We start from the raw sequence: 288,358 nt of genomic DNA, 5'->3' as shown, positions 1-288,358 counted from the left end.
CTCATCTCTAACAAACTTGTTAGTATAATAAACCATGTACACACAATGTTTAGGCTCATTATGCTGCTGGAGAGGTATTCTTTACCACAATCTCAGGTGCTCAGACCCTCTGACAGGTTTTCGTAAATGTGTTACCTCTATTTAACTCAGTTTACCCTCTAATCATTGTGCGTCACCCTCTCCCTCTTCTTCCTGCTTAAATAAAGAAACTAAAAAAAAAACATTTTCTACAGCATCCTACTGCCACTAACTTGCCTAACTGTGAGGATGGCATTTTCAGGCTACAAAAAAAAAAAAGTATCACTTTTCCCCCCCTAAACTAGCTTATTAAAGCCATTAGCTTTAAGTTCTCCCATCTGAGCCAAGGGGCTCTGCAGCTCCTTTAGAAATACCATAAAAAATAAATCCTTCCAATCGGTGGATTAGAAGGAAATGTCAAAAAAAAATTTAAAACTGCAGATAATATATACTAATATAACCTAACCCTGCCTTAAAACTCTCCTAACTTAAACCTTGACCTTTCTAGCGTATTCCTAGTTTTTATGATTTTTGGTAAAGCTGGGTCTATGGCAATTCTTTCATATCAAACTTAAGGCAAGTGTTTACTTTGGGTTTTATTTAGAAGGAATCTGAGATAAAGACAAAAAGTGTGCCAGACTTTTCAGAGATATATTCATAAAATAAATAAAAACTATATTCTTTTTTTTCACCACTCAATAGTGCATTCCCTTCCATTTGTCTTCCACCTAAAGATCCAATGAATAAGTTAGGTCTATGGTGACAAAATGTATACAACATCAAAAAGGAATAAAGAGTTTTGCAAGGAAACCCCGTGAAAATGTTAATTCCTGTACTTATTGATAACATTGCTCTACAAGAACATTGTCACTCTCATGTGTGTTCTTTTCAAGGACATAATATTGAATACTTCCTGCAGATGTGCCCTCGTCTCTGTTCTCCCCACTAACCAAACAGCTTGGAGTGCTGGCTTCTTTTTTCACCCACTGATTTCCAGCTCACCTACCTGAAGGCAAAAAGATTAATCTTTTACATCTGTGAGTTTTAGACAGGCGCTCATGCTGTGCAAGACACTGCAAAGGCAGCCAGCCTTTACGCAATGCCAATTAATGATTTTGTCATTTTAGTGATGGGGGGGTTGCTGCTGTTAGTCATAAAGAGTTTTTTTATGCACTACAGGCACTGCAATTTGCAGCCATCTGTTTTGGGTTTTTGTCCTGTTGCTGTTTCAGTTTATCTCTGAGAGCTGTGACAACAATATATTCGTATGATGATGCGTCTGTGTACCTAGCTAGGGTAGACTGCACAATGACTGCCATGTCTTAGGGACATGCAGGGGAACATATGTTGTCTTGGAGCCGCAGGGCTGACACGGAAGATGAGGAAAGAAGGTACTTCAAGGCAAATGTTTTCCCTGAAGTGCAGCTGCCACAGCCCATACGGCTCATAGTATTGACAAGTCTCCTGTGGACCAGCAAACGTAAAGATTTACGAGAAAGCTGCATAACAATGTCCTTCAGGTTCCCAAGACTGTGATCAGAATGGGGGCACATTGCATGTCCAAAACGTAGTCATTTCAACCTACCGGTATAAGCATAGAAGAGAGGAGCAATAACATTTGTACTCTGCATTCACCTGCGGCTGTGCTTGTAGCTCAAACAATACTTAGTAGTACGGCTTTGGTAAGCAATACTAAACATTGTGAATTTCGGAAAATAATTCTTATCATCGTCAGTTCTAATTTGGAGAAATTATGAACATTTCCAGTAGCCCCCTAAAGTGCACACCCCTTTAGAAATGACAGCATTATAGAATAAACAATGGTTAACACTATCCAATCGGTTGGGAATTGCCCCAAAGTTCAAACTTTACACAACACTCACAGTTCAAACTTTACAAAACAATCACAGTGACAGTTTTCCTGGAAATTGCTCAATTAAATATTTTAGCTGAAACTATAACTTGAAGAATGGTCAAAAAATATTTTAAATAATCAAAGATAGACATCAGGAGAAACATGCATACATGCAACAGAATCCAAAGTCAGAGTCAATCAAATAAAAATATAAGATAAAAAAAAGAGCTAAATAAGTAACTTTTTCATAAAATAATTGCATTTTGTTTTGAATTGAGGACGTAAGTGAGAAACTTTGCCAATGGAACAAGAAAACGTACATTTAAAATAAGAAAAATCTGTTGCATTGTCTTATTTCAATTGCATTTCATATAAATGAGTAAAAATACTCAATTCATTGGCAGATCATCTTATTTACCTGCTCAAATTAAGGGTAAATACACTTAATATAAGATTTTTTTTTTTGTTATTTCTGGATTGTTCTTGCAGTGCAAGTAGACAAAAAGTCACTTGAAAAAGTTTGAGTACCAGAGAGATCCTCAATGCAATATATTTGCAGAATTTTTGCCGGTTTGCAAACATTTCCGAGGCAAGCTATGGAATTCCGATAAACCCTTATATACTAACTGATCTGATCAAAATATACATTAATAAATTATTTTCTGTTTAATTTATAAGCTGTAAATTATTGTGAAGTATTTCAACATGGGTTTGCAGACTTTTGACATCAACAATTCTTGACCTCCTCGCTGCCGATCAGGCATCAAATTTATTGAAAAAGCTTCCACTCCCTGTATACTTCTGCTGACCACATGTTTTAACATGCAATCCAAAGCTATCCAGATATTGTTTTAAAACACCCATTTTATTCATATCCTCTGAAACTAAAAAGCATTCTTTCCTATGCATTAGGAGCAAAGATCATAGATGTGGATATGCATATGAAGATATAAGTTACAGTAACAAAAAAGCCAAGTGCTGCTTTTAAAAGGCATAGTGGGAATTCCAACAATTATTTTAACATCTCCGTAATGTACCTGCATTCCTCAACGAGTTCGACTTAAAACACCCCAGATTTAAATGTAGGGCCAGTGTCTTGATGGCATGCATAGCGACGCAGTAATTGACCTAGCTTAATATCGGTAGCGATTTTTGCATGAGAACAGAGCAGGGGCCTTCATTACGGCCTCACTTGCAGAGGCCCTAAGTGCCTTACTCCCTTCTGCCTCTTAGCTACATCCAGACCAATGATGAATGGCTGCAGAGATGGACTGCTGCCGAGGGAGAGTTCCTGACGGGGCGCGAGCAAAGCTTTTGGATGATGAATAATGATTCTGTAGCTATTTTCCCACAGGATGCCCTCAGACTACAGTCAGCTTTTCTACAAAGGAAATCCAGCTGACAAGCACTCCTTAACCAGGGACCGAACCCTATCATGGTTAGGTGTGGTGGCACATTGCTCTGAACGAGTGTGAGACATCACCTTATTTTTGGCAAGATTCATCATCTCATCAAAGCTTGGTCTGACTGAAGAGAACATCTGACTTAAAAGGCAAAAAAACAATAAAAAGGCAAAGTGTCCACAAGAATCTCCTCAAAAGCTGCCAGCCACGAAATGGAAGTGAGAAAAGGCAACAAAGCCACGAATAACAATGTCAAAGAGGAAACGAAAAGAAAAATCAAAGCCAGAGTTTGTAAATTAACTTTGACTGCTCAACAAGGAGCATGTGTTGACAGGTGGAGAGCAATGATCTGATTTACTGACGCGGGTGAGGGATAGAAAGAGAGCAAGCAGGGAGGCATGCAAGACAAAATAAATTCAATCATCTCTTCCATAAAGAGGAAAACCTTAGCCTTTCCTACAGAAAAGACCCCCCTTGGCTTAAATCAATTGCAAACAAACCTGATTCTGCGACGACACATGGGGGGAATAAACAGTAGCTTTCAATTTAATTCAGCTCTGCACCATGGGAGACAGAAACTTTCATCCATCACTTTCATGTGCCTCGCAAGGCAATTGTGGTGCAATTGGTGACAGCAGGGAATGGCAAATGTGTCTCCACAAGTGGATCAGCTGACACAGTCAACTTGTTTACAGCACAATACACTTGAGAAACAGTGACAGTTACGAGGAAGTACACGCAAGTTTTGATCAAGCCTTTCCAAGGTTTTATTCTGGGTCATGGCATGATTTTGCACCCCTCAAAGAGAACTGTATATTTCTGATAAAAGTCAAACAGAATTCCATCTAAAACCAGAATTCAATTTAAAATAATCTCATTGTGGTTTTGTTATACAACAGCAAAACAATATTTATAGAAAAGCATATGAAAAGGGGAATTCACATTTGAATTAGCACCCCCAAATCCAAACTTTGTCGGTGAGTTTTAGTATCGCTCTACCAATAGTGCATGTTCAAAGACTTACGTCTTTAAATAGCTCCAACTTGGTCTGGCTGGATGGATAAGCTTCTGGAAATAAATATGCAAGTCTTGCTAAAGATTCTCAATGGGATTAAGGTCTGCACTTTGACTGGGTTATTGTAGAACATCTAAATTGAATCTTCATCTAAGCCTCACATCTTTTGCTGCCTCTAACAGGTCTTCAGTATTGCCCTTTGCATTGAACTCAATCCATCTTCCCTCAGCTTCCCTGTCCCAGCGCATGTTAAATAAAAGAGAAAAAAAAAAAACTGTTTGCAATTATAAAGAGAGTACAACTGTAGATGTGCACCTAACAGGTAGTGTGTAGATTTCCTGAAGACTTAAGTGCTGAAAAGGGTTATTCTTCTGCACCTTCTCCTGGATATTGTCTCCAAGCATTGTGCCTCAATGAGTGGGTGGTCTATGCTCTATCTGTCTAGCTGAGAGCTTGGGCATTAATCTGTCCCGACTCATGATGAGCATTAGCATACAGTGCATAGCTGGAAAAATGCATGTGTGAGTGGCGTCTGTGAAAGGTGAAAGTGAACATGTTTAAGAATGTGCATTTTTGAACATGTGTGCAAACAGCTGCACAGGCAAGTCGTGTTTTGAATGTTCTGGCACTTGCATGAGCACAACTTCTACCCCCCCACCCCATGACTCACTACGACCAGTTCCTTTCCATTTCCTGTCATTAAGACACACACCACCTTCCCTTCCTTCCTTCAGCATTATTCTTAGCAGTTTTTTGTCAATCCAGTAATAATTCAATTTAGCAGGACTGGCCTGGTTGGGACTGCCATTAGTTTGGAGGAGGTGATTTAAGATTGATGACTTGTGTCCCCCGGGATTCTATTCCTCGACTTACGGGAAGGGGGAGGCTGTTCGCTGCTGTTGGCCGGGGCGTGGGAGTCGTCGAGTGAATTAAGGTTCAGAATTGATTTCCTCCAAATTTGAGCTGACTAATGTGACAAGTGGCAGCTGTGAGCGTCTCACCGCCGTGGCCTCGGATGTCTCCTCCGGGCTCCTCACTGTGACACGGTGCCAATGCTGGCAATGGAAAGGAAAGAGCTGCACCGCTGTTCATCTTTGCAGGTTCACAACAGCACATGGGGACACACCGGCATAGACACAGAAGCAGACGAACGCCATCGCAGCTTCACATGTCCACAACTCAAGACGAAGACAGACTAAGTCATGTGGACGTGGCATGAAAATACTTTCACACACAGAAACCAAAACCCCACCCCTGTGACAGAGTATTGTGAGAAGCTGCTCACCCATCAAGCTCAAGTCAGTGACACAAATTACAGCCGAGGACTCCATGAGGAGAGCGATGCTTGGCCCTGACACACACATACACACAAACCCACAAAGCTGTAGTGTTAGTTTAAACACACACATGCACACACACCTAGAGCTCTGACAAGGAACAGGTCAACATGATGACACTAGTGAATAATTCAAGAGAAAACAGAGGAAAAGAGAGGGTTCAGGGAGCGAGCAGAAGAAATTGACATGTATGATCTATCCATCTATATTCATCAATCTATATTTATCTATCTCTATATATATGTATATATATCAACGCAAATCCAATTTTGCGCTCCGTACAGCAAATTGTATCGGACGAGGTTGTGGCGTTTAGCCCTCATTGAGAGTCAATGGGGATGATGCCAGTAGACTTGCATAGGTCCGACTGAGATAGACCCCAGGTCCATTTTAGTCAGACTACGCAGCAATTCAGCAGCAATTTTATGGGTCTGACAGGAAGAGGGACGTGGTTACAAAGTAAAACACATCCGCTTTGGGGTAAAATATAAAATAAAATCACAAACAGGGAAATAGTCAGTTTTGAAGTCGCACATCACATATAGCAAGCGAGACAGACTCCTGCAAAAACAATCAATGGAATAGGAGTTCAGGAAAAAAGATAAAAAAGGGATCCTGTTTCAGCCTTACAAACCTAAGACAGAAAGAGCAGTTTATCACTCTGCACTCCCCCCCCAAAAAAAAAACAGAAAAAAGTTATAAGTGATTCTTCTTGATTATCACAAAGATTACAAATAACAAAGGCCAGACAATGAAGGTAAGCAAAGCTCATCTCTCTCCCCCCTGCATGAAAAAAAGAAAAAAAACTTCAACCAACTTCACAGATCTCTCTCTGGGAATCACCTCTCACTGCCTCAGTCGGCATATAAACCGTCCCAGGGTGTTTATTGCTGTGTTTTTCTTTTCCTTAGTCGCGTTTCTCAATGTTTTTATTGTAGGCATATAAAAATTCTCAATCCGTTATGGTTTGAGAGATGCTGCACATACACGTTAAGTGGGGCTTTGCTTTATAGATGCAGCAGTGTTTTAATTATTTATTTATTCATGTTTAGTCACTTTTCATAATCTGTCCAACTCAAATGTGGCTAATTGTGAATTTGTGCCTGGCACAGAGACAGAAGTGAAAAAATCCACACAGATCTACTCACCGAGCCTAGTCGGAGCCTCTCTATACACAGTCAGTGTGACACGGAAAAAAATGGGATAGAGATTAAAAAGTAGCACACAATTGCACGGTGCTCCTTGAGATGTTTCAAGTTTGGGATTTAGTTTTTATTTTATTCAAATATGGCTTAAAGCTTCTCTACAATAGTATCTCAGACCTGCCTGGTGTTTTCCTTGTTCTTCATGATGCCCTCTGCTCTTTAAACAGACCTTTGAGACTATCAGAGAGCAGGTGCATTTATACGCAGACTTGATTACACACAGGTGGATTCTATTTATTATCAGTCATTTAGGTCAACAATGAATCATTCAAAAATACTCACTGAACTTCTGGAGAGTGTTTGCTGCACTGAAATCAAAGTAGCAGATTAATTGGCACGCCTGACTCTTCAGTTTATTGTATGTTAAAGAAGTTAAAGAACTCCATGATTGTGTCCCACTTGTTGTTGATTCTTCCCAAATAATTTTTATATCTTTTTATATATTTATTCTTGAAGCCTGAACTGTGGTAAAAGGTTGAAAAGTTCAAGGGGGGTGAATAATTTCACAAGACGCCGCAGATGAGTGTATTTAATATGTTCACACCATGTTCCTGGCTGCACAATGTGAAGAATTGAGGCAGAATAGAGAATAGAGAAAAAAAAGCTAAAAACGTTAATGGGACCCCCCTTCCAAAGTGTTAAAGAAAGAGAGCTAAGATATAACAGATAAACACAGACAGTGTGATAATTGAGACGAAATAGAGGTCAGCTGTACTGATTGATGTGGCCATCCCAAACGATGGAAACATCAGTGAAAAAGAACACAAGAAATTGGAGAAATACTAAGGGTTTAGGGAAGAATTAGAAAGAGACTGGAAAGTGAAGTAAACTGTAGTGCCCATAGTCAATTGTTCTTTTACTTGGTGCAGATATGTTAAACAGGGCAAAATGCATATGCATGAAATTTCTTACTTTGGAAGCCATGCATCCCTTCCTTTCCTAATGAAAAAAGTCTTCTTGGAGTTTATCTATCCAATAAAATCCCAACTAAATGTATAAACTCTTTTGTAAGAAAAAAAGTCAAAGGTGTTTTTTTTTATGTTTTTGTTTTTTTATGTTTGTTTAGAGGTTAGACAAGAAGAGAAATGCTTAATCTCTTCCTGATAGAACTCTGATTTGTGATTCCTTTGAGAAGCCCTTTTGTTTTAAATTATGTTAATGTACACCGTTTTGTTTTCAGCGGCTTCCAGCCTGTAGAAATCAACCCATGGAAGTCAGCATGTGACAAGTTGTTGAAGCCTTAAAGGAACGGTAAGCAAACAGTGTCAGTCTTTCTTTTCTTCTTTTTTTTTTTAAGAACCAAAAAAGGGGAGCTCTTGACGAGTCGACGCTGGAATTGGTTTCACGCATGAATGCTGCCTTTAAGACAAAAAGCACCTCAGGAGATAATTATGGTGTCAGGAATACCCTGCCAAGTGCCTGACGATTGCCCAATATTTAGCTTTAATTAAATCAAAGCAGAAATGTAATTTCTCCTGAGTGAACTCTGTGCAGTGGATTCCCAGAAACATACAACATGGTTGACTAATGCAGTTCCTTTGTTCCTGTCACATTGCCTATTGCTTGTTATGCCCCCCAAAGTCTTTGTGTCCTGGAGGTAAACTTACTGCTTCTCTTAGAAGGGAAAGATGAAAATAAAATGATTCCACCTTGCTTTATTGCTGCATACTCAGACTCTCTTTAGGCTTGTCTCTAAGTTCACAAGGAATTGCTTCCAGATACAATTTCCACTTGTTTAGAGCTAAATTTTGTCAGTCCAAATGCACTGAATGTGTTTAGGGTGATATTCAGTGATTGTTTCCTCCTCACGATTGGCCCAAAAATTGGAATTTTGATCGCATCTGACAAAAGCTCCTTACTTCACAGGTTTCAGGTCTCCCCAAACCTGATTTTCAGGAAATCTCAAACGGGACTGCATTCTTTTGAGAGAAGCTTTCTTCTTCCTATATTGTATAATGGCAAAATTTGTATATTGTACACCTAATAGTTGTCCTGTTTGTTTATTTTACCATCTCAGCTTTAAATGTCTGAAAGTTCTTAAGTCTTACTATGGGCATTAGCAACTGTCATACCTGTGTTGTGTCTCTTTAAGGAAGTCTGAGTTTTTCGTAGTGATGTCAAAAGTATGCTCCACTGTTCCTTTGTAAAGAACTTGGGAGAAGCATGTTGCAGATAGATGCATGAATCTGATAAAACTTACAGAAAAGTTTAAAGTTGGTAAGGTTAGCCTTGTTTTTGTTACATTAATGCTCATAAAACTTGCTTTGGAAAGTTTGTTTTATTTACTTTTTTAATAGCTGCAAGACTGGCATTAAGGACTTAAAAAAATGCGCAGAGTGAAGAGCAGTTGAACCTGTAGAGGTATAAGGCATGATAACATTTTTATTGTGTCACTCAATACGATGTGCATTTTTGTCTACCAGCAGAATTACGGCAACATTTATGGAGCTGGAAGGCCAATACCAGTTAATACAATTTCAAATGTGTTGCACTAAGAAAAAAAAATCCCTTTTATGAAATAATGAATGCATGAAAGTGTCTGCCTGTTTCTCCTCTAGACTGAGGAATTAAAAACAGCTTCGCTGTTTGGACCGCAGTGCAGAAACTGTGGATGGCAAAAGGTCAACACAATATTAACATGGACATTAATATTCCTAATGCAAACTCTGAGTGTTCCGAGTGTCAAAGTTTTGAGTGAGCTCAAACTTTAATAAGACCTCCATGTGTGATCTTTGCACGGCACTTGGTAAAGTTCAATACATGAGCACAGGTTGGCGAGCACACATTCTTATAGCTGGAGCGTACAAAAAGAGATAAAGCCGCACACACACACATAGTGTAAAATTGTTAAGTGAGCTTTACGTCTGAATATTATGAATGCCTTTGAAGAAACTGATCAGCAAAGATGAAGATCGGGCTGTGGGGGTTTAATTGATTGTATGACAGTTTAAAAAGTGCCTGAAGTGCAGAAATACTGAAAGGTTGTGTCGAGTACTGAGAGATGTAATTACTGTTATGATCTCCAGAAGGATTAATCTCTACAGATTCCTTATGCTGCCAAAATTGTATGTAAACAGCTGCTAAAAGCACTAAAAATGGGGATTAAATTAATAAAAAAAAATTTTCGACTGATAGAGGAGATTGCAGTTTACAAAAGCAGTTGGCAATCTCATTTTTAATTGAACATTATTTATAACGATTAGAATTATTTATAATTATACATTTGTTGATACAAATGTGACATTGGCCCAATGAGGCTTAGAATTATATAATTTCTATATTGACAAAAAAAAGTTAAATGACATACAGGTAAGGTTAGGGTTAGTTGTTTACTAATCAATAGGCTCTATGCACAGCTCCACTACTTCCTGAATTTAATGCAGCTCCTTTGTTTCCTGTCTTTCATGATTGGATGCACTGATTAATCCAGGTGTGTATGACCTAAGTAACTGGCCAGACACACCTGGATTAATCAGTTCGTCCAGTAATGAAAGACAGGAAACAAAGGAGCTGCCTTAAATTCAGGAAGTAGTGGAGCTGTGCATAGAGCCCATTCAGTTTATTTATATAGCACCAATTCACAACACACGTCATCTCAAAGCACTTTAAAGTTCACCAGATCATACAGTCAAATTGATTCAAAGTTTTCCATCTAAGGAAAAGTTGATTGCATTGACTCATTGACTCAAATACAATCCCTCACACTAAGCATGCTTGTAGCGACAGTGGAGAGGAAAAACTCCCTTTTAACAGGAAGAAAACCTCCAGCAGAGCCAGGCTCAGCGTGAGCGGCCATCTGCCGAGGCCGATGGGTTCGGTGTAAAGACTGGTAAACAAAAGTGCCATCAAAAGTATTTAAAATACGATATTATCCCCACAGATTGCTGCAAATATGTGGTCCTAAACTCCCATCTTATTCCCCATAATGCATTGCATCATGCAAGCTGTGTCATCTGGGAAAGCTAGACGTGGAGTTTCTGTTCGTATACATTAAACTGAATAAATTAGGGTTGCTTGGGCATCTGGTTAAAACATTTTCCAAGCAATGCCACTATGTTTAGACAATTGATGGAACAATTATATATATTCTGGCCACATAACAACTTGGGTCAACCATAGAATAAGCAAAAGAACATTACTAAGGAGATCTTAATAGATTGATAGACAAACAGCAAACTTAATCGACCACTTTATAATTATTTGCTACTTTATTTTGCTTTGACATAAACCCCCCTTAATGCTTACTAGCTTTTACCGTTATTTTCTTTTAATTTAAGGTTCAAGACATATGAAAACCTCTAGAATGAACTGTGTGTTAAGTGGTTCCACTTAAAGGTCTGAAGAAGAAATAAACCAGAAGAAAAAAGAAAAAAGCATACAAATTAAATCAAATCAAAGCGGCAAAGTCTCACACCCAATCATCAAGCATGGATGGACTGATTTTTTTTTTTTTTTTGTCAAAGCAGTTGCCCGGGTGACGCTTCACAGATCACGCTGACCTTCCACAATTTCCAACCGTCAATCTAAATGGGAGCCCCTTATCTCATCCTCTCCCCCCACTCACACCCATTTCTTTGTAGATGTGCACATCTTTTTATTCTAAATCCAGTCATTATTGTTCCTCTCCACTGGCCAGCAGGAAAAGCCCTGCTGAAGTTGGAGAGTTAATTGAGCATGTCTCTCTTTTTCTCTCTCTCTTTCTCCCTCTCACTACTGCTGCTGGCTTCGAGGGTGTGCCTGCCCCCTCACACACGTCTGGCTGCTTGGCTTGCCAGGCTACCCCTTCTTTCTACTCGACGTGTTCACCCAGATTGCGAATGCAGGGCCTGGCTGAGTACGTCTTGTTGGCTGGACTTCACTTGAGCATTCATGTCTCGGGTGCGGCAGCGTCCGCTCATTACGGAGAGAGAAGTGTCAGAACTGGGGAGACCAGATGGCTAAGACTTCTCTAATGTAATCTGGACATATAACTTTTCCTCCTTAATGATATAAAACCTGACTTCATTTGAACTGGTACCCTGTCAGGCCTAACAGCCTACATCGAAGTTAGAAGAACGTAAAGTTCCTTGCACTGCAGAAAGGAAGTTGAAAACTTAACCCAAAGTGGACTATATGCACATCATTTTCGGCATTCGCAAGCGACCAAATGTAACCTTAAAACAAATCCAGTGTTACCTGGACAACAATTAAACACACACCAAACAAAAATGTGATTCATCTCTGAACGCTCTAAAGTCTGATCAGATATCTCTGACTCACTCCTTGGGGGAACCAAAGGTGAAACCAGTTATCTGCCATTATTTGGTTTAAAACATTCCCAGCAGTATCCAACATCTCAGCCTATTTGATTCACTTTGAGCACGTCTCTCTCCTGGATGCATTCATCCTCCCTAAACTCCTGAGTTGGAGTGGTTCGCCTCAGGCAGAGGAAGCAATAATGTGAACCCTGGAGAGCTATTCAGAGTGAAGAGGAGAGTGGAGAGGAGCCTCCTTCGCTGTTCTCCTCCAGCGGGCCGTTTGGGAGGCTAAACGGCGGAGATATCCCTTATTAAACCATCTGGCTGATGCTAATTAGATTATCAGAGATAAAGGGAAGGAGTTTTCTTTGTACATTTTAATAAGATAATGTGTCAGGCAATTGCGGAGAAGTAGCATTTTTTTTCTCCAATTGGAGATGCTCTACAGGTGAAAGTCTATGAGAGGGAACAGATGCGGTGGAATGATTAATAGTGCTTATCTGGAAACATCTTGCCTACATAAGGGAAGACAGAGATTAGTAGAGTAAAAATATATATACTCTTTGTGGCTTACAATCTAGAGCAGAATATTCTTTTGCCTCTGACTTTGGCAGGCAAGTACAGATCTTAGTCGCACAGCAGTTTTACTGAACGACATCAAAGCATAACCCAAGGAAATTTAATCACAATGACTGATTTACAAGACAAGATAGAACGTGATTAAATCTAAACTTATTTTAGTACTCTTTTTGGATTTATTTGATTATTTCTTTCAAAGGAAGGAGTAGATACAAAAAAAAGATTTGCATTTGCTGAAGCCCTTTCTGCTGATCCGCAACTGCACCCCTTCTCCAGGCACCAGTCCCAGAATAAGGAAGGGCATCCCTCTTCTGGAAGGATGCTCTATGACTTTCAGACACTTTAAGGGTGAAGAATGAAGTTCACAAGTAGGAAACCTTAATTCTAAACACAGTTTCTGCATTTTTTTATTATTTCAAGTGGGTGCTCACACTTTTTACGCGAAGATCTATTGTTGTAAAACAACTAAGGCAGTTTATGTCAGTGCTATTTTATTAGGCATTATATGGGCTCATGTAGTCTACCCCTCACGATAAACATCTTAAGGGCAAGACATCAACTTGAGTTTACCCTAAACAACTGCCAGGTGAGTTGACAGTTCATGCATATCTCACAATAGGGACAAACGTGCATGTATCCACTCTATGTTCACTCAGTTGCTTGGTGATTTACCACAGATGACTTTGTAAGGAAAGCTAACTTTTGAATAAAGCCCTACTTCACTCAGAGCAGATCTATAAAATAATTGAGTTTTGTTCAATACCTTGGTATGTTATTGATAAGTTCAAACCCAGTTCACAAAAACATATGTAATGTAACATATTTGCCCGATGGATGCTTTTTTAAATCACATAAAATGATTTCCATTGTAAAGGTTAAGAACAATTATTCTGATAAATGAGCCTAAACCAAATGCATTATGACTTGATATTGGGATTTTTTTTTCAGCTGTTACCATTATCCTTAATGTTGCAAGTTTGCCCCATTCCAAAATCTCAATCTCTGCAAAAAAAAAAAAAAAAAAATCGTATGAGCCAAATTAGTTTAAAAGTGCCCCACTTCAAGTTTTGACCCAAGTATTTAAGATATATTAATTCTTCAGGTCAATACACAGTATCTGATGTGTATCACTGCTTGATGTGAGGTGCCCTTCTTAAAAACTATACTATGTAACAGAAGGGTAAGGCCTATCGCTGAATAGGACATGTGACCTACATTGCTGCTTCATGGAAGTCTGAATTCCCCTAAAGCAAGGGAGCTGACTAAGCTAGAAGCCATTATGTGAATTAAAAAATAAACAGATATAATATTTCCCTGATCTGATATGCTTTTGGTTGTCTGGTATAGAATTTATTCTAGAGGGATGTTTGTGGCCTTGTCATAAGTAAATTCATGAGGTCTCAATCTGCTGGGCCAAGATCTGCCATAAAATTTCAAAACATGGAAAGAGACTTTCATTTTATGACAGTACCGTTTTGCCAGTGGCATTAAAGGATGCTACACTTGAGTTTTAAAGGTCTAGTTTGCTAAGTCTAAAGGAACTATACCTGATTCTGAAGTCCCACCCTCAAATGATTTCCTCATGAGACCCTCCTTCACTTGTACATGGGATGTAAGTACTGCTATGATCCGGTACATAGGGGACTGAACATACGGCTCAAGCTCATGGAAAATCCTCTAGAACAGGGGTGGGCGATTCCAGTTCCTGAGGGCTGGTATCCTGCCACTTTTAGATGCGCCTTTGGTTCAACACACCTGAATCAAGTCCTTAGATGATTGAGAGGACCCTGGAGGAACTGACTGCCTACTGAGGAGGTAACTCAACCATCTGATTCAGGTGTGATAGACCAAGGATGGATCAAAAAGTTGCAGGATACCAGCCCCCAGGAACTGGAATTGCCCACCCCTGCTCTAGAATGATCAGAACTACACATGCAAGATGTAGCATAACTTGTTTAAGGTCAGGAGTACTGTACAGTGGACCTGTTCAGGAGCCATTCACAAAAAATTAAGGATATTGGATAAAGACAAGCAATGGCATTTGGCACTAGCCTCAAACACCTGCCACCAACTGCAGTGGTTCTTGTCAATCTTTTTAAAATATCGTAACTCTGTTAAATATTTTCTACAAAGGGAGTTTTTCTATTATAGTTCACGTTCCACAGTCATCTATACTCTCTTTCTACTCATTTTATTTTTAATAATACTACCTTAGCTTTTAAAGTCTCAATACTAAGAAAATTAGTCTTATAACTGTTAAGAAAAGTAAAGGAGAACTATAGCTTTTTGTTAAAAGACAACAAAATGAATTAAAATCCTAGTCATTTATGTTGCGAAACAAAAAGAGACCAAGTTTTCCTTATCACTCTTGAAAATAGCAAACTAATTTAACTTAAATTAATTTGTTTAGATTTTTACGAGTCAAGACATGCTGGAGGCCTAAGAGACCATCTACTTTTCTAAACTTTGTTTACATTTATTATGAGAGCAAAACCAAAACCGTTTAAAACAACTCAATATATATATTTTGTTTTGCTGGTGCATAGGCACAAAAACAATATCCAAATCTCATTGGGAAAAAAGTGCAGGAATCATCTAGAGGTGACTAAGGTTGGTGCATAAATATGACTAATTTATGACCTTAGATAAAAAATCCTTGCCCATTGTACAAGGAGTTGGTGAGAATACTGCATGTCAGTCTTGGTTGTTACCTATTTTTAACACTGATCATTGCGCAACACCAATAGAAGTATTTTCAATTAATTACTGTTCCTAATTGATAAATCTTGTGAGACCTAATAGTCCACCAACCTCACTGCCAAATTAGCTCACTCAAGAAAGGTAGATTTCCTGGCTTAAAGAAGTCTCAGAGGCTCTTGCTCTAATGAGACTGAACAGGGAGGCTATTGATTAGGCCTGTCAGCAGAGTAGAACATAAAAGTACACATTCAATAAGGGACTTCATACCCCGTTTGGCTAGTGTAAAGGTTAAGTGCGGGAGAATATCGCAAAGATCAATAATTGTCTGCAACTTCACGTATGGTCCACTATTACTGAAGTCACACGAGAGATGTTGCAGGAGGTTTGTGGGACTCCGAAGGATTCTATTTGATGAACCTAGTTTTAAAGACACTTTGCTATTACAGCTCCCTCACCAAGTGGAAAAACATTTGTGAGTAACGATATTACCTATTAAGGATTTATAAATTACTGTTTAGGTTTAACTGTTGCATAAGCTGCTGCTTTGAACAGATAACCCAATATTTCTATAGTAATAGAAAGAGAGAAGCTCCTTAAGCAATACACATGAAGGGTTTGCAGCACAGAGAAACATTAGCTTGAAAATTAAACGTCAATAGAGGATTCCACTGACAAGCACTGTAATAATACACTTAGGTCTCATTAAAATAAAGCAACAGTGTATAAGGCAATATACCTAAGGAAGGAAATTCCAACAAACAAACAAACACACACTTCTTTAATTTTTAACAGCCTTCAATTGTATGTCATCCTCCTCGAAGAACTACATTGCTTCCCATAGGACAGTTTTTCTTCTTTTTCATTAAAATTTTTTGCAGCCAGCTCTCACACGGGCATGTACAATCAGTTCTTCAGATATAATGTATGTATACTTCATATTAAATCTACTAAAACACTTTGTCCAGATGATAAAGATTTTAGCTGATTCCAAGTTTGATTTGATCAGATGTATGTATTTTTCCACTTGTGAGTCGAGGTGATGTCACCCTAGCTTTCTAGAAGCAATTGCTCTAAAATAGTGATTTACTATTTTCAAAGAAGGAAAAGTTGAGAAACTTATCATTAATAAGACTTCCGACATTTCTAAATTCAGTATGTTTTATGACAAGGCTGGAAAAAAAAACGATCAAATGGAGAAACTCCATGATCTCATCTCTAGCTTAAACACGAAAGTTTAATTGATTTTGTTCTATAGGATATTATTTCAACTTAATGAAAATGAAGTTTTCAACTTAATGAAAAAAGATCGAAAAGCATATTACTGTTTCTTTAATGTCATCTTGTATTGGAAATTTAAATCAAATATCCTTAAAAAACCTACTAAAACCCGTAAGAATGTAATTTCCTAACATGTTATATTGAAAACTATTAGTGGGTACTTTATCGTTTTTAGCCCCGATTAACAGTCATGGTAAAGAGTCCAAAGAGGCGGCTGAAGCTCCGGACACTGTACGAGACAACGCAAACCTCTGGGGCCTGATTCACAAAGCAAGATTAACAAACTCAGATTTAAATACACAACTCTGAATTTATCTAGCCTAAGGTTGGAAACACAGATTTCGGTTTTATAAAAGCTGCTGTGAGTTAGTTTAATCAACCCTGAGTCTGTCCACTCAGCATGGAGAACGTGCATAACAAGTATGAAAAGGCATCATCAATTGACCATAGGAGTCACAATGACGACTGACAACAGGAAGTGTCAATTTCACACCACTGGAACTAGAGATTTTATTGGCGAAAAAAAAAAAAAAGTTTATTTGAAGTGCTCTATGGCAGGTTGATTTAACATTTATTTAAAGCCCTCTGCTGTCTGTTGTTCCATTTGTCGATGACTAAAATCAAATTATTTGAAAGAATTACATTTTATATATCTAGAAATGTTTTCAGGGTCTAAGTGGCCCTTTTGACATTTATCAGCTTGACTAAATATGTACTTCTGCTATCTAAAGTTTGTTTCTTTTTGGTCAAACTAAAACAAATTACAATCAGTAACAACAGGAAAATGGAAATCAGGAAACATTTCTAGACATCCAGAATATTTATTTTAAGATGGAATTTTGTTCAAAACCTTTTTTGAAAAAATATATTTCAAATATTAAAAATAACTATTCAGACAAGCGAATAAATATCTAACACCCTGCCATAGAGTGTTATAATCACAACAACATTCAAGGGAAATTAGTTTACTGGTTGAATGGTAGTGGATCAATATATTATAGGTGAAATCTAATGGGAGAAAAGCGCAGCTGTCAGCAGTAGAAGATTAAGTACAACACGGTTGTTTTAACAGGTAGGACCTGTGCATCATCTCATGGGGTTGCTCCTCATTTAATTCTGTCTTCTGTTACACAGTAAATTTTAAGTGGCTGTCTGACTGGACTTTTGTATTTTATAATGCTGTTATTACACATAAATGTGCTCATAATTATTACTTATAAACACCTCCTAAAGAAGTGTTTAATGTTTGCACAAACAACACAGTTTAGAAAACTTTTCAGTAAAGCTGCTTTGTGAAACAGACCCATGGTCTAGTATATCAAATTTTAAGAGTTATTTAGGTACAAAATAAGGAGAGAGGGAAATACCATCACCCACTGAATTCTAGAGTTCATATTTAATTTCACCCTATAGGAAATCAAAAGTATTTTGTAGAAGATTGACCTGGCAAAAACACAATTAAAATGTATTCAACAACAACACTGGAAAATAAGTACGTAATATAACAATCGTGTGGTGAGATAAACCTGGTAAGCGAAGGGGGTTTTGGAACAAATTTCTGCCTGAAAAAGTACAACAATATATCATGAATAGATGCACACATATCAGGTCCTAACAGAATGTTTTGGTACCTGTGTAATAGTAACCCCTTAAAAAAGCATTTTTGCAGACATTACTGTGCCTAGTACATTTGACATACTAAAAGTATATTTTATATTTCTTTAAGTATGGACCCTCTGGTGGGCCATCTGGGCTTGAGATGTAGACAATAAGCAAAATAAGTGTCCAAACCTAGTTCTAAAAGGAGGGAAATAAAATTATTGTATTTGAATTTAGTAAATCGGGAAGATTAAGGCCAACATTTGCACCACGGAGTTGCCTTCCCAGCTTCCTCTGAAAGTGCAATTAATTGCACTTCCCTGCTGTGAGGTGCACAGACCTATTCCTTGCGGATTCATCTTTCAGACAGTTAAATATTCTATTAATTGATAATTGTGAATACCCTTCAGGTTTACAGGATCGCTGACAGATAGTATTTCTATAAATTCTATTGTAGACTGACAGCTAAAACAGTTAAGATCTTTTAAAAGTAACATCTGGATTCACTCACCTCTACTAAATCCTAACAACCTGGATGCAGGCCTGTTTTGGATTATAAATATGCAGTTTTTATTGGAATAAAAACAGAATTTCCAAGTCACAAGTTTGTGTTTATTATAAGCCCCCTTTTTCCCCAAGCAAGTCCTGTGGAATGTTGGGAATGAGATACAGTTGGTTACTGCTGAAAAAAGGAAGAGATAGACAGGTCTAGTAAGATGTGAACACATTTTGTTAAAATGTTCATCTCTGCAGTTGATATTTAAATTTATGCCCTTGTTTATGACCACTCTCCTTACTTAATCATGTGTTTCTAATCTGTTTATCATCACTTAGTGGTGGAAATTATGATAAATGGCTTTAACTGATAGAAGACAAATGGCCATTTTGAAATTATGACAGCAGAAATTGATATGACCAGATGCAATAATTAAAAAAGGACCTACCCATAAAAGTGCCAGATATGTAGATAAAAATACCCAACACCCTCTGAACAGCATCTAATGTTGCATTTCTGACATGAATGGATGAACAAATATCTTTGTATGGCTTTTGCTGCTGCCCTGCTGTAGGGTTTTGAGTTCTGAGTGACTCACTTATTCAATGCTTTTTTACATATTTCATAGGCCAATATATAAAACCCATGCTGTTACTAATTCAAGAACCCATTGCATGTTGTGTAAAAATTGTAAACAAGACAATTATGTACTTGGATCTGATTTTCGGAAGGTTATAACAAATCACAAAACAACAACTTTGTTTTCATGAATATATATTATGTATGAACCTTACTGTCAAACTTTGTGCACAAGTTTAAATTTAAATTCAAAATATGATCAAACTGGAATAACTTTTCATTATTCATTGCCACTTTCCCTGGAAGCTTTTTGACTATAAAATACCTGGCCCCTTATAACAAACGTTGTTGAAAAATGGTTACTCAAATATTTTTTGCATCACCTTAAGTAAATACTTCCATTATAACAACCTAAATTATCCAGAAACCCTTACCCCAGAACGCCATGAGGCATATGTGGATCTACATTTTGCAAATTACAAATTTGTTTTATCCGCTGTTGAAAAATTAATTATCAAAAAATGTAAGAAAAAAAAAACTGATTGATGAACTAAAATAGCTTTTACTTTTATAAAGACAAAATATCAGGACTGGTTTAATAAGAAGCCAAGGGCTGCTGTACCCACTTTAAACATTTCTAATGCACAACTTTACTAAATTACTTTGGCTTCTTGTAATATATAATAATTTAGAGGTAAATGTTTTTATGATAATTAAAATATTAAGCTTTTTTTTTATTATGGTACGAAACTGGCTTGTCCCATTATCCTTAGATTTCTTGACAGACAGAATTCCTCTGACATAAGGAAGAGATTCCACCTTAGTGAGGGAAAAGTAATTCATATGTACTTTAAATTAGCTTAAGATGTAATAATCTTTATCTTTTGGTTAGATCATTTAGACTGAAACATTTCACATACATAACCCGAAGTAATGTATGTGCTTCTTGTCTACTTAAAAACAAAACAAAGAGGAAAGCAGTGAGAAATACTACCTTTACCTGGTTAAAATGTAAAAAAAAAAAAAAAAAAAAAAACATTTGAGAAGCTTTAGGTCAATAAATATGAGTATAGTTTTAAATGACCCTGCTTCATTGCATCTGACAGTTTTATGAAATAATAAAAAAAAAAACTAAATGAAACACCCCCCCAAAAAAAGTAGTTTTACGAAATAATCCTGTTTTTTAGACAATACCATAACAACATGCCAGCTTGATTATATCAAGAATATATTAAAATTAAAGGTCCTGGGGCTTGACTCAGGGCTTGCATGTCTTTACTTACGAGTTGACTTGGACTTTCATAAAAATGACTCTTGGCCCATTCTTGACATGCAAAACAATAACTTGGCTAAGCCTCTGTCATTCAGTCTAGTTTGGAAAGAACACACTGGGTGTTAGATTTTTAGGCAGCTCTAACACATCAAATTTCCTGCACGTAGGAGCTGCCTGTTATTAATTTGCTACAAGCTGTTGCCAAAGAACATTTAACTAACAACTATAAAGATCAATAATGGAATTATGTTAATAAATCACTAAACAAACTGACATAAAAGTCCGTCAGTGATGCTCTGAGACTAAACGAGTAATCACTTTAAGCATAAGACTGATCTAAGGAGTTATGTTTTATTGGTGTTGTGTTTAAAAAATGCATGATACAAAATATTTATCTTTATTTTTCAAAGGCTTCTGATGCAAATCTCTGATGGTGAGCTCCAAATGGATGTGTCTTTTGAAAAATGTATGCAGTTGCACAAAGCACCCCTCTCCCGACATGCAGTTAGAGAGGCTTTTTTCATGAATTTGTTATGAAATGCTGGTTGACAAATATGAAAACATGAATATTGAAAACATTTACAGCATTTTACTTTATGAGTTGACACATTTAATATGCTGACTAAAAGCCTACAGTTTTAAATTGCCCCTGTAAATGTTTACGCCGGCGTGCATCTGTTTGTGGTTATGTGCTGCACGCTTTTCCTGGGAGAGAGAAGCTCACTTAGAAAACATCCTCCTACCTCAAGGCTTCATAACACGCGCTCTTTGCATTACAAAGATAAGATGCTGCCGTGCATATTGTGCAATTTCAAAACATGCACTCATGGCATTCATCAAAATCCCCATGTCTTATTAGAATGGAAGTGCATTAAGCTTTAATACGGATCCCTGAGCAGCCTAAACACTGCCGAGGCTCCGGCACATCGTAGCAATGCAGACACAAAAAGGCAGAGAAAGATTACCATTTAAATGCTCTAATACAACCAAATGTATTTGATTCATAATATTTATAACAAAGCAAGGAAGCAGATGTTTAAAGAACAGCTTGATAAGCATATTTGCACTGATCTTTTCCATTAGAGTAACAACTATGGCGCAAAAAAAACAGTTTAACTACTTGACCAAAGATTATGAGAACAAAAGCAGGTAAAAGATAGGGAAAGCTGCATGTGACATTTTTTGAGGGGGATAAAAATATAAAAAGACGATCTTTCAATAAAGCACAGCGATTTCTAATTTCCACTCCCCATCATTCTTTTGAGGCTGTTTCACCTTACTACAGGGAATTCAACATCTTCCCTTTGACTCCTTTAATATTTGGAATAGAAGCCCCCCTCAAAACAGATAGATTGTCAGAGAGGAAAATGCTAAACAGCACTACAACTAGCCTGATTGAACGTTGTTGTGTGAAGATCAGAGTCTCAAAATCACACCTGACAATTCAAACACCAAAAAGTTTACATGCACGCATACACACAGACTCGTGCACTCGCTTTCACTCGTACCCACCGTTTCCCCATGTCATGCTCTCCTGGGGTGCTGCTTTATTAATGAGTTTCAAACATAAAAAGTATCTGGATGACAGGAAGTGTAACTCATCAAAAAAGGCTGGTTTTGAACAGTCTTGGCGTATGTTAAAGAATTATTCTCTTTCATAAGGACAAGAGACAATTGGTGATTGCCAGGGCTTTCTTTTTTTTTTTTACTTGACCAGACCATGAATCCTTGTTCTCAGACATGGCATGAATATTGCATGTAAAGCCTGCAAAGTTGGGCTGCCCGGTGGGAGACAGGGGAGGCTGAAGGATGTAGACATGTGGTGCTGTTCATAATGACTGTTTGCAATGAGAGGGAGTGTGGGATTCATCAGCGTGTGAGTATTTTTGGCTTCGGGGCGGCAGAGATAGCAGAGGAGTGTTATTAATTATATTGATTAAATGCAATGTTTTTGGTAAATAGAGATACGCTTGGAGGAGATCAATTGGTATCGATTCTTTTGATTTTCCTTTTTTTCTAAACTGGTCTACCCTAATAAAAGCAGCTCCACAAGTTGTTGGGCCATTATATAAAAGCTTGGTAAATTACAACCTCTAATGCTGATTTATTTAATTGTTTGAGTTTATGAGTCAGACCAAGAGAATGAAGCACCTAATATGAAGAGTGAAAACAAGGTTTGTAGAAATTTTTATTTATTTTTTAATCTCAGTAGACCTGGCATGCATTTTCATTCCCTCCAATTTTTCACCAAAATTAAAAAAGTGCAACCAACTGCCTGTGAGTCTACCTGTGCATAATTTAGTCTTTGTGCCTCACTGAAGGAACCAAGCGTCTAACCTAACTCTAGAGGGGCTTCAGTGATCCACAACTGAAGTGGGACAATATGTGAACCTGGAAAATACTCTTCACCACTCAGTACATCTGGACTTTTGTAGAGGAGTTACAAGAAGAAAGACAACCATGAATGCCTTTTTTAAAGTCTACCACAAATTATCTTTGAAACAGAAAAAACGTGAAAAAGGCACCAATTAAAAACTGCAATTTCTAGTCCACATCTAGAATTCTACATAACACACAATCTAAACACTTGGTGTGTGAGTACTTTTATTCCGCAGGGATAGAGGAGCTGGTCAGAGGTAATTAGCAGATTGATTGAGCTAAATACAGGGCGACCTGCAAGACAACCTGTCAAAGGATACAAAAGCCTTTAAACTAGGAAAGACGTTCACCCTGAAATCGGAAAAAGGCCCTAAGCATCAAAGCAGTGTTACAAAGGAATGATTTAGATAAAGATATATTTATGTACTCTGAAAACCCATATTTTAATGCCACTAGCACTATGCAAAAAAAAAATAGATTTTTTTGGGAAAAAAAAAAAATCAGATTTCTAATCTGACTTAGCTTGAATTCTTTTGCACGGAAGGATTAACAGGATGTCTGTTTTCAGACAAAAAAAAGCTACAGAGAAACACTAAAGGACTTGCAGCTGTATTTTAAGTGAAAGGTGTTTTGACATAGTCATAGGGTTGCCGAATACAGATGAACCACCACAATTTTTTAAATTTGATTTAAGTTTTCAAAAGATCTAAAAAAGAAACAAACACACATTAGTTTCCTTTTGATCACATCACATTAAATTCCAACAGAATCCCAGCTTTTGGTTTGACAGAATATATTTGCCACAAAATAAAAAGGTGAGAGCCAGCTAGCAGTCAGTCAGCCCTCACCTGTTCTCACACTGAATAGGTGAGCCACACAGAAATAAACATGCAAGAAACTCACTTTAAAATAAACCGAGAGCATGCTAACATCCTGCAAGATCAGCTGACATAAATATACATATATGAGCAGGACAAACCCTTATACAGGAACTATAGCGCAGACATCAGGCACACAGACACACATCGCACACCAAGCTCTGCTCCCGTGTGATCTCGCCTCAGCCTTCCTGGGCTGGAACAAATAATGGAGGGGAAGTCGACTGTGGGATTTTGAAGTTCTGTCCCTGTTAGTGACACTGTGTGTCAGCGCTGCATCCCTTTACCTTTTTACTAACACAGCACAGGGAGCAAGGCCTTTGAATAATAAATACTCCAAAGTTTTCGCACAACTCAGGCCACAGATGCTCGTCCAGCAAACAATGTTGATGTGTTGAAGAAGTCAGTCCAGGAAGGAGTCTGGAATGAATATAAGATGCATGTTCAGACACCAAACACGACTGAACTGCTGGGCCAGGGAAGTAAGAGGGCTGGTGGGCTGAAACTTCAAAAATCTATGTGTACACACAGACAACTGACATTCCTGGGAAAGGTGTAGAACTGCAGGATAAGCATAAAGAAAAAAAAGAAAAAAGTTTGGGATATTTTTCTGACAAAGTCGGAAGTGAAATCAAAGGGGATTATTCCCTAACAGAATGATAAGAAAAACAGAATATTAACCAGATTTTGTGTCATTATTCCGACAAGCAATTGATGATGTTTTTGAGTATGACTTTAGCCAAAATAATTCTCAAAGCAAACTTGTTTGACATCGTTTTGGATTAGTTTTCCTCTGAAGATCTTTCAGTTTTTCCATAAAGCGTACAGTATTGGGAGTCTACAGCAGGATAAATTATTTTAGCTTGAGCATGACATGCTTGGGTGATAGACTTCACTTTAACTGAGACGTAGAACAGGGCACGTTGAGGTTTAGGTGATGAACAGGGGCCCATTTTGGTAGTTGATGTGTCCATCCTCGTCCGATATTTCATACTCGTGTTTCTCAGAATGGCCTCCTTATGACAGAAAATCATTAGCCACCGTGGGCCGATAACTGTCACATGAGTGATTGAATACTGTAGGCAGTGAGCCATGGAGTTTTGTACGACAGTTAAACATCTGTCCTGAAGATTTCAGTTTTTAAAAGATCTAAAAAAAGAAACAAACACACACACAAACTAGTTTCCTTTTGATCACATCACATTACATTCCTATAGAATCCCAGCTTTTGGTTTGACAGAATATATTTGCCACAAAATAAAAAGGTGAGAGCCAGCTAGCAGTCAGTCAGCCCTCACCTGTTCTCACATTGAATAGTTCAGCCACACTGAAATAAATATGCAAGAAACTCACTTTAAGATAAACCGAGAGCATGCCAACATCCTGCAAGATCAGCTGACATAAATATACATATATGAGCAGGACAAACCCTTATACAGGAACTATAGCGCAGACATCAGGCACACAGACACATCGCACACCAAGCTCTGCTCCCGTGTGATCTCGCCTCAGCCTTCCTGGGCTGGAACAAATAATGGAGGGGAAGTCGACTGTGGGATTTTGAAGTTCTGTCCCTGTTAGTGACACTGTGTGTCAGCGCTGCATCCCTTTACCTTTTTACTAACGCAGCACAGGGAGCAAGGCCTTTGAATAATAAATACTCCAAAGTTTTCGCACAACTCAGGCCACAGATGCTCGTCCAGCAAACAATGTTGATGTGTTGAAGAAGTCAGTCCAGGAAGGAGTCTGGAATGAATATAAGATGCATGTTCAGACACCAAACACGACTGAACTGCTGGGCCTGGGAAGTAAGAGGGCTGGTGGGCTGAAACTTAAAAAATCTGTGTGTACACACAGACAACTGACATTCCTGGGAAAGGTGTAGAACTGCAGGATAAGCACAAAGAAAAAAAAGAAAAAAAGTTGGGGGTATTTTTCTGGCAAAGTCGGATGTGAAATCAAAGGGGATTATTCCCTAACAGAATGATAAGAATAACAGAATAATATTAACCAGATTTTCTGTCATTATTCTGACAAGCAATTGATGATGTTTTTGAGCAAACTTGTTTGACGTCGTTTTGGATCAGTATCCCACTGAAGATCTTTGAGTTTTTCCATAAAGCGTACAGTATTGGGAGTCTACAGCAGGATAAATTATTTTAGCTTGAGCACGACATGCTTGGGTAATATACTTCACTTTAACTGATACGTAGAACAGGGCACGTTGAGGTTTAGGTGATGAACAGGGGCCCATTGTGGTAGTTGATGTGTCCATCCTCGTCCGATATTTAATACTCCTGTTCCTCGGCATGGCCTCAGTATGACAGAAAATCATTAGCCACCGTGGGCCGTTAACTGTCACATGAGTGATTGAATAGGCAGTGAGCCATGGAGTTTTGTATGGCAGTTAAACATCTGTCCTGAAGATTCCTGGTGGCAGACGGTTGAGGTCAATGATGAGGCAGATTTGGCAGACAGCCACTCCTCCTCTCTGAGGGATTGGGGGGGCTCCTTGGCATGTCACTTCAGAATGGGGATCAAGTATGGGTCAGGCCCACACTTTATACATCATTTCATAGTTAGGGCAATGAAATGCTGTGCTAGAAATAGTTTGAAAATATGCATACCTATCTGCTCTCCCAGCTCCAGGGATCATGACCATTTAAGCAGTTTTACTGGCCGTAGACCAGATTCAGCTCATTTAAAACGTCACACGGTCTGCATCACCCATTTTTCTGAGGTATACATTTTAATCCAAATAAAATGATGAATAATTTATCAGTTTAAATTCAAAAGACAGATGTCCGAACTTTGCTAACAAAAGAAAATCAGGATGAATCTACACACATCTGAAGCAAAGCATGCGGCAAACTATATATTGAAGTAAAAAGGCTCAAAAGGTAAAAATGAACCATTAATGTGCAGCTTTTATCTAATATTAACATTGTAATTAGTTGATATAGCCCTGTTGCATTGATTTAAACTGAGGAATGGATCAATCCCTGATTGTTGCGTAACTGATCAATACATATAATCACCCTCTAAACTGATATTCAAATAGCCCTTTGTTGGTCTATTTTCTTTGATTTAGTCACCTGCAGTTCTACTTATACGTTCAGCCACATTTGGTGAATATTCCTTAAGAGACCATACCCTCCTTTTCTTGGCTGACGTATAATACTTGGGCATACAACAGGTAAAAATGAGACCCCCTACAACGCCTGTGTAGGCTTCTGATGATGTGGCGGTTGGTCTCCTGAGGGATCTCTAACAGAGTGACAAAGGATCCGCCAACTCCTGGAAAGTTTATGGTGCAACGTGACGTTGGTGGATGGTTCGATCCATGATGTCCCACATGGTCTTAATCGGATTCAGGTCTGGGGAACTGCCAGGCGGGCCGGCCACATGAGGTCTAGCATTGTCCTGCAGCTGTCACTTCTGTTTAGATTGGCCAAAGGAAAATTCTGAATTGGGAGCAGTTACTTATTTTTTCCCCTTTAAGATGATTTTTTTTCTTGAATTTAATAGTAATAAAAACAATTAACTTAACAGATATTTCCAATACAGTTATTACATATGAGATATTGAATTTCTGAATTGTTATAATTTGAGCTCTGTCCTTTTTTTATTTTAACGTAAATATATTTTAATATCCCTGTAATTGAGTTAAAAAAAATCTGAATGCGTTCATCAAACCTTTGTTATGCCATTTAATCCAGGATGGTCCTTTTTAAAAGATTTCCTGGTAGGCAGCACCAAAACTGCCCTGATAGACACTGTAGTTTTTTATTTCTTTTTTTTTTCAAAAACACTTTCGAAATCATGTCCTTTGGAAGAGTCTTTATCTACAGACCAAGGTGGTGTATCCAGTCTATATATACACATAAGAATGTAGCAAAATCTCCATATTATTCCCTATTGGCTTCTGTAGTCTTTGTAGTAGAAAGCCCAGGTTGATGTACTCCCCCTTACAAAAAGGGGAAGATTTCTGTAACCGAAAGCACCATATTAAATATTTTCAGAGAGTCAGATGTTCATTAAAAATCAACACTGGTAATTGTCAAATTATAAATTAAGCTGCTGCTTCAATTATTTGCTTGGTTTGATTATAACATGTGGTTAATTTTTGAACAAGGTTAATTACAAGAGGGTTAATGATGTCCTTGTGAAAACCAAGAACTCATTTTTTTTAAATTATACTGCTATATGTGAACCAAATATTTTATTCAAAGGATTCATATGTCTTAATAAATATATTAGATATCAGAGGGCCTGAAAGAGGAGGCCCTGTTTTAAAGTGACATATCTGAAACATTTTGAAACAATAATTTCTACAGTTGACTTGTGATCAGAATCTCGCTGTCTTTGGTCGGTGGCCAGTTGATCTCATGAGGTAGAGGGATGTTGCACGTAGCAGTGTTTTTTTTCCTCTGTGTGTGTATGTGCAAGATACAGACAGAGAGTGAGACTGGAACAAACAGAAGGCAGGTTGGTGTGATCACTCATTCACACTGTAGCTGCTTGACATACAGCTCTACGGGGCATGATTACCAGGCCCTGGGTGATCCTTCAACTCTCTGTCTGACACTCGCTGCCTCCTCTCTCCATGTTTCCTCTCTCCTATTCCATCTCTCTAAATCGTCTCCCTTTAACTCCACACTTTATTTTTTTCCCTCCATCATGTCGCCACAGTATTTTATTTACTCCTGCAGCTCTCTGACTGTCTTCGTAATGTGTTTCTGCCAGCCTGATAAATAAAGCAGTTTGTCTTTTTACAGTACCCAGGACGTTTATAGTTAATGTCTTCCTATCCACTTCTGCTATTTATCAGGCTTGAGACAGACTTACACCGTGTGTGTGTGTGTGTGTGTGTGGATGTGTGTGTGCTTGTGTGTCCCTCGTGGCAAATTTCAACACGATTATTGGACTATTTCATGCGCAAAGAAAGAAGTTGCACCTATGCTACAAGTTCAAGTTGTAAACTGCTGTACATTTTACAGAATCAATTGTATTTTAAAGTTAATCTGTGATTATTAAGTATGAGAATTAGCAATAATGTAGCTTTAACTACAAATTGAAATTATAAGCATCAAATAATTAAATAAAATAGACTGTACTGTGTAACTTGCTATGGAAACCTGGATATTAAAGTGAGGCCTTTTCCTCACCAAGCAGAATATTTAGTAAATCGGACCCTATTTTAAAAGGGAATTTTTACTTGAAATATTTAAAAATTATTTGTGTTGTATGTGCGAGGTCTGGATATCAGTGGATCAAAGAAATAGGAGAGAAGTCCACATTGAACTCGCAAACTCTTGCTTTTTGCCCTAGAAATAAAAAAATAAGTTATTTATGGTGTTATTTAAATGCATCTCATTTAGCCTTATAAATGTTTTCATTCCATTATAAAACTAAGCTGAGGAAGTTATTGACCAAGAAGAAAAGTAAACAATTTCAAAGACAATATATAAGTATCAATATAAGTATTATCGTCTCCTAATAGTGGAGCATATCTATCATATTAATGATAATTATAACTGCAGATGCATTTCAAAAAGCACAAAAAAAAGTTTTGAACTCTCCATATTAGAAAACCTTTACATACAGTAAAATGATCATAAAGAAAGAGCAGAGACAAAAACAACATAGTCGATTTCTGACTTAGCTGCTTTAAATAAAAGGCTGTGAAAGATGAGCAGCCAAAAAAATTTCCTCTTTTAAAAAATGCTGTCAAAATAAAAGCATGAATTCTTTAAAATAGGGAAAAATATAGGTTTGGATGGATCAACTTTAAAATGCAAAAAAAAAAAAAAAAAGCAAGCTAAGTATCAAAGAGCCCTAAAAACTACAGAGGAAAAGCAGCTACTGTAATCCTTAACCTGCTACTTCAGCTGGCTGCTTTGCGTATGTACCTTTCTAGAAAAGAGAGATGCTCTTTTACTGATGACTGGTGATTGATGATCCTCTGAAATAATAAACCTCTAGGAAGAATTTTCAAGAAATACCTTAACATGGAGCATCACTGGTCAGTCAGTGTTGTCACGGTGATGTTAACTATACTAAACTAATAGAAGTTTAGCATGGCTTTCTAAAATACAACTGATAAATAGATCCTTTTCAATTTGACATTTATTCCTTTCTAACTATTATTTTACAGACCAAACAGTTTCCTAAATAACCCAATTTATAGTTATTGCAGAAAAAGAATATATTAATGTTAAAACTGAAACACTTAGCATGTCAAAATGAATTTTAGAGATATTTACCAAAATAAGCTTCAATTTATTGTCAATAACAGGCAATCCCTTGTGCCTAAATCTATTAACACTTACAACATATTAACAAAATAAAACAAAACGACAAAAAAAAAGCATTGCAACATTAAATTTGGGTCAATAATGTATTTTTGAATTGAGTTATAACATCCATACATTCCAATGTATCTGCTGTCCACTTTAACTTTTCAATATTGTAACAGCTTTCAGTTTTGATCAAATTTGTAATTTTATGTGAAAGGTTTTTTGTTTTTTTTTAGCATTCACAGATTCATAAAACATGTTTTTCATGAAATGTTTTAAAAGAGAAAAAGGGTATTCTAAAACTTTTTCTTGTTTGAGTAAAATACAATTACAGGAAGTAGAAAAATTGGGAAGCAAAGTGATAAAAAGTCAGCTGGTGAGTGAGTGGAATCTGAGCTCCTACTCAATAGATCTAATGGCCTTGTGTTAGATGGACACTAGGGGCTTAGGGTGACTTTTAAGGGGGCTAAAACATCACAATCACAGTCTTGCAACAATCTTTTTTATGCTCTACCCAACAGAGTTCTTATAGACACGGTTGGTTTGAAACTACCTTGTTAACAAAAAAAGTGGGGAGAGAGAAAAAGAAAAAAAAAAATCACCCTGACACTTTTGCAGAGTGTGTACTTGAAAAATTTCAAACACGTGTCTTTTCTTTACCATAATAGATATCAGTTTTCCTCTGATGTAGCTCAAAAAAGGGGGTGCGGCAAGTGGGGTCTCACTCTTCCCTGCGTTGTGAGCCATCACTCAATAGCGAAAAGGATCTGTGTTGTTCAACATCAAACAAAGGAGACATTCGTAGCATCACCTGCGAGGCGCTCCAAAGGGATGAAGCAAAATATCTTCAAATCACTTGTCCAAGACGTTTCCCCCTATTAAAGCTGCCTGCAAGGAGGTTTTAAGGCGGAGACAGGCCCTTTAGATAAGCTAACCAAACCAGGGTGTTACAGCTGAAAGATCACACACACAGTCTGTGTTCTGTTACAGAGAGAAAGATGTCATTAAAAAACTAAAAAGGCTTAAAGGCTGCAAGTTAAACCGCAATAAAGGGAGACCTTTTATATATATATATATATATATATATATATATATATATATATATATATATATATATATATATATACACACCTATTAATTGATGGCTGTAAAATTTTGCAATAAATGCAAATGTATCAATTGAAACAACTCTTTCATTATCAAAAAGTGTTTCTGGTCACATTGACCTAATTTTTGGGTGAAACATTTGAATTTAGTGCCAGTTTTATCTGTTACTATGTGCATGACATCCAATTGTGAAAGTCTGGTAGCATCACTTCAGTTCTAGGTGTGTTTCAATGTGTGTGGGTGTATATATATATATATTTATTTATGTGTGTGTGTGTGTGCGCGTGTGTGTTGTAATCTCAGCAGCAGATCATGTTTTCCAGGCCTCAGATGAGGCAAAGCAGCTTTGGCAGCGGGCCGTTTCATCTCAGGCACTGGGGCCCAAAACAAAGAGAAAATGATTGATTGGATGATGAATTATTTAGTGGTGGAGAGCTAAGGAATGAACGAGTCCACGCTGGAGAGAAAGAGAGGATAGGCGGAAAAGTGAGCGAAATAGTGAGAGAGAGTAAGTGTGTGCGTGCATGCACGTTAGGGCTCCCTTTATCACTTGCTCTGCTTGTAGAAGGTAGGAATTAAAGGAAAAAACTTGCCCCTAATTGTACTAATGTGTGTCACTGCAAATTTGCCAAAATAAAATATTGATGCGGATGCGGTGGCAGGTCTGCAGAGTGCCGAGCGCTGATTGGAGAGGAGAGATGTTTGCAGAGGGATCTATAGGACAGCTGAATCTACATAGAAGAGGGGACCACAAAAAGAATAGCAGGACCAGACACCTTTTCTGAACAATTTGTTTGCAAATTTTCTACTTTTAATACTAAATATTTACAGATAACCTCACAGATACAGCTCTGCTTTACTTACTTTCCCCTAAAAGACATTGTCAGCAATATAGTGAATTCAGGAAGCCACAGTGCCATACCTAGATAGACCACAGGGGGCACTGATGTGATATGTGAGGAAGAAACAAACAAGAGTTGAGGAAAAGGTTGAGACACAGGAGAAAGAAAAAAGTGTGGAGAAAGAAAAAGAGTGTGGTTGTGGGAGGGAGAGGAAGAGAGGAGCAATGAGGTAAGGCTACAGGGATGAACGCAAAGCGTCTCTCTCCCTTCATTTTTTCAATATCCTGTCCTCATGAAATTTCATTTGGATTGTAAATGTTCAGTAATTTACCATCATAAATGTGTAATGGGCCCCTGAATCCAATGACATTGTGCTGGCTAATCAAGTCATTTGAAAATGAATATAGATCTATTAAAGGGGAACTCAGCATTTCGCCTTCGTTCAGACTGGCACGCCGTTTTAGGGGGGATTTGGTAAAGGTAAGGTTTCTCTAAGAAATATCCAAATGGAAAAAATAACATAAAAACTTGATAACATAACATAAATAACATAAAAATAACAAAACATTTTAAACAGAGTTCAGGTTTGAATATGAAGTTCTTCTACTAAATTCTAATTTGTTTGTCAATAGAAAGCTAACTTAAGCACCCCAAGAGAAAAGGGGTTGATTCAAAACCTTGTTCTGAAAATTGACAGTTGGCATTGCTACTTAATTATAAATTTTTTTCAGCTGGGAAAATATAGTAAAATTAAATTCTTTGGATTGAAACTGCTTCTTGGTCCTATTGCATGCAGCCAAAGGAAAAGAAAAATAGAAAAACACACACACACTCTGCAGGATTACTGCCTCTTATCTGTGAGAGACGAGGCCCGAGGCGCTACCTACAAACATTTAATCAAAAACCAAGTTAAACTTGCGGCAGTCTGTGACTCTTAGAAACAGAGAGCAACGGAGAGCATAGAATGCAAATTGTGAAGGCGTGCAGTGTGTAAGTCTGTGCATGTGCTTTTATTAAGAACTAATTCTAAAGGCAAATAAATACTCTGCAATAAAATCCAAAAACATTCCAGAGGATTTGGATGGAATTCATTCACTTCAAGTACGGTACATTTTAAAAAGTTTATCAAGAACACATGCAAGTTTTCAAGGAGGTTTCAAAATCACAGATACCAATAAAACAAAGACAAATTATTAATTTTTAAGATATAGAGGTACAAGCTAGACTACCCTCTGATGGATATATCATGAACTGTACATTTACTGGGATATTCAGGCAACCATCTCTCGACAATAAAAGAAGAGAAAATATCTAACAAGCAGTGGCTTTGCTGAAAAAAATGCCTCACTATCACGGGGATCAAAGAAGAAAAGAGATAGATCAGCTACAAAAGCTTAAATTTTCCAACTAAGATGTGTATTTAGGGATGGCATTCTAAAAAATGCAAGATCTTGAAGGACTTTGGCTGCAGCAGGTGGGATTTCTGTCCGAAAAGAATCGGAAACTCTGTCTAAAGCACCACACATCACTGGAACTGTGCAATAGAAGACTGAAAATCACAATTTGAACAGTTAGATCCAGATTATTGACTCAAAAAGTGAATTAAAATTCTTAAAAGAATGGCTCCATATGGCCTTCTGTCAGCGTTTCAAGCTTTTAACAGTAATGCAATGGTGTGGGGTATACAGTATTTTCTTCTTGCATTTTGGCCTTTAGCAGTACCTTAGGATGGCCCAGATTCTTAAGCTTACTTAAATGATGCTGCTATAAATACTTCCAGCTGGTTAAATCGACATGACAAAAAGCTCAAATTGTCTAACTAGTCTAAGAAAGTGGTTTCACATCATCTGAAACTGCACTTCAGTGACCTCGATTCAATTAAGCATACATGGATGTCAGTAAACAGAAAATGTCCATCATGTACACAATACATCACAGCTGATATCTATATAAACCCAAATGTTCTAAGTTCTAAATGTAAAAGAGGATTCAACTCTATAGTATCAACAAGTATCTCATAAGGTGGCTCGTATGCATTATCAAAATCTTCTTACGATTAAATTAATTTAGTCATTGATCACAGGGATGTTTATGTCCAGAACTAAAGTAGTTATTTCTCTCTTCGTTTCTTTCAAAACTTTAGATACATATACCCCTTTCCCACTGTCCGAAAAACCTGTTTAAACCTGGGAACAATCAGTTTTTAATGGCAGTGGGAAAAGCTAACTGACCCGTGTCAAATGATTCTGCAACGGACCTGGGATAAAATCGCCTTCAAACAACTCGGCTCTGATCGGCACAACTGGTCGACCTGCCGAATTACAGGATACCATTGAGCCCATCATACAGACGTCAACACGCCAAGTCAGTCGCATCTGATCTAATAAGCCAAAACGACTCTGCTTACATCCGATAAACATGGCGCAATACTGGTAAGTGGATTCCGAGGGGAAAAAATAAAGAAGACTTACTAAGCCCTGGCTCTCTTCCATGTTGCTTTCCATTGTTTACTTTCCTGATTTCTTTCACACTGGTGACATCATTAACGCTAACCCATGATGGTGTTCCCAAACACACAGCAGTGGGGGTACAGAGGACACGCAGCTTCCCTGCGGAGGATCAAACCAATCTTTTTTTTCCCCAATGGGAATGGAGCCGATTGTTAGCGGGTTGATCCATGTTTAAAAAACCTGCGTTAACTCGCTAATTTCAGTGAGAAAGCGATTATTATTCCATCTCTTTCTACCCGTCTTACCCCCTTTTGGTCCTGGTGCAGCGATCAAGGAGCAGAACTCATTTATCAGGTATAGTGATGGCAGGGGTTGTATTGTGCACTGGCGGGGGGTACTTGCTTAGCCTCAATGCACTGCTTTAGGCTACTCTCCTGTTGTAAGGTCATTGTAATTAAGTCTCAGCACCCAGACACAGACTGTGCCTTTGAGGTTCAGACGTCTTTATCCATCTCGCAGAGTGCTTTTCTGTCCAATTTGATTATAAGATCATACAAAACAGTCTTATCCCACACCAAATATTAGGATTCCATCTGTGAATATTGATTTGTCTGAGGACTCAGTGGAAGTGGAATGAGTTGGATTTCCTTAACTTCCTTAGTGATTACTTTGTGGAAATAGAATATTAGAGTTTCAGTGATTGCTGGAGATAGAAAGCATGAAGCTGGACTGACCATTTAAGATTTCTAATCTAGGATCCTGAACTTGTTCTAACTTCAAATGGAACAAAATAATGGAGAGAGCAGATGACCTATTGATGAATTGTAAGGGATATCTATGCAATCTTCCTCAGCTTTTCATTTTATTTTGTGAACTTGTTGGCTAAGAGGAGGGGATAATAGACTTCTCTGATCACAACCTTAACACAGAGCAAAGGTTTATCACCACAAAAAGTGTATCCCAGGATACACGTCCGGCTCTTTAAAAGTAAGCTGGTCCAGATGTGGGAGCTTTTTGCCAGTTACCACAGCCTTCATTTCTGTGCGTCACTAAACTGGAAGCCTGAAAGTTTTTTTAATGCAGACTAGTCAATTCAATCTCTCCACATTTGCAATGTCTATTTTTTTTGTCTTGAAGATGAAAGAGTAAATCATCTGCGGGGAAGATCCTCTTTACCCCAGAATTTAAAAGCTAGACCACAAGAATCCTTTTAAAGCTTAGGTTGTAGTATCACTGACCGATGACATAAACAGCTGACATGAAACATACAACAGAACTACCATTCTATATGCATCACTGCTTTTCCTGAAAATAATTATTACACAGGTTTATATAAAGCTTTTTTTGGCACACACCTCACGCAAAAAGGATGTATACCCCTGGATCCTTTTAAACACATGGTCCGATTATAACCATAAAGTTGAATGTTTTTTTGAAGATCTTATTTAAAAGTCCAACTGTTATTCCCCTTTTCAAATTAAATAAAAAAAGGTTCTCAAGTATTAATAGTGTATTTCTATTCTGGTTCACTGTAATTGAAGACAAATCTTTTAGTATTAGCCATCCAGAAAGGATGTTTGCCATTTTTCGTTGCACATGTCAAGTTCCAGTAATTTTCCAGAATTAGACTGGGCCATTTTAAAACATGGACATGCTTTTTTTCTAAAACATTACATTAGATATGGTGCTGTTTGGTGTCAATGTCAAGGAAAGCATCCCACAGCATAATGCTGCCGACACCATGGAAAACTACAAATGGCACCGTTCTTCTACTTTGTCATGAATTTAGGATTTGTTTCATCAACTGATTCTCCAATACGAGTCATGAATCTCTTACGGCTGCTCCTGAGTTACCAGGGCGATGACAGTAGGCATTTAGAGGTATGGACGGGAGGAATATATATATTTTTTAGGCCATTGGGCACATGTTAAAGTATGACATATTTTCCTTTCTTTTATTTGTTTCTACACATTAAAGTATTTGAAAAAGGTATATCTTTACATGAACCTTTATCACAGTACTCCTGACTTCTCATACTGAATGTTTTTCTTTAAACTTGCACTCTCTCGCCATATTGACAATGTCCTTGAAACCAAGGAAGACTGGATAATATGCATTACAACTTTAGCAGTTGGAGCAAAGGTTAACAATGCTGAGATCTTACTAAGAAATGTAACATAATATTCTAATAGCCCAAATAAAACACATATTTGGGCTAAAAGAACTACAATAAAGATATTTATTGGGGGATGCTTTGGTGGCACAGTGGTTAGCACGCCCGAACCATGCATGGAGGCCCTAGTCCTCAATGTGACCGACGTGGGGTTCAAGCCGACCTTTGGACCTATGCCGTATGTCTCTCCCCCTTTCTCGTACCCTCCGTCCTGTCAGCCCACTGTACAAAACAAGCCATTAGTGCCGTATATATTAATAAGATAAATGCATTTAATATATATATATATATATATATAGATATATATGGCAAAAGATTTGCATATATAATAGAGGGAATGTATTGTTTGTTGATGCCGTTTGTGTTGTAAATATTCCATGTTTAGAAAGGTTTATCTACTATTATTTTGGGAGTCAGATGTTGAAAAGTTTGGCAGACACCTTAAAAAATCTATACAACAAATTCTTATTCTACACTGCATTTGTTTCTCATTAATAAGATAAATGCATTTAAGCTGTCAGAGAAATTTCTTGGGCAATGGTAAATATGTACAAAGTTTATTTTGTAGCAACATCACCAAAGCTATAAAAAAAAAAAAAAAATGAGGCAATTCCACTTACATAACATAGCAGGATTACTTTTACCCTCCTTACTTTGCCTTGAAATGCTCGTCACATGTCTGACAGTGGGCTGAGCTGCATTTCAACTAGCGGTGTACGGTGGCAAATCTTTTGAACAACCAAACAACTCGAGTGAAGTGCCTGCAGTCCTTTAAGTACTTTATCCTCAGAGCTTCATTGGGCAACAGACAGGCACAAAGGAGGAAAAACAAGACAAAAAATGCAAATGAACTCTTCAGTGCTCCGATATGTCATTCACAAAGGAAGAGTGTATTCAGAATATTTCAGAATGCCAGGCTCATAACTGCACTTTGCAATAACAGGGGTGTAGAAAAAAATAAATAAGTAAAAAAAAGAGGTGGAAAGTGATGAAGAGAAAGTCAAAGATGCGTTTCTTTTTTGAGGCGTCGCGTTGGGGATTCCACATGTCTCATCGTCTTGTTTAGAGTGCATTAGCAGCCAATGACACAGTCTCCCTCCCTCCTCATCGCTCTATTTTTCTTGTTGTCTGGGAGATTGTCCTAAGGCTATAAAAGCAACCATCAGCACTCCTCCTCCTCCTACACCTCCTCTTCATGCAGAGATATGCCTGGGCCTAATTTTCCATCAGCAAAGCATGAAATCAAGTGAGAATGCCACACAACAAGCACCCTTATGAGGGGACACATTGCCGGTTCAGCCACCCACACAAGTATTTACGCACGCTGGCACTCACCCACAGCACACCGCCACAGAGATACACCCTGATGTTTGAATAAATTATGAAATCAAGTGGATTCTAAACTAAATTGACAATCGGAGGCTTGCTGATGAGAGCATAAATGTGACTTTGGGAAGCAGTTTTACACATTTTAATAAAATCGTTTAGCGGTTGTTATATTACAAGGCTTTAGGAAAAAAAAACATGGTGCAGGGCTAAATGTTTTTAAGTAATTACTGTGTTCACTTTTTAGCAGTGAAATGATCACATTCAAGGATGTGTATTGATCTACAAACATGAGCTAAAATGATTATTTTTAGATTATGTGACACCAACAAAAAGGCCATCTTGTATTAATACTACCTCATGATTCTATGAGGTAGCATTAATACTTCGCAATGATTTTGTCTCCATTGGTGACAATACACCACCATATTAGGCTGAGACAGTGTCATAATAGTCTGACTGACCTTTGCTGCCAAAGGGTTGTCACAGACCCAAGTCATCATTACAACACAGCCGCATTTTGCCTACACAGTAGCTATGTATTACAGTGTTGTGATGACCTTAATTTCAGGTGTTATTGCTTTACTGTATGCTGGATGAGAAAAGTAAGTTCTTCCCATATAAGCTAAACCACCAAGATCATTAATTCACTTTGTGGATTGTGGGAATATAGTTTCTCTCTCTGTTGCCACCTTCTCACAAAAAGTCTTCTTCACTTCTCTAAAGAGTTTGTCTGTTTCTTTTTACCTTGGAAGCTGTCTTAAAGGAGCAATAGGTAAGAAATTTACTGTATAACTAAAGCAAACTCAGCTGTTACCAAGGATGGAAGCAACATTTGCTTCGAACCATCAGTCTTTTCCATCAACAGTGTCTTAGTCAGGTTTTGCTCCTTTCAAACCTAAAGGTATGGCGGAGAGCTACTTTGGTGCGGTGTGTACCTCATGTTTACTTCCTGGTTCCTCAGCCAATTATGCCAAAGTTCGTAGAGTTTCAAAAACAGAACACAGCATTTGCTATTTTTTGTTGGTATAAGAGCAGCTTCTTGAAAACATGGCAGCCAGAGAGACGGACAAGAAATAGTTTCAACAGTACCTTGGAAGCCTCAGCATCTTTCAAAAGTATTTTCACAACAACTTACTGATGTAAAATGTCGTTTCTCATCTCTCTTGATTGGGCAAACTGCAGAATGCTCTCTGAAGGGAAGAATGCTGCATGTTTTATGTGTTCCAATATGAAGTAATGCCATTAAATATAGCTCCTTTAAGGCCTTTAGTGCTTTATATAGTACCTCTCTAACCATAGGGGGAAAAAAATCATGGAATTCTTCAAAAGTTTTGATTGGTCCTAAAAAGAGATCACAAGGAGCTACTTTTATTTGTACTCGGTTTTATGAGAACAAGCCCAAAATTCTATGAAAACATAACCAAAAGAAAGCATTATTTAAGGAAAGCCATAAGAAGTCCAATTTGCTGCTTGTCCAAAGTTGTGCAAGAGACGCAGCAATCCTTTTAAAAAAAAAGATGCGGTTGTGACATGCAATCAAAGTTTAAGCCACACTAGAAACTCTATATCTGGTATCTTATATTGTACATAACCCTGATCTCATCGTCTCCCAGGTAAATCAATATGGCAACATCATGCCACAGGGATGCTTGTTTTCAGCAGGGATATGGACGCTTGTTAGCCATGTACAGGATAATCATGCCAGAAAATGAAATAGAGACTGCATAAAATTGTCTGGATAATTATTGTTGTCTCTGTATTACCAGTATTACCAGTTTCTATATTGTGCAGTTTTTGTCATTGATGCTACTGAGTCACAACCAAAAAGATAAATTAACAGAAATGAACAGAATGACAGCTACTACCAAAACCAGCAATCCTTCCACAGACCATGCAACCAACCAACACACCAGCTGCAAGCCTAAACTGTGTCGTACTGTATCTCACTTTTCCATCAACTTCAAAAATAAAGCACATCGTTATTAGGACAGTAACAATGAAAAACACTACAGAGCAAGCGCGGGTTTTTCTTCTCCACACAAACACAGCAAGAAGAAAAAGATCTCACAGTGCTGACTGACAACGATGCACTGCAATATAGATGAAGAGAACAAAGCTCTCCATAACAAACTCCAGTCATATTGAGACGATTTCCTTTTCAATAATGAATCGCCATCAGCGCTGCGCATCAATACTGTCTCTGTGTGTTGTGTGCGCAAGGGCTTGAAGAGGGGGTTAAAAAACATCTATCCTCAACAAGAACTAAACTTCTATATTTAATCTGCACTGAGAACAAGCAGGCATGCAAAGTCAAAAACAAAACGGGGATGGCAAGCTGAGGCTTTATGTGGCATGCAAATCACATCCGGTCTAACTGGCTGCTGCGAGCTTATCCCCACATCTTTCTGATTGACAGGAATTTTCAGATGTGTAGATTATAAATATTTATAATTGACTCTATATTGACTGTGTTCTCCCTGTTTGGCAGAACTTGAAAAGAAAGGAAAGAATAAAAAAAAAAAATGTCCCACCCACAAAAAATGAAAAAATATGACAATTCAGTTCATCCTTGGTTCCAATCTTTAGATAATACTTCATGTGCACCACATACTGCAGTGTGTGCGTGTTGTTCAGTGGCCTGTTTTCCTTTTAACAACAGTATTAACTTTCTACAGCTGTCAGGGTTGTTTTTTTTTATTTTTCGAAGAGTTTGGCTGTTTTCAGAGTTCGGATTTAGCTCTGAAAAATTATTTTTATTGCAAAGTAAAGGTTTATAAGTGCAAAACAGGAACCTAATCTCCTGAAAGTAAAGTAAACACCACTGGTCCCTTAAATAATACTTAGTTTAAAACTCATTTTTTAAGTTTCTCAATATTTAGCTCATGACAATGTTTTGCAAAAACTTGATGTTAGGAGGAATAGCTGTTGCTCTAGTTTGCTTCCAGTACAAAAAGATTTGCAATTTTTCCTCTATGTCAGACTCGCCACCGATAAGTGGAAATAGGGACAAGCCCGTAGGATGATCCTGCATGGAAATAACCACAAAATGATTAACAATTAAGAGGACCACTTATTTTGATGATCCACCCATTAAAAGAACATCCTCCACTATACCTTTAATGTACACCTTGGTCCAAAATGTGACTGTAAGGTTTGCAAGCGGAGACAGAAACCTTTTGGATTTAAAAATGGCCAGCGAAATACAGAAAACACACCAAAAAGGAAAAGAAATCAGACTGGATGTAAAAATTGTAGAGCTGTGTTTCTTATATATTTTTCCAAAAAGGGCTGTTCTTACAGCAGATGAGCAGGGGCTCCACTTTCTTCAATCACAGTAAAAGAACAAACAAACAAAAAAAAAACATACCCACATTTAAACAACCCAGCTTTTAAAGTTTCAGCCTGTACCATCTCCAATAAAAGGGGTGTAAATCTTTACAACACTTACTTTTCCTATGTAGGGAAAATAATCAAGTAAATTAAACCTCTAGCCAAAACAAACAAAACAAAAAAAGATATTTGTATCTGTATCTTCAACAAATTAAAGCTAAGCAATCATCTAAATCCAAACAAAACCCAAAAATCTCTCTTCACTCTCAGTCAGGGTGGATTTCCCTTATGAGGCTGATTGGAATCACCAGGTCCTTGTCAGCACTGCTCATGGGCGCGCTTCCATGGCAATACCTGACCAGGTGACCTGAAAGAAAAAGAGAGTGGAGAAAAGTTCTTAAAGTTACATCAATAAAGACGAGGAACAACCTTCCCACAAATACTAAATTCTTTAAAAGACAGAAAATGCATGTTTATAGGGCCAATTAGTGAGGGGGAAATTCCTTACATTGACCCCTGACCCTTAAGCAGCAATTCTTGTGGGTTCTAGGTATCGGGACGCATAGGTAGCAGTCCATCCCCACAACATGCTACTGTATTTTTCTTTTTTAGATAATTGCCCCCAAAATGTGTCGAACACAAGAATCCAACTTGTACCACTCCAGACGAACCTATTAAGAATGATCTAATGGGTGGGTCAATCACATTTCAGTATTATGGTTTAAGGTGGTACAAATAGCTGTGATAAAAGCAAGAAACATGGCAGCACGGGAGGATGAAAGCATAGTCACTGCTACCATATCTGTTCTATAAGAATCCATTATTTCATCTTTCAGAAACAGAGTATAAAAGCTTGAGGTACTGTGTTTTCTTATAATGTTTGCTGGTAACTTGTTACATTAATTTGCTAAAATCAAACCCTGATAGGTAAGCATTGGGTATTACTTTGTTCTATCATCTTGAATTGTCCTTTCTTTCCCTGAACAGATTCAATGGGAGCAGTCCTTTAATAATATTGTGTACATTAAAATCTGGGTCCTACACATTATCAATGTGGCTCACCAGATTATAACCTTCTTTCAATAAAGAAGGGACATTTATATATTAAATTAAGGCCAATTTTTATATATATATATATATATATATATATATATATATATATATATATATATATATATATATATATATATATATATATATATATATATATATATATATATATATATATATATATATATATATATACATATAATCACTACTGAAATAATAAAATCAGAAAAAAGTTTCAGTCAAGTTCTGCTATGAAAAAAGAAAGTGGGTGGGCCTTGAACTCCGAGAAATTGAAAAAAAAAATTTCTGCCCTTTGATTAAGTTGCACCGTGTGAGCTCACAACACTGCATCAGTCTGTCCAACTCTCTTTCAGCTTCACATCAAAAAGAGAGCAGAAAACGCCGGTCTGTACACACCGTACGCACACCCACTTCTGATCCTCAAGTTTCCTCCGCCCCACACCCAGGCCCGGCACTGCCCACCCCTTTCATCAATTTTCCTGTTTGATTTCACCACTGGACCAAACTAAAGTGTCATTCTAAAGTTATATGTCGGACTGCGCTACATTTTACTGCGAAATGTTTCCACGTTGCTTCACAAACACAAAGATTTATTGAAACCATCTGAAATCCCAAAGAGCATTAGGATTTAAAGTGAGCATGAAACCCAAACCCTTCAAGCAGATTAAATTCCAAATCAAGTAGGCCATGTAAATGATGTGGTGACAGGGGGCCTCATGCAATTAGTATGCCAGGCTAGTGTTAAAGCAATTAGGCAAAACAGACGGCAAGAGCACCAGGGCTAAGCGCGGGAAGGGAGGAAGGACGAATATTTCCATATTGTTCTTCAGGACATGAACATGTGTGTGTCAGTGTGTGTGCGAATACAGTTTGTTTGAGGTCGTCTGGCACTCGACTTGTTTGTGGATCTCTCAGAGGAAATCAGAGGTTAATGGGAGCTAGACTTTGTTTACCGACTTCCTATGCTTCCATTTATGGTAGTTAAAAGATGAAGCGAGGTGCTAAATACAAAATTTGCTCTACCTTTTAACCAAAAGGAAAAAAACTAAACTTAAAACATACAGTTTCATGTCACTTTGGGGGTGAAATCACAAAAAAACATTTAGTGGTAAACAAGCCCTAAGCGGAAACAGCAGATCCCACTTTGGGAAAATAAGAAAAAGAAGACTTGTTTGGGCAAATCTCTCAGGTGGAGCCATCAAAAGCGCTGTCGGTTTGTACACAGCGATGTGGCAGGGAAGGACCACCTGGAGACAAGGAGTGACAATCGTTTGAGTGTAAATTACGGAAACAAGCATTTCAGGGAACGGCGTGTAATGCATTATGTTTCCCAGAGGAAACTGTGCTTGATGCCTTTAATTCAAACACTGAGTCCTGATATACAAACAGTACAAAAAAACGTGCCCATGGAGGTTGTGTATGATAAGATGAGACTCTTTGGGGATGTTAAGTGGGACAGTACTCTTTTTTTTTTTTTTCCTGCAATGTGGGACAGCGACTGTTGATAGCATGGTTTTGTGTGTAAAACAGGGTTGATGCTTTCTTTTAACTGTTTACAAGTGTGCTGCAGAGTATACAGTAGAACCAGCATGTTTAACTGTTGGTTGATAATCTTTATTTTAAAATGCTTTGTTAGTTTAATCCCAGATATAACAGGAAAAATGTCTTCAAAAATATTGGACTTTTATTCTCTTTGGTCTACAATTAAAGTCTTGGAATCAAGCAATTTTGGGAGGAAACTGTGGAAGAGACATACCATTATTTTCATATTGGTCAACACTGGTTTTCATATTTGAAATATTACATGATTGAAGGAACTTTAACCATGAGTCTTTCTCATTGTTGGTTTATAAGCATTAACCTTAACAGAATTGATGATCTTTACACACCTTTCGATAACTTCCTGTATTAGTTCTTATCATTGTTAGATTGTTGGCGCCTTTCGCTATGTTCCCATTTATCTGTGATCCAGATTTTCTCTATATCAATGGGTGCAGCCTGTGAAATGACCTCATTGCTATTTACAGGTGCTGGTCATAAAATTAGAATATCATGAAAAAGTAGATTGATTTCAGTAATTCCATTTAAAAAGTGAAACTTGTATATTATATTCATACATTACATACAAACTCATATATTTCAGATGTTTATTTTGTTTAATTTTGATGATTACAAATGACAACAAATGAAAATCTCAAATTCATCATATCAGAAAATTAGAATATTACTGAAGACCAATAAAAACAAAGGATTTATAGAAATGTTGGCCAACTGAAAAGTATGAACATGAAAAGTATGAGCATGTACAGCACTCAGTATTTAGTTGGGCCTCCTTTGGCCTGTATTACTGCAGCAATGCGGCGTGGCATGGAGTCGATCAGTCTGTGGCACTGCTCAGGTGTTATGATAGCCCAGGTTGCTCTAATAGTGGCTTTTAGCTCTTCTGAATTGTTGGGTCTGGTGTATTGCATCTTCTTCTTCACAATACCCCATAGATTTTCTATGGGGTTAAGGTCAGGAGAGTTTGCTGGCCAATTAAGAACAGGGATACCATGGTCCTTCAACCAGGTACTGGTAGCTTTGGCACTGTGTGCAGGTGCCAAGTCCTGTTGGAAAATGAAATCTGCATCTCCAAAAAGTTGGTCAGCTGCAGGAAGCATGAAGTGCTCTAAAACTTCCTGGTATGTGGCTGTGTTGACCCTGGACCTCAGAAAACACAATGGACCAACACCAGCAGATGACATGGCACCCCAATCCATCACTGACTGTGGAAACTTTACACTGGACTTCAAGCAACGTGGATGAAGTGTCTCTCTTCTTTTCCTCCAGACTCTGGGACCTTGATTTCCAAAGGAAATGCAAAATTTACTTTCATCAGAGAACATGACTTTGGACCACTCACCAGCAGTCCAGTCCTGTTTCTCTTTAGCCCAGGCAAGACGCTTCTGACGCTGTCTGTGGTTCAAGAGTGGCTTGACACAAGGAATGCGACAGCAGAAACCCATGTCTTTCATACGTCTGTGTGTGGTGGTTCTTGAAGCACTCACTCCAGCTGCAGTCCACTCTTTGTGAATCTCCCCCACATTTTTGAATGGGTTTTGTTTCACAATCCTCTCCAGGGTGCGGTTATCTCTCTTGCTTGTACACTTTTTTCGACCACATCTTTTCCTTCCCTTCGCCTCTCTATTAATGTGCTTGGACACTGAGCTCTGTGAACAGCCAGCCTCTTTAGCGATGACCTTTTGTGTCTTGCCGTCCTTGTGCAAGGTGTCGATGGTCGTCTTTTGGACAACTGTCAAGTCAGCAGTCTTCCCCATGATTGTGTAGCCTATAGAACTAGACTGAAAGACCATTTAAAGGCTTTTGCAGGTGGTTTGAGTTAATTAGCTGATTAGAGTGTGGCACCAGGGGCCATCAATTTTGAACCTTTTCACAATATTCTAATTTTCTGATATGATGAATTTGAGATTTTCATTTGTTGTCATTTGTAATCATCAAAATTAAACAAAATAAACATCTGAAATATATGAGTTTGTATGTAATGTATGAATATAATATACAAGTTTCACTTTTTAAATGGAATTACTGAAATCAATCTACTTTTTCATGATATTCTAATTTTATGACCAGCACCTGTAATGATATATTTGCTTAACTGTACATTTCTGTAGATCTTCCAAAAAGTAAAAAAAGTAAAAAAAAATTCAATGCGCCGGACTTTATTTCTTTGTTTTTAGAATGACTATGTCTTGGATGACTGAGCATCTTCACCGGCATTCTGTAGATCATTCTGTAGATAGCCTACCCCATGTTGCATGTTCTTTTTACATAATTTCTCAGACTTCCTAGGCCTTGCAGTAATCAGGACTAAATAAGATTCCCCCTTGCAAATAAAAAAAAATAAAAAATAAAAAAATAAAGACCTAAACGAAATAAGTTATATGGTGCTTGGGCCCTGGCATAAGACTTTGATGCTGTGAATCATGTACACTTGGATGAGTAACCTAGAAAAGGATTAGAGTAGTCTTCCCCCGGAGCCCGGACACTGGTGGTGGAATAAACCAGAGGGTGGGTGGGACTGAAAATGAGGGAGGAGATGGGGTGTGTTGGGATCTGGAGGTCTGTCCACCCTTCTCCAGCAGAGGGCGCCCTAGGTCTCAGGGAGCTGAGCTGACGACCACACCTGCGGCTCATCAGTCATCAGGAGACCAGCATTTAAGCAGCGGCAGGACTACACTCCAGCGCCAGAGTGTTAAGCCAGTTATGGTTAGCAAAGCCTGAGCCAACCAGCCTGTCTGATTCTCTGACTCCCCTGAAACCAGAATCTGAATCTAATCAGTTTTTGTCCTCTCTGCTTCTTAGGAAGAAACCTGACTGAACCCTGGAACTCTGGAAGAGTTTCTCAGCTGAAACCTGCCTGCCAGCTCTCAGGAGCTCATCTGAAGAATCTAACTGTCTGAACCTGCCTGCCCGCTCTCAAGAAGAGAATCAGAGGAAACCCTGGACCTGAACACTGATAAGTCTGAAGTCGAGCCCTGCCGTTGCTTAGCCCTCTGCCAAACTATTAGCCTCTGGACCCTCCTGGTTCCCTCCCTCAGCTGCTAAGCCTGAATTACGTCACAGGTACGGAACCTGCTCAATTCCTCTGACGAGATCAACCGCATCCTGGCTAACCAAACTGTCCCTCTCTACAGAGAACCCTGTGTGACCAGTCCCGGATCTGTTTCCCAGCATCTGTGCTTTAACGTTGTCTTTGTTTTAATAAACAGTCCAACTTTTCATCAGTCTCCGTTGTGTTCTGCATGTGGGTTAGAAACCTGAATCCCATCATGACAGGGTGGAGGTGGGTGAAAGTTTGCTTTTGTGCGGGAGAGAGAAGCTTGGCCAGGAGCTAAATGGAAGGGATCTTGCAAGATGATTGGCTTCAGAGAAGGTGCGACCCCGGAGTTGATTGGCTGGAGCTGAACACAGGTTGTTCAGGTCAGGCTGATTAAGTCTTCCAGATCTAATTTACACTTAAGCTTTATTTCCCAATCTAACAACATACTGTAACATTATCACATAGGGCCAGGTTGATTTGAGTATAACTTCTCCTCAAATAAAAAAATAAATTATTTGACATTTGATGTATTTTGTATTTTCCCAAAGTAGTTTGATGAATTTCTACAAAAAAGCAAAGACAAAATATTCAGGTAGAGGCTTTTTCTTAACATAATTTAAACTGTCATATCATAGAACTACTACAACTGAAACTATGCAAAGCAGATAATGACTCATGCATGAATTACATACAAATCAAATGTAATTCATGCATAATCCATTAATTAAAGGCTCTAATTAAGCACTATGGGGTATATTTTTGAATTTTTCCATCACATTTTCTTGTCATTTAACTGGGCAACATGCAGAAAAAGAAACAAATCGAAAAACATCAAGTGGAACAAACACAGTATAAACTGCACTTCTGTGTGTGCATGTGTTTGTCAAGGGTTGCTTAGATACTACCTCCCTTGAGCATGAAGTGATACCTAATTACAGAGCTAATTTTGCACCATAGTGGGGTAAATAATAAACTCCAGTTTATGAAAAACGAATAAACAGCTGCTGTTTGATCTGAAGTACAAACAAACTTGTGCAATAAAAAGACAAAGGGCTTGGAACCATGTATTTGATTGCTTTGGTTTACCTTCCAATATAGTCTGTTAGCTTTTAAAGTACACTCAGATAAAAAAAAGTTTACAAAAAAACATAGCATAAGTACAAAGAGGAACCATTTACAACAAACATGAATTGAAACAGTTGTTTTTTTTTTTCATTTTTATGTGCAGATTTTGACTTCTCAACCCGTTAAATGACGTGCTCTGAAAAATAAAACTCAACGGAAACATCTATAAAGCAATAGCAATATAAAGTAGTATTAACATGCAATGATCAATTAACAGAAATGTCCATTAAGCTGAATTTCCAAGAAGAGCAGTAATTAGCTCCTGTTTAAGTCATCGTCATGAGTGTGTGCCATGTAGTACAATCTATCAGCCTATGTAGCACCATATGGTCGACATGGCCTTCGGGCTTTGTGGGAATTGCTTCACGGAAAGACAAGCAGGTGAGGCAGTGTTTTGTTTGAAGCACAGCAGCATGCTTTGTACACAGAAGGGGAGAAAAAAAGGACAGAGTCTCTTCAAAAAGTTCAAACCAGATGGATATCATCCCAAAAGCTGAAAACCCGTGCAGAGCATTGCAATCTGGGAGCTGGCCAAGAGAAACAAATGACTTAATGCAGCAGACTAATGTATCCTGGAAACAAAATGCTCAAAAGAAAAAATAATAATAATAAAACAAAAAGCAGTGCCAAAAAGTTCTCAGGGTAATAACTAACAAACAGGGCTATTTTACAGTAAAGCTTTAATCCTATTGGAAAGGGAGCTCTTATTTTATTTTTTTTTATTTATTTTTTTACCTCTGGTAGCAATAGTGCCGTCATGTTAAAATGATTTTTGTTAGTTTTTCCAAAAATGGAAAGAAAAGTCAGGGGCTCTTCCCGTTTATTTTTCCATCTTGAACCAAGTCCAACCAAGCTGTTTAAAACAAACTAAGCTTACATACTAGATCATACTTGGATGTAAAGCTTCTTTTACTGTTATTGTGCCCTGTTCTATTGTCTTTTAAGCTCACTGTTTGCTGAGGTAATTCTCTTTATAAAGAGTTACATATACGGATCAGTCTCGGAGTTTGAGGGGAGGGAAACACACTATGTGTATGATGATATATTTTATTCTAATTGCAAGAATTGTTTCGTTTTACCAAACTGAACTGATTTTTGCTTCTATCAGTTTCTGTTTAGATTAGATTAGATGAGCTTTATTGATCTCACAGCAGAGAATTTCACTTGTCACATATTGGCATAGAAGTCAAAGAAGGTGCAAACAAGGAGGAAAAAGGTGTATTAAGAATAAACAATAAACAATATATATACAGTATATCCAGGTATATACAGTATATCAAGATAAATAAGGATTAAGGTGCAAGTGTACATGTATCGCACACAATGAAAAACAGAATAAAAATAAGAAATAAAGAAATAAGAAATTAAAAAATTAAAAATATGTACAATCCGGATGGCTTATATACAGGTGGATTTTACTTTTACATTAAAGTGTAAGGAGCAACGGTGAGGTAGTGGTATGACTATTCTATTCACATATATTGCACATTCAGCATATTGCACAGAATATTGCACAGTCAATAATAAAAAACTATAATATAGCTGCACAGTGGTTTTTACAGGAGTTATTGTGGTTATAGTGCATTATTATAGAGTCTGGTGGCAGCAAGAATGAATGACCTGCGGTAGCGCTCCTTTTTACAGACAGGGTGTGTAAGTCTCTGGCGAAAGGAGCTGCTCAGCTCCTCTATAGTCTGGTGCAGGGGGTGAGAGGTGTTGTCCATGATTGATTTAAGTTTGGACAGCATCCTCCTCTCAGCCACTTCCTCCACCGAGTCCAGAGGGCAGCCCAGGACAGAAGTGGCATTGACATTGTTTGCATTGACAGTCTACTTTTAGCCATGGAGCATAGCTACACGGAGCCATTTGAAGCTCCCATGAACCAATTCAGCCAAAAAATGAAGGTATTGACAGTCCAAGCTGGCTTGCTTATTTCATCAACTCTAACCACTTTTCTTGATTGATTGATTGATTGATTGATTGATTGATTGATTGATTGATTGATTGATTGATTGATTGATTGACTTTATCATTCTCACAGTGGAGAAATTTACTTGTTACATCAGTTCAAATAGTCAAAGAAGAAGACTGTCCCAAAAGAAGAAAAAGGTACAATGGGATATATACAGTATATACAGTGCGTCCACATATGACTTTTTTTTTTTTTAAAGAAGAATCATTATACCGGGATATTGCACAGTGTGTTTACATGGTTATTTATATAGAAAGATATATATATATATATATATATATATATATATATATATATATATATATATATATATATATATATATATATATATATATAGTTATTGCACTGGATGTCAAATACATTTATTGCACATGGTGTTTACATGGGTATTTATATGGATAGATATACATAGTTATTGCACTGGGTGTCAAATGTAGAGAAACATTTATTGCACAGGGTGTTTACATAGGTATTTATATGGATAGATATATATAGTTATTGCACTGGGTGTCAAATGGAGAGTAACAGTTATTGCACAGGGTATCAAATGGTAAATTGCACATTATACATTTCACAAGTTATTGCTGTTGTAGTTTCTACCACGGACAACAAAAGGGACCTTTAAATTTTTCTCAAAGCTTTATGTTAGATTATCAGTATGCAGTGTTATACCACTTCTTTTTTATTTAATAAAGGATTTTTCAAATGTATGTTATTTTTAATGAACAGTCAATGCTATAACTGCCAAACAGTGGTTTTGTATTAAAGTTTTCTGTTAAATGTGAATGAAATATCTGAAGGATTAAAGATTTTGTTTTGGGTGGACATTTCCATTTAATATGAAACCAACGGATATCCTCAGTGTAAACTCATACAAAGCTAACCTGGCCCACGATTTACTGACATGATTTTTGAAATATGTTCATGAAACCGTAGAAGAACACACTTGGTGTACGGTTTGTTTGCTTTTACCTGTCTTATGGAGCCATTTCCCAATTTTTTGACTATTATGAATAAGGTTCAATCTTAAAAACAAAGGGCCTGCTAACAAAGCTTTCCATAGAGAATTGACTGTGGACTTGGTTGCTATTTACATACAGATGCACTGGCAGGAATTTGCATAATGTTTTTTGTAGCTGGGTGCTCAGGGGAGCAGCATTGTAACATATTGGTGCCTAATGAACTCTGAAAAAAAATTGATTTTCCACAGAGTAAATTAAGAAATGCATTATAGCTGTTAAAGGAATCTGGGGGGAAATCGGAGCTTTCCACTGCTAAACTACACTTGATAAGTAATAAATTACATGTTACACTTATTTGCTTTTATTCATGCTAATTTTGCCCAATTAATGTATCACTGTAGTTGTGAGGGTAGCCACCGGGGATTCAATTATTTATTGGATATTGGTGTGTATATAAGAGTTTGAGTCATTAGCATATTGTGTGTCAATATACTGCCGCAAAGATGTGTTTTTATTTACTGTGCTCTAATACTATACATTAGCTTGGTATGGATTATGCTTCTTTAAAGATTCTAAAGAAAGATTTAATTGTTTTAAACATAAAATTATGTGAGTTTTTGTTTAAAAAAAAAGCATAATCTATATTTAGTTCTGAGTAAAAAATTTGCTTTTTTTTGTCTTTGCCATATTTCAGGTTTTCTTGAAAGACCAATAAAGGGGGTCAGCACTTTCCTTGAAAGACGAGGTCTCGTAACTCATCTGCAGAAATTTTTCCTAAGAGAATTGGCTAACCTCTATTAGTTAAGGATCACAGAGGACAACAGAGATGATGAACACCCTCTGCTGCTTCAGGTTTTAAAACCTTGAAAATTATATTTCTATTTTGTCAAAATCTTTGTATCTCAGCTTAGGAAAAGATTAGTTGGAAGGAATAGACCTTCGTTGCTTGAAAAAAATCTTCCCACCTGGAGATTATTTCAAATAGTAAGATCTTAGCCATTTATGATAAGATGCTTGTCCTTCATAGCAGCTTTTATTGTCTTTACTACAAAGTTTAGAGTGCTGAATTACAATTTTTGCTAGAACAATAGCTATATGGTCATGGTTCTTGTATTTAAAGAGTGTCAACAATGGGTGGTGAGGTTGCTCGAGGACCCAGATGCAGAGACGGGTGAAGCAGAGATGAGTTCTGAGAGGTTTAATGGCAGACCAAAGGTAGCAGAGGCAGAAATCCAAAAATCCAACTTAAAATATTAAATAAACCAAAACTATGGAGACAACAGGGGAAAAAATTAGTCTGAGGAGCCGGGGAGTAACGAGCAGAGTAGACAATACAGCAACAAGAAGGAACCAGCACTAAGTGACTGCAGAGGTGGAGTATTTAACGAGAACCAAACAAAAGGATGGACTAACGAGCTGAATGGGGAGCAGGTGTGGGTGGAACTGGCAAGAGGGAATCCAAGGGGAAAGAAAACAATCACAAGGGGGCAACAGAGAGTAACTGAAGAATGCTTGAAGACCATGGAAAATAAAAACAAAACAACTGATAACAGAAAACTGAAAACTCAGAGTCACAACAAATAAGAACCATAACAAAGAGCCTTTGTAGAGTCCACTCTGCTCCCACCTCAGAACCAACAACAAAATATCAATTAGATTCTCGAGTGGGATGGAATTCAACATAGTCCCATTTGTGCAATCTAAGCAGTATAGTTGTTTTATTTTAAGCAGTGCGTGCCTACTTAAGACATACAGATGTCAAGTTCCAACTGACATAAATTGCCCTAATATCTATTAATATTAAATAAGCTATAATTTATTTAATGTGGAATTCAAGCCTTCCCTTTCTGATGCTGCCCTGGGAAACTGCCTTTATATGAAAGAACAAGCCTCAGCAGTTGCATATCATGAAATCAAAATTTCTTTAAAAAGGTTGTTTATTTTTAGGAATCCAGTTCAAAAGATGAAATGCATGTTCAATAAACTAGTTATGATTTTCTAGCATTTTACTTAATAGTTTTGACAGTACTTGCAGTGTTCAAGAATTGAGATGCTTAAGGTAGCTGCACGTTGGAGTAGCTCTGCTAGCTTGACTCTGAAGAAAACTTGAATCCTTCCATTTTTCTTTTTCTGGTGTTTTTCCTCTCTGTTGATGAATGCTGTGAAACTGGAGGGATTTTGTCCTTTTTTAGAATAATTATTTTGATGAGTCACCACAACAACCATAACAAGTTGATTTTTTTACACCCAGTAGCAGGTCTTTGACATCTCTAAACCTGAACTAATAATTTAACTACTTCCACAAGTACCTGCTGAGTTGAAAAGGAAGTGCCGGGGATGCCGAACTGTAGCAAGGAGAAGAGCAAGGAAGAAGAAATTTAAACCATCTCTTCCATCAATCATCATAGGCAATTTGAGATAATTAAGAAACAATTTAGGAGAACTCCAAGCTCTAGCAAGGACCCAGCCAGAATATTGACCATGCAGCATTATATGTTTTACCGAAACATGGCAGCAGGATCACATCTTGGACTCAAGCGTTTCTCTGCCAGGCTTCCTGATCATACGAGCAGACATAGAATTAAAGAAGATTAGGAAATTCAAAGGAGGTGGGTTGGCAGTGTTTATGAACAACAAAGAGTGTCATCCAGGACATGTTACTGTGAAGATTTGTCACTGCAACGCAGATATTGAACTGTTGGCAGCTGCTTTGGCCATATTATTTGCCCAGAGAGTTCAGCAGTGTTCTGTTAGTAACTGTTTATATTCCACCTTCTGCCGTTTCTGACACTATGTGTGATGTAATCAGTTCCATTGTTAATAGGCTACAGACACAACGGCCAAATGCATTTGGGGCAAACTGGTGATTTTAATCATGTCTTACTCTTTCTTACGCTGCCAACGTTCCAGTTACAGAGCAGTTTATCAGCTGCTGTATGAGAGAAAACAAAACTTTGGACTTCTTTTATGCAAATGTCAAGGACTGCTAAATCCCTGAAGTAAGACCTCCTCTTGAGAAATCAGATAATATTGTTTTTTCTGCTCTGATTATAAGCCACTTTATAAGAGACAACCTGTGTTAAAAAGAACCGTAAGGAGGTGGTCAAAGGAAGCTGAAAAGTCCTGCAAGGTTGTTTTGAGGCTACAGACTGGGATTTCTTGTGTCATCTACATGGAGAAGACATCAATGCAATGACTTATTAATGCTATTTCAGCTTACAATAGGTAAAATATATCCTTCAAGATCTCATCTAATTGGTCAAATTCCAGAATCTGTACTGCCATGTCGAAGTATCTTTGCTAAAAGGCTGAATATAAACCTTGTGTTTCTAAACCTCCCTGAGAAATGGGGGGTGACTCCATTTATAAGGGGTGTGCAAGTGATAAAAAACATGGTAACTTACCCTAAAGGGTTATAATATCTATTTTCAAGTCAGTTTGCCAGTGTTTAATGTCTGAAACTATAATATGGTGGCAAGAAAATTAAATTAGTCCTTTGAGTAGGTTAAATACTATTGTGTGTTGTCATGATCAACGCTAAATCATTCAATATTGTGCCTTTTGGGTAAGATGTCAAAGTAAATGGTTACCTTGGCTTAAAGGTTGAAACACTGCTTTAATAATCACTCAATAATATGATAAAGCTTAATGTTAAGTTACCATCGATGGGAACATTTGAACATGTTAATGCTTATGAGCATCAATATGTTTAAACAAGCTAAAAGTAAATACAACTGTTGCGACTTGAATATTGAACATTTCTGCTTCATTTCTGCACATTAACTTATTAACATCTCAAAGTGTATAGGTTAAAATCTACAGGATGCATTCCTAACAGATTAGTTGTCCGCTACTTGACCCAGCTCCGTCCATGCAGCTTTACTGACATATTAATATGAAAGACAAAACACAGCTTCAATGTCACTTTGGGTTATGATATTTACTAATCGAGTTCATTTCACATTTGAAATAGTAGCCTACCATGTCATGCTGTAGAAAAAAAAACTGAATAAATCATGTAACCATTACTTCTGTGATGCACCAATTACTTCACAGTTTGCCCTGAATTTAGGCTTTAAACAAGCATCCTGTGGAATACATTTTGACTGCAGGTATATCCTGCATCTGGAGATAAGGCCTTTTCCTCTTTGGAAGAAGAGAATTAGACATTACATTTCTGTCCCACGATGCATTTATGACATACTTTGTTCAATAAATAGACCTGAAATAGTATTTGGTCTATTAAAGCAGCCTTGATATCATTATCTATTATTATACGGTACAAAGGTTAAAATCAACAGCACATATTGATTTACCTGTTGATGCAGCTTCATTGACGCACATAAGGAGTATGTTAAAACGTTTGTGTCTTTTACATGATGATGTTTATGTGTTCTAGATGATCGATGGCATTCATTCTCCAGCAGCCGGGGTATCATTGAAACTCTTGCTGCCAGAGCTTGGACCGCTACCATCTTCCTATTCCCGTAGTATGAGGAGAGGCCATTTCAATTGAGGAGGGTGTATTTATACACCGCAGTGCTATCAAGGGAACTCAGCTCAGCTGCAAGAGTGCTTCACAGCAAGTGGAGTGAGAAGTGGGTAGGGCAAGGGAGTAGCCACTGATTGGAAAATACCCCTTGCCATTCAGAATATGTATCCAATAATCAGTTACTCCATCTGCATAAAATATCGCATCGATTAGTTTTGTCATGGCAGTGGTTGTCATTTGCCTCTAAGTTCTATGAAGGCCCATATGGCTTAAGCTCATTTGTAAAAAAGAAAATGTATATTTTCTGTGAGAAAAGGCCAGTTTGTTGGCCAGTAAGACACAACATGTTAACACAACAAGGAATACTTGTAGATTGTTGTTTTAATGGAGGGCAAAGTATTTATTTAAACGTATCAGAAAAAGTATCAAAAATTCTTTGCGATTATCTCTAAAAATCGGTGTGCTAATTATCTTTCCAAATTCCTGCTATAATTACGATCACTTGCTTTTTTGTGAGAATGTTTGTGGATGTCTCAGTGACTGAATTAAATCCGCAGTCTGTTGGGACTTTCTGACAGAGGATCCTTTTTCTGGGCCTTCAGACTGACTCTCATACTGTACACACAAACAGCGTCACACTTGGAGAACTTTTGGCTGCTGTCCTCTGCTTCCTCTCTTCTCTTCCTTTGCAAGCTGGGTGAGTCATTGTTTACAGGCCCTTTCACTGTGCTGCCCTATCACCCTGCGCTGACACCACTTTTTCCATTTAATCACAAGACGTGCATGTGGCAACAGAGCCCCAGGCTTGAGCTGTATTCTGGTGTCAGACTGTCAACTGGACAACAGCAAGGTATATCTTTGCAAAACTTCTCTCTGTGGTTTAGATTTAGACTGTCTAGGAAGAATTTTATGGGACACAAGTGTAGGTAATTTGATAACATTTGAAGAAAAACATAAAAAGCAAACCGAAATTGAAAAAAGAAACCTTTAAAAAATAAAATAATTATCTTAGTCTGAAGCCTTATAGACACATTTATGTGCACATTATACTAGTGTGATGTAGAATTAGACTTTTGAAGCTGATAAAATAACTCTAGACCTTAATTGCTACAACCACTTCCCTTTTTATATATGTGGGACACAAATATAGAATAATGTTTAAAAAATATATAAAGATAATTTCACTGCAATTGCTTTATATCTTGTTCCATAAAAAAAAAAATGTAAATAAATCATGTACAGTATATGCTTTCTGTCTCTATCAGAAAACAATTAGCAATCGCAATCTTTTCATCTTAACCAAGGATTACTGAGGAAAATGTGTAATTCTGCAGCTTGGTTTTACTTCTTTGTTTGTTTGGGATTTTTTTTAACTGCCCTTCGAAGCCTTCTATATTGAAATTTGATACACGTCCACTGGGATCTACCAAAAACCTGGAAATAAATTAGAAATGGGTCTTTGTGATCCAAAAACTACATAGTCAAATAAACAGTGATATGGTTCAGACACAAAGTTAAATATTTCTAAGGCTAAGGAAGCCCCTAGATGTAAAAAAGAAAACAAACTGTAATTCTGTATGAGGAACCATAGCGAGGACCCAGCACTGAAGATGAACTCAATCTCTGTATATTTTGAGCATATTAAATGTTAATTTAATAATATCAACTGCTGCCTCAATCAAATATCACCAGCACCGGTATAAGTAAGTCGGGAATGCTTTCTTTTACAGTACATCAATAGCCATGTAATGATATGATAATAACAAAGCAAGTTACATTACATTATTAGGTAACAAGAATTTGGTTTATTTTGGTACTTACCCCAAAATTAAGGCATATAATTTCAAAGTAATTACCTGCATGAAATTATTACAAATATATGTTACTACATAACAATGGAGAATTTTGGTGGGTAATTACCATGAGGTTAGATAGATTACAAACTAAATTATGATCAGGTAAGTGCTTTTTACACAGACAAGGTAAAGTCAGACTTCTTAGATTTCGAACAGTTATAACCAGGAAACTGATTCATTTCACTGACAGCAATAAATTAATGTGTTGATTATCTGGTAAAATGCAGTTAGTCGCATGGCATATAACAGAAAACCACTCCTAGAAGACATCAAGCCAATCTTCTTAACTAAACTCTTATTTATAGGTAACTTGAGTTCAGTTTTATAATTCTTTAGTTATCTTTTTTCTAGATTACTAGCGCAAATTATTGCATTTTACCAGATGAAATTGAGTAAACTGCTGGGTAAATACAATTAAATTGTATTTTAAGATCAATCAGGCCTTTTTTTTCTTTGGTATTAAAGTATTAATGCTTTCTAAGTTATATTGGTTAGAATGCTTTTCTTGAAAAACTAACTAAATGTAATATTACCAAGTAAAACACATATAATTAATTGTTAAGTATTTGGAATCTGTACCGTTTCTCAGATATCATGCAATTATTATTACTTATATCATTACGTGAACTATTTGGTTTGTGCTGTTTTACTTATTCTCTTCATAGAGTAAATCCAGTACATGAGTGCATTATTTCCAAGTAACAAACATTAAATTGCATGGTTAATAAATGGTATCTGTTCTGTAAAAGAAAGTGTTACCAGTAAATCTGCCAGTTGCATAGCTAAAAAGTGTTATGACAGTTATGAATTATGCCTCTTCAGTTTAAAAAGTTACCCAAAAAAGGCCACAAACATTCAAATTTTACCACAAAGAATGGCAGGAACATCGGACAAAAACCTAACATAATCCTAGGACTTTCTGCTCATTAAATTTGAAAAGTTTACTTTGTTTCTCATTCTTTGAAGTGTTCCCTCATACATTTGGAGCCCACTAAACACCCACCCTAACAGACCCAAATTAAAAAGCTTAGCTTGCGATACCTTTTCCAAGTAAATTAGAGAAAACAAAATCTTCAAGATTAGACAATTAAGCGGCACATTAGTCCAAGACTTAATTAAAAGATAGCGAGGCCGACAGTCTTTAAGGATACATGGAGGTGACGGGAATGTTTAAACAACAGATTGAACAAATGGCACTTATTAAAAACTTGACTGCAAGTCAATTGACACTTCGTATATCCTCTGCACCTTGAGCTACACAAACAGAGTGTCAGCTCCCTGGGTTCCTGCTATGCAAATCTCCAGACAGAAGAAAAGAAGAAACGCACTCATCACATAACGTCCCTGCCTGGAACGTCAAGTTGTCCTCCTACAATCGGCAGCTTAGCAACTATGGCAACCAAGGAGGAGACATAACATTTGGCATATCGCAGTCTCTGCATAAGTCATGAATAGTGATGATCAATGTTAGGAATGAAATTCACAAAAACTTTCGAGATGCATGTGTTTCACAAGCAGCAGGTTTGACTTATCGCCAACTCACACCTTAGCTGAGCATGGTGTGTGTGTTTTTCACGTCAGCTTCCGTTCAGAAAGCATTCTTAATTAAACCTTTTGTTCTGTCGAAATGACAAAAAAAAGTAGAGCAAGTAGAGCAAAAAGCAGTTATTGTGTCAGAGCTCTGCAAACGGAGGTACACTAAAACATCACAGTTCACCGCTTGTGTTGCCATTTCAGCGTCACTTTCCATCCCGGAACAATGCGACGGCTGACAGCTCACACCCAAGAATTATCTAAACTGAATTATTTCTGCCACGTGTTAATTTATTAACAACCTGTGCACGCTCTAATGTAGCTCACATTTGCATATACATTTTTAACCTGCAAGCTCGACCATCTTCAATATTCTTTTTGGGGGGCAGGGGGGTGGCAGTATTTCAAGCTGCCTTTTGTTGCACTGTGTTTGAATGTTGAATAATGGGACAGGAGAAAGAAGAAAGACACATATCTGGCATATGTCTGCAGGGCACAAATTCTTTAAGGGCAGATATCTGTTCTTCATCACCTTGCAACATATGAGCGGTGGCATCTTCGAATTGAAGCCTCCTCCTCCTGCATTTCTTCTTTCTCCTCCATTTCTTCTTCTTCCTCCTGCTGACATCCTCAGTCTCTTAAAAAGGTACATACAACTCTGAATTGTGCTTTTAGATCACTTCAGAAACTTCAAGGTGGCTTATTTAGGATGCTCCTCAAAACAGCCTGTCAAAGAGCAGAAAACATGCAGTATTTATAATCATCAATGTACTCCTAAACTCAAATATAAGTAGAATTTATAACTACAAACAATCCTTTTTGAAGCTGCTCAGCAGTTGTCTCCCATCTGGAGATCAAAGATTTTACAGCATTGTTGTTTTTAAACTTAAATCATGCTCATAATGCAAAGGAAACTTTGAATAAGGGTGAATTTGTTGATCTAAATCTTAGATAACATTCATAGAAATAAAGTAATTTTTCTGCAAAGATGAGAAAAATATCACAAAATGTGAAGGCCGTCTTAATTGTGTACATGCACACAGTACAGTTTCGGCAAAGAAATTGTTTATTATTCATATGCATAGATAAAAGAAATATGCCACTAGAGTTTGCATCTTGAAACACTGAATAAAACCAACATAAAATAGCATATTTTAAGAATCTCATAACTTAATTTGACCAAAACAAAAACACACACACAAAAAGAGGTTAATTATGATCATACTGGTCTTTGTGGCTCAGGTCATTACTTCAAGAGCCTCCACACAATCCAAACTTTTGTTTGCTAACAAGATTTACAGCAACATAGATTTAATAATCCAGTAGAAAAGGGAAACAGTTCCCACTAAAGTTAATTTATTGCTGAAATGTATTCAAGTTTAAAACAGCTATACTCTTTACACTCAGATCCACAGATGGATCATATCCCCATCATGCCACATTGATGCTATAATTAATGGAATGTGACCCCTGAACAAGTACAGGTAGTATATGTTGTACAGTGAATGTGCATAGTTTTTTTTATATTTGAATTTAGCAAGAAACTGAAATGTTGTGGTTATTATTCCCATTTCCCAAAATTCCCAATTTTATCCATGTACTGTAACATTTGTTTTACCAGTCCCAAACTAAAAAAAAAAAAAAACTTAATCTTAAACACAAACCAGGTACACTATAGACTAGAAAAAAATAATTTGCATATATTTCAATGCAATGAAAAACAGTACTGACCATTATCTGCCTTAGAATGCACACCAGCTCTCTCTGTTACCTTAACAATCTGACTGAGTAAACTTCAATCAAATTCACTGATCGTTAAAATGAAAAAAAAAATAGCAAAATTACTTGAAAAAATAAAACAGAACAACTTGTTTACAGCTCTGTAAATGAAGAATGAGATGGTTTCCTTTAGTATAAAAAACTTAGCAGTAGAGGTTTTCCAGTCTTTTATCAACTTTTCCAAAACAGTCATGCAAATTTTTTTGTACATAATGAATGTCATCTTTTACATTTATGGGAAAAAAAGGCAACATAGGGTTGCAGTTTGCGAAGTGTTTCATATAATATACAAATTATACCAAAGACCTTAATATCATTCATTATTTCTATACCACATTTTCACCGTAACCCCTTCATTCTACAGATCCTTTTAAATCCTTGTACCATCTCATACTGTAGTCCAAAATTGGTGGCAGTCTCATTGAAAACACCCTTACTAGTATTTGATTATTTATTTTCCGACACTTATTTGTAGCACTGAGATACAAAAATAGCAATAAATGAAAGGCCTTTATTAGATAAATCATTACTAAACTGAAGGAAATATCAAATAAAGCGGACTTGCATGAATTAGAGAAGGCACACCAGCTGAGGCCACAAGAATAAAAGGAAGTAATCAAAGGCCCTCTGTGTAAAACAGCACAATATAACAACACAATATCTCTCATCAAAACAGGAAAGTTTTGATTTGTTTCATTTCTACCTCAGGGGTGTCCATTGTACCTGACTATGGCCACGTTCACACTGCAGGAAAATACGACCTAAATCCGACCTTTTCGCCCGTCTGCAACTCATATCCCAGTTTATCACAGCAGCCTGAATGGCTCAATTCTAATTTTTGACCCCTAAAAACATCATATTTGAGCCACTTCCTTATGTAGTACTAAATCGGATAAATATCCAATAGTTTTCGAAAGGCCTACAGGCCGAACGGCTGTGCTGCATTTTATCCGATTTTATGTCATTGCCAGAGTTCCAAACATATAGACTGTAACTGATTGCTTTCCATCCATCCATCCGCTTATCCCTGGTAGCATCGCAAGGGGTGCTGGTGCCTAACTCCAGCTGTCTACGGGTGAGAGGCAGGGTACACCCTGGAGAGGCCACAAGTCTATCGCAGGGCAACACAGAGACAAACAGGACAAACAACGATTCACACACGCAAACCTAAGGAGAAAATAGAGAAGCCAGTTAACCTAACAGTCATATTTTTGGACTGTGGAAGAAGCTGAAGTATCTGGCGAGAACCCACGCATGCTCAGGGAGAACATGCAAACTCCACGCAGAAAGACCCCTGGACGGGAATTAAACCTGGAACTCTCTCGCTGCAAGGCAGCAGTGCTTTTTATGTTTTTTCTTACTTTCCCTATTATTCCCTCCCATTGCTCAAGAGTTTAACAACAAAGAGATACTGGCATCCACTATTACTTGTTTTAGCAAAGTTTTATTGAGCACTTTGAGTGAGAATTACATTCATCATTCTTTAAATGACACAATGCTGTTGGTGTCAGCTAATACCAGTCTATCTGATTCTGATGTATACATTGACAAGGCAACTGTCCTTTTTGGGTTTTTTTTAGACAATCTAAATTGATCATGCTGTTTTGAACTTCAGGTAAGAAAAAAATCTTTCCTTACCTGAATAGAATAGAATTGATGATTCCATTGACTAAGTATGGTCACCAAGGTCACAAAGTAGTCAATGGAATATTTTCCCAGAGTTCTTTGGGGATCTTTTTGATGTTTTGGTCATTGTGAGTTGAGCCTTTATGTTATTTTCAGTCACCAGTGTTTTTTGCTTTGAAACTGGATACCTGTTTTGCCTGCCTAAGTGATGAATTCATTACACTGACCTTTACTAAAAGGGAAATCAGGCCTGCTGTGTTACAGATGTTATACTGGATCATTCTATGAAACTATTTGGGTAAGTTGTTGATGTTCAACCCTGGGAAGAGTCAGTTCTGTTCCATGTTTGCTCCATCTGTGGATAACAGCTCTCGTCTTGGAGTACTAATTTAGAAATGGCTTCCTAATGTTTTTGCAAGCTAGAAAAATTTAAAGTGTCTTATGTGTTGCTACATGTCTTTTATAATCGTCATATATTATGTTACTTTTTAAGATGTGTCAATCTACGTCATGTTGGCAGGAAGTTTCTATGTAAGTTATTTCTTGTTTCCACCAGTCAGGCTTGAATGTAGCTGGTTAAAATGAACAAATCACCGCTAATCACTGTTAACTTAGATTAGAAAGCAGTGGCATTGGGAACGACCCATGAAAAATTCTTGTTTCTGCCCATTAATTAGGGAAGGGTTATACGGGTGTTTTCAAACAATTTGTGACTCATCATTTTACAGAGTGAGGGATCTTGTGTACCCTGTGTGTAACTCATAAGTCTACAGAACATAATGTTTAGTTAACCCAAAGTGAATCCTGGTAATGCTCAGAAAAGAGCTTAATTGCTGACTCTATAGGGGTCAATTAACACATTTAAAGATAAATATCATTGCAGCACAAGCACAAAAAAATATTATTAATAGAAGACAGCTTCTTCTCTCTGTAAGGCCTTTAGACAGATAAGATCAAGGTAGGGATAACAAATTAGCACAAATATTCTGAAACCAACTGCCAGGTAAGGTCTGGTTTATCAGGTACTAAACAACAAAAAAATAACATATTTTGATTGCCCAGTCAAAGCTGAGAACTTAACTTCATTGAAATGCTGCAGCGGAACAGCCTTTCAGAAGTCTGCAAATCTTAGGGCCCTGTCACACCTTGCTGATTAAGCCAGCATATGTCTGACGTCCAAGAATCTTATAAAACGCTGGCTTACACTGAATTCTCTATGTATGTTTTCAGTTTTAAGCGTATACATAGCAGATTCACGAGTCCAGGACTTATGTCCAATGACAGCCTACGTTATGCATAACGTATGGCAGCGTAATGCCCATGAAATGTTGCACAAGCCAGTGTCCTGAGGGGGCAGCGATGTGCATAAAAAAATGTCTTTGATCGGCAGTTAGGATATTAACCTGGCTGCTGTTTACCGCCCTCCAAAGAAAAAAAAGGAAAAAAAAGAAAGAAGGTTTGCAGTTGCAGCAGAGTCAGCATCTTGTCTGCTAGGTTTGCTGGTCATGGCTGTGGGCCTGAACACAGGGAGGATCCATCACACTCACATTCTTGCCCACTATATGATGGGGATGAAGTCTGGAGGAGAACTGACGGTTTCCTCCAGTCAACCCCTATTATACCCAAACGCTGCCAATACACTATTATACTGTATAGTAGCTGTAAGTTAGAGACATGTTAACTGGTTATCTGGAACTCGTCAAATATACGTGCATACATTGATATGCGTTGGAGAGAGGTTCTTGATAAGTTACTCATAAGTTATGCACAACTTACTCATAGATTTTAGATAACTTGGACAACAAGGCTTATGAGTAACTTACACTTAATGTATTTCAACGATCAAATAACTTACCTGTAACTTATGACCCACGTATGGCATACGCTGGCATATATCGGGAAATTTTGAGCATCCTCAAAATTTCTCCATGTATTTGCCATATGTCAACGCGTACGCCAGCATACTGCAGAGTACTTCAGCATGCCTCTAACTTATACAAAACGTACCCATAACATTATCCAACGTATGCCAGCGTTTCCGTCAGATTATTTGTACGTCAGGCATACACTGGTGTAAATCGTCAAGGTGTGACAGGGCCTGTAAACAACTGAGTTAAATTTAGGAAAAAAAAATTGAACTAAAATTCTTTTAAAAGACATGGTTCTGGTTTGTACTGTAAATGCGTATGAGCATAGTCACTAAAGGAAAATGTAATGATTTTCATTCTGTTTTTCCTATGCTTGTAAAGGCTAATTTAAAAGCAAATGTCTCCATGAAAGGGCAGATCCAGCAGTAAATCTTCAGAGAACAGGCATTAATTTACAGCTTAAGGAGTTTTTTTATTGTGCAAAAGAATCTCAGCAGATGTTGCCTGAATGCTCACCTTAACCCCCCCCCCTGCACATCCCATTCCCTCCGGCATGCGTACAAATCACCCCACCAGCGTGGAGTCACCTTTTCTTTTAATCCCTTCTGCACGCGCTACATATCATCACAAACAACCTGTCACCGTGGCTGTTTGTTGCTGAACAGCGTGCAAACAAAGATGCAACAGGAGATGTGTTTATCTGTTGCAGATGAAACAATTAGGGAAACATGACAGGTAAATAAACACGCTGAGGCGAAACATCTGGGGCTTTATTGCTGCTGCTGCTGTGTTATTGTTGTCGTTGTTAGGTAGCTTGCTGAGACAAGCATAATAACAGTCGTTGTTTGAAATGTGCCGTAAAGCAAGAGAATGCTTTTAAAGATCTGACAAAATGCAAAATGGGGTTACCTTTTCTGTACATGTTTGAAAATACAAATGGCTAAAAAGTCTAAATAAAAGCTGAAGTTTGTATTTTGAGGATATGTTAAGTTCAGTTAATACATTTTTTTCTGTGCAAAGTAAGAATCCAGAGAGGATACTACAAGCTGAAAAATTGTGATACAGTATTTTTCCCTCTGTGTGGAGGGAGATATGCTGATCTGTCTGCTGCTTTGTCAGTGTAATTATGGGCTGATGTGTCCATGCAAAGGTTTCACTCTGCTGCAACAACAACCCTATTGTATTTTATTATGATTTAAAGATAGAACAACACCAAAAAACTTTAAACTTTTTAATCTAGAAAATACAACAGACATATATCTCCACTTCTTGTGATTAAGTACTTTATAAATCTGTATTTTCTTTGCATTTTTGCACAGTTTTCTTCACAATTTAGATCAAGCTCAGCAAAATGCATGTGTGAACATGGCTATACAAGACCTGCAAGCTGCAGCTTGGTGGCAATACTGATTGGATTTGACACCACCTTCCTATACATGGATACATATTTTCCACTGCATTCAGGATTATGCACAGCATTACTTTTAGGCAACTTAGTGTTTTCTATGTAAATAAATTAGTTACAGTTCACCTTTACCCTACAGAATGTGTACTTTTTTGCTATTTCTACACGAAATGTGGAAAACTTTATATGGATTTTTTTCTGACTCCATTTTTGCAACTCTTCCATAAAGTAAGATTGAACTACACATTATAGTTTTACAACTAACAGATTCGCCAACCAGGGCCTTAAATCTTTGCCATTTCTGGTATTTTGTTTTAGGGTACCAAAGTAAAGTGAACTGAATATATGTTGAGGTAATTTTTTCAGATTTTAGTTTTTGATGGAAATTTTGGAAATGATCCATATGACTTAGAGTTAGACAAACTTTAATGTCATTTTGTAAGCACAGTGTATACAAAACGAAATTTTGTTGCGTACAGCTTCCAACAGCTGTAATGGTGTTGCATTTGGAGTAGATAAACATTTCCACTATAAAGTGCAACAGTGATGAGAATACTAAACAATGTAGGAGAAAAAGAAACCAGTTTAAATAATGGTGCAAAGCGGCATTAACATGAAAACATTCAATGCAGTGCAAAAAAAAATATTGTGCAAAATGCAGTAGAAACATATGTGTCCTTCTGTTCCAAAAATGTTCCAATAGAAAAAGAAAACGACAAAAAAGCAAAATCACAGCAAAACAGGTCTACCAAACAAGCTGTCGATCACTTGCAAGATCCTGATGACTAGAGACCAGTTTAGTCACTGTTAATGGAAGTGATATCCAGAGCAAACAACTAAAGTGGTGCTCTCATGTACATATAATTTTTTTTTTTTTTTTTACCAAAGTAAAATCTAATCACAGCTCAATGACATGTACATGGAAATAAAACAGTATGCCTGACCTGTTTGTTCTTTCATTTTACCTCTGCCATTCTCCATAGCCGCCCAGCTGCAGCTATAAGTTTAGAGTGCAAACTTTTGAGCTGATGTCTTATTTATAGGTCCGCTAGCTCAATTCCTGCTTTCTTCTCCCTTTTTTTTCTTTACAAGTATCCAAAAAAAACAGAGAGCAACCTTATCACAAACACCTCACTAATATAGAGGTCTCAACAAAAGTCTTCAACCTGCATGTTCGGTTTAAGATGCCACGGTATCTGGGGAACATGAGGGATGAAGGGTGGGAGGGGGAAGGGGGTGTTTTCTGGGAAACAACTGATCTAAGAGATTTTCTTTTCTACTCCTCTCTTACTCCTGGTGCTGTTCCTTCTCCCAGGCAGTTGTTGAAGTGTGCCGTCTTCTCGAGGGCGCACAAACTTTGAACCTAACAGTGCCCCCCCTCCCCTTAAAAGAATGGGGAGGGCGGGGTTCCTGTCTCACAACCCTACTCATACGCCACATGTTGTCTTTACATCGCTGTTGTGACGCCTCCAGGTAACAAGGAGATTAGAGGCAGTCGGAGGCCAATCCACAATACGACAACTAAGCTTGAGCAAAAGGGGGTCTTTAAATATTTAAGGTGCGAGAAGGATCACAGGCAGCATTTCTGGGAAGAGATGGGAACAAAGATGACAAATCTTTCTCTTGGAAATCATTTACTTTTCATTTCTGACACTCATGTTTTTTAGATTGATTTATTTTGTAGCGTTGAATCTGAACTCCTGATCATGAAACCTCCATGAACTCCAACTGACTCCCAATAAGGCAAAATTTGAATAAAAATTACCTTCTTTCTCATTTCTAAAGATTTTATTATTCTCCATCCACAGCCAATTTATACCTTCGTGCAAGAGTAACAATAAGCAAACAAATACCCTGTGCTTGAAGGCTGGCTTCTCCGGCCTCTTGTCAACGCCGATTAGACTTCTGAGGTAATGACCCTATTTGCATTGTAAACCAGGCCCATGTGTGAGAGGGCTAATGGGGCCACTACCTGAGGAGATTAATTGAAAGTGACATTAGCTGAACTCGCCTCTCCTTGTTTTTTCCTTTTTTTTTTTCCTTTGCACAGCCCGCTGAAGACTCTTCTCATCTTATTTTAATGTCATGCTGCAACTCTAAACAGCCAGGTCAAGCCTTTTGAAACTTTGACATGAGCAGAAAGGTGCATAGAATGCTGTTATCAGGTACAAAAAACAAAGACCTAAGAAAAAAGTGACAGACGTTTTGTTCCGACTGTACGCATTAAAAAATCATTGTGGGATTTTTTTAGGTTCTAATTGTGTGACAAATACTAAGGTTTTCACAGAAGGTGAAAAAAAATATTTATGACATAAGCTGATGCTTTTATCTGAAGTCAGAGGATATATTTGTTGGAATATTATTTTACACACCTACAGTTGGAGGAAGAACCCTAGACTAGAGCCTTTTAAATATAGATTGCACTAGATTGGTAGTAACTCAATCCATTTTCTGTGCCTTTCTCCAGCTGTCTACGGGCAAAAGGCGGGTAGGCGGGAAGGGTCGCCAGTTCATCGCAGGGCAACACAGAGGCAAACAATTATTCACACACACACTTACAAGAAGAGAAGCCAATCAACCTAACAGTCATGTTTTTGAAAGCCGGAGTACCCAGAGAGAACCCACGCATGCTCAGGGAGAACATGCAAACTTGGATCTTCTTGCTGCAAGACCACCGAGCTGGTAGTAACTTATACACCAAATTCTGGTGAATAGGCCTCATAACAGTTTCCCAAATTATATCTTATTGTTGCAGTTTCTAAATTATAAGAGTGTTGCAAAATATGTCCATACAAAACAAATAACTGAAAATCAAAAGTAACTATCTGGCTCATATATAATGATATTGTCATGGTTTTATCTAAAGCTTGGACCCATATGCAAAGAAACCAATTCAGAGAGACCAGGGGAACAGGTGTAACAGGTTTTATTGAAGAGATAAAGCACGGTGCTGTGTTGCTCTGAACTCTGCTCAGCCGGAAATGGAAGGTGAAGGGAAGACACAGCGATTAGTTCAGACTCAGTGGGAAATTTCATTCGTGGATTTGGAGAAGAGGATCTGGTGGTTGACTCACGTTTCCAGAGAAGTTGTAGAATCTTTGACTCCAATCTGTGTCCAGTGTTCTGATTCGGTGGAGGGCGGAACAGGGTTTACACAGAACACGGTCGGTTGTTGGTGAACGGAGAAACTGACTGCCACTCAGATTTCCTGCAGTACTTGAAGGGTCGTAGTGGAGATGATTCCCTTGCTCAGTGTGTAAACTCAATGTACTCTCTGGGAAACTGGATCCAAACCTCCAGTTTGAATTCCCAGCTCAGTTTGAGGCTCAGTTGATCCCTCCCGGGAGTGAAGGTCCGAAAGATCCAGTTTGCAGGATGACTTCCTGCTGAGAGGCAAAGACAAAAATAAAGTTTAAACTCAGGTTGACAAGAACTCAGTCTTACTCAGCAAAAACTCAGCTTGGCTAGAGTACCCAAAACTGGCAAACACTCTGGCGTCGAGGTAGTAGCAATCAGCATCTTAAGAGCACTCCGTTAACGAGGTAATCATCAGCAGGTGTGTGAGGAGGTGGACCAGAACCAGGCACCTCCTGTTGGAGGAAGGGAGACAAACACAAAAAACAAACACACAGACTGGAGCCCTGACAGATATAACACAATCACTTAATTTAGTGAAAAATGGGGTTAAATCTGAAGGTCAGACATTTGTTTGGGGTCAACAATTACATTGCTTATATTTCTATATATTTATATATATGACAAACTAAAGAATCAGAATTGGCCAAAGGCTACTGTTCATCTCAGGAATCATTAAAATCAAAATGTTACTTGTAATATTAACTTGGCGTTCATCCATTCTTCATATACCCAAAGAAAACTCTGGCAAAAAAAGTTTGTAACCATACCTGAATCCTCGTATCTTCCATCCATTATTTAGGGTTCAGTCATGCACATAGATGCTGTCACTTATAGTCTTATAACCTTTGAAAATAGAAAACTGTATTTAAAAAAAATCAAAATAAATATTTAAAATTATATCAGGTTAGTAATGATGGTAATTACCGATCCTATGAAATTAAGGAATAACAGAGATTGAAAAAAAAAAGAAATAGGCACATGGTCACATTTCCCTGATGAAAAGAAATTAATGTTTTGTGAGCAGAAATAAAGAAAACTATTACTATCACCTTTCTTTTCAGTTTAATTGGTCATATTAGACATAATTATAATATTATTAGTATACAATTCTTACTCTTAGATGAAAAAAATAATGAAAGAACCAAAACAACATAAATGTACTGTACCCCATCCTTTTCTGTTCACATTTAGTAACTAAAAGCAGTATTTATTCTCATGGCTGAGGATGGGAGCCTTTTATTTTCTGTTAAAAAAGGTACCTCTACCCAGCTGAGTGGTGTAGGGCGGGGTGGATGGATGAACGAACAGAGGAGGTGGCCGATAATTTATTTAAAACTGTGAAAAGAAATGACCTTGAGATCAGAGAAGCGGCGGTTTCTCCCCAGACGGAAAACAGAAACAATGGAGCGGCCCTAATTGTGACATTACAATCCGGCACACAGCAGAGCGATCAGAGGGGGATTGATTAGAGGAGCAGAAATGTGGAAGACTTTGTGAAAAGGTCATTGCGCACTCCACCTGGAGTTTTTTCGAAATTTTCAGCCTTCGACTCACACTTTAGAGAAACAAAATAAAAGAAAAAGGGGGAGAGAAGAAAAAAGTACAACTCCTTCATGATTACAGGCTTTAAGGACAGCAATATTTTCCCTACCACATTAGGGAAATAAGACAGCAGATTGCAGGGGTCAGGGTGAATGTGGGCATAAAGTGATGAGGCAAAATAAGGAGAGAATAAAATGGGAAATGCTTCACCAGAGGGGCTGGCCTCAAGGTTAATTGTGGGGTTAATAGGAGGTAATGTTGGGTAAAGGTCAGACCACTGTCCCAGCCAGCAGGAGATCTTTGCTCTCTAACGACCTTAGAGAATGTTGGTGAGCATGGACTCTTGGAGATAACAGTTTGGGAGATGTAAATAAGGATTCGGTAGCGGTTTCATGAATTGGTTAAAAACACTATACAGCTAACAGACAGACTGCATGTATTAGAACAAATAATCAAACTTCTACTTTTAATCTGCAGAGAAGGATGCCCGCTTTCTCTTACTAATTGTTTTAAGTATTTATTGAACCACTATCTGCAGCAATTAGGCAAACCAATTATGTTAACATATAAAATGGAGGAATACAGAACATAAAGTCGGTCTTTATGCAGATAATATTACTCTTTCTTCAGCACCCAAAAACTTCCCTCTCTAATAAGATTGTGCTCAAGAATCTCAGATTATTCAATAAGTTGATCAAAATCTACAGCCCTACCTACTAAGGGCCCAAATATATTAACTGCTGTCAGGGAAAATACATTATTTAGTTATCAACATCTGTCTGAAACTGGTAGATTGAAAAAAGTGGAAGATGAGTGTTTGCCTCGCCCACCGCTTAGAACATTGTAGGCTCGAAGTATGAGCAGGGCCCGTCACCTCCAATTTCTTATGCTGCCTGCAGATGAGAGGTGCCTGTGTCTGCTGGCATGCTAATGGTTCTCTTGGTGTGAGGATGGGTACTTTGGTGGGCGCCGTCTCATTCCTGTTGGTTGCTAGGCCTTCAACCCCTGGGCTTCCATCTGGGTCCTTAGTGGGATCTTGGCACTCTGGCGTCTGGGATTGCGCCCCTCAGCGACTGGGCCCCTTTGGGATTTGGCCCTTCGAGGATTTAGCTTCAGGTGCTCTCTTCTGCCCTTCTCTGGTGGGTGCGTCACCCCTATGTCTGCCCTCCTAATGTGCCAGTGATCTGGGGTGCCTTTAGATATCAGGGGCTGGCGTCGCCTCTTTATCGATACTGGAACCTGTAGAGTGAGTCTGGGGCCACCCACACCTGCTATTGAGCATATTTTCCTTATGAAGAAGCTTTACATAGGAGTCAGTTTGCATTTACGGAGGCAGACATCTTTTGCACTACGCCAGGGCAGAGCTGACATATTACTGACTATAGAGATTGCCATTACAATGCGTCTGCGGCAAGTTAGGCCTATATACAACCATAAACAGATGAAGAAACTATTATAAATAAAATGATCTGTCTAGTCTTACACTGCCAGACAACTGATTTCACGCAGGTGGTTACATTGCTTATTTTGTTTCTGAGTGGACTAGCATCTTTGTTCTGCCTTTGGTTTATGTTGTCTTTGTTTAAAGTGCACAAAACAGGGAGATGAATCACCTGGACAACAGAGTTATGGGAAGACTGCGTTTCTGAGCTCAGGCAGAAGCAGCTGGGAATCAGGGTGAGAAAATCGAGAGAGTTTTCTAACCAGGACAAGCTGGTCAGCTACGGTGCCCTCTGTGGCAAAGGGACAACATCAGGATAGGTGGCGGCTTGTTGCTCCTAGCGCAGGAAGAGAGCTCAGGAAAACTACGGGAGCTGCTGGGAAAAAGGGCTGATGGCCTGGAAAGGCTACAGCTGGCCTAGGCAAGCTAGAGGCTAACTGCAGAGGATCGAGACAGAAGGGTGCATGATCAGATTGTCCGCTGGGCAGAGATGGGTCCGAAGGCAGGGTAGCTGAGGGAGCGGCTGCGGCTCAACGCAACCTCGAAGGAACCTGCCAAGGAGACAGAGCAGGAAGAGATGACAGCAGGCCAAGACTAGGCCTTAGAGCAGGCATCCTCAAACTCGGTCCTCGAGGGCCGCTGTCCTGCAGGTTTTAGATGTTTCTCTGCTCCAGCACAGCTGATTTTAATTGATAGTTGATTAACAGGCTTTTGCTCTACTGCAATCATCATATTCAGCTGTGCTAAAGCAGGGAAACCTCTAAAACCTGCAGGACAGCGGCCCTCGAGGACCGAGTTTGGGGATGCCTGCCTTAGAGGCTTACGGCTGGAGATGGACGGAGGACAGCTAAGGTTCACAGGAGCCTGGAGGATGTATAAGGGCGGAGCGGGATGAGAGAAATCATCAGCTGGTCAGTGTGTGCTGGTGTTAGGACATGAAACATTTGTATGTTAGATCCAGTTCCAACCAGGTTATTTAAGGAGGTATTCCCTTTGATCTCCTCCTCCATTTTAGATGTGATTAATCTATCTCTGTTACAGGGATATGTACCTAAAGCTTTTAAGGTTGCTGTAATTAAACCTCTGCTTAAGAAACCGTCTCTTGACCCAGATGACTTGGTCAATTATAGACCTATATCCAATCTTCCTTTCTTATCCAAAATTCTTGAGAAAGTAGTTGCCAAACAAGTTTGCGATCACTTACACCATAATGAACTTTTTGAAGAGTTTCAGTCTGGCTTTAGAGCTCATCATAGCACTGAAACAGCTCTGGTGAAAGTCACTAATGATATTCTCATGGCCTCAGATAATGGACTTGTATCTGTGCTCGTCCTGTTGGATCTTAGTGCTGCATTTGATACAGTTGACCATAATATTCTTTTAGAAAGACTTGAATATTTTGTTGGAATTAAAGGAACAGCACTAGACTGGTTTAAATCTTATCTATCTGATCGAATTGAGTTTGTTCATGTTAATGATAGATCTTCAACACGCTCCAAGGTTACCTGTGGAGTACCACAGGGATCAGTGCTAGGACCAATTCTCTTTACTTTATACATGCTCCCAATTGGTAGAGTTATTAGACAGCATGGGATTAATTTCCACTGTTATGCTGATGATACCCAGCTATATCTGTCTATAAATCCAGATGAAGCTAACCCATTACATAGATTACAGGCATGTCTTGAAGACATAAAAACCTGGATGACTCTTAACTTTCTGCTTCTGAATGCAGACAAAACAGAAGTTATAGTCTTTGGACCAGAGTCTCTGAAAAAGAAACTGATTAGCCAGTCACTTCATTTGGATGGGATTAAACTGATTTCAGATAATAAAGTAAAAAATCTTGGTGTTATTTTTGATCAGGACCTGTCATTTAAATCCCATATCAAAGAGGTTTCTAGAATTTCCTTCTTTAATCTGAGGAACATTGCAAAAATTAGAAATCTCCTGTCCAGGGGTGATGCTGAGAAACTAGTCCATGCATTTGTTACTTCAAGGCTGGACTATTGTAATTCTTTACTATCAGGAAGTCCACAAACTGTAGTTAAAAGCCTTCAGCTGATCCAAAATGCTGCAGCCAGAGTTCTAATGAAAATTAAAAAGAGAGATCATATCTCGCCTATCCTGGCTTCTCTTCATTGGCTTCCTGTTAAATCAAGAATAGAATTTAAAATCCTCCTTCTCACATATAAAGCCTTAAATGGCCAAGCTCCATCTTATATCAGAGATCTGATTGTTCCTTATGTTCTTAACAGAGCACTTCGCTCTCAATCTGCAGGTTTACTAGTGGTTCCTAGAATTTCTAAAAGTAGAATGGGAGGCAGATCTTTTAGTTATCAGGCTCCTCTCCTGTGGAACCAACTACGTTTTAGTCCGTGAGGCAGACACCCTGTCTACTTTTAAGGCTAGACTTAAAACATTCCTTTTTGATAAAGCTTATAGTTAGAGGGGCTCAGGTTATCCTGAGCTATCTCTATAGTTATGCTGCTATAGGCTTAGACTGCTGGAGAACATAGGGACCCCCATTTCATCATTCTGCTTCATTCTCTCTCTGTTCTCCTAACTGCAGAATCTGTTAGTTCAATCTCTAACCTTCTGCTCTCTCTGCTTTTCCTCAGAGTAGCTTTGCCTCGTCTGTTCCTGTTTGGCTGTGACTCCATCCTGGAAAGAAACATCAGCTGTGCTGCTTCCATCAACACCCTTGTTTATAGATGTTGGAGATCGGCCTGTTTTCCAGTGTAGTCCTGTTTCTCTGACCGTGACTGAGTGGATGTGCTCTCTTCATCCTCTGGCATGGGAGCTGCCTTGGAGCTCGTCTGCCTTGCTGTGTGTTTCCTGGACGGGGCCGCCTTTTACAGCTGCTTTTTGTATCTCTGCTTCTGTCTCCTTGAACCCCAGTCGGCCTCAGCAGATGGCCGCTCACACTGAGCCTGGTTCTGCTGGAGGTTTCTTCCTGTTAAAAGGGAGTTTTTCCTCTCCACTGTCGCTACAAGCATGCTTAGTGTGAGGGATTGTATTTGAGTCAATGAGTCAATGCAATCAACTGGTTTTCCTTAGATAGAAAACTTTGTATCAATTTGACTGTATGATCTGGTTGAACTGTAAAGTGCCTTGAGATGACGTGTGTTGTGAATTTGGCGCTATATAAATAAACTGAATTGAATTGAATTGAAACAGCCCTTCTAGGCCAAAATTAAAACAGCTTTCTTAAAAGCCACTAACAAACCTCTTTTGAAAATTCCCAGCTTTATCCTCTGTCAGTATTGTTTTCTGTCTTCCATTTTGACTTAAAAAACTTGTCTCGTTGGCTCTCCTTCACTAAAACAGTTGACACTTTCTGATCTCCTAATTTGTAACTTATCATTTTACTTTTATTGAAGAATTTATGGTTTTGATTCTATGATCTAATGCAAGTACAACCTGTCATCACTTGACAATTTCGGTAAAGCAAAGGTTTCAGAAGGCAGTTTTATGATGATGGCTGCTGCATTTTTGGAGGGAAGAGGCCCTATGAGGGGGGACAGTTCTTGATGCTGCAGTCTGACCATTAGATGTCGCTAAAAATTACACCATGCAGCTTTAAAGGGCAAAAAATAAATAAAATAAATGATTGCACTACTTCATAACAATCATCAATTAAAATACAAATATTGAAACATCTGAAAAGAATTTTAATAGTTTAAAGAATATTACAAATTGTAATTTGTCTATATCTGCTAATTAAAAAAGGCTATTAGTCAAAATTTTATTTTACAACTATTTTGATGTGGTCCATGAGCTACTGTAAGATTCAATCAGCTTTTAGTATTGTCAAACAAAAGATCAAACAAAATAACAGTTTGATGAATAAATTAGAAAATAAAAGTTTTAAACACCTTGCATGATTTGGAATCCTGATAAAAAAAAAACAAACAAAAAACAATAGGCTTTGTATTTTTTTGCATTTTCTGTTTAAGCACAAATTACCCTATTTTAAATGAAGATAGCAGTGGGAGTTTAATCGCTCAATGTTTGCAAAAAAGAGCACCCCTTGATTCGTTTTTTACAGTATTACGGTATTTGCTGCACTTAACCTCTACCTTGGAAACATGCTAAGGTGCTGTTGTAGGTTGAAACAATTTGGCTAAACCATAATTGTCTGAACTATGAGCCAAAAAAAACGAAAACATATGTTCCTCAAGTATGATTTAGTTTGGTATAGTTGACATACAGGTACGATACGAATACAACAAATAACTATTTTGCAGGAATAAACAAACTCCTACTATTAGTTGTGAAGTAAAAGCATGATTGATTTAAAATTAACTTCTTGCATTAAAAATATATATATTTTTTTTTAAATTTCTTTTTTAAACACAGCCAAAACTCAAACCTATCCTACAACTTAAAAAAAAATGTAAGAACTGAGCTTTTAAACATTACCGTTCTCAGTTCACACTCCGACTTTCTGCAGTTTGTATGACGACAGCTAAAAATATAAACATTGAACATCTTTCCTGATATGAAGTACTTGTAATATAACTTTAGAGGTGTGTCTAAAAGAAAACATTTACAATAAAACTATATGTCATCTGTCAAATTAATTCTTCCAATTTACTTATAACACATTAGCACGTTGAGCTCATCATAAACATGAAAATTAGGTTTATTTCCTGCAGATTATCCATTGCAGAGGTGTCCACCCGACCCCTGGCGTACACATAACACTGAGCTGTAAAGATGAGCTGTGTGCGACAGCACATCATCTTTGATGGCGTTAAAAAAGGGACGTTTCTTGTGACCGTTTCCTAAGCAGTGCTAATGAGGGCTGGTGCTGAGCATAATCACTTAAACAACTTCAAAGTGGATCTCCAACACAGGAAATACTGCTGGTGAATCAAGTCACAAGATTCACAGAATATAAAAGCAGGAATTCTGCCTTCACCCTGCGTGAGTTTAGTATTTCATAGTGACTTGTTTCCTGTTACTATAGTGAGATGTGGAGATGGAGACCAATTTTTTTTTCCTTTTGACAAATTTTGATATTTATGTAGAATGCGTGTAAAGAAGAGAATGGTGTCATACACGTCACACAAACAGATGCAAAAGATTATTTCAAAAGAGTAATATCCTGCTGGTCAAACACTTTATTAACAAAATGTGGTTTATTTCCAGTCAAAGTCTTTCAATGTTTGAAAACCAGAAGAAATGAGATGAAATTCTTCAGAGAAAGAACATCAAAAATACTCCAACATTTTTCATATTTTTTTGCAAAAAGGTTATTAACAATTTTGTGCAGCTCTTTTTTTTTCTCTTATTTTTCATAATGCTCAAAAAAGAAAAGAAAATGCAATTATTCCAGATAATGAGGAGAAAGTGTCAAGTCCTGAAATACTCTAATTTTCACCAGTTTTAACTGCTCTACAGTGCTACAGTAGATAGTCTGTTTAATATGAAATCAGCAAAGCTACAGTATGAAATTCGGAATGTTTTCACCATCACAAACCCTTGTGTTTACAGTGTTGACTGGACTAAAATTGTAATCTCAGTTTTCCAGAGAAAAGAAAAATCAGCAAAATGCATGTAAATCACTTAAAAGACTAATCTGAAGCATAAAAACACAACTAAACAGAAATCCTACTGTAAAAATAAGTTTAAATACAGCCTTTGATAATACTTTTGTGTAACTGTTTAAATACTTCAAAGCATAGAAATGCTCATAGATGGAGATTTATATGTAGTCTGTGCTGAGCTGTTTATTTTGGAGTCCAACTCATTCACCTTTACACAGACCTCCATATTTCAACTGGATCTGATGACATAATAGTTTCTGTACATCTTAATAAATTATAATATCATCAAAAACATTGTATTTATTTAAGTAATTCAGCTCAATCGTGAACCTGAATGTTTCTTTTTTGTTTGTTTGCATAAAAGGTCAAGCATATTCATTTAAAATTGAATGGAAGGAAAAAGTCTGGTCTGTGAGGAAAAACTAAATAAAATATTTGATCTAAGGTTCTTTCTGAATCGGGCAAATTGAAGTTCCTAGATGCTGTTGCTAGCTCCTGTTCTTTTACCGTTTGCAGGGCCAACAGTAAGAACACTATGCTAGATAGATAAGGAATCTCAGACAGCTGTGCTAAATCCAGGCGGCATTAAGCCCTTATGTAATAACATGATAGAAAATGAGGACCAAATCAGGACTACGATGCTAAGTCATCGGGTTGCATCACATGACCCCTCATAAGATTAAGATCATAGATGTGTGGTTTTCCTTCCACTAAATCTTCCATTGATACACTTGGACACAGCAATCAGGTGGGAGGTAACGTACAGTCTGTTGGGAATATGGGTCATGTTATCAACCTTCTTAGTTATGCAGACAATAACATAACTTCTATTTTAAATTCCTTTTTAAATGTCTAAGATTTCAATTTTTCATGAAACTTTTTCTAAGAAAAAAACTTTTCAACCAGCTATAATATATTTCAATAAACAATAAGAAAAACAACAATTGCACTTTCTAAACTGAATTATCAAAATAAAAGAATCATTTGATGATTATTTATTGAGATGCACCTGTTTATACTTTTCCAGATGGATCAAATCCACCAAATCAAAGTCCGCCACCAAATCCCCCAGCCTATGTGGGGAAGCAGATGCCACAGCACTCCATGCAGATTTCCAGACAATCGGACGACTCGCAGCAGGCGTCCATGATGCCACAGTCCATGTCACAGGGGCAGTTGCAGTCGTCACCCATGTCGTCGGCGCAGCAGCAGCAGCAGCAGGCCTCTGAAGTGCACGCGCCGCAGGAAGCCTGGGCCACCACCATGTTGCAGAGTGTGAGGAACTCACAGAAGAGGCAGGCGAGGATGCAGTGAACGCAGCAATCTGAGTGAGCCACAGCCAGTGAGGTGAGGTGACAAGTATGTGGATAAAAAAAAAAAAGATGCAAGTTATTCAAATTGTTTCTTCTGTTAAAACTAAATCTGTATTCAAAAGAATATGAGTAGGTGAGACAAGCATGCTTAAGGAGCCACACCAAATATGTTGTTAAAGTGGGATTTTTAACAAAGAAGGGAGAAATGGCAAAAAACACAGACAAGTTGATTAATTGTGCCATTATCATGCAAACTGTAGAGTTGATCAAACAGAAATGAATAGCAATGTCCAAGAGTCTCATTCTGCCATCTAGGTGAATTTATTCTGGCAACACTTAAACCTCTGATTAACATTTAACCTCCTGATGCACATTGATAGAGCATCTGAGGCAGGATTTCAGTTCCTTGCATTATTGCAATCAAAAATCCTTGCCTGAGTCTCAAATTTGCCAATTTTGTTTCTATTAGGGATTAGGCAATTAATCAGATTAATCGTGATTAATCAATTTCTTGAAATAATCGTCAACTAATTTAATAATCGATTAATCGAATGGAGTACAGACACTCTAAAATATGCCTTTAGCTGACAAAGCAACCCACTTAGAGCAGTAATTATACAAAGGTTGTGAAAGAAAAAAAAAATATAAACAGTTTGCATTTAGGATAAAAAAAAAATGTTTTCATCCATCCAAATGCTCCAGAATTCCTAAAGTAGAAAAAAAGGGTTTAATTTTAAAAACATCTTCTTTAAGGGACTTTTGGCTATCTGATTATGAATCGAAAGAATAATCAACACATTAATCGATTTGCAAAATAATCGTTAGTTGCAGCCCCAATTTCTATACAACAATTTTTTTTTAATAGATGGAACAAAAAATGTTGAAGATAAAGTAATTACTTGTGATTAATTCATGTTGCAATTAATTATCTAACAATTCTGCAAACATACCAAAATCAACAGTTGGTGATGGCAGCATTATGCTGTGGGATGCTAATATGTAAAGGGAGCAAAAGATAGGATGGAGTAAAGGAGAGCTGCTGTGAAGAAAAAAAGGGAAATTTTTCCTATCCTTTTTTTCATTTTTAATGCTCCCCTAAACAGAAAATACCCAATCAAATTACAGACTAATGCAGGTTGCCTCAGAGAGGTTTTTATATACTCTATATATACATATAAAATCCCCCAAAATCACAGTGAAGAGGGTGATAAGTTGTGAAAAAAGTGTAGGGGGTATAAAAATGTTGCAAAATATGGTGTATAGATGGAAATCTGAATTGGAAAACATAAAGATAAACAGAAAAATGAGATGTACATGCACAAAAATAACATGGTCCTCCCCTTTTCAGCACACAAGAAGTTTGAAGAAGTTCTGCGGTTGCACTATGAGTCCTTCTGAAAGTGAACCTGGCACAAACTCCTCGCAGCTGTTTCTTTTTTTGATCAGAGTTCAGAGCCGCGCCACCGCTTTGGAGTGTTAAAGAGACATGATGTGGATGGATGCGGGGAAAAATAGCATTACAAACAGGCTGCATTTGCATGACTTTCATCAGCCCATCTACAGCTGTCAGAAGTGCCTGTTACTGATTGGGTTAGAGGGAAAGAGAGAAAAAAAAAGGTGCAGAGTGTGGAGGACAGAATAGGGAAGGCGAACTGAGGCCTGCTGAATGTTCATGTTTGATTAATCAAAGTAGAAAGGATTCCCCCACCCCTCCTGTAGTTTTGCAGTGCTGAGGGCTGCAGAGCTGACCAGAAGCACAGGCTGATACAAACAAGATAGCGAGAGGAATATGAAACGGGAAGGAGCTGGATACGTGTCCGAGTGGAAGCTTGAAGCTTGCATGCATCTTATTATCCTTATCTTAGGCCACAACACGGTCAGAGATGGAAAATGCATGAAGACATGCAGAGCCTAGCAAAAGTATTCATACCCCTTGAAGTATGCAGAACTATGCAAAACATGGGTTTTATATATATATATATATATATATATATATATATATATATATATATATATATATATATATATATATATATATATATATAGACATATATATATATTTTTTGTTCAAGCTGTAAGGTGGAATATGATTACTCTGTGCTATAAAACTTGTAATATGTGTGCAACTTAATCTTGCTAGCTATCTAGGTGTTCTCTGAAGATCTTTTAGGGTTACATTTCTGAAAAAACAGCACCGTAAAGAACAAAGACACAGCAAAGACATCAGGAAACACGTTATGTCCAAACTTAAAAGGAGGTTAAGTATCAAAGCAATACTCCAACCTACTTAGCAGCCATGTAAATCATCAAAGCCATGACTCTCCGCCTAAACTGACACAAAAATGGGACAGAACAGACAAAAAGAGGCACAAGGTAACTTTGGAGGAGCTGGAGTCATACATTGCTAGGGAAGGACAATCGGTAAATATAGCTAGAAATGCAAGGCAAATTGTTTTTATTCTGATGTCCCAATTAGGGCTGAATAAATTAATCGGATTAATCGTGATTAATTAAATATTGGAATGATTGTCAACCATTTTAGTAATCGATTAATCGTTAACTGGAGTATAGAGACTCTAAAATATGCCTTCAGTTGACAGAGCGACCCACCTAGAGCAGCAGTTTTACAAAACATTTTGCATTTTAAGATAAAAATCTTTTTTGTATGTCAATATGTTCTATCCAGAACTGGAAGAATGTTAGTTCACCTTGTTTAATTTTGCAAAAAGTCTTCTTTAAGGAACCTTTAGCTATCCGATTATTAATTGATTGAACCAAAAATAATCGACAGATTAATTCATTTGCATAAATGATCATTAGTTGCAGCCCTAATCCCAATAAAACGGCCTTTAGTCCTATTGGTTTACTTGGAAGGACTAAAGTGAGAATTTGTTTGTCAATATCCACATTGCGACATGTGGAGTAAAACTGACTCCATATCATCCGTGTACACCATCCCACATTTAATAGGGTAAAGTAAGTATCATGCTATGTGGATCCTTTTCTACAACGAAGGTGGTGATGTTGATGAAAATGAATTTGAATGTTGAAAGGAGCTTAATTCATTCCCTCACAGGTGGAAAACCTCAGAGTGCAAGAAGCTTTAGACTAGGAAAAAGGTTCACTTTAAAGCTGGCCCACAAATCCTACATTAGGGATGAAACATAAAGAGTTAAGATTTTAATCACAATATTTCATGGTATTTACAGCCATAATGTAAAAGGTGATGTTTATTTAATTTTGCCTTATAAACTTCAACAGTTCGACAGCTTAAGCAAAACTGCTACTGAGGTTAATTTAAGGTTGTGATCCAATTGTTGTATTTTCTTCTCTACCTGCTTTTCTGTGGTCCAGTTCTTTTATTTTTTACAAATATTTTGGTTTTATTCTGCTTTTATTTTATCATCTTTGAATTGTCCATGTACTGAAATGTGATATGCAAAGACATTACTCTGCCTTTTTCACAGAATATCTGTCACTGAGTTCAGTTGGTGTTTTTTGACTTTAACCCGACTAATCTGAAAAAAAAAGTTAATTGGGTATAAACGCTTTTGCAAGGCACTAAGGCATCTACGCCCAGCGTTAAGCCAATAGAAAATGTGGTTTATTCTTCTATTTATTGGTAGTGAACTGCAAGGGCTCCAAAGTACCAGCTACATGCCTTGAAACTTTAAAGTTCAGCTTAACAAACTCTGAAAAACCCAGAGGGTATAGCCATGGCAGCAGTGTAACAGCAGACTTTGAGTACGATACAAACACAGTACACAGACATTAAGCAGTGGACAGCCATCTCAGCTATTCACTTGGATGTATAATTCAGCAACAGCGATTAGTCTGGATCTTACAGCCAGCAAGGAGGAGGAGATGGAAGGAGGGGAGCGAGGGAGGGTCGTACATTGCACACAAGAGAGCTGGACGTGAGGCACAGAGAACACATACGAGAGAGTCAGGCGGAGACGGAGAGAAGCCAACCGACGGACAGACTGAGCACACTGAGAACACTCCTGTTTAATGTCAGCCGGTGGAGATGAAGCCCGAAAACCAGCGTCCAGGCGTCTCTGAGGAAATAGTTGAAGACGTGTGGAAAACTGACATCAAAAAAAAAAAGGGGGAAGTGGCGTGGCAAAAAACAAGCTGGATGGGCGTCAGAGCAGCAAGCTGTGCAAAACAGTGAAACCCACAAAGAGAGGAAAAAGGCAAGTAGGAGAGTATTAGACAAAGCCACTCTGACCTTATGGGTCGAACAGAGAAGATCCACCACAAGCAACTTAAAAGCACTTCCTTTTATAATGTATGACTGAGAAAAGACAATGAAAAAAGAAAACATGAAAAACATCCAAGAAAATACCAGGAAAAAAAAGGGGGAGTTCGGCGTGAATCTCCAAACAGGGCCGAAGCCGCTTGGAGATCTGAGCCGATAACAGACAATAGGAGTTGAGAAGGCCCACCCTGCTGTGCGAAAGCAGCCTGCTAAACGGCTGCTCAGAAGCGTCGGGGAAGTTGGCTCCGGAGCCAACGGCATGTGCCAAGAATCATTCAGAGCAAGAGAGTCCCCAGAGCTAGCTTCTGCTAGCTCGCGCCTTTTATTTCCTGTGTTCAGAGGGGCTGTTTAGGAGGCTAATTTCACAGGCAAACAGATTATGTTAATCCATGTAAACATTCAAACAACAGCTTGGCTGCTATCCGGGGGGAAATAAACAGTTGAGAACGAGCATATTGATACTGAGAGCTCTGGCGTCTTCAAATAAGCAACATGCGAAAGCTGTAATGAGACTTGTTGAGCTGTTAGTATGTTTATTTTCTCTGCCTTCCTCTGTTTCTTCACCAATTAAGATGTGGAAAACATGACACATCGAGACCATCTCTGGTGGATGCATTTCATCTATGCTTTAGAAAAATTGAGGATGATTGTAAGCCTTTTGTTTTCGTAGTCTGGATTCTGATGCATACAAAAGGCAGCAAATAAAGGCCTGACTGCCAATTTATCTCCGCTAGTTTGAAATCATCTTTGGATCGCAGCAGCTTTTCATCTGATTACAGTTTAAAATTAATTGAGCTTGGAGCAACAATGTGAAACCTATACAGATTTTCTTCCAGACAAGATAATATATTTTAAGCTTTGACTTGGTTAATTTTCATAATTAAGACTTAGAGCTTTTTGATTCCTAATATTTATGGTTCAAAACATATGGAATACCACATAATATAACTTTGACAATCTTAAATAATGACTTAGAGCACATAATTCTTGAAATGACTGCTGATTTGTGTGACTGACATCATCAATCAAGAATAGTAAGCAAGCATAATAATGGAAAGTTGAAGTTAGGGTAAAAGTGTGTTAGAAAAAAGTCAGGAAGGTATGCCGATGTAATTACAGTGTATTAACGGTTGGTCAGGGCTTGTTTTGCATGAGTTACTGCATTAATGAGACATGTTATGGATACAATCATCATGTGGTTCGATGAAGAATTGCCTAAGCATGTGTGGCTTTAAATGTAACCTCGAGCTTATTTACATCTGTGTCTCTCATTTTCTAAGTTAGATTTCCAAAGACAATACCATACCATTTATGGAGGTCTTGGTACCTTTAGCAGTGTTCCCTTTGTTACAACAAAGAAGTATGAGTTGATCTAAAATGTTCTGATTGATGGTTTTATGGAATTTAGACATTTTAAAACACGACGGAAAAACATCTCGGACGGAGCAGACTTCAACCTGGACCACAAACAACTTCAATGTTGGGCTTCTCTGCTCTTTATCCAGATTCTTGAACATTGATTTACAATTGTCAGTATATACATGTGTTGGTGTTCTTAAAAGCTCTTGCTTTAGCCAGACCTTTTACAGTTTTCTTATAGGGGTCATAGAATGCAAAACAGAGTTTATATTGTCATAGTTGAATAACGATAGTTCAGTGGGTGAAATGGAAGTATAGAGAAGTTCAAACCCCATTGACACCTCATTTATCTGCAACTCTCACAATTCTAAACTTCCACCATAAAACGTGCAAATTCAGACGAAGCGCCGAATTGACGTCAATTCAGGGATGTTGCCTTATTTGGTTCTGGCCTGTACTTTTGTCACGCCCTGAAATTGGCAAACAGACCAGCCCACTGGTTCAATGGCCCAAGAACATGAATAGAGGTAGATGAAAGACACCAGTTTAGCTGTTTAGCCTACAGTTAGGTTTACTTCTACAAGAATTATAAAGCACGCAGTTTCTCTATTGAAAATGACCAAGATCCACGGGTGTAAATGCATTGTTCATGGCTGCATGGAGAAAGGGGAAAAGTCTTTCTACAGTAAGGATCCGAAGACATGACAGGCATGGATTATTTTAGTCCATCAGAAGATCCCTGCAAAGTTTGACACTCAGCTTTTTGTTTGGTTTAAGCATTTTACTGAAGACAGCTTCAGCTTAATCTTGGACACTTCAAAGAAGGATTTGCTAAACTTCTTTTACTGAAATGACAGGACCGGGCCCCAGTGGGGGACAGAGCGACTAAACCTGACCCGGTGGCAGTATGCTTCACCCCGCCTGCCTTACCGGGCTTCCGGTAAGCATGGGGCCGGAGTTGTCCAGGCTACCGTTACAAGGTTTGGTCGCTCCGTCCCCCGCTGGCTCCCTATTTCAACTACGTGCTGCACTGTAGTGGACCGAAATCCCAGACGATTTTGAAATTCCCCATGGACATTTTTTTAGGTATGAAAAGTAAGAAATGTCCGGGAAAGAGAGGACGTCTGGTAACCTCATCTAAATATTCATGAGCATACCATAAAAGGAAGAAAACCTGTCATTTCATTCAGGGGCTTTTAACCAGGCTTTCATTGAGGCTCAGAACAGCAAATATGCCCTTTTCAGCCCAACCAGCGTTACACACCCTATTCAGAGACCTTAAGGACCAGCCCCAAATACCCTATATAATCATTCTATGACCCCTTCAAATTCATGAATAGACAAATCCTCAGTTTGCCATTATCCTTCCCTGTGTTGGTTCTTCTGCCAGATTTTTTTCCAAAAAACTTTTATTCAGTATGTTTGAACAGCTATCTAAACAGCCAGCTTCTTTTAGAAAGACTTTTTGAGGCTTACCTTTTTTGTAGAGCAGGTCAGTGACTGCTGTATAAATGTCAAGTCAGCAATCTTGGTGGGTCATATTAAAATCTCTGTATTAAAACCTATTTTTATCATCCATACATAATTTTCAACAGCATTTTGAATAATACTCTACTTTCAACAGCCATGATATCTGATTGTATGTATTGCAATAAACTTGTATTAAAGTAAACAATAATAAATATGCTTATAGCCTAATAGCGTATTGAAAAGCAGAAGAACATATGGCCAACAAAAGCATTAGATGGAAGAGTGAAGCAATGGGGCCCTGCTAATGAGGGCCAAGGTGTTGCTGACGGGATCTGGGGAGAGCCAAAAAGGGCCAAGAGAGGTGTGAGGGGCCCAAACATGGTTGGTCACGACTTATAATAGGCACCCCGCGCTCTCAGGCCTCGTTAGACACTCACACCTATCTCCCCGACGGAAGAGGAACGGGCAGCCGCCTTCATTACTGGACTCACCTCAGCCTTGCACCTGACAAAAGAGATGGCTTCCCCGCATGCCAAATGCACCCTCTGACTTACTGTTAAGGCAAACAAAAGCCATAGGAGAGAGATAAGATGTCATTTGCTTGACGGGAGTGATAAATACGAGGGATCAGGCACCTTCATCATTAAAAGGTGAGAGAAGGTTAGAATTTATTATATATAGCTGATGGTGGTATTACTCTATGAGCCTCCAAGAAAATACCCCAGGCCGTACACACTGAATACGGTCAAAGACTCCCCACACTATCTTCAAGAAAAGGAACTAATAGATAACTTTTAGAAACAGAAAAAAATACATTTCATTTGAAATGCATTAACTGTTTAAGAGGGTTATAAAGTCTTTTTGCTCAATAGTGTTTAAATTATTTGAAAAAATATCTTTACTGATTAGACCCTGCTGCTAGAAGCTCTGCTAATAATGTTAAGATGATGTTAGGATCAACAGAAGCTGAGATGAAAAGATTGAAGTATATCATTAGGAGTTTGAAAAGTAAGTCTGTATTAGTACAGGGTTTTAATCTTTCTTAATTGCTAACATTATCCCAATGTGTGCCAATACTAACCCTCTGGTAAAGGAGGTTTCTGTGAGCCTGTGGAGCTGCCTTTGCTCCTTCTGCTGCTGTCACTGTTGACTGACAAGCTAGACTTCAGCTTCCTCTGCACCCTGTGAGACACGGGAGTGGACGGCTGCCTTCTGGGCTGCTCTGTCTTTGGTGCGGTTGTTGCCGTTTTGTGTCCGGGGCCTGACCCGCCAGTTTTGCTAGTCCCAATGCTGGCGCCGCAGGTGCACGTCCTAGTGCCCTCAGGAGTACCGACGCCGGAGTGGATTCCGTTGGCACTGGTCACCGTGGGCGTGCCCGAGCTCTTGTGGTGGATGCCATTTTGGTCCTTGGCAGCATCTCCCTCTGTCTCCTCGGAAGACGCTGGCTTTGGATCAGACAGAGACTGCGGTTGGGCTGTTGAAAAAAGCGAGAGGATATCATTTTGAGTTCTTTGCAGTCTTAAATTAAGCTAAAAAATATCAAATTACAATCATCACTTTATCAAATATTGCAAAATCAAAACAAAAGAAAAGAAAGTCAAGAAAATGTGAGTTAATTGTAATCAATCAGCCCTAACAGGTCAGAGTTATAGATACTTGTAAAAAAGCATCAGATTTTTATCGCCAGACTTTAAGCCAGTCATTGTAACTGTCCTTTGATCTAAATACCTGAGCTCCTATGTATAAATAGGGTAATTGAACCACCAACTTAAAAAAAGAAAATCATCCCCTCAGCATGCTGCTGCCACCACCGTGAATACTCCTCCTTGAGACATTAAAATGTTTCACTAACTTAAATATGAAGGAAACTCTTAAACTTTCAGCCGTCCTCGAATTTTCACCTGATGTGCCACCCTTCTTAAGACGATATTGTCAATCCTGTGACTAATATTTCAACCCTAAGCAAGCGAGTGAAGAAAACGTGTAACTTCAGATGTGAAAGAATCATAAAAGCCACCTGTGTAGTCAAACACATTTGTGGCAGCAGCTCTTTGGTGAGTTAAGTCAGTTTGAGACGGAGAGATTATTACGGCAAAAAAGGAGAAAAAGCAGCCTGTGATAGTGTACAAATTTGTGAAATGACTGCTGTCTGCAACGGTAATGATCTTCTCTCCTCTGAAAACTCAGAGATGTCCTCAACCAGACCTTCTAAGTGCGTGTGTGACAGCCGCAAAAAGCCAGGAGACACCAACCTGTCTGATAAGAAGGAAAAGGAAGGATGCGATTGAGGAAAAAGGAGGTGCCATTTCACTGAGAGGAACACCTTGCACATTCAGCTCTACTGGGAGTTAACTCCTGCTTTAGCTTCCCTGCACATCAGAGCCCCGGTACATGTGCACACGCTGCCAGATTTGGTGAATTATTCATCTGCTTTTTTTTTTTTTTTTAAGTTTGTCTGAGCGAAGCTTTCTTACTTATTTTAAGCCTTATATGCACTGCATATATGGTATCTTTGTAACTAAACTTGATGTTCTGTCACATTTACCGGCTGTTGTAACAGAAACCTTTGCAAGCTTCCAGATGTCCAAAGAAAGAGAAAGGAGCACATTTTCCAAAGCTGATGTACACATGGAAGTTAATGTGATGCTGGTAATTTGTTTCCATTTCTATTTTCTTTCTGTCAGCTCACCAACAAGTGCAATTACAGTTAACAAGAGCGCAGGAGTGTGGGAATGGGGCCTTGCAGTTTTTAACAACACATCACCCTGGGAGAGGCCGGATGTGAATGTGGATGTAAAACAAAGCAATTAAGTACGCACTCTGGGCTTTCGCCTTCTCCTCATACAGGCTTCCGAGCTCAGCTTTAATAAACAAATACAGACTTGAGGGATCAGGATTCCGTGCAATTTGAATTAGACAACTGCATAGCACACGATGGAATTGATTATGCCCTGATTTTAAGGCCAGGTTGATGGATTTTTTCTTTTCTTATCTCTGATAGACAAAAGCCAAAGAAGCCCGTCCATGACAATGTATGGAGAGACTAAAGCTTTCTAACAAGGAGACTCGCAAGAGGGTACATCTGTTGCTGGTTTTCACACGTTTTTAATAAGTGCAGCTTTCGGATGTTCCCCTGCTTATGTAGTCATTTTTGGCTTTGTTTATCAGAGTTAGCACAGTGTGTAATCAGAGTGTTATCACAGTTTGCAAAGCTTCAGTGGATGCAGACAAGGATATTTTTTGTTCTAGCAGCTAATCTGAATTTATTTGTTTCATGTCATATTTACACATTGGACTAAAAACACCTGTTTCAGCCTGAAAAATACACAACTAAAGAATTTTTTTTTAAAAGTTCTTCGTTTAGCAGATTATTTTCCTTTGTACATGCAATAAAAGTCAAACTGAAGTTGGCTTGCCAGGGCAAATGAAATAAAAACATACAACAAAAGCTTACCTTGTTATTTACAACCTTTATTGATTGCCTGTTGCTGTGCATTGCTGGTCAGCATGCTGAATTATGCTTTTTCTATAATATTCCATGCCTAAAAAAATAAAATTTGTTAAAGAAGTGGTATCTCTATTCAATTAGAAACATCCTCTTTGGAAATTTCCAATAATTTCCCAAAATGTTTGGTGTGACTTTGTTGTGTTCTGCTATACTAGAAAGGGCAAAACAAGAAGAAAACATACAAGCTTCTGCAAAACAACATTCAAAAATATGACAGATTTTCTGGAGTGAATCATCTATATTTTAGGCTTAATTTTTGAGCATCACTCTCAAAATAAAACTATATATTATTATTATTATTATTATATTATTTTAACTGTAATAAAAAACAGCAATTGCTACTATGCAGCCGAAGTCAATTGAGGTGGTTTCTGCATTTAATGAGGAGGTATTTGGGGGATTTCCAGGCATGTTGCACAGGAAGGAGACCCCAGGGCACAGCAAGAATTGACTGTTGTTGTGGTAAGAGACATCTTAGTTTCCCTGTTGGACTTTGTACCCGTCTCACAATCTCTGATAAGCACAGTGAGAAGCCATATAATAAATGTCTTTTCAGTTAGACACAGTTTGGGACAGAGTAAAGTTTCACACGGTTAAAACAAAAACAAGTCTTAACAGTTCAACCCCTAAACCCCAGTAAAAAAGATGGATTGAAGCTGCGTGCATAAAATAAAACACAACCACCTAATCTCTATATCAGCCAAGTTACTTATCCAATATGTAAAGTGTCATAATAAGCTTAATAACAGCTATTTCCCGTGTTCAGTTTAAGTGAAGCGGCCGCATGGACCCTCACATTCAAACCCATGTCGATGCATAAAAACGACCAGAGAAATCTGGGAGGCATAATTACCTTCCCTTTGGAGGAAGTCAACCTTCCAATTTGCCTATGTATAAATACTTATTAGGAAACCACCAAGTAAAAATTAGAGTACATAAGCGGTTAGTCGGGTTTTAGACACATCGCAGAGCCTCAAAGAAGTGGCTAAACTCAGAACATTTCAGCTCCTCGACAGCAGGTCCTTGGCTGGGACAGTAATCACACAGTCGCAGTCTTTTATTTTTAACCTGCTGAAAATGGTGGCTGAGATTAATGGACACAATGGAGCAATATTCATAATCATTGATCATAATAATGATCATACTGTCAAAGATGGCAATGACAGACTCGTACAGTCACAGGGAGACAAATGAAGAGATAATGGGGAAAAGGAGGAATGAGAAAAAACTGTAGGATTGGATTCCATTCAAACTTTTCACTGTGCATTTACTCAAGAAATGGAAATCTAAGGTAGAAATTTCATTTAATACTTTTTACGTAAACATATTGTCATTCTTTTTAAATCAGCCTAAATGATTTATTGAATATTGAAATTACTGAATAAATTCACTAAAAGATAAAGCAAATCCAATTTACTGCTTTAAACAAAATTACTGATTAAATAATCTAACAAATCATAGTTTTTATTTACATTTGAGCCATTGAACTTGATCCAAGTTTTCCTAGAATTCTTATTTGGGGTATAAATGAAGTGACAAACACCATCTTATTTCCCTTTGGAAAGACAACAGAATGTATCTTTGAACAAAATCAGATGTAAGTAGATCTTCGTAAATCGATTAAATATATATATATATATATATATATATATATGGCAGCTTGCCTTAAATTGCCCATGAACAATCAGAATAATCATTTATTAGTTTAAAAGTAATGGGGTCATGACTAACAAGGAGTTCCACTACAGTTAAGATGAAAATAAGGCAGGTTAAAAAAGAGAAAATCACATAACTTAGCATCTTCAGGCCAATCAGCTTGAAGGCTGTGGAACCCCACTAATTTCAAATAACTTTATAAACACTCATGCACATGTAAAAGTGAATCACTCTAGGAATCTATCTGAAAACTAAAAAACTGTTCTTCTTTTGGTAGGAAATGGGACAAAAAGTCATAAAACAATGTACACATAAATTCTTTAAATGGCCTCTTGCGGTTAAACAATTTTTAAAACAGTCATGAAACGTCGTCTGTATACTGACTAAAATCACAATAAAAGCTGTCTTTTTTTGACCTTCACAAACAAAATCATAGTGAGTTTGCTAATGTTTCTATTGCTAATGTATTTTAATGACTATGTTAACAATAACATAGTCATTAAAATACAAACAGTTAAACCCTTTTTGGTTCTGGACACTACTGATAAAAGTTTGGCTTTGAACAACAGATTAATATTTTGGAAATATCCCTCATGCCCACTCATAAGTATAGCAGTAGGTCTGTCATGCTGTGGGCCAGAGATAATTGTAGGTTCTGATATCTATGTAGGATTATATGAGTATTTTGGGTCAGAAAAGATAAGATAAGATAAGATAAGATAAGATGAGCTTTATTGATCTCACAGTGGAGAAATTCACTTGTCACATATTGGCATAGTAATAAAAGAAGGTGCAAACAAGAAGGAAAAAGGTGCATTAAGAAGAATAAACAATATATACAGTATATGTGCTTTTACTACATGATAGTGTTCTTTTTGTGAGTGAATTATTTTATTATTGTTTTTTTTTTTTTTTTTTTTTTTTTTTTTTATTATTGTTTTTAAAAAAGAAAGAACTTTAGTAAATAGTCGTTAGTTGGTCTCACTTCTGCATAGTTTCTACTAGAACTGAATTGAAATTAAAATGTTGAGATTATAACTTACAAATCCAAGTAGGATCAAAAAAAAAAAAAAATTGTGAGTCAAGCTTCTAAGAACGCAAAGAAGTCCTGAAATGACTGAATGAACACTGCCTAACCATAGGCAACGGAACAACATGCTTTAGAGGAAGAACTGGACATCCACACATAATGTGCGCACACGCAAGCCTTAAATTGGACTTGTAACTGCCCTATTTCCAGCACATCAACAACTGTTGAGGGTGTTCGTTTGTAGTTGAATAAAACATGGTATTCCCCTACACACGCTGTCACACACATCACAGGGGAAACTAGGGGCTGAGTGGTTCTTGACTGTCTAAGCAGCATCCCAATTTGGTCCCAGCTACTAGTAGCTGACAGCCTCAAATATCTGGGGAGCATTTTTAAAAGGCCAGCGCTTGATGGATTCATGAAGAACACACAAATATAATTGCTATTTGTCACAGAGTCTTCAGTGACTGCGCCACACTGGGACCACGCGACGGAGTGCCTGAAGAGAACAGTAGCTCAGGGGTGTGAGGGGGGGGGCTGTATGTAAAACTGAGTATTCTGTATAAACACCTCGCTTTTGGCACTGAAAAATAGGACCTACAGGAAGGAGCCGGAAACTGCACCGAAAACAGAGAGAGGAGAGAAAAGAAGAAAAGGCCCTCTGTATGTTTTTCACACGCGCACGCTTATCAGGGTGAAATATGCATACATGCATGGACGCATACATGTCAACTGAAACAAAGCTGTATAAACAAGCATTCTAAAATAGTTCCGAGCATGAAAATAGACCACAAAAGGTCAAACAGGGAGGTATGAAGATTCTCATTTGCACAGCACTGCATCAGGTAAAGGCATTGAGCAGATTGAACAATCACAGCAGCTTCACGGTTCTAATGCTTGGTCCTTTTTAATATTAATGCCCCTGAGACAGGGAGAACCAGGCGAAAGGTGTTTGCTCAGGCTTATTAGAATGCCCATCATAGACAGCATACAGTTATTCAAATGTCACATCAGTCCCTCCAAATAAAACACCCCCATTCCGATCTTGTAGTCATCTACTAATAGCCGTTATTACACAGCGCTACGAGTTTGTGAGTTTACACTGAATAGAATATGTGAGCATCTTTAGTTTTACTTAGGACGCACAGAGGCCCTGCATCTTGTTTATCTTTTTATGCCCCGCATTAAAAAAAAACATGTATATTTTCTGCCTCAATGGCCCTGTACCTGTATGATTGAAATGCTAATTTGCAAATGTGCAATGACCTAGACAGACTCCTCTTACCACCCTGCCTCCATTCGCTGCCAAAACAGCCTGAGGTATCATCTCTCCTCCTAACAAACAGTGGTGTGGAAAAACCCCTGCTTTCAATCCAAAGGGATACATTTTCTCATTAGAAATTATACATCTTCCCCAGTCATATTTATAGACGCAAAACCAAGGGAATTACGCAGCAGAGAGAGCTGGGGGGACACACAGAGAGAGGAAAATAGTGCAATGAATGTTATTACAAAAGGGCTCTGATTGTAATTTTCCTTGGGCGTATCAAAGCCTCGTTTACTGTCTGACCTTCTCAACTCCAAGACAAGGACTTTCTTTATTTTTTTGAACAAAAAAGGGTTTTTCTTGCTACAAAAAAAATGCACTCATAGAGAAACATTTAAGTGTCCCATGAAAATTAAAAAGTATAAATGCACCAAATTAATGGAATGGGCGGATTTTCTACTTATTTTTATTTACCAACTCCATACTGTCATAGTTGCTTTTAATGGAGTAGAAAAAAGCTTAGTTAGAATGCTTTTCATACTTATAAATATAAAAAAGTGCAATGAGGGGAACCAAATGAGTTGTAAAAAGGTACTATAACAGATGCTTTTTTTTAAAGAAAGTTCACAAACAGCTGACTTCTTTGACTCATCTGATTTTTTCATGACAAGAAGACGGAAATAAGTAATAATCCACCTGTTCCTGTGACAAATATCTTCTTTTTTGCCATTCAGTTTAAACAAAAACATTTATAGATACCAAGAACGTATCATATAAGAAATAAGGAAGCAACATGTGATGCAGTAAACTATGGATGTAACTCTATGATGAAGACTTAACAGACAAAGTCTAATAACAATCCTGGTGTGAAAACTAAGAGCACCAAAGCTAGCAGGTTACAGCCAGAATGCTTATCATGCTTCAAACAAAACAACTTTAAAACTTCTATTTAATTTTTTTTATTCTATATTTGAGAGATGAGGCGCAGGTCCTACATGTTTGAATATTTTTATACCTAAACCTCCTCTTGCCGCCAGGTGATTTCACCTAAATAGAATACATTGATGATGATGACAGATGGCCGCTCAAACTGAGCCTGGTTCTGCTGGAGGTTTCTTCCTGTTAAAATGAAGTTTTTCCTCTCCACTGTCGCTACAAGCATACTTAGTGTGAGGGATTGCTGAAGAGTCAATGAGTTGATGCAATCAACTGGTTTTCCTTAGATAGAAAACTTTGAATCAATTTGACTGTATGATCTGGTGAACTCTAAAGTGCCTTTAGATGACGTGTTGTGAATTGGCGCTATATAAATAAATGGAATTGAATTTATCCACTACCATTCAAGGAGTAAACTTGTTTCCCTCGTAATGGTATAGTGGTTATGACAGGCTTTGATGGGCCATTTTGATATGTATCAGTTTTACTGAATACGTTTTTATAAAATCAAAAATACATCTTTGCCATGTCGGAATGAACATTTCAAACAAAATGGCATTCTTCATATCTGAAATAAACATTCTAGACGTCTAAAAAATGAACTTCAGATCTTCATATTCTTATTGTCAAATATGTATTACTTTAAGAAGGAAGAAATGTTTTTCAGATATTATACATACTCAGTCAAGTTGATAAATGTCTACTAAAAATGTGTAAATATTTCGAGATATATAAAATTTTAGTCTCATTGGTAGTAGGTTGAAGTATGAATGTGATTTTGACTAAAAAGAATCTTATTTAAGTGATGTGCAAATTGAAAAACAGAGGAAAGGGCTTTTAATATATGACTAAACAGCCTGCCATACAAACTAAACACCAATCTTCTCCAACGCCCTGCTGCTCTGTATTTATAAAAATATTCCCCTTGTTTTTTTATATTTATTCTGCTTTAAAATATCTAGTTGCAGTGGTATGAAATATGCACCTCCTCTTGCATGTTGTCATGGTGATTTGTCACTTTTCATACTTGTTTACATGTTAAAATCTGAGAGGACTGAAAACTCAGTTTCCAACGTTAGTTGAGTCTGAGTTTGTTAAACCAGCTTTGTAAAACTTGTCTATGTACATAACACCGGTTATTTTATTTTTTTTCAAATAGAGATAGAAAGCTCCTTACTATAAATTTACACATAAACAAAAAGCTTGACTTTTACATGTTAAATAATTTCGTTATGCACTATACTATAACTCTGCCTAATTGGAAAAAAGAAATGGTGCAGAAAACTGTGATCAGTGTCTTTGTTTTTTTTTTTTTAAAGGGAAATTATTCGATTAATATCTGTGTGCAATTGTCATATTAGGAATAAATGGTGCTAAACTGTCAGCCTGAAAAGTGGCATTAAATAGAAAAATGATATCGTTAGGACAGTTAGGTCAATCTACAATCTGACTGAGTTTGAGCCATTTTTAAAGGAAATTCTAACATTGCAGCAAAAGAGGGTGGTACAAAATAGAGCTAAAACAATGAATTGGACTAACCACGGTTAATTGATTATTCAAATAACCAAATACTAATTTATACTGCAAAAAAATTAAATCTCAATACGTCATTTTTTTCTTAAAATAAGTGCATTTTTTCTTGAAGTGAGGAGGTAAGTGAGACACTTTGCCAATGGAACAAGACAATTTACATTTAAAGTAAGAAACAAAACAATTGCATGTCTTATTTCAATTACATATTATCTAATTATCTTATATTAAAGTCATAGGGAAGTCATATTTAAATTTCAAATCAGGCAAAACATGTATATCAATGTACTCTTTATCAGACCATATTGTCCCAAAAGTTAGAAAATTTCTATTTTTAAAAAAATCCTCTTAATTTGCATTTTCTTTTTTTTTTTCGTTATCTTCTGCAGGCCAGTTAAGTTATACGTCAATTTGTATACCTAAATTCGGCCAATCATATATCAAAGGTCATCTGTCAATCAATTTTTCCGGTCATAGCATCTTCATTCATATGTCGCAGCTAATATACGCAACGGTTGAAATAAGGAATAGGAATAGTTTACTTTCCCATTAAGTTACGTCCCAGATTTAATGGGGATGGACGTCTGTGTCTTTGGCAGGCGTAGAGCTAACAGAACTTGCAGCGTTGCGAGGCAAGGGCTCAAACATGTACGGCCGTAAGCCTTCTACACCAAACCAAGCTTCTGCCCCCCTGGCGTCCTCTTCCACAACATCTTCGTCCCCGGTTTCTGTGTGCAATTGTCATATTAGGAATAAATGGTGCTAAACTGTCAGCCTGAAAAGTGGCATTAAATAGAAAAATGATATCGTTAGGACAGTTAGGTCAGTTGTCTCATCTACAGATTTCCCGCCAACTCCATGACGACCTGACACAGGTTAACAGAAATGTCACTTGTTCCAAAAGACAAGCACACACGCAAAAAAAAAAAAAAGATTTCGGACATCAACCTGCAATCCTTCCCCTGTCAGTTCATTTACAGCCACACACTGTTTTGTATTTATTCTAGATAAAATGATGATGTTCAGATGATGATGACTGCTACGGAAAGCTAAATTACCTGCTCTGATATTGGATCATCATCAGCAGAAATGACGTGCTGGGTGTGTTTGTGATAGCAAGCCACCGAACTCTATTAACTGTCTTCACCTGTCAGGGCTGATCATGCTGCTCTGCATCTCATTTAAACAGGAAACATCACCTGTCGTCTGCTTTCCTCTGCCGCTCTGGATCACTCCGGGGGACTTGGTTTAAACGGTTTTAAGTAGCCACAAAATCACATCCCAACCTTGTTTTAGTTCCTGTAACACTTATTTATTTTTGACTTATCCGGCATACTGGGGGAAGTGACACTTCCTTTACTTGTAGTGCAGCTGCTGCCTCTACCCAACACAAAGAGAGAAGGCATGTCAGGGATTTACTAATTTCAAATTTTGCTGCTGATTAAGTGGAAAAAATAACCCCCTTGGACCTTGTTCTGCTTAATTACATTTAACGGCAGCAAAGGCATCTTGAAAAAGGAGAGCTTGATTTGGCTAAATGAACCTTTCAGCACAAGTGGTAAGGTGTGCGTGCTGGGAAAAGGGGTGGAACGGGCTATCATACACGGGTTAGGGTGGGGTGTCATCAATTATTCTTTGATTTCAAAAATGGAATATTCTCATAAGATTAATATGTCTGACTGCTATCTAAATCACCAAATCGCCTAATGAAAGGCAGTTTTCCTTTTATTTTAAATTTGTTAGGCTAAGCCATTTACATCCCAATCCCCTCAGGAAAATCTCCTGCGACTGAAGTCTGTTCTCCACTGTTGTCTAAAAATGGCAAGTTGGTCATTTGAGCCTTGCTTATGCAACATGAAGCACACGGTATTTACCAATCTTGAACCTTTTCACATCATACCAAGTTATCTGAATTTCATGTGATAACTTCATGAGAGCATTTCATTAGACTTAGACTTAGACTTAGACTTCTTTATTTGTCATTTTGTATGCACAGGGTGCATACAGAACGAAATTGCGTTACATACAGCTTATGAACGTTGCATTGATATTTCAAATGGCACGAGTTATAGAAAAATACAAAAAGTGCAGCAGTGTCATTTCAGAAAATAATGGACTTGCTAAAAGCAAAGGAAATACAAATCTGGACAGTATGGTAGATAATTATCGTTTTTGCCATTTACTTAAATATTCCTAAATATAATACATCTTAATTAATAGTCTTTATAATGTTTTTATGTCTTCAGTTTGCTATAAGCCATATAAGAGTAGGAGGGTGTTGCTGGGTTATTCCAAATGTTAAGTCAGATTAAATCTCCTTAAAGTCAAAAAGTTTGACTGAGTCTGGATACTGAGTCATAGGAAGGAAGGAAGGAAGGAAGGAAGGAAGGAAGGAAGGAAGGAAGGAAGGAAGGAAGGAAGGAAGGAAGGAAGGAAGGAAGGAAGGAAGGAAGGAAGTTCACCTAAACTTCAGACATAATAATCATCTTTTTATTGTTTTATTTTTTTTATTACTCCTAATTTTCTTTATTATATTGTCATTTTGAAATCTCTATAAATGCTTAAATACTCTGAATAATAAAAAAAAAAAGGGTGACAGAATACAATAAAAAATTTAATTCTTAGCCCACTGGTAAGTTGTGCTGTTTTCAGAAGACGCTGTGGACTCCATGAGTCCCCTGAAGGCACCACACTGGTGACCCCTGGTTTAGATTATGGAATGGTTGAAATGATTGAATATCTCAGTCATTACAGAATTTAGGTCTCTAAAGACTTTAAACTGTGACTGCAACACAAGTATAGAATCTATAAATAACTAAAAATAACTATTTTGTGTTTTAAGTATCTCATCAAATCTTAATGCAGCTCTTGCTTTACAAAGTCTAAGTTGAACTCAAGAAGCTTTTTAAGTAGATTACTGGGTTTTTCTTTTCCAGATCTGCACATACTTCTTTGATTTAGATCTTAAACGGTCAGCCACCAAGATAAGTTTTGACATGATTCAGAGCAGGCCTGAGGTTGCTGCCATGCTTCATATTCCCCCCAAAAAAGTGTTCCACCCCCTTTTGTGACGATTCAAACAAAACTTGGAGAGAGGAGAAAGAAGGGAAAGGGAGGGAAGGAGAATCAAGGGCCATATTCGCAGTTTCAGTTACATCTGTGACTCGGTTTTTCCACACAGCTACAAATACTCCTTTAGGGAGGGAAGCTTGCTGTTTTTTTGAAATTCAATGGAAGTTAAGCTTGCACTGTGTCATATGCACACAGGGATCAAAAAGAACAACAAATTAAACAGTATTCGGGAAGTCAGAGATGGGCAAAAAAATATTCCACCAAGGTCGCTCTCTGGGTCAGAAAGGTGTCAGACAGTCTATCAAAATATCCCCACACCCAGTTCCTTTATTTGCTCTTTATCAATCTCAGCATTAACCCTCTACTAATGGGACAGCTGTGGGTCAGTGCCTCACATCTTAGAGATGCCAATCAAGACCTTAAGCTAAGAGATCAGCCTTTGGGACAGAGGTGCTCGTCTGCCTCTGAGTGGCTTTTAAAACACAGAGACGCCTGTATTGATTTTAGCTCTAGCCTGAAAGAGAAAACGGGGGTGGGTGGGTGGCAGTGGTGCTAGTGTCAGCTGTAGCTGTGTGTGTCTGGACGGCAGCCAGCCTATGGTCCCTGGTCACCCTTCAGTGATCAGAGGACGGAGGTGGGGGTCTCTCCGAATGACCTAACAGAGAGGCGCTGAACCTGCAAACATGGAGGGGCCACGGAGTTGGAAGCTCAGGGGTTTCGGGGCGTTGGGGGGGAGGCATCAGCAGAGATCTCATAATAGAAAAAGGTTTTAACCTTAATGTTGGAGCCAAAACCCTATTAGGGGCCAAGTAATACCCCCTGTGCTGCTGTCATTTCAACTAGTTGATTTTTTTTTTTCATCCCCACATACAAGTGGGTTATGGAAGGCACTGATATTGTCCTATGTGGCGAACAAAAAACTTGTGGTTTATGCTTAAGAATTTCAATTGTATATATTTTTACTTTTAAAATATATGCAACAATTGGACAGACCTGATCTTAAAAATGTGCAGAGGTTTGATCTTCCAGCAGGACAACAACCCTCTACATATAGCCTGAAATGGATTCCAGACCAAAATCAACACCAGCACGTGAACATTTATCTTCACCCTCCCTACAATCTGACTGAGTTTGAGCCATTTTTAAAGGAAATTCTAACATTGCAGCAAAAGAGGGTGGTACAAAATAGAGCTAAAACAATGAATTGGACTAACCACGGTTAATTGATTATTCAAATAACCAAATACTAATTTATACTGCAAAAAAATTAAATCTCAATACGTCATTTTTTTCTTAAAATAAGTGCATTTTTTCTTGAAGTGAGGAGGTAAGTGAGACACTTTGCCAATGGAACAAGACAATTTACATTTAAAGTAAGAAACAAAACAATTGCATGTCTTATTTCAATTACATATTATCTAATTATCTTATATTAAAGTCATAGGGAAGTCATATTTAAATTTCAAATCAGGCAAAACATGTATATCAATGTACTCTTTATCAGACCATATTGTCCCAAAAGTTAGAAAATTTCTATTTTTAAAAAAATCCTCTTAATTTGCATTTTCTTTTTTTTTTTCGTTATCTTCTGCAGGCCAGTTAAGTTATACGTCAATTTGTATACCTAAATTCGGCCAATCATATATCAAAGGTCATCTGTCAATCAATTTTTCCGGTCATAGCATCTTCATTCATATGTCGCAGCTAATATACGCAACGGTTGAAATAAGGAATAGGAATAGTTTACTTTCCCATTAAGTTACGTCCCAGATTTAATGGGGATGGACGTCTGTGTCTTTGGCAGGCGTAGAGCTAACAGAACTTGCAGCGTTGCGAGGCAAGGGCTCAAACATGTACGGCCGTAAGCCTTCTACACCAAACCAAGCTTCTGCCCCCCTGGCGTCCTCTTCCACAACATCTTCGTCCCCGGTTTTCTCAACTAAATAAAAAATGTATCACAGAGGAGAGTCATCCACGACCTCCGACACAAAACTCTCCTCCTCTTGCATATTTCCGCTGTCCATAGCGTTCCTTGACAGTGTCGTTGCTAAGTGCTACTTGGTCTGAATGTAATTTCCCATTGGGAACCTACTAGCACTAATTTGCTAACTGGTTAGCAAGATGCTTCCGAGACACCAGCCACAACCAAACTGCTTGCAAACCTTCCGCCACAACAATCCCGCCCCTTGATAATCGACCAATCACATTCACTTTATTCACTCGTGTAAAGTCGGGCAGCACTCGGGAGAATCCACTGGCAGATCATCTTATTTACCTGCTCAAATTAAGGGTAAACACACCTAATTTAAGAATTTTTTTCTTATTTCTAGATCTTTTTTGCCGGCACTTTGCATTTCAGATGAAAAATGTCCATTGTGGTTGAATATATCCTATCCAGAACTCCTAAAGTAGCATAGTTTTAGCTTTAGCAGGTTTAAATTCTGTATAAAATCCTCTATAAGGCCTTTTTAGGTATCGGATTATTAATTGCAAAAAAAGATTAACTAATTAACACATTAATGCAATAGACTCATAGGGGAAAGAAAGCAACCACACTGTCCGAACTTTCATTTACACATCCGCCACACTTTGTGATGGTTTACGGAAGTGGATGAACGTACAAAAAAGTTTAAAAGGGTATGTATACTTTTGACTGTCAGCCATTTTGAATCTAAATGGGTCCTCCAAAAGAAGAAAAATAGAAAATAGCTCCTTAATGATGAAAATCCATATGTTTACCCTTTTATCTAATGTGCACTTAAAAGACTGCGGTCCATGAATTGCGGCATGCATATCTAATTAATTGGCTCAACTACTTTGGGTATCTTAAAGGAAAAAAAATATGAATAGTCTTGGGCACTTTGAGTAAAATATGCTAATTAACGCACTTGAAATTTCCCATATGAAATCTATCTGCAGCAAGACAATGAGAAAATAATTACAACAGAGGTAGAATTACAATGACCGTTTTAATCAACCCCTGCACTAGCATTTCACCCTATTTATACAGTTTTTGATTCCATGACCCACTGGTAAGTAATCACTTGAAAATTACGGTGCAGTTTATAATAGGCCTTTGCTTCAGAGGCAGTATTTCTGCAAAGACAGGGCTCTGGGGATTACAATAAAGATATGAATCTTGCAAAACAACAATCAGCACGCAGCTCTAATAACTGGCAGAAAGACTCACAAAAAAGCAAACTGACATGAGGTTAAAAGTCTTTAAGTACTCCAGGCACTTTTCAAACCGCATAAGATGATGTGTGGGGTTCAAATCCACACTAGATGAACATGTGTCTAATTAAATGCTGTATTTACAAAGTCAGGTAAAACTGTGCAAACCCATACGACTAAATCCTTTCTCTTTCTGTGATTTAAACTCATTTCCAAAAGGCAATCTCTTCTTAAATGATCAGAAAGTTTTATTTGTACCACCAATGAGCAGATTCTGAGATTCACACAAAGATCAGGCATTCAATTCAAAAGAGAGTGGTAATAGTTGACCTTTCTCCATCATTAAAGTTACACTAACAAAAAAATATAAGGTCACTTTTATCTACCAAAGAAATTAAAAACTATAATGCAATCTGGTGAATATTGTGATGATAAAACCCTAAAAACCTGCTGACTTATTCTGAGGTGGTGGCTGAAGAGGATAGGCACTGTTTGCACAGATATCAGCCGCTTGAAAGTCCAGAACCGACTGTTGAGGAATGTCTGTCTGTCTCCCCACAGGAATTCTCCCACCTCACCCTGGATGGCAAATCTACCGAGACTCTACCCTCTGAGAAAAGCAATGAAGGCTACTGTCTAACAAACCAGAAACAATATCTTTCACGGACATTTCTTCCTGGGAAAACTTTGATAATTTTCTAACATCCAGAGTCCCTTTAGACCATTTTAATGTACTTATAATTTGTAGTTGTATCAAATACAGTTCTATGAAAATGCATGGCATAAATGATGGATGAGAAAAAGTAAAGATAATGGGCAGGAGTGCACAATACTGCTAATGTAAGCAGCTGCACTATTGTTAAATACTTTGATGCCCGTAATGATTGAGATTTCATCTGTGTGGTGTCTCTGCTACTATCAGAACAGAAGGAAAGAAGGGTAATCATGAATTTGAATTGATAGACGAATGCATAAAATAAAATAAAATAAAATGGCTTAAATCTGTCTCTACAAATTCCGGTGACTGCATCTATTTCAAATGACTACCATTTTGGGAATTATGCAACCGCTGCCAATTCTAGGTACTGGTTTACAACAAGGCCCGAGTGATGTAATGGTGGACTTGTCAAAACAGTGTTATCAGGAATGAAATAGGATCGTCGGTGTTATCAAAACAGCATAATGGGCTTCCTCTTGTAGAGAAAACTCACAGTCTAGATACAGTACACAAGCTCTAAATCAGACAGCCGGGGGGAAAAGAAAAGCGCGAAGACTGAGACGTAGGCAGGCAGATGATTTCTTATTGATTTCCTGTTTCTGTGCTGGAAAGGGCTCTCAATTACCCCTGGCAGCAAGCGGAGGTCCCCCCTCGACACAGCTAAACTACAGTGGGCCCATGGGAGTCCATGATATAAATAAGGTAAGTTAACTTGGCCAAAATGGATTTTCAACATAGGGGGATAAAATCAATTACAACCAAAAAGTGATGTCAAAAACTTTAAACTAAACTTGAACTTTAACAGAACACATTAACAGCTTATATATATATATATATATATATATATATATATATATATATATATATATATATATATATATATATATATATATATATATATATATATAAATAAAATAAGTTACTACTAGTAATTACGCTTAATGAAAAACACGAAAAATAAAGGGGATTGAGGAAAATTTGCACTCTGTAAAAGTTAACAACTGTGAAACAAAAGGGAACTGTTGTCAGGAACAGTAATAATGAAAACAAGATCCTTATTACTGCAGCAATCAGCTGCTATTAGCTCATGTTGACACATTTCACTCCTCTCAGGAACAATGAGGCACGCGTACACAAAGCCTTTTAGTCGCGGTTCACTCTGTGACCTGCAATCTATATCTTTGCATGGAGTGGAATTACCATGCAACAAGGTTTAATTAGAACTGCTTCTAAATCAATGCCAAATTGCTGTTTAGTACAACCTTGCTGTGCTCCACATTTGCATAAAACAATATGATTAGATCAGAGTCACAAGAAAGTTTTTATCCTGATCCAGAAAAAATGTTTAGAGAGTCAATAAAGCATGTGATAATAGTAGTATGAAGCATTTCTGGAGCAGACTATGGTCTCTATACATTATTACCCATTTGTGATTATGTACATATGGAGGGATCATTTGCACAGTAGGAGAATATAATTCTTTTTCTCTTTTCTTCATACAAATGCAAACCTGGAAAATACTTCAACGAAAATGAAATACTTTCCCAGACTGCATACAAACCGTGCGAAGAGGTAAATATTTAGCAAAGGGGTAAAGAAACTGCATGTGGAACTCAATCAGTACACGAGGACAGCCAATACCACAAACCGGATTTCCCTTCTTCCAAAACATGTGGCAGAGGTTTTGGAGGAAGTAACAATGGCTGAAGGAGCCAAGTTTTGGTCATAACGTCATAATAAAACAGCAGGCATATTACACTCATATACCAGGAAACCAAGCAGATATCTACTGCACGTACTGTATTCCTGTAATTGGAAACAGTGAAGCTAATATTTTAGCTGCCTACTTGACCCTGACAGGGCAACAGTATGATAACAGCTATTCTTGAGAGGGAGAAATCTGCCATTAGAAATAAAATGGATTGAAATTAAAGCAAAAAAAAAGCAACCTAAAGCTGATCTGACATGTTAATGACTTTAACTCTCTTCCATTAAACGTTGTTGTTTCTCCTTGAGACAAAAAATAGCATAAAGATATTCTGCCAGTCGGCCACAGTTTTTCCAAGGTTATTAAAACTTACTCCTCACAGGCTTGTAATAATGATCCTTCTCTTCTGTCACGTGATTTTGTCCTTCAGCTGGTGGTTTCTTGGGGCACGGCGCTCTTCCTGATGATTCACTGTCACAAGCATCTGGAAGGGGAGTAAGGGGGGGGGGGGTCACAGGAAGTTGATATTAAATATGGTTTCAAAGGAAATATATAACTTGCTGCAGCTACCGGGGTGGTCAGAAGTTTAAATGCAGCCATCATGGACATGGATCTTGCTTTGCTTTGCTTTAAGGTTGTGTGTTGGTAAGGTTCATAATGAAATTTTAGAACTCATCTTTTTTTTAAGGAACTATAGCACTATAAATAAACCCCAACAGATATATAGTTTTAGTTTATTTATTTTTTTCTCTCCACTAACTTCTAACAAATAAAAGGTTAAATATATTATCACTCTTTATGGCATAAAAGGTAGAATTGATTTCAACATCTTGGTTAAGTGGCCCAATTTGAGGATAGACATTCAAATTTAAGGGTCTTAAACTGTCAACCACAGTGGTGCAGACATTATGATGTGGGTCATTTTGCTGCACATGGTAATGGTCTATTAGAGATATGGGCAATTCGAGTTCCTGAGGGCTGGTGTTCTGTCAGCTCAGCATACCACGTCAGGCCAACATACCCATAATAATACGCATACGCAACTCGTCAGATTTGTATATGCATTTGCAAACGCATTGGCTAGTTTGACACTATAAGTGTCAGATCAGCATACCCCGTCAGGCCAGCATCCCCAGGTTAGGGTTCCAGTTTGTGGGGGTGCCATCATTTCTCTGTCGGCCTGGAAGGCCTCTTCCTGGTTTCAACTAACCACACCTGCAGCTTGTTGGTCATTACCATCTGAGGAGTATATGAGCAGCGGAATGTCCCCATCTCCTTGCCAGAGTGTTAGCCAGTATTGGGTACTCTAGCCCCTCTGAGTTTAGCCGAGTCTAACCTTTGAGTTTTTGTTTCTCTTAGTCCTCTACTACAAACCTTTTGTCTCTCTTGTGATTTCCGGCAGGAATATCTCCTGATCAACTGGATAAGCCTGGACCTTCAAGCCTTGGAAGGAATTTGTTCGTCTCTCTGAGAGAAAGAAACTATTCACCTCATCAGTACGCAGTCCACTTCAGGAAAGCTTGTGACAGTCTGCTCTGCTGCTCCTCTGGACCACCATAAGTCTGCCTGTCTGCCCTCCAGCAAGTATTCTCCTAATCTGAACAAGCCCCCCCACAAACAGGAACCAAGGAGAAACCTCTAACCTCTACAGTGAGTCCTTATCGGGCTATGATTCAGTATTGACCTGTTTTTTCCAACGGACCTTGAACTCACCACTCTGATCTTCTCCTAGAGTTTCCGCTTCCGGTTCACCAGACCGCTGGATTTTCCCCAAGCTGTGAAAACCATTGTTTTGTCTTTCTGATCTCCCCACTTTTCAATAAACTGTTGAACTTTTTCCAAGCCTCTGAGTTTGCTTCTGCATGTGGGCTAAACATTTAAAACCCATCATGACAACCCGTAGTAATACCCATAGAGTGTCCTCTGTTTCTGCTCTCCTTACAGCCAATCACGCTGTTTTATTTCCTGATTTAGTTAGGTTATTGTTGTAGTTTTGTGCATAAAACAACAAAAAAAAGTCCTTCACTTGGTCCACTACTAACATTAGCTTAAAAAAATTTGTTGCAAGTCCGTTTGACAAGGATCTTATTAAAGAATGATCAGCATTTTAAGAATATCTCCAGGATTTTATACAAATTAACTTAGAAATGCTATTTCTAACATTTTCATTTTCATATATAACGTATGTGCAATCCCTGTAAAATTACATGATATAAAAAAATTAAATACACAACAAAATTATAAAGTAATTTGATCATGGAGTGAATTATTCTTTTAATGCCAACATTGAACAAGATTATATTACTTTTTTATGGGCTAACTACAACCTTGCTAGTAGTAGGCATCTTGCTCACATTTTATTCACTTCAATTAATCTTCCTACTGCTCCGCAAAGCTGCTGTATCCAAGATGACGTAATGTCCAAATCAATATCATCAATGGCTGGGCAAGAGGTGTGTTTTGTACACGTTTTGCAGATGGCTGCAGGTGCAGCTAGTCCCTTTTCTAATTACACTTTAAACACCTTAAACCTGTGACTATCCCTTTAGTTTTGTATGAAAAAACTATTTAATCACTACTTTCGGGGTTTTTTGAAGGGTATGAAGTCTGACAGCTCATCCATGCGCGCATGCGTATTACTATGGGTATGCTGGCCTGACGCGGTATGTTGAGCTGACAGAAACACCGGTATCCTGCAACTTTTAGATCAACCCTTGGTCCAACACACCTGAACCAAATGACAGAGTAACCTAGTCAGTTCCTCCAGAGTCCTCTCAATCATCTAATTACTTGATTCAGGTGTTTCGAAGAAAAAGGCACATCTAAAAGTTGCAGGATACCGGCCCTCAGGAACTGTAATTGTCCACCCCTGGTCTATTGCATAAAGTAGACAGAATAACAAATCACAGAAACGCTCTAAAATCAACAGCAAACCGTATAAGGTTCTAAACTTAGAGAGCAATAAACATATTTGCACCAAAAGTTAACATTCCCTGTTGGGTTAGTCATAATGGATATAAAAGCTGCATAACTTGAAGGTGCAAAAGGTCGCTCTGTTTTTTTGAAGCCAGCGAAAACAACCTCCTGGCAAACTGTGCGATATGGTGGGACGGTTAAGGTAAAAGTCCTTGCCAGAGCTCTGGATCTCATTTTCTCTCTCCCACTGCTCCCGGGTGCATTATACCTGCCAAGATTCTTTTTACTTTTATAAAGGCTGCATTCATTTGAATTGGAAAAGCATCCAAGCAAAAAAAAAAGAAAAGAAAAGAAAAAAGAACTGAACTGATAGCCATGCATAAATAACAGAAATGTGTCTCCTTAAGCGGCTTCCTAAGTTCAAAACTATGTCTTATTTATCGCATATTGTTACTTTGTTGTTAAACCAGGCCATTAAACGCTTTGATTAGCAGACCTGATGCAGCTTTGCTTCAGTTGCAACAACAATCCTGTTTATATAAGCAGTGCTGGATGAGTAACCAGAGGTTTGAGAGAGAAAAGAAATACCTCAGCTTGGCGTGGAAGTATGGTGAGATCAATTGCTGTATTTAGTGATCCCAGTTAACTAATCCATCTATTCCCAGCAGACCAAAGGCCACTGAGGGGGAAAATCTAGTGTCAACCATGAACAATCACCTAAAACAAAAATGGAATCCATTTAGCAACCCCATGCGATTGCTTATTTTATCCACCTTTTTTTATTCTTTCTTAAACAGCACTATAATGATGATCGGTTAATGGTTCGTTGCTTGTTTGAAGAAAAATGAAAAGCGGGTGTGGGGCTGAGCTTATTTTACATGTGATAATCTTAGGGGCAACTGGAAAGTTAATTAAAAACTATAATTGGCTGTGTGGTTACTGTTAATAGTCAGCAGGGTGTTTCCTCTAACTTTATTAAGGGAAAAAAAAAAGCACAAACATCAAGGCTTTGAGACAAGAACACAGATAATGTCTTTTACAAAAAATTGCCTTAAAGTATGAAAAATGTGATCCTAATGCTACTTTCATTCATGGCTTTTCTTCCTCACAGCTTCAACTTCAACAGGATGTTGCCTAATAAACCGAATATGTAATCATATATTTATAAGGCAGTTTTATCAGTAGACGCATTGAGGAAGAACTGGACATACACATCATGAACTATTTATGGGTTTCTTGCATTTTAGCTTCCAGCTAAAAGTGATCATGGGTTGGCCCTAAACAAACAGCACTCTGGGCAAGGCGGTCCATCTAAAACTTTTTTTTTAATAAAAATAAACAAAAGGAGAAAACAAATTAAATAAAACTCCAATTAGAACTTTAATTCAATGCAAAGTAACCTAATTTTCGGACTGATAAGTCATATTTCTTTACATGCGTTAAGCCTTTTTTATATCAGAATCTAACTTCAGCACCACTGGTTAGTATCCATGACCCCACTCTCCACTGACCTGCCATGGCTGCAAAGAACTAATTATGATTTTTTTTAAATAGATTTTTGTCTGCACATTTACTGGGTATTTGATCCTTTCTATTAACATTTAAAAATATATAACTGGCAAAAGTTTTGCAGTTTTCATATGAGACTCTGATCTGGAACCATTTTCTGTTCCTTATCTGTTCAAAAAACAAGACATTCTACAGTAAGATTAACCCTCCTTCAGGCCCAAAACAATTAGGAATGTCCTCCCTAACCCATAAATCCCTCAATCGCTATATAGAGCGGGGACTGTAAGCTGGACTTTATAGTGAACTCAGTTAACTGACCGTTCATATCTACATTTCGCTCCTTGTTGGTCATGTAACTCCGCCTCCCCGCACAGTGCATGCTCCATTCTTTGTTCTTTCCTGCCACCATACCAAATACCATGATGCTTTGAGAGGAGAGGTCTCGCAAAGCATTCTGGGATATATTTGGTCTTCTACTAACCATTGATGTACACTATTTTTCAAGGTGCATTGTGGGAAATTTCGAGTCCACTACTTTTTAATCCACTAGACGTTCATACACTCCTCCAAAATGGGGTAACTACTATATAGTGCCTTATGTAGTGGTTAGAGCGGACGTTCAGACACAGCCAGAGATGTATGCCAGTTTATATCCAAACTGCACCAAATCTAATTTTTTATAAAAAAAAAGTTTTTGTAATGTCTTGTTTTGATCCAATTACCTTCTTTATGTAAATTGTATGAACGATCCAAAAAAAAAAAGGTTTTAATTCTGACTTGCGTAAAGCTTCTAAACTAGCCGGCTATGTGTGGCAGAGAAATTATTATTGGTTCACTTTCATCATTCTCCTGCTTGTTGCATAATATTCTAGGGGTGTCCCGATAAAAGTTTTTGTTTCTTCCCGCTAGAATAAAATTGCAACTTTGACAATTGACAGATACTAATATTAATGCAAATTAAATATATATATATATATATATATATATATATATATATATATATATATATATATATACACTCACCGGCCACTTTATTAGGTACCCCATGCTAGTAACGGGTTGGACCCCCTTTTCCCTTCAGAACTGCCTCAATTCTTCGTGGCATAGATTCAACAAGGTGCTGGAAGCATTCCTCAGGGAGTTTGGTCCATATTGCCATGATGGCATCACACAGTTGCCGCAGATTTGTCGGCTGCACATCCATGATGCGAATCTCCCGTTCCACCACATCCCAAAGATGCTCTATTGGATTGAGATCTGGTGACTGTGGAGGCCATTTGAGTACAGTGAACTCATTGTCATGTTCAAGAAACCAGTCTGAGATGATTCCAGCTTTATGAAATGGCGCATTATCCTGCTGAAAGTAGCCATCAGAAGTTGGGTACATTGTGGTCATAAAGGGATGGACATGGTCAGCAACAATACTCAGGTAGGCTGTGGCGTTGTAACGATGCTCAATTGTTACCAAGGGGCCCAAAGAGTGCCAAGAAAATATTCCCCACACCATGACACCACCACCACCAGCCTGAACCGTTGATACAACGCAGGATGGATCCATGCTTTCATGTTGTAGACGCCAAATTCTGACCCTACCATACGAATGTCGCAGCAGAAATCGAGACTCATCAGACCAGGCAACGTTTTTCCAATCTTCTATTGTCCAATTTCGATGAGCTTGTGCAAATTGTAGCTTCAGTTTCCTGTTCTTAGCTGAAAGGAGTGGCACCCGGTGTGGTCTTCTGCTGCTGTAGCCCATCTGCCTCAAAGTTCCACGTACTGTGCGTTCAGAGATGCTCTTCTGCCCACCTTGGTTGTAACGGCTGGTTATTTGAGTCACTGTTGCCCTTCTATCAGCTGGAACCAGTCTGGCCATTCTCCTCTGACCTCTGGCATCAACAAGGCATTTCCGCCCACAGAACTGCCACTCACTGGATGTTTTTTCTTTTCCGGACCATTCTCTGTAAACCCTAGAGATGGTTGTGCGTGAAAATCCCAGTAGATCAGCAGTTTCTGAAATACTCAGACCAGCCCTTCTGGCACCAACAATCATGCCACGTTCAAAGTCACTCAAATCACCTTTCTTCCCCATACTGATGCTCGGTTTGAACTGCAGGAGATTGTCTTGACCATGTCTACATGCCTAAATGCACTGAGTTGCTGCCATGTGATTGGCTGCTTAGAAATTAAGTGTTAACAAGCAGTTGGACCGGTGTACCTAATAAAGTGGCCGGTGGGTGTATATGATTCTGATTACGGCTGCAACTAACAATTATTTTCCAAATCGATTAATCTATCAATTATCTTTTTGATTAATCGATTAATAATCGGATAGCAAAAGGTTTCTTAAAGTAGATCTTTTATGAAATTAACTCAGGTGAAACTAAAACATTTCCACTTGAGGAGTTCAGGATAGAGCATATTGACGGACAAAAAAGATTTTCCTCTTAAATACAAAATGTTTTTATATTTCTTTAAAATTTGTATTTAATTGCTGCTCTAATTGCTCCGTCAGCTAAACGCATGTTTTACAGTCTCAGTACGCTAGTTAATGATTAATCAATTACAAAATTAGTTGAAGATTATTTCAATAATCTATAATTGCAATTAATCCAATTAATTGTTTCAGCCCTAAATCCGATATTAATTTTGTGATTAATATCGGACCAATATCTGATATCAATATGGTATCAGGACACCCCTATAACATTCAATTGTAAAATTCAGCAAAATGTGTGGGTTTTTTTTAACTCATGTCTCTCCCTCTACACTATTATATTCTCAAAAAGGGTTTCAATGTAATTACGTACAAGTGATACTGAAAATTATGAAAGTGGTATTTCCATTTGATGGAGTTTACACAGTAGTTTAACTGTTATTTTATCAGTTATAACTTCAGTCATGTTGGTCCCTGAACTGATCACTGTGATCTCCCCTTCAGACTTTCCAGTTCCGGTTCACCAGTCCACTGATTTTCAGATCCAACTTCTTTTATTCATCTACAATTAATAAACCTGTTAAACTTTTTCTTTGGTCTCTGAGTGGTTCTTTGCATGTGGCTCAGAACGCTTAAACCAATCATGACAATATAAGTCTAGCTCCGAAAGAGGATGAATTCTGAACTAATCATCTCTAATTTTGGTATAGTGATGTGCATAATTAACCACAGCGTTTTTGTTGTCAAGTAATTGCTAATATATATAAAATAATTTTTTTTAATATTCTACTTTAGAGAAAAAAAATGGTAGGGGTGGCTACAGGGGTGACCATGGCCACCCCTGACCCCCCTTATCTAGCTCCGCCCCTGCCTGAGCCTTACTCCTTATACAGCATATGTATTTATAAAAAATAAAAAAAGGTTGCATGGAACCCTGCACTTAATTTTAACCCACTAAATATACGTCCAAAGCCGCTGATTAATGGGCTGTCTTGTGCTTTCTTACCGTGCGACCCTGACAGCAGGGGACTAGTCTCTTGCCGGGGGCCCTGTCCTGGCCCCACCGGCCATTCTGATGGATGGACAGTCTCCTTGGACATGAGACAGACGTCCTCTTCCAGAGGAGAAAAAAAATATAGAAACCACCAGAAGCAGCAGAAGTAGTTCCTCCCTTTTTTTCCCTCTCCCTTCAGCCCTCAGTCCTGCAAAAAGCAATAAGTCTCACAATCAGCGCAGAGCTGAAGACACAAAGCCAAACTATGGAAGTCATTCCTCAAACTGCGCATTCACGCGCACAGAAAAATGACGTCGAGCCGCTGTTAAACTTAGTGGAAATTTCCCTTCGTTTTTTTCTTCTTTTACATAAACCGTCCTGTAATACTTCACAAGCAGCCAATTTATTCACAACTTCTTTTTTTTGTTTCATAAAAAAGTAGAAAAGTTCAATCTTACGGCAGATTTACTGTTTGTATAATCCGACTTACCTTTCAAACATGACAACTCCCTCACTTCAGATCTGACTTATTCCCATCCTTCCTTCAACTGTTTCCTCAAAAAAGTCAGGCAGTAAAAATAAAACTTGAAGAATGGCTTTACAGACGAGAAACTTTTCCAATGTTAACTCTTAAAAAGTTCACAGTCCTAAATATCCCAGATGAGTTTTTGACGCTCTTATCCTACTGACGCCTTGGGCGCGCAGTTGCGCTAAGTTTACTCAGGTCTGAAACATTTTTCATCATATCCGGATTCCTGCAGCTCAGGGAGGAAAACAAAGCCCTCCCTGTTGATGTTTACCAAAATTTATGTTAGAAGAGAGAGAGAGGAAAAAACCGAGTTAAATAAATCTGCTTAATGGAAATTTCTTATACAAGGCTGTGGTATTTAACTCATTATACTTTGAAAATAAACATTTCAAGCCAATAGCGTTATTGGAATCCAGGACAAGACCTTATTACCTTTTTAACATTAAAAAAATATGGATATTGCTGGCAAAAATTAATGTCTATGTAATAACAAGCAGGGGCGGAGCTAGATGGGGGCGATGGCCACCTCTGTGGCCACCCCTACCATTTATTTCCCTCTAATTCATATATAAACAATTACTTGACAACAAAAACACTGGGTAATAATTATGCACATCAACTATACTAACAATAAAGATGTTAAGTAGAAAATTAATGCTCTTTTCAGAAATAGATTTAGTGTTTTATAGGGTAAAGAGAAAATGTGTCTGCAAGTCATCTAGGGTTCTTCTGTGAAATCATAGATTAAAAAAAACTATTTTAATAAAAAGTTATTAAATTATCAATGTATGTTGATATTAGTATTTGTAAATATCAATTGTATGCAGAATAATAATGACAATGGAAAAGATGTTCGGCCAAAACTCAAACCTGAAAGAATTTTATCCACTATACCTTTTATCTGGAAAGCAGATATTTGAATATATTCCTCTATTTGTTAGTAAAGGCTGTGGGAAAGTATAGTTTGTCTTTATTTAGAAAATATGGATGTTTTACTCGTTAATTTTCCTGTTGGAAGAGTGTAGATTGACCCTGAGGTTCTGGCGCCTATCAACTTTTGGCCACCCCTCAGTGTACATTGGTTAGTGCCTGGCCACCATTATAAAAAAAAAATCTAGCTATGCCTCTGATAACAAGAAACGCCAAGTTGCCTGAATATATTAAGTATAATAACAAATGTGCTTCTATAAGAAATTCATTTAAAAAAAAACTCTGAGTGAAAGAAAAACTATTTTTTTGGTATGACATGTTCTTTTACAGATTAAATACATTTTAAGTTTGGGATATTGGAACCAAATGTTACTATATGATTGGACAATACTGGAATAAATTGCATTGATCAGAAATTAATTTGGACAAGTTAACATTGACATGTATAATTTAAAGTTACTGTTAAAACATACTTTCTAATTATTTGTATACTAATATAGCAGAGCCTTGAAAAGAACTACCTTATTGCTTTGGCAGTGTTCTGCCATAGACCTTGCATACCCATTTTTATGATACTGTTAACACTTATTTCTGCATAAGAGAAATAGATATTTTACATGTTTGTGTCCTAAGGTTATCAAAGTTGACAAAGTTAAGGATGGGTTCATTCAAGGTCAGGAGTCAGGTACAGGGAGAAAGCATGAGCAATCCTTATATCATCCAAATGGAATGTAGACAGTAGGGACGACACCTAAGTGTAACAAACTGTCTGCTGGGATGTGGCTGTTGTACAAAACAGAATCAAAAAGCAACTTAGAAACTATACTGAAAAAACCCTTTTAAAATGTAACTAGCTCAGGAAAACATGTTTACATACTGGGATGTTTTTAGGCTCTGTTACTGTAGGACTGTTAACTTAAAGCAAGAAGTTCCCGGGTTCAAATCCCCACCTGGGTTCTCTCTGGTTTTCTCCTCCAATTTGCCACCTTTATTTTTGGTTGCATATCATGAATTAACAAGGTCACATCAAAGTGGCTTAAAAGACGTAAAAAGGCTCTCAAAGCATAGTTGTGGCCTAGTCAAAGTGCAGACTTTAATTTGATTTTAGATGTTGTAGCAACACATAATATAGGTTGCTCATGCTATAGAGGTTAAAATTCCTCTATAGCAATGTAATATATGTATAGCAAGTGTCATTGTCAGTAAGTGTAGAAACTTCTTGAGAGTAATGTCATTTATCTCAATAGCAAGCTATTACAAAAAGTTGAATGTTTCCAGATTTATAAAATGTATTCAAGAAAAGCCCCAAAGATTTGGAAAGCCCTTTTTGCAGTGTGGTGCTGGGAAGTCACGGGAGCTTGCCTGTTGTATTGTTTGTTTGGGGCCAGACTCCCTGTTCTCCCAGCAAAGCGGGGATTAGGCTTGTCTCAGCGTTCGCAACGACTGAGCCGGAGCTCCTCTTCGCCACTACACACTCCAGCAATCAGGCAGGCTGCCAAACAAACAGATGAAGTCAACAGAGAGATGCTTCCTCGTGTCTTCTGAGATGTGACTGCAACAGATGCAACGCTGACACCGCGCACTTGACATAGTGTGACAACCCTACTGTGTCTACACAGCCAGCTCCACTTTGACTTATTTTGAAAGGGGAGGTGGGGGGGTGACATTGTGCACATGATCACACACAAGATAATGTTTGTCAGCAGCAACACTGGTGCCACTGTGTAGAATACAAAGACTGACAACAGGGGTTGATTTCACGGTGCAGTCATGTTGCGTGTACTGTACTGTACTGTACTTAAAAGATTTTCATATAGAGGTGGAGGAGGGGTGTCCAATAGAGACTTTGCTCTGATCATAATTTATTCCCCAGAAATGGTCATCACAGAGGTCAAAATCTAATTACTTGAATGCATTTTCAACCTTTTTTTTCTCCCTTCTACAAATTTTAACAAAGCCACCCGGATCGTATGAAAGCACTGCATGATGGTTACTGGAGTTCCGAGTTAGTCTTAGGGATGGAGTGAGGGAGTTTCAGTATCCAGGTAATTACAGTCTGAGGGGGCACAGAGGTCCTCTGTGATTACACATCATGCCTGTAATGGATTCAACACCAACAGACGTAGAAAGCGAGAGAGGCAGAAAGGGAGCAAGCTGGATTCCTTACTTTCCCCCATTGTGACGGCTGAGAGGATGGGGAGGCTGAGGGCTGGCAAGGTAGGGTGGGCTCGGGGTAGGTATATCTGCAAGATGGATTACGTGGGGTTTGCCGAGTTCAACATTGACACAGATTCATCGTAAATCATTATGCTAGGGACCCGGAGTGATTTCTGCATTAGGAACAGAAAATGGAGTTCATCCAGTCAATGAGGGAGGGCATATTTCACATCAATCACCTCCACACTCATGTTACTGAGGCTTAAATCTCACTTATGCTGTTACCAATAGGGTTCAATGGCTAGGATGACAATCAGCAGAGACTGTGCACTAACAGTAACCTACTGACTACAAAGAGGGCAGAGGACGGCAGCTTGGTGGCTGATCATTACAAGTAAATATATGAATTGAAATTGAGCATAAAGGAAAGTTTCAGGTAAAAATATGAGCATTATAATTTCCCTTTTTTGACTAAGATCGGTTGCCAAAACTTTATATATTTATTGCAACATTTTTTACACTCTTTAGAGATGTAGGTCACAGGAGTGCAAGCTTGAATGAAGTCAACCAGACATTCTACATGCAGACAAAGCAAGGACTGAGAAAAGTGTCATTCTTTGTTCCCTCCTCTGACATTGGAATGATTTAACTTTTTCCTGATTTAATTTGTAAAAGTGTAAAACTAACTTCAATTAAGTTATTTTATCACCAGACATTAACAAAGGTCTACAGTACCAACAACAAAATCCTCCACATATATATCACTACTGTGCTGATGAAATTGTTCTATTTATATTAAGATGGATTAACTTTACTCTCCTTAGAAGTTTTGGGCATTTCTTAAAGATAGAAGAAAGGTAAATAGGATGTAAATAAAGGCAAAGGTTCATTTCAGATGAAACTAAAACAGTTTGGGCAAACAATGCAGACCAAGATTCATCCACACAGCACATTCTTTAGTAAATGAACTCAGTATCATTGTGAAAAAATAAATAAAATTAACAGAGTATCATCTATAAGATAAGGGGCGTCCTTTCCCAATGCAAAAAAAAAACTCCTTAATAATAAAAAAAAATAAAAAAATTATTTAAACTATTTAAAACTTACAAATTATGCTCAATTCACAGCCCTAGTGGGTATTAACAGTTTAAATAATACCAAGCAAAGAAAAATTGGGAAAGTTTTGGGCAAAACTACATTTAACTCATCCGTAATCATACAATGAGCTCCAAATGCAATACTACTTTAGACACATTTTAATGTAAATAACAAAAATATAAAAAGCCTCCTTATGATCCAACTCTGACTAAAAGCATTATTATTAATCTGCTTGAAATCTTTTAAGGAACTTTTGTGACACAAAACAAGTACGAGTAGGGATGTCTACAGTTTCTAAAAGTTTTAGTTTCATAATTTTTTTTACCTCTGATTTTCAGTTTTATTCTATTTCTTATTATTTTTTTTTAGAATTTCTTTGTAAAATACCTATAAGGACATGATGCTGCAGCAACACAAATTACCTGACTACCTTAGTTGCCATCTGTTGCGTAATGCAGCAAAAAAAAAAAAAAACATCAACCGGAAACCAGACTTCATATTGTTTTATGGTAGACACAAACAAAAATTAAGCACATTCTCTCTTAAAATTCACATAGTTTTAATTAGTTCTGGAAACACATTACAGTTTTAGTTAGTTTTTTTGCCAGGTCTATTTTTTATTCTCAGATCAGTAAGCAAAGATGTCTTTTAATTCTGTTTTTTGTTTTTGTAATTTCATTAGTTTTAGTTAACGACAATAACCTTGATAAAAAAAAAAAAATACATAAACAAAACGGCACTGTATGATTTTTCTGGATATATCCTGGAACATTAACAAAGACCATACAGACATCATTATGCTAATATAGCTCTGGAAAATCTCACAAGATCTTATTGTTGCTTTGCTGTGCAGAGAAGCTGAATAACAGGCTCTTGGACAGTGAGCTTCAAACTAGCAACTGCAGCTTTAAGCATTAAATAAAAATACATCAACATATAAATACAGTTTTACATTTGAGATCAATTAATCCGTATTTTAAATCACAACTAATATTGTGATATTTCCCAGAATAAATTTTTCTTTACTCCCCTACTAACTACTGTAGTTTCACCAGTGTTCTTTCACATTGTTTTCAGAAATTTAAAATAAGTTTGTTTAATTTTACAGCATTTTTGCTATAAAAAAAAACATATTGTTTATAGTGCATGAAGGGAAACTGTTTATTATGCGATTTAAACAATAAACCTTATGCATATAAAATAGATATTGTATATGTATATATTTTTAGGAAGCAGACTTAATTTTAAAAACATTAACCTGACAGTTATGTATTTAAAAAAAATCTATATTAAACTAATAAATATGCATTGTGTTTAAATTATATTCAAAAGTATAAGGTGTCAGATTGTGTGGGGGTGTTTGGGGGACCCAAATTCAGAGACAGAAGCTGAAGTGGTTTCTTGCAGATTTAATAACCAAAAGGAGACAACTGAAACGAAAACCCAAAAATAACAAAATACAGAAAACCAAAAACCAGAAGACATCAGGAAAAATACAAACGAGGTGCACAGAAACAACAAGAAACAAGCAAACTATGACTCAGGAGGAAGAGGAGGAGTATATATACCAAGCAGAACAAAGACTGGGGTAATTAATTGATTGGGAGCAGGTGGACAGAAGGATCTAGAAGGGAGCTAGGGGAAGGAGAATGACACAAGAAAGCCACACAGGGTAAACAAGAAATACATAAGAACTCAAATACAACCATAAAAAAAAAACACAAAACGGAAATTAAACCAATGAAAACTCAAGAAGAAAACTTAACCATAACCAAAAAGTGCAAAACCATGACAAAAGGGAATTTGTTATGCAATGAAATTACACCATTCTTAAAATTTGAGGGAATTTTCTTGTTAGTTAGCCCAGAAAAGACTCACTAATTGCTTAATCACCAGCCCAGTTAAACATTCTGTTAGAAACAAACAGAGCGCAAAGTCAATTGTAGCAGTAGCTGCAAACAATTCATAGACAAGAGCAGAGAGAGAGTAAGGACACTAGAGTGAGGAACAATGTTCAGAATCAGAGACAACTTTATTGGCCATGATTGTTTGATCAATGGCGAAATGTGACCCCAGTTACAATAAAACTGCTTAGGTATTAATATTATAAACTTATTAGGAAGCAAAAACAGAAATAAAGAAAGTCATATGTTCAATTTGCAGTTTAAAAAAAATTATATTCAGTGAAGGGGGTATGCCTATTTAGTTTTATTCGAGAATAGCCGACTACTTCAGCATTGAGGTGTTCACTGTGTTTCTGTTAGTGAATGTTATAATTTTTTTAAATAGGGATCTGCAGGAAGGAGCTGAAGGTAAAAGTCTAACGTTTGTTCACAAGATGTGTGGGGTCTGCAGATCAGTGAGTTGTCCTTCCAACCCTAGACTTTTACATTTTCTTGATCTGTTCTATTTATGGACAAAATAAATCACACAGTGATGAATAAACACAGGACAGAATGAATAATAGTAATGTTAAAGATGAGTAGCAGCTTTTGTAGAAGGTTATGTTTCTTGAGGTACTGCAGGGAGTTTCTACTGTATGTGTGAGGACAAGCAGAGGTCTGAAACGGTCAGAGGTGGGTAGAGTACCCATAAATTGTACTCAAGTAACAGTAGCACTACTATAACATTTTTTTTACTCGAGTAAAAGTAAAAAGTAGTCATCCAAGAAATTACTTAAATAAAAGTAAAAAGTATTCAGTAAAGAGGCGACTGGAGTACTGAAGAAATGAATAATACATTAGATTTAACGCTTATAAATGATGCTGGCAAAACAGACTTTTTTTTTTCCAAATTCTGGAATTTTAAAGACTAAACATCCTAATGAATGAAAACCAATGTCATGAGTATAAAAGAACAAATTCGTGCAGAAAAAATACTTTTACCAATTTTTTTTTTCAACATAAAACAGTCTTATTTCCATCTTTAACAAAAAGCAGAAAATATGTTTGAAAAACTTATTTGTGCTCCAAATAAAAAATTTAAAGTGCTTTCATTAATGAAAGAACATAATTAAAAGTTAAATGAATACGAAATAAACTGGCAGAATGATTTCTAAATCTTAAATAGTCCAATTAATAGTTTGCCAGTTCACCTGTTTTAACTAATAAGAGTGTTACTTTTTTCCCTCATAACACCAGAACTTATTTATTTATTTTATTTTATTTAAACTTTTGCAGAAAAGGAGTTGAAATAAAAAATAGCTTCAGGATGGAATATTAGCAATTACGCTTAATGAGCTTTTCCTAGACTGTATGAAACTTTAGAAGAAAGTTATCCCCCCCTCACAAAAAAGAAAAAAATGCATAAGTTGACCCATGTCGGCCTTTCTATGATTTTAATGGCAAAGCGAAACAGTCTGAGGTGAGCTTGGAGCAGCAAGAATCGACACCTGTACCTGATCAAATCTTCAAAGATTTTACAGCCAACTCCACGCGGATGAGAAGACCTTAATAAGTCGAGCTTTTTGAAGCTGACCATGGCACCAGCTGAACCTTAACGCCCTTGCATGATTAATAGCATTATGGTAAGTTTTCTCCTTTTTCCCTGCAGCAAAGGATTGTTTGAGGATGTCTGATCAAAACATTCAACCTTTTAGTGGTCCAGCTGTCAAAGATAGCTGACTATTGGTTTGGCAATTTGAATATTTCCATTTCTACCTAAAGTGAGCACAATTTGGACATATCCACACGCTCATTTGGATAAATTTCATTTAAAAAAAAGAAGAGTCCAACTTCTGCATCTGATTAGTGTTTCAATGGAAATAAACACCCTGGTCCCCAAGGAGTAAGAGCTCCAGGAGCAAAGAGTGCACGACTCTGTGCTTGTAAAACTACATCTGGAGTTTAAGTAAGGAGTGAGAAGAAGGGCATATAAATCAGTAGCAAATGTGGCGCAAAAACACCAGACCTCATAAATATGTATTCTTTGGCAAAGGAAGAAAAACAACAGGTGGTCAGAGATTAAAAGTGACATCATAAACAAAACACGGCAGCTTATCACAATAACTTAGGCGATGTGATTTGAAACTTTACATATGATAATTATACTCATATGGCAACGTTAAAGTAGAGTGGAAAAGGGTTACATCAGAGGACAAGATGATATCTGACATACATCTGAAACAAATTTAACTTTATCAGTAATCGGTAAAATACACCTACATTTAGACTGATCCCTCTGGCATTTGATCGTGTTTAGAAAGAAATGTGACTTCTAATAGACTTTATGCGATAGATTCCATACTGCTAAAGAAATTTGGCATATTAGACATCTTGACATATCTTTGCTGTTGATCAGTTTCTCCAAATCCTTAGAACCAAAAGACAACTATGGAAAAAATGCGTACAAAAAACAGTCATATATCCAGTTTACAAACTGTTCAAAAAGAGGAAATGTGAAAGAAGCATCCGGGCGGCCAATAGCAGCTCCGAAGCAAGTGACAGCAAGAGCCAAAAGTGGTTTCTGGCATGCCAGTTTTGAAAAATGCTATATGCCAGTTGGAAACTGGTTTATACTACTGTATGCCAGTTGGAAACAGGTTTATGGCGGTTTAAAAACGACATATGCCAGTTTTGTCAAAGGTCCTACATGGGCACTGAATAGGCTATCCTAATTTGGTTTTATTGACATATATATATTTTTGCATTCATGAAAAGGTAATTTTTATGTAGTTGTAAATGTGTCTATGCGTTAAAAAAACAGTAAACAGTCATACCCCCAAATCTGGTCCTTGTGTTTGCTTTGACAATGTAACTATATGTTCTGAAAATGGCAGCATATTGTCAATATTACATTATGAAGTAGATCACTTGTGATCTGCTAAGCATTAGCCTAGCTAACGTGTTTACACTTCTTCGTCTCTAGTTGCAAAGAACAGGTGATTACTGCCCCCTGCTGTTCATATGCATATGCCGTTATTTTCCAACTGGCATATGCCGGTTAGCAACTGGCTTAAACCAGTTTCCAACTGGCATACGCCTGTTAGCAACTGGCTTAAACCAGTTTCCAACTGGCATATGCCGGTTAGCAACTGGCTTAAACCAGTTTCAAACTGGAATAAGCCAACCACTAGCTCAAGGTGCTGCTGTCTGAAGCTGCCGATATCCAAAGATGAGGTGGGAGAAGTTAGAGTTGTTTGGCAGTTATGTGGCAATGTTGATTTTACATATAACCCTAATAAAATTAATCTTGGGTTTCATGTTACAGAGTGTTTAAAAACTTTTGCAAGACCCTCTGCAATGCATTTAGACAGCTGTCAAGATTGGGACAGTTGGTGAGATGTTTTTTTTTCAGCTGACACTCAGCGTACCCTTAGACTAATAGAAGTGTCCCTTTTGCAGGGTTAATACTATATAGAATTTTCAACTGTTCACGCTCCCATAACACATTTGTCCTCATTGTCCTTTGTTGCCTTTGTTGTCTAATGGAAAATGATATTTGGATTTCTTTGATCCTTTGCAGATAGGCCATTAGCATAAGCCATAAACCCAACTTAAGGAACACTGGCTAAAATAACAGCAGGGTTCTTATTTGTTAAGGCTTAATGTCTCCTACCCTGTTTGTCCTGCTTTGAGCTCTCTCAAATGCCACCAGCAGAAACCCCTGAGTCCTCTAAGCGAAACTTCTCCTTCCGGGTCTAGATGTTTTACTCGAAACCATCCTCCCAAATACAGTAGATGAACCAAAATGTAAATGCGTTAGACTAAGAAGGTACAAAATATCTGCTAGAAAGAAGGCAGAAAAAATTAAACATCAAAAGACACATCTCTGTTTGGCCCACAGTCATTCATAGATTGTGATTAATAGGTTGGCCTGTCTAAGCTTCCTAAATGATGCTCTGACATAGGTTATGATTAAACAAGATACATTCAGGAAGAGTATGAACCCTCTTCCGTTCTATGTAGAAATGTGAGTTTTAATTTACCCCATGCAGAGACTGGCTGCAGTCACCTGCAGAGAGCCGATCCACAGTGCATGAAGTCCCGCTTGAGCAGAGTACGTCATTTAAATAACACCCCTACCCTCCCTTCATCTCCCCCAGTGCCAATTTATGGAATGGCGGTCAAATATTTATCCAGTTGATGAGCTGGGCTGTGTGTTCCTTCCTGACAATAATTAAAGACAAACCCCGGCTAAAGGTGAGCCTCAGCATCATTTCACTCAGACCTCCTCTGAATAGGGGCTAGTGGACAATACAGGTGTTGAAATAATCGCCTTTCTGTCTTCCAGAAGGCATGACGTTGATAGATGCTTTATGACAGTTTAGCTGTTTGTTACTATTATTGAGTCAAAGTCATACTTGGAAGATATCAAAAGTTTATTTCCACTTAATTTTTTATTCTATTCTTCTATTTTGTAACCTTGCAACCATTAACTTTTTTTTTATTTTTTAGTAGGACTTTTCTTCATTTATTTATTTTTTTTATTTCCCCATGGCTACAAATACAATAACATCGCATCCAGTGCAAAAATGAAACAAAGCACAGAAGTCATATTCTCATATTCATATTTCAAAATGAACCAATCAATACAGATGGCCTCCCTTATGTGCTTGAGTACAAAAAAGTACTTAAGACCTAAGACTGAAGACAATCTAGAAGTTTTATTTTTATGCAATTTAAAGCTTTCATGTCAATACTTAATATTCATATTGCAAAGTATGTAAATACCAAGTTAAATAATTATCCAGGGAGTGTCATATTTATAAGGGGAGAACATTTTAGTTTCCATTAAAGCTAAGAAATAAATGAATTACTTGTAGGCACAAAGCATCTGAGACCAACTGTTATGATAAAATAACAATTATAAATATTTGCATTAATATTCTGGAAGACTGTTCAGTTTAATTACAAAAGTTCCATCAAATGTTTTTACTGATATTTACACTGGAACATTTTCTTGGTGGTTGGTCGATAGCATATGGTAAAATGTTGGCTGCTGCTGTTTCAATCACCAACCACCATGCAACTCTGCTTGTGCTGCCAGCACAAGCAGAGTTGCGCTAAAAATTTTCAAGGCGCTGAAAATGGTTTGCAAAAGCATCATTACTGCAGGAGGGAAACATGCTTGCTGTATTATTGATTTTGTGAGATGAGCACTTCAAAATAAGATTTAAACATGTTTATTGTGGAAAGTTTGATATCAAGCTTTTGAAAGGCAATTTTAAACTAACAGTCATCTGTAAAAATTTTAATTAAATGGTGCAAAGTTGGTCAACTACAAGAAACACCTTCAGGATCAAGTCAATTACAGCTTTTTCATCTTAGGAAAAAAAGTGGGAATGTATTCCCGAATTTCTATTCTACAAACAACATAGATGAAAACAGATCTCAGGTTATGTGTCTGTGCCTCTGTTTTCTATATAGTTGCCCCTCTACCTATAGCTATTGAGATGTAGGCAATGGGATGACGGCTTGTGTGATGTGAGAAGGGCATGTTGGGAGAGCTAGGGGAGGCAGGGTGGGGGTTTCACAGGCAAGGATCACAGCCTGAGGTTCTACTCGTGTCCGGTGAAGAGCGCTCAGCACCTGGGGATAACAACAAGAGCTGTGCAACTCTGGAAAATCAATAATATGCTGGAATTATCTTTAGTAACAGCACGCCAGAGTGTGTCTATTTTCCTCACTGGCTCTTCATGCTGTCTTGTATTTGTTAGATCCACACATACACAAAATATCTACATGAAAAGTGTCACACAGTAAACATAATTACAACAGGAACATTTTCTATACATCTTTTTGCTTAAATCTGCCCCCTACAAATGTCATCATTAATCCATGGACTCACAGCATTAATGTGACTATTGCAAGATGTGCATGGAAAGAAGTCGGGAGAGGAGAAAAGGGGGATTTTGTAAATCTCCCATCAAAGTTGTCTAATTATGTTAATCAAGAATTCTCCAAATGTCAGTGTTGCTGAAGAGGACAGGATTTGAAGAAGTGAACAAAGAACAAACCAATCAGCTGGACAGCGACGACAGTGGTGACAATTAATTAAAGTTAGATATACAAAAAGAGCCAGGCTCAAGTCGTGGATTCGCATCGAGAGAGTACGCAAATTAAAAATCAATTTGGATCTAGATAAATATTTTTCTTGCTGTGAAACGGCAAAGATTTGGCTCCGGCTTTGAGGGAAGGAAGAGTTAAGATGTGTGCCAACTTTTGAGAGTGGCACCCCCCCGCCTGCAAGTCTCTGATCAAACAAAGTTAACTGGAATCCTATGTAAAAGTGAAGCAGAGATGTTGTCAGAGGTAAAACTCAACAAACTTATTCAAATATAATCTAAATCAAAACTGGACTGAAATTCTGACAAGGTAAAAGATGAAAGTGACTTCTAAACAAACAGTTTTCTGAGCTTTAAAAAGTCAAGCCTCCATTTCAGCATATATCCACATGGTCCTATTATGGAAAAAAAGGAATTTCTCTAGAGGAATTTAGGCCTACTCCTACTATCCTTTATAACTCAGTATAATTCAGTCATGTAAACAGGGTTTCAAGCTTGAATTGCTTGTTTGTGGATGTGCTGCAACATAATTGGTTTTAATTCCAGACTTTGACTTGGTCATTTTTTTTTTTTTTTTTTTACCTAGGAGTGGACTTGATGGTTTGAAACGACTGCTACTACTACTACTACTGCTTAACCCAACTGAGAATAGGGTAACATAAGCCAGAAAATCTTCAGAATGTTCTGCTAGTACTATATATTCATGGTTTTATCAGTTTTGCCAGGTTGCCCCAGAATATCATACTACCACCACTTGTTTTAATGATTTTATTTCTTTATTCATTCATTTTTCCAAAAGTTTTGTGAGAAATTGCCTTTTTTTTATCTTAGAACTCTCCATTAGATGCTATTTTTGTCCTGTCTCTTTTCCAAGCCTTAAATGTTTTCTGGGTCATTTTTTTTAGGGACCTCACAGACAGGTCATCAGTGCCTTCTTGGAGAAACTTCAGTAGGGTGACCATTCATTAGAAGGTTCCTCACTGTTTCATGTTCTCTCAATTGGTGAATAATGGATTTTACTGTTGTTCCCTAGACTTCCAAAGCTGGGCCGCCAGACTGAAAAATGTCAAAGACTTGAAGATTTCCTGAACTTCAGCTCATAGATTGAGCCATGATGTGTTGGTCGTACATATTTTTAACCTACTTCATGTTACCAGAGAGGCGCTATTGAAGTGAGGAACTTCTTGATTCCACTAATGGGGAAGTAGTCTGGAAACTGCAATTAAAGGGAAGAAACTTTAGATAATTAAAGATGATCAATAATTGAATTTAACCAAGACAACCATATTCTGCCGCTTATCCATCAGGGTCACATTGGGGCTGGTGCCTCCAGCAGTCTGTGGGCGTAAGGTGGGGTACATTCTGGACTGGTTGCCTGTAACCCATGAAAGCATATCTTACTTCTTATCCAGATGTATTTTGCAAAGCGCTATTGTTTTAAGCTAGACACATTGATGAAGAAAAGTTGAAAAACGTGCAAGTAAGAATTTTGCGTTCCGCAACAGCACCATTTACCACATTGATTTGAAATATCTTCCTATACTTATGATATCTAAAGAGCAGAATGTGAATAAAATAATAGACTTATATTTTTCTTTTTTTAGGTTATAAAAAAAATTGTATTTCGTAACCATTTTCTATGCTCAAGTGGTTTCATCTTAAAAATGTCTGCAAAATCCATAATTATTTCACTAAATGAGATTTTTCATTTTATTTAGTGCAGCACTCTTCCAGACTCTATAAAGCTCCACTACTCATATAAGAGCCAGACGTTAAAAACAATCAAGCTGGTTGTTGTGCTTGTAATAATTAGATCTTTTAACAACAGGATGCATTTTCCCTCCGACTTCCTAATTTGATGTGGTATCATCTCATTGCTTTGCCACAGGTTAGCCACATAGGGAGGAAACATTAATCTAATCTAACACTTGATTCAAAACTCCAGGGGATCCTCAGCGAAGTGTAGCGCTCTTTGCTCATTACTGTTATTGTTTGTTTCATGATGAAATGGGATACGCTTGATGAATTAGTAGCTTTGTTGAGGGAAATTTAAATGATGTGCATAAGCTGCTGTACTACAGTATTCATTGGGTTAATAGTTGAGAAGTGCTTATTAAAAAACTAAAATATATGTTTTTTAATTTTCACTTCTCCACTTGAAGCATATTCGTAGTTAAGTTGGTGTTGTTTCCATATTTTTAAGACAAATGTCTGTTTTACAAAACCTAAATAAAACTCTGTGATTTGGGCCTGAGATGCAACATTAGACCCCATTTGCATGTCATTAAAAAAGGCATGCCGCCTCCCCCTGTGGATTTAACCCCTTATAAATATCATGATGCATTAATTTTGATTGCAGTCACAACACTAAGCTAGTTAAAACAAACACAAATTGTCAAGATAAAGCTGCTTCTCTTCTGCTAACTTCTTGCACACCTGGAAGTACAGGCCCCTACTTTTCACCCAACCTATCCCTGACCTTCTCATAAACACGCACAGAAAACCTCACACCCCACCCTCTATAAAAGAATCAGATCCACAATTCCTTATTCGCCACCCACACCTCTGGGCATGAGTATTACAAGACCTCCTGCATCTCCATTTTTGACTCCATAATTTAGAGTGTATTCCTCTATTTTTCTTCACCTCCCCCCTGTTTTCATGGATCAACGGAGAGAGCAATTACATCAGCGTCGGTCTGGCGGCCTGGAGATGAAGAGCTGCGTGGCTGTGGGCAAACACCTGGCCGTGGTTAGAGGAGCAGAGAAGGAGAAGCCGTACAGACAGTTGCGCTGCAGGTTCTTTTGGGGGGCCTGGAAGATTGGAGTGTGAGTGGTGTGTATGTTGGGGGAGGATGAGGTTGAGCTGTGGAGGAGAGTAGTGAAGCACAAACGTGAGAACCCACAAGATGTGTGTGAGTGCGTGAGTCTATTTGTAAATCATGTGTGAGCGTGGTTGTGCCAAGTCAGTGGAGCCCTAAAACACCCCCCTCCCAAATCACAAGCGGTTAACATTACAATCCTTCACAGCAGTCAAAACTCTGCACCGGAAAAAAAGTTTCAGGCTATCCGTCCCTGCAATGCATCCGCTTTTGTGCTTATTGACAGAGGCACGGCCATTTCCATTACAAAAGGGAATATTCACAAAACATGTCATCTGTGATATGGCCTCAAAATGCTTCAGATGTGACCTGAAATTTCTGTGCTCAAAAATAAAGCAGGACAGCGCAACTGGCTTTTCAGTAAACCCTCCCCATCTGTTGCTGGGGGATATGTGGCTTTATGAGAAAATAAAAAAAAAGGAGAGGAAAAAGGAGAGGGAGATGGAGAGCTAAAGAAACTGCACCAACTGGGGTTAGTTGAGGATCACAGATCTGCACTTTGATTTGAGCTGAACCCCTGAGAGATGTGGCATTGGTAGAAATGTGATTGCCATCTGGTGTAGTGGGCCTAACACCTATTAAAGCATTTTTTATTTTATTTTTTATTACTTTAGCTGTAATTTAAACTTCCCGTGGTGCTCTGGGTGATTGCAATTGAGTTCCTCAACGACTAAATACCTCTGAATAAGTCAATACTTATCTCAGTCATATACAATACAATTATAATTATTTATTGCAAATAAATAAAAGGTTTTTGTTTATTCTTTATTTATCTATTTATTACAAAATGAAAATAATGAAAAAGGGTGCTAATCTTCAGCGATTTTATACCACTGGGGGCTGGTGTTTATCTCCTGAAGTCTTTTTTGGGACTGTGGAAGGAATAAGGAGTACCCAGAGAGAACCCAGACATGAGGAGTACATAAATAACCCAAAGTCAAAAGGGCCTGGCCCCGGGGTTTGAACCAAGCACCTTCTTGCAGCAAGGCATCAAACTGCACCACTGTGCAGCATAACCTCAATCCTATAGTTGCTTTGGAAAAAAAGCAAATGTTCTCTATAAAATAAGCGTGAAGCGTTTCTACCCAAAATAAAGAATAAAAACAAAAAGAAACCATACGGATAACTGAACGGACATTGAAATATCAACTTTGTAAAACACTATTTTTATTTATTTATTTATTTTTACTGGAGTTTAATCTAATCAGTAAAGTCCATTTTCAAATAAAATGCAAAAGGTTTGCAGGCACAGATCCATGCAGGGCATACAATTTGAGCAGCTTCAAGTTTTAAATTTAAAACACCATCCCTGTATATTAAAATTAAAGCTTTTATATAAAGTCAAGCCATAACCATGTAAGGTGTTCTTTTTCCATTTGTTACAGGAACAGTATTTTCTTGTTATTTTGTTATGAAAGTATGAAACCCAATAACTATGTTTTTATCTTTTTTTAAGTTTAAAAATAAAAGCGACGTGTTCACATGTTGAAGCAGAGCATTACTGCGTTTGCTAGTGGTTTCAAATAATGCAAACTGTCAAAAATCAAATGAATTGTTTATATGTGCAAATTATACCAGGTTTTATATGAGCAGGAGCCATAATTAATACTAGACTCCAGGCTACAAAGGTTACCTCTATTTTTACTTAGCTGAATTGTGATGTGTCTGTAGAGAAGCTTTTAGGCATGTGATCATAAGATCCCAACCAGCTGGTTTACAACAAAACATTCATTAAAACTCCAAACATGATATTTGTTCTCCGCACCTCCAAACGCAGCATGATTACACTTGTTGCAGATGGATGTGAGGCTGCTGCACGTCGTCTGGCCAATTAACAAGCGAGATCATCCCGAACAGATTTTCAATTGATAAATCTTTAATGATATCAGGGATTTTACACAAATGCACGCTCGATGGTGTTAATTTAAAGCAAATAAGACGCTTGATTAAAAATTCCCCAGGCAGGCTGGGGAGGGAAGATAAATGTTTGAATAATTTATTGGGTTTAATCGATGCTACAGCGATGTTGTAAACAGAAATATTTTGATGCTCAGAATGCATTTTGACAATAGATATATTTTAAAAATACAGAAGAAAAAAGGAAGTTGATGAACTAAATCAACCCATAATGCCATGTGCATCCAGCATCCAACCTCCTGCACATGCCCCACTGAGGGTTATTTTGTCATAAAAAAAATAAACAAGGATGGAGAAGTGCTGGTCTATGATAGCAGTGAAAGTGATCAGCAAACACAATAATACACAAGCCTGTGAGCTAGCCTGAGGCTACAGCACTTTGCTTTAACCCCTCCGAAAGTGACACAAAACAAGGACGTAGATACAGTAGAAGATGGGAAGAGGGGAGAGCATTGAAGGAGGGAGGGGGGGGATTTCTTAGGCAGTGTTTATATCTTGTTTGCCTTCGCAGAGCGCTCATAAATACAGGCAAACAGAAGATAAACAGCAAGAGAAGGATGTGGGAAGGAAAAACAGGGATCACCTTGCCATATTCTGGGTCTTATGTTCCACAGGGGACCCAGCAGGGGTTACACGGCCGGTAGGTGCGAGGCCAGCACTTGTTCCGATAAGAAATCCGATCTGCATGTGCCCACCTGCTTTTCTGTCCTGGTAAACATCCTGCTTATCTGCAAACAAACATAGTTTACTGGTGACTATGAATGAATACATCACATTTCGATAGAAGCACCATGTAGGGGCCTCCCTCGCGCTCAGAAAGCGTGTCCTCCATAATACAGTGTACACCTGAATACATGAATAGACAACAAGAAGGCCCTGGTTGTTTTGTAGGGGGGGAACAGCAACTGAATTTTTAAAGGTGTTGGTTTTGATTTGACATGGCAGATGGCTCGAGATGGAAAGATGGGGGGGGGGTATACAAGATGGAAATGAAAAGATGGAGATTATCTGAAGCAGGCTGTGTCTTAAAAAGGAAAATAAACAAAAAACAGCCTGGAGGACAGAGACAAAGACAATCAGTAAGAGATTTAATCAGCAAACTGGCTATAATGGGGATGGACAGTTATATGTAGCATGAGTGGAGGTGGTGTGTAGGGGGTGGAGGCGGGGGTGTGAAGATTAATAAACCAGCAGTAAATGTATTCAAAGAGGAAATATTTACTTTTCAGACAGTGTAGGATCAGGGTACCAAAAGCTGGTCTTAATCTGTTCTCATTAAGCGTCTTGATACCACATGCGAAAAATCACAACCGTTGTAGTATTTGCTTTGCAGATGTTCATTGAAAATGACAAAGAAGGTAGATGTGGTATATTTTTGTGTCCATCTTGAGAAAGCACACATTAGGGTGTCAAAAGAGGAGCTGTGCTGTCCTATGAAGAAGCAAGAAATTTGAGCTGTAAGACTGGGGTGAGGTTTGCTGTTGGTGTGAGAGGAGTTCAAGATGGTAGTGGGATTGTATCTAGGATCAGTTCTGGTTCTCTTTGGTGATGGACAGATTGACACATAAGGATAGACAGACATTGATGATGACGTCCACAGATGATGTTATAACCTATGGGCAGATTAGGGGCAGGGGGAGAAAATCTAGAAAAATTGAGGTTTATCCTAGAAAGGCAAGACGGAATACATACGGATGTAAGAGAGGCCCCAAGTGGAGCTGTTAGGTTACAGAAAACAGAGATAAAGAAAGTACTTCGAGATAACAGTCCATAGCAATGGTGAGTATAAAAAAACAGACGAAGTAACACATTTAGGTAAGAAGGAACAGGTGGAGAAAAGTGTCAAGTAGCTTGTGTGATAAAAGTGTATCAGCAATAGTGAAAGGATAGGTGTATAAGATAGTGGTATTACCAACGATATTGTATTGTGTGGTTTAGGAGGCAGAGCTTAGTGAATGTCATGATAACAGTGTGGGTTACAATAAATGTATCTTTTGCAGGCAGGTTTATCATGATTATACATGCACCAGATGCAGACAAACACTTGGAGGAACATTTTACATATATTAAATCACATTAAATCACAGTTTTAGCATATCTATTTAGTACCTATGGGCCAATAATTTCAAATCTTCATATATCAGCCATTATTTGCTTTTTTTTGCTAAGTACAAGAATCTACTCATTGGCATCTTATCAGAATGATGACATAATTCTAATCAAAGAAGCAAACATTATCATCTTAGCACTGATGCCTGGTCTGATACTCATCTCACATCTGCTTAGCTCCGCCCAGTTCTCATTACCCGCTCATCTGATCCACCTACATTGGTCTCTATTTAACCAGCCTTCAGACCAGTCATCAGTGCCGATTAGAGTCGTTGGTGTGACTTATTCTTGTGTATTCTGATTACCTGATCCTGATCTGTTCTGCCTCCCAACCTCTGAGCCTGCCTGTTCCTGTCTGATCTTTTTGCCTCACCTGTCTTCTGCCTGTTTATGTACCATACCTGAAACTATGACCCGACTCTGTCCTGGATTCTCCCTCTGCAACTCACCCCACATCTGGCCTCCTGGCTCTGATAACCGAGTATGTCACCGACATCGCCTTTGCCTACGCCCTCTGGATTATCCTGCTCGGATCTGATCTCCTGCCTGTCCTCCAACCAACAACACATCAGCATCTGGGACTCTCTGTGCAGCAACCACTGCGCCATTTTGGTAGCCGGCTGGGTGGAACATTTGTCAACCTCTGGATTCAGACTGAACTACAAGACCAAGTTAGTGACCCCCACGTGTGTTATCATCCAATTCCAGAAAGATGTGGTCACTAACCTTTTGTCTCTACCTGCAGAGGTTCCTGCCTTAGATGTTTGACAATTTGTTTAAATCACAATGCTTCTCTATCACCTAAGCAATTTTTTTTCTTACTTGTAGGGGTGACACAATGGTGATGCTTTTCATCAATTTGTAAACGTTTTGTAGCTGATGAGAAAATTTATTGAGTTAAATAGAATTAAATTCTGGAGGAAAACCTGTTAGAGGCAGCTAAATATGAGAGACTGGGGCACAGCTTTACCATCATGTCAGACAGTAACCCCTTAACCTACAGCCACAGATACAACTGACTGTTTTAAATAAAAGCATTATTCATATTTTGGAATGGTAAAGTGAATGTCCAATTGGGGCACTTGAAAACAAATTTTCAGTAATAAAAAATATAAACATATATTTGATTCTACAAAGAACTTTTCATTCGAAAACCTTTCAAAAACTCCTACCCAAAAACACAAAGATACTGAATACAGATGCAAAGTTGGATTGAAGCATTAGATGTCAGTATTATATTAAGTCATCTAGGCTGCCTTGTTGTATTCCAAGTAAATGACCCCATTTGTTTCTTTTGAAACTTTAAATGTATTCCCAACTACAATAAAAGCCATCGCAATCCATTTCTCCTCCTTCACTTTACCAACAATGCAAAACAGAAGAGGCCTAGAAGCCAAGCTGGCATTACAACACACGCATTTATGTTGCCTGACAATGCATCGCCTCCACATCAAAAGAAACCTCACCTCTCGCAAAGGAAGCAAAAAGGAATAAGCGGAGGGCCCTTGCTTTATTAACTCCCAATCAATAAACATGCAGTCGGTGGCGAGGTAATCAGGAAACACTGGCAAAATAGCCTGACAATGTATCAAAGCCGACGCTGCGAGGCAACAACGCAAACTCTAACAAGCATTTTATTACCGGTAGCTGTTACTGACATTAGTCAAAAAAAAAAAAAAAAAAACCAAGAGAGATAAAATGGAATAAGGAATGCAGCTTTGCTGGCTGAGAGGGCCCCATGGCTGAGAGCGAGCACCTCCCGTGTTTGATAGCCACACATCTTCCCTTTGATATGATAAAAATAAAATTGTTTTAAAACATCAATACACAGTGAGCAGGAAAACAGGCCTGCTGTGACGGATGTCTGTTTTAGGGGCCGATAATGTTGCTCTCCCACAAGCATGTGAATATTCTGACGCAGGCTTTTCTGTTTTAGGGCCATAATGTTATTGTGAGATGACAATGCAACCTACGTTCAAAGCTTAAACACTTTTAACAGAAACGTTTATGAAATATACATTTTTTTTAAGAATATTGAAGTTTTCTGCAAATTCCAGCAACGGCACGAAAATTAGATCAAGTAGGTCCCATATGTGGTAATATTATGTGTACTGCTTGCACCCTTTATTCCATTCCTTTGTATGACAAACTTTTTGATTCAGATAAAAAAAGGCCTCAGAATTTTTTTTGTATGATATTGGGGACATTTTGGGATTATTATTTTCGATAGAATTCTAACAGACTTCTGTGGGAATATGATTTTTTAAGTCCAATGGAAAGAATTTATGACAAGGTGTCAAATGTATTGTATAGCTTTAGAGTCAGCTGGCCCTAATGTGAATCAAAACCATGTTAAATGAACATGATTGATTGAAATTTTAAAAATGAAAGACGTTTTATATTTATTTATCTATGGAAAAAAAATAACCAAAAGTTTCATAAAATTGGTTGACATGAGGGTTCAGAGGTCTAACTGACCTGGGCCTAAATATGACTCAATTATTTTTCATTACCGTTAATTAAGATGGATATTACATCAACATAATGCCCCCCATGTTGCAACCACAAGGGTTTTAGTTTCTCAGAATCAACAGTCTTTCTTTACCAAACAATAAAACCAAAAAAATTCACCAGCCATTTTATAATCTACCAATTTCTTATTACCTGTAACCATCAGAAGCAAACTGGCCAATCATCCAACTATCAAACATGATAGCATTTTTAAATAATTAAGTAATCTAAATCTGGTTAACAACTTGCCAAGATCTGTAGAAAATGTGAAATATGAAGAATAACCAGAGAAAAATGGCCTCACTGGTATGAAATGATCAAAAGGGAAGACAATTAATTGCAACCAAATTATGAGAAACCATTGCTAAAAAGACAAGATATAGAACCTTGAAAAGATGCGGCCACCCTGCCTTGTATCAAATGCTTAAAATGGTGATGATGGTGTTACTGTTTATTTGTCATATTTAATATCCCTTAGATTTGCTTAGCTGCATCAGAAGCTCTCTCATAACATGCATATTGTTGCTGGCCATGTGGATTGCTTTTTAACCAATGGCTGTCCATCTTCTTGATTGATTGAATGAATTGCATGCTGTGTCCAAGACCTGGATCTAATCTCCAGGGTGCATTTTGACTTATTCTGCTTGTTAGTTCAAGCAGAATAAGGCATTATGTTGTAAAGATTAAACAAATCTCAAACTGGCTGCTTGAACATAAGACTGAGTTGTGGTACGTCAGCACATCAATGACCTTTGAATGTGGTAAACGGGGAGTTTTGTATGACAGAGGAGCAGCCGATCAAACTCCCAAAAAAATTTGAGACTTCAGAACGGCAGGTTTCAATCAACTAAAAAATACTCACGTAGTTTATGGTATAATTAACCAGATCTGTCCAAAGTTTTGTGCCATTTACGGCAACTTTTACCATCTGAAGTTACAATTGATAGAGCACCCAACAATATCTTTCCTACTCGACAAGTTTTGTGGGCATTAGCAGGTTGTCAAATGTGGCTGTTTCAATCCAAGATTCTTCATTTCTGGAAAAGCTCCTTCATACCTTGGTAGTTGTAAATTAGACTACTGTTGCCATTCCATCATCTTATCCAGTCATTTCTGATTCCTAAAAATGCCTTTTTAACCTAAACACTTACTACTAAATGCTACTATATAAGCAGTTCCTGAGACATTTATAACATCTCCTTTGACATCAACTATCATGCTATATTCAAAGTATCTTGAATTTCATTTCTTCATCATGTTAATGCTTATCTTAAACTTCAGCCAGTCTTCACCACTTCTTCATCTTTAAGTGCATTGAAATGCTTTTATGTGACTGAGTTACTTGCTATTGGTGTCAACAAGGAGTTAAACAGGTGGATGGTTACTTATGTATATCAAATTAAAAAGTGCAGGAAAGCTGTGACAATTGAAGTAACCTAATAACATAGGCACATGGCATATTCTTACCATTTCTGCATGTTTTTAATCTTACGTTTACCTGTAAAAAACTTTGTTTAGGGCTTGGGTTTCACCCTGTGGATCACATCCAGGTGTTGAACGCAGTGTTTCATTCATTCAGTCCTCCCCCCAGCTAATTTGTTTGTTTCGTTCTGGGGCACAGCTGATATTAAAAAGAGACCCTGAGCAGCAGGGACGGAGGGAAGAAGGGAACTGGGGAAACGGGGAGAAAGGGAGGGAGGGAGGTGAGGGAAAGGAGGGGATGAGTATACAAGCCCCAGGTACGTTGAATGGGTTAGTGAGAAGATGCAGAAAAGAAGGCAACGAGATAGTAAAAAAAAAAAAAAATCTCATCCAAATAATTTTTAGCCCGTGGGCACTGAAATGCAAATCACAGATCAAAGAGGTGTGCAATGGAAGCTTGCATGATTGGGAGAGAATATCATCAAGCTGAGGTTATATGTGTATGTTCAGGATGTGAGAGAGACATGCTGGACTCAGGTAATGGAGCTGACCTACACTTAAGCACTGCCCCCCCAACTGCCACTATCATTTCCCCGCTTTCCTTCTCCCAGGGTTAGAACACGCATAGTACACTGGAAAGTAATTTACCTTCTGCTTACAGTACCCTTCTTCCCCTTGCTGTTTCCTTCAGACTCTGTTTGTTAAAGCCTTTTTTCATCAGCAAGCGAAAGCGGAGTTTACACAAACCACCTCTCGAAGCGGTGCCATATTCCCCTCCTGCATGTTGACACTAGCCTTACGTGTGAAAAATATAATGGCCTGTTTGCATGTTGCACTAGACGGAAAGAAACATCCATCCCCTGCCTGAGTAACTCTTGTAAACAGATTTAGTCAGAAACGAGAAAGTGAGCAGGAGCTACGCAGCAAATGCTGTATTGGTGTTTAAAATTCAAGTTAACATGTTTTAAACACCTGCAGTCTGGTTTAAATAACACAACCTAATATGGTCCAAAGGGTTTATGTCCAACTCTTGTAGCAGGTGTTTAGCTGCATGACTCAAACTTTAACATATTTTACCGCATTTCTTTTTCATTTTATTTAAAGAATGGAAAGAATACACATTTTCAAATTTCTTTAAAACTAATAATCTGAAAAGTAGGGAGTAGTCTAACCAGCAACATTTACACCATTTAAACAGCATGTCAGCCTCTAAGGAGCTGGTAGAGCCTGATTTCAAAAGCAGGACAAACAGAGACTGATGGGAAAGCATTGAACCAATCGGATACACTAAGATGCAAAAAAAATGCATTTAGCATCAAGTTCTCTAATCTAAGATTTTTTTGGTATTCAGGTCGATCAAAACGGCTTAAAAGAAGATCCAATAGCGAGATAAACAGCCATAATATTTTTAGCTTTAGGGGTATATTTCCTAAATGTTTGCATTGATCCCCAGGATTTGTTATAGATTTCGTAAAACATTGATTTTTTTTTTTTTGCAATTTTTTCAGAAAACACAGATGAGTCAACTATTACCGGCTGTCGGGTCAGCAGGTTCATCCATCATTTCAAGGGGTATGAAAACTTTTGCAAGTTGCTGACATGCTCTGCACACAGATGTGAGAAAATATTCTGTGGGTGGAGGACAGAGAGTTATATTTAGTAAGTAAAAGGACAGATGTGACTGGGAGGGGGGAGGCTGAACAAGGTGCATCTACATTAATACCTAATTAATGTCTAACTTATGTCTATTGAACAATTTATGTCCATCCCTTCTACCTGAAACTGTCATAACTCTTCCTGTCTTCATAAATTCAACGTGGCAATGATTTCTGGAGACAAATGCTTTTATTGTAGATCTCCGACTGCAGATGGCAAAAGACAGAACGCAATACGTCTAATTAAATATGTGTTAAACTATGCCAATTTTGATATTGGATTACTTTGGTTTATTTTATTTACTTGTCTATTTTAAAATGGAACGTGCAGATTAATAAGTATTAGCACAGGTTGACATATAAAAGAGCCTTTAGCGCTATTTGTTATCTGCAGACCTATATCAGGTAAGTGTAGGTTGTTCAAAGGATTGCCATGAGAGTTTATAGGCTTACTGATGATGGTTTTGTTTAGTTTTATCATGTTCTTAACATATAAGGAGCAGATACATTAGGTACCAGGAGGCGGAATAAAAGAATAAATAGAGCTACAGGGTTAATATCCCTAAGCTAGTCTTATTTTGGTGACAGAGCAAGTATCCAGTAAAGGTTTTCTAGGTGATGTCTGCATCAGCACTAAAAGCTTCCACAGATGCGGAGTTGGGGTTCAAAGCAGTTTGACTTCTGACTGCTGTTGGATTCAAAACACAGCTGTTTTTTTTTATGTTTGGTCAGCACAACCCAACCTGTGCACAGCTACCACCTTTAAAGGCTCTGCCTCTTCTGTGGAATAGTCATTTTTTTCTTACAGTATTTGCTTTTGAATCTTTTTTTCCTCCCTTCCTGTTCTCTCATCCTTCCATCTTTCCTCTCTTTGCAAATGCAACCGTCCACATTATTTTTTTTTTGCGCCAGGTGTCACCTGCATTGTAATCTGATTACTTCACATCCAAATGACTATGTATATTTAATGCATTTTTCCTCCTTTCCTCTCCTCTCCTGTCTTTTATTCTTTTTTAAATCTTGATGAGTGATGCAGGAAGGAATGAAGGTGGGGTGGGGTCGGTCTGCTTCCATGTCTAGCGGATATGCCAGGACCATGCTAATAAATGACAGCTGATTTATGCGTCTGTATTCTTTTATTTATAAAAAAAAAATAGCAAGCGGGCTGATTTCTGATATTAATAATACAAGTGGGTCCTTTTTGATTAGGCTTCTGTGGAGAGCTGTGCATATTCAGCATTACAATTAAAGCCTCTGATGTGAAATAGGAATGACACGCTAATGAAGCGAGCTAGCGAGCCTGAACCGCGACTGTCCAACAGCATTATGGCCCATCTCAGATGAAGAGTAATTATACAAGGAACACTGAAATGTCATTAAAAATCTTCAGTAAGTGATTTAACCTACTATTTCTTGTTAAAGCTAGATTTTCTTAACTCCAAACCACAAACAACTTGAAAAAAGGGGGTATTAATACCTTAAACATTGAAATTCAAACAAAGACATTCAGATGTATTGTCCCAATTTAATTTAGAAACCAGCACTGCTTCCAGTGGAGGTAGGTAATTGAAATCACTCCATTATAAATTCCATTATGAATTGTTGATTAAGACCAGATGTGATTACAATGGATTAATGATTAAGTTATGATTTTTTTTCCTCCCCCAACATGACTTCTCCTCCTTGATGCAGCTCAGTGTTTATTTGTCCCAACTCATAAGACAAGAAGCAAAATTATAATGAAATACAGTTAAAAGAAAATATGAGTTGTTTCTTTAGGGATTTAGATAATCAGCCTATAAAGGTTGCTACTGATGTTGTTATAAAAACATTAAGCAAACAATATATTACATTATTTTACAGGTTTTCCATTTATTAGCTCTGTTATCAAAGCGCTGATGTCTTTAAGGGAGATTGCAGAAGAAAGAGTAACCTGATAGGTTTTATATGTATTCGGTAGATGATGCCACAGGAAAGGAAATCCAACAATCACAGCTTTTCATAATTTTGTTGGGTTAATCCCTTGTTTCATTCTGAGGAAAAAACAGATTTGTCTCTCGAATGCATCACATTGGTGCCTGAGCAACACAATATCACCTTTAAGTCAGGGCTTGTCTGATGTGGTGTCATATAATTTTGTTTAGCTTGTTCTGCAAAAATCCTTACAAATCTTGATAATTTTGTACATTACATTAAAGTCTTAAACTGTTATAATTTTTAATCGGGTTTTTATGTGAAAGGCTAATAAAAAGAAATGCAAAGTTGTGAAGAAGTAACATGATACAGATTTTTGAGCATCACATCCTTCCCATATATCCATCCATCCATCCATTTTCCGTCACACTTATACCTGCTGGGGTCACGAGGGATGCGGGTGCCGATCTCTTGCTCTCAATGGGCGACAGGCGGGGTACATCCTGGACAGTTCGCCAGTCCACCACAGGGCAACACAGAGAGAAACAGGACAAACAACCATTCACGCACACTCACATCTTAGGAGAACTTAGAGAAGCCAATTAACTTAAAAGACTGTGGGAGGAAGCCGGGGTACCCGGAGAGAACCAATACATGCACAGGAAGAACATGCAAACTCTATGCAGAAATACCCAGGACCGGGAATCGAACCTGGAACCTTGTCCCGGGGAGAGTCATTTCTACACCATGATCCAACCACCCACTTTAAAATGTCCTTTACCCACAATGGAAGTTGGTAGATAACTTGACTCTTTTTACCAATGTTTGTCATGTTGTAGTTTAGATATGTATCCAAATGCAGAGAGGTTAAGGCACTAAATAGCCTTTATAAATTTAAATATTAAAAAGAAAACTTAAAAATTTACAGGGATGGCAGGAAGCCAAGGATTAACCAAAACAGGAAGAGTAGAGATTGGCAGGATCATACCAGGTAGTTGAATTAGAGCAGGGGTGTTAAAGTCCAGTCCTCAAGAGCTACCATTCTGTAACTTTTAAATGCATCTCTTCTCTAACACACCTGAATTGAAAGGCTCAATTCCCTAATTTAGCCCAGCAGAGGCATTGTAACGATCCACTCATTTGATTCAGCTCTGTTAAAAATGGGGAGCATCAAAAAGTTGCAGGATAGTATCCCTTGAGGACTGGACTTGAGCACCCCTGGACTAGAGGAAGGAGAGATGTTTAAATACTGGGATTGTGAATGCTAAAAGAATGGATCAGGTCTGATTGACTAACTGTTAGCAGGTGTGAGAGGAGAGAGCAGGAGGGAGACTGAGGAGAGAGAGAGAAAGGCAGCAGGGGATGAGAGAGAGTAAACAGACTAACTAGGAAAATTAAACTATTAGCAAGTTAAAAAAAATAAAGAGACATGAAATAAATGAGCTAGATAAATATGAAAAGACAGAAAGAGTCAAAATACAAAATATGGAAAACACTGGAGATTAATAATCAAAACTAGAATCAAACCATGACATTTTTAGCTGGTTATTCTGTGTTCTTAGGGGTAATAGAAATATGTTCATCAGGAAAAAAGAATAAAAAGATGATATCTTTTTTCTTCAACCCATTATAAAATCTAGCTAAGGTTTGTGGCTATATTCTAACCAAATTTAGAAATGCTCAAAAATATGTTTACATTCATATACTTCTCAGACATTTGGAAAAACAGCTTAGGCAAAATGCCAAATGTTAAACACTATGTGAAAAATGAATTTTGCGTTTTTTTTTAAGTACAAAAATTTGTCAAAATAGGACATAAAATCTTAACGACCATTTTTTTTTTTTTTACATGAAAGATACATGTCTGATTGCATCCTGTATAAAGCAGAGTGTTATTCTCAGTTATAAAAGCTTGGCTTACAAAAGGGAAAAGGCTCAAGTGTCCCCCTTTGCCCACCACCGAACCAAACATCATGCCTCTGAGCCATGCAATTATTTTTGCACTAGGTCCAATATCAACTTGAGAGCAATGCAAATTAGTTAAGACGTGCTTTTCAGGGCCCACAATTATAATAATGATGATCTCAATTAGCGTTGCCATTGCCTCGGACTATTTAGCAGGCAATTTTTGCAGCCTGGGGGCCCTGGGTCTTGCCAGGCAGCCGACACGCATCGTCAGGTCAGAAGGGCTTTGGAGAAAAAGAAAGTGACCGAGACGGTCTACTCTCTTAATCAATAAGCTGAAACTAGAGATATTTACTAGCCAGCCCCACAAGAGCATGCCTCATAAATTGACCTAATTGGTCGATGTTGGAGATGAGAGGAACAATGCCTGGATACAGAGTGTCATTCAGATATGTACCCTATATGTACCAGATATGTAAATTCATCAATCTAAATACACATTAATTTCCTTTAAAGTAGTAAAAGCTCTTTAAAGGTATGCCACGAATGGCATTATAAAGAGCTTGGTGTTGGAAGATGTTGCAAAAAATGTGGTTTTGGGGTCACCATGTCTTTCAAACCTCTTGTTTGAAGCGCTGCACCAGTTAATGGTCTTTCCCAGCCCACCATCTTAAACATTATAGGAATCTATAATTTATTATTGGAACTTTGAGGTTAGTCTGATTGAGATTTTTGTATAATAACATCTTTACACGGCTTTACGAAAATAAATAGGCCCAACCACCAAACAGATTCCTTAGTATATTGGCGTCAGAGAAATAACCAAAGCTCTTCATGTTTTCAATATCCTTTGTCATAGTATTCCAAAACAACTGTAAAATAGCATGCAGGATTCTTCAAAATTCTACCAATAGTACCACAAAATGATAGATTGAGTTTGACACTGACCAACATTATTCTAGGTCCATTTTAGGTCTTTAATTAGTTTAGGTCTAGGATTTGTCTGAGCTGATCATTGAAATTCAAAGGCCCTAAGGACTTGAACGAGGAACTGTTGCAATAGTGTACATTACAGAGCTTCATGAAGTTATTTAAGAAATTCTAAGGAGCAGATTTCTTGAAGAATGTGTGTCTTACTGCTTTCAGTTGTCCTTCTGTGGTAACTCGTCAACATGCTTCTGCCCGAGAAGTTAAGAGAAGTTTTAATATTATAATAACTCTACCATAATTCACAATATGAATGCCTGTCAGAGAAAGCAGCAGAAAACATGTATTAAATCAGATTACATAGTTGCTCTTGATCTTACAATTTCTATGGTGATTGTTGAGGAAGTTTAAGCAAACAATCGATGTAGCATAAAAGCTTGATTGGTTGAGTGCTTCAGAAATAAAATGTTCAGTGATTTCCTATTCTCCTCTAGGGAAGTTACCTTGTGGACTATTGGTTTCTTGGTCACTACTCAAGTCCCCTGGGCCTTGGTGGTTCCAAACCTCTTTGCTTTTTGAATAATTTCAGATGATTTAGTGCCGACAATTTTACAGAGGTTGGTAATTTGAAGCAATCCATACTTGGAGAGAAAGAAACCATTTTTTTTTTTTGGCTCATTTGCTTGGCTGCTGTCAACTTTGAGATCTTAAAACATTTGTTCCCCGAGCGTAGCACAGGTAGACGCCACCAGTTGCAGAAACGTCTCAAGGATGATCATGTCATTCTTTTATGGTTTTCAATAAAATTTCAGATGAAACTGCAAAACATTGAAACACACGGGTTCACTTTGTGCCCACCTGTATTTTCATTAAAGCAGCACAATGAAATGTTTAGCCCCCCCAAGGCCACTATAAATACTACACTGTGACAAAGCTGAAGTCTCCCTTGGTACTTAAAGGAATAGTACACCCAAAACATGATTAGCCTTCATTTTCTACTCACCCCCATGCTGAACAACACCCTGGAGTACTTTTTTGATATCTCAAATGCATCTGGAGATCTGGGAGGCTTCTTGCTGTCTGCTGACATTCAAATAATGGAGGTCTATGGTGACCGAGACAGAAAGGTCCATAAAAGTCCACAAAAAACGTGTCAATATTCCTCCATACTGCTCGTCCAATGTATTCCAAGTTTCCTGAGCATCCAGAATTTACTCGAAACGAAGTCATTTAGAATGTTTTTAGAGCATAAACAGTAGTGTATAGGATTTCCTGAAAGCGCGCACATGCGCGATCCCGACGCTACGGAAGCCGGCAGACCAAACCAGATGAAAGTGCGCATTCAGCGTCTGCTCTTCCAATAATGCAAGCGTAGAAGAAGAAATGTGCCGTTTACCTGTGCAAAGAAAGAAACAACGAAAGAAAAATATCTGAGGACTTCAGTGTTGAGGAAGAGCATGAGTTCTTTGCCGAGCTGAATGCGCTGGTTTGGTCTGCCGGCTTCGGTAGCGTCGGGATCGCGCACGTGCGCGCTTTCAGGAAATCCTATACACTACTGTTTATGCTCTAAAAACATTCTAAATGACTTCGTTTCGAGTAAATTCTGGATGCTACCCACTCAGGAAACTTGGAATACATTGGACGAGCAGTATGGAGGAATATTGAAACGTTTTTTGTGGACTTTTATGGACCTTTCTGCCTCGGTCACCATAGACCTCCATTATTTGAATGTCAGCAGACAGCAAGAAGCCTCCCAGATCTCCAGATGCATTTGAGATATCAAAAAAGTACTCCAGGGTGTTGTTCAGCATGGGGGTGAGTAGAAAATGAAGGCTAATCATGTTTTGGGTGTACTATTCCTTTAAGAAATTCCATAGCAGACCAGTTTTGATCAGCACCTTATGTCATGGAGTTAAATGTAAATTCATAGCCATATTCAACCCTCTATATTAAAATCTACACCAGGAAACCAAAATATGTCTGATTAGTGTCATATCTGTTTTGTTGCTTAACAACAACCTTTACCTTTTTTAGTTTTAGGTTTCTAGGAGAGCTCAGTCTGTCATAAAGCTCAATGTCCCATTGACAAAGCAAGAAACCAGCAATCAGTCTGAGATTTTGATAAACTTTCTGTGAGTGTTTCAACCACCTGGAGCTCTTAAGAACTACGGCTTGAATCTGTTCTGCATACCCAGAACCAAACATGGAAAATCAGCTTTTAGTTCTTCTGCTCCACTAATCTGGAACAAATTCCCAAGAAACAGTGAAAATACTGAAACCCCCAGTTCTTCTTTAGCCAAAAAAATGTAATTCATTAGACTTAAAGTAAAATGTTGAAAATGTATAGCACAATAAAAACATAACCGCATACACTGTATATAATGAAAGAGTAGAGTATAGTGAATAAATAGACCATTTAAGAAAAATGGAAGAACCTAGTACCTAATGAACTACTGTACTTTACAGGTGCTGGTCATAAAATTAGAATATCATGAAAAAGTAGATTGATTTCAGTAATTCCATTTAAAAAGTGAAACTTGTATATTATATTCATACATTACATACAAACTCATATATTTCAGATGTTTATTTTGTTTAATTTTGATGATTACAAATGACAACAAATGAAAATCTCAAATTCATCATATCAGAAAATTAGAATATTGTGAAAAGGTTCAAAATTGATGGCCCCTGGTGCCACACTCTAATCAGCTAATTAACTCAAACCACCTGCAAAAGCCTTTAAATGGTCTTTCAGTCTAGTTCTATAGGCTACACAATCATGGGGAAGACTGCTGACTTGACAGTTGTCCAAAAGACGACCATCGACACCTTGCACAAGGAGGGCAAGACACAAAAGGTCATCGCTAAAGAGGCTGGCTGTTCACAGAGCTCAGTGTCCAAGCACATTAATAGAGAGGCGAAGGGAAGGAAAAGATGTGGTTGAAAAAAGTGTACAAGCAAGAGAGATAACCGCACCCTGGAGAGGATTGTGAAACAAAACCCATTCAAAAATGTGGGGGAGATTCACAAAGAGTGGACTGCAGCTGGAGTGAGTGCTTCAAGAACCACCACACACAGACGTATGAAAGACATGGGTTTCTGCTGTCGCATTCCTTGTGTCAAGCCACTCTTGAACCACAGACAGCGTCAGAAGCGTCTAAAAAGAAACAGGACTGGACTGCTGGTGAGTGGTCCAAAGTCATGTTCTCTGATGAAAGTAAATTTTGCATTTCCTTTGGAAATCAAGGTCCCAGAGTCTGGAGGAAAAGAAGAGAGGCACTTCATCCACGTTGCTTGAAGTCCAGTGTAAAGTTTCCACAGTCAGTGATGGTTTGGGGTGCCATGTCATCTGCTGGTGTTGGTCCATTGTGTTTTCTGAGGTCCAGGGTCAACGTGGCACATACCAGGAAGTTTTAGAGCACTTCATGCTTCCTGCAGCTGACCAACTTTTTGGAGATGCAGATTTCATTTTCCAACAGGACTTGGCACCTGCACACAGTGCCAAAGCTACCAGTACCTGGTTGAAGGACCATGGTATCCCTGTTCTTAATTGGCCAGCAAACTCTCCTGACCTTAACCCCATAGAAAATCTATGGGGTATTGTGAAGAAGAAGATGCAATACACCAGACCCAACAATTCAGAAGAGCTAAAAGCCACTATTAGAGCAACCTGGGCTATCATAACACCTGAGCAGTGCCACAGACTGATCGACTCCATGCCACGCCGCATTGCTGCAGTAATACAGGCCAAAGGAGGCCCAACTAAATACTGAGTGCTGTACATGCTCATACTTTTCATGTTCATACTTTTCAGTTGGCCAACATTTCTATAAATCCTTTGTTTTTATTGGTCTTCAGTAATATTCTAATTTTCTGATATGATGAATTTGAGATTTTCATTTGTTGTCATTTGTAATCATCAAAACTAAACAAAATAAACATCTGAAATATATGAGTTTGTATGTAATGTATGAATATAATATACAAGTTTCACTTTTTAAATGGAATTACTGAAATCAATCTACTTTTTCATGATATTCTAATTTTATGACCAGCACCTGTAGTCTTAATAAGCCCCGATCATCATATTTATCCCTGCATCATCTGTTTATTTTTTTCACTTTTCTTTGTATAATTCCTTGGTTGCCATGTAGTACACAGTGCTGCCTCTCCATATTAGAGGGACTTATTCCTCCGCACCATTCATGTGGAAACGGCTTGCACCACCAGCTACCCTTTCTTTTATTCATTGCACTGTAAATAACTCCACTTTATGAAAAGCAGCCAGTGTGACTCACGGATACCTCTCTAACCGCAACCCTTTATTATTTCATGGCCTTTGAAAGAGGGGTATATAGCAGGCTTCTCTCCCACTTTAATGTTGGAGCTCCCTCTGATGTTGTGCAGTACACAGCGGCCCTTGTTGCGCTCCGTATGCCATCCCTCAGTTGAATTCACAAACACTTCCAAGTGCATAAACAGCATGGAAGACAAGCGCCTTGCGAGCTGGCTAATGCTCTGGAACACCATTTGCTGAGAAGATAACAGGAGCTTGCCAAAGTTGATGTCTGGGGAGGACAATTGTGTCTGTACGCTTGTATGAAAAATGGTATTGTTCTTTGACCTCTCACGGGACATCATATGGCAAAGCGAAATAACATGTATCAGGTCTTATAATTAAATGACCAGTGGATGGAATTCAAAAGGCTGCCACAATGTCCCTCTGAGCAACCTTTGGAACGCGTAGAAGGTTCTGGGCATACAGACAAGCTAATGGGCAACCTATTGGTCATGGTAGATTCAGTTTGAATCTCAATGAGTGTGTCAGTGTGTGCTTGCTCCATGACCAACAAGGTGTGGTAGGTCCACTGGACTTGATTTAGCCACATAGCCTGTCAGACCAGTCAACATCTATCATTCGGAGGGATAAAAAGCAGTTATTTTTTCCTTCAAACTACCAAGAGGAAACCTTAACATGAAAAATACAATGTGTGGTGCAATTTCATTTCTTTTTCTCCTCTACATACTTAACCTTGTGTTTTTTTTCTCAATTTAATAACTAAGGTATTTAATAACAAAGGTATTATGGCAATTTAATAACAGAGGTATTAACACAAGAGGGTGGGGTGTCGCACAGATTTAAACAGCTGCCTTAATACGAGTAATGGTGTACAGTTGGGGTGGAAAACTATCCATGTATTCCTCCTTTCCTGCACTGCTAAGTGACACCAACAACAACAGATGAGCAAATATCGCATTATTTCATCTGGCAACCAGTTTACATCTGTCCTTTCGAACAGAAACATGACAGAAGCACATGTTGTTACGCTCTATGTATGCATAGTTGAATAGAAACACAGATGTAGTTTTTATTTCAAAAATATATACATAGACTTAATAAAAGGGGCTAGAAAAGGTAACACTTGTGACCAAACCCTGTAGGGATTGACGAGAAACTCTAGAAACTGTTCTTCTGCTTATAGTTGTTAAAAAAAGAAAAATCCAAATTTGATATAGAGTGGCATCCATTGTATTAAATAGAATTTGAATGCCACAAGAGCTTAAAATTCAAAATGTGCTTCCATATTTCCTTAAAAGATCTCATAGGCAAAGGTATATCTGAATTTTTTATTTTTTTTTACCACAAACTGGGTTTAAATTATCCTTTTAAATGAAGAGCTTTTTCAAAGAAACAGATAAACTAAATTCATTTCTATTTTTGTCAAAAATAAATTCAGACAGCTGAATTTTTCCATTGTGTAAACAACGGAAAAAAGCAAGAACGTCCGTTAAGGCATTGTACAATAAAAGGTGAAGGAGAGGAAATGATGTGTTACTCAATGGTCTGTGCAGCCATAGAAAAGTCCAGTTAGTTTTGCACTGCTTCAAGCAGCTCAATAAAACGACTAGAAACCATAGAAACATAAACTAGGATATACCTATGGCACATGAAAGCAGTGGACTTACATCCCAAACAGGCTAAACCCATTACAAGTCCAGAGGGTGGGCAACACATTGCGTTGTCCCGCTTCTCTAAACAAAGCTCCAGCTGTAAGGGAAAAAAAAGAAAAGAAATAAAAAACTGGTAACATATACATTAAAATTTTATCCCTTTTTTTTCTTCTCTCTGAAGTGGGAGCTCCTGAAACCCTAAATGTGTAATGCCATGCTAGATTTTCATGGCTGTGCCTTAGTGGAATAAAAGATAAATGCTCAACAGCAAAAAGGGTGCGGGGTGGGTGATTTACTCTCTGATGCTAGAGGAAGACAGTTGCTTTTTCAAAATCCAAGTTTTGGTCCTTTATTTTATTCAGCAGTGAAATGCCATGAATACAGAAAATAATGTCTGTTACAATTCTCAACCATGACCTTCTAATGTCAGAGAACCTTTAACATATGGACACAGTACACAGGAATGAGTAGTATCAAAAAAAGTTTGTTGAATCTCGATTAAAATAAAATGGAAAAACAAAAAAAAAAAATCACCAATTACATAAACATATGTTTGCTACAGTCCCGATTTACTGTATACATAGGGGGGGATCATATTCTCAATTATTAGAGAAGGATTGCAGTAGAAAGGATACATGACTCAACTGCCAGACATAATGCTTCATAAAGTATGCACAGAGGTACAAGCAATAAATACACACATTAGGTTAAAGCCTTACAGCTACGCAAAGCAGATGCAGAAAAAGCAGGTTTGCTATTCTTAGCGAGCAATGAGAGAGAAACAGTAAAAATTCAGGTAAGTCAGAAAAGAAACACAGAACTCTTTTTTTTTTCCTCTTAGAAAAAAGTCTGTTAAATTTCATGGGTTCACCGACATGTTTTTTTGTTTTTTTTTTTCCTTTTTTCTTTTTACATAAGTATGCACAGTTATCAAAATACAGACAAAAATCAACCCAGAAAATCCAGACAATCCTTAAATCTAGTGGAGGAGCAGATTGCAGGTCTGGAGGTCTTTCTGGTATTATGTGCAAGCAACTATTTTAGACATTTTTTTTTTACTTAATTTGTACAAAACCCATGCAAATCTACAGGTAATATGCATTCTGTGGCTGACAGGTTTTATCCCTCTGAGGTAATGCACTCCTATGCATTGTAACATGTAGGCCATCATCCCAATGAGTTTTATTATATTTCTTTTTGTTTCCAGTCCACCAAATGAATTTAAGACATGCATTTTTAAAAAAACACAATATTCCCCTTACATGTAATCTATACATTATCATTCTACAAATGTTTGCAGACAACCTATCACAATGCGACTCCTCCATATCTTGACACAGGGAATGTAAACAATGGTCTTGAGACAAGCGTGGAAAAGTGGGACAGCTCTCCAAACTCGTGCAATCTGTCGTAGTTGTTCTGTTGTTGTGCAGAGGTAGAAGCTTTTAGAAAGCCTATTTTGGGTAAATGCGAGTACCCTTTATTGTTTTTCCTTTTAAACGACAAACGAAGTGCCCTTTTTATTTGGTGTAATAAGATTAAGAATGCTTTTTTTTTTTCCCAAGTCACTGACTCCTATCCTCTTGAGGTGTCGCAGCCAACAAGTACTGCTTTTGTACAGTATCTGTGTGTTTGAGCTCTGGCCTCACAACTTGGACTCGCTGCACGCACAGTACGGCTAGGATTTTGGTCAGAACGGGGTCAACACGTTGCTCCTTAAAAAGCCATAATATTGTGAAAACGGTAAAGCTGACCACCAGGTCTCTGTATGTGTGTATGCCAGACTCCAGCATGGCGTGACTATGAGTATCGATGCTTATCCTGTACAAGAGGAGGCAGAATTTTGTGTTACTTTGGTTTACTGAAAACGAAAACGGCCGTTAAAGCAAAAACACTCAAGGATCAATTCTACCCCTCGGCTATTCGTACCCCCATTTCTCACAGACTCATTTTCCCTCTGATTTCTCCTACTTTTTTTATAGCTGTAAACTAACAGTTTCAATACCAAGTACCTACACCATTCTGTATGCCTTCATTTTTTGATATGGTTTGGTGTTTTTCATAAATTATAAGCATGAAAAAATCCTCAGATAGAACGTAACGGTAATTAATCATGGGTTATTGGAAACCTTAAGAGGACATTTTTTTGCCTTTGTTTGTAGTTTTGACAACAATTTGTCTATTGAATGTCATAAAACTTTTGGTGCATGGCTGACAGAAATTGACCAAATGTAAATGGCACCAATTTTTACTAAAAAGAAGTCAGGTTTGAAATGAACAAAAATGGCTAAGGTACAAAATGGCAAATAAGTGAAATCATGGATGTACTTCTTCGTCTGTGATTACAAAATGTGCCATAAAAAGCTGTCCACCCATACAAGTTACTCTGGTGTGAACAAGCCTGTATAGTTAAAGGAAAGATAACGAGTATTGAATGAGGTTAAAGCAAATCTCACCTAGAAAAAGGTTACCTTGGATCCTCTTTCTACCATGGCTATCACTGTTTTGCTTTCCACGGTAACCAAGCCACATTATTTCATATTTACTTGAAATTATGACTTATTTGGCTTTACTAGATATTTTTCATGTTTGGTTAGTAGTGTTTTCAGTTATTTGATGCAGCTCAGAACAAAAACCGCCACAGAAGTAAAGACGTAAAAGTATTTGGACGGTCCCACCCATAACAAAAACAAAGGTTTGAATGTGTAATGCATAACAAAAATACAATATTAACACAATCCTCAAAACATCAAGATGGTTTTACACTTATATTGAATACACAAATTATTTATTTTGGTTATGGTCCATTTTTATGGTTATTTCACTGACAGAATGCCTGGCAGTGGATAACCGTAACGGACGTTTTTATGACTTCCCAAATTACACATGAAGAATCAGCACTTGTTTCTGATCTGATCATCTTTGTATAGGGCTAAATGAAATGATCCCAGAGGTTTATTCCAAGGTAGTCTGTGGATAAAAAAAAAGCTTCTCTTTGAAATAGTTTAAAGTCACAGAAGGTGAGACCAAAAAGAAGAGTTTGGTGGCTTCTGCCTGTAAGCTATTGGCAATTGCTAGTATTGGCTTTGGTTTCTAGCTGTTGCCTGTCACTGTTCGCAGGTAGACAAAGCTTTGGAACGCCGAGGTAAGAAGAGCAAGAGGAAAGATACGAAGAAATGCATTTTGTATTGTAAATGGCGCTTTTACACAAGCTCTTATTACTTCTCCTTTCTCATTTGAGACTTTTAATCACAAACACATAGACTGAAAGCTGACTTTTTACTTGTTATTTTTCTTTTTCTTTTCTCTGAACAGTTGTGAAAACAGTCTTGGTACTGCAGATGTGGCTTGAAGAATGCAATTTACAGTTGGTGATGTCTAAAAATCAGATATGGAAATTAATGGTTAAAAAAAAATGATAAAAAATAATTTGCTGAGTTTAATAATAGTAGCAACATACAGGCAGTGACACGATTTTCCGAGACTACTTCTGTGCAAATGAGAACAGAGCAACAACTTGAATTGAACCAGCAATCGTCTCTAGACATTAACAACTACTGTGGGCTGGGTTATTCACAAACGTAAAACGTCTTCCTTTTTGGCAGTTTAGGAGGCCGCTAGCTTTCAACAGAACATGATTTGCTTATTTGTTTCATGTGTCCACCTTATCAGTGAGTCCATCATCCTTTCACTTTATGTGGCCATGCCACCCCCAAATATAACAGGTCTCAGTGAGTTCTTTTTTTTTTTCTTTTTACAACAGACATCTCATGTCTGTCAGATTTGGGAATCCTAAAGGTCTGCAACAAAGAGTTCCTTTGGATTGGTCTCTATCCGGATACATGCTCAATAAATAGTCCCAGTGGTGAGAAAGAGAGTCAGCTGTGGTTGCTTGGACTGTGGAGTGGTTTTTTTTTAGTCTTGTAGGTCTGTGTAAGAGAAACAGTGTGGTAGAGTGGAGGGATACGTTGACCATAAACCATATCCTAGTCACTCCAGGTCTTCCGATAGGTTCCCTTCTTCCAGCTCCCGGTCATCGTCAAGTTCTGGACTGTGATTGGCCGTCGTCACGAGTGACATCGGACAGTCATCATCATCCATGTTGAGAGGCTCTTCCTTCACGTGAACAGGGGGCCTGTGAAAAAGAAAAATACGGTGTTTTAAAATGTTTTCTGCAACAACTAGGACTCAATAGAAAGCTATACAAAGACATCCTGACGATTCAAGGAGCTGGCATATGGTTTTCCCTTTACCTGTTTGTAATTAAGCATGGGCTGATTCCCAGTTTTAAGGTCTACCAAGGTTTTAAGGTGTAATTATTTCACTATTTTGTTAGTTTGGTCATTCGTTTTTGACATTTCTTAGCATGAAATGGGACTGTTTGTCTCAAGACATTTTGTAACAACTACAGTATATTCTTTTTTTTTTTTTTTTTTTGATATTTGCACTTTTTATTGAAAATATTTTTTCCCATACAAGTATACATACCGCTTTTACTGTTAGTTTTTTTTCTTTCCAAACACAACATCCAACAGAATCTGTACATATATTCTGTACATGTATTGAACTGTAAGCAAACTATTTACAGTCTGTAACTCTATAAGGGTACCCAAACCCACAATATTAACCAACAGTCTGATAATTCCAATAATTTTTAAATTTTTCAGATTAAAATCTGATGGAAAAAGTCAGCCTTTCTATAATATAAATATTATGTATTATTTCAACCCAATCTTCCCTTTAAGGAGCTTCTAACAACTATATTCTAATGTACCAGAATGACAGATATAAGATATATTAAATCAAGGCTACTTTGTATAATCAACTTATTATCCATTATAAGGAAACAAAAAACATAAAGGTAATTAGGGCCCATGGAGTAGGAAGTAGGATGGGGTTAAATAACAAGAATGTAGAAAGTAAAAACTGGATGAATTGATTTAGTGATCTGGTTTTAAATGGCTACTTTTTTACACAACAGAAAACTCTTCCTCACATCGTTCCAATGCTTTAACAGCCTTTTTTATTTTTGCAAGATGGAATGAAGGAGTGACAAAGTTTTCTCTGAGAGTATGCAGCACAGACTAACTTACCCGCCTACTTTCATTAACCATGGTTGTGCATTTCATGCTGAATAAGAAATCTGACTGTTTTGAAAATATTGCACTCTAGTTGACAAGATGTCAGGAGGCCAGCTAGCTGAGATAGATCAACTAATTAGTCAGGTATAATCCAGCTTGCTAACCAGAAGGGATAATATAGAGCAAAATGAAGCAACAAAATTATTCAGCTAGTTATACATTTTTATCTTCAAATTAAAATAATGTATATTCATGCTTTAATATCCTTTATAATCTATTCATAGAAGCATACATATTGCTTTCAATTAAAACATTTAAAGCATGTTTTCTATTCTGTTCATAAACTTTGTGTTTAAAAACTAGATAAGGTTGTCCATACGATGAGAACCTTACTCATGCTTGTTCTACAATTTGTCATTTTCTCGTAACAAAAAAAAACAAACAATCATGACACCTATTATCTAGTGAAAGTGAAAACCATGTTGTTTGCAAGACGCTAATTCAACACGATGCCTCACGTCTACTGTAAGTAAGCACATGAAAGTTGCATGAAAAACACGGCCCCTGTAAGGCCGATAAGCTGTGATGTACCAGACATGTTTGGCATTTAAAAGTTTACTGATGACACCAGGTTGAAATACATGAAAAAAAGGGGGGAAAAAACAGGCCACATGATAAATAATGGAGAATTTCTCATCCCTGAGCCCCCTGGAGCAAAGGCAGAGGAGAGGCTTTTTTATCTAGTTAATAGAAAGCACAGCCACTCGTTAATATGCAGAGGCTGTGGTGTGTCGCTCCTCAAGAGGAAAAACCAGCAGCTTGCTTCTGCCATTAATCAACTTCAGCCCCGGCAGTTCCCTCGGACACCATGATACATGTTTTTAACTCTAAATGGATGAATATCTTTAGCCACTGTCAATAAGTGCTGGGCAGGAAGCAGCACATGACGCCTTTTTCCTTCAGAACAACATAGGAGTGGGTGGAAAAAAGTGCTGGGCAGCTCACAAGAATAATAATGCTGTCACACACAAACAAGGCATAACATGATCCGGAGCCCTGGTCGGGGAGAAGGGTTTGTGCAACAATGATAAATCTGACAAAACCTAATTATTTCTGACACATCGGATGCATCAGAAAATCCCCGTAGACTCGGAAAGAGGAGAGGGAGACTTATCAAGCGGCGGCACCGTTAGGATGCTTCTCTCCTGGGCCGCCTTCATCAGCGGGGGGAAAGGGAGGGCGGCGGAGCCTTTGAATTTGAAAATAATTTTTAAAAGGTACAGATGACTTGAATATTCACAGCCAAATACTGTAAATTAATATTCTGATGTGGCCGGGATGAGAAGATAGGAGGCTGATCTTGGCAGGATTGGAGCGGAGCAATGAATATTTCTGTTTCTGTCCTGTGGATTTACAGCGGGGGGTGAAAGGCAGAGGTTGCAGATGAGATAAAGCATCAAAATGCTACACCAAAGGCAAAATATTCATTCAGCGAACACGTTTTTTTTTTACATGGATATGTTCACTATTTTTTCCACACATTTCAATTTGTATCAACCATATTTCCAATTCAGACTACACAATAATTACACACACGCCCGTTCTGCATACTAAAACTTACTTTGTGAAAGGGTCCAGATAATCTACTAGTCATATCAAAATATTAATGAGTGCATCTAAGTGATCCCACACTATTAAAATACTCCTCATTAGGATGTTTGGATGCCTTACAACAAAAAGTGATGAACAGCCGTATTCGCTTCGGGTTTCCAACATTTTATTAAAATATGTGGATGAGCCATTTAGTGCCTAATGGCTGGATGCCATTATTGAGTCACTCAGGGAGTAAATGCTGGTCTGAAATGCAGTGTAATAAATAGGCCGAGATGCTTGCTCTCATATCAATCGCAGATTAGCGTCTGCAATTGTGCAGAGGTAAAGCCAGGGATGCAAATAAGGTCATTAGTCCAGGGTTTTTGATGGCGGTGATGGCGGGAAGGGGGCCGAAAAAGAGGAAGATGTTCATTACACCAAAGAAGTGTGGACGCGAAACGATTAAAAACATGAGAAAAAAAAAACATAATAATTGGGTTCAACATATTGTGTTGAATGTGAGAAAAGATGCAAGTTCTAATTGTGAGTTCAGATATTTCTGGTTATTACAGCCACCACTTCTTTTAAGCATAAATCCCCTTAGGGTGAACATGAGTTTATTACACATGCATACTTACACATACACACACCTAGCATGGCCCAGGGCAAGTTGGTCTGCGGTTAAGCAGACATCATTAACCTTTAGACATTTAGGGGAAAAGGAGGTTTGTCTAACAGTTGAGTGGACTCAGTTGGGCTTATGACTCTTCTCCAAAAACAGGTCTTCGAGGTGATGTACTATTTAGTTTTGTGCTACGAGCCGCTCTATTATTTAAAGACGTACAGCAAAAAGTAGTGCTGAGAAACACATTTTTTCCATTTCGAGGTTGTCGCGGACTACATGAAAGCTGGGCAGGGGCTGTGGAGAGAGAGAGGGAAGGCTAGACGCCTCTTTTCCTCCATAACAACTTGTGTCAGTGTTGAGGCGACTTGGCCACAGAAAGCGGAGGGAAAAGAGGAAGGGAAGAGTCTGTGCTGTTCTGTTACTGAAAATTAAATGACCTTAGGGAGTGCAAACACTGGGATTCTGTCAAGAGCATGGCAGATTTGCCTCACTTAACACTCCATTTCAGGGAAGTAAACATGTCCTAATATATTAACGTTCTATCACTTCTATTCTCATAAATAATGGCAATGGAAAGCATCCTTTATCCATTACACAAATGGTTAATTAATGTCGCAACGCAAACTTTGATAGACAGCACATATGAAGCATTAAAGGATATTTTCAGTGTTTGTTTCAAAACGCAGCCTTTGTGTCGGTGTGTGTATGCGTGTGTGTTCATTCACACAATGGCTTAGATGTCTCTGAAAGTCAAACACAAACCTTCTCTTTCAGCTACATAAAGTAGAGATGTTTAAAGTAATTAATTCTACACTTGCTAAATATTAATAAGAACAGTCCTGCATAAAATATAGCAGCTAAAACGTACACAGTAGTGGGATCACAAGAGCCTATATATAGATTTTAAACTGTATGACCACAAAGACAATGAAATCCTACTTAAAGGGAGAAGAGCGGCTGCTTTCAATGCAATCTAGAATAGAAATTGAGCTCTGCCCTGAGGTTAGTGTTAACTAAACAGATACTGATCCGGGGGGTTAAATGTCAAACAATTAAAGCAACATAGGGCGGGAGATACGTTCATGTAAGTGGAAAAGGTAGCTTAAGCTTTCTTTATCAAACAAGAACACTTAGAGATCTGAGAAGTGGAAACTGACACATTTCCATTGCGACTAAAAGTTCAAATGCTTTTAAAAGCCACATTTCTACATATTTAGCGCTGAAGAGATTAAAGGGTCAACTATTCATTAAGGTTTATTATTTAATCAGCAAACATTTTTTAAGTAATGCTTTTTTATGTCTCAGTAGGTCACTTTTTGTCCTACTTTTTTGTGTTATTTTATGTAATGGAGAACGACTACAAAGCACATGAGTAGATGGAAATTATACATAATTTGTATCTTTTTTTTAAGCTTAAAAGACAGCTGTAAAGAATGTAGCATGCATCTGTATTATCTGGACTATTATCCTCTGTATATATGCATGCCAGCTGTATGTTTGTCTATGTGTAGCATCAAACCAAAAGAGCAAATTTTTGAAAAGTGTACATCACTATTTTAATAATGAAGCGTTACTTTATTCAGAGTCTGATCTAGTTCTGCATTTGGGTTACGATCTGAGCCATAAATCTCTGCAGCTCCTCCAGAGTCATCATGGATTGCTTGGCAATCTAAATGCTCTCCTTCCATAGCTTGTCTGGAACAAACCATTTCTTGTTTTACACCATTTTTTTTTGGATCATGGGCTGATTTTTATTTATTGATTTTTGTTACTAAGATTTTATTTTAGCGGGATCAGATTAAGGGTTACTAAAAACTAACAAGACCAACATTTTCCAGTTAGTAAAACCAATTGTACTTTGCTTTCTGTTAATCTTCTAAATGAACCTGCATTTGGTGCTTTATGACAAAATGTACAAAAGCTTAAGTAGTTTGAATATTTATGCTCTGAACTCCAGAACAGATAAGTTCCAGAATATATTTTACTTACATGTGTACTGGAGGGGAATACCCAGGGCTGCTGTGTCCGTTGGTGTCAAGGTGGTCAAGTGCGCCGTTGAGATCCTCGTGTGCGGACTGTAACATGGTCGGGGGGCTGCCGCTCAACGTTCCAGGTGGGCTGATCCCTATCAAGCCGGGTGGACTTCCGCCCAACAGTCCAGGTGGGCTCCCGCCGGTCGGTCCAGATGGGTCGCCCCCTAGCAGGCCATGGCAGCTGCCTCCCATTGGGCCTGTGGCGCTGCTCATGAGCCCAGGGGTCCCCAGCAAAGGCAGGGAGGTCTCTGCCAGGGCAGCCTGCAGAGGAGAAAAAGAGAAACGAAAATAAGAAAAAGGGAAAATACTGATGAGAAGAAGAAGAATGAGGGGTGTGTGGCTATTAGGGAGCAAGAAAGATGCGAAGCATATGAAGCATAATTACATGAAATGTTCAGTGAATAAATGGTTTGCAAAGGCAGAAGGTATTTAGTGGTTTAGAGCCACTGTGAAGAGTGAAAAAAGAGACAGCTGAGGAATGAAATGATTTAACATAGCAATTATTAAATACAATATCCTTCTGTTATTATGTTGCAGGAAATTTTTCCCATGTGTGGAAGCTTGCAGATTACCTCCCAGTAACTGCCATTCTTATGCCTTTGAGTAGAGAGGCTATGTATTAATAAAATAATAAAAAGGCTCCCAAAAACTTTACCTCAAAATAATAAAAACTCCTGACACTTTAGCCTGCTGCACATTAAAGTTATATACAGTGATTAAATTTTTAAAGTTTTTGCCATGAGCACCTCGCTGGCGTACACTATGAAGCCAAATCATTTATGACAGGTTAGATAAATATTAATGCACATGCCCTTGCATTTGCACATGCCACAATCAATCTAAGGTGGCTGCAACAAACTGGGAGAAAGGGGAAAAAGGACAGGAATGAGGAAGGAAGAGTTTCTGCTTGGTTTGACCACAGGGTGGCCTTCTGGGTCTGAAGGTGGACAGAAAAAGGGATGGATAGAAAAAAAAAGGTGTGGAGGGAGAGATAAGCCGAAAAGTGCTTCAGCTCATGCTTAATGTAGGATTGAGTGAGGAGTTCTACCTGTAAGCTGGCGTTTAATGCCGTTCCATAGCCAAGACTGGAGGGCAGGTTCTTCACAAGAGACGGACTTCTAAATAGAAGAAAAAAACAAACCAAAAAATAAATAAATAAATATACAAACCTCCCTATCCTGTTCACAATACACTGCTTGATCTAATCTCCATCATGTGCCTTGCAGAGATATGTATACATATTAAGGAAACATTAAGGAAATATATAATTTTAATACCATTATGGAGGATAACAAATATTGATTTTCCTAAATTTTCTCTTCAACTGCTCATACTTGAATGGCTTGAATGGCAGTGGCGATTGCTATTTAATATCTATTGTTCAACTTAAGCTATGAAAATGTGTAACATTTATTATCTTTTCAGTACTAAATTCTATCAATTTCACTTGAATTGTGTAATTTGGGCAGACAGGAAATATAATTGTTATTGTTGCTTCTTAAAATAGAAGCACAGAAAGTGTATCCAGGCCCATTTACACAGAAACCCCTATATATATTCCAGTGCAATCTTCAGAAATTGTAAAAGAAAACAAAAGTAAAGTCCCCTTGTAAGTAATGCAATCAAATCTATAAGGTTTACACTTTAACACTCTGACTTTTATTTAAGAATGGTAAGAAGAAATCTAGGCTTTATTTTGTTAAGTCTCATAGGGTGCAAGGCAAGCATGAAAACTGTCTTGCAATTCTTAATGTTCGAAAGGAAGGCAAGACAGAGCAGAACAGAAATATGGTGGTGGTAGAATCATAATTTGTGATATCATAATCTGCTTCACTAATCCATGCTACCATGTTTTGGTCCCCTTCATAAAAACACTTGAAATGTATTGAAATTGTGACAATATTTTAAAAGATTTAAAGGCAAATAACTACTTTTGCTAGCCTTACCCTGTGATCTTCTGCGACCTGCGTTTCTGGTACTCCACCTCATCCACCGTCCACACCGCCCCCTTCACGTTTTCTACGCGCACAAAGCACTTGTGCAGGCTGAGGTTGTGGCGGACGGCGTTCTGTAGAAAAAAAGCGACAAGCACAGGTCAGACAAGATGAGGCAAAACAAATCATATTCACTCATTATCCATCATAAGGAGAAAAAAAAGGCCTGAAAATTGATTTTTTTTTTCACATTTCAAAAAAAAAATTCTTAACATTCACGCACCATTGATTTAATTAGTAAAAATTGAGTGAGAGCGAATGCTCTTACAAGTCCTGCACACAGTACATATCAATCAGAGTAAGTAGGCTAAAAGGAGGTAATCAGCATAGCGAATGGCTTATGGTGGTGACAGAAGTGGTAATGCCGGCCTTGATAATGGTGATGTCAGTAACCCTTCCTGTTCCAGAAAAGCAGAGCTCTTAATGGACACATCGCTTTAAAGATGACAGAGCTGCAAGAAGAAAAAAAAGTCTTCTAGAAGGCCTTGCATTGATGCGCATGTGTATTTAAGATCATTTAAGTGTGTGTTAGAAAGAGGCTTAGACATCAATCGGTCCAAATATTCCTTTTTCAGTTTGTTTTCAATTCATTGTCTTGGATTAAAAAAGGTTGTGCATAAATTAAAACCACAATAACCTTAAGAAGGAAAATTATATGATGACATAAGTATGATTAAAGAATGCATAAGGCCCTATAAATAATAACCCCGGCTTTAATATCCATGTCTCTAATATTTATCATTTCCCTTTAGCTTGGTGTGTACAGCTCTTTCTGCAAAAGAAAGGGATTCTAAAAAGAGAAAAAAAAGAAAAGAAAAAAACTCATAAGCAGATCTTGCATCTGACCTGAAAATCCCATGATTTGATTGATCTTAATGCCCATGGCTCTGAATATGATAATTTTAATATTAATGAGCAAATGAGCAGTTTTATTATGCATGCTATATAGTTAGAACTAATAAGCTTCTGGGTGAGAGAGGAGAGAGAGAGAAAGGGAAAGTGGGATAGGGTGGGGGGCAGATCGCTCTTTTGAGCTGATGAGACGACGCTGAGATATTAAACTACCTTTCATTTCTTTCGCTCTCAATTCTTACAAAAAAAAACAGAAAAAAAAAACACATTTGGACCGTTAATCACATGACAAGCCCATTGCTGATCATCCTGCTAATGCTTACAAAGGAAATTGTGAAACTCTAGTTGTAAATAGATCACCAGGAGATATTTCTAAAATCGCTGAAACGATAGGATTTGTTTGGGAAAGAAGGAGTGAAACCGGTTTTAAACAGGAGGAGCTTTGATTTCTTCTCGTGCAAAAGAAATCCTGAGAACACATCTTGTCAAAACACTGTTACACAGCAAAACATGGAGCATACTGTACCTAACAATCTAGGAAAGGGCACCGATCTCAACGCATGCCCCCTCAAATCCGTGATCACACACCCGTTTGCTCATTTGCATCCCAAATCCAAATTAATTCACTTTGCTAAATCTAGTGCCGTGACACATTCTGCATGCTGATGACTGGCTGCTGGAGTTTTTCCTCTGTACAGCCACAGAGGCTGAAGAAAAGGTAAAACAGATGACATGCAAGGGGACCACGGGATGAAACACTGACGACTCGGCTTAGTTTCCTTTATCAGCACACAGACACGCTCCTGGCTGAAAGCACGTGCTGCGGGACGGACATTTTTCACCACCTTTGTAAGGCTGGACAGGACCATAAAGTTGTAGCGACATACAAATGGGGTTCTTTTGTGTAAGTAAATAAAGAGTTCACCCCTCAATGACATCCCTATTCTCGCTTCCTCCCCCATGCTTTAGTTAACCCCGCTCCTGTGCATTTGTGTGCTAAGATGTCTACCAGAGAGCTGGTTAACAGGCAAACCAGCCACCTTTCCTTGCAATTAACCGTTGATATGCGAGGGAAGGTGGTTTCAGGACTAGGAGGAGGGGTGTATCTCTTAACAAAAGGTGCTGATGATGGAGTGGCTGCTGTATAATTAGTGCGTCAAAGCCCTCTCCTATCCACACCGGGCCTCCGCTATTAATTGCACCAAATTAGAAAACGATATGTGAGGGGGGAATGATTCTTCCAGCTGTCATTTCTAAACAGAAAAGGCGGCGTGCTGGAATAATAAATAAAAAGAAAAAGAATGAGCTCTATTCAGAAGAAGGAACATGAGGAGTACTAAATAAATCTGGGCTGTCTTCACATGTGCTTTGAGAGGATTACCTTCCAAGTTGCAGCGTTGCGTCGAAAGTACGCAAATGTGCGCGTGAACCAGCTGTAGATTTCGTTAAGCGTTAGCTGCATGTCGGCGGAGTCCATGATAGCCTGAAATGAAATGATCAATGTTGGTTTGAGAATGGCAAAGATGAGAAAAGGTGGATCAGTTTGTTTAAACCCTAATTAGGCGAAAGTCAATTTTTTTCCTCCCCACTCACCTGTCTTATGAGGGTTGCGTAAGTAAATGGCGGCCTGACGTCTGCATTCTTATAAAACTCGTAGTTTGGGGCAATCTCTGGAAAAATAAATACTGTGTCACCACCTGAAATAATTGGCAAATTTCATACCTTTAGGTGCTGAATTAGCTCAAGGTTTCATCAAATTAAAATGGGGAGGGGTTGGGGGGGAGGAGGGACAGAGAGGGAAGGGGGGGTTGAAAGGGAGGGCACATCAAATCAGCACTTTCCATGTCTAACAAAATGCATTTTTAATTAATCTCTCTCGTGAGAGATATTAAACGCTTATACATTGGTATATGAGATCCATGTAGTTAGTTAGGGTTGAAGTGAATAATTTATGCTTCTTCACACTAAACACAGAGAGTAAATATAAACATCAAAGACGGGCCGTTTAAAATGCAAACCTTAATACATGGGACGTCTTAATGTAATAAATATTGTATTTTTCCACCATTATTTGAACTTAATTAACATTCATGCAATATTTATGCGTAGCGGAAGTTCTTGTCCGTTTACATTTAGAGTGATTAAATACAGGCTTGCTTTTATAAACCTCACAGACTTCTTAACACACCACTGCAATTGTGTTCATTTAAGATGTGTAATGTGCAATTCTTGGTTTTCAAACTATTAATTGCAAGGGTTGAGGCATAACTATAATTTACTGTTTCAGCATTCATTAAATTTTAAATTAAACCAATTTAAAATGACAAAAAAAGTGGAATTTAATTCAGTTATTAAGCTAAAAAATAAGGCTATAAAAATACTCTTCCCCTTTGAGGTTTTTCACATTTATGTCACAATCTAACAGAACCTTCAGCAACTTTCCACTAGCTGCTAAAGAATCTCCATTGCATGATGCTTCCACCACCATGTCTTTAGCTCCAAATGTATTTATTTTGACTGTTACTTTGTAATGGCATTCATTTTGTGTGGGTCAGATACATCTTTTGTACAATATATTGAAGATCTTTGTGAAAATATATATATATATGACACAATACATTTTATCGGTTTCTTTGTGAATTGGTGTTGCGTGCAGTGCTGAGTAGTTGGTCCTACCCGACGACAAAGGCATGGAGTATTTGTCCGAGTGGCGTCTGCGCATGGCTCCCATGCTGGGGACGTTGGCTCCTCCCAATACCGATGGCACCTGGGGCATAGCAGCCATGGGCGTGATGGGGGCTGTGGGCGTGGTGGGCGTCTGAGGTAAGTTCGGGGGTGACGCTGAGGGCAGGTTCTTCGACATGGTGACACTCGACACCAAGTTGAGCTACAGCACGAGGAAGACAAAATCTTAGTCATGACTCATGATGTGGGAAAGAGATACATACACATGTGGGTTAAGGAGGAGGCGGAAGGCATCATTTCGTGGTTTTTCTGACAGATTGGAGTGTCTGCACTGCTCCTCTCTAACACAGCTGTGTTTCCACTAACAAGGCTCGTGGAGAGGAGCCAGCCCATCTCCACTAATTACCACCACCAAATTGTATCATAAGAATTCTAATTAGAGCACGCTGTTCAAGATTATCCAACGATCAGCCTCCGTGTTATCCCAGCCCCATCTCTCTTTATCTCTCTATTTATCACACCCTGCCTCTCTCTCACACTCCCTCCGTGGCTATCTTACTCCACTACAAACTCTCTTCATTCTTAAATAGTAGAGAGTTAGCCCCTAAAACTCTCACTGGTGTTGTGACTGTGCCAAAATGGTTAATCTGACTCTGGTCCAATTATGGATATAAGCTTACTGATATTGACAGATATATGTTTGCATAGCTGAACAGTCTTGGCACATAAGTGCATCCTGAGAAGCACAGCTGACTTCAAAAATCCTTGCCTTACAAAAGTATTCAAGCATTTTTCATGCTTAAAACCAACATGTAATTCAATCCCAGTATTAGTGTGGCTAAAGGCATTGAAGAATGCCTCAATCAGATGAAACCGGCATATAAATGTTTGGTCTTCATGCACATATTGTGCTTTGCAGAGAAAGTTGTTAAACCCAAGCTAAGGTGAATCTTGACCTTTCAGAAGAACAATTATCTTAATGATCCGGAGCGAACATACAACTGTTTAGATGGAAGTCATGTATTAAGAGTCTTCTAGTCTCTTATCTGCCAGACTGTTTCCTTTTGTTTGGTTACAGGATGGATTTTGAGATAAGACCCTAATTTGATAATACAATAGCGTTAAAAATTTAAGGTCAATATAAGAATACGTTAATGAATGAATAAAAAAAAAGTACTTCTCTATGGCAAAGTTTCAACGTCTTTACTGGCAAACAGCAAATTTCCGGACTGCTTTGATGTGAGGATTTAGAGAATTACCTCTTGGTCAGAATAAACCCACAAACTCTGAAGTCATAAAATACTGATGCAAAAGGATTTGCACATGAAGAGTCTAATTTTATTAAATGCAGTGCTTGGTAGTATGGCATTTTAAATTTACTGGCACACCAACACTTTAACTGATGGAACTTAAAGTCAACAACTTAGAGAGTTTAAAACCGCAAATTCAAAGTGACTTTTAGGGTAGAGAGAAGTTTAGAAAGTCAGAGTTCCTCCACACAAAAAGAAAACCTGGATGGACAGCCACGGTCAGTCAAGACATAAACACATTTTTCGGTGAATCAAAGTCTCGTCCAACCCAAAGTGTGCCAGCGCTGCTCACATTAATCGTCCAGATTTTCCACCACTCCTGCATTTGCTTCCCAAATCTCATGTGAGAGGCTCTAACCGACTGGAAAATTCCTAAGTGACCTTTAGTCCCTGCGCTAATTTAGCTGGAATGGTAATGACGTTGTTACATATTCAAACTAAATTGCCTTAATTGTGAGCCTAGGAGTGGAATGCATTCACAGTAAGATTTCTGAATCGAAGGCGACTTGAAAGATGGAAAGCAGTGTGGGAGCCAAAGGAGTTTGGAGATGGATGGACAAAGCAGAGGGGGAAGACATTGGTGGTAATTCGTTCTCGTGTTGATAAATATGATAAAATGTCAAGTTAGAGGGACTCTAGCTATGAAGGGACTTACAGAAGATGATTATGCACTGACGCAGCGATAATGAGCTCCTACAGAGATGGGCTAAGATAATTTAGACTGTGTTTTTTATAACTACAGCTAAAGTAGCATAACACAAGCAGCACATTTGAAGTGGAACTAAACTGATAAAGGATTTTATACAACTGTCCTCTCAGACAGATTTTACCCCTTAGCTGTGGATATATGCAGCTCCTCCAAAGTAACCATGAATTTCCCAGCTGCTTCTCTGATTAATGCTTTCCTTATCTCATTTTTTAAAACCTTTTTCTTCTTCTTCCCATTTATACTACCAAATAAGTGCCTCTGCATCATGATATCCAATTAAAGTACACTGAAATCCATATGAATACACTACATTTCTATCTATTGACACATGATCATTTATATTATGCAAAAGCTTCTGGTATCTTTTCCAACTTACCCAAATCCCACCAAAACAAATCTTTATCTTGTCAGATTTTAAAAAGTTATGGAGGTCTTAGGAGAAAAAAAAAATCCTAATGACTTAACTGTTCGTTTAGGAATTCTGTCTGAATTACCCCCCACCATCAAATGCAATTAGCTGCTCTTTCATGTGAGCTTTATGTAATGCAATACTTCATTAGCATCATTCATTCATATTCAGGCATGGATTATAGGCTGGAAATTCTTTATTTGATGAGATGGAGGCAAGCTGCTGTAGTTTTAAAGATGTAAAATAGGGCCTACATAGAGAGAGACTGGGAATAATGAAGAGAGTTTGATTTCTTGTGGAATTATGGAATAATTATCCTATCTTGTGATTATCTACTTTCTATGATGAGAGGTGATTGGGAAAATGATTCTTTTGAAACAAGGCACTTACTAAGCAGCAGAAAAAAACCTCGTTAACAATGTTTTGATGTCTAATATTTCAAAATTTCATTAAATTACAAAGAGGGGGGTGTAATGTTTTCCAAAATGCATAATTGGGATATGAAATTCAAATATCACTAGAGGAGTTCCTTTCATAAGCGATCAGTTTAGAGAGAGAACAAAATTCAGACCGCAATCATTTTTTCTTATTTTCTCTGTGGTCAATTTTAGCTTCGTGTCAACATCTCACAGTCTTTACCACTGAGCTGTTATTTTCTGCTGTTTGTTGTCAAAATGACACATCTTCTCCCCTCTCATTCCACTTCTGAGCGCTTCTACGGCCACAGAGCCAAACAATCACCAGCAGCCAACAGGTTGTTTTGGCCTATTATAGCTATCACAAAGAAATGACCCCCACCGTTTTAGCCGAGGACTCCGTCGCTCCGCCATCTAATACACTTCCAAACTCTATTGTCCTCTCACAATCCACAATAAGTGATAAGGAGCACATGTAACTGTGTATTACAAATCCCATTCGCCTCCCTTTCATCTTCTGTCGCACGCTTAAACTGTTCATTTTCTGCCATCGGAGGCGAGCGTGTTTACGGGAGGCAGAGCAATATGCACTCACTGGTTTGGGAGATGACTTTGGCTCTGAGGGCCGCATGTGCAAGTGGGTCATCATTGCCTGAAGACGCTCGCGTTCTTTAGAAAGCTGTTAAGAGAGAAGGAGAAGAGAGAGTGCATTAGCGTGGATTAAAGAGGAAAGGAAAGACGGAGGAAGGAAAGGATGAACAGAGACAGGTCAGGCAAAACAAATAGCATTTTCATGTTTTTGTCAATATCCGAATTTAGGTCAGTGAAGGCTTTGACAGTAACAAGCTGGTTGGGCCATAAATTAGGTGGTCCTGAGTGTCTGCTCAAAGTCCTGTGGACACTGTTAGGGGGATGCAGTGCATCTAGCAGCTGCTGAGAGGTGAAGGGGTCTCCCAAACGGGGTGCCAGGCAGCCCCGCCTCCCTGGTCCAGTTAGTGGCCCCAGCCGGTGCTCATCATCAATCTAATTCAGGTGGAGTGACAGGGACTGGACCTTGAGAAAGGCTGAAACCCTACCGCCCCTTAATAACACTGACATACACAGAGCTGGGCCTCATTACAAGTGATGGGTCTTGTGTTGGAAAGAAACTGAGATGATGGAGCTCAGGACTGAAGGAAAAGGAGGAAAAGAGGGGAGTGTAGAAAGAACAAGAAGCAATCATATTGGGACAGTAGAATTTTACAAAGATATTTGAAACTGAAATGTACATTGTTTCTGTTATTCTAAGTTATTTCCTTCAGAACCTCTAAGAGTTCTGATTAAATATAAATTCAGAAATCAAAGTGCTCAATTAAATTTTTGAAGATCTTGAAGCACATTTGGGATTCAAAGTTTTACATTGAATCAGAATATTCAAATAAAAATGAAAGGGAATTCTTCTTCAATTCTTTTTTGTGTAAGATTCTAGTACAGCAGTAAAAAGTGATTTTATTGGGCCTTTTTTTTTTTTTTTTTTTGATTGGACATTTTTACCAGGGGTCCCAAAACATTTGTTCGCCTCCTTCTTTATTTGTTTCAAAAGCCAGAGCGCCGCTCATCTGCAGTGCTGAGTAATAATGTCACTCAATCAGCGCTCTCATTATCTATCCAACATGACTTCTTAATAAGGTCACGCTCCACCTACTGAAAATAGTTCCCTCCTTTTGAGCTTTCTTCAGGTGCAAAGTGCAGTTAATTAACACAGCAGACTGGGAGAGATGTGCTTGCTATTAATTGGAAAGAAAAAGGAGGGAAAAAAAACGGAAGCAGAGGAGAAAATAAAGCATGAGCTTAATTCAATTAAAACAGCCATAATGGCTTTCGTTGTAAGGCCTGAGGATTCCTTTGTTTAGCGGCTTTGTTGAATTCAGCAGGTCCTGCTTGTCTGGAAGTATAAAAAAAAAACACAATGTGGTCTTTCTCCTACCTGTGCAAGTTTTACTAAATAAACTTTTGACTGCTGAAGCCATGACTAAAAATTCTAGTGGTGAAAACACTATTTGCTGTGATGTAGTCTTGGCACTTTTCTGCTTAAAAAAGAAACTTACTTGTATTTCAAGCTGCTGTACGACTTGCATCTGGACTCTACACTGGGCTGTGCTTCTGTCATCGAGAGCGTGTTCACTGTTTAGGTGCCTGGAAGGACAAATAGATACATATGTTAATCTCACAGTGATATTACTTTTAAAGAGACAAATTTCATTATTGTATTATTTTGATGCATAATTATGGTTTAATCTAAATTAATTAATTGTAGCTATGGGATCACTGATCTGTTGGAAGGCAAACTCCTGGCTGGTCAAATCTCTTTGAGCCTAGAGCAGCTTTTCTTTCAGTAGTGTCCATTTAGCGCCATCTTCCCTACTGCTGCTGTAGAAAGGTATCCCCATAGCACACTGCTTTCACCACCAAGCTTCACCGTTGAGATGGTGTATTTAAAGTGATGAATACTCTCACTTTTTCATCACACTTGATTTAGAGGGATATTGTTATGCATCCCAATATTGCTTCAAAGCTGCCCTGCAATTTTACCCCTTACCTGTCTGATGTGTCCTCTAGTCTTCAAAATGCTGTTTTATTCACAAATTCACTAAGGCATTCACAGAGTAATGCTGAGATTGCTTTAAACCTTGTTAGACTGTATGTTGATAATAATAATAATGCAATGATCTGCTGCTCAGGGTTTTTGGTACCATTAACTTTGTGTTTTTTGTTAGGCGTTGACTTATGTTGGTCTGTGTTTGCTGTGACAATGTAGTATATATTTTTTAATTACATCCTAGTTTCTTTTTGATGTTTTTTCAGTTATTTTCTATTCAGAATCCTTTAGCCTTTGCCTTCGTTTTATTTTGCCATTCATTGTTACAGTTATCTTAAGGTTTTGTTTCCCATAGCATCATAGTTATTTTAAGTTATCTCCAGCCCTTTCCTTATCCTCTAGTTTTTCCTTTGGTTATTCTGTATTTTCCAGTCATCAGTTTAATTCCTCTTTAGCATTTATTTAGGTTCTTTTTAAGTTATACTTAAGCCATGTTGTATTCCCTGGTTACTCTCTGTCGCCCCCAAGAGACCCTCACCTTTCACTTTAGCTCCCTTCTAGCTATTCCTGTTCACACCTGCTCCCAATTACTTGATTACTCTATCCATTCATTTATTCACTGTTTGGTGTATATACTACTCCTCTGCAGTTACTGTTTTCTGGATTATTTTAATTTTGTGTGTTAAAGTTGTGTGTTACCGAAAAACCTGTTTAAACCCGGGAACAATTGGCTTTTAGTGGTAGTGGGAACAGCTCTCTGATCCGTATCTACCTGGGTCAAACAACTCGGCAAACGTCCCGCGTAAAATTGTCTCGGCTCTGATCGGCATGCTGTGGGAACACCAGAGCCGTTACGTGACGCAACTGAATGCAACGTACCAACGTCAACACAACGCGCCAGCCACTTCTGATTTAACAATGGTGACATCACCTGGGCTCACTCAGCATGATGGTTTCACATAGCCATGGGGGGACAGAGGCCATGCAGCTTGCCAGCTATAAGTTAGACCCCACATTTGTTTTGCCAGTGGGAAGGGAACCAAATGAAAACTGTTAGCGGGTCGATCCATGTTTAAAAAACACATTTAAACCTGTATTTTTCAGTGGAAAAACGGCTTTAGAAAGCACCATGAGTTAAAACTTACATGACTTGGTTTACCTTGATGAAAATTGTGATGGATAGTAATTACAGTATCAACTTTTGTTTTTATGATAATTTCTATACACAGACAACTATCTATGAGATCCCAGTTAGAAACCATTGTTCCCATCTGAAATAAAGTAATTAGCAGGAACATGAGGGTGTGAGGCACCATCTTTAACATGACAATAGTTCTGCGCCAGTTTAGATGATGGTGGTGGTGGAGGAGGTGTCAGCGCCACCCTGAGCGCTGCTTTCTTCTAAGAATAAAACGTGCGGGCCCAGCAGAATGGCTTTGTCTCCCTAATTTATTGAAAACAATACACACAATTTAACACCAGCAACATTTGACACACAAAGGTGGCTCTTAACTTGAAGGTGCATTATCTTGCCACAGACATATTAAGTATATCTGGTATGTTCGCCTCATTAGAAAGAAAAAGGGCAGCCAGACAGCCATAACAGTCAATGAAGGTTTTTGTCTCGATTGGATTTCATCTGTAGGACACAAAAAGCTCAACCATTAAGATAGACCTTTATTCCAGACACACATACGCAGTAGCACAAATATGTGGTTGAAAAAGGGTTCCTAAAGTGTTGTGATGCTGGGTAATGAGCCTCTATCTAAATGATCATTGGAGACAAACTCACAAAGAAAGCTTTGAGGAGACATGCTTATGAAATGCCAGAGCTGCCACTTTATCTGCAGTAATTATAGGTTAGCTTGCAGACCCTTCAATGATCATTTACAGCACAGCCTCCAGTGCATTAGAGACAGTACAAAATCTCTTCCTCTGTGGCTTTCACTTTATCTGAGAACACACACTTGCTTACATTATCACCAACACACACTTCCACCACATATTTTTCACTGCACGCCCCCTATTCGCGTCCTGTTTATCTGCAAAGCACAAAACAAGACAACTCATTGAGCTGCTTTCTCTTGGCCTGTCAATCAGAAGCTGAGCAGAACATTCGTAATCACAATAGTCCTGTACCTTTCAATTAAGACTGAACACATTTTGAAGCGTTTCATCTCATCCCTACCTTTGCTTTCCAAGCCATTTCAGGTCTAATGCTCTGAAAGGTTTTATTATAAATCAAGAATGAGGTAGTATAAAAAAAAGAAGAAAAACAGGGAGAGGTGGGGAGAGAAATGCATGAGGGACAGCGCTGGTTGATTTCCACAGCCCTGTGCCTAATTGCTGTTTCAGAACACGCATGCAAAAAAAAAGGGGGGCATTTCATTAATCATTTAATCACGTCCCTCGCAGGATGAGGGAACTAATGTTGCAAATACCCTTTTCATTTCACTGCCCATAATGCTATCTTATGCACTTGATGTATGGTGTGTGTCATGAATTACAGCTGCTTCAAAAGCACAGAGATGGCTGCTCGCTGTCCCTGAAGATACCTCATTACAAAACAAGAGCAAAAAAAAGGAAAAGATGTGCAAAATCTTTATCGAGCCCACGTCTCATCGACAAGCAGCTACGTTGAGTTAAGCGTGCATGTGTTTGTGTGTGAGGCCTCACGGCGGTCCTGCAGACAGTTAGAGCTTCATACATTCAATTTCACTGCTGGCCAGTTAGCAAGGCGATTACAGGAAGATTACTACGTGCATTTATAAAATATTCAAATGGTGCATGTTCTGCTGAGCATTAATAATGCCAAACAAAGACAGAAATGGAGGAGAAGGGGGTGGGCTGGCACCCAGAACATATAAAAAAATGACAAAAGAAAATCCTAGGTAGTGAAATGAGGAGTAAAGAGACTGTTTTATGTTTCTAACCTGTCTAAACAGCAAATATAATCTTAATCCCCAGTTTTTCAACTAAATGTTCAATCTATTTACGTTTTTTTTTATGTGTAACAACACATCAGGTGTGATTTTATAGTGGGATGAAAATGATATATAGCTTTCAAAAAAGTGTGATGTACATTTACTCTCAGCCAGCATGACTCTGGTGACTTTGGGTAAAACTTTTCCTGATTGCTTTCAATTAACAAGAAAAAAATGTTCACTATGACAGTAAAAAGATACGTAGATTAGACAGACACCCTTTAATTTCAGTAAAGAATGTAGAATAAACTTTCACTCTGATAACCTTAAATAAATCATTTTAAAATGTGCCTTTCTTAGAGGAAAAAAAGTCGTAAAAAAAACATCAAACACCATAAGATGACAGTAAAAAAACAAAAAAAAAAAGACTTGGAATAGTGTTGTTTGCATTTATATTCAGCCCTCCTGACTCAAATACTCTTAAATAAACAGAATATTGATTCACATGAGCTATAAATTAATAGGTAAAGGAAAAAAAACACGAAAAAAAAAAAAAACATGCCTGTGTAAATTCGCAGTCATCTGGGTCATGGCAAATATAAAACAGGCTGAAATAGGAAAGCACTCAGCTTTTTTTTTTTTTTTTAAAACGGTTTTTTTTTCTTTTTTTAAACACATTTTTTTTTGTGGATGATGGGCAATTGGGAAATATGATGTAGACTGGAAGATGTGGCCACAACCTTTGTTGTTAAACCCCAAGTAAGACTTCCTGCAATATTAGAACATGCAGCTTGTCTTAAAGATCTCGAAGGGTTTTACCCCGTAGCTACAAACATGAATATGTATAGGCCATCAACGTCCACCTAGGGCCCAATAATAAATCTACTCAAGCCAGCGTATATACAGTGTACACTTCTGCTAATTGTCTGTGTGTATTATCAGGGGCTATGAAGGCCCATCAGAGAAAACTCTGCCCCTAACTGTGCGTACATGACACACTAAAAGCAATTCAGTAGCATACTTTTTAATGAATGCATTAAAACACTGCCTGTTTACACACAGTGTCTTTTGTGGACACTGTCACCATTTGGCGATGGTGCCCTGTCTTTTAAAGGTCCTCGTAGGGTGGAGCATGGCTTCACCATGAAGGGCTGGGGACCTGCTTAAGTAAATGCCTGTCTCGACAATGTGCATATGTGTACATTATATAAAGACAGAGACATTTGGTTACAGCCTTGTGGGTTTAATTAGTAGCGGGTTACAGACACCAGCGTTCAGGTTAGTGGCTGAGCTTGCCATTTTAACACAGAGCCTGCCTCAGTGCCACTAATAAGGAGAGCAGAACGGTGACAGAACATTGGAGAGTGGTGGGAGGTGATTTTTCCTTCTTTTAAGGAAAGAACTTTCCCTTTCAAATACAGTGATGTATAATTTTATTGTCTTGTATTTTATCAAATCGTATCACAGAACTAGAGATAGATGCTATTAGAAAAATGTATACAATGACGATATCATTGGTAGCTCATGTGATAATACAATTGCTATTAGGTTCAAATGGTCATAGCTATTTCATTGGATAATATGTGACCTTTAAACTCTAGGAAACAATTAATTTTGCCAAGATTCATTCCATTGAGGCCTCAATCAATGTAATAAACATTTCTTTCCTGTATAACTCTGAAAAATAAGATGGACGTAGCTAAAAACCACAAAGAATTTGAGGCTGGACCGAATGTTATTTTTAAGGTAACATCAGAACACCATGTATCCTTTTCGATCAGTTTCACATTTATTATGCTGATCTTTTCAACTCCATTTGTGTCCTTTTATTTTTACCAAAGGCTGCTCACAAACACAAGTCTTGCACATAGCCTTAACGCCTTCATGTGTCTCAGCCCTCTTTGTCGTATATTAACACAAATAGAACCACAAACCAAAAAAAAACCCAGTCGCTCAAGAAACATTCCCATGGATATTATTTCATTTTGAACTTCACAGAGCTAATTCGGGGTGCCATGCTACCTCGCGGCTACCTTTTGCAGGTGAGACACTTTAAAGTGCACCGTGGAGCCGTTAAATACTGATCTTGACAAGTTTCTTCATGCAACAAAACAATAGATGACTAAAGGTGTCACTGCTGCTGAGCTGAGCTCCTGCAGCGAGCGACAACTTGGGTCTGTCCCCAACCCCTTCCCAACAAACGAACCCCCCCGCACCTTCCACTAAAGTACCAACGTCTTAGCTGTCATCTAAATCTGACATCCGCTTTATGTAACCCCCGTTTAAACTGTGCCTGTGTGTGTGTGTGCGTGCAGATCAGTGTGTGTGTGTGTGTGTCAAATGGCATCTCTGGAAACATAAAAGGACTCCCTCTGACATCTACAATGACTGCTCCAAGGCATGGCACCGAGCCGCCATCTTTGTTCTAATGACAAGCCTGCCTTCTTTGTTGCCTTCTGTTTTCTTGCGCTCGCTGGGTTATAGCATGGTTTGTGTATGCGACTCAGCCAAGTGTTGCGATTCTGTAACAGGCAATGTTCTGCAAAATATTCTTACAAAACTGTCTGTCGATCTGCTCACCTGTTTTTACTTTGAAATCAGTGTTTTCTCTCCGCTTGTCTTCCTGGCTCCTCTGGTTTGACTTCACAAGCATGTGTTGTTTCATTGAAGCTTATCAGCTTACTGTATCCAGCAAAAACATGCATCTTTTACACTGTGCATCTCTAGTCATGGATAAAGTGACCAACTAAGCTACCTACACAGGGTATCCTTAAAGCACACAGACTAGCGTGTGTTTGCGTGTGAACAGAGCATACATTGCCAAAAGATAGAGTGAAGCTTTCTATTTAGTGAGTGCGCTTAGATGATTGGATATGATATCAGAAAACCTGCTAATCCTTCACTGTCTTGCAGAATCACAGGTACATCTTTCCCCAAAGCTTCAAGGCAAACCGTTCTACCAGAACTACAGGATGTGTAGTCTTGAACTGTGCATCACATTCTAAATAACTTTTACCACTTTCATTATATAGATATCATTTAACATTTTATCAGATTCTAACCATAAAAAATATTTGATTTTGTTCAGGTTTTGATGTGTGTCATTTATTGCAGCCCGTTGAGGTTAATGAAAAACAAATATATAAGGTATTCATCCTATGTTACCTCTAAATAAAATCCAAGAAAAGCAACATTAAGTCTACCAACGCAAGGATGTTCTCCTTAATTAACAAGTCAGGGAAGGAGAAGGTAATTCTGACTCAGGTGGGAGAATTTGAAAACAGAACAGCTACTAGAAGCATACTCCACAAATGTGGTATTTATGGAAACCTTGTAAGAAGAGAGCAATTCTCTGAAGGAAAGTAGCAAGAAAACCAACTCTGCGGGTTGCATTGAGAAATTTGAGGTTGAAGGAGTTCTCCTCCGATGTGGCACAAAAATGTAACATTTCTGCCAAACTCTGCAGTGGAAATCATTGCATCTGAAACATGGTGGTGGAAGCATTATGCTTTGGTTGACATGTGGTAAAGGATTCTTTCCACCAAGAAAAACAAAGCCAAATACGAAACAAAATAAAAACTGGTGCAGCAACCAGCAGCAGCACTAGTTTGTAGAAATCCATTTGAACACAATAAAACTTCCCAGATCTGCAGTTCTAAATATTTGTCTGTGAAATCTTTACAAATGCATAAATTCAATGCCACCCTACAACTACCTAGTACCTTGTTGTAGTCTAATTCTGTCACATAAGATCAAACAGTGTCTTTAACGTCACTAAATGCAAAAAAAAAAAAAAAAAAACAGCTACCGGTTCTGACATTTATAACACACATATCCCAGAGAATATAACCAAACACTTCTTACACAGCAGCTATAATATCTATTCATGCCCATTTTGTTCAAAAACAATGCAGTCAATTACAGCCCTTTAAACTTTATTTGCCTTGACAGCGTGTGAAAACGAGGCCTAATCTACTGCCTCGAAGTCTCTTTGAAAAGACTTGAAAACACTGTTTATTGGAATAATATCAATCCACAGATACTCCTCCGAGCTGTAATTCACAAGATGCTGTAGAATTAGTAAATGCTTGACCCAAATCCTACATTCTACTTTTTTCTTTTTTTTTTCTATGAGTACGTCTCCTAGCTTTCTGCACTTTATTACACTCAATACTGCAGAGAATTGCATGACTGGGAAAATAAGTGGATACATTGTCCTGATTTGGGGAGTTTATGAGAATTCACATGGACATTTACAGCCCATGAAAAACACTCACCAGATCGTTATTTCACAGTTAATTACAAATCTAATTAGAATATTCAAATTAAAGCTTTCCCTTTCTTTTCTTCTCTGTGTGAGAGCGACGAGTCAGGGATACAGGGAGGGAGAGCGGCTCTCGGTGAGTGGCAATGTGATAACCTGTAATCGGCAGCGCTGCAAACACCTTCTTCCTTTGATGTCCCCCCACTAACATCCTGGCAACAAAGCCGGCCAATTACAAATGAGCTAATTAACTAAATTGTTGATGGAGCATGAAGAGTTCATTTGCTCCGGCGCCTGCACCATGACAACAGTGAATGGGGGCCCTTTGTTGTGGAGGCAAGTGTGTGGCCGTGCGAGTTGCCATTAGCTTTTGACGCTTTTTCACAAACCTATCAGGTCCCTCCACGCTGCGGAGGAAATTTGTTATGGATCAGAGTTGGTTTGAGTCATGCTTTGCAGGAGCAGAACCCTGTCAACTAGCTGTCTAGAGGTCAGAATGTGCCCTGTAAAAAGACAGGAAGGGTTTCCGAGTAAGGCCACCAAGAAAGGAGGGACAAAAGGGATTGCTTTGATGTGTCTTACTAAAAATAAAACATGGCAACATGAACAGGGTTGGGAAAGAACTCAGGAACTCAAGAACTCTAAACCTTTTTTGTTATTTTGTCACAATACAACCAGGACATTTGAAGCATTTCATTGGGACTGATCAGGGGTGTCTAAAGTCAGGCCCTTGATGATTTTATGTGGCCCCTAGTATAAAAAAGACCTGCCAGCATAGACCTTAGGTGTATATGGAGCCTCTAACTTTTAGGAAGAGGTTTCCACAGGAAATATGTGTTTGTCTTGTATTTGTCAAGCTTTTCGCCGTAATATCTACCATTACCTTACATGTAATTCAATAGACAACTTTTACTCAAAAGTAAACTTGAGTCATCATTTAAGCTTGGCTGAACAGGGCAAGGACTTTAACAGAAATAAATATGTAAATAAATAAAACCCTATCTTTTTCTAGTTCCAAAATGCCTACACATCTCTAAAATGCCTCCAGTGAGTTTTAGTTTGTTCTCGTTTCAACTCACACCAGCTAACACAACACAACCCTGCTGAAGAAAAAAAATAAATAATCCCCACAGCATGATGCTGCCACTACTATACTTCAAATGGTTCAGTTTTGGTAACATTCAATGATGGTCTTACCAAAACAGAGCATGTTACGTGCTACTACAAAATGAAATCCAATCAAATATATAAAGGTTTTTTTTCTGTCATGTGGTAGTGAGGTAATGTATATGAATGCCAACTGCTGCTAAGCACTGCAATTGAGAGATATGAGAGCTCATGGAAACAACACCACATCACATGAGAAAATGTTCTTACTTCAGAAACTGTCCAAAGTCCTCACACATGTTCTCACAGCCAGGCCACTTGCACACACCATGACCGTATAGAGGGTGGGTTCGTCCGCCTTCTTCATGAAGTGAGCTGGAGGAGGATCAAACAGAAGAGAAGATTCAAAATGGACATAAGAAGTCACATTGTTTGCCTGGATATTTATTATCCAAGAAGGAGAAAAAGGTAGGGCAAAGAAAACAGAAATATAGAAATTAAAAGTTTGGGAACAAGGGACATCTGACAGTTGTGACTAATGTGTAAATAACCTCTCATGAAAATCCAGAATGAGTCGGAACTGCAGCCACAACTCCATGTTGTAAATCCATTATCTGAGAGGAATAGGCACTGGCTTTCAAGTAAACATTAAAAATCCAGACAGCCATATAATTCTCATCAGGAGATTAATACAGTGTGTAACTTATGTTCTTTGAGGACAAGGGTGTTCTGGCGTTTTCAAATGGCACCCAAATAAGTTACGACCCTGCCTAGACAGCACATCCTATTAAAGATGACAGTTTAACCTTTAGGCTTGGCACTGGTGTGTAAGTGTGCTCATGGAAATGTGTGTGAGGGTATGTGGATAGGTTATGCCTGAGGATGTGTGTGGTCGAAGCCTTGGCAGATCTCACACAGCGTTTTTACAGAGGGGCTTCCCCCACATCGATCCGCAGCGTGTTAGTAAGCAGAGCTCCTGACAATACTCCTTGTTCGATCATTGCGAGGCACCACACACCCCTCGGGGACACAAACAGATGTTTTCTTTTCTTCCTTGTCTTCTCATTTAGTTTCCCTCTCTTCTTCTATGTCTTTTTTTTTTCTCTCCAAGCCTACTTTTAGTGGGACTGCAGAGATAGCATCTACTTTAAACCAATTACACAGCACTTCCACCTCTATTGCAAGTCTCTAAACACAGACACACACGCACACATCTCTATCCTTAGTCCTTATTATAATATCGCCCAAGAAAAGCCTTTGAATAATGCATGGCCCGGATAGGCAGATATGTGAACAGCCAGTGTTTCGTTGCTTGGTGCATTTATAAAAGACGCCATCACAAGAATAAACATCCTAGAAACGCCACTCAAGGCATCACATATTCTGTTTACATGACAAGCAAGCAAGGAAGGTAATTTTCAAAAGAGGAAAAAAAAAAGAGACAAAGCACTAAATACTTAACGTACAAGCGGGTTACCTTGTCTTGTCTGCCAAAGAGGTTTGTTGCAAGTGTAAGTGTGCCTGCCTGTATGGCTTCTACACCCTGCGTTTGATAAGTGTGCAAGCTAAGTTTGTTTACAGGCTCCCATGGGAGCACAATGTTGTTTTAGCTCTTGTTTTTTTTGCTTGAATATCACTAAGTTACAAATAATCTATTGAATAAATAAACAAAACATTGTTGTTTTCGACAACATCAAGCGGCGTGTGGTGTAATCTCTAAATGGCTGCCTCATGGTGTTTTCTCTACCTCTCGCGCTCTCTTTCCCGCTCTCGTCTGTGGTTGAGGATGGGCGACTGTCCATTGGTGAGGGACTGATGCGAGATGGGCGGCGATGCTTTGGCAGGGTTGGAGGAGGTAGTTGAAGTGGAGTTGTTGGTGGAGAGGTCTAACCCGCTGCTGACCACTCCGGTCCCAGTGTTGGCGCCACCAATGCCGCCACTGCTGTTGTGTTTGATGCCATTGTCCTCCATGGTGTGACCACCACCACCACCTCCGGTCACATCTTTCCATAGCTGCTGGAGCTCCGCTGGGCTTAAACCACCTGTAGACATCAATGAGAAGGTAGATGTTATATTCCAGGGCTACCTAAACTGTGTTTTAAAACCTTAAAATATTTTAAACAGTCATATAATGTTGAATTTGCAGCTAAAAGGCTTCAATCAGTCTATTCACTACATACTTAAATTCTTTGCTAAGTCAGACATTGACTTTAACTGGAAAACGGCTCGCTGGTGCATAAAAACAACATTGAATTCTTGTCTGTTCCACCTTCAGGTAAACAAGGTTTTCTATTTTAGTGTGGAAACTCATTATACAATATTTACTTCTCTGATCTAGTCAAAAACCTCCCTGTCTGTTGTTTTCAATCTCCGCCATTTTAGTTGTAAACAACAAACAGGAGTGTTTACTTGAAACAGAGAAGGAAATGGAGTCTGTTCTCTACTCTCCCCCTGTGTTTGTGCTTTTATTCGTCTCAATGAAGGCAGTAAACAACAACAACAAGCACTGAAGGAAGGGGGAGTGGAGGGATAGAAGCAAAGATGGAAAAAAAACCGAACACAAATACTTGCAGAGCAAAGAGAGAGAGGCAGAGGTAGACAAACAGGGCAATGAAGACAAGAAGGAAGAAACTAAACATTCATGTGCAGAGTTCAGGACAAATTGGTCGGTGGGGGAGCATAGCAATGAGAGGGAGGCAGACAGACACTTAAAGAAAACGCAATAGGATTACATGCGCATACCAATTAGAAAAACTAAGACAAGATAGAGAGACATAAAAGGAAAATATCACTTATACCTGCAAACAAATAACAGGAAGTCATGTGCTCCATATCAACACAACTACTTACCTGTTGGGGGCAGGGTCTGTCCGGGCAGGGCGGCCTGACCTGGAGCGGGCCCGGGCAGTGAAAGCAGGCCCTGCCGCTGCATGTTGAGCAGGTGCTGCTGCTGCTGAAGCTGCTGCATCTGCAGGAGCTGTTGCTGGAAGACGAGCTGCTGGGCGGCCAGCTGCTGCTGCTGCTGCTGCTGCTGCTGTTGCTATAGAGAGGAGGAGGAAGAGGACGAGGAGCAAGAGGGGAGCATGGAGAAGAGGAGGGAGAGAAAATTACAGTGGAATTAACAGCTGAGAGAGCAGAAGATGTTGGCTCGCCGTCTGTGATGTGTGTGAGCATTCGGAGAAATCTCCCTCGCCTTTTCAGTGACCTTAGCTTCCCCTCCTTGCTTCTTCCACTGCAGGTTCTAGCTCTCTGTCTGCTCGCATTGAGTCTTCCCTCCTGATTTTCGGGCTGTACCAAAATGCTGCTATCTCCTAACAGAAGTGAGACTGTCAGGGTATGTTTCTGATTGTGTATGATACTAAGCCTCTGGTATAATCCTTCCCCCACCATCCCTGATAGTTAATTGTCTCGTCTTTCTTGAAGCTCTGTTACAGCTTATTTGACCGGAGGGAGCAGACAGAGTGAGAGGTTTATGACTCCATGTGCATTTGAATGCAAAGACCCAAACACACAGGTAGCTCCTCACCCCACCTCCCTTCCCACTCCACTCACCTTACTAGACTATTTATTGATGAGCTAAACAACCAATACAACAAGATTGAAAATGTCAAACTGGAAATCTGTTAGCAAAAATATTCAAACCCAAACAAACATTTTCAACACTGTCCCGTTAAAGCACAAAATCTTTTATTTCTAGTGAAGGACCAAATAAAAAAAAATGGGTGCAGAAAAGAAAGGTACTAAAAGAAAGGTGCCTGGGAATCAAATATTTTCTCAAAGAAATCAAAACTGAAACTCTAATAGAAACATATTGAAAACATAATGTTGCCACCACCATATTTCACAGTGGGAATGGAGAATTAAGGGCTACCTGCAGCGTTAACTGTCCTCCATTAACATTGTACATACACCAAGAAGATCAATTTTGGTGCCAGCTGATCAGAACACATCTGCCTGTGTCTGATAGATAGCTTGTGAAAGAGGCAGCAAAAAAGAATATATTATACTATAGTTTTCTTTTAACAGTTGCTATCTTTCTGCCATTCTTCCATAAATGCTATTTGGATAGCATGCATGTTGTGTCAAGAAATTAGCCAATCTGACATTACTGCAGCTCCTGCAGAGTCACTAGAGGCCTAGTAGTTTCTCTCACTACTGCTCTCTTTGTCAAATAAGGTGAATGCACATATACTTGTGAGTTTGCAATTGTGGAATATTCAGATGCCTGGCTGAATAGTGTATAGGAGTGGCAAAACTTGAGATGCACTCACTGGAAAACAGGCTGCATAATGGACTGATAGAGAGAGACAGTTTGCTCCCTCACCTTGCAACCTTCCAAGATGCCTCAAGAGAAATAAAGGAGCAATTTCTATTCCATATTTGACGGCAAGGCCCCTGCAAAACTCTATTCACAAATCCAAACAGAAACAAAGCCGTCGGGAGGTCAGTTGTGACTTCCTGTTGGGGGCAGCATAATGGGTTGGTTGAAGACACTGTGAGGTGCATCACAGAGGAAATGAAAAAGAAAGGGGGTCTGTGTGTGTTTATGCGACACCCTCTTTCTTTCTTATCAATTTAAATGCTTCAGGTGTTGTCTGGAGGTGGCCCTGCACTGACCCACAAGGTTCAGCATCAACAGTCTCAAGCAAATGCGCTTTTGGTGTCTCGCTTGTCTTCTGTTTTCACAGACAAGAGGAATGAGACAGAGCCATAGCTGTCAACCAGCTGCTTGTCATTAAGATTTATGAGAGCCCAACATGTTAACTTTGGTGCCACTGAGTTGTTTATATTGCTGTAGAAAAAGTTCATTAACAGACTGGGTGCAGGACCCTATGAATTTAGCCAGTTAGCTATATAGTAGCAATATAATTAAACTATTATGAATTAAACAGTTTCCCTGAAATTGAATGAAAAGTATAGATTCTGGTTTCGTTTTTAAATACACAATTAAAGTGTAAGACTCCATCTGTAAGAATTAGAAATATTCTTGTTTCCCTATGTGTGTTTATCTTTATAGCTTCTACATGTCTTTAAATCTTTGTGCATGGATATCATGCGTGATGTTGCATCTACCTCTTTAGCCTGCTTGCCGGGATGCTGTTGCTGGAGAAGCTGCAGATGAAGCTGTTCCTGCTGTTTCTTATAAAACTCCTGCAGGTGTTGCTGTAGAAATAAGCGTTCACAGAGAGAACAAAAGACACAGAGATGATGCAATGAATATTTTTTGTTCAACTTTTCATTTTTGAATGATCAAAAGAGGCATAAAGAATTCAGCTGTTGACCAATTTCATACATGTTTAAAATTGTTCAGCCCCGTCCAGTAGATGGTCAGTTATCGGTTTTTTTTTTTTCCCATCAATTTTTTTTTAGGTAACTTATATCTAACGCTTATCAACCCATTGTTTAAACAGAACTGTATTACATAAAAATCTATTATATGATGCAAGAAAAATCTTTTTTCATTTGAACAAACATACTATAATGGCAGTTTCCTATTTTGTATTTTGTTGCAAAATATCACTGTTATGTTTTTAGAGGACGATTTCAATGCAAGCATTCAATATGTATTTCAGAGCTTAAGTCTGATTTAGGAGACAACTGCAATTGACACTGGATCTTAAGGAGCAATTCACTTAGAGTATGTAGGAGTTTTTGTTGGAGTTTATATAGCAAATTGACTTCACAACATAACTGTGTTCAAAGATATAGAGTCGATCTAGGAATGCTGACACCGGATAAGGGTCAGAAACAACTCTACTATATAGGCCTGTCCTAATACCAGAGCCTAAAATATTGAGAAAAATATTATATGAACCAGAAGTACATCATAGAAGTTGAGTGGCACACAAATATCCTAAAACCAAGCCTCTAGTAGCAACACAGTTATTAAAGAAGGACAATCAGAATGACTGACATTCTTAATTAAAGCATTCTCTTTCCCTTAATCAAGTCTATGAATTAGAAACGCGTTTCAACTCTGTAAAGGCGCTGTACCAAGTGCCTGCTTCCTCAAGTTGATTTCAAATATTACATCATCCATCACCTATCAGTCAGTTTACTGCGCTCAGCCCTACTCTCAGAGTCCCTGATGGAAGCTTGTCAGGGAATTGAACCAGCGACACAGCCACAGACGGTTAATTAGAGGTGACATGTACATGTACATCAATTTAGAATTCTTTTTGGTAAGCGTGTCAAGGACACCGTGGTGAGTTAGCAAAAGCAAGTGTCGGCAGGAATGACTCAAGAAGGTGTGTTGACCCATTCCTCATGAAAAGGCTTAAGAATTATAATCGAGATGTGAAAAAAATGACAAGATGTAAGAGTTACACACGTGTTGCACTGATTTGTATATATTAATGCAGCTCTCTATGTGGCTTAGACTTTCTTGAGCTATAAAAGCAGCTTTAAGGGAGCAAACTCCTCTTTTTCTGTGAGTGAGATCATCTCTGTGAACTTTTAGTCAAGACCCTAATATAGGGCTAGTTAGGGTGTCTTTGGTATTCCTAAGGCTAACATTAAACTTTACTAACAAGCATTACTTCATTACATCATGTACAGTATGCACTAACTGCAGTGATTAACCGGGCTCTCTCTGTGCTTTTCCCTTCATAGAATGTATGCAGAGACCAGTGACTATTTCGCTCTGTTTTTCTTGGATTGAGTCATTAACGGAGTTTTACTCCCATTAAGTGTGTGTCCTGCTTTTCTTTTTCCGAAACAAAGTACTCCTCATTCAGAGCTGCAGGGTTTTCTCAATACAACTTGCTGTAGTCTTTGTTTGTTTTTCTTTATCCCAGAAAGTACATTTCCTGTATTGGAGACACTAACAAAGCTGCAGGTGACACCTCTCTGCTTCCCTTTCCAATTGAAAGTATCTTTGTCGCTGTTTGGGTTGTCTCTCTTTTCTAGATAAAGCCTTTGTGCTATAGTGCGAATATAGGGTTAGGGTTATGGTGTTACAATTTTTTTTATAGAATATTCAGCTGTTTTACAGCACTATGGCAGTACAGTAGCTTTGTTGTAGAAAGTACTCCTTGGTAAGAATTAATTTTATGCCCTTGACATCTTCACCCTGAGCTGGACGCAGTTAAACTTTGCTCCAAAAAAAGAGAGCATTTCCATAACTATTGATTATTATAAGATGATACTAAGAATATTTAGAACATACTAACTTCTAGATAACAGAATATCAAGTGCCTTGATAGAAATATAAAATTATTATTATAATTATAAATGTTCTCAATTTAGATAAACTGAATTAAATTGCACAAATGTATGCTTAAATGCAAGTTCTGCCTTTCCTGCAATCTCTGGGGGGTTTGTGTCATTAAGTTTGTTTTTGTTTTAGTGTTTTATTGTTTTCTTTGTGCATGTGTGTGTGTGTGTGTGTGTGTGTACCTGCTGCAGCATCACTGCCTGCTGCTGCTGGAGCAAAGCCTGGAGCTGCTGTGGGGAGAGAACCTGCTGCTGGAGGATCTGCTGCATCTGTTGTGGCGTGATCACTTGGGGACTCATCATGGCCACTGACACTGGAACCTGGACATGGATGATATGTAATGAAATGATGGAAAGAGAGTCAGGGCGAGAAAGGAGGCACGGAGAGGGGCAAGACAAACAAGATGCAATAAATGTGAAAATGGAAAGTGGAGAGAATGGCAAACAATGGGAGAGCGGGGGGAATGGGTAGGGAGATGAGAAAGATTGGAAAAAAAGTTTAGAAAATAGAGCGTTAGAAAAATGAATCATAGAAATGTGGATCTACTGGGAATGAGTTAACTTGTGGTATAAAAGGTAGGAAGAGAAGGCTGTGACGTTTGCAAGCCTAGAGGACATGCTGAAGGACACATGGGTGCTATGTCTTTGTGTTGCTCATCTTATTTTTCTGCCTTTATTCTACTGGGAAAAGCTGAGGGATTTAAATAGATATAGACCTTAATTAGCAGGACCCTTGAACTCACCTACTTTAGCGTGCCTATCATTGCTTCTACTGTTGAACAACATAAAAATGCATAACTCTAAATTTGATCAAAATTGAACTGATGGGTTGGACACATTGCCAAGGTGTGAGCCGCAGCAGCAAATATTGTGTTCACCTTTAATTATTCAAAATAAAGAGAAAAAATGGTCAAGTAAGCATACATTTAAGTTTTTTTTTGACTCTGTGGCAAGTCGATCATAAAAGAATTGCACCATTTCTAGTTGTTAAGCTGTGAAGAAGCCAAAAAAAAAAAAAACCACATACAACATGCTTTATTTTTCCAAATTCTTCTCAGGCACCACAGCTCCCAACTTCTGAGGCAAAAGATCAATAGGAAAACAATATATTTTGCTGCTGTCTTTGATTGCGTGTGCGCACACCAACAGGGGAGTGGAACCTAACAGTCTTATTTTGGAGTTTTAGCTCCTCATGGCCGCTTTAAAAAATTAATGTTCTAAGAAAAGAAGATTTCACTGTTTACTTTTCTGAGAGTAAAAACCAATTAATGATTTAGTATTAAACCGGCACCCTGGTTTGATACATAAAACTTGACTAGTGCACCGAAAAGTGGGGTGCAATACATTCCCTCTGCATGAACTTTAAAAATAAACTGTCATCAGCATAGATTGAAATCAATTTTGTCAGCAGGTGTTTGGAATCAACAAAGAAGAAAAAACTGTTAAAACATCAACACAGAGTAACACCTTTACTGATTCTAATTGCAACAGTGTTTGCCATGGAGCTGCCATGACAGTAGCTACCCTATATGGAGTGTCAAGGGGGCAATAAGACATCCCTGTCCTCATTGCCAGCTAATCAAGCTGGCTTGATTACTTTCCATGCATGTCTCTCCTTCCTCCCTCCTTCTCTCTGCTCCTCTCCCTCTCTCTGTCAGGCCTTGACACGTCCTTGTTTAGTTCTCCTCTTCTCGATGCCCACCCCCCTCAGCCACCACCACCCCAGGTTTCTCCCCCCTCTTTGATTAGCCGAGACATTTGCATGGTCACTACACATTTTTCATTTTAGAAGTCATTATGCATTAGTGGCTCCTGATCGCCCGCCTTGACTAATCCTGATGAACTGAAAATCACAGCTGAAGGTCAACTTCCAGCCGGCCCCGCTGCACATTCATATTCATATTCAAACAAATCCTGCCTCCATTGTTCATTAGGGTCTTAGAGAGAAGGGACTCCATCTAAGGTAGGAGAGATGGAGGAGGAGGTGGTGGCTGTTTGTGGTACATCTCTTTTCTTCTTTGGACTCCATGCTTGCAAGGGGACAGGGGAAATTGCATTCACAATAAGCGAGTCGTTGAACAAAAGCTGTCAAAAGTTGCAAATTAAACAGCCCCTGTGTAATTATGCAAATGCTGTGCTTACACCTTCAGTGTTATTAACCCTTAAAGGTACATTTGCTAGGTAAGTAATTACCCCTGCAGTCACTCCTGGTTTTGTGTTAGATGCCATTGCAATAGGACGAGTGTGGCGGGAAAACAACAGCAGAGATGCACTCATTAAGGCTATTAATTGGGTGCAGGCTCAAAGATGTTTGGGCACAAAAAAAAAAAAAATAGATGCAGGCGTACCCGTGCAGGGTTTATCACAAATGTATGCGCATACATATGTAAAGTGGAATTAAATATAAATTGTACATGGAGCTTCAAACAGTTTCTGCATTGTGTGGGTGGTGAAATATGGGCACTCAAAGTCAGGTATTTGTGGGTGAATAATGCCGGATGTCATCAGCACTGAATAAAACAAGACCTCAAACAAGAGGTGCAAAATGAAGTAACGGAATATTGTTAAAAAAAAACAAAAAAAAACAAGAAGTTTATGAAATATGGAGGGTCTTTTTACGCTGTCATTAACTTTTATATGTAATGGGTGATAATCACCCCCCAAAAAAAAAGGAAACGGCAGAAAGAGAAAAGAGAAGGGGGGAAGGCACTGGCCCACATCTACTGTGAAGAGCAGCACAATGCTAATTCCAGCATTTAACTGCATGCTTTTCTGCTTGACGTATCAGAGGCTCCAAGATGAAAGCAGATAAGTAATTGCTCTCCTGGTTCTTATTCTTCACTGACAACCCATAAATTTAATTTTACACACACGTTCATTTACATTTTCGAGTATATGACATGATAATTGCAGCAATATAACACCTCCATTCTGCAGGATCCTGCAGGAGGGCTTGATTGACGTGAGCACTGAATTGAAAGGAACAGGAGGCTGAATTGCCTCTCCTTGAAATGATTTTGCCACGAAGGGATGAAATTAATGAGCATTTAGTAGACGTTGGCAGTGGCGTAAACATCCACGCGCCACGAATGGGCTCTCTATTGCAGAAGGGAGAATGGTGATATCCAATCGGGTTGTTCTTCTGTTTGTCTGTTATTAAGAAGGAAAGGATTGAATTCCAGCTTTAGCAGGGAGAAGTTATTGATAGGATTTTAATCAAAAGTAAGCCATTGGTGTAGATATTGGGGTAATTAATACCTAAATATTTAATGTCTATGTCTTAATACTGAAGATTTCCACTGCAAAAGTACATTTTAAACATAGTTGGACAAAAAAACGTTGAATGTAAACGATCATTTACATACAAAGCCTCAGTGATGCTTAAGAAGATCCAGATTTTAGCCCATTTTTGTCAATGCATTTTGCCTTCAAAGAAAAAGGTCACACTGGCAAGAATCTTAAAGTAAACAAAGCACTATAAATTAGCCCCTGATGTGAAACGTTGATTGGGCCCTTATCTAAATAAGCAAAATCTTATCTTCTTGAAGTGCATTTCTGCTAGTCAGCTACTGTACTATGGTATTTTAGCTCTACCACATGTGTATTTAATGAAAATTTTGTAAACAAGAATCCAAAAAAATTTTTAGCTTAGCACAACTAACTGGAGACGGAAAAGTAATGATTAGATGTCAACCACAGATGTTTCAGTCACAAGTACAGGAAACCGAGTGGAGCTGCAGATACTGCAGAGATTAAAGCAATAAGAAATCGAGGGGTCCTTGTCTTTAATTACTGTGAATCTTTGGCATGATAGAAGTGACTACTAATTAAGCCACTGGCTCTATTTTTACACACACTCAGTAAGAAAGATTAAGAAATCAGGAGAAGAGGGCAGAAACCCTATCTACTTTCATCGCTGCTTCGAAAAATGCAGACCCCTGTGGGAGCCTGTTGACTCCTAACATCGCAACTCCCTTTCAGTTACCATTCATCTGCTAGCCAATTACAACCAAATGTGGCCCAGAGCATCAATGATAGTCAGGAAACTTTGCAATGGGGTAGGGTTCTATGCCTTGAAAAATTATTCACATGGTTTCTTAAAGTACAATATAAAAATGTGAATGGATTTCTATTTTCCTCATAAGTCTGACACCCCAATATAAAACAGTTTGAAAACAATTGCCATTGGGTATCTTAAACATACTCTGGTGGTGATTTCCCCTGTTTGTGGGGATGTTTTCTTTAACAGAGTAAAGGTAGCTGCAGAGAGCTGACAGGATGATGGTTAGAGATGGCTAGAGCTAAACATCAGTACTTGGTGGGAAGAGGGACCATATTGAGTAGTTGGATAATGTCAACTACTCATCCTAGGACGCAGCAGTATTTGCTGCAACCAATTGCTGCAACCGTAGACCTAGTCTTTTCTTTTCAACTTTTTAGCCATGTTTGCAAAAATTATGCAAGCCAAGGAGTCTCCACTAAGATTTAGGTCTGGACTCTGTTTCATTTCAACACATGTCTCTGGTTTGATATAGGTGATTAAATTTAATGTAATTTAATGTTTCAGATTGTTATCTTACTGGAAGGTGAAGCAATATCTAAGTCTTAAGTCTTTTTCCCTACAAACATTTTTTTTACAGCACTGTATCTACTGTAGCTCCATCCATTTTCTCATCAGCTCTGACCAAAGAACTCTTCCCTCATAATGATACAGCCATCACTGTGTCTCACCATGGGAATGGTTTGTTTAGTGTTGTGCTTGTGAACTTTATCTAAAAGCAATTTAAGGCTATTAGAATAAAAAGGTTGAATTGTCACCAAAAAACCTTCCACAAGGTGTATAAGTAGAGTATGTGTGTTTTAATCGAACATGTATAGACAGAATCGTGTCTTGAACACATGTTGAGCTTTTGGAGATCGATGCCCTAGTTTGTCAGTCGTAAGCTAAGTGGATTACCGCAAGTTTTCCTAAATCAATTTCTATACCGGTTTGGCAGCAGTGCACAGTAACTGCAATTTATAATAACATAAAGACCCATCATGTAAAAGCATCTAATAGAAGTCCCTCAGGAGCTTGGATAGAGCTTAGAACAATTTCCATATTGATTTATCTGTACATGTAGAAACTTACTGATTAGACCTTGTGAATCCAGTGCACGCTTGTGTATAGCTCACGCGCATTGTTTGCTTCATTATCAGTGCACACTGACGCACCTTTATCAGCAAAACTGGCTTAGTTCTCTCCTCCCTGATGCTTGCTAAACTCCCTCAAGGGGTGCAACAGTATAAGTAAAGGGGAGAGAATTAAAAGGAATGAGCAACGAGAAGAGAGAGTTGAAATAGGAAGCGTGAGCGCAGGTGACGGGAATGTTGGTATGAATGTGTGTGCCTGTGGGTTTAGGGTGGATGGGGGGGCATTTTCCTCTGATGTTGCAGGTAATATGGCCTCCACTGGATCAGCCTCTTCATCAGTGACACACAGTAAATTACAAGTGCTTCAAGCAGCTCAGTGAATTATAGTTCATCACTTGGAAAGGCTTTCCCCCCCTCACCACCGGGGCCCAGGCGTATCAGATCTGCCGGTTAGGATCCAATTAACACCCTGGCCAGAATCATCTGATTGCATGTGTAAGGGCTGGTATAACTCGTTTATTGCACCCATGTATCTTCTGTCACAAGGTAAATTTGTTGCTGCTACATCAAAGGTCTGAGCTACTTTTTTTTATCCCTCCCTCTCACTTTCTCTTGATCCCTCAAACTCAGCTACCTCGCCTTGGGGTTGCATTTCAACTTCTTTTGCATCACAATGATGAACCTACTCTGTCCTCGCAATTTAGCAATCTTGTCCTGTAGGTGTTGTAAATGCAAGAAGAAAAAAAAAGAGACGAGGTAGTGGGAGAAGGAGGGGACATGAAAAAAAATCTTGTTTTCTGTTACAAAAGCAGTAACCAAGGGTGTTTGACTTAAAATGTGCTGACACTTTTTTTTTTTACTCTTTCTTTCTCAGAGTCAACAGAAGTTTTCCTCATGAATAACATAATATTTTCCCCCTCTCGTTTTTCCCCTTTGCTGTGATAATTTTTCTCTATTTTCAGATGCAACCAGAGGGGATGCAGTGGAAAGATATATTCATAAATGTAAATGTGATCTAGCATCCTTTTCGCCATGCACAATGGAGTAAGTCAAGCAATACTTACACTGAGCGTCAAGGCCCTTTGCAAGACATGTGCATGAATTGAAATGATACTGGCTTGCTGTTAAAATTTGCTGAGTTGACCTTTAAAAGTGTGACACTTGCTCTGATGGCCCAGTGACCACAGCTAGTTTGAATCGTCCGGGCACAGAGCTGTGAAGACACGAAAAGTAGCAAAACCAAAATCCTTCACAACTCCTGTATCCTTTCTACATTCAAATCAACGTTGTGCAGATGGAACCGACATTATTAGTCTCATAAAAATGCATTCACAGCTTGGCAGTGTGTAAGTGTAGGCACAGTGGTTGCAACAGTGGCTTGGGGCAGATTATCTAGCTTTGTATGACGCAGGATCGAATTTTAATCACTGCAAGAGGAGGTCGAGTTGCAGGCTCACACTATCAAGCATCCATCTAACACTTACAGAGAAAGGTCAGGGCTGGTCATTCCCGCTGTTATAAGTATGTCTCAAGATTCCTACACAGTTAGGAAAAGCATTGAGTTCTATAAAAATCCTTTCTTCCTTCCGTCCATTTTCCCCGTCTTTTGTAATTTGATGTTTTTTTGTTCCTTTTTTTTTATTTCCTTACATTATTTCTTCTATTCATTCTTTCTGGTTCTTGAATGAGTTGACTTTTAAGGCCAACAATAATGGAGTATTCAAATTTTGGTAAAAATAACAGATCAATTCCAGATATATCAAGGACATTTAAATGTTTACCTGCTAACCATTTCTAAATTACATTGACCCCTTTTGCAGCTATGTGATGATGCATGTGAACATGCAAATGCGACATAAAAACTATCCAATTATCTGTTTACTGTCCACCTTTTCTTGTACGCATTTCTTTATTTGTATTATAAATGTCAGGGTATAAATGCCTTTTGGGGGGAGTAATACATCACCATAGAGAAGAGTGGAGAGCAGTGGTAAAAAAGGAGCAGAGACAAGAGGGTGTTGTGCCTTGGGAGAGTAGAGTAAGCAGCAGCCGGAGACAGGAGGATTTACAGGAAGAAATAGGTGTTTATTGAGTGCTCCCGTGGGCTTACTGTGTAATAATAGACCTGTCACATTACGCAAATGTGGAGAAACAGCTTCTGTATGTGTGTTTGTTGGGCTGTTGTTGTTTTGTATCCTATGTGTGTGTGCATATTTCACTGCTAGAGCTGCCTGCCTCCGCATCATCAACTTCTGAGAAGCAACGATGAACGAGCGGATAGAATTAGTCAGGCAAGAGCCTTTAGCTGCTAATACGAGTAATTAAAACTGCAAGCTGAGGCACTTAGATGCTTGTGTACTAAATAATTTACATGCCATGATCTATGGATCATTTCTCTCTCCTAAATAGCAACGACAGAGAACAAGAGGCAAGAAACTGGCGGAGGATTTATCAGCGTCTCTGCCATAAGCAGGATGTCATGGTTATATTAATCCTTTTCCCACTTTCAGCAGCACTAATCATACAAGGGGATCAATCCGCATGATTCCTCGGGTGGAAAACATGTAGTTTGATTACAGCTGACTCTGATCTAGCTTTGAAGCTAATAAAATATTGCACTGTAGCGTCCGTTGCGGCCTTATAATCCAGGTAAATAACACAGCTTTATTGAGTGAACTCCCTCAAGACAAAAACAAAATGGAAAAAAAAAATAACTGGAAGTGAAAAAAAAAAGTTGTTTTTAATGAAGTAATTTTCTTCTTCTTTACTCTGATATTTGCACACAGGAGTATTATGGGGAAATGTCATTTGAAATGAGAGGATTCAAAGCTGCTCAGCTGCATATTCCTACTACAAAAATTAAGTGTACTACTCAGAGAATCAACATTTTCTTTTTTATAGCAATACACCATGGATGTAAACTTTTCTTTCCAACAAGAAGGTGAAGATAAACAAATAATTCGTTGGAAGTGGACAGCCTGACCTGCAAACCATCAGATTCATATTGATTCACACCACAGCCAGCGTAGGCAGGAGTAAGCAAATGTAAATATTCAATATTTACCATCTACTGCAGTTATTAGAGAAAGGTGCTTGGACATGGGGAGATTGTTCTAAACGCCCCAACACACCCTCCATTGGGTTTGGTCGAAAGGTTGAGTTTTGGATTTTGAGGTGCTAGACATTTGCTCAGTACTCAACAAAGGTACTTTTACTTTTACTTGAATTACTTGACTGGGATTACAGGATATAGACCAAATAAAGCAGTATATAGTGAAGGGGAAAGGAATGATGCTTTTAAAAAGGTTTTACAACTTAAAATCTAAAAAGTGCATTTGGATTCACCCCCTTTTACTCCAATGGCTCTTCATAAAACCTTGTGCAACCTACTCAATATGGTCCCTCTGTGTGTAATTAACTTTAAGCAGGAATAGGGCTTAATGCTGGAAGCTATCCAGGTTTAAGTTAACCAGAACCTTTGAAGGTGATGAGAAAAACATTTAAAACAAGAAATGTTAAGTTCTATCACCAGTATGCTAAGCTTAAAAATGATCCTTCACAATTAGTTTCTGTTTTGTTTGTCTATCGCATCAAATTTCCAGCAATAAACATCAATAAAATGTAAAAAAGTGCAATCTGTCTGTATCTGTCTATGGAAGTACTATCAATACTAACACTTTTGAAGAGTCTACGCTGAATAATTCAAGGAAGAAGGATGACAGAAGAGTCTTTGGCAACCTTATCTCTTCACCGGCGCGTAATTAGATACACGGGGGTGTGACTCCAATTCAAGGTGTCGCCATTGTTAAGACTTTGTGAAAATATCAACGGGTGAGGTTAACGCCAATTTCCCTGTCATTAATGAAATGCACAGAGCTTCCTAATGAGGTAAACCACTGCTCCTTGATGCTACTTATTAGCCTAGAACAGGGCACAAACTCTCACACTTCAACTTCAAACTGTTAAAACAGTAAATAAAAAAAATAAAAAAAGTGCTGTTAATAAGACATTGAGGCAGATGTCAAGGGGCTTTACGTAATTTGATGGAGGGGTAAACTAAATAAACGCCTTGTTGACGTAAAAGAGCGAGATGAAAAAGATGCTTATGTGAGAAAAATATCTTAACACCAGAGAGCAAGAGGGCGGTAGGCGGCGTGTGGGGATGGGAGTGTGAGCGCGCCTGCATATGTGTGACCTTTTCCGAATCACTGACAACAGAAATAGACAGCTCTAACAAATCAATAAGGTAAATTAGCACCGAAGGAGGAAAATGACAGGGAGAAATAAAAAAGGTTGGTGACCAAATATTCCGGCTGACGTGTATAAAAAAAAAAAAGGATTTCCTGTGTAAAAAACGGAATAATATGAATAAAAGCATTCAGTGCAAGGGTATGCTAATAAATAACCTTCGGAAAGACTTATCAAAACATTTCTAGCTTGACTGATACTTCTAAGGCCAGCGTGAGTAAAACTTGTACTTTCTTTGTCATGCTGTTCTTCTGGGGTTTGATGGGACTGACTTATTCATCTTAAAGATCCTAGGACGAAGATTGCGTGGGCAAATCAAACACACTTTGTGGAACAAAGGAAATCTTCTTTATTGGGAGGAGCGTGTATCACGGACGGACTTAAGAGATTAGACGGAGGGAGCCGCTTTACCTGCAGTGGACGCTGCTTGTCCTGGCTCTTTGGAGATTTCAGGCCACTGCCTGGCTGCTGCAAGAGTAATTGCCTCGCTGCTTGTAGTGCCTGGAAAGAAGAGAGCACAACACACACACAAAAAAGTGTGAAAAATAACTACTTTTTGAAAGACAAAGCTGAATGAGAAAACATTTCATGTTGTTTAAGTATCGCTAAAGATATGTTTCAGTAACATCTGGTATAGTTATGATCACAGATAAATGCTGTTTGTCTAAAGCACCTCTGAAGAATGACGATGAGTGTGTGTATGTGTGTGTGTGTGTGGGGGGGGGGGTGATGGGGAGTAGAATTGACCTGTCTAGTGTGTGCTCAACTGAAATATCCACTTCCCACCGCAAATTACCAGCACATTTGCATATTCATAATATCAATGTGAAGTAGAGGCAGCACCATGTGAAGTGTCCCTGGGAGCTGTAATTAAAGTTGACAAAATCAACATCAGATTACATTTAGAATGAATTAACCAGCAGTCCAGGTTTTACACTGTGCATTAAGGGTGCTTATGTGCAGAGGATGGGTAGATAGATAGAGAGATTAATAGATTGGTGGGGATAGAGAGAATGTTCCCCATCTTAATAAAAATTACTTCACAGCTGTTTACACAGATCTTGACAGATCTGAAGTTTGCGCTTGTAAATTGTAATTTTTTTTCATCAACACCTGTTGAGACGAGGTAAAATTTTGTGCGATATTGACTTTTAAAGGACTAACATTGGTTGGGGACATATGAAAATAATGATCTTCACAGAGCCAAAACTGCATCTTAAAGGTATAATGGAAGATTTTTTATATTTTTTTCTGGGTGGATCATTAAAATAAATGGTCCTCTTTATTGTCAATCATTCTGGTGATATGTTTACGTAAGGTTGTCCTATGTGCTTGTCCCAATTTTCACTTACTGGTGGAAAGAATTGCAAATCTTCATTTGGAACGTAAGCTTGTATGAGCGATGCAAAGAGCTACTTTTAAACAGAGAGTGCACGAGGAGAAATGGGCTCCTGCATGCATTTAATAGGCTTTCCCTCTCGGGAGCAGGTACAGGGTTGTGCATGTGCATTTTTTTTTCTTTTTTTAAGTGAAGAGGGCGGTTGTTTTCAAAAAATTCGCGAAAATCCTCCACTATACCTTTTAACTCGTCTGTACTCAATGTTATGGTTATGGTTAACAAGTTTTAAAACTCTCTAAATATGAGATTAAAAATGTTACCAAAACAAAACAAAAAAAAACATTATCATTTCAAAAAACACAATCCAATCCATAAATGTAAAATTTTAACTTGAGATTATGAAACTCTGTCCTGACTGAAAACTGTACAAAATCCCTTGTTCTTATCATTAAGATCCCCAACAGAAGATCAACAATAAAAGTAATTCACTGTTTGCTCCAGGTGGTTTAAAAACCTTTTTACTGAGTATTTTAGAGTATTGTCAGCCAGCCTAATGGGAAGCTCTGTCAAAACGACAGCAATTCTATTTGTTTCTAACTTAAAACAAACATGTTTAACTGAGATACGATAAAATGTCAAGCTCCAACTTCCACAACCAAATGATGACAAAAGATAACTCAAATTAAAAAAAAGTATTTACTTCAAAGAGTTAATCAATATGAGATGTGCCAGGAGATAAATAATTTTTTTCTTCATAGTGTGGAGAAGAAACCAGCTTCATGAGAATCAAAAAGGCTGGTATGTTTTTTTGTTTTTTTTTATTGCATCATTGCTTTCAGCTCCACGGTGAACACGCATGCAGGCGAGCAGCTTCCCACAGTTCTTCAACAGAAGCATTAGAGAGTCCAGCAGTAGAGAACGCAATACAACAGAACAACTTGCTCTCTGTGCTGAGAAGCATCAAGCAGGAGCAGCACAACAACTTCACAGTCTTTCTTTTTCTGTTTAAAACTCAAACTTAGGTGGAGAGCGACACTTCCTCCAGAATCTCAGGTTCTCATTTCATTCTGGTGCTAGTTGGTATCCATGACAACGGCTGCTTTGACAGACGTGCATATGGCGCAGCTCAAACCAGCTGATGGGAACAATGTTTGAACTAGTACATTGAGATCCTGTGCAAACAGACAGAGAAGACAGCAGACAGATAGAGAAAAGGCAAATGGGGGGGAAAAAAGAGGAGGAAAGGAGGAGAGGAAAAAGTTGCCATGCCTTAACCCCCTCAGGGAACACATCCAATCCCCCCCTCTGCTGATCAATTATGAAAAGAAAGAGCTCGGGAGGTGCCTTGAGAGGTGGAGGTGGGTCTGGGGAGGGAGCTGTCTGGCTGCTCAGGAGGAGCCAGGACTTCTGATTCAAAGTAAACAAACACATTACACTGGCACTGGGTCCTAATTGTATTGATCCATCTCTTCGGTAAAAGGATCACAGTCCCCACTAGTTTATATACATGTGACTGTGTATGGTGGCATCTGTAAGCTGAGCTCTAGTTGTTTCTTCAAAACACACACTAAAGTGCACATCAGCAACGGCACTGAGCAGAGACACGCGCAAACTTCTGTCATGGGTGGAGAAATGAAGCATTTTTTTTTCTTTTCTTTTTTTTTACCAGGCATAAAAGACAACATCAATTTTTTGAATGCATCCAATCACTTTGCTAATTAAAACACAGGGCCCAATTAATCTCACCATGATTGGTGAATCAAGGTAATTATAAGGCTTATTGAGTCCTGCACACAGTAGTTAGAGGGGAGGGTTGCTTGATGAGTGCGACTAAAGCTAGCTGGCGGGGGGAAATGTTTATCCATGTGTGAATCAATAGTGACTTACTGTGTTATACAAATACACAAAAGCTCCTTTATATATTGCGAAAGGGTCAAAAGAAAAAATAAAAAAAAATAATAATTTAACAACACTCACATAAGCATCTTTTTCAACACAGTACAGTGCCTTATCTTAAGAACAGATGTATACCCCTTTATTTTAAAATGTTTTGATTAAAATATCTATGTTTTTTCTTATTATAGGTCATAAAGGTGCACAAAATTGATAAAAAATAATCATTCAGATATTTAAGATTTGATATTGTTACAAAGCGCATTTATATGTAGTCCAAATGAGACAGCGTGGAGTGTCCAAAAAATGTCTTGCCACTCTGACAAGCTTCCCAACAGCATGATGCTGCTACCACCATGTAACAGCATGGGGATAATTTAGTCCTTTATTGGGGAATTCTGAAGGGAATTCTTTGCATTGAATTCTATTTGAGGTGTGCAGATTAAAGTGGCCTAAATGCAAATGTATACCACACAGCTTTAAGTCCAGACATTAAGAACCATTACTATATATTTGATAATCACTTTAAAATTATACAGAAGTCTCTGTTGGTAAATGTGTAACCTCATAACATGCACTGTATTTGTGTCAAATATATAGAGTGGACATAAAACAGAAAGGTGGAGTCATTTTACGCAATAGACTAAATATAGTTACCATCTAAAGCAACTTTGCACTTTTCCTCACTTTATCATCATATGGGGGAAAAGGGTTTCACAATATAGTTAGGAGGGCTGAATACAAATGCATGCCACACTTTCAAACTTTTATATATGTAAAAATACTGGAATGTTCTTAACTATTCAACACTTTTTGTTGGTTTGTCAGCCAGGTTAAATACAGTGACGTATGTAAAGTTAAAAGTATACTTTTAAAGAAGCAAATCCATTCATTCGGAATGCATATCAAAGGAAGCAAGGAGATCATCTATGCCAGGCTTGTTAAAAAGAGGAGGCTGCTCATACTGAGGACATAACACAGGCCTTATCAACACCGGACAGAACTTTTTCAGAGTGGCATGTCATGTCTGAAGCAGTCTGGCACCTCCTCCATGGAATTGGGGTTAGTCATTTTTTTCGGAGAGCGTGTGATGGTGTGGAAGGTAAAAATGGAGGGGGGGTGGGATGAAAGGTCTTTTTCCTTCTCTTTCACCAGCTCTGAGTATTCAGCCATTACAGTAAAAAGCACCAATTTGTGCCACCCACTCCTCGCTCCGCATACATGCTGGAGCTAAAGCCCGTATGAAAGCACAAAAAGGAAAGTCATCAAAAGTTGGCTGAAGAGCTGCCTGAGCGGACAAGAAAAAAAAAAAAAAACATGCATACACACACTGGTACAGATGCTCCAGCTATTTAACCTTAGGTTGCTATGCACGAAAAAATGACATTCCCAGTCTATTAATTCACACATTGTATAAACAGCACAATGTGGTACATTCTTAGAATGAGAGAGCAAGGCAGACAGTGTAAAAAAGAAAAAAAAAAAGAGCCAGGCCCTCGCTATATAAATAACAAGGCACTCAGAGGCATATTTGATGTTGATATCCATCACAGACTCTGGAAAAAAAGGGGGAAAGAAATACAGGGAGGGAAAATAACACAGTGTGACCAAGACTGCGACACAGGGATCCTTATGAAAATAAGATTCAGCCCAAATGGATCTGGTGTAATTGGTTTCAGATAGTAAGGTCAGGAGAAAGGCGACACAGGCAACTATAATGCGAAACGGACTGAGAAACAACAATGTTTACACAGGCATTCCTCTCCTACATTAATAGGCATGCAGAGATCACTACAGAGGGCACAAAACAAGAGGCTGACAAAAGGACCCACACTATCGTCCATCTGCTTTTCTACCTTTTGCAGAACTCCAGTTCTACACACAGCATGGTAATAAGCAACAGTGAACGCCATGCACCTTTATAAGAAGCATGCAAAGATCTTAAATAAGCATGAAATACATTAAGAGCTGCTTCAATACCAGGGCCAAACCATTGCAAATCTCCAGATTGCTTATTGCATGTGGTTAGCGGCGGGAAAGAAATAAACCATCCGCAAAGAATGTCATTCTTTTAAATCAACACAGAGGCTGCAGGATATTTAGGCATGACATTGCCAGTGAAAATGTTTGAGGGGCTGTGACATTGTGTTTGGACAGTGCAGATCACTTCCTGACTCAAATCACACCAGGAGTTGTTGTTATTAGGGGATTTAGCTGATATTGGAATGATGACACAGGCGTGTAATATCCTGCTCTCAACAGGTACTTCTTTACAGAATGCCTCCACGTTGCAGGAAGCAGCTGTAAACAAGGTGCCGGTTGTCGATCAGTGAGAAATGAGGCTGCGCCAGGGCTAACAGGACTTATCTCAAGACTGCTGAGGAGATACTTCTTCTGAATACGTCTGTGTGTTTATTGTGGGATGCTTTTCAACTCCGGGAGAGTTTCGGCTGAGATGACAGGTTTGACAACTTTTAGGCCCACATACAGGTTGCACAACATAACAACACCTCATTGCCAGCCTATTTATCTCAGCTTCCAGACAACATGTTAAAAGGAAAGCGAAAATAAAAAACAAAATACTGAAAGCTTGATATAATTTAGATAAAAAATTACATACAGTACGCTGATTCCTTCTTGTGTTATATCTGCATTTGCGAAAAAAAATATATAACAAAGAATATGGCATGAACCTGTTTTTACTGATTTTACATTATAAAATTAAAACAAAAATCTATTTACAAACATAGATTTTTTTATCCAGTTGATTTTGCTGTTTCTATAAGCTGCTTTTTTTGTGGTTAAAGGAAAACCCACAGGTTGTACCTGGCCAACTCTGGCATTAAACCAGCGTTACCAAAGTAACTCATTTGGTTGCTGCAACATGAAATCTGTTTTTTTTTTTTTTTGCAACCCAACATATTTCCTATAAGCCTAATTTTTTTGTGCTGTAGAAGCTAGTAAAACATTAACTATCATCAAACAATATTAGACGGAGGAGGCAGAGAACTGCGTTAATATACTGTTTACTGAAAAATAAGTGATCAAGTTGATAATATTAATGAATGATAACCATCAGTAAATCTATAGCATCATTATATTTACAGCAAAATTATAAAGAAACTCTTTTATGACAATTTTTTTCTATGAGTGCTGAAATAAAGAGTTCTTTATGGTTTTTCCACAAAAAATACTAAAAAGAACATTTGTTACTAGTTATTTAGATTGAGATAAAAGTATTTTACATTCACCAAAAATTTCACATCAACTTTCTTTTCGTGCATAATATTATTCCTATTGATCAGCTTGCTCCAAAAGTATAAATAAATAAGAATAAAATCTAAATAAGCTTGATATCATCTGGTTAATTGATTCGATGTTTAGGTCACTCTTATTGACCTAAAATGGCAGTTTTAGATCAATAAGAGTGCTGCTAAGTGTTTCTCTTGTTTTTTAAACCTCTGCTTTGTTTGGTTTTATCTCTATCAGAATAATTTTCCAACCAGCCTTAATTAGCTCATTTCTATTGGAGTGTAACTTGCAGCAGCTAACAGAGTCTACAGAAATAAGTAGGGGAGGTAGGTAGTATGTGCCATACTGTGCAAGTTGAGTAGTACATTTTTTCTGGCCTGCTTTTCAAAACACTTTAACACTTAGACAAGATATCTGAAAGTGTTTATGATGATGTAATAATTGTTTAAAAAACACCTTGATACCGTTGATTTTTGTTTAACACAGAGAAAGTTGATCGGGCAAAGGTTTCTAGCATAATGTAGAACCTAAACACGCAATACTAAAATATTTACATCCTATCCTCTTATGTTTGAGTAAAATCAGGAAATTTGGATAAGTGGATTGAAGAAGCTGGCTTGTGAAGCGGAAAAGATTGTTGGGTGGAGATATCCCACACAAAACTTTAATGAAAACCACAGGCTAAGTTAGTGGAGGCAAGAGGATGGGGCCTTAAGTACCTTTCCAGAGAGTGCAATGATTTCTAATCTTATATGAAGCTCAGAGTAGCTGATGGCACTCAAGAAAGGCTAAACATTCAAGAATAATTTTACCTTCACAAAGAAAATGCAGTCCAAGTATTTGGGGTTCACTTAAGTTTATGTTTGTGGACAATTCTGGTGCTCCCTCGTGATTTCATAAAATTAGTTTATTTCAAAATGAAAAATGGGAGACAAATGTCAATGTTTTGAAGAAATATGCCAGTGGTTCCTTTAAGAACACTTTCCAGGGGACAGTATAAGGAATAAACCTGGTAGAAAGAGGGAATTTGGAAAAACATGCAGGAGTAATGAGTATTTTAATGTATGACTCAATAAATCAACAGTCCGTGGAGAATCTGCCTGGGCCTCAGGACAGAGGTAAAAACATCCTGCAGAACAATGGGCGTCTGTGTCCTCCTCTGCTACCTCTGTCTTCATATTTTCAGCTACATCAGCTCCCTCTTGCTCAATATGCATAAACTCAGTCATATCTTTGTTAGACTTTTACCTTCTGAAGGACAGACAGCCCTTTGTAGCTAAAACGGAAAATACAACAACTTGCAAATCGATAGCTAACTCTTTTCCTAACTATCACTTTGAATTCATCTGTTTCTTTTCTGTTCACTTTCCTGACACTCATATCACAATATTCATTTCACCCCCCTCCTCTTCTTTCTCCTCCCCCCTCTCTCCCACCTATCTCACCTCTTGTTTATTGATTCTCAAGATTAAGAATTCCTAGGGTGACGGATTGCAACACACAAGCATCAAATTATTTTGGGGTGTGCTTATTTGCCTTTCCCTTGCATCTATTTGGCCTGTGTCTGTAGACAATTATGCCTACCCAGCACCAGACTCAGGTGCTAATAATGAAGGACAAATAGAAATCGTATGTGTAAACTTCTCCCACTGATGAAAATTTATATTAACTTTCTACCACAGTAAACAGAGCTGCATAGCTACACCGTCCCCGGAGGACTGATGAGATGAATTTGCTCTCTTCTGCCCAAGGAAGAAAGCTTCAGTAAGAGAGAGAAGTTCTGGTGGTGAGGAAACCTCAGAGGGGCCCCCCTCTCTATTGTGCAACTTGAAACTTATTTTTCGCCCTCTCGCAAAGAAAAACAATAAGCTTTACTTGGCTGATTGGTATTTAAATCTAAAAGCTGAAGCGTCGCATACACATCAGTATGTACATGTCTGCGGCGATGCTTGACAGACCATGCCAGTAATAACCACATGATTTGCTGTCTTTCCTCCCGTCATTGTCATGGAGATTCTATGCAAACTACAGCAGCTAAAACATGGGAAAACACTGCTATTATTCCAAGCCGTCAATCATTGACCTCATTATGGAAAATTGCATATACATTTCTTTACCATTTAGTATAAGAGCAACAACATTTCCAAAGAGAGCTGGACAATGTAGAAAATTTAACAACACAGTAAAAATGCCAATAGCATATCTATTTTACTTTTTGTCAATACTTTTAATTGGGAATTCTAATGGAATTAAAAAAAAATTATAGTTTAAAATATGTTAAAATCTTTTCTCATGAGTTAATGCTTTGTAAAACCACCTTTTCCACAGCCTTTACACTGATACCCTAAAATCAAAGGAAGTCCAGCCAACTGGCTTAATTAAAAAGTCACAATTCAATAGATTTAGGCCAACTGTACAGAAATCCAGGTATTCTCCGAAGGCCATGTATAAACACTACATGCTAAAAATGTGTTTAGGGATAAACTTGGATAAACTTCTTGTGGTCATCATGCCAAAACTTTTATTTATATACATTATTGGTGTCTGAGATGGTAAAGCAAACAACGATGAATGGCGAGATCATGAAACAGGTAGAAAAATTTTCAATAGAAAGAGAAGAACATGAAAAATGTGCATGTATCCAAAATATGTTGTAAATGCAGTAATTACATATTGTCCGGAATTTCAGTCAGTTCTTTCCCTTGTCCATGCGCTAGTATTCCAGCAGTTTTTAGCAATTATCCTGGTTCATTTTTTGTATGCAGGTATGATTAAAAAGTGCAATCTTATAGGCTGTTCTTTTTTTTTACCTGCATATGCTATACCATCCCACTAAGATAGGTGTTTTATGCTTCATCCAAGTCTTTATCGTCACATGCTGCAACATGTAACCTTGTAAACCTTCATAATACGTTCCTTTACAGAAAGAAATAGAAATAGATGGACAGATTTTTCATGTGGGTTTAACAAAAAGTATTGCAAATTACTCATCGATTAGAAAAGACATTAACAATGATAACAGTTTGGGAAAAGACAAAAAAGGAAACTAGTGCAGAAAGAAAAATTAATTTTTTACACATAGGTAATAGAATATGCAATATTTAAACACATTTAAATAAAAGAAAATTGAAGGTGAAGTAAGGCCTTTTCAGGACTTAATTTAGAAAATATATTTTTACAACCAAAGGAAAAATCAAACAATATAGGTCAAGGAATGCAGGTGTACAATGAATGTGAGCCGTATGACCCAATAGTAACACACTCCCCACCTGTTGATATCCTGGCTGAAAACAGGCTCCGACGGTTCTACCTATCTTACAAGAAACAGAAACTGCACAGTTTAAAAAGATTTCTGTTAAGAAAAAAACAATTACTCTAGTTGCGTGCCAACTGAAGGAACATCAGCCATTAGCTTTATTCAGGTAAAAGCTACTTTATACATATTTTACTGTAAATTTGGCACAGTCTGGCTTGTCGTTAAAGCAGCTGAGTGCAGATTACTAAAGCAGATAGTCTGGTCAAATGTCAGCTACCGGTAATCTTATTTTTTTTCTGACATAAATGACCATACAAATTCCTAGGTGAGCACATTAAACACATCATTGAATCCCTGCTCATATTATTGCTCAAAACAAATAATTTATACTTTTTTAAAACATTTGTCGACCTTTATTACTGCACTATAGCAGTAGGAATAATTGTTGCTTTACATTTAACAAAAAAAACGTTTCTTGGTTTGAACTCGGTTTTTTCAAGGTTATGGGGGTGTGGGCTGTTGTTGCAGTTCAATAGTATGAGTGTCTGTCTGGCTCAACCTACAGTGCTCAGGTTAAGTGTTGAGTCTAAGTGTTACCCTCTTTAAGTGGTCGATGAGACAGAGAGCACTCTGACCTGTGCTGTAAGTGAACTCACCTCCATCACTGATGCAGCTAAGTTATTTTTCTGTAGGATAGTTCTGTTTTACCTAATTCATTTAAGAAGAAATTGTTTATTTTTTCCCAGTGAAACAAAACAGGTGAACTTTCAAATATCTTTTGGTTTAAACAGGTCAGTGTGATTACTTTGTTTCTCATCTTGACACCAGCTTCCTCCCAATGAATGCCTTACTCTGCTCAAGGATAAACTCAATAAAAGACTGAAATGGATCCGATTTTTTGCCCGTCTTTTTTCTCAAATCATGTTGATTATGTAACAGCTTTTTTCCCCTGCTCCCCTTCCGTCCATTCCTTGCGCTGCTTCTCTTGTGAATATTCCAGTTATAAGGATGCATGTTTGACCTTTACGTGAGCAAGAGGAAGATACTGTTATCTACCTGCCTCACTGACAGTCAGCATATATCAGTCAGATGTTGTCACCTTTCTCTGTCATCAACCTATCCCCCGATTTTCATCACCTGACTGGGCTGGGTTTCATGAAACAAGTTTGTAAGTGCACAAAGAAGAGATAAACTTCAGTTTATGAATGCATATATGTAGGGCAAAACAATCGGATACATCATGAATAAGCGATTATTGAAATAATCAACTAATTTAGTAACTGATTAATTGTTAAATTGAGTATAGAGACTCTAAAACATGACTTTAGCTCACAGGGCAAAATTGTAAAAAACAATATTAACGTTTTGCTTTTAAGATGAAAAATGTTTCATCTGTCAATATGCTCTATCCAGAAATCCTCAATTAGAAAAGTTTAAGTTTCCCCTGGTTTAATTTCTTTAAAAAATCTTCTTTAAGGAACCTTTGGCTATCTGATTATTAATACATTTATCTAAAAAAAATAATCGACAGATTAATTGATGTGAAAAATAATCATTAGTTGCAGCCCTACATATATATGTATTTTCAAAGTATTAATAATTCATTTGACTGATCAAATCCAAGTGTTTCGTAGGACGCCCCTTTCCCATTACTCTAACTCTGTCGCCACAAACCTGTTGCTAAGTCTCTAGTAATCAGCTCCATTTACTCTGATACCCCTAAATAAAAGCTGATTTCACCAAATATCTTTTAACAAATCATTCTACTATAGAGTGCACCTTTGTGCAAGATAATGAAATAAAGAAATCCAGCTGTTCTGTAAGCCTCAATTTTTTTTTAGAGAACATGTAAATAAAAACCTTTTAATATGTTGTCATTTGTGGCTTCATGAGAGAAAGCTTCTGGGATCATCTTTCTGTATGTTCATTTCGGACCCACCTGGCCCTGGTGATGTGTTGTGATGGGATGTGAGTGATACAGTGATACAAATAAGCCCATATCATATGGCTTAGATATGGATTAACTACACGGAGAACCAAAAAAACATGCACCAATGCAAAAAAAAGAGATGTTAAAAGCATTTTTTCTACATCTAAAACAAGCCTAAGTACAACTTGCTTCCATAAACAAAGAGTTTTCCAGCAGCATCCTATATCACGCTTCTCAGAACAAGCCGGCGTGAGCAGAATCACTTCTTTCATTTCATTCTTGTACCCACAGCTCTTCTATTTTTTTTTTAAGGCTAATCTACATCTTTCATTGAATCAAGGATGGAAATTCACAAGAAATGCTTCTTTTTCAATTTCATGCTGAAGTAGCTCAAGTTAGTGGATGTAATTTCTCCTAACAAGAAAATGTATCACTCTGTCGCACACTTAGTCCGGCTATGTGAAAAAAGGGCCTCCCCTTTCCTTTTTCTTTTTTTAAGGCTTTGATAAATGTGCCAAAAGCATGATCATTCCCTTCATAGCACTCCATGCAAGAACCGGAACAATTACCATGGCTGAAAAAAAAAAGAAAAGGAAAACATAAAAGCTAGGGTTCAAATTTGCATGAATGATAAATGGCAAATAATTTAGCACTTCTATACAGGCATTACCAAATGAAGTATGGACCAAACTAAGAGGCACACTGGTATTATATTAAATATAAAGATAGCAGAACTTCTAAGTCTTAAAAAAAACCTCAATAATTTGCATTTTTGTAGAATTTGCGGCCCTTCACAAAGATGTCTCTGCTTGCTGAGAAATTCAGTGAAAGACCAACAAGCCAAACATTCTTATGAATCCATTCAAAGTTTCTTGCAGATGAGGATTATCAGGTTCGTGCCGAACGGGATGATGAAGTCCAAACAGGTGAAAAGAAATGCTTGAAGAAGGGTATCTCAGAAACAATAATATGCATGGCCAAGCCACCAGGCTAATGTATATTTATCATGTAAACTTCTGGTAAATGCATATGCAGAAACAATCAAATCTCTGGGCTTCTACTGAAAGATTGTTGCACTACACGGACTGAAGCGTGAAACCAATATCAGCTTAGTGTCTGCTCAAGCTTGAAGTGCTGCGCCTTGCCAACAAAAGCATGTTCTGCATATGCTCATGGGTGTCGCTCTTTTTTTTTTCTTTCACGTTTGGAACAAGCAGCTTTCCAGTGCTATCACTGATCAATTTCAGCGAGTTAAGTCTCCCGTGTGGGTAAATAAGCGGTGGTTAAGTCTTGATGAGGAATGGCAGGCTGTTTGAGTGCGAACACAGGCATTAGAGGGGTGGGCTTGTCTATCTCTGCTGCAATGGATGCCAAGTGTCACTTCCATCATTAACCTCACACTCTGGTAGGTCTTAATCTCTCCACCTCCCAAAACAAATGTTTAGTTGATTGTAAGTTATCCAAACATTATATAAGCATATAGTTATTCGATGTATTCGCTTAGGTTGGAAAGCAAATAAAATCTATTATATCGATGTAAATGATACAGTAAGGAGAAGACCTTGCCCGACGCACTCCGACCTGGAGGCTTGATCTCCAAAGCCTGCAGTGAAGAGTGCCAAAGCCAGCACTAAGTGACATGTCAGTCAGTTTTTCTGTTTGAGGCTTCCAATTCCCTGAGGCCTGGGCTTATTTACTGCATTTGTATGAAAAGCTGTGAAGAGTAGAAGGGCTGTGAGAAAGTCTCTCTTACATATGTATACAGTGTGCGGCAGCAATGTCTGAAAAAGTGTTTCTTCTCGAGGAGGGGTGGTGTTATGACTACAAACAACTTGAGAGAGACCATTTATATGTTCAAAAATGGGTAAATGATAAGGGCTATCAGAGCAGCAGAGAGTGGGAACAAGGGTAACAACATAGCAAAGATACCTGGAATCTGTTTGCAGATTCAGAGCGTATTAGTGAGAAGATGGCACTTCCTCTTGGTAGTCATCTTCTTAACCAGATTTGCAGTCATTTCAATATTAGTTAGAGGAGGCAAAGCGGGTACACACAACAAACCATCGAGCATGCGTTTCAGAGTCTGATTTGTTACTATTCATGACCAAAGCAGAGAGGGACTGTAATACTAGACATGCTTGTTAAATTCACAACACTCCAAAGCTGCCTTCTAGAAAATCCTGTCTTTTGGTTGTCAGCTTAAGAAACCCTGGCATATGCATATGTAGGATTTTTAAGCTCTGTTAAATGGATAGCAGTGTCGTGGCCTATCAAATGACTGTAAGCCACTTGCCTTGTCGGATGGGGAGGGAAAAGAAACATTTATAGAGAGAGCTTGCAGCAGTGCGTTACCTTCTATGAATTGGAAAACATTTTTTTTATCCCGTTAACTCCATATTAGACCAAAACAGAGGCATTTACATGTATGTTTCCAGCTTGTGTGTGACAGTAACACTCCACCCTGCTATATTAATGACTGTTTAAGCAGATGACAGGGGAGTGGCAACAAACAATGACAAAATACCTGTTTTATGCGGTGAAGCTGCAGAAGATGAGGCACCATTCAACACCAAGTCAGTCTGCAAGTAAATTATCAAAGTGGGGCAATTGCTTAGCTTTTGAAGAGAATGGGCTTTGTGTAGATGTACTTGTGTGAGTGTGTATACCTCTCTATATATGTGTTTGCGCTTTTGTGAGGGGACGTATGGATCCAGTGCCATTTATTTCCCTGGGCTGGACTAGGGCAGTTAGGGAGGCGTGAAAGGAAATGAGTTGTGAAGTGGCCATTGATCCTGGCCTGCACCAGGTTAGCTGAAAAACAGCTAGATTATTGGCCACAGTGTGTGCAACTCAATGAATGCCTCTTATTTACACAGAGGTGGTTAACCCTGGCCAGGACATTTATCACTTGGCTTGTGCACTACATAGGACAAAAGGAGGCAGGGGAGAAAGAAAAGTGAAACTCGCCAAAAATCAAACCTCAACATCAGAATTCCATAAACTCAAGGAACAAATCAAAAGGGAGAATGAAAACTATTAAAAAATATATACAGCCCTATAACTATTTTATCTCCAAATACAACTCATTCAACTCATCCCCACCCCCCAATATTAAATTGAATCACTGGTAACACTGCATATTAGCCTAAACAAACATTCTCTATGGTAAAGTCTGGTGGTCTTTTTCAGTAGAGAATAGTACTTTTATCATGAGCTGAAAATAGGGCTCAATGATTTTGCAAACTATCTAAATTGCAATTATTTTTAACCAAAATTGCGATTGAGATTTTTTTTTTGGATTTTCCTTTGCACTAACCCCAAGCTTATAGAATTTTCAACCTCACACTCATCCAGAGTCCATTGTTGCAGGACTTTACCATAACCATTTTTTTTAAAAAAGCACTGATTTCTACTTGCATGCATGGATCTGCACACTAGCTGCTATGCTGTCTACCCTTCTGTGTGGTTACAAACCCACTTCAAGCGTTTTACCTCCACCTAAAGGGCTGGAGGGAGAAATTTAGGGTCTTACTCCTGTTAGAAATTGTGTGATTAAAAATCAAATTACAAATGCAATTAATTGCCCAGCCTTAGTTGAAAAGACTGCTGGCACCAAACATGAAAAACGGGGAAAAAAACTATTCAAGGAGGCAAAAAGACTTTGCCAGGACTTCTCAATAATATTCTGTCAAGAATTTGCTCTTTGAGGTAAGAGTTTGTTAGTTGTCAATAGTTAGATTAACTCACTCTAATATAGTAAGTCATGAAAAACCATAAGGAGTTTCATCTGCAGCATGTAGCCAATCTAAAAGATGAACAGAGTTAAATACAGGACAATCCTGGATAGAAAGAGATTAAAAGAAAAGCCTTGGATATAAATACAAGTAGCAATCTGTGACCCAACTTGAGAATTGTCAATCACACATGCTGCAGATCTAAACTTACTAACCTTGACTTATTTAGAAAAAAAAGCCAAACAAAAACTTGCCATAAATACAAGCAAAAGTCAGTGTTGTATAAGGTAGTATTTCTTTCTTTCAACTTTAGAATAATAGAGTAACTGTTTTGTAATTTGGCAAAATATAAAAGAAATATCTTTCAAGCCTTTCAGGTGGTAAACTGCTCATTACCACCTGTTAAAGAACAAAATGTCGATGGAAATTCACTTCCAGCAGATTTAACTTCATCTTCACACTTTCCTCCATCTTTTCCTCTGTCCCTTTTCTCCTCGTCTTTCTTCAAGCCTTGCAGCTTGACATTTCACTGCGCTCTCAAGGGACGGCTGCTTGAAATGGAGTTAGTGGGAGAGCGCCACTGTAAATTCCGGGAGGCCTGATGCAATGTATCTTAAACATAGATGGACAGCTCAGGTTTCGAGGAGCTGAAGAATACGAAGGAGGCCTCAAAAATGGGGAGACAGAGTGAGAGCAGAGGAAAGAGGTGGTGTCTTGATAGATAATAGAATAATGCTGTGTTTTGTCTGGGGAAGAGTGAGCAAACAGTAGCTACGCTGTCATTCACATCCTATATCTTTAGTGTCATCGCAAAGGAGGGGAACTACAGCCCTATATGTCACAGGCCTGTATGTACTATTCTGTTGGGACTGTCTGCTGATAGGCAGGTTTGAAATAAAAAGAAGGATGGCTTTCATTGTAAATAAGGCAGACACAAGGATTTCCAGAAAAGAGGTGTCTTTTCACTGAAGGCGGAAATGGTTTCACAAAGACATACAGTACCCCTGCATCTCCCGCACTTTCTCCTACCTTTACAGCAAAACCTTATCTTGCCACTGACAATGATAGCTAACAAAGGCTCCCTTTATGAAATCGTTCATATTTCAGCCCAGGTCTTTCTCCTGTCCTGAGAGGTGATTGATGCATCAGGCCGGGACCGGTGTCTTATTTACACAGTTGAGTGGGGGCAATCTCAGGCCTGAAAGATAAACCTAATGAGCTTCTTTGTGTAAGGGTGCAAATGAGAGACACCATCCTCCCACCCTCCTTCCTCTGCTCCATCCAAAGGGACAGTCTGGGTGATTAGGCCTTTAAATTATGCTCAAGGGCAAAGCACAGATTTGCATCTGAGAGGTGTGTTTGTGTGTGTGTGAAAGAGAGTGTGTTCCTTCTCAAATATGGTGCAAAGAGGCAGACAGAGAGGCAGGTGAAGGCCAGGCAGTGAAAGATGCTTGAGGGTTGTTTGTGGAAAGTGATGGTCGGTGTCAAGGATTTAGAATGTACCTATCTGGAACCACAAAGTTGAGTTTTTGAAAGGGGGGAGATGATTTCACACAAACACACACTGTCATTTTGTCCTTTGTCTGTGGGGTAACTTTCCCCCCAATGACTTTCATTTTGGGGAGAATTTCATTTGCCCCTAAACCCTAAATACTACCCATCACCAGCTGTCAGATTTTTCACCCCCACTCCTCCTTTTTTTCCTGCAGCTAAACTGCAAGGAAGGCAGGTTAATTGCTGTCAGTCTCAAGTTGGACCACTGCCTACCTCTCGTGTAAGCGACAGGGGTAAAGCCTAGAAGTGAGATGGCACCTATTGTAATTTATGTCAAAATGCTGGAGTCTTTTAAATGGGGTTGGGTCGTTTGCATTTTGCTGCATCATGTGCCTCAGGAGAAGCCGTAAATGAATACTCAACCAGTTTATCAATTTCAACACGTTTCTTTCCTCTGACAATATCACAAGCTGAATTTTTCAAATTTCTTTGCAAGAGTAAACAGATATTTGTTTAGACCAACAAGCAAAGGAAACATTGTAAGTCAGAAAGTATAAACCATAACGTTTTGTATATTATTTCAATGTATAATATAGAAATCTTTGAAATCATAAAATCCCACAATCCTTGACAGAACAAACATGCCTCTGTAGTATGAATGGGCTGGTTTGAAGTATCAAGTTACACCAAAGGGTTAGAGTGTAAAAAAAGTAATAGCTTGCAGTTCTTTTAATGAGATGCTAGTAAAAAGTCAAGGAGATTTCTCCAGCTTAAAGAAGTACACAGTAAAAGCAGCCCTACCCATGACCAACATTTCTGTATGCTTTGTAGGTTAGCTGGCTGAAGAAAGCTTAGTGCATCTTTATCCATTTGCCATTTAAAAAATAAATAAATAAATAAATAAATAAATAAATAAATAAATAAACTAGGAGCACCAACCATCATTTCACAACAGATGCCAAGCTATGATAAGTATGCCTCTTGAATAGACTGACAACTCAAGCGCATCATCCAAAGAATTAATGAACTAACATAAACCTGTTACACTTACTCAGATACCATATTCAACCTAGAGCCAACTAACTTGGACTTTGGCCCTGAGGGCTAAAGATTGGACTCAGACTATGTTTACCTCATTTAACCAGCATATCAGAGCAGAGTATCAGCGTAGAGAGCATTGCTCTTTTTAAAATAATAAACAACAGGCAACTGCTTATGGTACGGTTTTGATTAAATCTTAAAAGAATCATACTTTAGATCCATAACTTTCCATTTCCGTGTTTTGGGCAGATCCATCTGATGCAAAAACGTTCACTTTAGGAGCAACTTTAGACTTGATTTCAACCTGCCTGACTACATACTTGGAAAAATGAAAATGTTAATTTCTTCTTTGAGAATACCAGAAGAGAAAATTTGAGTTACTTTCTTTGTTGGATTTACTGCAATTTTACTTGAAGAGTTTTATCAGATTCAGATAATAATGAATCGACATCTTAGCTCTAGTCTATGCAGTAACGTTTAAAAAACAACCACAAGAGTATACATGTTAACATTAACAGAAATATGTGTTGCTTTTCTGTTTTAACTGAAATCACAGTAGACACCATTATTTTTTAATATTTCTTTGTAAAAGAACCTTAATTTTGTCAATTTTTACAAAATAATCTTATATTGATACATTCTTATCCTGTAGTGATCTGGAACTCTTTGGCTAAAGCAACTAAAATGACAATAATAGATTAGCTGGGACTTCCTCATGCTCCAAATATCAATATACTTCCTATGGAAGTGAGCCAATTTAGAGGGGGCAGTCGTCCTGAGCATTAGCTCATCAATCCCACTGATAACCCTGGTAGGATTAAGTTTACAGACCACTGTAATCAAGTAACTGGCTCATTATGGGACATTATGGTATAGATCCAAAGATCAATGCATTTCTTGCATGTACATACATACCAGCATTACTAAAACACAATACTGATTACAGCCAATGACAAATTGATTGGTAAGATGAGCTCAGCACATTTTTCCCTAACAACAAGGTTTTAGAGTGATCGCTTTGCATAGTAATTACAGGAGTGTAACATTCATCATTGGCTCTGATACATATCTGCAGCTGGCAAATCACAATCAGATACAGTAGGTATCTAATCTGTGATCTCAAATCAAATTAGGTCTATTTAGACAACCTTGGGGACGTGGTGATGAAACCCTGAAAAAAAAATTAGGAGCTGGAAATTTAATTGTAACGACGGTTATTAGTGAGATAGGAAGATAACAGAGTGTAGGGGTGTTAATCTGCATTAAAATAAAGATGGAAAGAAGATATACAAGATGTTTGATCGCATAAAAAATTTATTTCTAGTGCTGATAGAGCAGACTTTATTTTGTACTAGAATTAAAAACAAAGTGCGTAGAACTTCTTCTATGTTCTAAAAAGCCTTTGGCCGAATCTAAGGTGACGAGACCTTAAGATGCCACTTTTCTAATTATAGCTGCAGGTGATATTTCAGAGCTGCTAGGTAATGGCAGAACCCATAGGGACAGTAGAGAATTCATCAGTGCTTATTATTAATCATCCCCCAGCAGTGTGATGAGAGACTGGAGCTCTGATACCCACTGGACCACTCAATGTCATTCCAAATATGGCTGGAAAATTAAACCCAACAGCCTTATATAAAACATAGGCTAACAGCAAAAGAGGATATGATTATTTCTTCATGTATGTTTACAATTATGAGCATGAAAGTAAATTCCCTTACATTAAATGTATCCTGATAGCTGTCAGGAATACCTTCCTATGTGAAATACAATTTCTGAGCCAAAGGAATTATAATTTGTTGGGGAAAAAATGTCCCCCCTTTGTTAAAACATGGTGTCTCTACAAAGTGTTGCATAGTGAAGGAAGTGTGTGTTAACTTTGCAGTGCAGAGCCCACGTTTTAAAAAAGCCCCTTGAGACCTGTTAGCTGGACTCCTCATTTCAATGTGTCTGTTTCAGGTTGAGAGAAAGCTTGGCCTGGCCCCTTTACAAGGCACGCACTGCCATTCACCCGCAAAACCCATCCAACAGCCAGACGTCCATCTCCAAGTTTTAACAAGACACTTTAGGCTCATGCCATTCTTTTCTTACAGCTTTTCATCTTAGGACCTTATATTTTTCACTAAGTGATTCACCAATCCACTGCCCATGGACGGAAGTCAGCCAGTTTTATCCTAATCATCACCGACTTGTGATTATTTGGTCCAGACAAATTATTTTACCTTTTATTTTACCCATTATGGTTGGCTTCATCCATACTATATGTGTCCAAACCCTAATTATATAGACTAGACATTATTTCCTCAATTTTGGTTTGACTGTAGTAAAAAGTCAGATAAAGATCAGGGAAATATAAATCAATGTAAACAGTAGAGAAGCACTGATTTGGCTTTTTCTGACCATTAGCAATAACCAGTTTTCTGTAAGTTTCCATTTGAGCTTTGACCTGCCAACTCAGATTTTGTCAGGTTATAAAAATACACAAAGATACATAATGTAAAAATGTAAGGGTTCGTAGTTCAAAAGCAAATCAAATTATAAAATTATGGCTTTCTTAATAATCACTGTCATGTCAAAAAAGGGCTTTAAGTTATATTCTGTTAGTTCAAGTATTTATCGACAGAAAATGGCTACAGTTTCTGCTCTTGATGCATTTCATAAATAGAAAAAAACAAATCTGGTTTAGAGCCTTTGATCTGCCAAAAGACTGGAAAATCAAAATTCCATTCCAAGGAAAAAACTGGAATTGGCAAATGGATTGAAATAAAACCAGAAACCAGTTTTTGCTGGTAACAAACAAATCTGTCAGCCTTTTTCTAACTTTAGTGGAACATATTATATAACTTTTTAATATAAAGCTTAAAATCAGTCGGATCAGATTTTTTGAGGGGAGGAATTCAGGATCTTAAGACATTCCCACTGACACACTTAAACATTACACAAATATGTCGATGTCAAATGACTTATACTGAATTCTTAAGTGAAACAACTAAAAATTTAAAAAAATATATGTATTAAGAAAGTATATTTTGAGATGCACTAACCAATCAGCCAGAATTTGGAATTACAGTTTTCTCATCATTGGCTATGAGTGGTAAGTGGCAGATCAGATCAAGAAATGTCTGAAATTTTGATAAAAGGTAATAAAAAATGTAAATTTTGACTGGTACACAACAAACAAAATCTACTTTTATGAGCATTTTTTGAGAAAATAAAAATTTTATATCAGTTAATTTAAAGCATAAATGGGGCTAAATTTGTTATTTGTAAAACCAAACAACCTGCATAGCCTATTTTTACATTTTTATGTTTTTAGTACAAGTAAAACGATCCAAATAGGTTCAGAATCAAAAAGTTAGGCTTCAAAGAAATTAGGACATCAGGACTGGGCAGCAAAGGCCTAATGGGTGCATTCTCTTAAAAAAAAAAAAAAAACAGAACAAAAGATTAAAAATAAAATATCTTTAAGGAAAGAATTATGCAGGATTTTCAATACAACTTGAAGTAGTAAAGTGGTAGATGGGACTGAGGCAATAATGCAACCACCAGAATATCTTAAGGCATTCTGCTATGGATGGATAACCAGAGAAGGGATCAAGAGGACCCCAGACACATTGGCATCTATTGTACTCTACTGGCTTATTTGACCACAGGGGTTCAGCTGCCTCCAAACACTCACACACAAATACGCTTGCATGAAAACTCTCATCAGGCCAAAAGGACAGCACGCATCATTACAAACCTGCGGCGTCGCTCCTATCCCTCTAACCCGATCCAACCCAAAGCATGGCCCTCTGACCTAATCTCCCATTGCTCTTTTGGCAAACTGTCAAAGCCATCATTCACCGTGAAAAGACACGAGAGACACTTGACTCCTTTACTCTGCTGGCGACTGACTTTCACAACTCCTGCCCCCCAACCACCACCTCCAACACACACACACATCCCCTGCAGCTCATTAGCACCACAAGTTTTCATTTCTAAGATGTATACAACGAGACAAAGCTTTGAAAAGCAACACCTAAATGGATTTTTTAATATTCGGAATCTGTTTTAAAAAAGGATAAATGTTAAATTTTTTGTAAATGTCTTTTTGTAGAAGATAAGTGTGTGCAAATTTGTTTTTTAAGGGTCCCATTAAAGGGTTTATTATGTTTATGTGGCGAGTTAGGAGGCCCTCTGGTGGATATAGTGCAGCCATGACACACACACACCCATTGTACACTTTCCCACTGCCCAGACTGGACCGTGCAACTGCTGAGCTCACATTCTTTCACTTTCTCACTCTACTGTTCAGACAGACACACACAGACCATCACATGCGTGGCCTGAAACAACTTCCAAATGTGCATAAGCTCCTGGGTACACAAAATAAAAGGTATACATCACAGAAATCTACCAGCAACTACCAGCAAATATGTAAGGAAGACAACAAACTGATAAGAAAGTTTACCAACTGAACAAACAGCTGATTATCTAAACACTGCTGCCACTCATAGTCTAGAAAATAAACCAAACAATATAATCAGTCGTTTTGTTTCCTGCCTATACGTAGAACGCCCCGGTGCCGCCTGAGCAGAGAGAGCAGTAGCAGAGCGGAGAGAGGGGGGAGAGCACAGCAGAGTGGGAGTGAGGGACGAGAGAAGAGACGGGGGGGAGAAACACAACTTACCTGCTGTTGTTGCAGATGCAGTAGCTCGACTGTGCTTACTTCGCTGCTTGTGTCACCAGCGCTTGATCTCCCATCTCTACTGCCAGCCTCTAATTGGCTGCTGCTTAGGGTGCTCATTCCATTTTGACTCATTGAACTGTTGCTTATTGTCTCTGTGGCCGACTCCTGCATCATCATGATTTAAAACCTAGAAGTGATTAAGAGGCACCGGTTAGGGCTCTTCTCGTTACAATTCCCACCCCCCATTTCTTTTTTTTTTTTTTCCCCCTCCGATTTTTTTTTTCCTCCTCTTTTCTTTTCTTTGCACGCGTCCATTATCAAGCCCTCAGTCCCCCTTTGCAAATTAAAGCATTTAAAGAAAAGGGAGGGGTACGGGGGGGATGCAGGAGAAGCAATTATGCATTCATTGTGTAAATGAAGCAATACAAAGACATGCATGTCCTGGTCCTTTCTAGAAACGGGGAAAAATTGTATCAAAAATGTTTAAATTTAGTAAAAATAATTACAAATAAAAAGCACCTTATTGAATTGTTGCTAAGGTAATGACGTTATTAAAAACTGTTGGTTTTAATTAAAGCTTTATATTGGCATCTTTAAAACAGTAGCTTCAAACACAGATTTTGGACGGTTCAAAAGAAGTAAACTAATGATGGAAGCTAATCATATTAAATTAAAATTTGGCAGTGGCAGGACTAGAAAGAGGAAGCTCCAAATAACATGGTGCAGGGCTGGTGATGAACACTATAATAGGTTTGTCATCCTTACTCTGGCTAAATAAAATCTGCCTTGCAGGGTTCCATAGAGGAGGAGTGCTCATATTTCATTTATTGGCGCCTTTTTTCCCCTCTTTCTTGTTCTTTAATCAAATCTTATATAGCCTTTTTTTCCCCTAATTTATTCTAAAATTGTGCCCTGATCCCTAAAGTTAAAGAAATAATACATAACTGTATTGTATGTAGCTGTAACTAAATAAAACTGTAAATAAAATAAAACATTTAAAGTTAAATCTAATACCTTTTACATGGGAAATTAGAAGGTTAGGTTACTAATAACTGAGCTAAAAATAACATTAATTATGCATATAACCGCCTGTCTTTTTAGCAATAAATGTTTTATAATCCTTCCCAACATTTAATACTAAGTACACGCTGTAAGGAGCTCCACTAATATTCGACAGTTTTGCAATATATGAGAGACTCAGATGCTTAATAAAATATAATGCAGTTTTATGATCTCTCTATGCAGAGCATATTTTAATGTTATAAACTAATATTTGAAAATGTGTAATTACAGTTTTAAATGGTGTTTCGCATTGTGTGTATTTTCTGGCCTGTAAATACGGTTTTAATAGAAGTGTGGACACGTCCTTCTGTGTGTTTGCGTGTGGGTGTGTGTGTGTGTGTGTTTGACAAGGGGCAGATACAGGACAGGCCCTAAAAGATGTCCACAGCCAGGATAAACAGGATCTACGGAGGGAGAACAAACAGGGGCTGAGCTATTACACAGAGCAGGGCGACAGCTGTCCAGGACACAAGTAAATAAGGGAAGAGGCCAGGACAAGGCGTGCTTGTGAACAAACAGGGCCCCTGTTTAACACCGAGCCGCTTACTGCTGATGGAGAAAGACGCGGTGAGAAAAGACAGAAACAGAAAAGACAGGAGGAGGAAAAAGAAGGAGAGGGAGCGTAGAAGCGAGGGGGGTGACAGAGAGAGAGACAGTGGGAAGGAAAATAAGGGAGGTGGTGGCAGGGGAGGGGGTGTGGAGGGGAGGGTGGTGCGGATGGGGGGGGGGTTTGGATTGGCACAATGTGACATCCAATCCGGTGATGAATCTCAGCATAAGAAACTCAAGGCTGCAGCCGAGATCAGCCGGCTAATAAGTATTCAAATTAGGCATAAATTTTACATGCCCAATGTTTAAAATATTCAGAGAAAGACTGTCTGATTGCCTTTACTACCATTTTATGAACATTCTAATGGAGCTCGGATCTCTCCGTTTTTTTTTTGTGCTTTCTTTCTTAGGCCGACACGGAATGTTCGGAAAACTTGCAAGATATATGAGACAAGGAAATAAGGATTTTTAATATCATCTGAATAGAGGCAAACCAAGAAAAAAAAAACTACTGGGATTTTTATTATGTGCTTACTCAAAAAGGAAAAAGTTAATGTCAAGGAAAAGAATAATCATTTACATTTTTTATAAAAAAAAATCTACAATCTTATCTTCTCAATCCAAAATGAAATCTGTCTTTTATGGCTAGCTGCAGCTTCATGATAATGCAGATATATGCAAAACATATTCGCAGAGATCAGATGGTGCTTTAACCTTAATGACAGCGGTGAGATAAATTAATTAGCCATCTAAAGGCTGCATTCAAATCTGCCAATTAGAATGTCAATTAGGAACACAGCCAGGCTGCAGTGACGAGGGCTAACCGAGCCAGGGATCTGACTGGGGGTGATGAAACTGTCACACAATGCACACAAGAGGCAGATAGTGACAATCCTGAGGATGTAACTGCATGAAGTACAGATCTGTGTTTTCATCTGATGGGGTACCGGAACTGACCAGGGCACAAACTGCTCTTAAACCACTGGATTGGAAAAGACCACAGTGTTTTCCAGGGTCCTGCATTTCATCACAACTGCTTTTTCATGCCATTTCATCTGAAACCATAATCTTCCAATGAGCAAGAGCCTAGACCAGTTATTATCATGATCAGATGCTGAGAGGAAGGCTGATATTACCTGGGAACACACTGGTGATGCTGTAGCTGTATCTCTAATGGAGAGGAGAATATAGAGATGGTGACACAAAGGTAGTGGGATGGGAAGCAGATGGTGTCACTAAAGACGCACCAATCAACTGATTAGAAATCAGAATACACAATTTTTTATTTATATAATAGATGTAAATATTTTTTTTTATTAATAAAGATTTTCCAAAACATATAAACTTATTGCATTTGTACTCTGATACACTTTTTCATTTCCATTTAAAAAAAGTTTTAAGATAGGAATATGCTTCGTTTAAGCGGGTAAAACTTGTTATTCTTGATTTTCTATTTTTGCAACTGTCATAAATCTTTCAAAGACAAAAAGGCAGAATAATGCTGTTATGCACAGACTTTAAGCAAGTAAAATTTCTATGAACAAAAAGTTATCTTCCTACAGTAAAATTGCAATTAAATTGCATTAAAGTAGTATGATAAAGGCTTTGATGCAACTACAATTACCACAGACAAATGTTAAGTGTATAAAATGGTAATAACATTATATTATGAATGATCTACATAAATGTAGGTGTTGCCTTTCAATTTGTTTATGTTAAATATGAGGGATGCATGAAGTGCTTCCTGATGAGGTGTATTGCATTTTTTTGTCCATGTATCTAGGCTTATCAGCTCGATCCTAAAATGTTGGAAGAAGTGGGAGAATTTCTGCTGTTTTCCAACAAGTGACACAACAAAGGTTTAAGGAAAATTGAACCTTTACTCCCACACCAACCTATCATTAAAGGGTAAAAGAAGCAGCCCTCCATCTTTGTTTGCAAGCTCTAAAAGCCCTTAATGTAGCCTCATTACCTGGCCTGTCTCCTGCTCTATCATGTGCCGTAAACACACACCGTGACACTGACCATCCATCTAGCTAGAGAGCGCAGCTGTCTGCTCCGAGAACACCGAGGAATTTACCGTGATCCTGTGTTAACACACTGCTGCCCTGACACCGGTTTCATCTCCAAGACATCCATATTTTTCGGCGTAACGACATTCTCCATTTCCGTATTTCATATGCATGAGTTGCCAAAAATATTTTTTTTTGTACCGAGGAATAAAAGAAAAAAGAAAAGGAAAAAAAAAAGTGACCTGTAAACCCGTGATCCCAGACGTGTGTTCGTTATCGGTTCACGTTTCAGGTGGCTGCCGGGAATTCTTTTGGGATTGAAGAGATCAAAACAATAAGAAAAGAAAAAATAATAATAGAAATTACATTTCACACTCTGATGACTCCCCACAGCTCTCTGATCAAGCCAAGATATGGTTACCATTTAAAGTAATCACAGATTCTTTGCTTGAGTGAAATTAATTCATCATTGCCATAAGTTACTGTGCATGCAAAATAAAGAAGTAGCTCTGCAAGGGCAAGAGCTCACATATTTAATACTTGAGATTGCTTAATAAATCAAAATGCCATACATGCACTGACAAAAAAGAGTTGAAGAGAGAAATCCAGAACAGCCTGAAACTTCAAGAAATTTACTTAAATTTTGATTTTCACTGTTTGTTTCAGTTATTCTTTTATTTTTGCAGCATTCCACAAAATACAAATACAATTCCTAGATGTTTAGAATGTAGAATTAAAATGGAAAAACACAATTCCCTCAGATTAAGTAAGGGAAAGACTGCCTGCTGCACCTTAGAATTAAAAGCTTCCTTTTTGGCACTAAAGGACCACCATAAAGAAGCATTAATGACTACTTCTTATAAACCTGTGTACGGTAATGGTTTCTGCTCACAGATACAGGAATTTCAAAAGTGCTTCACTGGTGAATAAAGATTACTTTAGAGGGTGGGGGGGAGAAAGAAAGGAGCTGAAGAAATCATATTTACAAAATCTGGAGTGAGGGCCAAATGAAAAGCGATGAATATGAATAATGGACTTTGCCTTTTTTTTTTTTTATGCCGGATTAACATTATTCAAAGCAACAGAATCAAATGTGGTTATCTCCTGTCCAATGAGCCCTGCATTGAGAAAAAACCACAGTCATATTTCAATTCTTCATTTGAGCCCTGACAATAAATCGTAGTTCTGTGATAGGAGACATTCAGTGGAGAATGTTCAGAACTTAATTCTCTTCTATTTACAATAAGGAGATGAGACAGAATAAGATAAAAGGCGGACTATTTGCCACAGTGTGCACGAGTCTCTGAATGGATGTGCGGGGATGAGTCGGAGTCGGCGTTCCAAGAGAACAGAGAGGGGGGAAAAAGTGACAAAGAGAAATGGAGGAAAGTGTATAAAGTGTGGTTTCAAATGTACGGGCTTCACAATGTGTCTTTATGATCAAATGTAAGAGGAGCTGATGGATCATATGCATGATACTGTTGGAGAGAAAATTTAATGTTCAATAAATATCGCTGAAATAGGTTTATTAAGAAAAAAGGTGAAGGATAAGAACATCGTTTAATGCGGTAAATAAAGATAATCTTGCATTTCAAAGCTATAGCATTAGTTTTTATGAAAAGAAGCAGGACATATTTGCTTTTATTTATAAAAAAAGGCAGAAAGGCAAACATTTTACCAGTTAAAAACAATATCTGGTTTTCTGTGTAGCCTTAATCGGCGCTTGCTGGTGGTCAAACATTTCTTTTCACCAAATCAAGCATTTAAACCATCACAGTTAAGAAATGTCCAATTTCAACTGAATGTATCAGTCTACAGTGTGAGCTCTGTGGCGAAAGCTTTTAGTTGAATGAAACAATGAATAAATGTACGAGACATGCTTTGACGCATATGTGGAAAAAAAAATGCAGTTTTTTCATTTTATTGTACGCTAAAGTACTAACGCGATTAAAAAGCAGGAGCAGTTTTTTTTTCCTCCTTTGATGTGTCGCAAATGTAACAAAAAAAAAAAAAAATCTGTCAAAATCGGAATTGACTCGTCTGACCTCAGTGAAAGGCAGAAATCGGTAGCAGCCAGGAAAAGTCTAAATGGTGCATGTTAGATATAAAAAGGAAGAGAAAATGTATGTTATATGGAGTTGGGGTGTAGCAACAATGGCATAGAACAGAGCCCCAGCTGACAGAAAAAGAAAAAGAGGAGGAGAGAGATGAGTTTTTTTTCTTACATTTAGGCTCGTCCCATATCATTTACATGTTCCCCCGTCAGACACCACGTTCTGCTGAGGCAGGAGATGGCTGAGCAAGACTGTGACGAAGGCCGATCCGTCGGCTCTCATTTGCATATTTGCCAATTCTGTTAATTAACTCAACCCACCTAATCAGGGCTAATTGACCTATAAAGAGGAGAGGCCTCATTGTCTCATCCAATCATCTTTATCAGGAGTAGAGGAGGTTGCACTTGTGAATGTGCAGCACTTCCGACATAACTGTATTTATAGACCTTTTCTGAGTTGAAGTATTCCTCTCAGAAAAGACGTTTTTTTTTTTTAATTCTCTGAATGATCACAACTGAGCTGCTTTGACGCGGAACAAGACCCGGATAACAAAACGAAGTGTGTGGACAAATTCCCTTCTGAGAAGAGCAGAGAAAAATCAGAGAAGGTAATGACAGCTGGATCGCCTTGACTCTCCGGTCCCCTTTTTCAACAGCGGGGCAGATCCAGGGGACGGCTCCAGCTACAGAGACATAGCTCATTGTGACGTTTCCAGTTATTTCTGGTTGATTAGGGCTATTATGTCTCCGGCTCTGATTTATGTTGTCATTCCCTCTCAGCAGTCCTGCATCGATAGATCTTAATGAATTGGTAAATAAGGGTGAAGATTGCGCCTGACAACACCGCAACATTCCTCATTCATACCAGACAAGATTTATGTAACCAATTAGAAACATAAAAAGCAGGACGGGGGGTTTATTCAGGAGAAAAAAATGGAATAATCTTTCCTTTAGAAACTGAAAACAGATGAGCACTCCTTAACCTCCGATAAGTTGCAGATTTCACATTAAAGGTGAATTTATCTAGGTTTTTTTTTTTATTGCCAGGGTTAGACTAAACACCTGCTTTTCACATAATTTATAAGAAAAACATTTTTTGTAATCCAAAATTGTAAATAGGTAAAATCAATGATTAAAAATTGTCCCCGCAATGAAACCTTTACATGGAAATATTACACTGAAATAAAGCAGTAAAAATGTTGGATCAATGAACAGGTGTGCGAGGTCAATGTTTTACATTTCACTGATTAAAACGGCCATTTGCATTTTTTAATCAAACCACGTCTCAATTATTTGATTCTTGTAAAAACGTTGCTCCAGAAATCCTTTTGCGGGCAAATGAAAGCCCGCTTTGTAATCAAGAAAAATTTTCTGATAAAAGTGCTGATCATCAATGGCCGAGCGACAGGACAGGAAGACCCATAGGGCAAGTGTGAACAGAGGTGGAAAATTAAAGCGGAGTGATACGGCTCCTTTTCCAGCCTCCCTCCCTTCAAGCACATGCAAATGAGGCTGTGCTGCTTAACTGCATCATTTATGTGGATAATAGCGGCATCATCATTACGGGGGGAACTCAAATTAAATTACATCACAATTAGCATAGCAAAGTGATTGGTTAAACTTTCAAAACAAATAAAGCCGCACGACTAATGAATGGTGTTAATTGGCCAACAAGCATTCTAAATAAAACACGGAGGTAAACATGTGCTTTAGTTAAACAAACTTAAAATTCTGTTGTTTAAAAAAAAAGGAGGAAAAATGGAGAGTTTCATGAATTTCATGAATACTGCTAGTGGGATTTCTGAGTCAAAATTCAAAATTGTAGCATTTAATTTTATTGTGCTAAATAACCTATTATAAGCTAGACTCTAGAGAACAATGTAAATGATCTGCCTTCAGAATGGAGTTTGGCCAATTCTCCGTGTGAGCTAATCACATAGCTCATTATGCATTAGGGTATTAAATTATGAAGAAGAGTCCCTTTCGCATTCCTTCACAAAGCCCTATGAAATGTTAATAATATGCCCACAATAGCCCAATACCGAGCCTGGCTCATACTCATCAATATTTAAGTAAACAAATGATCCCGCTCACCTTTGATAAAGATAATTAGCGCTCCGACCATGAACAGTCTGGTGACCTCTTGCCTTTTTTTTAAACTAAACAGCTGTTTCTAAGAGTTTGTTTTTTTATTTGTCTCTGTCCACCAAAAACAAACAAGTCAATTTTTCAGCCCTTTAAAAACACTGATAATTTAATCTAATTCAAAAACATTTCTTTTTTTTTTAAGTGGTTATCTTACGCTGGAAATAGCAACACCTGATTTAATACGAGTGCAGAAAGAAAAGTCACATTCATGCAATCACACAGCCACATTAGTGCACGCACTCGTGCGCACACGGACGCACACACTACAGCAATTCATCAGCACTAATTAAGCAGCAGATTAACAGAGCCCGCAGACGGAGGTTGAACCGCTCCACACTGGGACGACCAACGTGGGGGAAGGCAGCCCGGCAATAAAACACAGCCATTAAATACAGTCAAGAGCCTGGAGTCGACTACGGATGACAGAAGATTGATGGGTGGATGACCAGAAGGATAGACGGATGGATCGATGAAGGGATGGACAAAGTGGAGTGTGTATGACCTTATCTTTTTCCCCTCTCTCTCACTCTCTCTCTCTTTTTTTTTTTTTTTTACCTGAAGTTGAGGAGTGTCAGAGATCTTGACCAGACAACAGAGAACTCGCCTCTGCCACCGGCGGCGAGGGTGTCTCGCAGCGACGCCCGCAACTCGACTGGTGTCACCGTGTGAAGAGGCAACACTATCTGTGTCATCACTTCAGCCGTGTTTATGGGGGATAGCATCATAAACAAGCCGCCTCCCCCCCCCCACACCACCACCACCAACACCACCACCTGCACCACCTCCCCGCCCTAGTTGTACCCCCCACCTCTTGCTCCCTCGCTCTCTCTCCCCTCCTCTTGCCATCTCACTGCCACTGTGCCATTCATGCATACTTAAATCACCCTTGCCCTATTAAAACAGAAAGAAAGACTTTCGTGACAATTATTCTATAATTTCCAGTTGTCAGTGGGGCGATTTTAGATGGGGGGCCCCAGAACAGGTCAGACATGCAGGCCCCAAAAGAAGAGGCTCCAGTTTGGAGAGGGGGAATAGAACAGGAGGGGGAAGGCAGAGGATCTTTCTTTACACACTGAATATATTTAGACAATTTCTCCAACAAGCCACTGATGAACTTTTACATTTATAGGACAACTTCAATTTCCCCTTCAAAAATATGTATTTTTTTTTGTTTTGTTTTTTGCAATTGTTTGAACAACCTTGACATTTATTTAAACTTTTTTTTTATTTAAATTAAGAAGAAAAAAGGTTTAAAAAAAAAATCAGTATAAGAGTGAATGAGAGGACTTCCAGGTGCTCTCTGAATGTGGGTGGGTCCTGTATGTGTGTGTGCGCGCGAGAGAGAGTGTATGAGCAGAGCTTCACATGTGGGCTGCTGTGACTCGTCGGAGGATGCTTGCCGGCTCTCTGCCTGCAAGGTCTCACTGTTCCGATCACCCATCTGCCTTACTAAAGTAAAAAAAAAAAAAAAAGGTGTTTCTTTATCTCGCTTGAATATGTGGACTGGCTCTTGAAACAGGGGGACGGAGACAGAAGCAGGGCTGGAGGGACGCTGCTAAGAGAGGTGCAATCGCCGCAAAGGTATGTGTGTCTGCCTCTATTCTGGGGCTCATTCGGAGCTTTTCTTTTCAGTCCTGATTGTGCATAGGTCAAAGTGTGTGTGTGTGTGTGTAAAGAGTCTGAAAAGGATTAGTGAAAGGCTGAGCGTCAGTCCGCGTCCTACACTGAGCTCTAGCAGAGAGTAAAGAGCACTTTAAAACAATTAGCAACATCACATCTGTGCATTTCCAACCTGCTCGCTGTCACAAAGCACTATGAGTACATGCCAAAAAAAGAGTCACATAAGACAAAAACGACCTACCTTTTAAACAACCAGTGAGAAATCCACTCTCCTCAGTAAGAAGCATTTGAAGAAGTATTCTTAGAAACCTGATGGCATTACTGTGTCAAAAAAAAAAAAAAAAATGAAGAGACAGTCGCAGTAAACAGAATGAAAAGTAGTGAAAAAGAGAGGAAAAAAATGTAGAGAGGGCAGCTAGCTGGCGCTTACTGTCAAAGACATCACCAGAGAAGTATTTACGGCCGTATTTACAGTAGTGCGCGGGGAGAGCACCTCTGCCTGGTCACGTCTGAGAGACAGTTGCCGTTTCAGCGCTGCCTAATTAAAACAAGTCAGGCAGCCCCGCTGGATTGTTTTGACGCCTGAGGACCAATAGTACACAAAAACCAGTGGCTTGATCGGGGGGGTAGGGGGCGGGGGGAGGAGGAGGAGGGGGGGGGTGCGCGGGGGGGGAGGCTTGTCGTGGGGAGCGGAGGAGAGAGGGCGGAGGGTGGCGAGAGTTGGCAAAGAAATAGTGAGAAGGAAAGAGGCGGGAGGGATGAGGGGGTTCTGGAGGAATCTGAAAGGGGAGGGAGACTACAAAGGTTGAAAACTGCACGGGGAGACCACCACATGCAGCGTGCATGCACTTTCTCCAAGACAAAATTCTAAAGTGACGCTTGAGACTTCTTTGTCAGTCTAAGGACTACCATCTGCACATACAAAGCCTTGATAAGCGCAAAAAAAACCACCAAAAAACTTTTAAATGACTGTCAGAGAAAGTGTATGAAAAAGGTAAGGTTGAATATTTCAAACACTTATTGTGATTCTAAAGATTCACAACTTGAATTTTAATTCAACACTGATACTGATTCACGTCGGTATCTTTCACAAGAACTGGATAAGTGGATTGAACTACGATGCAATGATGTGTTCCGTCCACTGTAAGCAAAACACAACGGGCAACATTTAGGGGCTAATGGTATTTGCCGATTCTTTTGTCACTTTTTTTTCCTTCTCTCTCCCTCTCCCTTGCATGCCACAGATGTTTTTCTTAGACGCTCCAACAGACAGGAATCTACTGGCAAGAAGAAAGCCCCGGTCTTCCCCGCGAGAGTACAAAGCCCCCCAGTCTGCACACAGCAGATGCAGGAAAGCTAGTCCATCTGCCACCAGCTTGCTGAGCCACATGGGCCTGAGAGCTTTAATGAAAGTGGGGAGGGGGGGGACATTTATTTCTTTATCTCCAAAGGTCTCTATTATTTACATAATAGAAAAAAAGTTTGGAACAAAATCACTGCATCCATCACTGGATATACAAACAGAAATATCTAATGCATTTACAGCATGATTTATTGTAATTATTGAAAACAAAAAAGATTAAAGAATTCCTACTGCTAGAAAATTATGTTAAATTAATAATTTTTATGGGATTATTGCTTCTAACAATAGCAAATAATTAAAAGTTTTATTTTACTGTTAATAAAGAAAATATTTTTGAACAAATCTCTGCTTTTGATGCCTTTTTTTTGCCTCCAGGAAGTATTACCGAATTTTTCATGTTTTTTAGCAGTTAAAATATGCAAAACCCTTTTCTCAGACAGCTCAAAAGTGCAACACAGCAACAGGTAAGGGAGGGGCAGAGCTACATTCCCCTCTGTTCAGATGGAGAAAACTTTGGTCACATCCTCTTTCTTTTCTTAGCATCCCACCAAAATGTCTTAAAATTACAGAAATAGAGTATTTCGGTGCATCGTTGACACAATTCAATATCAGTAACCAGCCCATGTCCATATGGATTTATTAGAAGTATAAAAAAGGTTAAACACCACTTTACCTCCAAGCTCTGAGCTGTGCACTAGTATGATTTAACAGGCTCTGAGTAGTACATTATCTCTGCGGCCTTGCTGAGGCATATTTCAGCTGCATGATATTATTAAGAGCCGTAACACAGACCAAAAGATGTAGCGTTTTCATTAGTGTCAACCGTCAGAGCTCTGAGGTGGAGGGGATAAACACTAAACAAGCACGGCAGAGTGAGAGCGTGAAAGAGTCGAGGAGTTCAGGGCAGGGAATCAAAAGGGGCTAACATTAAAGAACTACTGTTAATTGCTCTAAGCATCAACATTATTCAAGTAATTTCTCCCATTTCTCTTTCAGTGCCAAAGGCGTAAGACTAGAAAGCTCCCCAGTAACATTTGCTCCTCTAAAGGAGGAGGAGTGGGAGGGAGGGGGGGGGGTTGTTATGCCCATTTCTTCATATTACCGACACTGTGTGCATCCCCCCCCCTCAGGTGGTTATTCCCTCCATGACTCCTCTTCTGGGGTTTCTGCTATCAAGGTCAAGGGATACAAGCAGGCCCGACGGTGCATCGACGAGGTGGCAGCAGAAAAAAATGGGGGAGACAGACAGACAGACAGACATGCGGAGTATGTACAGTGAGGAGGGGGTGGCGGCAGCTGGTTCACAACCTTGGCAAGAGCAGCAGAAGCGTCATGACAACGGCAGTGGAGGATGTTGACTTCCATCTCGTTTGAATACAGTGATTTCAGCAGTTTGCACTCACAACTACTGCGACGTCTGAAACCATTTTCAATTAAAGCTACAACAAAGTGAATTGCTTTAGGGTAATTAGATACAGACAAGCGGAGCCGGTTTCCCCATCACTTCAGTATACAAGATGATAAGAAGAATGCACTGAATATTTCAAGATAAATAGTTAAAGCATTTAATTGGTTAAGCTGCTCAGAGGATCCGAAGTCCATAGAAATGCACCTAGAATGCATTACTAGATCACTGAATGCAACATCCTGGACCACAAGATTGTAAAGACAACACTGTTACTGGGTAACAAATGTATCCATTTTTAGAGTTAGGCTGTGTTTAAAGAGGAAGTCAGGTAAAACACAAACACTGTTATATTTTTCCAAGTGACGTCCAGATGTGTCTGGCTACAGTTACACTGGTTCTAGATTGCACTGGCCCAGCCTCTTAAAGCTTTCAATCTCAATATTATTGAAGTGTCCGTCTTAGATACTGCTGGTTTTGGAAATGTCTGCAAAAGTTTAGAGATTTTAAGAGTTAAGGTAAGAGTCTCCTAATTTCCGTCATATTTTTTCTTTTATCTTGGAATAATGATGAATGCTTCAAACAGTAAGTCTTTCCTCAGCTACACAGTGTGACGTCAGCTCTGATCCTCCACAGCGGGAAGGATAGAACATTTTATTTGGACTGCTGCTCATTCTAGTTCTTGCAGAACACCCAGAATTAGTGAAATTAGAATCACAAAGTTAAAGTTTTATGAAAAACTGGACATTTGAAATTGGTCACAACATTCTCTGCTTAAAAGATATTCAGTTTCCCGTTTTTTTTTCCTTTCTGTATCACCTCACAAGAGGGAAATCCATTTACAAAAAAGGAAAAATCCACATTTATGGAACAGAACATGCCAAATTATTTTTTCCTCAATCAAATGTTTCCTAAGCACAACTTGTAATCATAAAAGTCCAGCCCACAAACACTACTACTAATATTAATAATACACCAAATAAGGCCTAATGGCTCAGAAGGGCTCTTTTAAAGTCCTGTTCAATGTTGATCACACAATATGTTGCTTATGGCCACAAAGCAGAGGCCATTACAGACCGGTGATTATATAAGTGGTTGGAAGGCAGCACCATTTTAATATACTGTACTTAAGCACCAGGGTATCCATGGCAACTTGCACTTTCACCGTGCATTCAAAAATCCCTAATGAAATGTCTATTAAGGGGATGATAATGACAGTGTCCAAATATATTTGCATATGTGTTTCAGTAGGAAAGGAGAGCACATAATGAAGGTAGATGGGTCCCTGATCACTGCAATGATTTTTTTGTGTATTGTCTGTGATTTATTTGTTATGTTTTAACTGTAGAAGTAATAAAAACCTTGAGTAATTCTACTAATACTTGTGTGGATGATTTTTTGGGGGGGTTTGAGAGTGTGAATTGAGCCTTCATTGCCTTCATCTTGATATCTCCACATGTGACTCCCATTTGCGTCTTTGGCGGACTGCCCAACAGGACATCCCTGAGGGACTGTTTGCTTGACTCAATATCAACAGTCTTAGTAAGCAGCTAGGGGAGGAGGGGGACAGGCTTGTGTTCCTATTGAAAATAAACCAAGCTGTACTTTCACTAGGCCCAGAAATATCAACACACGCTGCAAGGAGCCGTGCCCAGCGCTCAGCAGCGCTCCGCCCGTGTTTTTTCAAGGTTTACGATACCTGCACCTCCCCTCCAGCTGCTTCTGCCGACACACACAGACAGCAGGTGGGCGGGAATTAAAGTATACATTACAGCAGAAAAATAAAAGAGATCGAAATGACAGAAGTCAGGCGGTTCAAGCTGACCCAGCCTCTTGAAACGAAGGAGCTGCGATACGAGCGACAGGCACTTCAGGTTAAATTGGCACTCCTGCTACCTCTTCTTATTTTCTCCACCACCACAACTGGCCTCAAAGCCAAACTCCTACTTAAAAAAAAAGGCTTTTCTTCAAAAGCATATTTGAATTAAATGAGTTGCTGAAATCAAACGCTAAGCTGAGATGAATACATTTAAACAAGCAAGCGAGGCTCACAGCAGTTTACCTGTTATAAAGAAGATGGGAACTGGATGAAAGTGTAGAGCAACAAGAGCTTACATTATTTCATAGTAGCTGATAGGATGTGGTAAGAATGGCAGCAGATTAATTATCTTCTGAAGGAAAGCACATAGCAATCATTTTTTTTTCAGGGATATTTTTGTGTTTTCTTTGCTTCTAAATCTAGTAAATTCAAACCTGCCACTGGCTAAATGCAGGTTAATTATTGGTTGCATTATAACAGCATTTAATTTCTCCCCCCGACTGTTGGAGGCAGTATAGCACCTGAGCTGCAAATGCCATTTTCAGCAGTAGATCTACAAAGTAAAAAGGTTTGCCTTGACAACCAAGAAATGGTGCTAAAGCTAAAAGACTGGGATTATTTTTAATCAGGCTTGAAAAAGACACAATTGGAAGAAACATGATAGGTTGGTTTTCAATAATGATTGATATTTTCTTTATTTGAACCTTCACAACCTTTTCTACCATCTCCCCAAACGCCAGACGTCATCTAGATGGTGGTTTTTAGGCTTAATCTGGTCGGTTCTTCATAGTCTTGATTTAGTCCAGAAATAGTTGTTGAAAATTGGGTATTTGGTCAGTCTCATTTTGTCCCAATTTAGTCCAATAATAGACGTTGTAAACTCCATTTTCAACATCTTTTTCATGATCTGAAAATTTGATTCAACCTTTCACTTTTAAACCAAATCTAAAAGTCGTTTAAACGTAAATCATGTCATCTTTTCAATGTCTTTTCAACCAGTTTTTGCTTGGTGGGATATACAACACACAACTAATGACTCAAAATGTTCTATAAATGATTCATTTCTGATGCAAGACAAGAACAAAGAAAATTCAACACGTCCTAATATTTTAGGATGTTGTTCTTGAAACAAATTATTAACCAATGTTGAACTTTTCCAAAACATACTAGGGCGTTCACCAAAAAAGTTGGCTTGTTGATACGTCAAGTTAATAAAGCTAAGTCGACTCATATCTGGACGACTTGAAAGTTACACACCCCCCCTGCATGGCTGCAACCCTGCCCCGACATAATGTGATGACGTCATAAGATGAAGCATCGACTTGACTTCCATTTTTACTGTCAACTAGTCAAAATCACAACCTGTTAACAGCCTAATATATGCATTTGATTTCAGTGTATTTTAGTTTCCTCTCGTAGTGTTTTGTGGTCATTTCATCTATTTGCCATTTTAAATGTTTGTAGCTTTCTGTTACCAAATGAAGTCATCTGTTATAGGACGATGTTATACCAAGAAAAGGTCAATTAAATATTTTATCCATGCTTTGAAAATTTAGAATTTATATAAATTTTCTATATTACACTGTTAGTCTGCTGAGAAGAAATGTAGGTATATGACAAAAACATAGATCTAATAGTAGAAAGTCCTTCTGAGGTATTTTCAAATGAACACGGTTAAAAATCAAAAGAGTTAACTGACACAGGAAAACACTAAGAAAAAGGGGGGATGTAATAAGCAGTAATGGTTAATAGCTCTGGAAAGGTTTGTTTTGTAGATTTGATATGGAAGTGAAAGGCTAAAGTACATATTGCTAATTTTGCCTTTAAGAAATTAAGTACCAGACAGGAAATGTCAGGTGCAGAAAGTTTTAAAAAGTCAAGGGTTAATTTAAATCCTGCAGAGGGACTTACAGTAGACCATTGATTAAAAGTATTTTTTTTTTGTATTGATATATATATTTATATTTTTTTTATCAAGCTTGGCCTGTTTTTCAGTTTAGTCCTGTTTCTCTGACTGTGACTAACTGTATGTGCGCTCTTTCATCCTCTGACATGGAAGCTGGCTCAGCCCTCATCTGCCTGGCTGTGTGTTTCCTGGACGGAGCCGCCTGTGAAGCTGGTTGACAGTTGCCTTTTGTGTCTCTGCTGCTTTTTGTATGTCTGCTTCTGTCTCCTTGAACCCCAATCGGCTGGAGGCTTCTTCCTGTTAAAAGGGAGTTTTTCCTGTCCACTGTCGCCACAAGCATGTTTAGTGTGAGGAAGTGCCTTTGAGTCAATGCAATCAACTTGTTTTTCTTAGACAGAAAACTTTAAATCAATTTGACTGTATGATCTAGTTGAATTGTCTCTGAAAAGTATAAATATAAACATATAAATAAATATATAAATAAACTGAATTTAATTCAATTGATATTCTATTCATAGCTGAATGCACGGAATGTAGCAGGAGGCTGGTTAAAGTTAAGAGTGAATTTTTATAGAAGATAGCTTCCCTAAAGACATTGTGTTGTTTGCAAAACATAAAGTTTTCAGAAAGTTTTAGAAATAAAAAAAAACATGAAATGTAAATATTTCCATGATTATGAATACATTCTACCTTGCTACAATCTGCAGAGGAAACTTAAGTGATACACACTGGTTTCTATTCCTTTGGTTTGAAATGGTCAGTTGGTGAATCAGATAATCTACAAATGTATTAAGTACAAATTTTGAAAATATTCATAAAAAAGCTAAATGACGTGGACCTTATGTTAATGCAACAAATATAAGAAAAAATGTCTTAACTGTCATGAGAATAGTGCTTATAAAATATTTGAGTGACTGATGCAGATTTTCTACCAACAATAACAGTGGCTGTGGGAAGAAAATATTAATTTCCAATGCTGCTCTAATATGTCATAGAGATTAAAAGGCATCCGGAAACGTGAGGTTCAATAACCATGCTTTTAGGTTTCCTGTTTGGGATGAATCTGAAACCCATTTATGACAGTGATCTGTAGCAGCCTCAGCTCTGCCAAAAACATTATCATTCCCAGAACCACAGCTACACAGTTGAATAGCGGAAAGACAAGCTTCACTGACAGACAACAGAGCACAACACCTGTATATGCAATGCAACAACTGCTACCCAGCATCCAAGGAATGCATTTTATGGAGTACATAGTTTTTTCTTCCCTTAATGCCAACTTTTTAAATGATGAATTTTTGGTGAGTAATCTCTAGATGCTTGAAAAAAAGAGAGAATGCAGTTGTACATATTACCTGTTTATATAGGAGCTATTACTGAAAGCCCAATTTAACTAGACATCAATTACACCTAAAAAGAAAACTTCTGATAAATCTAATTCAAAATAATAGGCAAGAATAATTTAGTCATTATATGGAGAATTCTAACTCTCATATTCTCCTCACCGCGGCTAATTCAGATCTAATTTTTACTAGCCACTAATTTAAGGCTGATGGGTGGGGGATAGGAATTACATCTGGATGTAATTGAATGTGTGGAACTGAGCCCAGTGGAGGCTGTAACACCCCCCCCCCAGTCACCTACACTGACACCCCCCCACTACCACCACCGCTCCACTCCCCTCCACTATATATACACACATACAAACGCAAGGCAGACAAGACATAGAGGAGGAACTATTTAGGTGAGTGGGACTTCCTGAGAAGTGAAACAACACTTTCCACAAAAATGTTTTCATTGTGCTGTCACCAGACACAGGCTGGAGCGGATACACATACAGTGTAGCCAAGGCGCAGGCAGGGAGACAGACAGAAACACTGATAAATGAGAGAGGGAGTGAGAATCTTAGACGGTGCAGCCTTCTCCAGACAGCTGCGCTGGATCAGGATTTAATAAATAGATAAATATGTGCAGTTTAAGAAAGGTTGGGGGTTAATTTGGACTTCGCAGTTGGGCCTGCTGTAAAAGCTTAGACTTTATGAGGAGGTCTCCTTCTCAAGTGACCAGCTACATCTGGGTTGGCCAATTGCGCACCCTAATAAATGGCACCGCTTTTTTTGGTGCTTTTTTTCCAATGATCTGTAGTTTCAAAGCTTAGAGTAAAGAGCAACCAGCTGCCCTGGTTTCACTGTACATGTGAAAACATAACAGCAATTTCAAATGTTGTATTGCTTATCTTAAAAAAATATATCATCATTGAATAAATTAGTGTGTTTTTGTTATCCCCTAAAAGTGTGGATTTTCATTTTACAACATTATGATACTTTGTTTAATCCAAATGAGAAGCTTTTTAAATGATCTACAATTAGGAAATACAGTGCTGGCAGGTGAGGTTGTATACTTCGGAAGTAAAAAGTTGAAACACTAAAAGCCATTTTTTGCAGCAAAATTGGAAAATTATTTAGCATTTTTAATTTTGCATTGAATTATACTGTGGGAAAATGTCACGTAGGGCTTTAAGAATAATAAAACATGCTGGATCTAATTGTTTTGTCTCATTTTTTCTCCGAAAATTATTCCTTTGTTTATTGAAAAACAACCATTCAATAATTATCCAGGTTTACCAGGTGTATGAACAATTATAGGCTTAAGTGTACCTGTAGGGCTAAATACCTCACAGCAGCGCTGCTCTGTTTTGTAATATCTTTATTATTCTCTCTATTAAGATGTTTTCTAGGACTGAACATAGAGGCTGTTGTTTACATTTAGTCTTTGTTTTAAAGTTTAAAGCCCAGTTTTACAGCAGATGCTTGGTTAGACGTGATACATTTTGTATCAGCAGATACACTGGAAAAAATCGAAATCTAGATAAGTCATTTTTTCTTAAAATAAGTGGTTTATTCTTGGATTGAGGAGATAAAAGAGACATTTTGTCAATGGGACAAGACAATTTACACTTAAAATAAGAAAACACAATTGTATTATCTTATTTCAAGTGTATTTTATCTAATTTCCTTATTTTAAGAATAAAATACTCATTCCATTGCCAAACTACAAACTTCTCCTTTACATACTCAAATTAAGGGAAAATACACTTAATTTAACACATTTTTTACTTATTTCTAGATCGTTTTTCAAGTGTAAGAGCTTGTCAAAAACTGGGGATCAGAAATCATCTGCAAAAGTGTCAATCATGCATTTCCAAAATTCTGATTTTAAAGGAAGAAAAAAACAGTAAATAGAGGTTTAACAAAAATAGCTTCATAGTATTACAGTTTTAAGAAAGTAAAGTTTGAATTTGTAAGGATAAAAAGACAAATTTGTTATGTTTGAGTGATTTTTATTGATTTCATGGAAAATAGTCCCTATAAAAAAAAGTGCAAGTATAGCTCCAAACACACCCTGCAGGAGGGAATTAACATGTGCAGAAACTTGCCTTGGTTCTATTCCACACCTGAACCCCCTGCTCTTCACTTAAAATCTTTGACATCCCTTCAACGCTAAATTTGTTTTCCAAATGAAAATAAACGGAGTCCGACTGGTTTGAGGCAGTCATACTCTGGAATATGAGATCAAATAAAGGCTTCTGTGGAGGCTGAAAAGAAAAATGAAATGGCTTCAGAGGGGAGATGTACCAAGTAATAAAATTACTCCTTTATATCTTCCTAAACAGCATATGTTCCCTGGAGTGGGAGAAGGCTTCACTTTGGTCAAAGACAAGTATGCAACTGGCAATTTTTTTCCTTCAGGGAAGATTCCCTGATACTCTTCTCCATACTTGGCGCAGGCCAATTTTGTTGAAAACGAGAAGCTATTTCAGCAACAAGTTAAGCGGAACTTTGGAAGTTTCACTTTGATGATGAGCTGCCCACACGTCCACATTGAAAGGTATGTTCCATTAAACTGGAACAGCAAAGTTTATAAGCACATTGCTTTTCAATGAGTTCAAACTCGGCTGAAATGTTCGACTGAACAGTGGCTTTTTTTTCCACTAATGCATGCACCTTACTTAGAGCTGACCACCATGTACCACAAACACAGTAAATCCTTTTTGGTATGAAAAAATTCTCCACTTTTGAAATTGATTGGCTAATCTAGTTATACAAGCAGCATCCTATTTGGCATTGGCAGAAACTAACCGCTTAAAGTCAGGCAATTGATTTGTATTATTTAAAAGCTGGTCACAATAATATTCAGATGGACTTTTTCACTATAGCAGAAAGGCTGTATTAAAGGAAAATTTGCAATTGGAAAGAATACATTATAATTCATTATACAGGCGCTATTAAACCTTCAGTAAAAATGCTTTAGAACAAGAATTGAGCCACTTATCAGACCTACTCGCTACCTTTAAAAGCTGTCCATGCTCAGTGCTCTGAGTGGCAGAAAAGCAATCGCTGATGACTTTAAAATAGGACTAGACGTACAATTTAGCAACAAAAACTAAAGCGCCGCACAAGCATTTTGAAGAACATTTTGTCTAAGAAAAAACCCACAATCTTTAATGTATGTTATAGATTTTTGTAAAGATATGGGTCTGCAGAACAAGGGACTTAATTGTTCTACTGATTTTCATTTTTAAAAGAGTAAACAACATGCTTAAACATAAGTTGTCTTATGTTTAAGCATTCAATTAAGATCAAAAGTCTTAATTGAATTTAGATCTGGACTTTGAATTGAGAATGAATTGAGAAAACAGATGTATGGCATTTGATCTATTCACTTATCCCTAACTCTGTGGTTAGGGACATTCACTTCAAGATAGTTGAACCCCTGTCCCAAGTCTCAAGTTTTTTTTTATATCCCGTAAAAGATTGCATTAAAGTATTTAAAAGTATTTAAAAGCCTTGAAAACATTTTTCCACCACTGGTTTGTTCAGATTTATACCTGTTGTTGGCGACCCAAAAAATAAGTTAAGCAACTTCTGAAGAAAGATTCGTTTATTTAACCAGACATAATTGGCTAAAATTAGCCAATTCTGAATTTGCAAAAAAAAAAAAATGTGCAAATTAATAAAATTTGCAAATTTTAGAGCCTAAGCTCGTATTTTCTTATTACGGTCAATGCCAGGTAGGGTGGAGGTTTTGGAGGACCCAAATGCAGAGACGGAAGCTAAAGTGGTTTCTTGCAGTTTTAGTAATTTAAAAAGTAGCAACTGAGGCAAAAATCACAAAATAGAAAAAAAAAAAAAAAACTAGAAAACATCAGTGAAAACACACATGGGGATCAAGAAATGACAGCAAGGAACAAGCACAGAGAAACAAAACAAAGACTGGGCTAATGGGCTGACAAAGAACAGGTGTGGATGGAAGCAGCTAGAAGGGAGCTAGGGGAAGGAATCTGAAACAAGTGGGCAACAGAGGATAAAAAAATAACCAAAAGCAACTAGAATAACAAAAAATGAAGATAAAACCATTGAGACTTCAAAAAGAAAACTTAAACAGATGCAGATTTTTATTTTTGGGGGGGTAATTTAGAAAACAAAGACAAACATGTATACAATTCTTAGTTTACCATTTATAAAAGAGTAAAATGTTCAGGTAAAACATACCATGTATCAAAATCTATCAGAAAAATCCAAAGGTTTTATACAGATTTTTTGAAGTTTTTCTGTCTTTACATATTTTTTTGTCCGTTTTTTTTTTTTTTTTTTTTTTTTTTTAATAGAAGAAAACAACAAACAAAACCAATTACTTCCAGATGTAAGATGATGTCCCAGTTTCCATTTGTTTTGTGGAGTCTTGGCATGTAATAAGACAGTTTACGCACAGTTGATGATATTTGCAATGTGACTATGAATTAATTTCTGACACAAATGTAATACGGAAGTCCCTTCTTAACTGACAAACTGCTAGATTATTGTTTACAAACACTCACAAGTAGAGAGCAGACTCATTACAGATCCCGTGGCACTATGCCCCGAAAATAGCAAACTGAGCATGCATCTGTGGTTTACACTTGTCAAGCCTGCTGACTTTTAATTTACAAAAGAGGCACCCAATTAAACTTGGAGGCAACAGTTTTTGCTACTTTGTGAACTTAAAAAAACAGAAAGTTTCTAGCTGGTTTGTCTTTTCCTCCCCTGTTTAAGCATGCTGCTGTCTGAGAAGACGAATGGTGAGAGAGGGCTGTTCCTGACAGCTTAAAAGTACCCATCAGCTGCCTTAAAGACATCTCCCTGCACATCCATCCCCAAAACCTCCCCAAACAAACACAAAGCTCCACTTCAAATACATAGCAGGGCTATTAGGTAATCCTCTCCTTTGTTCATTCTTACTGAGCCTCAGTGACTAACCTCAATTTCTCCTCGTTCCACCTCTTGCCTTCAAGCTGACACAGGCATAGGAGTGCCCCTTGAATTGAGCTGCTCAGAAATAAACTTATGTTGTTTTTTTTTAATGTTTTTCCAGGATATGCTAAAGTTTCTTGTGCTTAAGTGGTTTAAATGGGAAAGGTTTGCGGCACAAGGTCTCTTTGTTTTAGATGGGAGAAATCTCAGGTTTTCTTCGGGATGTTCAATTTCCGGCAAGGTGTTTAATACATTTATAGTAGTGTCTGAGCATGGAGGAGAAGGGTACGGAGGCTTATGATTCCTATTTATGAATTGTCACATGCCTCTTAGTCAATTGCTGTATGGCTTGCATGTGTTTCCTCCATCTAAACCTGGGAAATCAATCAATCCACAAAGAAATGCCTCTTATGCCAGATGGGGTACTTGGAAAAAGTATTCCAAAAGGCTTGGGATCATTATGGACAAAACAGTACAGAAATGGGCTATATATAAAAAAAGAATTATGGATGAATTAAGATATGAAAAAGTAGCCTAGTCCTCTTTGAAATCCTGCTTTAATGTCACATTTTAAGGGAGTTGGATCAATCTCCAGGTGCGCAAAAGGTTTAGTTTGCAATATATCGTCCCAATTTAAGGGAAATGATAGAAAAATGTTTCTTTAGCAGGTGAGTTGGTCTTTTGTTCCCTTTTACAAGCCTTCAGTAGTTCCGCTTCTTGACACATACACACAGACCATAATTATAAATGCAAGACTTGCTATAGGGAGCTGAACTTTTCACACCTTTCAAAGCCACAAAATTGGATGGTTTTGTGGTTTGTGCAGCTGCCGCTCCGCGCTAATGCAAGGCAGTGTCATATGAAAAATATTCCTCTCCCCAAACCACAGGGGCTGGTCATTAATGAAACACAGGCCGCGCGGTGAGGTCATACAGAGTCTAGGTTTCAGCAGCCACACTTAAAACCGCTCAGAGAGAATAGAGCAACAAGAACACAAATCAGATTCCAGCTCCAAGGACGGGGAAAATAAATAAATAGAGAAAGGCGCTGGCCCCCGCTCACATTTTCCCCCCTGTGCTTTGCAAACAACCGTCAACTGCGGCTCAGAAACAGCTCACAATGAAAGCAGACTAAACAATCTGATCCAAGCCAAGGAAAATGCTAAGCAACTCTGCACACAGGATGTCTCACCCTAATAGCCAACTATCAGATCTCACAATGGAATCAAGCCTTATGCCAAAATATTTCACAGAAAACTAGACTGTGTACCTTTAGTTTAAAAAAAAGCAGGTTGATAAAGATGAGTTTCCCTGACAGGTAAACGTCTATTTCAGATTTAGCTGGGTCCGTGCAGCTTCCTTGAAAACAATAAAATGCCTTTGAGAATATGCTTCACACACTTTACTGTAAGCAGTTTCACTCTTTTTTTTTTGTTAAAGCCACAAACTACAATGTATTGTCATAGAATTGTAGGAGACAGTCCAAAACATATAAGCTCAAAATTATGTGTTGGCTTGGGATGCACTCCATTAGGGATATGTAATGGACCGACACGAAGAAAGCACAACAACAGTAGTGGCAACAGTGGTTGATATGAGGGAATTACCCAAACCAGCTAGAAATATGATGGTTGCAGGATCAAAAGTTGTATTTACTTTGGGGGCCTCAGGGGTCACAATACTTATGACCTATACAACATAGATAGAACTATTCAGGTTCATGCAAGGAAATTTTGAGTCTTGGGAGTTCTGATAGTCAAAAAGATGTTAAGACCATGAATCCTTTTCTTTCTACTTCACAATAATCAAAAACTTTGTCTTGCTCAATTACATAAAATCAAACTAAAATACGGTAAGGTTTGTAGATGTAGCACAACAAAAAACAAAACAAAGGTCAAAGGGGTGTGAATACGTTTCCCCCAATAAACTGGTATATGCTTTTAAAGTGGGGAAAACGGCTTAAGTAAAAATGTGCTCTGGATGCTGTAAAGTGGTGATTAAAATCATCACCATTAAGATAAACACACTGAAAAGGTCCCTTAAGATGTGCTCTGAAGAGGAAGAGACGAGAGGGGCAAGTTCAAGTAAGCACGAGGGAACAGCACAGTGTGTTCCGGAGGTGGGCATGAGTTGGTAACAGGAACCCTGGGACTGATATAAAAAAAATGGGTTACCAGAAGGGGAGCAGGCTCTAAACAGGAAACTAATGGGAAAGTCTCCACCATCCACCATGTGGCATTGTATTTTCCAACCAGTCAAAGCCACACTCACAGAGACCCCATGACTTCAAACAGCCAAAATAGCAGCACATTCATGAAACAGAACAGAACTACAGGGAATTAAAAAGGGCAGGAAAAAAAGAAAACACACACACACACGCAGTGACTCACACGCACCAAAAGGTAGCAGACCTCGCCAGCAGATGGTAAAATTAACATTTCAACAGTTCCTTCCTTTCATGTAGGTCTCGGCAGAACTTTTTTTTTTCGAGAAGAAGGAAAAAATAAGAGGGGCTTGGGTTTTGGTAAGATATAGTGGTGTAGAAGGCATCTGGAAAAGGGGAAGAGGAATATTGGCTTATGGCTCCTGATGGTCCACCTCTATGAAAAATTAAATAGGTCTGTTTTGCAGCTTTCCCCTCTCTAGAGTACCCTCAGCTATGTTATGGAAACATCATCTCAGTAATTTATACGCCACAGAACACCTGGTGATGAAAGAAAATAAACTATTCTTCTGGTACTTTCTCTCTTTGAGCTCTAACACTGACTTTTGGGGCTCTTCCTTTCAATGTCCTAGTTGCTAATTTTGCAAAATATTTATATATATATATATATATATATATATATATATATATATATATATATATATATATATATATATATATATATATATCAGGGTTCTGTCATCAACAAATCAATCTTTTTTATTAGATTTCCTCTTGACTTTTTAATATAAACTTCAAAAGATGCTGTGGAGATATAATCAGAGAGGAAGAGGAAGAAGAAGCATCCCTAATAAAGGCCCAAACAATGGACAGCCTCTCTCATTTCAGACCCTGTCCAATGGAGCATCTCAATAGTGCCCATTAATTTGGACACAGTTCTGGCTAAATTACATGTGTTCCACCTCTGTGACATTTTAAATGCAATTAAAAGCTGGTTATGGAAGTGTGCATGGACTTCCCTGTGATGAAGGGAAATCATTGACGTGATTAACATGCAAACGAGCTCATGCTGGCAGACTAGATTGGGGTTTGAAAACCTCAATTACTTTTGTGTGATTATCTATTTACCAGTACACAGATTTCCATTTCTCATCTCCAGCCGAGTTCCTCACGCACGAGCCTCAATTATACATGGCCCACCTTTATTTATGATGCGCACCAAGCTGAAATACAAGCGCTAGTTTTTTCTTTTTTTCTTTTCCTTTAACCATGATGTATTGCCTCTTTACTGACTGCTCACAAGGCGGGACCACCGGGCCGACACTCCATAATGCTAAACCATTTATTTTTTTGAGGACTTAATATGATGTTGACCCATCACCACCCTGTAGTTTTCCTATCCATCTATCCAGGCTCCATTTACAGCACCTTGCAAAAGGCACTGTAAAGGTGACAATGTCCGTGTCCCGTAAACTTTTTCATATCCTTTCCCTTTAAATCATAAACTGTAACTGCTTCCTTGTGATACACCAATGCAAAGTAATCCAAGGCAAAACAGGATCATTGATACAGCATATTTCAGTTACAAGACCATTTAAAGTATCGGGAAGGAAAAATGTGTCCAGGAATAAAACTTTACAAAGTGTGCAAATACAACTGTAAATTACTTGGTATTGCCTTTGCACATCTTCATAAACAAAATAACAGACTGAGGCCCAAAACTCAGTCAGATTAGAAGGAGCAACTGTAAACATGCAGTTGTTTTTAGGTCCTGGTTTTGAATTTATTTTGCTGACTGACAAAAATTAACTTTGTGTACTAAGATGTTTACATTTGAAGGCATAAATCTAATTATAATTATGGGAGTCAAACTAAAGGAGGTTTAATATAATAAATGGGAAAAATCTGGTTCTCTTTCACAACACTAACCTGTTAAAAATCTGTATAAAATGATATAAAATCATATGATTCCTATGAGCAGAAACTATAAAAAGTCATTTGTGTTTTTGTATTAACACTTTTGCACCCACTAAACACAAAATTAGTCTCTTTTCAATTGCTCGGGATGGCTAAAGTTTAAAACTGTGACAGTTTGTTGATTTCAACACAGCCCAAACTGAGGAACATTAAATGGTTTAAATTAAAACAACAAAAAAAGGTTTTAGCATATTTATTAGACCTTGACCAACTGGGTGGATTAATTAAAACAATTAATCATAACACAGAAAACACTTCAGAAAACTCCATATTCATTAAATTTATGTTTTTTTTTATTCTCTAGGTACAAACCCTTAACTTTTCAAAATAAACAGAAAACAAACAAAAGTTAATCGATTTCAATGTATAGTTGCATTTCAACCCTTTTATCTGAGTTATGATGATTTTAATGTCAGCTCTGGAGCTTAAGGGACAGGAAGAGAAAGGAAAGACGTGAGTCTCTGTGGCTCAGCCGCACTTTTTTCCACCACATTGTGCCCAGCATACATAAAACATGCCCTGTTGCTTCAGTGGGAGCAAGAAGGAAAACAGTGCCATCAAGTGAAAGTACTGAGGATTCTTCAAACAACTCAGAAGATCAATTACAGGTGCTGGTCATAAAATTAGAATATCATGAAAAAGTAGATTGATTTCAGTAATTCCATTTAAAAAGTGAAACTTGTATATTATATTCATACATTACATACAAACTCATATATTTCAGATGTTTATTTTGTTTAATCTTGATGATTACAAATGACAACAAATGAAAATCTCAAATTCATCATATCAGAAAATTAGAATATTACTGAAGACCAATAAAAACAAAGGATTTATAGAAATGTTGGCCAACTGAAAAGTATGAACATGAAAAGTATGAGCATGTACAGCACTCAGTATTTAGTTGGGCCTCCTTTGGCCTGTATTACTGCAGCAATGCGGCGTGGCATGGAGTCGATCAGTCTGTGGCACTGCTCAGGTGTTATGATAGCCCAGGTTGCTCTAATAGTGGCTTTTAGCTCTTCTGAATTGTTGGGTCTGGTGTATTGCATCTTCTTCTTCACAATACCCCATAGATTTTCTATGGGGTTAAGGTCAGGAGAGTTTGCTGGCCAATTAAGAACAGGGATACCATGGTCCTTCAACCAGGTACTGGTAGCTTTGGCACTGTGTGCAGGTGCCAAGTCCTGTTGGAAAATGAAATCTGCATCTCCAAAAAGTCGGTCAGCTGCAGGAAGCATGAAGTGCTCTAAAACTTCCTGGTATGTGGCTGCGTTGACCCTGGACCTCAGAAAACACAATGGACCAACACCAGCAGATGACATGGCACCCCAAACCATCACTGACTGTGGAAACTTTACACTGGACTTCAAGCAACATGGATGAAGTGCCTCTCTTCTTTTCCTCCAGACTCTGGGACCTTGATTTCCAAAGGAAATGCAAAATTTACTTTCATCAGAGAACATGACTTTGGACCACTCACCAGTCCTGTTTCTCTTTAGCCCAGGCAAGACGCTTCTGACGCTGTCTGTGGTTCAAGAGTGGCTTGACACAAGGAATGCGACAGCAGAAACCCATGTCTTTCATACGTCTGTGTGTGGTGGTTCTTGAAGCACTCACTCCAGCTGCAGTCCACTCTTTGTGAATCTCCCCCACATTTTTGAATGGGTTTTGTTTCACAATCCTCTCCAGGGTGCGGTTATCTCTCTTGCTTGTACACTTTTTTCGACCACATCTTTTCCTTCCCTTCGCCTCTCTATTAATGTGCTTGGACACTGAGCTCTGTGAACAGCCAGCCTCTTTAGCGATGACCTTTTGTGTCTTGCCCTCCTTGTGCAAGGTGTCGATGGTCGTCTTTTGGACAACTGTCAAGTCAGCAGTCTTCCCCATGATTGTGTAGCCTATAGAACTAGACTGAAAGACCATTTAAAGGCTTTTGCAGGTGGTTTGAGTTAATTAGCTGATTAGAGTGTGGCACCAGGGGCCATCAATTTTGAACCTTTTCACAATATTCTAATTTTCTGATATGATGAATTTGAGATTTTCATTTGTTGTCATTTGTAATCATAAAAATTAAACAAAATAAACATCTGAAATATATGAGTTTGTATGTAATGTATGAATATAATATACAAGTTTCACTTTTTAAATGGAATTACTGAAATCAATCTACTTTTTCATGATATTCTAATTTTATGACCAGCACCTGTATATCATTGAAATGAAGGAAATAGAACTTAGTTTAATTTAGTAAACTTTTGAAAAAAGGAAGATATTGACTTAAAATATATATTTTTTTTATATATTCTGCTTAATAACATCTTGCATATTTGCCTAATGTTAAAAAAAATCCACTCTGAGTTGTTTCAGAAGGAACGTGACAACCGTCTGTTTAAATAGTGAAAGGGTAGGAAAGAAAAATCTGCTCCTTTCTGCCATTAAAAGATTCCTCTGTAACAAAGGAAATTATTATCAGTCGACCCAGTTGCCAGGATTTGACCACAGGAGGATTTTTTTAGTATTGGTAAAGTAGAAAAAACCAAAGTGGAAACACCATACTGACTGGCAGTGATGGGTAGAGACCTGAGTGAGACAGAATAAAAGAGAAAAAGAGAGGTAGAGCCTAGATAATAGTAGGTAATGGACAATTAACTCAGGCTACTAGTGCCTGCTACAGTTAATAGCAGCTTCTGGTGCAGCCAGTCCACAATCACCACTCAGCCATATTCACACTGGGAATACAGACGATACCAAGCTGCAGGCTAGTGCGTCTCAGTGGGGTAACCATATAGAAATCCACACAATGTCTTCACACAAAGCTCGATACCAACAAAGCGTCCCAAAGTGCAACATAAGTACTCTAATGATGGAGAGTGTGCGGTGTTTTAACCTTGTTCATTGTTTCATGTCTTTTCACTATCAAAATAGACCCAGAAGCCATCGATTTCTTTTGCATAAGTGACATCCTGATGCATGCAGATGTAAAAATTAGCATAATTAAACCTATATAAGACCTAATTGCAAAAATACTTGTGTGGCTGTCATCTGTGTGCATCACAGAGACAATGCATCTACTCATATGAAGTGAGTTAACTGCCCACCCAGCCCCCCAGGTCCCTTCAAGCTCCATCTAAATCTATTGATCTGTGAAGCACTGGGACCCAGGGGAAGCAATTCACTTAATATCATACATCTAATGATGAGATGAATAACGATTAAACCATTTGGTAATTAAACGTCTTACAAACCACTTAACTGACTGCACGTCAGGAGAAGGGGGTCATTGGAGGTTGTAGTGATTGTTTTTCATTTTCTCACTTCACACCGAAGCAAAAGACACATGCCGGTGGTATGGCAGCAGATCAGTAGTGATAGGAGAAAATGGTTGCTGACAAAAAAGGGAAAAAATAACCATCTGATTGTGGTTAGCAGCAATGGTGCTAATCTTAAATCCAATCAAGACAGCAGGAACTGTATGGTATGGGGCCAAGAATATAGATAAAATATGCAGTAAATAACTGCTTAGTTTTAATTAATGCTAATCATTATTATTGCTGCTGTTTTAAGAAGAAGTCAAGGGTCAAATACATTCATGGAGTTCTTTAACAGTAAACAAATCAATATATAGCACTAAAGTGAAGCTGGATAGCATAACAAACAAGTAAACAAAACAACAAAAAGAGATATTAAATATAAATAAAACTGGATCACTTAAAAAAATACTCTTATAACAGAATACAAGTTAAGCTTTTTATTGTTTGCTTAGGACAAGCTGTAAGAAAAAGATGGTTTTTCTTACCTGGTGAAAAATACTCTTCTAACTGCAATTTGTAGGATAAATGTCAGGCCCATTATTTGCAACACAGAAAAAAAGTTTGGTGGAAGTAAACAGATTAGGGCTGCAACTAAGAACTATTTTGCAAATTGATTAATCTGTTTATTATTTTTTCAATTAATCGATCAATAATCAGAAAGCAAATTGGTCCTTAATGAACACTTTTTACGAAAGTAAACCAGGTGAAACTAAAAATTTTCTACTGGAGTTGTGGATAGGGCATTTTGATATTGACAATAAAGTTTTTTATCTGAAATGCAAAATGTTTACATATTTATTTTACAATTTCGGTATACTTACTGTTTTAAATGGGCCGCTCTCTCAGCTAAAAGCATGTTTTAGAGTCTCAATACTCCAGTTAACGATTAATCAATTACTAAATTAGTTGACGATTATCTCAATAATTGATTAGTGCGATTGATTGTTTCAGCCCTAAAACAGATTAAGAAGATATACTTCTCATAATTTTTGACACAGTTTCAAGGCACATTTAGAAATCTTACATTTAAAAAAAGGAGCAGAAACAAACAAACCGGAGCGAAAGGGTTATTAAACTGTTCCTGCAAAGGATAGAAAGGCCAGACCATGAAGGCAGTTGTGGCTGATGATTGTGAGTTTTTTCAGGTAAGACAAACGCTTAGTGTTACAGCAGTTTAAAGTATGTCCATTGGTCAATGTCCAGAAATCATGTTAAACAACATGACATGAATAGACACAGTTCTTGGAATCAAATTTGGACAACTACAGTACTGTAGTGTTATTGAACCCTCATAGGTAAAACTGATTATGTGGAGAACAGTGAGAATTGCTAAAACGTATGAGTTAATAATATAAAATATTATGGTTAGTTATGAAGAGGAATGTGCTGTGACATACCAATACACAAACCAGTAGAAATACTAATCAAAAATGTCTTCTTTTTTAATGGGCTAGTTCACACTGTGGCATATTACAGGCACATTGTGCTCACACCAGTCCGTTTTTTAAGAACCTGAGATACTGCTACCAGACAGCGTTCAACATGACTTCCTCTTCCTCACTGGACAAATTGCATAGAAATCTTTTATTTGATAAATAGGATTTAGCTGAGGACCTAGCTATCACTACCTTTGTTTAGGTGGACTTTCATTATGATTGAGTAAGGCATTCCATACCTAATGTCATTGCTCCTCTGCAACTTTCGTCTGTGTTCTTGGCTGCACTGCGTTCTAAAAATGATTATATGTGACCTGTTTTAACCGTTTTGACACCCCTTTCTAGTGAGCCAGCCACAGCTAACCTCAGCTCATTCTCGGGGCATTTACACAAGGAACGATGTGTGTCGTACCCCTCATTGAATGATCGCTGGTAAACATTGTCATTCCAAAAAGAGACAGGATTAAAACCTGCTTTGTCCATTGAGCGGAACAGTACGCAAAGAGGGGAAGGGAACAATAGCCAATGGAGGACGGTATCACAAGGGTCCAATGTCTGCTGTGATGAATATGTGGGAGATTATAACCCATTCCATCATTTCCATAATGCAAAAGTCTTTTTTTTTCTTCATCACTCTGCACACTATTCACTAAATAAATGAGAAAACTATCACCGGCGTAGAAATATTTGACAAAAGGCAAAAGGGAAGGAGAGTGAGATTTGAATGACCCCCCGTGCCTTTGACAATACAGGCGCTGTTCGGACACATTTGGAGGCAGCGGAGTGAGCAAGACCTGGTAGAGTATTTATCATTGGACACAATACAAATGTATTACCATGTCAACTATACCACTTTACAGCCCCGAATGGAACTTCAGTGAATGTAAGAAAAATTTGATATGAAACCAAGGAGGTGGCGGCTTGAGGGCACAGTTCTTTTGATGTGCAGCTTTATGGCCTCAATAACACAATAAACTGAAGAATCATTTATCAGGCCATTGCTTTAAAATCCCAAAGAGTCAAACTCATGAATTAACCAATATGTTAGCCATGCAATTTCAGGTGAATAAATTGCTATAGTTGCAAAAAAGAAAAAAAAACTTTTTAAGGGCAGATTAAAAAGCATCAGGATGAAAGAGGGAAGACATACTTTTAGTTGTTGATATAGTATTTATACATTTTAGACAATTTAAGAAATTAAAATTGCTAGTTTTAAATTTTCTGTTAGGATTATGTCACAGGGTAAATTAATTTGGTAGAAGGAAAATTATGAATGGTTGCAAGTATTTATTACCAATAGAAATCTGATAACTGTGTAATTTTACTTAGTCACCACTTTGCTAAATCACCTTTCCCACTAGCATAATGCCGCCACTACCATGTGGCAGCACAAGCATTGTTGCTAGTTGGTGTCTTGCTGTCCGAAATTTGACAAAGGTGAAGATCTTTTAAAGATCTGGAAGATCAACCTCTGGCCCAACTCTTTCCAGCCTTTTTTAAGTCTCCCCACAACACTTGTTGCATCAATCTATCTACATTTCAACTATTTCTAGTTTCCTTGGTCTAATTTATTACACCATAATATATTAATTAAAAAAAGGGGAACTGTACTTTTTGTTTCACGATGTATTTTAGATCTGCCTTTTACTTCTATAAAGATCCCATTTGAAAAAAACATTAGACTTGTGAAACTCCTAAGCCTTTAGAAAGTAACTCTGTGCCTCCAGCTCTCTTCTCACCTCAACATCAACAGTCTTTTCAGCCATTCACTTAACGCATTTCTGTGTCTTCATGCAAGCGTAAGTGAACGAGAGAAAGCCTCTGCAGGGCCAAGTGAATAGAAGTGTGTGTTATCTTCGAGTCTATCCCAGAAATTTCTACCATGGTAGTCTAGTTTATTTACTTTATCTACAATATAATGCTTCAGTGAGCGTTAGCAACTTTGAGACACAGGTTTCAATCAGCCGTCAAGCGGCGGCGCACACACAAGTGTGCGCATGCTCAGCCAGGTGCAGAGAAAAGATTAAGAAGAGAAGAGATGGCAGAGCTATAAAGTGAAAGGCTGACAAAGAGGTCCCAAATAATACAAAAATAATATCAGACAGCTAGAGGAGAGGAAGAGTGGGGAGAAGTGAATGGTAGAAAAGGAGAAGCAAAGAAGAAAGCCTGAAAAAATAAACTGTAGAGGACAGAATTGAGAAAAACTGAGGGAAAAGGGTAGTGGTGGGTTAAAGAAGTAAAAGAGACAGGGAGACAGAGTTTGACAGACAAAAGAAATCATAGAAAGAGAGAAAAACAGAGTAAAAGAGACAGAAAGGGAGAAAGTAGAGGCAAGAAGGCAAGATGTTCTCCCAGGGTAGCATAGAGCAGGTCTTGTCCAATAAACACAGGTGAGCAGCTCGACAGCCTAAGACCACCAGGATGACTGACAGCAGAAAGCTCTCACTGACCGCCAGCTTTATATTACATGACACGAAGAGTGCAACTCAACTGACAAAGAGAAGCTGGCTGAACCTCTCTGAGTGCGAGAGGGAGAGGGTGAACAGCACCCAAACTCACTGTTTAAAGCAGCCTTCATGCACATTGCCTGCAAAGCCACAAACACACAGCTGTGCTCTCCGACAGAAGGAGAGTGAAGCAGTTTTCCTTCACAGGTGAGCAGAAGAAGGAAACACCCAGGTGCATCGGTTAGTTAGTCCGAGAAAGCGAGGAGCTACAGCGCGGGGGTCGTGATGTATGCTATGTGCCGACTGAATCTTTTCCACATGACGGGCCTCGGGCTGTTTTTGTCAACTGCACTCTTGAGCAGCGAGGAGTCAGGTAGTGTGACCACATGATTGCCCAAGAGGCACCATGGTGAGAGGAGAGAGGGAGCGAAAGGGAAGCGAGGGCAAGGGAGAAGGAAGGGGGAGAGGGAAAGCGGAGGGAGCAGGGGGACAGGGCCGATGCAACACGCATGATGAGGTGTAATCACAAACCCCATTCAGGGTGCAGTGGAGTTTGTCAACATACACACATTCACATTCCACTGTCTGTCAACTCTATGACCCAAATCGAGCATGCCGGCTGAGTTTGTGTGTGTTTCTCACCCCCACTGCACACAAGAATACTTTCTATCCATTTTGCCTCCAACTAGGTAGGAACAGTTACTCCGTCTTGCTTGTGGGTTGTGGTGAGGAAATCTCAGTGAGAAGCTCTTGTAGGAATTTGCTGCCACTGGTATCCCTTTTCAAGCTGCGATCAAATGTTCATTTTGAACAAAGGACTTGGCTTGTGGCCTCTGGAATGAAATCTTTTTTTCCCCTGACTGTAACCGCGTTGTTTGATTTGAATCGTTTACACTGACAGAACATTTAAATTGGAAAAAAATTATGGGTGTATCTTGAATTTGTATAAACATTTGCAGCCAGTTTCAACACACTTAGGTAATCAAACCTAAAGTTTCATGTGTAAGATCATTTGACCAGTACAAACAGGACAACAGCAAAATATAATTCCTATTATGACCACTTATCAAAGCAGAATAGGCTATTAATATCAAGAAATTGATAATTTTTTTCCCCTTGTTTCCATTTTAGCTGAATATACATTTCCATGTATTTTGCTGTATATCTTCTACCAGCTGGGCAACTTAAGAAGTAAATATTTTCCAATATGACACTTAAATTGTGTCATATTGAAAAATAATCATCACCCAAGAAAATATAAATTTTCAACTCAAGCATTTTTCCAAATCCCTGATTAAGAAACTCAACACCACAGCATTATACTGCCACCACCATGTTTTACCGGAGGACTTGGCAGGTTAACGCCAATGTTAATACATGATGACACAGATTTCTAAAAATGGTGTGAAATTCAGTGTTCTGCAACATCTGGTTCAGGAACGTCACGTCTGTGCGCTGCGATTTTCAATCATCACTAATATTTCTCATATCTAAGAATAAACTGACCATCTAATAATGATAATTTAATGCTATATGGTATGGGTTGTTGTAGTTAGGTAGACAATTACTGGCCCAAAATATCACATTTCATTCCAGCCAAGGGTTAGAGAAACATCCACCTTTCTTAAAAGGATATCAATTATTGATAAAGGTGTTGATGTTAACTGGAATATTTGAATTTATGTTGATGGTTTCACTGATTATTTAGCAGTGGCAGGGTAAATACTCTGTGTGTCTGAGTTATGACCCTTTAGTGGCAGAATTTCTTGACAAGGCTAGAGAATATGTGGCACTCTGATTTTTGTGGCAGTAAATGTGAAGCCAAGTGAAGTGCAACATATATCTAGTTTCAAAATTATGCAGTTTTTTTATAGGGGAAACTCAATTTAATGTGTAACATAAGGCAATGAGACACTGTTTGCCTTCTAAAAATGTTTAACATACTTAAGATTCAGCATCAACTTCTTGGCAACCTGAACTGAACTAGTTCAATAGCAGGTAAAATAACTGTATCTTTAGTTTATGTAGTGATGACAATTTCCCTTATAAAACACCATACTGGTGAATGGCTAACGTAAACTTTGGACTATGTGTGCAGTCTGAAAAATGAAGCCCCATGACAGTTTGCTGATAACACACAAGTTCAATCTGTCAGGGCAATCAGCGTTTAGACCTTGGGAGAAGAATGCAGGACTGTGTGCGACTGATCCACTGGACACGATCACCTGCGAGTGAAGCCGCTCGTAATTCTTCCCACCTGAAACATTGAGTTCAATCCAAAGTCAGGCCTCTCTGATGTCATCCCACCATCAGGTTGGGTTTCACAATAATCTCAAGCTCTTGGACGGATGCCATCCAGCCCAGCTTCCGCACTCAACGTTTCTCCAATTAGATTGCGAGGAAAGGATAACACATGAAACACTAGATGCTGTTTTTAATTTGATTCTTATATACAATATTTGCAATAAATAATTTCTATAGTGTCAGCATTCTCTAGAACAAGGCGCCCAGTTTAGTTGGAGGGGCTCCAAAGTCAATTCTGACCACCTTTACTGGAGAAAACCACTTTTCATTTTTATGTTGGTTGATATATCCAAAATATAGTTCTTAAAAAAATTCAAAAGATAGAACTTAGAAAATAGCTGGAGAATAGATAGGAAAAATAAGAATCAATGGCCTTTCCAAGACTTTATGTTCTGTTAAACAATAATGGCAATCCTGTTTTTGAGCCTCCCCTGTTTCCACCTTCATTCTCATGGCAACTATGCACTCTGGACAAACACTCTCCGTGCAATTTCTTTTCTTCACTCCCGCCCATCAACTCTACACCTCCATATGCTTGTTTTTCTACTCTGACCCTCAATCATTTCTCTTTCAGATGTGTCGAATGCCTGACAGTTGCTAGGAAAAGCTATGGCCCACAGAAAAAAAAAAGAGGAGGAATTTGAAATGTTTACATAGAGGTAGAAACCTGGACTCAAATCAGTCTTGTTATTATCAGCAAATGTCCAAGGAAAAAGAAAATACTTGGGGTTATAAATATCAGGTAGGAATATATACCTCCCTTGTGGAAGTAATTTGAATAAAATCAGGGGTCTATTTATCAGAGAGATTAGCAGTGGGCAGGTTTTCACTGGCTCAACTACTTTTGCTCCACTTTGCCTCGCAGCATGACACCATTGGACCTCCAACTAAACTTTATTAAGTTGAAAAATGAAAACTTAGGAACTTGCAAAACTTTCAAGGGCTCCCTCTCCCCAAGTGTAAAGACAAAACAGTGGACCATAGAGAGAAGAATGGCAGGAGAGCAAAGGCACAGAGAGGGAAGGCAGGAAAAGTAAACCTTTGATGAGTAAGACTTTTTTTGTTAAGCATCAGGGCTTAACTTTAAAATATTCGGGGTGGAAGTGAATGGGGGATTGACCAAGGTCTCTGATCTTAGCCACACACTAGGGCACTGAGGTTAATGGTGGATAAGGATTAGGAAAAAAAAGGGGGTTGCTTTCCCTGATCTCCAGCCACCCGCGTATCCCGCTATCCAGTGTACAGATTCTCCACCAATCCCAAACCACGGACACAATAGAGGCTACCAATGGGGAAATGGTCAGTCCCTTTGATTTTTGCCTTTACTCCATTGGCTGCTTTAAGTGCCAGGGGTAAAGACCCATGGAGGTTTCCCCTGTTTGCCCACTCACGGGGATGACAGTTAGTAGGCTCAGAGAAACCATTTGGGGATTGAAAATGGAATGACAAGAGGTCTCTGATCTAGGACAAGAAATCAATTTCAGACTGGAAATGTGAGCAGAAGGCTGTTCAGTCCAAACTGCAGCTCCTTTAAAGCAACCACAGATAAATTGCTGTAGATTTTTCCTCTTCTTTTTTGTATGTCCGCTCTGCAAGTGTGGCTTGCAGTGTTGGGGTAATTAGACTTTTTTGCTATGATTAGAAGAACGTCTTCTTGCCAGTAGATATGCAGTAAGGATTCATCTTTGAAGATTAACTGAAGTACTAGACAAATTAAGAACTAATATTTAAATCTCTTTTAGGTGGAAATCTGGACTCAGGAAACCTGGAGAGTTCAGCTCAGCATCTCACACATTTTCTAAACAAATCTTTACCTAGAGCAAAGCTTCTACTTCATATGTTTCTGCTTTAACCTCAGTCAAATTAGGATTTAACTTTAAAATACAAAATGTCACTTCAAACTAGGGTTGTCACGATACTAAACTTTTCAACTCGATACCGATACTAAGGAAAATATTCAATACTCGATACCATTTTCGATACCACAAGAATAAAAACAAAGACTCCAAAATTCTACAGAAATATTTTCATTAATAAATAAAATACAATAAATAAATACAATAAACAATAAGAACAATATTTTGAGGTTGTATGCTGTGCACAATATTAAGCAAGCTTGATAAAAAAAAAACATATGAAATTAAAATAAAGTGTTCCTTACTTGGCTATGCTTTGCACACATAACAATGACACTAGCCAAACCGGTTAAGAAACAAAAATAATTCTCAGCAGCTGCATCTGTTACAGAAAAAGTCTGAAACTGAAAAGTGCGTAGAATTATTCAATCACACAGTGTTCTGACAGTGCATTGTCCTCTATTCTGCACTTTAAATGAATGACTGCTTAGGTGCCACTGGTGGTAGCACTGTCTCGATACTTTTAAAAATGAGTATTGTATCCGGATACAACATTTTGGTATCGATACTTTTTTGAGTATCGATACTTTTGACAACCCTACTTCAAACTGCCATGTACCGTTTTTCTGGTTCTGAAAAATAGAGCTAAACTTAAGGAACATTGATATGAAAGTTGTTGTAACTGTTTTTTTTTTTTTTAGCTTTTTTTCTTGATAGGCTTGTTGATTGGCTGATTAAACACTATTTTCTTTTCTAGTATCAAAATAAGAAATTCCCACAAATTGTGCTTTATAAAGATATCATCTCACAGAATGTTCTTTCGGGTTTTTTCTTTGAGTATTAAAATAAAAAAAATAATATTTGGATATATGCATAAATGCAGGGATACAAAATATCACAATGGCATGTTGTCAGTTTACCATTCCCATAATTTAACTCACCGATAAATAGACAATGTCTTGTTAATAAAAAAATAGAGAATTATGCAGGTCATGAATCTTCCACAAGAGTCATGCTGAAGTTTTGTGGATATTTTTTAAAGTTTTACAAACTATAAAGGAACTATGATATGCAATGACGTTAAATGACAGAAAAACTACTTTTTGTCTGTGAGTAGGATTTGGGGGGGAAACAAATAATTATCAGTTATTGGCCAAAATGTCTATATCGTGCATACCAAATACACAATGAAACTTTTTCAAAACAACTAAATTCAAAACCCACAGCACATATTTTGTCATAAAAAAAAAAATAAAGAAAAAAATATGAGTTCTGGTTAATAAAAACTGAATAGTGTATCTTTAATTAGGGCTAAGCAACTTGCATATTTCAAAGAACACTTCACTTTAAAAGCTCTTAATGTGAAAAGCAAACACAACAATTTAAAAAAAGTGTTTCATACCACACCTCCAAAAGAACATGGTACCAAAAATATATATATATACTATATATATATTACCGTATTTTCACGACTATAAGGCGCACCTAAACGTCTTTTTTTTCCCTCAAAATGTGGGGTGCGCCCTATGGTGCGGTGCGCCCTATCTGCGGACGTTGTTGAGACCACCATGAGTATGTGAGAACCTTAAAGGGGGAAGTGTGGGCGTGGCTTGTGTATAAAAGAACAGGTATGTGCTGTATGCAGAACATTGTTGTCTTAATAACCCTGGAAATGGCAAAGAGACACGCCTATGAAGCCCAGTTTAAACTGAAGGCTATCAGCTACGCAGAGGAACATGGAAATCGAGCAGCTGCGAGAGAATTCAATATAAATGAATCGATGGTTCGCAAGTGGAGGAAGCTGGAAAACGAACTCCGACTGGTGAAGAAGACGCAGCTGAGTTTCCGCGGACATAAGGCGAGGTGGCCCGAGTTGGAGGAAAGACTGGAGCGGTGGATCGTGGAGCAAAGAACGAGTGGGGCCAGCGTTTCAACGGTCACTGTTCGACTAAAAGCAGTAAAGCTGGCGGAAGAAATGAAAATTGAAAATTTTCAAGGAGGTCCATCGTGGTGCTTCCGTTTTATGAAACGGTGCAATTTTTCCATCCGGACCAGGACTACAGTTGCTCAGCGACGTCCGGCGGATTATGATGAAAAGCTGGCGAGCTTCCACTCCTTCTGCAGCAAACACATCGCTGACAAAGTCATCCAGCCAAGCCACATCACCAACATGGACGAGGTGCCGCTCACTTTCGACATCCCGGTGAATCACACGGTGGAGAAGAAGGGGACCAGCACTGTAGCGATACACACAACGGGGTATGAAAAGGCGTCGTTTACTGTTGTGCTTGGCTGCCACGCAAATGGACAGAAACTTCCGCCTATGGTGATTTTTAAAAGAAAGACTTTGCCTAAAGAGACTTTTCCAGCTGGAGTCGTTATTAAGGCGAATGAAAAAGGCTGGATGGACGAGGGGATGATGAAAGCTTGGCTGAGGGAGGTGTATGTAAGGAGACCAGGTGGTTTTTTCCACGCATCTCCATCTCTTTTAATTTGTGATTCCATGCGTGCCCATCTCACAGCCGATGTGAAAAAAAAGGTCAAAGAAATGAACGCTGTGCTTGCTGTTATTCCGGGAGGTCTGACAAAGGAGCTTCAACCGCTCGACATCGGTGTGAACCGGCCGTTCAAAGTAAGGCTGCGAGCGGCGTGGGAGCGATGGATGACAGACGGAGAGCACAGTTTCACTAAAAGTGGAAGGCAGCGGCGGGCAAGTTACGCCACCGTTTGCGGATGGATTGTAGATGCTTGGACTAACGTTTCTGCTGGGACTGTTGTTCGAGCTTTTGCAAAAGCCGGCATCATTTCCAAGGAGCCGACCGGCACGGAAAGTGACTCTGACAGCGAAGAAGAAGGGGAAACTGGCATGTCGGATTTAGCGCAGCTGTTTAATTCCGAAACAGAGGATGAGGACTTTGATGGGTTTGATTAATACTTTGTAATAAATACATGAATAAAACACAATCATACTCAGTTTTGCTCCAGCTCTATTTTTCTACCTAAAAAACTTAATTCAACAGCCGCCTCTGGGCCGCAGCGCATCCTGGCTCACCTCAGAAGGTGTTTTTTCATCTAAATAATCTAAATCTTTTTAAGTGAGAAAGTCCACCGGAAAATTTAATCATTACAGTCAGTTCATTCAGATTATTATCCTGCCTATGTTTTAAGTTAATTTATGCGTCAATAAACGAAGAAGAAGGGGAAACTGGCATGTCGGATTTAGCGCAGCTGTTTAATTCCGAAACAGAGGATGATGACTTTGAGGGGTTTGATTAATACTCTGTAATAAATACATGAATAAAGCACAATCATACTCAGTTTTGCTCCCGCTCTATTTTTCTACCTGAAAACTTAATTCAACACCAGCCTCTGGGCCGCGGCGCATCGGGCTCACCTCAGCAGGTGTTTTTTCATCTAAATAATTTAAATCTTTTTAAGTGAGAAAGTCCACCTGAAAATTTAATCATTGCAGACATTTCATCCAGATTATTATCCTGCCTATTTTTTAAGTTAATTTATGCGTCAATAAACTGTATCAGAGGAGTAATCACAGCCCTGTGTCATCAGCGATGTGTCTCTCACGGCAGGTTCCCAGGTTTGAATAATACTTTGTAATAAATACACCTTGCAGCTTTATTTGCTGTGATCAGTGGGAATAAAGTAGTTTTAATATGTTTTTAAGTGAGAAAATCCACCTGAGAGGACATGTACCTGTATATAAAAAACGCGCCCTATAGTCCGGTGCGCCTTATGTGTGTGTTAAATACAGAAATGGCACACATAACTGAGAGTGCGCCTTTTAGTCCGGTGCGCCTTATGGTCGTGAAAATACGGTACTATGTAAACATGTACCAGTGTAAAAGCATGGTTGGAAATAGTTACGTTTCATGGTGTCTCCATATTAACACACACATTTAAACATGTTTTAAAGATACAACACACCTGATGACTTCATTTTTTTTTTTTTTTTTTGTTAAAACTATTTTTGTCTTTAAAGCATTCAAAAGCTGGCCAGGTGTGAAACAACAGGTGGAGAAGATGAGTTTTGAGTAACTATGCTCAATAGAGGCAAAAAAAAATATTTATTCCTGGCGTCTAATAAAAAGCAGAGTAATGGACATTCCAGCACTTTTAAAACTATACATCTTGGTAGAAGTTGAGATTAGTCAATTACATATGCACAAAAAAATAATTGAAATTTCTGAAAAGCACTTCAATCTAGGAAATGCTTTTATATTACATTCTCTATTTTCCATGAGTTATAAATTGTATGAAGTTGCCAACAGTTATTTTTTATTTGCTAAAATCCATTCTATCCCGTTGTATTTTCAAATCCTAACACATAAAATTCAAAAAAAGGTTTTATTTATTTACAGATATTTGCACATAATCCCTAATGATGTGATGCTTCCAGACCATTTCACTAAACCAAACTTTAACCAATGAAATGTACTTTATTAACCCTTTACTCCATTTAGGACCGTATTTAACTTAAAATTCAATCCCCGCAACAGTTAGACTGATGTGCATCATCACAGCAAACACAATATCCAATATCACAAGATCAAGCATGCAGACAGAGTAGTTCAATAGTTTGCACTTACCACTTTTCACCTCACACTGTACGTTGTCTTCTTCTTTCTACAGATGCAGAGTGTGCATATTTCATCCTAGAAGGAGGAACAGGAAGAGATCTAAAATCTAACTACATTTGGAGTTTGTGTTCTTATCTTTTTTTATTTTTTTTCTTATAACAGGTTTAAAAAACAGGTATTCCATTAACAGGAATAAACAAGCATGCATTAAAGTAACAAATTCTAATGAATAGATCAGAAAAATAATATTAAAAGCTGAAATTTGAGCTCGGCCATATTTGCCAGCCTGAGTGCATAACTTCTAAGTGAGAGTAGATTGAAAATCCTTGGGGTGTGAAAACCAAACAGGCACAATGGAAAGGTTGCCCAGTGGAGGGGGAATTCTATCAGTGTGGACAAGATGAAGATTTGTTACATTTGAAGAGGAGGAATGGGAACTCCGTGACCCCCCACAAACCACTACAATCACCCAAACAGAGAGAAATAAAACACTGTGAAAGAGCTTTGAATGATCCACACTTTGATTTACTGTTATCTGAATACTGACAGGTGAAAAGATATGCTTAATAGCGCTCTAATCTTTCCACAGGTTAAAGAGCTGACATGAGGGGATTATGTTCAAGCACTTACCCTAAGGGAGAAAACTTGCTGTCACTTTTGTCCTTGGCAGGGTGGGATGGGAGTCTGGCGATGCTGCCTCACTAAGGGGAGAAAACCCAAAAATACTTAAGAGTTGGGCCAATTCTGCTGCACAAGATGCCCCCATCCCTCCCATTTGGTGCATTATTGCTATTGCAGACAAGTGTGGGCTAGATGATATGTTGCATAACTATTTTCTGCATGGAGTGAAGGTGAAAGCAATACATTTCAAATCAACAAAGTGCACCTGGATTTCGCTGTGAAGCTTAAAAGGAGAGTCTGTGTGTTTGTGTGTGTTTGGGTGCATGCACTAACAGGCCATACAATGTACTATCTCCAATACACACAAACATACACACTCTTTCTAAAGTTGAAAGGTGCTGTGCCTGCAAGGCTCAAGCTCTCAGCGTAAAGTAAATCACACTGTTAACCTGACACCATTGATTTTCTCATGTACCCCATTCAGCTGCCTGCGTGGAAACACACATGCTAGAGCCCATTAGGATGAAGGGTTCTGTTATTTTAATCACACCAATACAGGAGGAGGGCTCAATATCACAACTGCAGCTACTAATGCATCACATTTACAGTAAAAAAATAATTACTTTGGAGAACTGTAATACAACATGAGGCACCAAATTCACACAATGGACCGGAGGCTCCTCTCTGAGGGGTGTGTGTTTGTGTGCATGTGTTTGCCCCTTTTATTTTTTTCTGAATTTCAATGACCCCTACAGGCAACCAGCGGCTGCTGGATCCTGAGGAATGCGCTCTCTGAACTGTACAAAAAGGCCTCAACTCAAAGGGAACAGATGGAAAACAAAACATGCCAACTGTGATAAGTTCTTATTGTTCTGAGTTTGTGGAAAATGCTGTCCAGATAACTAGGCGACGTTTTGCTGGAAATTGGGCAAGTGACAGATTGAAAGTTTGAGAACAGAATATTAACTTAAAAAAATATATTTTTAAAAGCTTTTAGAAAATAATCTCTTAGCGATTGCTGCAATGAGGTGCGAAGAAACTCCTGCAGAGGATGGTGAGGGGAGCTATTAAGGATCTGGTTTAAAGGGGGGTGCTATTTGTTTTATCCAGTTTGACATTTTGTACCTTTACAGCACCTAACTGCTGAAATGAAGCCATTTCTGCAATGTAGTTCATGTTGACCAAGCCTGATTTCCTTCCCACCAGGGGGGCATTTCATTCCCCTCTAATGATTTAAAATAATTATAGATTAGATACCATATAGAAATCTGACTTCAAAAACTATGACTCAAACTAATTATATCAATCAGAATGTAATTCAATGAGTGTTAAATATTCACCACATATCGTTAAAAGTACCAATATAACTAAACTGATATGCAATAGTTTAAGTAGATGTGTATATTTTATCTCTTTAAAAGACCTGAAATAAAAGCCGTTTGTAACTAAATGATTATAGTTTTAATTATAATTTAACTTAAAACTATTATTAGGTTTTAATCAATAACTTTTATCATTGTTTTTGTTATTTTTGTCAGTTTTGAAATTTAGACTCAGAAACACCATCTTCTGCATTTTGAGGTGCAATGCAGCTTACTTTTTGTCTTTGTTAAAACACTGCTTTTGTCCTTATTATGGGAAGTATGTTTGCTTGACTATAGGTGGAAATATCATAAGGATATTTTTTTAGGTACGATATTATGCTTCATAGGTTAATTCAAACAATCAGAAAGTGTAATGCTATGTTCATATCGCAATTTGAGCAGCAATAAAGCACATTCTGCTTCTTTTTTAATGCCCACCTTAAAACAGTGCAGTGCAGTCAGTTCATCAAAATTACGATCCTATCTTCAAATATAATTTTGCTGTCAGGGGCGAGCAGACCCCACATCAGTGGTGCGCTGTCACTGTGAATCCCCAACAGCAGCTGCCTTAGGCCTGGTTGCCTCTAGGGGGTTTCCCCTACTGTTCGTGGCGGGTGGAAGTAAATGCTAGCATTTTTCATATACGTGGCACAAACTCCAGACACCAGAATAATAAAAGCAAACATATTTTGCCGACAGTTTTCAATTTTTAAATTAATTTAGGCATTGATAAACAGTTTTTGTGGAGTGATCATAGCGCTATGCATCAGCAGTGATGTCTCCCTGCAAGCTCGCAGATCAGCTTCGATGATTGGTTGATGTGGCGCATGGAGCAGCAAAAGTTACATTTTTCAGACAGCAATTGCTGCTTGTGCAATTATTAACATTAGCGTGAAGTTTCTAGTGGAAAAACAGGGCGTAGAACTTGTCATTTTTTTAGTAAAGACCGTACAATGTACGGCCATATGCATTGCTAGCTAAAAGCCGGTTCTATATTCTACAGGTTTTTTTTAATAAAATACACACAGACATATACTGTGTGTGCGTCTTGCCTGTTTCTTCAACCTGGTATCAATTTTGGTGGATGGCTCCTCCACCAAAGTTCTGCTCCTCCTGTTCTAAAGGAATTGGTCATTTTTACCATTGCCACATGCTTGATCAAGATCATCATTTGGCGTAATAAATTAAATGGGAACATACATTATTTAAGCAGTCTCTATGGTTGGGTTCCAAAGGACAGACTTGAACGTATAGTTGAATTGAACCTGCTAGTCTTGTAAAGTTATCGTTTAACAACATGGATTGTAAACTGTAGCTTTGTAAATAAACACAATTATTAAGGCTTGAACTATACGCTTTATTTGTAATGATAAACCAGCAGATTGTGACGTCCTTCAGGTACAAAAATTGAACACCTCTTTCCTAAATTATTTGCATACAGACACCTTTGGGCTGTAAACGGATCATATTTTATTCACAAGAAAATGATTTGGCATTCTGTTAGTCTGTATAACCTCTTCTTGGAGATTTCCAAATATCACACGAGTTTCTTAGCCAAATGTAAAACCATTGGTAAATTCTATCAACTTATAAATATGGCAAATGCATTCAAGTATTCATGAAGGCCTAATAATGCTATAGGCTAATATTTACATAAAGCAGCCGCTCACTAAGTCAAGATAAACTATTTAAGGCTTGGGCTGCAAATACCTCCACACTGCAGAAAAAAAGGAGGGTCCTGCCATAAAAGAGGACATTATGCTAACAAGTCAGATTACTGTACACAATAACTTTATCTTAAAAGTAAATACCATCCTTGGTAGGGTGTTATGGGAAGTCACTGGCAATATTTCTGTGGGGACCAAACGTTCCTTATCAGCATTAGTCGAGCGATTCAGGCCTACCCGAAGAAAGATGAGTCTTCAAACTCATTCTATTCATGGTCAGACGTGTAATTACCCTCAGCTCACAGTCTAGACGTAACCGCTTTCACAGTATTTAAGACCCTCCCTATGCAACGCACGGACGCTGGCTCCCACCGCCGAGCCCTGCGCGTTAAATCTGTGGGCAGATAAATTAGCGAAGAATGCAATAAAATAGACACAATGAGTGGAACTTTATCCTCCCTGCTGCTAAATGAGATTTCTTTGAAATGCAGATCAGTGGCTCTAGATTAGTGAATTTTAGCTGCTGTCAACATCATAACAAAATACAAATGCGATTGTTCGCCGCCGCCTTATCTCCTTGCTTCCATCTGCTGGCTGGTTATTTACTCCCCCCTGATTTACTATGCAGATCTAAATAAGTCGCATCAAAAGGAGGGCTTACTGCACAATGCCTTCTTAAGCTTCTACATCAAGGTATTTGAAAAACCGGTAGTCACATGAAAAGGCTGCCCATCAAAGGCACATCTCTAATGAACTCTCCCGTATCAGAGGGGGCTTGCGGGGCCGTGGCTTTAATACCATCTGTGTGGTGAGAGAGAAGCAGACCTGAGCCAGAACCGCCAAGCTGAGGTGGAGAAAGGCAGGAGAAAGAGGAAGGCCTGAGTTATCAGATGAGATTAAACACACTGCTGAGGCTAGTTATAGGTTTTTTTTCTCCATCCGTTCATCAAACTTTTAAGTGGCAGCTGAGGGAGACACTTCAAGAAACACATTAGCAGAGCAAGATTAGAGCAATTCAAAATGGAAAAGGTGGGCCGAAGGGGATTCTTCCTAAAATCTGGGAAACACTAACCTGGACAGAGCGGAGATTATATGAATATATATATATGAATTGAAAGAATATCAAATAGTGGTAAAAACTATATGTTTCCATTGGTCAATTAATCATGATCAAAGTAAGAAGAAGAGAAAAAGAAAAACCCTCTATGATCAGAGAGCTTTGGCCATCTCCACGGAGCTCTTGCTTTATGCTCGCGCAAAAACCTTTAATTTCATGGTGTATTTGTTGCATTCAGCACACAGCCCGGATTACAAGTGACAATCTCCAGACTTAAACGGAGAAAAATAAACTGCATGGAGGGATCATGATTTGTAACCCCACCGCCACCGCTGCTGCCACCACCACCGACCTGCTTATTATCCCTGCGCCTGGATGAAGGGGAAGACCCCCACTGACGAGCCCCCAGTTTACCAGTGAACAATTAGCCCCGGAGCATGAGCGGGCCTGGCGCTGGCACATGTGGTTAAGAGGCGAGCGCTGCGGGAGGGCGCCAGATGATGAAGGGATGCGGATGGGAGGAGAGAGAGGAGGAGAGAGTGGGGAGTGACGGAGAAGGCGCGTGGCAGGCGCGCGTCTACCAGTGCTACCTCCTAAACTGTACCAAAACTATTCACACCCTTTTTACTTTTTGACATGCGGCAACTCAATTTATTATATTTTAATTAGTTGTTATGTGGTTGATAAAAAAAAAGCAGTACACAAATGTGAAGTAGAGGCTAAATAATCAGAAAAAATAGTGCAATTAAATATTTTTGGAATTACCGTATTTGGGGTGCTAAATTATATAAAGAGTCTTTACATAACTTTATATAGAATGTGTTTTTTAATAATAAAAATAAATATTAGGGATGAAACGGTTTATGAAAACCGTCCGAACCGTTCGGTTCGATTCACGCTTTTTTCTCATAGGCGAAGCGTGTACACTCCAGAGCAGAAGGTGGCGGTATTGCGGCCAAAGCCAACCACCAGTAGTAAACAAGAAGAAGAAGCAAAGCAGCGTAGCCGAGTGTAGCAGAAAAAAAACAGTTGTTATGGAGAATTGTGTGGGTATGGCGAGTGGGAAAGAACAGGAGTTGGAAGACGCGCCAGCAGCACTTTATAGGTCTGCTGTATGGGACCACTTTGCATTTAGAGTGACCTACAATGATGGCAGAAAGAAAGTTGTGGATAAAAGTGCAACAGTGTGCAAGCATTGTGCAACACGTTTTGTTTATGCTAACAGCAACACGAATATAATAGATTTTCCTAACAATCAACATATACCGAACCGAACCTAAAACCGTGACCACGAAACCGTGAACCGAACCAAACTGTGGATTTTCTGAACATGAATATGTTGGTGTTTTCCTTAAACCTGGCAATATGTACTACTTTTTGATTCAGTTTCAACATTTCCATTAGGATTACGCTTTGTTTATTGATTCTGTCCCTGTTGAAAAGGGGGATCCCCTCAGCATGATGCTGCCAACACCAGATTTAAGCAAATTAGAGTTGTTTAAGGTTAGCTTGCAGAGTGACTTTTCCTTCCTACATAGCAAAGGACGAAGGCAATTTGATTGTGACATTTATATCATTGCTTCACTTTTCTTCAACTTCACAGTCACATGCTACTTTGGAGCTCTCCCATGAAATTCTAGTTTCAGTATAGAACATGAAAGGCACAGTGATGATGTATATCCTCTAGTTTTAGAGCAGATAAAGACACATTCTTAGAAGGATTAACGTTTCAGCTCTGCTGCTAAGCATGTTTTGCTCCTTTTTTAAAACCAATCCGAATTGAACTGGCGATGTGAAGGTACCTGGTGGCTGAGATGCAGCTACTCCCTGCTCCCCTAACCCTGCCTCAAGCATCTTTGCTGCTGTGTGGCATGCCAGCTGGGCTCAGTGCCAGTCGCATTTGCAACCACAAGGGACCCTTGTCTTTTAGCCTTGCCTAATGAAATGACAAAACAACAGATTTGCATATGCAGAAACAGGTGTTGTAACAGGTTTGATTCCTCTTGACCGAAGTTGTGTTAAAGACAGCAAGAACATAAAAAAAAAATATTAGAAAAAAAAAGTTTATGACCAACAGCTGCCTAGAGGTATTTAGGCTCTGATGGGCACTCAAGTCTGCACCATCTGGCCTCCTGTTTCCCAGAAGTGACAATCTAAATTAAAACCCACTCATCAAATATCATAAAAATAAACCATTGTTTTGCTTGCTCCATATGTTTTGACTACTTCATTTCATCCTCAGAGTTGCACTGGAAGCTGAACTTCACGGCCTATGATTGTGATTCAAGGAAAACCCAGGAAGACGCACAGAAGGCTGTAATTACCCACCCACCGATATGCTGCCTTCAGACCAAAGCCCTGCGTCATTCTACACATTATCCAAGTCTATCCGACCCACATTACAAGGAAGAAACCAAAGTGGTGGAAACTACAGCCATTGTTTAGAATAAGATTAAGGGCTGCAAGATGTGCGGCGTTCAGATGATGAGAGACGATACATGCGAGTGCGGCAGCGATAAGTCCAGAGTTGAAAAGATGCATTTGTACAAATGTCAAATGTCTCTCCTCTACATTTTGACCACATTAAGTCCTGACACAAATGGGGCATGACTTGGAGCCTTCATGAATCTAGTGTACAACAACCTTTGCCTGACCATGGTCCTCTACACAACTGCCCCCACAAGCAAACTCCCTCTTTTTCATTGTGCCTCCTGTTTTTGTTTAGATGGGTGAAACAGAAGGACCGAACCCGAGACAGTCGTGACCCTGTGCGAGTGTTGTAACTTGGTCTAGAGCTATGCCAGCAGAAGGCAGCACCATATGCCCCCAGCCTGGAGCTGGATGCTCTTTCTACAGCCTAATGTGCCTGTCAAAAACAGTTATTGTCATTACCCACCCCCAATGTTTTTCTTTCTACCCACAACACGTTCAAAATAAACATCTTATTTTCATCTATCTTTACTGTATAACTTTTTTTTATCTTAACAGTGCATTAGTGAAAAATGTTATGATTTTCATGCATTATTAAACAAGCTAGCGCCATTCTAAAAAAAAATAAAAAATCTAAGTAGTTAATTTTTTTTTTTCTAGCTCTATTTTTCATTTTGGTCAAGGTAAATTTAATCTCTTACTCATTTTTTACTTACTGAAAGATATTTCGAAGATGTCTTGACAACAGTTGATGCATTCAAACAAGAGCTGAGGTACAGCTAATGCTCTTGGCCCCAGCGATGCCTCACATGATGTGTGACTGTTTACAAGTGACAAGGTTGATGGCTGAATGGTCTGAGCAACAGCGACCTTGCCTCTTACCACAAGTGACCCTCTGTCCCTTTTATTCAGGGGCAGACCCCCAAAACAAGTTGTTTTGTGTGTGTTTTTTGTTATTTTTTGTGTGTGTGTCCGTGTATGTTTTTTACAAGCTTTAATGCCCCAAATGCAGTTTTGACCTGCAAGCATGCAAGTTTAGAAAGAACAAGCAAAATACATTATTTGAGTGGAGACAGTGGAGTTTGTTTAAGTATGGAGGAGCATCAGAATGTTTGGAACATGACCAAAAAAGATAAGGAGTTTCAAAATGTAAAAACAATAAGTCATGTACAGGGAATGAGGCATGTAGTTTCTGCATAAAGTGCAGCTTGTGATGAAGCAGTCTAAAAAAAACAGGCTGGACGTTCCTTTGATTTTCAGCAGGTGTGTTTAGTGTACAGTATGCTTTTCTGAAATTTTTTCATGATGGAAGTGGGAAAATTTGTGTCTATCTATCTATCTATCTATCTATCTATCTATCTATCTATCTATCTATCTATCTATCTATCTATCTATCTATCTATCTATCTATCTATCTATCTATCTATCTATCTATCATCTATCTATCTATCTATCTATCTATCTATCTATCTAATTTTTTTTATATACCATTTGCAAATTTTTGGAAAGACCTCTCCACAAAAAAATGCACATGCACAACCCTGTAATCGCTCCAGAGAGGGAACGCCTATTAAAAACGTGCATGTGCATGCACGAGCGAGTGCAAGTGCATACTTAAAAGTTGCTGTTTGAATTGCTCATACAAGCTTACTTGTAAAAATGCTAGCTCCGTATCAACCATATGTCCACCGTCACTTTACCTGTTATTATTGCATATCTATTGTATACTTCACTCATACCTATTTAAATCTGCAATAATTTAATACAATCAATCATTTGCACAGAACTTTACTGTTGTCACTTTATACCAGTGTTGCCTTGTCTGTCTGTATATACTTAATGTGTATATATATATATATATATATATATATATATATATATATATATATATATATATATATATAGATATATATATATATATATATATATTTTTTTTTTTTTTTATACTTTGTATTCTTCTTCTTTTTTCCTACTGTACTGTGATGCAACGCTGCAATTTCCCCACTGTGGGACAAATAAAGGATTATCTTATCTTATCTTATCTTGTATGAGAAGAAGAAGATATGCAATTTTTCCACTATGTCAGACTCACCACCGCTAAGTGAAAATAGGGACGAGCACGTAGGACGGCCTTACGTAAACATATCACTAGAATGATTGACAATTTGGAGGACCACTTATTTTCATGATCCACCCAGAAAGAAAAAAATCCTCCACTATGCTTTTAATATTTGTTTTCTCCATATATATATATTAGTGCTGTCAAAATTATCGCGTTATTATCGGCGATAATTTTTTTAACGTGAGATTAACGCTATGTGGTTTTATGGTACAATTTTCCAAGTACATCCCGCTGCAGCCTGCGGGAAGGCAGGGCTATTTTCCCCCAGTCTATGCATTTCTCATAGGCTTCCAGAGCGGACCTCCTCAAGGGAAAAAGACGCTCTTACACTGGGTGGCGCTAGTGCCTTTTCTTTAAGCCCCACCACCAACAAACAAGTTGAGTGTCTGGTAACTAGTAGCAACCTGAAATACGCTGAGAAAACAGATTACTGAGGTGAAATGGAATCTGCTACGACACTCTTGCCGTCTGTGTACGACACAGGTCGGTATCGTGTGTGTGTGTGTGTGTGTGTGTGTATGTGGGTGGGTGGGTATGTGTGTGTTCTCATTTTTGTTAAGAGGCTGAAAAGTAACTTTCTAGAACATAGACTACCTCCATCTAGTGATGTCGGTCTATTGATTTTGATGTATTGATTGAAAATTGTTCATTATTATCTTGGTTAATTAACATCTAATGTTAACTCTACTACATTTTATAGCAGTAGGGTAAAATGCTTGTCTTTGTTCAAAAGACTGTATTAACTGTAAAGACTGTCTTTTACATCAGCCCATTTTCAGGGCCTTTTTTTTTGCCTATGTATTTGTTATTTTTGGCATAAATCAGTGTCTGTGACCTGTTTTCATTTTAAAAAAAGAACATTGGCACAAACCTAGCCTGTATGTATTTTTTTGTATGTCATCGAGAGTATTTAAATGATTTTCAATCAGGAAAAAAATGTGCGATTAAAATGCGATTAATCGCGAGTTAACTCAGGCATTGATGCGATTAATCGCGATTAAAAAAATTTAATCGATTGACAGCACTAATATATATATATATATATATATATATATATATATATATATATATATATATATATATATATATATATATATATGAAAAAAAACTGTTAACACAATCTTAAAATCTGTTTTCTTTCAACTTTCCCTCTTCCTTTTCATGTTGTCCATTTGTTTCTGGCTCTAAAAACCCCAAAACTGACAAACCAAACATGACATCTGACACAAATGAAAACAAAGGAAATTCTACACTAGATTACAGCAAGTAAGTTCCTAGCAATCTCCCCTATAATCCACATGTCTTGACCCCACCCTGTACAGCTTTCTCCAGCCAAGGAGTCACATTGGTTCTCGTCGGCTCAGAGTCAGTCTAGTCGGGCTTTAAGAAGTGACCCAGAGCGTAACTAAAAAAGTCTGAGCTCTCTCCAGACTTTTAGTAACTGGGGCACACAAAACATCATTACCGTGATGTGGATAATTACAGTGCAAAAAGGGGGTGACCTGTTAAGCGTGTAATGCACCCTTTTATCTTGAGAAGTCAATCTTTCTGAGGCTGTTTGCAGTGTATGATCCCAGTAAACAAATGTTTTTGTGCGGCAAAAGAGTCCCATTAAAGGCCAAAAATGTCAAAACAGATTCCATCTCTTTGGGTTTTTTTTTATTTGTTTATTTTTGTCTTTTTACAGAGCGGAGGGAATCAATGTGCAAGGGAGGAAAAGAAAAAAAAAGGGTTTGATCACTTCAGGTTGCTTTAACTTGCATAGAGGTTGTCATGGTAACATTTTTATGAGGTTAATAGATATAAAAAAAACCTGAACAGGTGCTATTTAAAAGCCTTCGAGTTCTGTAACAGAGCAAAGTTAGCCATCCATGAGTGGTTTTAGTAGATTTAGGCTCTGGGATGTGTTTAGTGAAAGTGATGCTGGTGTACCACTCTCTTAATAGTATTAACCACTTCCCCTGAAATGTAACAACACCTCAAGGGGTTTAGCGAGCAAGCTGTGTAATTACAGAAGGGGTTGGAAGGGGTGGGAGATGGGGCAATTCAGAAAAACAAAGAAATAGTCCAAAATAGTTTGTAATCTACTTTCCAGCGTTGATCTAAACTTATACACAAATTTAGCCAGTGTCAACTTAAAAGGTTTCCTGCATTCACCAGAAACGGCATGCAAAGTTTTTAATTGAGGGACAAATAAAAAGCTCCCTCTGCTTCGCCGCAGCTAGAAGCAATCATTTCCATATTTAAGACGCAATCCCACAAACAGCCAGCGTTCATCGAGCTGAAAGCAGCCGAATCTTAATTTTGATAAATGATTGAAACATATGACAGGGTATACACATTAATCCTGCAGAGGACATTCATTTTCCTATTACCATAATGTAGAGCACGACCACCCGATGATGAATGCAGCAATCAAAAAATGGGACGCGGCAAGAGAGAGGGGAGAGCCAGGGTAATAAGTGTGCTGGCTCCCAACATTGGTCACTCTTCATTTCTCCTATTGCCTGGGAAGGGGGGGGTAATGCTTTTCAGTGACCTCACTTACTGCCGCAGACATCAACCCCAACAACAAGTAAACAGGAGAGCAGGAACAGCTCTAATTATGTCTTAAGAATTCATAAAAGGGAGCGTTTGAATAAAGGGGCGATTGTGCACTGTCGTAGGCATATTTCATGAGGGGCATTTACTGCCGCCTTAGCCTTTGAAGAGTGGGAGCTGCTGAGTGAATGGGGGGGGGGGACTTGGCCCACACCTGCATAACTGGGGAAGGGGAACACCTGTGCACCCTGCAGCCTGATCAAGGAGGCTGGCTGCAGCTAAATCCAAGGGGTGAAAGTGGATAAGAGGACAGGCCTAAAGAGTTCTTTTTACTATGTAGAATTCTCCCTGTATTTAAATGAGAGATGGCAAGACCCTTAGAGTGTGAGAAGGAATGTAGAATTAAGCTGTAATTGTAGGATCTTTATGATAAGACTTAATTATCTATCTCTTTTTGACTTGGAGTGGAATATAGAAAAATGGAGCATGCAACAACGGTAAGGTGATCACACTGCTGATAATATCTGTTGATAAGGTATTCGCCGGACCTATCTAAAATATAAATCTTAGAAAATCTTTGTGCATGTGTGCGCTTTTAAAGCAATGATGATGGCAATTAAATGGAGGAAGGCATGTACAGCTCTGAACATCAATGCAACAACGATCAGTTGTGCTAGAAAGAGGTAGTTAAGTAAAATAAACTTCTTAACATGCTCATGCTTAATATATCTGTCATAATCAAAACAAAGCAAATGCCAATCATTTGTCCAAAATGAGAAAACGGTCAAAAGAAAAAACAAAAAATGCTTTTTTTTTTAGAGCTTAGGTCAATGTGTATTTTTCAACCTGATAGTAATATTATCGCTTAGAGGTTAGAGACATCTATGTTAGATTAATTCTAAATCACAACAAATTAGAGCCTAATTAAAGGGTTTGTTTTTTGCTGCAATTTAACAGACATCAGAAGAAAAATAAAAAATACAATTGTGTTGGTAATAAAGACCAAAAATGGGTTTAAAAAAGCAGTATTGCTAAAAAGGGCTGATTCCATAAATGTCCTCAGACTTTATATATATATATATATATATATATATATATATATATATATATATATATATATATATATATATATATATATATATATATATATATATATAAATTATTATTTTTTTAATAATAGGCCTAAGTAAACATTAAACACGAAAATTTAATTGAAATAAACAGAAAATAACTAAATAAATCTTTAAAAAAAAGTAGTAAGATAATAAACTTCTGCATTAAATACATTCTGGTTATTGCAATTTAGAGTATGATACCTATAATTAAATAATTTGGAGGAGTCAAAATGCACGTTTTTTCCAAAGTTTGAGCGCTAATAACCATAGTAAAGTTTAAAGCGCTTATCTGAAAAGAACGCGCAACTTGTAAACAAACGCGCTGTCTTTAGTTGGGTATTTAAAAACACCAGGCAAACTTTTAATACCACGGCGATCCACCTTTTCTGACAATAAAAGTTCAAAGAATAAGATTTGTTTGGGGAAAAAACAAACAAACAAACAAACCAAACTTACCACACTCAATCAAAAATAAGGCAGGCTTATTTCCCTGTCGTTAAAAGTCAAAAGAGACGCACCAGGTGAGAAGTCGTCTTCCTCCTTTTCTAGACTCGCGGCGATGTTCGCACGTGATCGTCCGAGAGGGTAGAAAGCAAACAACAAGACAAGAAGCGCTGGTGTAAATAACTAAGCATAAAAAAAAAGCAAAAAAAAAAGCTCAGTATTCCTCTGCTGGGCAATGCTGTCGGGAGACACACACCCTCCTCTCCTCCTGCTGTCTCTCGTCAACGCTGCTGTTATTACTAATGCAACAGAGAGGAAAAAAGCAGTACACTGAGTCCTGTTTGAATGACGCGCAATGCGAGAAAGAAGCGCCTTGTTTTCTTTTTTTTTCTTTTTTAAACCCCCCTCGTTACGATTCAAACACACAAGCTGTATCCCAAGCAAGCACGCGCGTATATTTGGGACTAGAAACCCCCCGTGGGGGAAGGAAGGCACTTGCTTGTACCACAGAGGAGTGTGTTATTATTTGGGGGGGGGGGAGTAAGCTTCTGCTCCCCCCCCCCTTGTGACGTCAGGATACCTACCGTGTAAATAAAACTAATTATTATAAACTTTTTTTTTTTTTTTGGTCGCTTTATCGACGAGCGCGTGACGTGTAACACTTCCTGTGCAACTATCCGCACGCGACCGAGTCGGTAAACTTCAAACAGGCAGAACAAACACTCTCCACGTGCTGAAATTTGACGTTATTAGGAAATCTGAAAAAAATAAAAAATAAAATAATAATCAATATGTATTTAAGAAATATTGAAATATTTTAACTTTAGAAGCTCTCAGCGCGATGCATATTTAGTTTTTAATTTTTTTTATATCAATCTGAATCAATTAGGTAAATATGAATGTATATAAAGGAATTACGGAATTCCAAATATGTACATTTTTTGTTGATATATATTAGAACATTTCTAACAAGACGAAAAACTGTTTTTTTCTGCAAATTGCATTTAGTAGCAAAAGATTATTTATAGGCTTATATATATATATATATATATATATAATATAAAGAACAATATCATTAATAAAAGACAGCAACACTGTTTTACTAACTAATATACAGGTACAAAAAAATTAACGTAGCTTATTTTTAATCAAAATATATCAAAGGATGTAAGCAGTTCAAGATGTTTCTTTTGATACGTAAATCGATTTATTGCGTATTATTTCCTGTTAATCTTTGACAGGATCAACATAGTCGGATATTAATTTTTTATTTATTATTTTATTTTTATTTTTTTTCCCCACCTGATGCTCAATTCTTCACCACGAATACGTTGATGGGGAATACCTAGGCTATCAGATTAAGCAATTTGGGGATGAGTTTCTTTTATGTGAAAATAATAAATAAATAAAAGGATATAGTGTGTCACATTTGGTCTTATCCACATTTTGAAAATGTTACATTTCATTTTTTAAAGTGATTCACGAATCGTTGACATGTGATTTACAGTCTAATAAATATGTTTATATTAAATTTAACAAACCATATATATTTTCTTTTACTATTAAAATAATTTAGCTGATCTTCATGTATTTATCATCAGTCTTGCAGCATATTTAAATGTCATCTTTTTGTCTTGTAAACAACAATTTTCGAATCATTGTATTCGATTAAACGTCGTGCATTCTTTTATTTATTTTATGCACATTATACATTTTTATTTATTTCATAGATATATACTTCTACCTTCATCTTTTGAGTTTTTTTCTTTATTTCACCAAACCTTTCCGCTCAAAAAAATAAGTTTTGCATCCAATGAGAGAGAAATGCGCGTAGGGGTTGTGGTGGTAGCATGCTGCCACCTAGCGGTTATTTCTCAATATTGTACCTACACTAACATGGACAATGAACTTCAGTGAACTTTTATATAAATATATATATATATATATATATATATATATATATATATATATATATATATATATATATATATATATATATATATATATATATATATATATATATATATATATCTTACCCGTTAAAAAAATAATAATACATAAAAATGTGACACTAACTATACTCTTGAAACTTATTCTGGCTAGACAATTAAAATTAAACAAATTTAGATATTCTGGCCTAATGTATTAACTATTTTTGATCAAATAGTGCCATCTACTGATGTGCTGAACATAGAAGCATTTGCTGTCCACAATATACGAACAGATCGTTCTGGTGTTTATTCTATTTGTACAAAAATCACATTTTATTGTGAAAAAATTTTAGGTTTGCAACACTGCATTTGTATGAGACGACAAAAATGCAATTAAAAGAAGAGATCTTTGGTTTCAGAATCTTGTAATAATGAGTGCTTTAAGTACAAATTTCCACTCACTTACCTCTAAGAGGTAATAATGCAAGCTCTAAAGTCTATTGACAACAATTGCTTCTTATGGGATTGTTGTCGGAAAATTTAATTTCTGTTCTTTCCTTGTCAGTATATTGATGTATGCTATTTACTCTCTAGAAATGTTTTTTTTTTACTCAATTTGTTTCACCTGCAAGGCCACCAAATGTCTGAGTCGGAGGTGGTAAAAGACAAGCCATACCTTTTTCAATAACAAAACTACATACTTTCCCAAGGTAACTGTTTAACCAAAGTGTCTGTGATTGTTTTGATATGCGTTAAGAGCAAGGGGACAACTTTGTCTAAGTTAGAACTGGGCAGACCATCATGCTGTGAATGTGAATGTCTTTTTCTCCTTTACTTTGCAAAGTAAATAAAGTGCCAACTGAGTAAAAACTGAACATTTTTTTCACACAACAGGGATATAGTTTCATATCTTAGTTTAGATCTTTAAATCTTTAAGCATCAAATCTTGGAAAAGAGAGTCCAGCACAGAACAACAGTTTTAAGTTTTTCTGTTTATGATGAAATACATCTAGGTCACCTTCTCAGGTGCATATTTTGCATTTTTTGTAGAAAGCTACAGTCCAAGAAATCGTTTGAACACTTTCATATTTTTAAAACTTCATAACCACAAACTTACATTTATTTCATTAGAATGCTATGTGAAGTATTGCACAATCATGTAGTAAAAGTAAAAAAACAAACAAAAAAAAAACTCTTAAAAGCTGTGATGTAATTCTGTTTTAATCCACTACTTAAGTAGCAGGTGCAAGATTTCAGTGTCTCTACCAGGATTGCTAATAAAGAATCATTTCATATATAGCTTTTTCTTGAAAAAAAAAAAAAGTTCCAACTTACTAACATTACATAAAAAAAAAACATCTGAACAGCATTTTTTTTCTTTAACACACACACATTGGACTTCTGTATCTATTCTAAATTGGCTGCTCTAACATATGTAGCTTTAATACTTTGATCCAAGCTGTTTCCTTGTAGTCCAAGCTGCAATGACAGTTAACCTCTGCTGGATCCTCAGGTTTTTCTGCTCTCTCCAGCAGCTGTTCCTGCAGAATTGTCCTCAATATAGCTACATTCATTCCCCTATCAACACTGATGACCATTACTACAGCATGATGCAGCCACCACAAGGTTTCACAAGTTTAGTGGTATGTACATAGTTTGTTTTTGCAGCAAATACATTTTGACTAGAGGCCAGAAACCTATGTTTTAGACTGAACTGACCAGAGCACCATAATATGTGCATTTGCTTTGTCCCTTATCGTCTACAGTAAAAAATTAATATTGAATTTTACTTCTCACATAATTTTTTCACAATGCCTTGAAAAATAATAGTGAGTTGGTTTTACTGCATCAAAGCAGGGGAATCAGAGTAAAAGGGACTGTAAACAAATGCAGGAGACACTGCTTTAAACTTTTTGTCCCCAATTACAAACAAAAATAAATCTGGGAATCATTTTTGTTACATTACAATGATCAACAGCCATATCATCCGGCTGTAAAATGTCGATATAGCACCCACAGCTCTGGGTTAGTAATATGTCAATTATTTTGCAAGGGGCCCTGCTAATACATGAAACTTCCAAAGCAGAGTAACAAAACTTGTATTGGTGAAAATTAATCCTCTGGGGTCAGTGTTCAGCGTCAGCTCCCCAGCAGAGGGGAGAGTGATACTCTGCTGCAAGTGGACACCTTAGTCATGCAGAGCCAGTTGCTGGAGCAGCGCCATCTCAATTGTACACAACTTGAACTTTGGAAGAATATTTTTTTTGGTCTCTATCTATAATCTTCATAATATGTAGAGAAAGTCTTTCAAAATACATGACTGAAAGAAAAAAAAGGGAACTACATTCATAGTAAAGCTGGTATTGGTTGTTATTGTCTTTTCCGCCATACGAAGGAAGCATATTTGTGGAGAATAACTGAAAGGATAAACGCTCAGCCCAGTTTAGCTGTGTCCTATTATTAGGCCTGGCTCAGTCTCTCAGCGCTCAGCTGTAACTGAACTCCGTCTGTCAAGTCACGTCCTCTTCCTGCTCTCCCCCACTCAGCATTGCTGCAGCCAGGCTAGGGGACATTCGGGTCTGTGGCACCCCACAATCCAGGCATACAGCAGGACAGTTAAGCAGCTGCCTCCTCTGAACACCTCACACGATGGAGGCTCTGATTGTCCAACCGCATGAAGGTGAGAGAGGGATGCATGAAGAGGAGGAATATGAAAAAAATGGGGAACTGGATGAGGGAGAAATTGAGCCCTCGTCTCCTGTGGCATCTAGATCAGAGGACGACACTGATGAGGATTCAGAACCTGAGCCACCGCCTGTTATTCGAAGGAAAGTGTCATTCGCAGATGCGTTTGGCCTTGATCTGGTTTCGGTTAAGGAGTTTGACAACGCTGAGGTGACAGAATCCGAGGCTAGCTGGTCTGATGGGAGGAAGGTGGTCCAATCACCAGAGGAAATCTATTTGTCTTGCTTGTTTACAGTCCCCTCTTCCACAGAAGAGTTGGATCAGAAGCTGTGTGAGCAGATGGTGGAGCTGGAAAGCATTGAGCTTCTCCCGGGAACCACAACTCTCCGGGGCATCATCCGTGTGGTCAACCTCTGCTACAACAAGAGCGTCTATGCTCGGGTGACTTTGGATCACTGGAGCAGCTACTTTGATCTGCTGGCAGAGTATATACCAGGCTCTAGCGATAGGAGAACAGACCGGTTCACATTCAGGTACACTGTGGTTCCTCCATTTGAAAAAGAGGGAACTAGAGTGGAGTTCTGCCTCCGATATGAAACTCCAGTGGGCACTTTCTGGGCAAATAACAAAGGGATGAACTATGTGATGTTCTGCCACCAAAAGACACCAATAAAGGACCATGTGACTCCAACAGAAGAGGAGAGCAGCAGTTACAAGAGCAAAAGAAGCTGCCTGAAGGCCAACAGGTGAGATAAGTCTATAACCTTCTGAGGGTTTGCTAAAACACAGGCAGAGGCAAGTGAAGGCCCAAGGCAGTAATCTGAGACAGTGAGGGGTTTCTACCTACTCTGTGCTGCTCCTCTAATAAATGGAGCTTAAAGCAATAAAAAAGCCTGTGAAGGGCCCATTGTCTGTTTACACTAAGTTGTTATGCAAGTACTGAGTGAGAGGTATGTAGCCCACATGACACATTTTTCCCTTTTATGGTCAAATGTCAGTGCATGGTTTCCATGACGTCCAAGTCTAGCCTTTCCTTTTGGACACTACATGCACAAACATTTTTGTTTAACTCTCCAAATCATAACTATGACAGCCCTTATTTTAATATTCCTCTAGTATTTCTTTTTCTCCTTTACATTTTGTTGCATTACTACCAAAATAGGCAAGATATTTTACTTACATTTTATGTGTTTGAACAGCAAAGGAACACAAGTCATATAAGGTAATCATACATGATTTTTAAGTTTTATTTTACAAAAACAAAACAAAAGAACCTTGGGAATGTGCAGTGCATATGCACTTAGCATACTTAAAAGAGTCACATGAAAGGAGTTGCAATAATGAGTCACCCAAGTAGGTAGCAAATTACCTATGCATTGTGTTGAAGTTTCACACAGCTTGAGGTTATATTATTCTGAACATCTCATGAAGCACTGTTCAGTCCATCAGAAGAGCAAACCCACAAGATGATGGTTCATCCATCTGAATTAAAAGACCAGCCTATGTCAGTATTTTGCAAAACCATAGCCAAGAACTCACTTATTGACAAGACACCTTACTTTTGCACTTCTCACATTTGGCCCTTACTGAAGAAAGGAAACACGAAACTCAGTCTTATTACAATATAATGGTGAAAAAAAAAAAATCTTCAGAAGGGACACTAAGGCTAGCAAAAGTTAAATGGAAGAAGGTCAGAATAAAAAATGCTAACATAATGATAACAGATAATCCTAACAGAACTGAACTGAACTGATTGCAAAGAATATACGCATCATTTCAGGGTCCCAAACAGGCAAAGCTTATACAGACAGATCGAGAAAAAAATTGAAGTTAAAACTGATAGGATGTTCCACAAAAAAAGAATAAAAAAAAAAACCTTTTTTATTTCACCATATAATCCCCTGCTGTACAAAAGACTATAATATTATAATGCTTTGGATTTACTGTGAAAAAATGTTGGAGTATAAACAGTTTTTTGAGGAACTATATAGTGCAACATGCAGCAGAATAGATTTGATGAAGTGAATGCATACAGTATTTGTGAGTCAATAAGCAAATACTTCTTTGACCAGTAGGAACGAAGAAATTGAGGAGAAAAACAGAGAGAGCGCACACACCAGTATGGCTGCTGCAGGTTTGTACAAGACAGCTTCTCATTTATACAAGGATGTACATACAGTATACAATATATGTGTGTAACGGTGTATTTGAGACATTTTTGGCACTTTTGTAATTCTTTTGCAGATATGGAATTGATCAATAAAGTACAAAAGACTTGTGGGGAGAGAACTTCACTTTCTCATAAGGACCAAAAACCATGGGTGAGGTTTCAGCCTTTATTAGAAGCATGTAACACCATCTAAACACTTTATTTTTAAGAGAAAACAAGGTTTTTCCATAAAACTGAATTAAATTTCAAACACTCAAACATTTGAGCCTGTATGAGTGTAAAAGTACATTTTCAGAGAAATGTATCTGAATATGATTATAGCCACATTCTCATTTGAAACGCAGGTAACCTAACACTTTAGAAACTATGACTAATAATAACAGCACCCTGCTTGTATATATGCTGGATAACTGATGATGTAAACCAACACAAGGTAATTCATAGAAGTTGCAGCAGTGTTACATGGCGTTGCATCACCACATTAATGTTACAAAAAGTATTCTATGAATGCCAGTGCTGGGATTCAATTAAGTTGATGACCTTTAAAGACAAATAGTCCAGGTGGTATCTGGGTTTTAGTTTAAGTGAACACCAAAGCTGACTTTTGACTTTTCGCTTTCTTGACAGGTGGAAAGCGTGAAAAGCCGACGCAGAGCAATCCGTTTGGCACGCGTGCAAGATTACCTTTGCCAGAAAGAGCAGCAGCAATCAAAGGCATTTCCACATGACTCAGCCTGTGGCCAAAAGGTTTCTCAGCATGTGTCAGCTGTGCTGGGTGACTCCCCCAGCTATGTCTATAAATCCCAAAAGGTGCAATCAAGTGAGAGTCCACGGGTACTTACCTACCATCAGATTCCCCTGCTCTCCTTGGACTGGAACAGTCATACACCTGAACAGCCGGGCACTGCCGATGTCGATCACATCTTGGCTGCTAGAGCTAAAATTACTTTGTCAAAAGAGTCAGTAGAAAATACACCAACTGTTAATGATATGTGGGAGAGCTTTTCCAAGACTATACATGATAGTAAAACTAAGGAAACATCTGTGAGTGATGTATGGCAGGTTTTTCTAAATAGATCTAGCTGCAAACATTACTCTGATGTGCCAGAGTCAGAGTGGCTCCAGACAACAGCACCAGTGCTCCCTTCAAATAGTTCGAAGTCGCTAATCCAAGATTCTGAAGAAAGTCAAGAATTTCTGGAGGTGAGAGGTACACCCAAAACCTTACATAGCCTAGCTTCGTGTCAGTTACTGTCAGACAGTTGCGAAACATTGTTGGATGCCAATGACTTGAAGGCTAAAGATAATAAGGCGGAACAGGCATGTGTCAGCAGGCCAGAGGATGACAACCAAGCGACACAAGATGCATCCCAAAGGTCAGAGACAAACTCCGTAACAGACACTCCAAAGGAATTCAACCTCAAGAGGGCAACTGCTCTGTCTATGGACAAGGCTGACAATCCAACGGAGTGTCACAAACGTAAGGACTGGGAGCAAGAAGGCAAAGCGATAATAGAAACAGTGGGAAGAGGAGAAGCGGAGCCCTTTGCATTGCACACACCTGACTCAGTAACAAGCTCAGGGGAGTCAGAGACAACAGATATGACAGTAATGCCAGAGAATCCGAATGCCAGCCATGTTGATACAATCTCACCAGATGCAAAACAGGATGGGGGGGTTTCTTCAAGCAGGGAGCGAGAGGTTACAGGCACTGCACACAATGAGATAGATGACATTGTGGCATTTAGGGAGACAATCAGCAAGGAGACAAGGGACAAGGACAGCTATGTCTTCGCTGCATCCAGGAAAGGAAAGGAGGAGGAGGAGATCATGATGAACTATACGGCAAAGGAAGTGCAAACAGAAAAGGAAATATTTAGGCCAGGTGAATGTAAAGAATTTAATAATCCCCTAAGGAATGCAGATAAAATCCAGCATGAGGAATTCAGGCAAAGCCCAAATGGGAAGATTAATGAGAATGAGACAGAGACAACCAAAAGACATGCAGATGGATTTGGCTTACAGCAAATGGATGAGGAAAATACAGAGAAAGAAATAAATATTTTAGTGGACAAAAACAAAGATGGTTCATCCAGTAACTTTAGCATAGGGGTAATAAAAACAGAGGTAGGAGCTACTATGACAGAAAGCAAAGAAATAGAGGATGTAACTAATGAAGGTAGTAAGCTAACTAATATATTGGATGAAGTACAGTGTAAACATGATGATAGGTCAGCCTCCTTGCTTATGAAAGAACATAATATACAGTCAGTGTCTGTCAAAGTGAATGAAGAGCTACTTGTTAAAAATAGGGAAGACTTTCCTCTCATACAGATAAAACAAAGTGATGACCAGGAATTTAACATGCAGCAACAGGAGATTAGATATGATGGAAAAGAAATAGATCAAAAAGAAACAGGTCCTTTTGCAGAGTTGAGTCCCATTGTTGATTCATTAGAAGTAATATTTTGCCAAAATAAGGATAATACACAAATACCTTGTCATCCTGATCAATATGATCCCTTGGAGATGGTCAAACCAAGATTGACAGACCCCCAGAAACATTTACAGAGTCAAAAACCCAATTCAAGTCGAGACTTAAATCCAGAAGAACTAATGGCAAAGAGGAATTATTCCAAGAAAGACACTTCAGCAGAACATGGATCTGAAGCATCAAGAGGAGCAAAACAAGACCATAGTAAGGAAGATGAGAAACTCTGTGGTGAAAGGCTTAAAATAGAGGCAATGAGGGAGTTGATGGGTAATCCGGAGAGCCCTTGGGGGGAGAATAAGATTGTGAGGAAAGGACAAGAATCATCAGCAGAAGTTACAAGCCCCCCACATGTTGAACATAACAAACTGAGAGAGGGAACAAAAGATCCCATTACAGTAGAAAATAGTCCTGCACTTGAAGTGACACAGTCAGAATTGGAGCCATTGTCCATAGAAAGATTTGGAGAAAATTTGATTTGTAGCATCTTGGAAGAGGTTTTTGCTCAGAAGTTGAAACCTACTACTTGGCATCCAAGTACTGTTGGTGACACAAAAGGCCGGCTGACAGAGACAACTCAAGATCACTGTCCAGTTGATGAGAAAAACTTGAGCGACCCTTTAGATTCAAGTACGTTTCTCTTGACAGAATTTTCAGTAGATTCATCTGCAAATCTATACCCAGGCCTAGAGCCAATATTGTTCACCGAAGACAATGAAAACTCCTCCATCGACATGACTAAGCCCCTTTCCATGACAGAGGACATCAACAGGCCTTCTGAATTACAGTCTGATTGGGATTCAACTGTATATCGGACCCCAATAGCCCATAGTGAAGAGCCGACATATGAAAGAACCCAATCCCTTAGCTATTCAAAGGATCAGGAGAGCAGGTCAACAATTAAAGCCAGGTCAGTTCCTCATCCAGAGAAAGATTTTGAAATAGAAGACTGCATATTTGTTACTACCGAGAGATTTGATCAATCTTCCAACCTTTCCAAAAAATATCAGAGCTCTTCTGAAAAATTAAAAGAGTCAAATGCCCTTTTATGGTGGACTGTATTGTACACTATCAGTCACATTACCAAATTACTAATCTGTGCACTCTTGATTGGGGGATTCTTTGTTGCAGTTTTCCTCTATGATTTCCCATCCTTTTTCGCACTCTACACTTTTTCAATGTCTTGTTGGATTTTTAAGTGGAAGAGACAGCAGGTAAGGACAGGTGATAAGACTACAGAATAGGTTAGGTTTTAGGTCTTCCCATGGATTCATTTTGGGGAGACCACATTTAAGATAAAATAACACCAAGTGCAATATTCTATTGATACGTGTGCGTGATTTAGAATTTTTATTTTGCCTATATCTTTTGTAATTCAATGTTGTAACCCTAACCAAACAAAATTTGTTTGGATCAGGAGCATATGGAAACAAATATTAAAATGTTTTTTTGTTTTTTGCTTGATGCAGTTAAGTTCTGAAGTTGAAATAAAATTATGCATTGAATGCAACACTAGATGGTAGATGGTATTAAAAGTATAATAGAGTATAATAGAGTTGAGTTGTTAGTTAATGAAAATATTGTGCAAAACCTTTTTTGTCCAACGTGTGTACATTTGCAGTGTTTTTGGGCCCAATACAATGTTGTTCAATAAAATGCGTTCACAAGCTTTTTTATGCATTCCACTGTATTTTTTTTTTTCTTGGTAAATCTGTCTTTTCACATCTTTAAGTTCAAATACTTCATGATAAAAGGGCTGCTGTTTCAACAGTTTCTATATTTTGCCTGCGTGTTGTTTCCTCTAGGAACTCCAGGTTTTTCCCAAAGCCAAAAAAACTAAAACAAACAACACAACAACAACAAAAAACTCCACTTCAGGCAACTTTTATTCATAGGCTAAAAAGTTTAACTCAACAGCAGCTTGAGGAACAAGTTTGAAGTCTGACGTATCTCCTCTGACCTCCACTCTTTCTTCTGGTTAAACTAGAACACTCTGTAATGCCTTAACAATTCACAGGAGCTGGCAGAACATTGATCTTCCCTGTGGTTTGTGTTCAGTAGAAACACACCTACATAAGTAGTATGCAACATCATGATAAAGACATCTTTATTAATTATGAAGCACTTGAAATGACAATAGATTACGCCTAATGCCAGTGTAAAAACTGCAGTCATTTTCAGTATCCCCACAAAGCTTTAACGGTTAGTAACACTGCTAGTGATATACAAGCATCTTGAGTGACACTGAGTTTCACTAGGAGTTACATGATCCTGTCTGGGGTATGTCGACCTTTTGTAAGTTGGCTCCATTTTCATGCTGGCACTTTTATCTATGTGGCAGTAAGCCAGAGCTACTCACCAGAAGGCACCTGACAAATCAACTACAATATATTAAGAGAAAGAGTAGCTTAGATCAGGAAGAAATCATGAAATAAAGATATCTAAATCAATGTGCTTGATGCTATTTGCATTATTGACAAGCTTGCAACCATCAGGAATTATATATGAATCTGCAGTGTATGCAGCAGAAGGCAGTAGCTGCACTTACAGTGAAACTATTTACATTTTGCAAGAAATAATGTAAGAGACATATCCAAGTATGTAAGCATGTGAGCAAAACCAACATTTGAGGCCTAGATGCAAAATGAACCCACACAAAAACTAAAACTGCAAATGACTACACAATGTACACACAATGTACTGGCAGCACTGACTCACTGTGATTTTTTTATTTTTGAGATGAGAAAACTGGAGATTAGGGCAGTTACTCACCTTTTATCAAGTGAATGACCTTAAACACGAAACTAAAGCTGCAGGTGCTTGGTTTACATTCAAGTAAACCCTTGTTTTATAATAACCTTTAAACAAGTTAAAGTCCAGATCTAAATAAAAATGAGAATCCTTGATAAGACTCCAAAAATAATGTTCATAGCCACTTTCTATCCAATTAGAGCAACTTCTCATTCCAAAATAATAAATAAATAAATACCTTAAACCAGGGGTTTGCAACTCTTCATATCCACATTTCTGGTTATCTTAATGTCACTTTGTTGTACAAATTCTATTGAAATATTCTTTATTCTTTCTGGTATTTGTCAGTATAGAACATTTCTTAGTTCTATATATAACTTTAAGCCTCTAGAGCCATTGTAAAGGGTCCAAAGACTCACATGCGGCTCCGGAAGCGCAGGTTGCAGACTCCTGCCTTAAACATACTGTGTACATTGTGAAACATGGTGATGGCAGCATTATGCTGTTGGGAATTTCCTAAGCAAAAATGCAAAAATTTTCCATAATTTTTCAGAATTTTCTCATCTTGCAGTAAATAATAAACTCCTCATTACTTTTCAAGCTGTTCTCCTTTGGTGCTATTTATGGTAGTAAAGGAATTTAGAAATGGGCAAACTTATTTCCAAATATAGTCATAAGTTTTATTAAAACACAGTTTTTGCAGCAAGATGTTTTTATGTTGGTTAGAAAATAGATGTAAAAGTGATTTTATAAGACAGACGGTGATTAAGTTTAACAAGGTTCATCTCAGGCCACTGAGCGACCCTGCTGTGTACGTGAAGAACCGACTCCGTGGAACACAGCCAGAGCCTTGTGATACAAGACTAAAACAAGATCTTGCCCATCATGTGTATGGCCACCCCCCCACACTGGTCCTCTCATATTTCACAGTGTATATAGGGATTATATGTGCAGTGACGCACATACTTGCAAGACTTCACAAACTAGTAAAAAGCTTTTTGATGGGTCAGAATGAAAAAAAAAATCATAGTTAATTACATCAAAATTATAATGGGGTGGGGAGGGGGTGTGGGGCTGAGTTTAAGAATAATACATTTACTGATTAAGAAAAGCATAAATCTGTTAATGTGTGTTATTTGGTGTGATTGCTGTTTGCACAAGTCTATCTAGCGGCTAAGATGCAAAGAAACAAACTAGAACAAGGAATTCTGCTGTCAAGAGAGTGATACTCCAGGGTACATAGTCCAACTATGTTCTCACAAGTTCCTTGAGTACAACAAGGTTAAACACAGCTTTGACATAACAGCAATAAATATATTTTCCCTGCAGCTCACATGGACTTACTGAAGCCTATTTACAATGCAATACTGTGATAAAAAAGACAAACCAAAACTATTTGTGAAAAAATTTATTTGTATCTTCTAAATATGAAGTAGGCAAATAAAATGACTAAAATGACTCAGTCATCAATATGAGTTAGCAAGGCACTTTAATAGCTGAGACATTACTAAGTAATATTTATGAATCAAAAGTTTATCATTATAAGATATTAAAGTCAACCTAGTTAATCTATGATGCTCTATGATCTATTGATTAGATAACTGAGTTGTAGATACAGGTTTGCTGTTACACCTGAAACATGAATCTATTGCTGAATCTCCCGGACATTACAACTGCTTTCTTTTTTTAATGCTTTTTCTGGTACTATATGCACTCTTTTTTATATTGTCTGTTATATTTTTATCTTTAATGGCATCTTCCTTTAACTCTTTGTACTCTATATAAGCTACTAGAACCAGAATTTCCCTCAAGGCGTAATCCAAGGGATAAATTAAGTTGAGTCTAAGTCTAATTCTAAGTCTCAGTCCAAATCTCTGAGAATATTTCTAATATTTCTAAGATCACTTGAGTGGAATTATTCTAAAGTACCTTAAAAGCTGCACAACTGTAATGTAACAAGAAAATGTTTATCTGCGCTAGTACTAAGGAGCTGTATATAAATTTAAGATTTTTTTCTTTTCAAAATATTTAATCTGTAATCCAAGACAACAGTGGGTTACCAGGGAGAAAAAAACATTTTTGTGATTAAGTGTGATGCTCCTTCCTACCAGCAGATGTCAGTATAATTCAACTTTTAAATCCATGCATTTAAATACAAGCAGCCAGGATTGATGCATTTAATATATACAGGGAGGTATAAAGGAAACAAAATCTAATTTTGCTGATTGGAGACATCGTATATGACATAACCTTGCATACATAGAGATGTTGGGTGTGAAATGAGAAGGCTACTAAAATCACACTTAGAGACGGAGAGGATTATAGGCTATTATCTCCCTGTGGCAAAAAATCACTTTGCAGTGAAATGTAATGGTGGAAAAAGGGTGCATAAGGACAAGGTATGTGAGTGGAGAAAAGCACAAAAAAAGGCAGGGCTGTGTGTTGTGTGGCCTGAGGGGACCTGAGGCACTGTGCTGACAGATTGGCGACCTGACAGACTGCATCGTCCACATTTTCGTCAAATTGGGAACAACTTTTATTCATCCTCCACCCCAGCCTGAGCAGTCGCCCTGCTGCCGCATTGTGCTCTGCTCCGTCAACCTTTAGCCTTGCCAGCGTCATCTGTCTGAGACCCCCATGAACCGTCCTTGCTTCAGCAAAGCTCATATCTCCATGACCGCACCGCTCCTCGACATTCCCAGATGTCCTAGGGCTCCTGTGGTACTGAGACAGCCAGACTTCTGCCATTGGTATTTGGCCTCCAAACCTTGATGCTCTGGAGGACTGCTGAGGAATGAATGTTATATAACTGAAGACTGCAGGCTTTACCCTAATGTTTATACACATTTGCTTCCTGGTTGGCTGTGGTCTATTAATCTATTATCTCCCTGCTCTTCTCTAGCTTCAATGCTCCAAAGTTATGAATACATACTTTAGCGAAAATGATTCTTGACATAATTCTGAATAAGCTCTGTTATCACCACAGAAGTAAATGTACTTTGTTTAGAGCTCTTTTGTTGTGCTAATCTGGATATCCATCCATCCATCTTCTCCCGCTTAGTCCTTGTCAGGGTTGGTTGGGGCCGGTGCCTATCTACAGCAGTCAATGGGCGAGAGGTGGGTAAACCCTGGACCGATCAGCAGTCTGTCGCAACACAGAGAGACAAAACCATGCAATACACACTCACACCAAAGGATAATGTAGAGGGTACCTCCAGAGAAGCCATACATGCACAGGGAGAAAATGCAAACTCAATGCAGAAAAACCCTAGCCCAGGAATTGAACCCAGAATCTTCTTGCCATGACTGAAATTTCCTGAAATAATACATTCCCAATTTGTAAACTGGCGTTTGCATGTTCTCCCTGAGCATGCATGGGTTCTCTCCAGGTACTCCGGCTTCCTGCCGCAGCCCAACTACTATGGTAATTGATTTCTCTAAAATTGGCTTCTCTAAAAATTGTCCTTAGGTGTGTGTGTGTGTGCGTGAATGTTTGTTTGTCTCTGTGTTGCCCTGAGATGGACTGGCAACCTGTCCAGGGTGTACCCCGCCTCTCGTCCATTGACAGCTGGAGATATGCACTAGCACCCCTCGCGACCCCGCTTCAGATAAGCATGATGGAAATGTGATTATTAGGATTTCTAATGAAATAGGTCCTGAGAATAATTGACACAACGCCTACATAAAACAAAATGCCTCACCTTAAGAGGTCATGCTTTTGTGATAAGAAAGTTTTTTTTCTTTTTTTTCGTGGCATTCCTTTCTAAAAACCAATTGGTACATTAGTTACCAAGTTTCAGACCTTGAAATCCTTGTATTACCATTTTTTTGTACAATTCTGAAAAATATAAAGCTGGGTATTGTTTGTCACTGTTCCGATTGTTTTAACACATCTCAAATTATATTTTTTTATCTTTGTCATTCCATAAAATCAGAGCAAAGTTGCAAGTAGTATTATGTCAAGGAAAGTCCAAGCTTTTTTTTTTTTTTTTCATTTCTTGTTTTTCTTATTTTGAAGAGAGGCAAAGTAAGTGGTCCTTCACCATCACGCTACATTTACAGTCCAGTAACCATGTATATGTCCTACTAGTGTGTACTTTTCTGGATGTACACCTTGAAGTCAGAGCACAAATACTGTGAAGACATCTCTGTGGGAGAGGGGAATCAGGAAGTCCCTATTCTAACTGCATTGGAATCATACTGCTTTGTGTTCTTGGATTCTTCCAAACAGCCAGCACTATTCAGATAGCATTTATTATAGCACATATTATTATTGCGACTTAAGTGTCCTTTTCTTATTGAGGTATTTGGATCACGGCTCTTAGTCGAGAAGGGAGGTTAGAACTACTCAAGAGTATCTGTTTACCTCTCAGGGTAGGATGGCAGTTTACGGCATGTAGATTCTCAAGAAGCTACGTTTTCATGATAATCTGATCATCTTTTAAAATGTATCTATAGTTTTAAAAAGAAAGGATCTCAGGGCTAGACCATTATCTCATTTCATTTGTACATAATTAAAATATATGTATTTGTTTTTGTCATTTGCCTTTGCAAGACTGGTGCAGTTTCAAAATATAGTTCAACTTTTAAATCCATTTGAGCTTCATTTTTCCTTTTTATGGTTTTGTAATACTCTTAAAGTTAAAGCACCTACTTCCAAAACACAGGGATAGGGAGAAAGATTTGGTAGGGGGAAGAAGACCCCAATAGAAGCCACAAACCAATATCTGATGATGCTGCTAATAGATAGATCCTCAGGATTTCTA

The 288,358-nt window shown here is 38.2% G+C and overlaps 3 protein-coding genes and 1 long non-coding RNA gene across 18 annotated transcripts; 2 read left to right on the top strand and 2 right to left on the bottom strand.

Annotated features, from left to right (window-relative positions):
- Window positions 1-78,031: 78,031 nt before the first annotated feature.
- On the bottom strand, window positions 78,032-112,938 carry mdfic (MyoD family inhibitor domain containing). Its single transcript, XM_038303936.1, has 5 exons — window positions 112,673-112,938; window positions 112,195-112,390; window positions 104,703-104,813; window positions 86,812-87,204; window positions 78,032-78,651 (listed from the first exon to the last, which is right to left on the bottom strand). Exons 2-5 carry the CDS (start codon window positions 112,286-112,288, stop codon window positions 78,401-78,403), a joined length of 849 nt encoding a protein of 282 aa, XP_038159864.1. The 5' UTR covers window positions 112,289-112,390; window positions 112,673-112,938; the 3' UTR covers window positions 78,032-78,400.
- A 38,585-nt stretch (window positions 112,939-151,523) lies between these two features.
- On the bottom strand, window positions 151,524-272,061 carry foxp2 (forkhead box P2). 12 transcript variants are annotated; one of them, XM_038303905.1, is made up of 19 exons: window positions 271,577-272,060; window positions 258,834-258,904; window positions 258,213-258,278; window positions 215,885-216,071; window positions 193,685-193,774; window positions 184,076-184,213; window positions 181,751-181,840; window positions 179,528-179,717; window positions 178,425-178,719; window positions 176,948-177,052; window positions 167,892-167,979; window positions 166,400-166,483; window positions 162,952-163,162; window positions 161,869-161,945; window positions 161,657-161,758; window positions 159,376-159,497; window positions 158,478-158,547; window positions 157,386-157,690; window positions 151,524-152,232 (listed from the first exon to the last, which is right to left on the bottom strand). In XM_038303905.1, exons 4-19 carry the CDS (start codon window positions 216,059-216,061, stop codon window positions 152,088-152,090), a joined length of 2,289 nt encoding a protein of 762 aa, XP_038159833.1. In that variant the 5' UTR covers window positions 216,062-216,071; window positions 258,213-258,278; window positions 258,834-258,904; window positions 271,577-272,060; the 3' UTR covers window positions 151,524-152,087. The 12 variants fall into 12 exon arrangements, with proteins under 12 accessions (XP_038159833.1, XP_038159834.1, XP_038159831.1 ...); XM_038303906.1 differs by having other exon boundaries at window positions 179,528-179,708; XM_038303898.1 differs by having other exon boundaries at window positions 152,088-152,232; window positions 161,869-161,972; window positions 271,577-272,061.
- LOC119795735 lies at window positions 224,989-227,807 on the top strand. Its single transcript, XR_005282364.1, has 3 exons — window positions 224,989-225,162; window positions 225,228-225,289; window positions 226,573-227,807. It is a non-coding gene; the product is annotated as an uncharacterized LOC119795735 (long non-coding RNA).
- ppp1r3aa (protein phosphatase 1, regulatory subunit 3Aa) lies at window positions 270,286-282,513 on the top strand. 4 transcript variants are annotated; one of them, XM_038303895.1, is made up of 5 exons: window positions 270,286-270,502; window positions 276,042-276,926; window positions 278,253-278,314; window positions 278,425-278,501; window positions 278,978-282,513. In XM_038303895.1, exons 2-5 carry the CDS (start codon window positions 276,145-276,147, stop codon window positions 282,083-282,085), a joined length of 4,029 nt encoding a protein of 1,342 aa, XP_038159823.1. In that variant the 5' UTR covers window positions 270,286-270,502; window positions 276,042-276,144; the 3' UTR covers window positions 282,086-282,513. The 4 variants fall into 4 exon arrangements, with proteins under 4 accessions (XP_038159823.1, XP_038159822.1, XP_038159824.1 ...); XM_038303897.1 differs by lacking the exon at window positions 270,286-270,502 and having other exon boundaries at window positions 275,875-276,175; window positions 276,267-276,926; XM_038303894.1 differs by lacking the exon at window positions 270,286-270,502 and having other exon boundaries at window positions 275,872-276,926.
- Window positions 282,514-288,358: the final 5,845 nt, after the last annotated feature.

The sequence above is a fragment of the Cyprinodon tularosa genome, unplaced genomic scaffold (assembly GCF_016077235.1).
Source record: "Cyprinodon tularosa strain WSP-4 unplaced genomic scaffold, ASM1607723v1 ctg520, whole genome shotgun sequence".
Classification (NCBI taxonomy): domain Eukaryota; kingdom Metazoa; phylum Chordata; class Actinopteri; order Cyprinodontiformes; family Cyprinodontidae; genus Cyprinodon; species Cyprinodon tularosa.
Note: the sequence above shows the minus strand (reverse complement) of the source record. Positions and strands in the feature narration are given on the sequence as shown.

What these genes read in the sequence shown, in the direction of transcription:
- ppp1r3aa (XM_038303895.1), top strand. Translation starts at nt 276,145, where the DNA reads ATGGAGGCTCTGATTGTCCAACCGCATGAAGGTGAGAGAGGGATGCAT. An exon ending in CACCAGTATGGCTGCTGCAG is followed by an intron (nt 278,315 to 278,424) that starts GTTTGTACAAGA and finishes ATTCTTTTGCAG; the next exon opens with ATATGGAATTGATCAATAAA. An exon ending in ATAAGGACCAAAAACCATGG is followed by an intron (nt 278,502 to 278,977) that starts GTGAGGTTTCAG and finishes CTTTCTTGACAG; the next exon opens with GTGGAAAGCGTGAAAAGCCG.
- foxp2 (XM_038303898.1), bottom strand. Translation starts at nt 216,061, where the DNA reads ATGATGATGCAGGAGTCGGCCACAGAGACAATAAGCAACAGTTCAATG. An exon ending in TACAGCAGCTTGAAATACAA is followed by an intron (nt 166,484 to 167,891) that starts GTAAGTTTCTTT and finishes CTCTCTTAACAG; the next exon opens with CTTTCTAAAGAACGCGAGCG. An exon ending in GCAACGCTGCAACTTGGAAG is followed by an intron (nt 159,498 to 161,656) that starts GTAATCCTCTCA and finishes TTTTTTCTACAG; the next exon opens with AACGCCGTCCGCCACAACCT.
- mdfic (XM_038303936.1), bottom strand. Translation starts at nt 112,288, where the DNA reads ATGTCCAAGGAGACTGTCCATCCATCAGAATGGCCGGTGGGGCCAGGA. An exon ending in CCTGCTGTCAGGGTCGCACG is followed by an intron (nt 104,814 to 112,194) that starts GTAAGAAAGCAC and finishes CTCCCCTTCCAG; the next exon opens with ATGCTTGTGACAGTGAATCA. An exon ending in TTATTACAAGCCTGTGAGGA is followed by an intron (nt 87,205 to 104,702) that starts GTAAGTTTTAAT and finishes TTTTTTCAACAG; the next exon opens with CCCAACCGCAGTCTCTGTCT.